General features: G+C 41.9%; 1 protein-coding gene across 2 annotated transcripts; it reads left to right on the forward strand.

Moving 5' to 3' along the window:
- The first annotated feature begins 11369 nt into the window (after positions 1–11369).
- Uggt (UDP-glucose-glycoprotein glucosyltransferase) lies at positions 11370–200101 on the forward strand. 2 transcript variants are annotated; one of them, XM_080283702.1, is made up of 28 exons: positions 11370–11435; positions 14675–14910; positions 16338–16642; positions 24558–24674; positions 25498–25667; positions 26308–26527; positions 39145–39334; positions 44610–44824; positions 51863–52099; positions 55685–55858; positions 64803–64984; positions 65485–65743; positions 83533–83739; positions 86668–86751; positions 101711–101873; positions 102953–103250; positions 124519–124728; positions 135513–135624; positions 139595–139707; positions 141134–141310; positions 150543–150735; positions 163774–163956; positions 171767–171870; positions 172520–172691; positions 181354–181470; positions 183227–183359; positions 197059–197126; positions 200004–200101. In XM_080283702.1, exons 1-27 carry the CDS (start codon positions 11416–11418, stop codon positions 197091–197093), a joined length of 4626 nt encoding a protein of 1541 aa, XP_080139828.1. In that variant the 5' UTR covers positions 11370–11415; the 3' UTR covers positions 197094–197126; positions 200004–200101. The 2 variants fall into 2 exon arrangements, with proteins under 2 accessions (XP_080139828.1, XP_080139827.1); XM_080283701.1 differs by lacking the exon at positions 200004–200101 and having other exon boundaries at positions 197059–199967.
- The last annotated feature ends 88257 nt before the right edge of the window (positions 200102–288358 follow it).

Genomic DNA, 288358 nt, shown 5'->3' on the forward strand with positions numbered 1-288358 from the left:
GGCATAAAGCACACACCCAATACAAACTGTAGATATTCTGGTAAAGAAAAATCTTTATCATATTGCTACTTTTATAAAGCTGTTGCTGTTGTTGATCAACCCCAGTCTGTCTGGTCGAAGACTCATCAATTACAGACAAGCAATCACCCCATCAAGCCTGTTCCTTGCAGTTACAAGACATATAGTGTTTATCTAATGATGAGGTGAAAGAGGATTGTCCGTGTTCTACAGGGTGCAAAAGTGGATATGTGGATTGACTGAGACTACATGGAGAGGTGAGAATGAGAGTGTGGATTAGCAATGGTCCGAATGTATGTTTTCAACATTCACGAATGCGAATATGAGTTTTCAACATTCACAAATACAAATACGAAAATGAATATTCTGTTTGATGACATAGAAATGAGACATTCATATTTTTTGGTACAAATTAATTTTACTCAGAGTTTCAGCCATAGAAAGTTGAATGAACATATTTCTATCAATTTTGTATGTTACCAGCATGCAGGACAAGGACCCAACTCTTACATGCATCTCCCAGGGATATCAGATGCATCCTGGATGAACTTTGAACAGACCCAGATCACATCACGTCAGACAGGCATTCTCTCTCTTTCTCTCTCTCTCTCTCTCTCTCTCTCAGAAATTCTTGAGATCTGGAGTACTTATTCTGGTTATGAGCTAAAAATATAGAGATTACCCACTTTTTAATGAGAAATTCTGAAAATCTGTCTTCAGTCAAATAATCTGGAGAAATCCAGACTTTTCTAGGAATGCAGCTCCAACTAGCTTGGCACAGCTGCTTGTTGGCAACACTAGCCTAGAGCACACATTCAGCTCATGGTTTTAACTCTTTATTTCATTTTCTATGCTGTAAACTTTATGAAGTTATATTATTATTCCATCCATCCATCATCCAATTCTAAGTTGCCCCATGAGAAGCACAGAAGCCTGGGGCTAATCAATTTGGTCCTGACATTTAAGATGAGAGTGATCAGCCTCACTCATCCCTGAGTGGCATTACTTGAGCAATAACCCCAACCAACCCTTGGAGATAAACCTTCACCGGCTCAATCCGATTGGAGTGCTGTAATTACCCACTAAACCACCAGGCACCATAATTTGGTTATATGGTTACCACCCAGCATACTAAATGGTTTCCTGGTGTACAGGAAACCATTGGGCTTGTCACTCACTGTAGATTCACACATAGGCAGAAGGAAGAGGAAAGAATGAAGGAAAGAAAGACAAAAGAAGGAGTGTAAAGTCATCTGTAGGCAGAAGGACGAGGAAAGAATGAAGTAAAGAAAGACAGAAGAGGAAGGAAGGAATAGAGGGAGGAGAGGAAAGGGCAGACACCCGAGAGCAGCACTACATCGAGTGAGTGGATGGTATTACTATTCTCTAAATATTTGCATGACAACATGCAAATATGAATATAGTAAAAATATGTGAATATATGTGAATGCAAATATTCAAAGCATCACTCGTGTGGATGGAGTATATGTGTGAGAGTAGATGAGAATGAGAGAACAAAATAGGGTGTATGTATTGTGTGCAAGAGATGGAAGGAGAATATAAGAGAGTATGAATTACCCGATAGTTGGTTCAAGGATTGCATGGGTATGATTGAAAGTAAGAATACAAATGTAAGGGACTGTGTGTGTTTATGTGCCAATGGAAGACCATGCAAGCAGAGTGAAAGAAGAGTCTGGGCAAATGTGGAAACATGCATGGAAAAGTCTGAGAGGGATGACTGTTTTTGATGGGAGATATGAATGGAAAAATAGGGAATATTAAGGTAGATGGAGTAGTTGATGAGAGGTGGGTGCCTGCAGAAGTGGATGAGAATGGCAGTGCTCTAGTGGACATTTGTGCAGGGACGAGGTTGGTGATGGCCAATACCCTCTTTAGGCACAAAATGATCCACAGGTATAAATGACGAGTGATGAAAAGGGTGGGTGGTGAATGGACGGCAATGACTAATTATGTATGTGTAGATGTGAGAAAGAAAGTATGTAATAGATGCAAGAGCATACAGAGGTTGGGGGAGTGGACTTTCTGGCCACCACTTAGTGGTGGTGAAAGTCAAGGTACAAATGCAATGGATGAATAGGAAAGAAGGACAGGAGGAAGTAGTCCATACAAGGGGTTACAAGAGGATGGAAACAAGGCAGAATATATGAAGAAGTGGAGGAGCGATTGCGTTAATATGATTGGAGCAGATGAGGAAGATGGAAGGTGTGTGCAATATTCGCAGAAAAAATCTGTGCAGCATGTGAGGTGGTGTGTGGAATGTAGAGAAAGCAAAAGGGGGTGCAAGGAACAGCATGGTGGAATGGAATGAAGAGGTGAGACAAGTTGTGGCACAAAAGAAGAAAGCATAGAGTGAGTGGATGGGAAGCAGGGGCATGGAGGAAGTTGAGAGGTGAAAGAGAAAGTTGTATGTACAAGAGGTGAAAAGATTAGCATGAGAGAGTAAGAAGGGAGTGGATGAGGAATTTAGAGGGAATTTGAGTGTAAAGTGGAGGGGATGTAAAAAAAAAAAATGTTCTGGAAGAAGGTAAAGAGAGTTAGACAGGGTGACATTAAAGTTACTAGGGGAGTGAAAGATAAAAATGTTAGACTGATAGTGGTGAAGGGAGAAAAATTGAGCAGATGGAGAGAACACTTTAAGGAACTGTTAAATATAGAGAATGAGAGCAATGTGAGCATAAGTGGATGGGGAATGGCTAGGAGAAGGAGGAAGGTGAGAGGGGAGGAAGAAATCAGTAGGATGTAAGTAGTGGAAGCAATAAAGAATGTCAAAATAGGGAAAGCTCTGGGAATTGATGGAGTGTGTGTTGAAATGATGAAGCATGGGGGTTGAGATAGTAGCAGAATGGATGAGGAAGATGTGCATATTGGCCTGGGAGGAAGTTGGAGTCTTTGAGGATTGGATGTCAGGTATAATGATTCCCCTGTACGAAGGAAAAAGTGGAAAAAGAAGTGTGTGGTAATCATAGAGGCATTTGTCTTCTTAGTATACTAGGAAAAGTATATGGTAAGGTACTTATTGACAGAGTTAGAAAAATTACAGAGGAATTAGTATGAGAAGAACAGGGAGGTTTTAGGATGGAAAGAGGTTATGTAGATCAGATATTCATCCTTAGGTCTTTAGCAGAAAAGTTTCTAGTGAAGGAAAACAAGTTGTATGTGGCCCTTTTGGATTTGGAGGAAGTATATGACAGAGGTGATGGACAAGGAATATGGAAAATATGAAGAATATGTAGAATAACTGGGAGGCTATTGAATATCATGATGAGTATGTATGAGGGTGCAAAAAGGCTGTGGTGCATGTGGGTGGTGACCTGAGTGAATTTTTCTATCTGAATGTTGGATTGAAATGGATGTGTCATCTCTCCATGGTTGTTCAGTCTGTATATGGATGGGGTTCTAAAAAGGACCCAGGGTAGGGCAGTGGATGTTGTAGTGGCTCTAATGAGAGAGGGCAGCATTCGGAAACTTCCTGTTCTGCTGTTTGCAGATGATACTATACTGTATTGTTAAGTGAAGATAAAGGGGAGCTGCAAGGCTTGGTGAATGAGTTTGGGAAAGGGTGTAAACAACGAAATCTAAAGGTGAATAAGTGAATGTAGGAAATAGTAAAGTTATGGTCTTCGAGAGAAATGAAGTCAATGAATGCACAGAGAAGTTGGATGAGGAGGAAAAGGAATATGTGAGTTCATTTAAGTGTAATGGGATCTATAAAAGCCCACGTTCCTTAGAGGCAAAGCGGGGATCCTTTCTTTAGCTCAGTGGTAACGTGCACACGTATGAAGCGCGAGGGCCCGAGATGGAATCTCGATCAGACCAGAGTGATTAATTTGTTAAGTTTCATTCGGTCATTACATTCGGTTGGTTGGCAGCAGTGTGGGATGTGAGGCAAGGCTTGGGGTGCAATGATGTTGTTGGTTAGCTGGCAGCGTCCTAGTTCTTCCATCCCGGGGATGAACCGTTCGGTGTGGTCCGCAGCATCCTCAGTGGTGGCCTCCAATGCTATGCTACCATGTGTTCTATACTCACCAAATTAATCAGCAAGGGGAGAAAAGAGCAATGTAATGGGGTCTATGAAAGCCCATGTTGCTTAGAGGCAAAGTGGGGTTCCTCTCTTTGGCTCAGTGATAATGTGCACACATGTGAAGTGCGAGGATCTGAGATCGAATCTTGGCCAGACCAGTGATTAATTTGTAAAGGTTTAGTTTGGTTATTCCATAAGTACTTGGGTAGTGTGATAAGTAAGGATGGAAGTTTGGAGGATGAATTGCTTGCAAGGGTACAACAGGGAAGAAAGGTTGCTGGTTCTTTGAAAGCAGTGGTAAGAAATTGGGAAGTGAGCATGGAAGTAAAAACATTGCTGCATGACAGTATTTTGATACCAAATTTAACATATGGAAGTGAAGCTTGGACCTTGGAGGAACACAAATCAAGAGTGGAAATGAGTTATTTGAGAGAAGCATGTGGAGTTGCATGGAGAGTCAGACTAACAATTGAGGAAGCAAATGGGCGTTGTGCCTTGGATGTGTCTGTAACAGACAGTGTTAGGAACTTGGGAGAAATACACTGAGGTGGTTTGGCCATATGGAGAGGATTGAGAGTGAGAGACTAACGAGGAGAGTATATGTGAGTGAGGTGGAGGAGGAGGCCGAGGATGAGATGGAGGGATGGAGTGAAGACGTATAAGAGAGAGGGGTGCAAGTTGGCGGGAGGCCAGCGAAATGGCAGGGGACAAGGCGACATGGAGGTGATTTGTTTGTGGCCACCGCTAATGGGATTAAGGTGTCTGGCAATAGAAAGATAGATAGATATTTTGTTTCAGTTTTCTTGGATGGAACAATATTGCAGGCATAAGGGCTTTGGTTCCTTTTTCCTTTCATAAAATAAAGTTATGAAGTTTCATGCTATGATCAGTGGAAATCCCATGCTCCATCTGTACATCCATTCCCAGAGCCTCCAAGAAGGCAATCATAATCCCTATACCAAAACCAGCAAAGCCAGAACACACCAATATCTCAAACTTCTTGATCCGTATTCATCATCAGTGAAGAAAGCTCCTTAACTTCTTTTCCTAAATGATTTATTTTTGGATATGGTTCGTTAATATCCTTTTGTACGTCATATACACAGTGTATGATGATATTAGAAGGATTTATGTAACTAAGAATAGGACAACATTGTGTAATAAGCAAAATAATTCAATTAGGAAAAGTTGTTATGAAGCTTCCTTAACCGACAAGAATACGGGCCCTCGTCTCTGCAAGATCTTCAAGGATTGTTCTCAACAGGCTCCTGCATGTGTGTACGTTCATATACTGGTACGTGTATGCATGTGCCTGTGTGAGCGTCCATACAAAGTGTGTGTAATTCACCAGGTCGGTCAGGATCACGTGATGGTTGTGATCATCAGCTTTTTACCCTCCCAGAAGAGCTGAAAGCTTATATAGTCTGATCTAAGGGCAAAGCCTTGACCTTCACACATGCATACACCCTTGCTGAAGGGGGACAGTACCCACTCGCTTCGTCAGTGAAACTTTTCTTATCCTGAGCACGGTGTGAACCTCCGTCTTAGCAGATGCTAGGCAAGAGCGTTACCACTGAGTCGGCAAGCGTGTGTGTGTGTGTGTGTGTGTGTGTGTGTGTGTGTGTGTGTGTGTGTGTGTGTGTGTGTGTGTGTGTGCTGGGGGGGAGTCTGCTTTAAGGGCTTTTGCCCTATGGGGCTTTTGTCCTGATGAAAGAGAGAGAGAGAGAGAGTTCTAGAAGCACTACTCATTACATGTACAGTTTCATTTATAAATAGTTGCTATTCTTTAATCTATCTTACATTTATGGGCAACTTTCATTGTTACTCATTACTGTGCATATTTCGCTTGTATACTGGTACAGTATTTGCATAGCCTCACAGCCAACGTCTTCCACAACCTAGCCATAGCCGCTAACAAATATACTACTCAAGCCGCTGTAAGACAAAAAGCTAGTGTGTATCAATGAAGGACATGAATAAAATAAACAAATAACTAAAAGCAATGAGGAGTGGACTTTCTGACCACTACTTGGTGGTGGCCAGAATTAGGATTCAAGTAAGATGGAGGAATAGAAGAAGGGAAAGACGAGAGGAAGGAGTAGTTGCAAGGAGAGTGGAAAGGTTACAAGAGGATGAGAAAAAGGCAGAGTATAAGAGAGAAGTGGAGGAACGATTGGGCAAATATGAATTGGAGCAGATGGGAGACGTGGAAGGTGTGTATAGGATATTTACAGAAGAAATATGTGTAGCATGTGATGTGGTGTGTGGAAGGAAGAGAAGACGGAGGGGGGGTGCAAGGAACACCGTGGTGGACTGAAGAGGTGAGACAGGCTGTGGCACAAAAGAAGAAAGCATACAATGAATGGATGAGAAATAGGGTCGTGGAAGAAGTTGAGAGGCGGAAGAGAGAGTTACAGTATATGTGGAAAGAAAGAGAGAGGTGAAAAGATTAGTAAGAGAGAGTAAGAAGAGAGTGGATGAGGAATTTGGAAGGAATTTGAGTGTAAAGTGGAGGGACTTTAAGAAAATGTTCTGGAAAGAGGTGAAAAGAGTAAGACAGGGTGGAAGTGAAGTTAGCAGGGGTGTGAAAGATAAAAATGGTAGATTACTAGTGGAGAAGGGAGAAAAAGTGAGCAGATGGAGAGAACACTTTAAAGAATTGTTGAACATAGAGGATGGAAGTAATGCGAGTATAAGTGGCTGGGGAATGGCTGGGAGAAGGAGGGAGGTGAGAAGACAGGAAGAAATCAGTAGGATAGAAGTTGTGGAAGCAATGAAGAAAGTTAAATTAGGGAAAGCCCCAGGAATTGATGGAGTGTGTGGTGAAATGCTGAAGCATGGGGGAGAGATAGTAGTAGAATGGATGTGGAAGATGTGCAAGTTGGCCTGGGAGGAAGGTAGAGTCCTGGAGGATTGGAAGTCAGGTATAATTATTCCCCTGTACAAAGGAAAAACGGAAAAAGAAGTGTGTGGTAATCATAAGGGCATTTGTCTTCTTAGTATAATAGGAAAAGTGTATGGTAGGATACTTATTGACAGAGTTAGAGAAAGAACAGAGAAATTAGTTGGAGAAGAACAGGGAGGCTTTAGGAAGGGAAGAGGTTGTGTAGATCAGATATTCATTCTTAGATCTTTAGTGGAAAAGTTTCTAGAGAAGGGAAAGAAGTTGTATGCGGCTTTCATGGATTTGGAGAAAGCATATGACAGGGTGGATAGACAAGGATTGTGGAAAGTGTTAAGAATATATGGAGTAGATGGGAAGTTGTTGAATGCTGTGAAGAGTATGTACGATGGTGCGAAGGCTGCAGTGCGTGTGGATGGTGAATTATGTGAATTTTTCTCTTTGAAAGTTGGGTTGAAACAAGGATGTGCCATGTCTCCATGGTTGTTCAATCTGTAGATGGATGGGGTAATAAAAGAGGTACAAGGTAGGGTAGTGGATGTTGGAGCGGCCCTGGTGAGAGAGGGTAGTGTTTGGAAACTCCCTGTACTGTTGTTTGTATGATCCTGTGTTGTTGAGTGAAGATGAAGGGGAGCTGCAAGACTTGGTGGATGAGTTTGGGAGAGTGTGTAAGAAATGGAATCTAAAGGTGAATGTAGGGAAGAGTAAAATGATGGTCTTTGAGAGAGGTGAAGTCAGTGAATGTACAGCGAGGTTGGATGGTGAGGAATTGGAAAATGTGAGTACGTTTAAGTACTTGGGTAGTGTGATGAGTAAGGATGGAGGTTTGGAGGGTGAAGTGCTTGAAAGGGTACAGCAGGGAAGAAAGGTTGCTGGTTCTTTGAAAGCAGTGATAAGAAACAGGGAAGTGAGTGGAAGTGAAAAAGTTACTACATGACAGTATTGTGATACCAACTCTAACGTATGGAAGTGAAGCTTGGACGTTGTTGGAAGGACACAAGTCAAGAGTGAGAGCAGTGGAAATGAGTTATTTAAGAGGAGCCTGTGGAGTCACATGGAGAGACAGGCTGACGAATGAGGATATAAAGGAGCGTTGTGGTGTGGATGTGGATGTGATAGGAAGCGTTATGAGGAACACACTGAGGTGGTTTGGCCATGTGGAGAGGGTGGAGGGTGAAAGACTGACGAAGAGAGTGTATGTGAGTGAGGTGGAAGGGGGAAGAGGGAGGGGGAGGCCAAGGATGAGATGGAGGGATGGGGTGGAGAGCTTTATGAGAGAGGGGGGGGTGAGTTGGGAGCAGGGCAGTGAAATGGCAGGGGACATGGCGACTTGGAGGTGATTTGTTTGTGGCCACCCCAAATGGGATTGAGGCATCTGGCAATAGATAGATAGATAAAAGCAATGAAGTCAGAGAGAGAGGGAGTTCTGTGATGTTAGTGGGTGTTTTGGCCATCGCTCACCGACCCCATCCGACCACTGACAAGGCGGTGCTATATCATCAGCTTAGACTATGGCAAGTGCTGCAATGCTGAGCTTCTATACTGGTCTGGTGCTACTTCTCTCTCTTCTATATAATGTATTATCTTATAAATGCAATTACATCTTATAGCATATACTATAACTAATGTTTTGCGAAAGGTCGTGTGGCTACACCCGCGAATTTATAGCCAGTGACTGGCAGAACATAAGAGAGGAGTGGAGGAATGATTGGGTAAATATGAATTGGAGCAGATGGGGGATATGGAAGGTGTGTGCAAGATATTCACAGAAGAACTATGTGCTGCATGTGATGTGGTGCGTGGAGTGAAGAGAAGATGGAAGGGGGTGCAAGGAACAGTATGGTGGAATGAAGAGGTGAGACAGGCTGTGGCACAAAAGAAGAAAGCATACAATGAATGGATGAGAAATAGGGGCGTGGAAGAAGTTGAGAGGCGGAAGAGAGAGTTATACAGCATGAAGAAAGGAAGAGAGAAGTGGAAAGATTAGTAAGAGAAATTAAGAAGAGAGTGAATGAGGAATTTGGAAGGAATTTGAGTGTAAAGTGGAGAGACTGTAAGAAAATGTTTTGGAAAGAGGTGAAGCGAGTAAGACAGGGTGGAAGTAAAGTTAGTAGGGGAGTGAAAGATAAAAATGGTAGACTACTAGTGGAGAAGGGAGAAAAAGTGAGCAGATGGAGAGAACACTTTATGGAATTGTTGAACATAGAGGATGGAAGTAATGCGAGAATAAGTGGCTGGGATATAGCTCGGAGGAGGGAAGTGAGAAGACAGAAAGAAATCAATAGGATAGAAGTTGTGGAAGCAATGAAGAAAGTCAAATTGGGGAAAGCCCCAGGAATTGAGTCCCAGAGGATTGGAAGTCAGGTATAATTATTCCCTTGTACAAAGGAAAAGGGGAAACAGAAGTGTGTGGAAATCACAGGGGCATTTGTCTTCTTAGTGTAATAGGAAAAGTATATGGTAGGATACTTATTGACAGAGTTAGAGAAAGAACAGAGGAATTAGTATGAAAAGAACAGGGAGGCTTTAGTAATGGAAGAGGTTGTGTAGATCAGATATTCATTCATAGATCTTTAGTAGAAAAGTTTCTAGAGAAGGGAAAGAAGTTGTATGTGGCTTTCATGGATTTGGAGAAAGCATATGACAGGGTGGATAGACAAGGATTGTGGAAAATATTAAGAATATGTGGAGTAGATGGGAAGTTGTTGAATGCCATGAAGAGTATATGTATGAGGGTGCTAATGCTGCAGTGTGTGTGGATGGTGAACAGAGTGAATTTTTTTCTTTGAAGGTTGGGTTGAAACAAGGATGTGTCATGTCTCCATGGTTGTTCAATCTGTACATGGATGGGGTAATAACAGAGATACAAAGTAGGGCAGTGGATGTTGGAGTGGCCCTGGTGAGAGAGAGTAGTGTTTGGAAACTCCCTGTACTGTTGTTTGCAGATGATACTGTGTTGTTAAATGAAGGCAAAAGGGAGCTGCAAGGCTTGGTGGATGAGTTTGAGAGAGTGTGGAAGAAACGGAATCTAAAGGTGAATGTAGGGAAGAGTAAAGTGATGGTCTTTGAGGAAGGTGAAGTCAGTGAATGTACAGTGAGGTTGGATGGTGAGGAAATGGAAAATGTGAGTACGTTTAAGTACTTGGGGAGTGTGATGAGTAAGGATGAAAGTTTGGAGGGTGAAGTGCTTGAAAGGGTACAGAAGGGAAGAAAGGTTGCCGGTTCCTTAAAAGCAGTGATAAGAAACTGGGAAGTGAGCATGGAAGTGAAAAAGTTACTACATGACAGTATTGTGATACCAACTCTAACGTACGGAAGTGAACCTTGGACGTTGTTGGAAGGACACAAGTCGAGAGTGAGAGCAGTGGAAATGAGTTATTTAAGAGGTGCCTGTGGAGTCACATGGAGAGACAGACTGACAAATGAGGATATAAAGGAGCGTTGTGGTGTGGATGTGGATGTAATAGGAAGCGTTATGAGGAACACACTGAGGTGGTTTGGCCATGTGGAGAGGATGGAGGGTGAGAGACTGATGAGAAGAGTGTATGTGAATGAGGTGGAGGGGGGAAGAGGGAGGGGGAGGCCGAGAATGAGATGGAGGGATGGAGTTGAGAGGTATATGAGAGAGGGGGTGTGAGTTGGGAACAGGGCAGTGAAATGGCAAGGGACAGGGTGACGTGGAGGCGATTTGTTTGTGGCCACCCCGTACGGGATTAAAGCGTCTGGCAATAGATAGATAGATAGATAGACTGTATTTGCCGTCTTGTTTTGTACCAGCCCTCTGTGCTCTGTATTTGCTGAAGATGGTGACAGGTGTGTGGTAAGACCAGGTCTGTCGGTAAGACCACCACCTTCTTGTGTTGTATATGTAATCCGTATACCTTTACAACAATAAGTATTTCATAACTGGCCGCCGCTCCGCCGCACCAGCTGATCCAAAGTTTTGAGTCTCCAAGTCGAGATGGTATATTGAATTTAAATTATGCTATTTTTATCGATTCATGCCTGCACATATATTAAATAATTAATTTTGTTTAGTCTACATCTTAACTACTTCTAAATAAAGCATTGTTTTCCAATCCTGTGGAAGATAATCGTCATTTACTTAATTCATACTCCACCATTATCTACAGGATATCTTTGTTCTATCAGAGGTTGATCATTAATAATATATAATTTTGTTAGAAGACACGTCGGTTTCTGATTGGATCATTTGAAATATAGACAAAGTAAGGCCCAAAATTTTTCGTGTGACAAAAGAGGATCAGAAATCGCACAAACTTCTATTTAAGTTACATTACAATCATATATATTGTCTGGAATCGATTGCGTTGCAGAAATTCATAAGTGGTAACAACAACATGTGTTGTGGTAAGATGTTTACCAACTGAGTGGTGGCAGTGGGTGATGTCTTCCAACAAATATCAGTTATAAATATCAATGCCGGGATCTGATGGATAATTTAAGAGAAAGGTAGCGTACATTTAACACGTTATCTTTTACAATGTAGTGTTTTAAGACGACGTATGAGTGTTGTATATACCGGAATCTGTAGTCAAATGCTCTGTTGAATGTAAGAATTCTTATTTTGGCCCCTGTCGTATCATATAGCTTAAGGTACCTAGCCGGCAGGATAAGACATATCCAGCTAGATCAGTGGGTATGTATATAAGGACAGTGAATTTCAGGTCAGATTTATGTTTTCCTGACTAAAAGCATTCCATTTTGGTTGTCACATAGTTATAGCCAGTGGTACACAGTTGGTAGGATAAGACATGTAGCCAGACAGGTCAATTTATATTTTCATATAGATGGTAATTTCAGGTCAGATGACGATTCGGTCAGTTTATAGTATCGGTCCCACAATGATTTTTTTCATCTAACCTGGGTGTTTCCAGTGGTCTTTGGTGTGATTCGTTCGAATATGACCTTCATTTCTATCGGAAATCAATAGTTTCTGAGATGTAACCCATTTTTTGTCATCACAGAAACTACCGGTTTCTGACAGATTTAAGTCAAAATCATCAATAATCACACCAAAAACCATTGGAAACACCCATGTTGGATGTTGTTTCAAAACTGAAGCCCAGGAAAGAGGGCAGGGGTTGAAGTAAGTAAAATAATTCTAACTTAACCTAATCTAACCAACCTAACTTAATATAATCAACCTAACAACCTAAACCTCCCCCCCCTAACAAGGTCTAACTTACCTTACTCTGGAGATGGTGGATCAGACTCCACTGGCGGCACACCCAGAGATGCTTTTCTTGTCGCAGCTGAAGTCATACGTGGCAGTGAGGACACTACCAGACTTGGAAGGACGCTGTCCCTATGCAGAAAATCGATGGAAGCCTCAGGTTCTTGGTAAAAAGCCTTGAAAATCTCCCAAGGCTTCAGAGTGCACCCATTACATGGGAGAGACATGGCGGGATTGACTTTTGAATCTGGCGGAGTGCGGGAAAATTCGCTCATTGATGGAATGAAATTACATGTGATTGGTTGATGAAGAGGGAGGGATAGCTGTGATTGGCGTTCATAAATCACGTAATTCCAACGCTGTCAAGTCGGTGTAAAACATCATAAAATGCATATACCTGTATTATGATTTAAAATACTGTATATATAAAAAACTGAAAGCAATGTAAGACGGACTGCTGCTGCTACTGTTTGGTAAACATGGCTGCACGGTGGCACGGTTCGGTCTCTTTCTGTACGGTACTGAAGGAAAAAATCAGTAATCTCGTAAACCATTCATTTCCAAGAGCAACGACACATCCTGTTGAGTACAGCAAAATGAGGTGCATAGGCTGATAGGTAGAATAAGTTAGAGTTTTCAGTGGGACCGATACCGTAGTTTGACTGAAGATTCTTCTGACAAAAATTGTTCCATTTTGGGTGTCACATTTATCACAATAGTATTGACAGTGGTAGTTACCCTGAGCCTAATTTAGCTTTAATGTTGCTTAACAGTCAGGATGGGCAACTTTCCAGGCCTACCTTAGTGCAAATTAGGAGGGTTATGTTAATGATCTTTCCCCTCCATGATAAATGGGGCAAGAGAGGGACACTCTCATGGTGGAACTGACATAAGTAGAGGGATTCATTGCTGATTTGTACAGATGTGCTACAGAATGTACTTAACATCAGGTGAATTAAAAATGAACATCAGGTGAATTAAGAATTGTTCCTACTGTATTTGCCGGTGTATAGGGCCATCCTTTTTATAAGACTACCCCCATTATTCCCATACAAAATGTGGGTTTAGAGGTATACTCTGTGCATAAGACGAGCCCCAACTCTTTAGATTCTGGGAGCTTGCTGCCCCAGTAACCACAGTCCTTTATCACTCTTCCTACTGACTAGTGAAATAATACTATTAACATGTTGCTAAGCAACACAGCCTTTGGTCAGGTTTTCCTTTAAACCAGCTTCTTCTAGCTCTGGGTTTTACAGGCTATCTAGGCTGCATGTGCCACCTCAGATATCAAAATAGGTTATACATTTAATGTTCGAGTATAAACTCATACTGTATTAAGAACTTAAAATCATGTTATAATGAATTTTATACAGTAGGTTAAAGGAAAGTTACATTTCATTAGTCACCACATCAACTGTCTGTGATTAAAAACCTTCAAAATCAGTATCATCCACATCTGATCATCAGCTTTATCCTGGGTTAAAGTTTGCAGTTCTTCATTGTAAAGATCAGACTCTGAATTCAAAGGTGTAGCTTCGGCATCAGCTTCCCCTTCAACATCCACCCACAAAATGGCATCTTCTATGCCATCCACTGAATTGGATATTCCACATTTCTTGATAGAGTTGATGACTGTTTCCACAGAAATATCATTCCATGCCTAAGTTGATGATAAAATCACAGCTCATCGAGACCTGAAGCCTGCATATTCCCACCACTTGTATACGACTTTTTACCACTGATCATCCATTCATTCCATTGCTCACGGATGTGGTCTTATGAATGATTTATTTAGACAGACATCAAGTGGTTATAGGACTGAAGTTAATCCACCAGGAATAACAGCAGTGTCACTGTTGTTTATTGCTGTTAGTAATGAGCCCTACTTTAGACCTGGCAACTTTGTGCTCGGTGGTAATTTGTATACAACCCAGCCAGTCGCTACCGAGACACATGATGGTGTACATGGCATAGGCACAACAGGTTACCCATCTTTCTTATGTCCTCATGGTTGTATGCATGGAGATATTTTTTATAAGAATTTACCTTCGTATAGAAAACAAGTTGTTTTTGATGATGATAGTAATGTCAACAGTTTTTGACAGTACCGTATATGTACTATATTCAGGGAAACAGGGGTCAACGTGAGTGTTTGGCGATGTTCCCTATCACATGTATGGATCCCATAACCACAGGATATAGAGGTTAGGATTTTATTCCTGGTTTTTAGGATGACTCTAATAACCACAGGATATAGAGGTTAGGATTTTATTCCTGGTTTTTAGGATGACTCCCATAACCACAGGATTTAGAGGTTAGGATTTTATTCCTGGTTTTTAGGACAACCTCCCAAATTTTGGGCATTTTTTATGAGGTTCCACGCCCTGTACACCGGCAAATTTGGTAGTTATGATGTTCTTTCTACCTAATTCTTTGGTTTGTTGGTATTATAGTATCTGGTTGTATTTTAATATGTTGATGCTTATGCCAGTAACATATATTTTATTATTTTCAGCACTATGAGTGTGTGTGTGTTTTTAGTCATACTGGCAACATGTTCTCTTGTGGTCTTTCCTGCTGGTGTAAGCGGCCAAACTAAGACCAAACCAGTGACCACGCATCTATCAGCCAAGTGGTCACATACACCCCTGCTTCTGGAGGCTACAGAGTTTATGGCGGAGGAAAATGGCCCAACCTTTTGGGGCTTTGTGGAAGCTGTGGCTGAAAAAGACTCTCAAATATTCTCAGATGGTTAGTATGTATTGTACTACCATACTGGTACCTATTTTGGGTATTATTTTACAAGTTGCCAATATGTTGTTCGGGGATATTACCACCATAAACGCATAGTGTGATACCTAACTCTAAGGTAAGCATTTTGCTTCAACAGATTAGGTTAGGTTAGGTCCAGAAAAATATACAGTACTGCACAACCAGTGGGATGTATTGGCAACTTGTAAAAATTGACCCTATTTTGAATATTATTTTCCATTAGGCCATGTGCAGTAATCTTTTTATGTACAGTAAATAAGAGATTTCCTGTAGGAATGAGATGTGTTATGGGTAGAAAGATACATTTTGTGATTATAGTAATATTTTGAGCATACAGATAATGGTAGTGTAGAAGTCAAGAAAGTGCAAGAAAATGGTGGAAGAGTAGCTACTTCATTAAAAGAACCGGAAAGGAAATAACTTAAGGAGAAAAGCATGTAAGGACAGTAATCAGAATGCGGTTCTGTCAGATAACCCTGGCTGAAAGTTCCCAAGAGAAGAGGGAGTAGATGTCTTTGAGGATAAGGAGTTGAGAGCTTACATGTATGTTCTAAGTATACTTTTCCTGTGTCACCTTGAGGAGGATGCTGAAAGAGTTGTTGGTATAATCATTGGCATCTTCATTTTGAAGTCAGTGTTCTGTGTATTTTCATTAATCATCCAGGTTCACCTAATGGACATTCTGTACACCAAATGTTCATACAGCTTCCCAAGGTTGCAGTTTAGGTCCCTCACTTGTGAATGGAAGGTCAGCTTTATGTAATCTACTAAGGTGACCTACCCACTATTGAAACTGAATCGTGAAGAGTTAGCGGTTTGGGAGGTTTTGTCACCATTACCGAGTACTGATGCTAACCTACTGTAGGACAGCAAAAAGAAGGTCTCTGTGCTTGATTTTGTTTTTACATACTGTACTTGTGTTGCAGTTCTCAACCTGAGAGTGAAAATTAATGGGTATTTACCATGCTTGTTAGTACCGTAGATAGACAGCTACCATAAGCCCTGGAAGGCATTTCAAGTACCATGTGAGTAAAATGTGGCATCAGTCTTAGGCAGGAGACATTCAGCTACAAGTACATTAAAGTCACTCAGTGGTCCTTCTTCTAAATGACAAATAGTATCACACATCTCAAATTTCTTTTTTCCCAACAGCTTCCAGTAACTGTAGGGAATTAATTTGCAGGTTTTAGCATTTGGTTTAACTTCCAGCCCATAAAAAATATCAGCTGTATCCTGGCCAGTCCCAATATAGGAATTCCATGACAGGAAGCGTGGCATTATATTTATGTTATGTTGCATTTTGGTACTTTCTAATGTTAGCACCTCCTTTGATCAGGGATAGCTAACCATCTACCACCTATTTGATGATTATCATCTATGTTCTTGACTGCAATGTTTCTTGACAGGGAGTGATAAGGACAAATTTGAGGCAACGTTATCTGTAGCATCACAGTTTCTGCTGCCATCCCAAGTGCCTCTGCTCAAGCTGAGCCTCTCCCTGCGTTCATACTCTCCCAAAATAGAGATGTTCCATCAAATTGCATTAGACCGAGATTTGCCCAGTGGGGAGGAATGTGGGGCAGTCGTGGATGTGAATGGGGAACTGACATGTGATGTGAAGAAAATGAAGGAGCTGGTAGAGAAGGATGCCGGAGCCATGCCAGTCATGTATGAAGTTGATCACCATTACCCTGGAGGGGAGAATGCAAAGGTATGGATTGTTACTAAACCACCTTTTGGCGCAATGTGCTTGAAATGACATACTTTGCTTAATGTGCACATCTGCTGTGTGTACTGGTATGTTAATACTGTATATGCATAGAATATTTAGAATTAAGCTTCAGTGAAAAGTAGTATGTGAAAATTGGTGTACATATTAGTTTTTACATATTTATGAGTGAATCTCACACACACACACACACACACACACACACACACACACACACACAGACACACACACACACACATGGACACACAGACACACACACACACACAGACACACACACACACACACACACACACACACACACACACACACATTGGTGATAGCCAATACTCTCTTCAGGCACAAAATGATCCACAGGTATACGTGGCTAGTGATGAGAAGCATGGGTGGTGAACTGAATGAAAGGAAGGCAATGATTGATTATGTGTATGTAGATGAAAGGATGCGAAGATGTGTAATGGATGCAAGAGCTTACAGAGGTTGGGAGGGTGGACTTTCTGACCACTACTTGGTGGTGGCCAGAATCAAGATCCAAGTAAGATGGAGAAATAGAAGAAGGGAAGGACAGGAGGAAGGAGTAGTTGCAAGGAGAGTGGAAAGGTTACAAGAGGGTGAGAAAAAGGCAGAATATAAGAGAGAAGTGGAGGATCAATTGGAGCAGATGGGAGACGTGGAAGGTGTGTTCAAGATAATCACAGAAGAAATATGTGCAGCATGTGATGTGGTGTGTGGGGTGAAGAGAAGACAAAGGGGGATGCAAGGAACAGCATGGTGGAATGAAGAGGTGAGACAGGCTGTGGCACAAAAGAAGAAAGCATACAATGAATGGATGAGAAATTGGGGCATGGAAGAAGTTGAGAGGCAGAAGAGAGAGTTATATGTAGAAAGGAAGAGAGAGGTGAAAAGATTAGTAAGAGAGAGTAAGAAGAGAGTGGATGAGGAATTTGGAAGGAATTTGAGTATAAAGTGGAGGGACTGTAAAAAAATGTTCTGGAAAGAGGTGAAGAGAGTAAGACAGGGTGGCAGTGAAGTTAGCAGAGGAGTGAAAGATAAAAATGGTAGATTACTAGTGGAGAAGGGAGAAAAAGTAAGCAGATTGAGTTTGGGGAGGCAACGGACATGATTGTGTGCAACACATATTTTAGGAAAAGAGACAGTAGGTTAATTACGTATGAGTCTGGGGGAAATAGCAGTCAGATAGATTATTTTCTGGTTAGGAGGGCCGATAGGAGGTTAGTGAGGGATGTTAAAGTTATAGGAAGTGAGGAGTGTGTGCAGCAGCACAAACTATTGATTTGTGATATGGTGCTTAAAGAACAAATGATGAAAAAGAGGACTTATGTACCTAGGAGGAAAATATGGAAGCTGAAAAACCAAGTAGTAAGGGATGCCTTCTATAGCGAGTTGAGGAGAGTGGTGGCTGAACAGGGAGCTGTAGACAGAGGCGTTAATGAACAGTACAGAGCCCTCAAGAACAATTTCTTGAGAGTTACTGATGTAACATGCGGCTGGACAAGAGGACCACCGAGACATAAAGTAACTTGGTGGTGGGATGAGGGTGTAGAAGCTGCAATTAAGGAGAAAAGAAGGCTTTTCCGGGAATGGAAGAAGGGTGGTAGCAAAGAGGAATATTTGGCTGCCAAGTGTAGGGCTAGGAGAGAGGTATACAGGGCAAAGTCTGAGTCACAGAGACAATTACTTGATAACCTAAATCATGGGGAAAGGAAAAATATATTTAGGGTGGCAGGTCAGGTGAAGAGGGATAATCAGGATATCATAGGTGAGCAGTGTGTGAAGAATGATGAAGGAAGGGTAGTGGTGAACAGTGAGGATATTAAAGATGCATGGAGAGAGCATTATAACCGGTTGTTGAATGAGGAGTTTGACTGGGACAGGGAAGGTTTGGAGCCAGCAGATCCAGTGTCTGGCCCTTGGCCTTTGATTGATACTGCTACTGTGAGTGAGGCAATAGGCAGGATGAGGGTGGGGAAGGCAGCAGGTGTGTCTGGGTTGACTGCCGAAATGTTGAAGGCCTCAGGCGATATAGGGGTGAGTTTAGTCACTGACCTGATAAATAGGATTATTTATGAGTGTGTTGTCCCAGATGATTGGCTGAAGAGTGTAATTGTAAATGTGTATAAAGGGAAGGGTGATGCCCTGGAAAGAGGGAATTATAGAGGTATAAAGCTTTTAGATCAGATAATGAAGGTAATGGAGAGAGTTTTAGAAGGTATGATTAGAGAAAGAGTGAATATTGATGAGATGCAGTTTGGGTTTATGCCAGGTAGGGGGACCACTGATGCCATATTCATTGTTCGACAGCTTCAGGAAAAATATATTGGTAGGAGAAGGGATCTTTATTTTGTTTTTGTTGATTTGGAAAAGGCCTTTGACAGAGTCCCTAGAGAGGTGGTGAAGTGGGCAATGAGAAAGCTTGGCTTGGAGGAGTGGCTGGTTAGGGTGGTTATGGCCATGTATGTGGGTGCTCACACCCAGGTGAGAGTGAATGGAGATTTGAGTGATGAGTTTTCCGTGAATGTTGGTGTGCATCAGGGGTCAGTCTTGAGTCCCATGTTGTTTATCATGGTACTTGAAGCCCTTTCACGTGACTTTAGAAACGGACTCCTGTGGGAGTTGTTGTATGCTGATGATTTGGTGTTGATTGCAGAGAATGAAAGGGAGGCAGAGGAAAGGTTTAGGAAGTGGAGAGATGGTATGGGGCAAAAGGGTTTAAGGGTAAATGCAGATAAAACAAAAGTGATCATATCTAGGGTTGGTGGCAGTACTGTCAAAGACGAGGGAGAGTGGCCATGTGCAGTTTGCCACAAGGGCGTGGGAAGTAATTCCATCTTGTGCGGTGTGTGTGATAAATGGGTGCATAAGAGATGTAGTGGTATCAGAGGTAGACTGCGAGATAATGCTGATTTTATGTGTACGGCGTGCCGGGGTGAGCAGGTGGAGATCGTCAGACGTGAAAGAATTGAACTTGCTGGTGAATCTCTTGAGTGTGTGGAAGAGTTTTGTTATTTAGGAGACATGTTGTGTGCTGGAGGTGGGGCTGGAGCTAGCTCTGTGGCTAGGGTGAGAAGTGGTTGGAAGAAGTTCAGGGAGCTCTTGCCTCTCCTGACATTGAGGGGGCTCTCCCTACGTGCTAAGGGGTCTTTGTATGCAGCGTGTGTTAGGAGTGTAATGCTGTATGGCAGTGAGACCTGGGCAGTGAAGGAGGAAGACATTCGCCGGCTCAGACGTACAGAAATGACAATGATTAGGTGGATGTGCATTGCGTCCCTGCGTCCAAGGCCTGGAGGGGCTGGGTTTACAATGGAAGAGTTGAGAGGTAGGATGGGACTGGAGTGTATTGGTGTTGTGATGAGGAGAGGTAGATTGAGGTGGTTTGGACATGTGGAGAGGATGGGGGATGATAGTTGGGTGAGGAAGGTGAGAAATGTTAATATTGGGGGTGGGGCTATGAGGGGTAGACCGAGAAAGACATGGGACGAGGTCATTAAGTGTGACCTTAGGGTTAAGGGACTGAACAGGGAGGCTGCAATGGATCGTGCAGCATGGAGAGCCGCCATTAGGTGACCAAGGCCGACACATGCAAGCATGTTGGAGCCTTTAAAAACGAAAACGAAAACGAATAGAGGATGGAAGTAATGCAAGTATAAGTGGCTGGGGAATGGCTGGGAGAAGGAGGGAGGTGAGAAGACAGGAAGAAATCAGTAGGATAGAAGTTGTGGAAACAGTGAAGAAAGTCAAATTGGGGAAAGCCCCAGGAATTGATGGAGTGTGTGGTGAAATGCTGAAGCATGGGGGAGAGATAGTAGTAGAATGGATGTGGAAGATGTGCAGATTGGCCTGGGAGGAAGGTACCGTCCCGGAGGAATGGAAGTCAGGTATAATTATTCCCTTGTACAAAGGAAAAGGGGAAAAAGAAGTGTGTGGTAATCATAGGTGTATTTGTCTTCTTAGTGTAATAGGAAAAGTGTATGGTAGGATACTTATTGAGAAAGTTAGGGAAATAACAGAGGATGTTGGAGAAGAACGGGGAGGCTTTAGTAATGGAAGAGGTTGTGTAGATCAGATATTCATTCTTAGATCTTTAGGGGAAAAGTTTCTAGAGAAGGGAAAGCAGTAGTTTGCGGCCTTCATGGATTTGGAGAAAGCATATGACGGGGTGAATAGACAAGGATTGTGGAAAGTATTAAGAATATATGAAGTATATGGGAAGTTGTTGAATGCTGTGAAGAGTATGTATGATGGTGCTAAGGCTGCAGTGCTTGTGAATGGTGAACTAAGTGAATTTTTCTCTTTGAAGATTGGGTTGAAACAGTTATGTGCCATGTCTCCATGGTTAATCAATCTGTACATGGATGGGGTAATAAAAGAGGTACAAGGTAAGGCAGTGGATGTTGGAGTGGTCCTGGTGAGAGAGGGTAGTGTTTGGAAATTCCCTGTACTGTTGTTTGCAGATGATACTGTGTTGTTCAGTGAAGACGAAGGGGAGCTACAAGGCTTGGTGGATGAGTTTGGGAGAGTGTGTAGGAAACGGAATCTAAAGGTGAATGTAGGGAAGAGTAAAGTGATGGTCTTTGAGAGAGGCGAAGTCAGTGAATGTACAGCGAGGTTGTATGGTGAAGAATTGGAAAATGTGAGTACGTTTAAGTACTTGGGTAGTGTGATGAGTAAGGATGGGGGTTTGGAGGGTGAAGTGCTTGAAAGGGTACAGCAAGGAAGAAAGGTTGCCGGTTTCTTAAAAGCAGTGATAAGAAACAGGGAAGTGAGCATGGAAGTGAAGAAGTTACTACATGACAGTATTGTGATACCAACTCTAACGTATGGAAGTGAAGCTTGGACGTTGCTGGAAGGACACAAGTCAAGAGAGAGAGCAGTGGAAATGAGTTATTTAAGAGGAGCCTGTGGAGTCACATGGAGAGACAGGCTGACAAATGAGGATATAAAGGAGTGTTGTGGTGTGGATGTGGATGTGATAGGAAGCGTTATGAGGAACACATTGAGGTGCTTTGGCCATGTGGAGAGGATGGAGGGTGAGATACTGACGAGGAGAGTATGTGAGTGAGGTGGAAGGTGAGGGAAGGAGGGGGAGGCCGAGGATGAGATGGAGGGATGGAGTGGAGAGGTACTGTATATGAGAGAGGGGAGTGTGAGTTGGGAGCAAGGAAGTGAAATGGCAGGGGACAGGGCAGCGTGGAGGCGATTTGTTTGTGGCCACCCCTTACGGGATTAAAGCGTCTGGCAATAGATAGATAGATAGATTTTTGTTTGTTTGTTTCTGACCCAAGGCATAGGCTTCATAACTTGCTTCCAAGACCCAGTAGTCCTCGTACATACCGTACACCTCTGCATGTCACCACTTTGGCGCTGACATCCACCGTCATATTGCATTCATGCAAGGGGTGTCTCATACAGGACTGGTGGATTGGTATTAGCGAGGGTGTTTTTATGACATGTTGGCGGGTCTTCTGGTAGATCAGTAAAGTTAACTTATATGAAATTCAAATCCTTGAGCTGTTCCCTCCCTCTTTGGGAATTTGAGCTTAGGTTCAGTAGGTCTGCAGGCCACCTCTCTACTGATTGAGCCCCCGCCTTCCCCCTGTATGTTTGTAAGGTGCAAATTATGCCCCAAATGCTCATCGTTTTCAAAGTTTTTCACGTAGTACAGTAAAACCTCACTATAACGGACTAATTGGGACCCAAGCCATTCCGAAAAATGCGAAATTCCGATAAAAGTGACATCCGGACTTCCCCCTGCTAACCCGGAGTTATTCCGATATATCAGACATTAGTCCAGGTCGCACGAACGGTTTTTAACCCTTTCCCGTGAAGGGAGGAGCGTAAATTCTGGCTGTGCGCTTAACTGTTGCTTGAGAGCTTTCAGAACAGTCGTGTAGAGACATTTTACTTCTAACACTCATAGGAAAGTTACTGTTCATCATAGAAAGGCCACTTTGGTCTCATTTTGAAGATGAAGAGTTTTGCTCTGTCATACATTGTCCAAAAAGACAATATATACAAAATGAAATGCAAAAACAAGTGAGTAGAATTTCACTGACATGCTAAAGTTTTACACTGTCCTTTAAAAAAGTATTTACCAAAAAAAAAGTATTCAAGAAGTAATAATATTTTTTGCTTCAGTATGTAGCAGAGTAAATTTCCTTTCCATTAATGCATTATTTGTTGTAATTTCTTAAATAATAACACCGCATATACATGCGAGAAAAAGAAGCATAAGTGTTCGGCGGGAAGTCAAGAGGTGTACATCCTAGCTGTGAGGAACCTCACACCACACTGAGCAGAGCAAACCAAGTGAGCATGCACGCACCAGCTGTAGCAGGTTTAGCTCCACCCACTTTAGTCTGTCATCCAACAAAAATGACGACTCCCTAAATATTTCTTTAGAGATTACATCGGATGACAGGCAAAGTCGTCATTCTGACGTCAGAGGTTGACAAACGCATGACAACCCAGGTCGTCATTGGTAAGTCTAAGGGTTAAACTGTTTTGACCACCATTGCTCTACTGTACTGTGTTATATCTTCACTACATTAATCTAATGGTATAATATATATAATAATACTGCACTGTACACTCATAATCATGTCTTTTATTTACCTTTCTGTGCTGAACATAGCTGAAGTGGTCAGGCAGTCCGGACTGCTTCTGGCTTTATCAGACTTTTTCCGATATATTGGAATTTAGTCTGGTAGCTCCTCAAGACCGATGAAAGCGAATTCCGGTCTATTGAAGTCCATTATATCGAGGTTTTACTGTATGGGTAAAAGAACGTAAGGAAGCAATTAATTCCATCCCATCGTCAAGCTCAAAGCTCCCCTTTTGACTTTTCAGCCCACAACATCACTCCCTGTAGCCACACACCAATTACCAAGCTGCCACCAAACATCACTGATAAATGCTAGAATTCCCATTCTGTGCCTGCAGTCAGATAAAATAAAATACATTTACCTTCCCTTTACAAGTTCTCTCTCCTACTTTTTCCCGGCTACCACAACTCGGATTTATGGATGCCATGAAACCTGCTGATCTTTTGTTGGCCGCTCAACCAGTGTCCATTAAATGGGGTGCAATGGGTCACAGTATGTCCCTTTTTATTCCAGCTTGGCCTGAAATTGCCCTTTTCCCGTAGTTGTTGCTGACTTGTTATACTAACAAGCTTTACTGTACTAGTCATGAAGAAGTGCTTGACAGGGATGTGAAATAAGATGCAAAAAGCTGAAATTATGGGCCAAGGTAGTACTAGAACATGCAATTGTAACCTTTTATTTTCAAACATATGCTTGAAATCCCACCTTGGGGGAGGGGGGGGGGAGACCCTTAGATATAACAGACTATCAGCTTTAAGAGACCTGGCTTTCCCCCAATTAGTCCGTTATAGCAAGGGTCTACTATATTTCATATTGAACATGAGAAGAAAACTAGAGATGAGGACATACAGGTAACAAATTAGAAAGAAAATTGCCAGGTTTGGCAACATCAAAAGCAGTGTTTTGGTGACAAGATGTGCAGGAGTGTTTGAGTGGAGGGACATCCGCTGAATGGCACAGATGTTGAAGATTGGGCTTCATATGAAGTTAAAATATTTGGCCTTTATTTGCAGTGATGGATAATGATGCATGCCACATTTTGCACCAGTGGATATGATAATTTAATGTATTGATATATAGCCACTGTATATGTGTGTATATATATATATATATATATATATATATATATATATATATATATATATATATATAAAGTGTATATATATATATATATATATATATATATATATATATATATATATATATATATACTGTACATACATACTGGTACATAAGTGTATGTTATATATTTGCTTCATTGACAATATTTTGACAAGGTGGGTGTGATCCTGTATGCAGAAGTAGGGTCCAGTGAGCTGCCCACATTCCACTGGGCCTTGAAGGAGTTGGCTAGTACTGGTCGCATTGACTACGTCCTCCGCCATAGAATCAAGGTCAGTCAGTCATCAGTGATACACTGTACATCATATTGATTTGTATAATTATATATGTATTTTATATACTGTATATATATTACAGGTGGTCCCTAAGCTACGACCGGGTTACATTCTGAGAAACTGGTCATAAGTGGCATTTTTCCTGAGTTAAAAATGCATTCAATACACATAACCAGCCGAACATCTTAGCCTAGCCAAGCCTGTCTTTAACGTGCTTAGAACACTTACATTTGCCTACAGTTGTGCAAAATCATTAACACAAAGCCTATTTTATAGTAAAGTGTTGAATATCTCATGTTATTTATTGAATACTGTATTGAGGTCGTCAGCTGTAAAAGTCTAAGGTCTTGTGCAATGACTATAATGGGCTGGTTCCTGGATGATTTGCCATGACAACAAAAACAGGCCAAGGCACCGTCTAGACGTATCGCCGTGAGACAAATCCCTGTCAAAACATGGACAATTCCCCGTCAGAATTCTGAGAATCTCAGACTTCCATATTTATGTACATGTAACCAATATATGTACATGTAACCCATATAGCTTTAGGTTATATGTAACCCATCTATGTATATGTAACCCATATAGGTGTCATGTATAACCCATAGGTAAATGGGAGACTGCTGTACCTTTACACCCATCCTTATGTAAGTAGGACACTGCTGTACCTGCACATCCCTTTAGCTAATGTCTAATGCTTCTTAAATTCCTAGCCATTTCTTTGCTGCAGTATGACCCAATTTTTATGAATGCACTTAACTAATTTTCATTATGTATTGACCTCAGATTCATTTATTTTTTGTATCTTAAATACGAACAGAAACGAGGAGGGCGTAAGGTGCGCCTAAGTGGGTTTGGAGTGGAACTGGCCATTAAGAGCACCGAGTATAAGGCACAGGATGACACAGAAGTTCAAGAGGAGGCAGGAGGTCAGGATCAGGAGGAGGACCAAGATGTTGAAGTTGAAGGGTTCCTGTTTTCTAAGCTGGAGTAAGCTTTTGTTTCACATTTGGGTATCTTTATATTAACCCCTTAGATTTGATTTTTGTTTTTTATAATTGTCATATTATTTTATTCAGCCTAGAAGAGCCCCTTGTTAGTATAGGAATCAATGAGTTATAACTTATCCAGTGAAAAAAAAAAAAAAAAAAAAAAAACTAATCTAGGTAAAATTGCCTGTAGCTAGCATGAATCGAAGAACGACATCATCATAGTAAAGGGGTTAAGTATCATGAAAGAGATAAAGTGTAGTGCACAGGGTGGTTATCATAGTTGTTATAATAAATTGTTGTGCGGTAGCTACATGATTTATGTTCTGGCTTACTTATCCTTTACTTAGGTGCAATGTGACTGGTTTCATATTTAAAGGTTATTCTGTGTATATATTGCTCATGTGCATAAATTCCTTAAGGGATGGGTGAAAACAATGCGATCCATGTCACCTTGTCCATTGCCATTTGGCTACCGCACTCCAACTTACACCCCCCTTTCTCAAATATCTCTACTCCATCCCTCCATCTAACAACATAATGCAATATTCTGTTACATTTTAGAACTACTTGTACTGCCATGCATATTGTACTGTAGATTGGTAGATAGCACTGGTACCTTAATTTTTCATTCTTTGCAGATCATTACATCCAGAGAAGAAAGAAGACTTGGATCAGTTAAGAAAACATCTGGAAGAGTCTCGGCATGAAATGGCACCCATGAAGGTGTGGCAGCTGCAGCATCTTAGCATGCAGGCTGCTCAGCGTATCATGTCTGCTCCCCAGGATCAGCAGCTCTCTCTCCTTGTACACACTGCTCAGAATTTTCCAATGTTGGCTCGTTCCCTTGTTAGGATCAAGGTATGTTGAAAGTGGTGGTGAAAGGTACCAGTATTTTTTAAGATTTAGTGGGACCTTGTCTCATTAAACGAAGATGAAAGGGAAGGGTGAATCCATGTTTGGAAGTGTGAATGGAAGATTGTCAGGTGTTGATAGAGGAAGGGCAAGAGAAGGTGTGGCCTTGTTAGTGAGTCCGGAAGTACAGCAGTGTGTGATTAAATGGAAGGAGGTGTCATCGAGACTGATGTGGGTGAAAGCGAAGTTTGAATGTGAGTTGTGGGTGTTTGTGATTGCATATGGGCCTGGTAGTGAAAGGTATGAAGAAGAAAGGGAGTCTTTCTGGAATGATGTTGATGAGTGTCTGCAGAGTTTTGGAGCGAATGTGAATGTGGTAATGATGGGAGATCTGGATGCTAGAGTGGGAAATGTAGCAGTTGAAGGTGTAATTCGTATGCATGGTGTGCCTGGAAGAAATGAAAATGGGGAACAAATGATAGCGATGTGTGTTGAGCGAGAGATGGTGATTGGAAATACCCTGTTTGAGAAGAAAGATATTTATAAGTATACATGGGTGAGACAGGAGGTTGGAAGGGTTGTTGATAGAGCATTGATGGATTATGTGGTTGTGTCCAGGAATGTAATAGGAAGATTGTTGGATGTGAGAGTTCTGAGAGGGGAGGGTGGAGGTATGTATGACCACTGCCTGGTGGAGGGAAAGGTAAGAGATGGGTGAGAGCAAGGAGAGTTAGGTGTGGCAGGGAGGTTTTGAAAGTGAGTGAGTTGGATAAAAGAGAGAAAATGATAGAGTATCAGGAGAAATTGAAAGATGAGTGGAACGCAGTGAAAGATCAGGAAAATGGCAGTGTGGAGGAGGAATGGCAGTTGTTTAAGAGTGCTGTGGTGGGGCATGCGGAATAGGTGTGTGGTGTGAGACGTGTGGGTGGTGGTGTAAGAAAAGGAAGTGAATGGTGGTGTGAGGAAGTAAGTATGGCTGTGGCTGAGAAGAGACGTGCATATGAAGTGTGGCTGCAGAGGAAGCATGAGGTGTTATACGAGAGGTATAAAGGAAAGAGGAATAGGGCGAGAAGGGCTGTGCGTGATGCTAAAGTGGCAGCAGATGAGAGGTGGGGGAGGCGGTTGACTAAGAATTTTCAATAGAATAAGGAAATGTTTTGGAAGGAGGTGAAAAGGATGCGACAGGTAAAGTCTGGGAAGGAAGAGCAAGTAAAAGCAGAGGATGGAAGGATGTTAATTGAGATGGATGCAGTAAGGAAGAGATGGGCAGAGTATTTTGAAAAATTGTTACATGTAGAGGAGGAAAGGGTGGCTGAGACTGTGGTGGATGGAAGGGTGCAAGGAATAAATGTGTTGGGAGAGTTGAATGATTCTTTGATCACGAAGGAGGAAGTGCAGGAGGCAGTAAAGGAGATGAAAACAGGGAAAGCTGCAGGTATGGATGGGTGTGCTGTGGAATGCCTGAAGGATGGTGGAGTGACTATTGTTGACTGGTTAGTAAGATTGTTGAATGTGTGCTTTGTGAAAGGTATGGTGCCAGTCGACTGGGCAAGTGCTTGTGTGTTCCCGTTGTATAAATGCGTTGGTGATAAGTATGAATTATACTAGCTTTAGGGGTATAAGTCTGTTGAGTGTTGTAGGTAAGGTGTATGGCAGAGTGTTAATTAAGAGAGTTAGAGAGGGTACAGAGGAAGCGATTGGTGATGAGCATTGTGGCTTTAGGAGAGGGATGGGATGCGTGGATCAGGTGTTTGCTGTGAAACAAGTGTGTGAAAAGTGTTTAGCGAAAGACAAGGACGTGTTTTGGGCATTCAGGGATTTAGAGAAAGCATATGATAGAATTGATAGGGAGGCTTTGTGGACTGTTTTAAGATTGTATGGACTTGATGGTAGGTTACTAAAAGGGGTGAAAAGTTTTTATGTAAATAGTAGAGCGCGTGTAAGAGTGGGAAATGCTGTGAGTGATTGGTTTCCCGTGAGAGTGGGGCTGCGACAGGGATGTGTGGTGTCGCCTTAGTTTTTTAATATTTATATGAATGGTGATGTAAGGGAGGTGAATGCAAGAGTTTTAGGTGGAGGTCTGAGTCTAGTGAATGTTGATGGTGGAGAGTGGAATCTGAAGCAGCTGCTGTTTGCAGATGATACTGCACTGGTGACTGATTCAGAGGAGAGATTGAGACAGTTGGTAGAGGAGTTTGGAGGGATGTGTGAAAGGAGGAAATTGAAAGTAAATGAGAATAAGAGTAAAGTGATGAAGTGTATGAGGTCGGTAGACGGTAGGAGGATGAATATAGTTTTGAATGGTGAGTTGTTTGAGGAGGTAGAGTGTTTTAAGTATTTAGAATCACATGTTGTTGTGGACGGAAAAATAGATGCAGAAGTGAAGTTTAGAATGAATGTAGAAGGAAAGGTGATGGGTGGAATGAAAAAAGTGCATAGATGTCGTTCGCTAGAATGGATGTAAAGAGAAGTCTGTATGAGGGTGTTGTGTTACCGACTGGGTTATATGGGGCTGAAACATGGAATATGGGTGTAGCAGGGAGGAAAAGTTTGAATGTAGATGAGGTGTGTGAGGAGTATGTGTGGAGTGACACATATGGATCGGGTGAGAAATGATGAAGTGCGAAGGAGAACTGGAGTTGTTCGGGAGATGCTGATCGAGTTGAGCAGAGGGTGTTGCGATGGTTTGGGCATATGGAGAGAATGGATAATGAGCGATTGGTGAAAAAGATAACTAGATCTGATGTGAGAGGTGTAAGGCTGAGAGGGAGACCACGAACAGGATGGATGGACGGTGTGAAGAGAGCGTTGGATGCAAGAGGGATGTCTGTTGAGCAAGGAAGAGTGGCTGTGCGTGACAGAACTATATGGAGAGAAATTGTGAATGAATAAATAATAATGCAGCCCTGAGGGGATATTCTCCCACATTTGGTCTGATCAGTTAATCAGGCCAGGTGTGGGTAAGGGGATGGGTCTGGTATGATGTGGCAGGGGTAAACCAGTTCTGCTGTCGGACCCTGCTGTGGATGTCACAGATTGCACTGCTCAGTTGACCCTTGTGCGGTGTGGAGTGGTGAGGACCCGTCCCTTCTCCCCTTTGGGGTAAGATGCTAATGAATGTGTTTGAGTGGATGAGCAAATTGGGAGTGTGTCGTCCTGTCTCGGCTACCTCCCTTTCCTTGGGGGAAGCAGCCTAGGTACTGTATATAAAAAAAATATATGTATTATCTCAGACCTTTTAAATATGACATCCAAGTTGCACTGAAGTAATGTAATCACTTCTGTGCGTAGAGTTATAGGTCAGTTTAATTCATCCTCCACAAGATTCTTGTTAAACGTTAATTATTATATTCCCCCTTTCATCATCATCTTGCCCATCAGGAGAGTAGGGGCCAAGGGGATGGCAACACGGTCCTGACTTTTAAGGCAAGAGTGAATAGGTATTCTTTCCTGAATGACATTTTGTAAGCACTATACTTCAATCCTCCCTCAGACACAAGCCCTTTAACCCCTTAGCCGCGGGGCGTCACTTTCGTGACGCTTGGGAGCAAGGGATCATACCGCGGGGCGTCGCTTTTGTGATTCTGTGTTATTTTGAATTCACCCGGGCTTCCAAGTGGGGGCTTGTATTATCTATCAGTACTGCCAATGTCCAACACTAGTCAGCACTCCTAATCTCATCTGTACTCCCATCCATTGTTGACAATTTAGCCATTTCTCCCCGTTCTTGACTCCCCTCCCTACCCCCCCTCCATTACCCTATCCTCTCGCCTGCCCGGCTGTGCTACGCTAAGTAAATCTTCCCTGGAATTTTTCACTGATTTCATCCATTGAAATAAGCCCTATGTCCTATTCCTATACCAAATAATATATACAAGAAAGAAATAAGGTAAGTGAGAGTGCCATACACCTGGAATTGGCTAATTATCACCTGACAACACCTCACGTGCACTCGTTCGCTAATTTTCACTTTTTTTTTCCCCTTGAAATATGCCGTATAATCTATTTTCGTAATAAATATACATGTATGGAGGGAAGGGAGAAGCCTAAGTGATATTTACATTCACCTGGAACTACCTAATTTATAATGTATTGTCTAGATTTCCTGCCAATCATTTCAGTGCTAGACATAGCTGTTTCAAGAGCTAAAATTGGTAGCACTGAATATCCCCTAAGTAGGCCTCTACCCTGGCCCTCCGTTATCAGTTTACTCTCATCTTCCGAAGTAGGGGTACGTATGTTTCTTCTTGCTGACTTCAGGGACTTTTTCACCCCCATGCAAAGGGCCCTGTGACATTTACCCCCTACTAAACCTTGTGTGGAAAGAGGTAAAGGGCTGACAATTGATAAAAGAGTGACTACGATCTTTCTATTGAGTAAAACAGTGCAAGTGGAATTGTAAATAATGTGTAAATAATGTGTAAACAGCAAGTGAAAATAATGAATGTAATTATACGTGAACAATGGAAAATAGTTTTATAAGTTACTTCAAGTGACAGTGCATAACACAGTGTAAATAAAATAGAAATGTAAATAACGTAAATAAAACAGAGAACGTAAATAGAAATGTAAATGAGTAGTATTATAAGAATACAAGTATATACCCTAGGAGTAATGAAAGTGAAAGTTTCACTCTAGCATGTCTGAATGCTATGAGTTATGAGTGAAGATGAAAGTGACATTCACTCTCAATGCTAGTATACAGGACGAGAAAGTGAATGCTACGTATTTTACTGAAAGAAATTGAATCCCTACAGTGACAATAAACTAATACTACTGAAGGAAACTTATGGATAAAGACTGTAGATATATATAAGTGTTATATAGTAATAGAAATATAAAGTGTGAGGGGTTTTATGAATAATAAATGACAGAGTACCAAGAGCGAACTAGTGCCAGTGCGACGGTCAGACGCACTCGTAATTTTCATTGCTTTCACAGTGGTTTTTTTTTTGGGAGTATGGATCTCAAACTACTTGAAAATCATAGAGTAGTGTTTATAGTGTTAATATCTGGCTGTGGTAATCATATTACGGGTTGTCGGGAAGTGTAAAGTGGAGACTTCGTTACCCAACTTCAGAGGTATCCACAAGTCCTACGGTAAGTGACGAAGGCTCAACAAACATTCCAGGAGAAAGCTGAAGGTATGTGCCATAAGCATATGTAATTTTAATATTCTAGGACTAATAACTGATCTTTGGCAAATATTTTTTGAGAGTCTGTCGGAGCCCGAATAACCCCGCGGCACACGCAAAACATCGGTAAACATGCCCGCGGTGTAGGGGTTAAGGCAACATCCGGTTCAAGTGTTTTAATTAGGTGTCCATTTTTTTTCAGGATACTACATAGTTAGCACCCATTGTACTACAGTAAATGGTTTCCTGAGGTAGAGGAAACCATTTGGTTTGTTATTCAGTGTATATTCACCTAAAGGTAGCCATCATCATTATCATCATAATCATCTTCTAATCCTGTGTTGCCCCATGAGGAGCATAGGAGCTCAGGGCTAGGCAAATTGGTCCTGACATTTAAGATGAGAGTGACCGACCTCACTCATCTGTGAGTGGCATTATGTAAGCAATAAACCCCACCATCCCTTGGATATAAACCTGCCCAGGCTCAGTCCAGTTGGAGCACCTTCATTACCCACGAAATCACCTGGTGCCATAATTTGGTTATATAGTTACCACCTGGCTTGGTAAATGGTTTCCTGGTCTGGAGACCATTTGGCTTGTCACTCAGTTTAGAGTCACCCACAGGCAGAAGGAAGAGGAAAGAATGAAGGAAGGAAAGACAGAAGAGGAAGGAAGGAAAGAAGTAAGGAAGACAGGAAAGGGCAGTCACCTGAGAGCAGCACTACATCTAGTGAGTGGATGGTGAGTGCCCCCGTCTAAGGTAGTACTGCATCAAATGAGTGGATGGTGGGCATTTCTACCTGCCAGAAAAGAAATGAATTAATTTATTAACAGTAGTTGGAAATATCATTTACAATGAGCTTGCTCTAGTTCCCATATTCTAACCTTTAGGGCAGATGACTACTTCATATCATACTGTATTAAGGTGGATCTTTGGATGAAGATAAAGGTAGTAGAGGTAGGCCACCTGTGACCTGGGAGGTGCTGCATGAGTGAAATATGTGGCCAGAAGATTGATAACCAGCCATGCAGTTACCACTCATAGGTAGAAAACTAAGCCCAAGGAAGTTATGTTATCCGCAGTTGCATGGTTCTAGACTCCCCCTCTCGTGACTAGCTATTCTTGACCTCCCTCCTACCTAACCTCCATCAAGTTCTGACACTTTGGAGTATTTATATATTAGATACTGCTTATTAGACAGGATAACAAACTGTAACATGTCTTACAGTACAGATACACTATTGAAACAGGAAAGGCTGTATAGTGCCTGAGCAGAGGTAAATACTAGAGTGATGAGGCAGCTGGGTACTTGTGTTTGGTTTATGTGTATTGGGCCCTTCCTGATTCAGCTTCCTTTAGGAAACATTCAGAGTCAGTGGAAAACTTTACAGAGTACTCTAAGATCCCAAGGTCATCTGCATCTGGGTCACTGTGCAGCTAGCCAAGGTGTAGCAGCAAAATACATTCTCTTGTCTTTGTTGCACTCACCAGGTGCACAGATTTCCGCCTGAGCCAGGTGCAGCTGAGTGGGTTTTTGCATTTTCTGTGAGTCTCTTGTCTTTTCCACACCATCCTACAGCTACCGCAAATTGACTTAGGACATCCCACTACAAGGTATTAAAAAACACAGAAATTGTAGTATATCACAATGTTTGTTCATGAAATGCCATTCATTAGTATGAAATCATGTTTTCCTTGTTTTTCAGGACCAGTTGGATGCGTTTTGGCATGGAATCACATAGATCTCTAAAGTAATCTAAGGATATTTCTTTGCACCAGTCATTTGTCAGTTCAGTCTTGAGGTTGTCCAGATTGGGTGTCTTCTTCTCTGCCATGAGTTTCTTCATCTTTGCCCAGCAGTTTCCTATCGGATTTAGATCCAGACTGTTGCCAGGCCAATCGAAGACCTCAGTCCATTTATCTTGAAGCCATTTTGTCACCTTTTTTGACTTGTGACATGGAGCTGAATCATGCATGAAAAAGTTGCACCCATGGATAGCAAAAAAGTTTAACAAATGATCTTTCAGAACTTGAATGTACCAGCCACCCTTCACCATCAAGTTCTTGGGAAGAAAGTAGAGACCTCCCTTTCCCATTTCACCTGAGAAACACCCCCATACCATTACTGATTGTGGGTGCTTAAAAGTTTCTGCAAGCGGTGTTGGATGGTTCGAACTGAGATGTCTTGTAACAGCAGGGGATGCATTCTCTTCAATTCTGCTGCTGTCAGTTGAGGATTCTTGATTGCTTCCCTCTTCAGAAGCATATTTGTACCTCTGGAAGTCGTCCTCTTCTTTCCACTGCCATGCTTGTGCCCTGGTACAACATCAGGTGGCAGACCGCGCGCTGCAGCAAGAATCTTCGTGACGGTCGACTTTGTGCGTCCAGTACGTTCACCAATCGTGTTGATAGGGACATTATCCTGCCTCCATGCAATGATACAGACCCTCTCATCCCTTGAGCAGTACTTTCCAGGAGTCACATGGAGAGACAGGCTGACGAATGAGGATATAAAGGAGCGTTGTGGTGTGGATGTGGATGTGATAGGAAGCGTTATGAGGAACACACTGAGGTGGTTTGGCCATGTGGAGAGGATGGAGGGTGAAAGACTGACGAAGAGAGTGTATGTGAGTGAGGTGGAGGGGGGAAGAGGGAGGGGGAGGCCGAGGATGAGGTGGAGGGATGGGGTGGAGAGGTATATGAGAGAGGGGGGTGTGAGTTGGGAGCAGGGCAGTGAAATGGCGGGGGACAGGGCGACTTGGAGGTGATTTGTTTGTGGCCACCCCAAACAGGATTGAGGCGTCTGGCAATAGATAGATAGATAGATAGACAACTCGACTGTAGGAAAATAACAGGGCAAAGAGTAATGCATATGAAAAAAGAGGGAAGTGCAAGCTCGGCACGACGAGAACATATACTCCCACTCTCGCTTCTGGGCAAGCACTGACGTGCTGAGTATTTCACCACCTCTCGCCAACACCAAAGGAGTTGCCATCAGAATACCATTAGAATTGCAATTGTCTATCGACCAGGTCATCCGGGCAGATATCGAGGTTTTATGGAGGAGTTTGGGCAGTTTCTTGAAGGGTTTTCTCTTAAACCTGGAGGACTTCTTGTTTGTGGTGATTTCAATTACTGGGTTGACAGTCCAGAGTCAAAACCATTTTCTTCAGAATTCCTTGAGTTGATCACCCAGAACAATTTTTTCAATCATGTGAGTAATCCAACTCATGTCTCAGGACATGTCCTTGACTTGATCTTGTCCCCTGTTGGTTGCAAGCGCGTATCAGATGTGGAGGTTGACTCATTTGACCCCCTCATCTCTGATCATGCTCTGATCACTCTTTTGTTTTGGTGTCCCGAAATCCCCTTCATGTAAAAAGGTCATCAGGTTCAGAAATTACGACAATGTTGACCGCCAGTTGATGTGTTTTGAAATTGATCAGCATTTAAACTCCATCGATTCTTCAAGTCTTTCTTCTGGTGAATTGGTTGATATTTACAACAACGAGCTCAGGTCAGTTTTTGACCATTATTGTCCTGAGGTAGTAAAAACAATCACTGTACGTGATAATTCTCTGTGGTATGGTCCATCCATTAATTCTTTGCGTAGACAACGTAGAAGGGCAGAGCGTGAGTGGCGCTTGCAGCGGACTGAAGTAACTCGTTTGCGTTATGTTTTTGCGAGAAGAGCAGTCGTTCACACTGTAAAAGCCCAAAAGGCTAGGTATTATCAAGATAAAGTTGATTCATGTGATGGTGATCAAAAAAAATTGTCTGCAGTTGTGAACAATTTGGTTGGTCGGAGGAATGTAATTGTTAAACCAACTTCTTTATCTGATGCCCAATTGGCTTTTGATTTTGCTTCATTTTTTACAAGTAAGATATCTAGCATAAGAAGTGATTTAGATAGCAGTCCTCCTAGTGAAGCATACTCAGTTGACTTCCAGCCACGGTGCACCGGGGATCATTTGCTTTCAACATTTCATCCACTTGATGTAAACAAAGTCAAATGTTACATCAGAGAACTTAATAAAACATTTTGCTCACTCGATCCATGTAACATGTCACAACTGCCTGATGTGTATGAGCATGCTGCAGACTTTATCTGCAACATAATAACTAGATGCTTCTTAGAAAGTAATTTTGTGCAGTCTGAGAAACGTGCTTTGCTTAGGCCCCTAATTAAGAAACCTGGCCTTGATGTCGAGAGCATGACAAATTATCGTCCTGTCTCTAACCTGTCTTTTTTATCCAAGATTATTGAGCGGGCCATACTCGACCAACTCTTACCACTACTGGAACACAACAGAGTTGTTCCTGTTGTTCAATCAGCATACAGAAAATACCATTCGACTGAAACTGCACTAACAAGGATTCAGAGCGACTTGGTGGCAAACACTTGTAGTGGGATGTCCTCTCTCCTAGTTCTTTTGAATCTGTCTGCAGCTTTTGATACAGTAGATCATAAACTATTGTTGGATGATCTGTATTTTTATGGCATTCGTGATAGTGCCCTTTTGCTCCTTAAGTCGTATCTGTTGGACAGATCTCAGAGAGTGGTTGTTGATTACGCTAGCTCTGATTCTGCTCCTCTTCTATTTGGAGTCCCTCAAGGATCAGTTTTGGGTCCAATTCTATTTACTATCTACATAAGTAGTTTATCGTCTCTACTTGATGCTCATGATGTGTCTTATCATTTTTATGCTGATGACACCCAGCTCTATGTTAAAATGTCAGATATCAACGATACTAAGATAAAGTTTGAATCTCTAATGTCTGATATTAAGATTTGGATGGCTAAGAGGAAACTTAAGCTGAATGATGGTAAAACTGAGATCATCATCATCAGAGGAAACAGAAGGGGTGATGACACTGACAATGCCCTGGCTTTGAACATTGGCGTGTCACAGCTGCATCCAGTCAGTTCTATTCGAAATTTGGGTGTTTATTTTAATTCTAAGTTAAATTACAAAGAACACATTAATCAGGTTGTAAGAGGGTGTAACTTGCATATCAGAAATCTGTACTCTGTGTGAAGATTCCTGAATAGACAGTGCCTCTTAACATTGGTTCATGCAGTGGTCTTGTCTCGTGTTGATTATTGTAATTCACTGTGGGTTGGTCTTCCAAATAATATACAGTACTAACAAAAGTTCAGTCTGTGTTGAACAGGGCGGCACGGCTTATCTTTGGTCTCCCCCCAAGAACCTCAACTACCCCGTTTCTGATTGAGTTGCATTGGTTACCAGTAAAGGCTAGAATTGAATTTAAACTGTGTCTTATTACATTCAAGGTTCTTAAGTTTGGTGAACCAGAGTATCTTGCTGAATTGTTAAAACTCCCATCGACACGCCCGGGTGTGATGTTACGCAGTGAAGATGATTCCTTGCGCCTTGATGAGCCAGGAGCCATTCACCAGTCATCTTTCTCTGATCGTTCTTTTGCATATAGAGCCCCTAGATTATATAACAGATTGCCATTGTCCATAAGACAACTCTCTACTGTTGAATCCTTTAAGAGACAGCTGAAAGCCTTTCTTTTTTCAAAATGCTACGACCTGGAGAGAGGTACTATGACGGATGATTATAGGGTTTAATTTTTCCCACTTTCATGTATATATGATGTAGCTTGTATTATATACAAGAAATGTCACAATTCTTGTAATTGTAAAAATAATGTATGTGTGTCGAGCGCTAGTGAATTCCCAAAAGGAAGAACTGGCGCTTTTGAGAAACAAAAGGCCAGATGATTATTATTATTATTATTATTATTATTACTATGTCTGAGCTGGCGAATATCTTCCTCCTTTACTGCCCAGGTCTCACTACCATACAGCATTACACTCCTAACACATGTTGCATACAAAGACCCCTTAGCACGTAGGGAGAGTCCTCTCAATGTCAAGAGAGGCAAGAGCTCCCTGAACTTCTTCCAACCACTTCTCACCCTAGCCACAGAGCACGCAACACCTCCAGCACGCAACATGTCTCCCAAATAACAAAACTCTTCCACACACTGAAGAGATTCACCAGCAGGTTCAATCCTTTCACACCTGACAATATCCGCCTGCTCTCCCCGACACGCCATACACATAAAATCAGCATTATCTCGCAGGCTACCTCTGATACCACTACATCTCTTATGCACCCATTTATCGCAAACAACACACAAGATGGCATTACTTCCCACGCCCTTGTTGCAAACTGGACATGGCCACTTTCCCTCATCATTGACAGTACCGCCACCAACCCTAGATATCATCACTTTTGTTTTATCTGCATTTACCCTTAAGCCCTTGTGCCCCATACCATCTCTCCACTTCCTGAACCTTTCCTCCGCCTCCCTTTCTTTCGCTGCAATCAACACCAAATAATCAGCATACAACAACTCCCACGGGAGTCCATTTCTGAAGTCACGTGAGAGGGCTTCAAGTACCATGATAAACAACATGGGACTCAAAACTGACCCCTGATGCACACCAACTTTTACGGAAAACTCATCACTCAAATCTCCATTCACTCTTACCTGGGTGTGAGCACCCACATACATAGCCATAACCACCCTAACCAGCCACTCCTCCAAGCCAAGCTTTCTCATTTCCCACTTCACCACCTCTCTAGGGACTCTGTCAAAGGCCTTTTCCAAATCAACAAAAACAAAATACAAATCCCTTTTCTTCCCAATATATTTTTCTTGAAGCTGTCGAACAATGAATATGGCATCAGTGGTCCCCCTACCTGGCATAAGCCCAAACTGCATCTCATCAACAATCACTCTTTCTCTAATCATACCGTCTAGAACTCTCTCCACTACCTTCATTATCTGATATAAAAGCTTTATACAGTACCTCTATAATTTCCTCTTTCTAGGACATCACCCTTCCCTTTATACACATTTACAATTACACTCTTCAGCCAGTCATCTGAGACAACACACATAATTAATCATATTTATCAGGTCAGTGACTAACCTCATCCCTGTATCTCCTGAGGCCTTCAGCATTTCAGCAGTCAACCCAGATACACCTGCTGCCTTCCCCACCTTCATCCTGCCTATTGCCTCACTCACAGTAGCTGCATCAATCAAAGGCCAAGGGCCAAACACTGGATCTGCTGGCTCCAAACCCTCCCTGTCCCAGTCAAACTCCTCATTCAACAACTGGCTATAATGCTCTCTCCATGCATTTTTAATATCTATACTGTATTTCATGTTTTCAAAATTGACTTAAATATTAGTTGGAGTAAAGCTTCCTTATTGTATAAATATTGATGGTATGTTACACGTGGGTAAACCCAAGTCTTGTGGTTTTTTAACAGCTCATTTCCTTTACAATAGTGTTAATATTAACATAGTTTGCTTTGAAGGGGTATCAATATGTAATTTAATATCCATACTGTACTGCATGTGCTGATTTAGATGATATGAAGGTTCAGGATGTCATGTGAACAATGAATAACTAGTAAATAATTATGTCTGTTTTCTAGGTCGATGACAAGATGAAGCGTGAAATCCTGAAGAATCAGAATCAGCTGAGTACACAGATGGAGGTGAACCCTTCTGATGCAGCTCTTTTCATCAATGGGATATTTTTAGACATGGAATACACCAATATTTACACCCTTTTAGACCACATACGTTCTGAGGACAGGGTCATGAGTGGACTACACAAGTTTGGTGAGGATTGATCTTATTTTTAGTTTTATTGATAAAGTGCTACCCTTGCAGATCTTGAGAAAGCATATGACAGAGTAGGCAGACTGTGGATATGGAAGGTATTGAAAACATGTGGATTAAATGGAAAATTGCTGAATACTGTTAAGAGTATGAATGAGAGGCTAAGGATGGCAGTGCATATGAAACATGAAATGAGGTTGTTCATTAACTGCAGTGTTTAATTAAAACAGTGATGTGTATGTCTGTGTGGCTGTTCAGTGTGTATAATAATTGTATACAAATGGTATTATAAAAGAAGTATGAGGTAGGGCAGTGGATGTTGGAGTGCCCCTAATGAGAGAAGGTAGGGTGTGTAAATTGTCTATGCATGCCTGATGATACTATCTTGCTAAATGAGAGGGAATTGCAAGGCCTGATGAAGTAGTTTAGCAGTGTTTGCAAGAAAAAAAAAATAAAAAAATGATTCTAGGTGGTGGCGACCATCATCCACTCACTTGATGTAATGCTGCCTACTTCTTCCTTAGCCTTTATCATTCTTTTTCTGTGCCTGCCCTACTCTCTTCCTATTTCTCCCATCTTTCCTGTCACTACTTGATGCTTTTCTTTCCGTTACAGGTGGCTTTACATTGAGTGACAAGCCAAATGGTTTCCTGTAAGCCAAGAAACCATTTATAACGCTGGGTGGTAACCATACAACCAAACCATACGTGCTCCCTACGTGTCAAGTAGGTTGGTGGAGGGTTAGTGCCCCTCCCTGTAAAACAAATAACTCCGAGTCAAATGGCCACCCCCTATGGGATTATGGCGTCTGGCAATAGATAGATAGATAGATTCTAGCAAAATTGTCATAATACCTCTTGAGAGGAAGGAAGTCACAGAATGCATAGTTTGTCCGAATGGTCAAGAAATTGTCTGTTCGACCACTTAAACTGTTGAATTTTTGTTTTCATGTTATGCCAGTTTCACGTCCGCATGATGATGTTAGCACTAACACTCATGCAGCACCACATTCATATCTCAGTATCAGGAGCTTCATGACACCATCATCTTCCATCCCTTTGCCACTCTACTTTCCATTCCCTCTGCAAATTTACCTCTCCATTAACCCGCCCCATCCCGACCACTTTTCCACAACTGACTCCCCCCCCCCCAATCCCAACCATTTTTGGAGAAATTTTTTTTGGCTCAAACCTCCGCTTTTGGTGAGAAACATAGAAAAAGCATAGAGAAATTGCTCACCTGAGGTTTAAAATACTCGATACAGGTAGTAGTACCTCCTCACCTTAATGTGTTTTCTATCAGGCTGGCTCCAAAGAAAACGAGTTCTGTGGGAGTGTAACCATTCCACACCACTCATAAACGGTATTTATTTATTTATTTGGTACGAATTTATATGTAATTTCGAGAGTATATTGGTTTTCACACAGTAATATAGGCAGTATAAGCATTGTTTCACCCATGAAACACATCAACATACCTGACCTTTTTTGGCGACATTACCTGATCATTTCTAACTGTTTCTTCCTCTAATGCTACGTAAAGTTTGTCCTCCACGTTGTGATCGATTGGGGAATCACTCTGGCCCTGAATTTCGTACCGTGGCATGACATGGCTTTACTGGCCAGGTCACTGGTAACAGGCGAATTGCTGAGACAATGGCATGCAAGGGGGGGAGATCATGCTGGGTAAGGCATTGTCCCTGCCTGAGATCTTGTAGAGGAAGGTGTCCCGTGTATACGTACCAAAAATCACTCCCGAAAATTGAAAATTGTGCAAATTAGGGACCTTGCAATTGATTCGCGTTTATGTACGTCAACGGGATTGGCAGTGACAAAACGTGTGGACGTTAATTCACGTTGACGGAACGCCGTGGGTTAACTTTGCCAAAGTGTTAAAGCATCTCTACCAATTTGGCTGTCTTGCTGTATACCGATACATTACTCAGAGACTCACATTCTCCCTCAGTAGCCATCACTTTATTACTGTGCAATGAATATATGAAAGTGGCTATCGGAAAATCAGTGTTGATGGCCATCTTAGGAATGTAACCCCCACTGATAACAAGGGAGACCTGTATCGGGTTTTATAGGGGCCATGCCCCCTGCAGAGGGGTTGGTGAGTTGTATGGGATTTATCTTCATTGGAGTGGTTGGTGGGGGTGCTTATCATCCACTTGCTCGATGCAGTGCTGCTGTCGTGTGTCTGCCCTCTCCTCTCCTTCATCCTTCCTTCCATCCTCTTCTGTCTTTCATTCCTTCATTCTTTCCTCATCCTTCTGCTCATGGATGACTTTACACTTCTTCTTCTGTCTTGCTTTCCTTTTTTCTTTCCTCTTCCTTCTGCCTGTGGGTGACTCTACACTGAGTGACGAGCCAAATGGTTTCCTGTACGTCAGGAAACCATTTACTACTCTGGGTGGTAGCCATATAACCAGATTTTGGTGCTTGGTGGGCATTTATGGCTCTCCAATCGGATTGTGCTGATGAAGGTTTATATCCAAGGGATGGTTGGGGTTTATTGCTCATGTAATGCCACTCAGGGATGAGTGAGGTTAGTCACTCTCATCTTAAATGTCAGGACCATCTTGCTTAGTCCTGGGCTCCTATGCTCCTCATGGGGCAACGTATGATTGGATGATGAATGAATGAATGATGTACTAGGCACTGCAAGTGCAATCCCAAATTTTCCCCTTTTATGACAGTTTTCATTTTCGTGTTTGTTTTTCAAGGCTCCTACATGCTTGCATGCGTCGGCCTTGGTCACTTAATGGCGACTGTTCATGCTGCTCTATCTGTGGCAGCCTCCCTGTTCAGTCCCTTAACCCTGATGTCACACTTAATGACCTCATGCCATATCTTTTTTGGTGTACCTCTCACAACCCCACCCCCAATATTGACATTTCTCACTTTCTGCACCCAATTATCATTCCCCATCATGTCCACATGCCCAAACCGCCTCATTCTGCCTCTCCTCATCACAGCACCAGTCCCATCCTACCTCTCAACTCTTCCATTGTAAACCTAGCCCCTTCAGGCCTTTCACTCAGGGGCTCACTGCACATCCACCTAATCATTGTCATTTCTGTACATTTGAGCTTGCAAATATCCTCTTCCTTTACTGCCCAGGCCACACTACCATACACCATTCAGAAATGTAATGCACTGATCATACTAAGGATAATTAAGTCATGTTTTGTGTTGATGTTTTTTTTCCTGCCTAGTAGATCAGGTGTTTGAATCTATATGTTACTCACCACACATAACTTTCAATTTTTGTTGTTTAGAGCTCAGAAACTGTAAATTACTTTTCAGGTCATAATGAGGATATTTATGGCACACTTTGACTGGAGATGTTTATTTTCGTTTGATCAGCTGGTGATGATTTCCTGCACAGTTTCTTATTAACAAGATATGTGGGTACAAGGAGTCACCTACTTTCTTTCAGTTTAAGTAAACACATAGTTATATGTGTATGGCTCGTTAATGTTGACAAATCTATCTATTTATCTATCTATTGCCAGACGCCATAATCCCGTAAGGGATGGCCACTTGACTTTGAGTTACCTGTTTTACAGGGAGGGGCACTAACCCTCCACCAACCCACTTGTTGACACATAGGGAGCACATATGGGTTGGTTATATGGTAACCATCCAGCGCTGTAAATGGTTTCTTGGCTTACAGGAAACCATTTGGCTTGTCACTCAATGTAAAACCACCTGTGAAGGAAAGAAAAGCAATAAGAAGTGACAGGAAAGATGGGAGAAATAGGAAGAGAGGAGGACAGACACACAAAAAGAATGATAAAGGCTAAGGAAGATGTAGGTAGCACTACATCAAGTGAGTGAAGTGCTGCCTACCTCTTCCTTAGCCTTTATTCAGTAAAAACTCTTGAAGTGTAAAGATCGATTTGTAGCACAGAGGTTGGTACCATTTTGTTGTGTGCATATTATATAAGGGGTGCCTGAATTATGTACAGGTGACAGTATTTGAACCTGGGACAGCACTATTTTGTAGCAGAGGTTTAGCATTTGGTATGTACACTTGACAGCCATGACATAATCATTAGCTTGTTGATGGCACTTACATGAATGAATGAGGGTGTCACATATTAGTTAAAATGACCAAGTAACTGTGATGCATGAACACGGGATGTTTTAGCTAGACCTCCGCTCCACACAAACACTGTCCCAGGTTCATGTGTGGCCAACTGTACATTGTAACTAAAACAGAGATAGCCAACTCGATTAGGGCCAAATGCAGTTGCTCAGATCGTGACATTTTCTGTGACTGACTCGTAATTTCTGCACTGTTCTACTTCTTGATAGTTGGAAAATTTTGCTTGTGAGGTGAACTTTTGATATTTTGTTGTCATTGCAGATAAGATTAAATATGAGAGTTGGCCAGTGGTTAATGTGACCCCTTTGTATGGATATGCACTTCCTGCGTTCTACCTGTTTTTTGTAACTTTGTGGTTCATTGAAAGGCGATGTCCTACTGTTGTCATGAAAACCATCCCAGAAAAAAAAAATGATGGTGATGGTTGGCCAGTGGTGTATAGCTGAGAATATTAAAAGCACCAATGATGAATTAATTGAATGAATGAGTGTGGCTGATTTCATCAAGCAGTCTGTGGATAGTTCTATATTTTTGTTATTTTATTTTTTCTGGATCTTACCCATACCTTTTATTAGTGGAAAATAAGGTAATTGATGATGATCATGATGATCATAGTTGATAGAATTTGTATTGTAGATCATCATCATCGTCGTCATCACTATCATCATCATCATCATCATCATCAAAAGGAGCTTAGGAGCCTGGGGCTAGGCAAGTTGGTCCTGACATTTAAGATGAGAGTGACCTGCCTCACTTGTCCCTGAGTGGCTTTATGTGAGCAATAAACCCCAACCACCCCTTGGATAGAAACCTGCACAGGCTCAATCCAATTGGAGCGCCTTAATTGCCCACTAAACCACCAGGCACCATAATTTGGTTATATGGTTACCACCCAGTGTAGTAGATGGTTTCCTGGTGTACAGGAAACCATTTGGCTTGTCACTCAGTGTAGAGTCACCCATAGGCAGAAGAAGAGGAAAGAATGAAGGAAAGAAAGACAGAAGAGGAAATGTAAAGTCACCCGTAGGCAAAAGGAAGAATAGCCTTGGTGCATAGTATTCATTCATTCATGATATTTTCATCTTTCCAGTTTTGGATCATTATTGACAATTTACTTAATACATTTTAATATGTTTCTTAGCTCACTAACTGCCCACAGGACTGGAAGGTGAATCACTAAGGGCACTCTTAAACTTGGATGTGATTGAGAGCACACAAGAATATGGCATTGACATCAGAGATTCAGCTATAATGTGGATGAACAACATCGAGACAGATCGAGCCTATCGTAAGTGGCCTTCATCTGTTGGGGAGCTGCTTAGACCCACCTACCCTGGCATGTTGCGAAGTATCCGCAAAAACTTTCACAATCTTGTAAGTTAAGGAGTTGTGTTATAAGTTTTAGTTGAGTTGGATTTTAAACTGAATTTCTATACTTACCCTCTTAGTAATCCCTCAGTATTGTTTAGTAGAATTCAAGCTATCTGTATACTGCATCATTTCTCAGTAATAGACCAATTTTAAATGCTTTTTCGTCCATCCATCTGTCATCTAATCCTATGTTGCCGCATGAGGAGGGTGGGAGACTGGGGCTAGGCAAGTTGGTCCTGACATTTCAGATGAGTGACCAGCCTCACTCATCCCTGAGTGGGATTATGTAAGCAATAAATCCCCAACCATCCCTTGGATATAAATCTACACGTGTTCAATCCAATTGGAGCGCCCTATTTACCCACTAAACCACCAGTCATCATAATTTGGCTATATGGTTGCCACCCAGCGTAGTAAATAGTTTCCTGTCGTATAGGAAACCATTTGGCTTGTCACAGTGTAGAGTCACCCGCAGGCAGAAGGAAGAGGAAAGAATGAAGGAAAGAAAGAAGAGGGAGTGCAAAATCACCACGCAGGCAGAAGGAAGAGGAAAGAATGAAGGAAAGAAAGACAGAAAAGGGAGTGCAAAGTCACTCACACGCAGAAGGAAGAGGAAAGAATGAAGGAAAGAAAGACACAAGAGGACAAAAGGAAATGCAGGAAGGAGGAGAGGAAAGGGTAGTCACCCAAGAGCAGCATTACATTGAGTGAGTGGATGGTGAGCACCCCCACCCTCCGCTACTTTGTTTTATACTAAACATAATTCAGTGACGGGGTTTATGTCTTCTGTTAGTGGTTCTTACACACCAGTGCCTTTGTGTGACCCCACAGATAAAAATCCAGTGGTGTGAACTCTGGTGATCTTGGTGGCCAAGCCTTCAAAGATGTTGGCTGCCATGACTAATACAACAGCCAGGGAACTGATTGTCGGGGTACAGTACTCATAAACTCGCCAGCTGAAATGATGATTGCCCGTCATATTTTAGGTACATCCGCTATCATTTATTTAGAGGCTCATCTTCAGGAAAGACTGGGAGTTCAGTTTATGGGAAGTCTGCATAAATGTTTGTTGTGAATGATTCCCAGTGATGAACAGTCCTATTAGATTGTCATTCAGCATGCCACGCAACACATTTACTCTAAATTAATGAAGATGGATTTTGTTTGCTGTTGGATTCAGAGCTGACAGCCATTGTGAATTTGGGGTGTTTCGAATGCCGTCGCAGATAAGTTGAGCTTCAGTGAGTAAAATTGGTTTCATAATTGTGAAAGCATTTTGCCAGTGGCAAAATTATGTTAGGGCACAATCCCCATGAAAAATGTTGTATCGTCATCATGTGATAAAGATACAGGCATTCCATTGCCTGTGCACTTCATGCTTTCATTTGGGGAACAATAAGTGATGGTGATGGAAATCCATCTATTACTCACAAGTGGACTGCATTGTACCATTTGCCCATTGTTTTCCTGCTCATTTGCATAATGTCTTTCAGGGTGCCCAGATAGTTCAGAAATACTGGGGAAGGAACAATTCTCTTGCAGATTTTGATGATAAAAGACTACTGTTTGAGGTATATTTGGGTATTCTTTCCACTGCTACATTTGTTTTTCCATTGCTTGCTGTTGTGGCCCCAGACTCATTTGGATGTGAAACCCACCATACTCCTGCAGGGAAATGGCCACTTCAGACTGACACATCTGGAAGTCTTATGTTGAAGCCATATTTAAAGTCTGTATTATGAAAGAGGTACATGAGGTAAGTGTGTTGTAATGTGAGGGGCTGCATTAAAGTGTGGTTATAGTTGATTTGTTTTTGAGTTTATCTTGTGTTGATAATGAAGCAGGGAAGGTTGAGCTATATCATAGTCTGGCTAGATGCAGTTCTCTCTCTCTGGGAAGCACAAGTTCTGAATAATTAATGTCCAGTGTGAGTTTGTGTAGGTACCATTTGGCTGGAAGTATTGGATGGCTGTGGTGGCTAGTTTCTACATTTACGCTTCTGAATTGCTGGCTGGAGAAGGAGGAACGTTGTTACAACATCCTGTCAATGAGATGTCATATGAAAGGTATAAGGAAAAGAGGAATAGAGCGAGAAGGGCTGTGCATGATGCTAAAGTAGCAGCAGATGAGAGGTGGGGTAGGCGGCTGACAGAGAATTTTCAACAGAATAAGAAAATGTTTTGGAAGGAGGTGAAAAGGGTGCGAAAGGGAGAATCTGGGAAGGAAGAAAGAGTAAAAGCAGAGGATGGAAGGATGTTAATTGAGATGGATGCAGTAAGGAAGAGATGGGCAGAGTATTTTGAAAGATTGTTAAATGTAGAGGAGGAAAGGGTGGCTGAGATTGTGGCGGATGGAAGGGTGCAAGGAATAAATGTGTTGGGAGAGTTGAATGATTCTTTGATCACGAAGGAGGAAGTGGAGAAGGCAGTAAAGGAGATGAAAACAGGGAAAGCTGCAGGTATGGATGGGTGTGCTGTGGAATGCCTGAAGGGTGGTGGAGTGACTATTGTTGACTGGTTAGTAAGATTGTTGAATGTGTGCTTTGAGAAAGGTATGGTGCCAATTGACTGGGCAAGTGCTTGTGTGGTCCCGTTGTATAAAGGCAAGGGTGATAAGTATGAATGTACTAGCTTTAGGGGTGTACGAGTGTTGAGTGTTGTAGGTAAGGTGTATGGTAGAGTGTTAATTATGAGAGTTAGAGAGGGTACAGAGGGAGTGATTAGTGATGAGCAATGTGGCTTTAGGAGAGGGAGGGGATGCGTTGATCAGGTGTTTGCTGTGAGACAAGTGTGTGAAAAGTATTTAGCAAAAGGCAAGGATGTGTTTTGGGCATTTATGGATTTAGAGAAAGCATATGATAGAATTGATAGGGAGGCTTTGTGGACTGTTTTAAGATTGTATGGACTTGATGGTAGGTTACTAAAAGGGGTGAAAAGTTTTTATGTAAATAGTAGAGCGTGTGTAAGAGTGGGAAATGCTGTGAGTGATTGGTTTCCCGTGAAAGTGGGGCTGCGACAGGGATGTGTGATGTCGCCTTGGTTGTTTAATATTTATATGGATGGTGTTGCAAGGGAGGTGAATGCAAGAGTTTTAGGTGGTCTGAGTCTGGTAAATGTTGATGGTGGAGAGTGGAGTCTGAAGCAGCTGCTGTTTGCAGATGATACTGCACTGGTGACTGATTCAGAGGAGAGATTGAGACAGTTGGTAGAGGAGTTTGGAAGGGTGTGTGAAAGGAGGAAATTGAAAGTAAATGAGAATAAGAGTAAAGTGATGAAGTGTACGAGGTTGATAGATGGTAGGGGGATGAATATAGTTTTGAATGGTGAGTTGCTTGAGGAGGTAGATTGTTTTAAATATCTAGGGTCACATGTTGCTGTGGATGGAAGAATAGATGCAGAAGTGAAGTTTAGAATAAATGAAGAAGGAAAGGTGCTGGGAGGAATGAAAAAAGTGTTTAAATGTCGTTCGCTTAGAATGGATGTAAAGAGAAGTCTGTATGAGGGTGTTGTGGTACCAACTGCATTATATGGGGCTGAAACATGGAATATGGGTGTAGCAGAGAGGAAAAGTTTGAATGTAATGGAGATGAGGTGTCTGAGAAGTATGTGTGGAGTGACGCGTATGGATCGGGTGCGAAATGATGAAGTGCGAAGGAGAACTGGAGTTGTTCAGGAGATGGCTGGTAGAGTTGAGCAGAGGGTGTTGCGATGGTTTGGGCATATGGAGAGAATGGATAATGAGCGATTGGTGAAAAAGATAACTAGATCTGATGTGAGAGGTGTAAGGCTGAGAGGAAGACTATGAATAGGATGGATGGACAGTGTGAAGAGAGCGCTGGATGCGAGAGGGATGTCTGTTGAGCAAGGAAGAGTGGCTGTGCGTGACAGAAATAAATGGAGAGAAGTTGTGAATGAATAAGTGATGACGCAGCCCTGAGGGGATATTCTCCCGCATTTGGTCTGATCAACTAGTCAGGTCAGGTGCGGGTAAGGGGATGGGTCTGTTATGATGTGGCAGGGGTAAACCAGTTCTGCTGTCGGGCCCTGCTGCGGATGTCATTGATTGCATTGTGCAGTTGACCCTTGTGCGGTGTGGTGCGGTGAGGATCTGTCCGTTCTCCCCTTTGGGGCTAAGATGTGAATGAATGTGTTTGAATGGATGAGCAAATTGGGAGTGTGTCGTCCTGTCTCGGCTACCTCCCTTTCCTTGGGGGAAGCAGGCTAGGTATATAGATAGATAGATTTATTTTTTTTAATAAAGATGGAAGTGGTGCAACATAGTCACAAAGAGGGAACAGGTCCTGTGCTGAAGCCACAAATTGTGTACCTCACATGTTTGTGTGGTCCATGATTGGAAGTATTTTTGCTTCTCAGTGCAGCTGATCTATATTTGTGAGAGTTGGAATGATGATTGCTTTTTTCCAGATCTCAGGGATTTGGTTATGAGTCCAAGAAAAGTTTAAATCTTAATGAGGGTATTTATGATTTTTGGGTTGAGGTTTTAGGTGGTTTTTTATGATGTGGTTTGGCCCTGCTACTTTGGATTTTTATGCAGAGCCCATAAACAAAATATAGTCACACCTCAGGGCGCGATGAGGTTACATCAAGTGAAATTTCATCACATAACACATTACTGTATACTGAGGTCAATATAACACAGGTTCAATGGGGATATATTGGGGGTCAAAGGCCACTTAATGTAAAATCTCAAAAAAACTTACACTTTTAGGCTTTCTCTTGGCACCGTTAATAGCACCATGCTTTCCACAAGAATAGTATCCTTTGCAGACATTATTTCCAAGTCACAAGTTTCATTTTTTCAGACAAAAAAGTTATCACTCCTCTTACTATTGCCCACTGCACAGTTCATTGCACACATGTACTGTTATCTGGTGATAACAGTGGTGTTTCACTGGCCTTATGCACATGAACGTGAGTGAAAGGAAGAAGATCACAGCAAATGTAAACACTGGGTGGCCATACTGGCTCAAACTGGTGGCTTGTGTGGGAGGCGCTGAGTGCACACGAAATTTTTCTACATGGCTGCCACAATTATTTTATAAGCGAATTTCACCATGTAGGTGGGGGCGCTCACCGTCCACTCACTCAGTGTAATGCTCCTCTTGGGTGTCTGCCTTTTCCTCTCCTCCATCCTTCTTTCCTTCCCTCCTCTTCTGTCTTTCTTTCCTTCATTTTTTCCTCATCCTTCTGCTTATGGGTGACTTTACACTCCCTCTTTGGTCTTTCTTTCCTTCATTTTTTCCTTTTCCTTCTGCCTGTGGGTGACTCTATCCTGAGTGACAAGCCAAATGGTTTCCTGTACACCAGGAAACCATTTACTACGCTGGATGGTAACCATATAACCAAATTTTGACTCCTGGTGGTTTAGTTGGTAATTACGGTACGCCAATCGGAGTGAGCCGGTGATGCTTTATATCCAAGGGGTGGCTGGGGTTTATTGCTCATGTAATACCACTCAGGGATGAGTGAGGCTGGTCACTCTCATCTTAAATGTGAGGACCAACTTGCCTAGCCCCGGGCTTCTACGCTCCTCATTGGGAAACGTAGGATTGGATGATGAATGAATGAATGAATTAAAATGAAACTGGGTATAACTTTTTATTTCATTGTTCCATTGATTTATCTCCTCATTCTCTCAATTTATCGTGTACCAAGGTGACATAGACCAAGGCCTGACTATGTAGGAACGTTCTTCATTAGTAATGAGTTATGGAATTTATAACAGTAGGTGGGGGTGCTCACCATCCACTCACTCAATGTAGGGCTGCTCTCGGGTGTCTGCCCTATCCTCTTCTCCATCCTTCTTTCCTTCCCTCTTCTTTTGTCTTTCCTTCATTCTTTCCTCGTCTTTCTGCCTATGGGTGACTTTACACTCCACTTCTGTCTGTCAGTCCTTCATTCTTTCCTCTTCCTTCTGCCTGTGGGTGACTCTACACTGAGTGACAAGCCAAAAGGTTTCCTGTACACCAGGAAACCATTTACTACGCTGGGTGTTAACCATATAACCAAATTTTGGCTCCTGGCGGTTTAGTGGGTAATTATTGTGCTCCAGTCTGATTGAACCGGTGAAGGTTTATATCCAAGGGGTGATTGGGGTTTATTGCTCGCGTAGTGCCACTCAGGGATGAGTGAGGTTGGTCACTCTCATCTTAAATGTCAGGACCAACTGCCTAGCCCCGGGCTCCTACACTCCTCATGGGGCACCATAGGACTGGATGATGAATGGATGGATGAAGTTGCGGGTAGAGCTGACTGATGGGAACCTTAGGCTGAGCCCACCCAGTCTTGGCAGGAATTGAGTGACAGTTATGACTCTTGATAGATTCCAGACCGCACACATGAGCGCTTCAGATCCTAATTGTCATATCGTTATTGCCAGTGATTGCCAGGCTTAGTTAACCTTACTTCACCATTTATGTAAATACAGTACTGTATTTAGAATGTAACAACTACACAAATAAACATTTCACAGATTCATATAATTTGTTATGTAAGTGGAAAATAGATGGAGGGTGTGCTTCCTGTCCTTTTTGTCATCACTTCTCGGTTGCTGACCAGCATGGAATGGGGTTACATCTCATGGTGGTGACCCTTTCAGTTCCTGTCTGTACACAAACCATGAGAATTAAGCTCATGTTCATAGTGAATTTTTGTTTTAGAATATACTTTTCCATCATTTCTTATATCTCAGGTATAATATATTCTGATATATGTCATCTGAATGATAATGATACTTAGTGTGGTGCTTGTATAAAGCATTCTGATGTAAAGTGTGTAATTGGTGGTAATACTTACAGCATATTGTAAATTAAACTGATTAAAACTTACTGAGCTGCATATCTCATATGAGGTGCAGCTGAGGTCTGCATGGACCAAATTGTAAGGCTCATATGAGGTACACTTTACATTGGTTATAAGACTGACACAGGGGAGGTTAGCAGGGCTTAACAATTGTATTAAGAGTTTTCACAGAGATTTTCATAACCACTTTCACACTTTTAACTTCTCTCTGTTAACTTAGGTGGTTGTGGCTGACCCAAGTAAGTCTGCAACAGGAGATCTCCTCAAACTGCTTGAATCATTTGTGACACACAATGCCCCTGTGCGACTTGGTCTGGTGATGGTGGTGAACCCTGAGGAAACCCTGCGAGGTTATGATGATCCGGCTATGGCTGTCCTATGTGCATACAACTACGTAGCCGAGAATCTGGCTGGACGTGAAGATGCAAATTATAAGGCTCTCCAGTTCTTGATTGATGTGAGTGAGCCAGATTTATGATTTTCCAGCGCAGTAGGGAGTGTGGGGATCAGTTACTTTAAGTACGGTAAATGTTTAAGAAGGATTGTAAGATACTTTGGACTTGTATTGATCCTGAAAAAGTGTGTGACAGAGTAATGGGTTATGAAAAGTTTATATGTATGAAATGGATGGGGAACTGCAAGTTAGAAGTTAAATGGTGAAGCTTGGTAACATGAGTGCTGACACTTGTGTTTTGATGGCAGGAAGTGAGTGATTTGTAAATGTAGTGAACAGTGATTGAGTTTGATGTGGTGAAGTCTGTTAACTTGTGTGGTGACATTTGTGTTTTGATGGCAGAAAATGAGTGATTTGCTAAGGTAGTGATTGAGTTTGATAGTGTTTGCACAAGAAGAAAATTAAAATTGGCTTTGAAGAAAAGTGAAATAATGATGTGAAAGAAAGAATATGACACTAGATTTTGTAGGCAGTACAGGCTAGAGAGAGGACACAGTGTGTTGCAGGGTTCAGATGGAAGTTTTTAGGAGGTTGGTAATGTTTATTTTCTGGCAGTAATATTTTGTAAATATGGCAGAATGGTATGTGAGGTTAAAGAGAGATCAAGGAACCAAAGTAACTGGAGAGCTTGGGTGTAATTTGAAGGATATGAATCTGCATTGTCTCAGCATCATATTTGTTCAATCCCATTACCCTGAGGTAATTTTATAGGACTTCATCCCTAGACTTCTTAAGTTTACCCTTTGTTGTTCTACTTCCATATTCATATTCATCAATCTTTTCACATAGTTTTCCTCTTCCATCCCCTTCACTTGACCAGACCACTTAGTCCTCAACACCTGCTACCAGTGTCTTCAGTTTCCAACCAGTCTCCCAGCTACTCGTTGGCAGTTCTGCCATTTGCAGTTCTGTAATTCAGTGAAGCATTACACTTCCAGCTGACCTTGGTTATCTCTCAAAGCTTAAACCTATGGTTGTCCTTTTCATTTACAACCCAAGTTTCCCTACCATAAAGTAGTACATTTGCCACACATGCAACATACAATTTTCCTGTAGTGTAAAAGGAAAGTCCCCTCAGAGTCAAGAGAGATAACAGTTCACTAGACCTCAACCCTGTCATGAGTCTACTGATGGAGTTAACTTCAGCTTACCATAGCACAAATCACACCACAGACAGCAGATTTCCCTCACACACTCCAGAGATGTATTGCCCAGGTCTAACTTGACATGTAGCTTTCTCACACTGTTCATCCCAACACAGAGTGAACTAAAAGCCCACCACATCCTGAAGCCTACTTTTGACACCAGTGCACCTCTCATCTACCCATTTGTTGCAGGCATTAAATAAGAATGAATTGCTTCTAACACCTTTCCAAACACACAGCACATGGGCACACACATGCCAACCCTTCTGCCACCCTTATCCACTCATGTGATTGTCACTTTTCTCTTTGCTCCATTTCTTCTCTCCACCTCCTAAATCTTTCTGACCCTTTTTAATGCTCTCTGCAATCAGTACTAAATCATTGGCATATGATAGCTTCTATTGTAGGCCAGCTTAATGCCTCTTGACAGTGTCTGAACCCTTTGGCCACAGCCTAGCATTTCTTGGTCATTCTCCTGGATGCAGCCTAAATCCCTGAAAAAAAGGGCTAATTATAACTTTGTTGCAACCTCTCTAATAGGAAATGGCTGTGAAGTTTCCATTTTTTACCGTAATAATGGTTAAAAATGCATCTTTCTAAAGGAATATTGTCATTTTCATGTATAAAATGTGAAAATAATTAATTTTTTGCTATTGTCTAGTTTTGTAGGCAAGGTTTTTCGCTTGTATATATACACTAGACACATACATGCCGTTTGTTGTCACATAAAAGAAATAAAAACATACTGTATTTATACAAGAAAATTGTCATTTTCTGAGGAAAAATGCAAAATAATTAATTTTTGCTATTTTCTAGTTTTACAATGATGATGTGATTATTTATTTCAGGCAAGGTTTTTCACTTGTATATATACACTAGACACATGCGTATTGTTTGTTGTCACATATAGGAAATCAAAACTTACCATATATGTACAAAATAACGTGTGTGAACAGAAATGTTTTTTTTCGTCTGTGGACTGTGGTTACGTGATGCATCCTGAATAATTACTGTAGTAGGATGACCACAGTCGCCTAACGTGGCCAGAGGGTTAAGTACTGCAGTAAGCAAGAGAGGGTTCAGAACAGATCCCTAGTGCACTCCAGCATTTACTGAGAATTCATCATTTAGTAAATGTTGGAGTGTACCAGAGATCTTTTCTGAGCCTTCTGCAGTCTGTTAGAGTGTTCAAGGCACTGCTTCAAAAATTGTCAAAATGTGAGACTTGTTTTCCCCCTTGCCTGATGTCTCCAATCACTTCAGTGGCCTTGCTCTAAAAAAGTCTCCTCTTCTGCATTATTGTCATCACAAGATGCATATGAAATTAGCACAACCACTTTTACCTGCTTAGATTTGAACTTAACTTAGAGTATTGTGTATGGATTTTGCTTTGGGGCATACAAATTCAGTTGTTCCTGTTCTCTACTGTCACTTGTTTACATATCCATTCTCTCTTTACTCTGTGAATGATTGTATCAAGTCTTGTGCAGTCAGCATCTAATGTTCAGTTTTCTCTCTCTCTCTCTCTCTCTTTTTTTTTTTTTTTTTTTTTTTTGATAATCAGTGTGCGGAATCCATAACAACCAACACTGATAACTATTTGGCCACAGATTAGTGCCATTAATGTTAGCTGCTGTGGATTTACCACACACATTTTTTTATTTCATGGAGAGAGAAGCAATAGAGGCAACAGGACTTATGATGCTTCCTGTTCATGTCACAGCTTTCCAGTCATATACTTCACCCCATCTCATCTTCTTTTTACACAAGCGCCAAGCACATCATACCATTCTTGAAAGATTTCAGTACCGTAAAACCTCACTATCACGGACTTTTTGGGGCCCAAACCATTCCGAAAAAAATGAAGGTCCGGTAAAAGCGACACTGGACTTCCACCTGCTAACCCGGACTTTTTCCAATATATCAGATATACTGGTAAGTCCGGATCGCACTAACGGTTTTTCACTACCATTGCAGTACTGTACTGTATTATACATCCACTACATTAATCAGGTGGTACAAAATATACAATGGTACTGTACTGCACACTGATAAAAAATATCTTTTATTTACTTTATTGTGGTGAACATAACTGAAGTATTCAGGCAGTCCGGACCGCTTCAGGCTTTATCGGACTATTTCCAATATAAAAGAATTTAGTCTGGTCGGCCCTTCAAGTTCAATAAAAGCGAATTCCGATATATTGCAGTCCATTATATCAAGGTTTTACTGTACCTTTTTGTTCTCAAGTAACACATCTCACATTTTACATAGACAAAAAAGCATAGCTACCTATCATTTGAGGAGAGGGGATAAAAAATTCCTTGTTCTAATTTTTTAATACTACCCTCAGGTTTTAAGGGTTAAAAAGTTTTAGATCTGTTCAGTAAATTTAAATATACAGTACCAATAATATACAGATACATTTTTTGCCCATTTTCAGGTCTATACAAGTACACAGGGAGATTTGAGGGTCATTGATGTGACAACTGCCTTCAAGAATAAGTACCCAAGCACCGATCTCGATGACATCTTTGGGGAGGAATCTGACTATGATGTGGGACGACTATTGTCTCAAGAGTTTGTTGAGAAAGCTGGCATCACATCACTCCCTCAGGTTTGCCCACATCTTTTCCTCTTTACATTTTAAAAAATACTTGGACCTTTTAACTTTATCAGCAACAACAACAACAACAACAACAGCAAATTGGATTTTTTTTTCTTATTATGGTATCTGTGAAATACAGTAAGTCAGTTGTATTGTTAGTGGCAGGTGGTGGAGCAGATGGGAGACGTGGAAGGTGTGTGTAAGATATTTACAGAAGAAATATGTGCAGCATGTGATGTGGTGTGTGAAAGGAAGAGAAGACGAAGGGGGGTGCAAGGAACAGCGTGGTGGACTGAAGAGGTGAAACAGGCTGTGGCACAAAAGAAGAACGCATACAATGAATGGGTGAGAAATAGGGGCGTGGAAGAAGTTGAGAGGCGGAAGAGAGAGTTATATGTGGAAAGGAAGAGAGAGGTGAAAAGATTAGTAAGAGAGAGTAAGAAGAGAGTGGATGAGGAATTTGGAAGGAATTTGAGTGTAAAGTGGAGGGACTGTAAGAAAATGTTCTGGAGAGAAGTGAAAAGAGTAAGACAGGGTGGAAGTGAAATTAGCAGGGGAGTGAAAGATAAAAATGGTAGATTACTAGTGGAGAAGAGAGAAAAAGTGAACAGATGGAGAGAACACTTTAAGGAATTGTTGAACGTAGAGGATGGAAGTAATGCGAGTATAAGTGGCTGGGGAATGGCTGGGAGAAGGAGGGAGGTGAGAAGACAGGAAGAAATCAGTAGGATAGAAGTTGTGGAAGCAATGAAGAAAGTTAAATTGGGGAAAGCCCCAGGAATTGATGGAGTGTGTGGTGAAATGCTGAAGCATGGGGGAGAGATAGTAGTAGAATGGATGTGGAAGATGTGCAGATTGGCCTGGGAGGAAGGTAGAGTCCCAGAGGATTGGAAGTCAGGTATAATTATTCCCTTGTACAAAGGAAAAGGGGAAAAAGAAGTGTGTGGTAATCATAGGGGCATTTGTCTTCTTAGTATAATAGGAAAAGTGTATGGTAGGAGACCTGAGTGAATGTGGTAATTGGAGGGGAATCTCTTTGTCACCGATAGCATTGAAAGTTTTCAGTAGAGTGTTGTTAAATAGGTTGGAGCCGGTGGTTGAGGGTATTTTTAGGGATGAACAGGCTGGTTTTAGAAAGGGACGTGGTTGCAGTGATCAGATCTTTATAGTTAGGCATTTGATGCAGCAAGTTAATGAAATGAGAGTACTGTTAAGTCTTTGTTTTGTTGATTTTGAAAAGGCTTTTGATAGTGTTTCGAGAGAGACTATGGGGAAGATCATGAGACATTATGGAATACCAGAGGAGTTTGTGAGGGTCATTATGAACATCCATGAGGACACATTTTGTAAAGTGATGGTTGATGGTTGTCTGAGTGATTCGTTTGAAGTCAAGTCCGGAGTAATTCAAGGTGGTGTTCTATCGCCTTTACTATTTATATTGGTCATTGATTACATTATGAAACGCGTTGGAACAGAAACCGGTGCAGGTATACTTTGGGGAGAGAACAGGAAACTTTTGGATTTAGATTATGCAGATGATATAGTTTTGATTTGTGATGGGCCGGAAGAGATGCAGAGAGTGTTGGACTGTTTGGTGAGTGAAGGTCGCAAGGTGGGTTTGGTTATTAATTGTGGAAAAACTGAAATAATCAATATGAATATGGAAAATGCGCAGGAATGTGTAATTGGAGGTATGGTTGTAAAGCAAGTTGATAGGTTTAAATATTTAGGTACTTATTTAGCCAAGGATGGTTCTTTGAACTTTGAATTCGAGGAAAGGTTAAAGAAGGCTAATCAGGCAATGGGAATGCTTAAAAATATTTGGAATAATAACAATTTTTCTGTGCATACAAAAATCAAACTTTATAAGGTAATGGTTAGGAGTATCTTAATTTATGGACACGAGTCTTGGTACAGCACAGTGACTATGGAAAATAAATTCTTGGTGTTTGAAAACAAAGCACTTAGAAGAATATTAGGAGTTAAATGGTGGGAAAGGATACCAAATAGTAGAATTAGAGAAATAACGGGAGTGCAGCCGGTCGATGAATATGTTAGGTTCTCACGATGGAAGTGGCTAGGACATGTGTATAGGAGACAGGGAATAGTACGAGGTACACCAGGGTGGGTGGTACTTGGTAGGAGAGGTAGAGGAAGGCCAAAAGAGACATGGGTGAGGACAATGAGACGGGAAGCTGGGGATGAGTGTTGGGGAGATCTTGAGGGGTTAGCACAAGATAGGATGTGGTGGTGTGAGTTCATCAAGGCCCTATGCATCCCCGAGGGTGCCACAGGAAATGATTGATTGATGGTAGGATACTTATAGACAGAGTTAGAGAAAGAACAGAGAAATTAGTTGGAGAAGAACAGGGAGGCTTTAGGAAGGGAAGAGGTTGTGTAGATCAGATATTCATTCTTAGATCTTTAGTGGAAAAGTTTCTAGAGAAGGGAAAGAAGTTGTATGCGGCTTTCATGGATTTGGAGAAAGCATATAACAGGGTGGATAGACAAGGATTGTGGAAAGTGTTAAGAATATATGGAGTAGATGGGAAATTGTTGAATGCTGTGAAGTGAGGAGTGTGTGCAGCAGCACAAACTATTGATTTGTGATATGGTGCTTAAAGAACAAATGATGAAAAAGAGGACTTATGTACCTAGGAGGAAAATATGGAAGCTGAAAAACCAAGTAGTAAGGGATGCCTTCTATAGCGAGTTGAGGAGAGTGGTGGCTGAACAGGGAGCTGTAGACAGAGGCGTTAATGAACAGTACAGAGCCCTCAAGAACAATTTCTTGAGAGTTACTGATGTAACATGCGGCTGGACAAGAGGACCACCAAGACATAAAGTAACTTGGTGGTGGGATGAGGGTGTAGAAGCTGCAATTAAGGAGAAAAGAAGGCTTTTCCGGGAATGGAAGAAGGGTGGTAGCAAAGAGGAATATTTGGCTGCCAAGCGTAGGGCTAGGAGAGAGGTATACAGGGCAAAGTCTGAGTCACAGAGACAATTACTTGATAACCTAAATCATGGGGAAAGGAAAAATATATTTAGGGTGGCAGGTCAGGTGAAGAGGGATAATCGGGATATCATAGGTGAGCAGTGTGTGAAGAATGATGAAGGAAGGGTAGTGGTGAACAGTGAGGATATTAAAGATGCATGGAGAGAGCATTATAACCGGTTGTTGAATGAGGAGTTTGACTGGGACAGGGAAGGTTTGGAGTCAGCAGATCCAGTGTCTGGCCCTTGGCCTTTGATTGATACTGCTACTGTGAGTGAGGCAATAGGCAGGATGAGGGTGGGGAAGGCAGCAGGTGTGTCTGGGTTGACTGCCGAAATGTTGAAGGCCTCAGGCGATATAGGGGTGAGTTTAGTCACTGACCTGATAAATAGGATTATTTATGAGTGTGTTGTCCCAGATGACTGGCTGAAGAGTGTAATTGTAAATGTGTATAAAGGGAAGGGTGATGCCCTGGAAAGAGGGAATTATAGAGGTATAAAGCTTTTAGATCAGATAATGAAGGTAATGGAGAGAGTTTTAGAAGGTATGATTAGAGAAAGAGTGAATATTGATGAGATGCAGTTTGGGTTCATGCCAGGTAGGGGGACCACTGATGCCATATTCATTGTTGGACAGCTTCAGGAAAAATATATTGGTAGGAGAAGGGATCTTTATTTTGTTTTTGTTGATTTGGAAAAGGCCTTTGACAGAGTCCCTAGAGAGGTGGTGAAGTGGGCAATGAGAAAGCTTGGCTTGGAGGAGTGGCTGGTTAGGGTGGTTATGGCTATGTATGTGGGTGCTCACACCCAGGTGAGAGTGAATGGAGATTTGAGTGATGAGTTTTCCGTGAATGTTGGTGTGCATCAGGGGTCAGTCTTGAGTCCCATGTTGTTTATCATGGTACTTGAAGCCCTTTCACGTGACTTTAGAAACGGACTCCCGTGGGAGTTGTTGTATGCTGATGATTTGGTGTTGATTGCAGAGAATGAAAGGGAGGCGGAGGAAAGGTTTAGGAAGTGGAGAGATGGTATGGGGCAAAAGGGTTTAAGGGTAAATGCAGATAAAACAAAAGTGATGATATCTAGGGTTGGTGGCGGTACTGTCAAAGACAAGGGAGAGTGGCCATGTGCAGTTTGCCACAAGGGCGTGGGAAGTAACTCCAATTGAGCGGTGTGTGTGATAAATGGGTGCATAAGAGATGTAGTGGTATCAGAGGTAGACTGCGAGATAATGCTGATTTTATGTGTACGGCGTGCCGGGGTGAGCAGGTGGAGATCGTCAGACGTGAAAGAATTGAACTTGCTGGTGAATCTCTTGAGTGTGTGGAAGAGTTTTGTTATTTAGGAGACATGTTGTGTGCTGGAGGTGGGGCTGGAGCTAGCTCTGTGGCTAGGGTGAGAAGTGGTTGGAAGAAGTTCAGGGAGCTCTTGCCTCTCCTGACATTGAGGGGGCTCTCCCTACGTGCTAAGGGGTCTTTGTATGCAGCGTGTGTTAGGAGTGTAATGCTGTATGGCAGTGAGACCTGGGCAGTGAAGGAGGAAGACATTCGCCGGCTCAGATGTACAGACATGACATTGATTAGGTGGATGTGCAGTGCGTCCCTGCTTCCAAGGCCTGGAGGGGCTGGGTTTACAATGGAAGAGTTGAGAGGTAGGATGGGACTGGAGTGTATTGGTGTTGTGATGAGGAGAGGTAGATTGAGGTGGTTTGGACATGTGGAGAGGATGGGGGATGATAGTTGGGTGAGGAAGGTGAGAAGTGTTAATATTGGGGGTGGGGTTATGAGGGGTAGACCGAGAAAGACATGGGACGAGGTCATTAAGTGTGACCTTAGGGTTAAGGGACTGAACAGGGAGGCTGCAATGGATCGTGCAGCATGGAGAGCCGCCATTAGGTGACCAAGGCCGACACATGCAAGCATGTTGGAGCCTTTAAAAACGAAAACGAAAACGAAGAGTATGTACGATGGTGCGAAGGCTGCAGTGCGTGTGGATGGTGAACTATGTGAATTTTTCTCTTTGAAAGTTGGTTTGAAACAGGGATGTGTCATGTCTCCATGGTTGTTCAATCTGTACATGGATGGGGTAATAAAAGAGGTACAAGGTAGGGTAGTGGATGTTGGAGTGGCCCTGGTGAGAGAGGATAGTGTTTGGAAACTCCCTGTACTGTTGTTTGCAGATGATACTGTGTTGTTGAGTGAAGACGAAGGGGAGCTGCAAGGCTTGGTGGATGAGTTTGAGAGAGTGTGTAAGAAATGGAATCTAAAGGTGAATGTAGGGAAGAGTAAAGTGATGGTCTTTGAGAGAGGTGAAGTTAGTGAATGTATAGCGAGGTTGGATGGTGAGGAATTGGAAAATGTGAGTACGTTTAAGTACTTGGGTAGTGTGATGAGTAAGGATGGAGGTTTGGAGGGTGAAGTGCTTGAAAGGGTACAGCAGGGAAGAAAGGTTGCTGGTTCTTTGAAAGCAGTGATAAGAAACAGGGAAGTGAGCATGGAAGTGAAAAAGTTACTACATGACAGTATTGTGATACCAACTCTAACGTACGGAAGTGAAGCTTGGACATTGTTGGAAGGACACAAGTCAACAGTGAGAGCAGTGGAAATGAGTTATTTAAGAGGAGCCTGTGGAGTCACGTGGAGAGACAGGCTAACGAATGAGGATATAAAAGAGCGTTGTGGTATGGATGTGGATGTTATAGGAAGCGTTATGAGGAACACACTGAGGTGGTTTGGCCATGTGGGGAGGATGGAGGATGAAAGACTGACGATGAGAGTGTATGTGAGTGAGGTGGAAGGGGGAAGAGGGAGGGGGAGGCTGAGGATGAGATGGAGGGATGGGGTGGAGAGGTATATGAGAGAGGGGGGTGTGAGTTGGGAGCAGGGCAGTGAAATGGCGGGGGACAGGGCGACATGGAGGCGATTTGTTTGTGGCCACCCCAAACGGGATTGAGGCGTCTGGCAATAGATAGATAGATAGATAGATAGGTGGTGGCGACCATCATCCACTCACTTGATGTAGTGCTGCCTACTTCTTCCTTAGCCTTTATCATTCTTTTTCTGTGCCTTCCCTCCTCTCTTCCTATTTCTCCCATCTTTCCTGTCACTTTTTATGTTTTTCTTTCCTTTATTGGTGGCTTTACATTGAGTGACAAGCCAAATGGTTTCCTGTAAGCCAAGAAACCATTTACAACGTTGGATGTTAACCATACAACCAAACCATATGTGCTCCCTACTTGTCAACAAGTGGGTTGTTGGAGGGTTAGTGCCCCTCCCTGTAAAACAAATAACCCAGAGTCAAATGGCCACCCCTTAAGGGATTATGGCATCTGGCAATAGATAGATAGATAGACAGTTGTATTGTAACATTAGAAGGCATATAAGGATCAACAGAGTAGTGAAAGTGATGGGAACTGCAATTATGTTAATGTAATGCCGAGTGCACACTGTCAGTAATGCTTCCTGCATCCAGGTATTGGAGATCTCCATAAGAAAGACTGGTTTACCCATCTCATCACCCACTGCTGGCATTTTTGTGGAATCAGGGAGACTCATCTCGAACCCAAAAAGGCTGACGCTTGGGTTTGCACAGTGCTGCTAAATGCTTGAAAGACAGAGAAACTTTTCCAAAGGTTTTTGATAAATCTGTTCACTCTCTACTTCTCTGGCACAAAGTTCTTTGAGCCCAAATAATGTGGAGTTTTAATGTAGAAGCAGTCAGTTCCCAAAACATCTCATTTTAAGAAAAACAATCAAGTACTGTAACAACTAACAAGTTGGCTTCACTAGCAAGATTATGGTCTTATTTCACAAGGTACTATTTCCAAAGATGTTTAGATTGTAACCAATGATTCTTAGCACTGATCTTGAGCAGGTCTGGCCTCTGCTATAACCAGTTGCATCATTGCTACTTGGGACTAGGGGACATGACTTGGTAGGACTTCTCATATTGATCTAGAGGGAGGTTTTATTTGATCCCTTGCAGGGCCAGTGCAGGAAATTACTGTGAGGGGACACTTTTCATCTAATCCCCAACACTGAAGCTGCCTAGAATGGTTGCATCATAATATAACTGTATAGCTGTACTGATAGCCAGCATGCAGAAATTTCTTTACCTTGGCAAGACAGTGTTCCTTTCAAGACCAAAAGCATAAAAATAGCCCCCTTACAGGGTGTGACATCGTATCTGTCCCTGTTCAGTGAAGTTTTTGTGTGGCAGAACCACCTGGGCACAAGGAAGTTGAGAGTACAGACATTTCATGAGAAACATTTGGTAAAGTTTCCCTGACTTAATTTTTCATCAAAACCTCATCTCCTTTTGGTATGAGATGGGTCTTCCTAACCCCACTGAATGACATCATTGAGTTGGAAAAGGGGAAAGTCTCTCTTCTTTTTGGGTGTCACCATGTGTCACAGTATGAAACATTTATATATTATGTATTTTTACTCCAGATCTGCCTTTGAAAGCTTATGCAGATGATAAAAGATGGATAAGTAGTTAGGAATGAACAGAGATGGAAGGCAGTGATAGTCTGTCTATCTGTCTATTGCCAGACACCTTAATCCCATATGGGATGGCCACAAACAAATCGTGTCCACGTCGCCCTGTCCCCCGCCATTTCACTGCCCTGCTCCCAGCTCACATCCCCCTCTCTCATATACCTCTCCACTCCATCCCTCCATCTCATCCTTGGCTTTCTCCTCCCTCTATCCCCCTCCACCTCACTCAACTACACTCTCCTTATCAGTCTGTAACTCTTCATCCTCTCCACATGGCCAAACCACCTCAGTGTGTTTCTCCTAATGCTTCCTGTCACATCCACATCACAACGCTCCTTCACATCCTCATTTGTCAGTCTGTCTCTCCATGTGACTTGACTCAACATGCACCTCTGAAATAACTCATGTCCATTGCTCTCACTCTTGACTTGTGTCCCTCCAACAAGGTCCAAGCTTCACTTCCATATGTTAGAGTTGGTATCACAGTACTATCATGTAGGAACTTTTTCACTTCCATGCTCACTTCCCTGTTTCTTATCATTGCTTTCAAGGAACCAGCAACCTTTCTTCCTTGTTGTACCCTTTCAAGCACTTCATCCTCCAAACTTCCATCCTTACTCATCACACTACCCAAGTACTTAAACATACTCACATTTTCCATTTCCTCCTCATCCAGCCTCACTGTACATTCACTGACTTCACTTCTCTCGAAGACCATCACTTTACTCTTCCCTACATTCACCTTTAGATTCCATTTCTTTCACACTCTCCAAAACTCATCCATGATGCCTTGCAGCTCCCCTTCGTCTTCACTTAACAGCACAGTATCATTTGCAAAGAACAGTACAGGGAGTTTCCAAAAACTGCCCTCTCTCACCAGGGCCACTCCAACATCCACTGCCCTACCTTGTATCTCTTTTATTACCCCATCCATGTACAGATTGAACATCCATGGAGACATGACACATCCCTGTTTCAACCCAATCTTCAAAGAGAAAAATTCACTCAGTTCACTATCCACACACACTGCAGCCTTCGCACCATCGTACATACTCTTCACAGCATTCAACAGCTTCCCATCTACGCCATATATTCTTAATACATTCCACAATCCATGTCTATCCACCCTGTCATATGCATCTTCCATGAAGGCCGCATACAACTTCTTTCCCCTCTCTAGAAACTTTTCTACTAAAGATCTAAGAATGAATACCTGATCTACACAACCTCTTCCCTTCCTAAAACCTCCCTGTTCTTCTCCAACTGATCCCTCTGTTATTTCCCTAACTCTGTCAATGAGCATCCTACCATACACTTTTCCTATTACACTAAGGCGACAAATGTCCCTATCACAGTGAGTGTGTGACAGTGATAGTACAATGCAATAAACAGCAATGTTTGGATGAGAATGCTAACAAAGAAAGACCTCTTTCTAGAGATTAACATACATTCCACCATAGGCCTTGATGAATGGTGTGCCTTTGCCTGAGAAACATCTGAATGTTGAAGAATTTGAAGAAGTGGTGCTGATGGAAGTGATGAGGACAACTCAGACTCTACAACGAGCAGTTTACAAGGGTGAACTGGATGACAAACAGGATGTTGTTGACTGGCTTATGGCATTACCCAATATTATGCCAAGGTAAGTTTCATATTGTAGAAATTAGTAGAAAGCAAGTCAAAGAATGGTAAAGAACATCTTAATTGCCTTTGAAAAAAGGATCATGTCCCCTACCTGGAGAACTCGGTGACACTCTTGCTTGACTCAGTTAGGTGAAATTTGAATAAATTATGTAGTATGTAACTTCCATGTAATTTGGCACTGGATGTTGGAGGAAAGTGTTAAAGATATTATAGTGGAGCAGAATTATTCTCAAACTTAATACATCATTGAAAAGAGTCAGCAGAATGGGTAGTTAGGAGTTGGGATCCTTATGGGTGGTGAAACAGAAGCTGAAGCTCTTCTTGGTATTAGCTTTCCACCATACACATGAGTACCTGCTTTGTTTGACTATTGCTATATATTTTTTTTTTCTTTTTTATCCCATTGTTATAGAGAAAGTGGATGATCATTATGATTGTCTGTTTTTACTCTTAATTATAGTAGTTCAATTTTTTCTCTTATTTTCTCTTTCATTTCAGGTTGAATGAAAAGATTCTAAGCACAAAGTCATCTCAATATATTGACTTGACAGGAAGCTCTTCCCAAACCATCTCAGGCTTTACATCTACGAGTTTCTCCCGCTTAAAACCTCCAGAGATGACGGCTGTGATGATAAGATCATGTCGCTACCTCACCGCCAAAAATGAGCCCAACATACGGCCCCTCACCATCTGGCTTGTTGGAGATTTTGATACTGATGAGGGAATGGCACTTCTTCTTGAAGCTGTGAAATACCTGGTAATCTATCCCTATGATTTGTTTATTTACTCCATAGGCAGAGGCACCCATAGGAAGCATGCCTTAATACTTATCATCACAAAGTGCAGTAAGGAAGGATGGCACATCAGTTAGCCACATACTGTAACTGTGGCATAGGGGTCTGGGTACTCCACCTATGTTGCAAATAGATGAAATTGCCTTCAGATTGTGTGTAAAAGTGAACCTCCCCATCCCCATCCCTCACTTTTACCCTGTCCACCCCCGTCCCACATTTCCCCCATATCGTCTCCCTTCCCTTCCTACTCCCTCACTTTTCCCCATTCCTCCAGCCCTTCTGTCTTGCTTTGGACATGAAGATGCAGGGCTATGTTAGAGAGGTTGCATCATTATTTCTTGGTACACCATTGATTATAAAATCCGTTGCACAACTTTTCCACCTTCTGCCTGCTGTCTTTTATATCACTACCCTTCTGGGCATTTTCTTTGATCCTGCTGCTTATCCATGAGTTGAAAAATAATTCTAGGTAAAAAATTACAAAAGGTCACATCCCTCTTGTTGCAGCCTGAACTTGATTTGCCCTGCGAGCAAAATGTTGCAGCCAGTAGGAGGACACATTATCATTATTCTTGTGTCATCCTTCCTCCTGTTAACATTGGTGTACAGTGTGTTCTGTGCAGGAGACCTGAGTAAATGGAGAGTTATCCATTATTTTGTGATCGTGAGAATTTCTCGTATATTCTCAGTAGTACTAAATATTAAATTGCGGCTTTCAAGAGTATAATAATACTTATTCTTCATCATCATCTGGACCTCCTTTCCCACCCTAGGGTAGGATGAGGAGTAGCAGATGTCCAGACAGCCCAAGTTTGTCCAGTCCAATGGGCCATTCTTCCATTCACTCATCATTCAAACCCCCGGAATCCTGAGTCTATCTGATACGCCAAAAAGCTTTCACCACATTCTGTAGCATCACATAAACGTATCTGACAGAGTCAGTAATAAGACTACACTCACATTTACAACTTATTTGGAAATTTACGTATATAAAGAAATGTAAATACTCTGTATAGTAAAACCTTGATATAACGGACTTCAGTGTACCGGAATTCTCTTTTATCGGCCTCGAGGAGCCAACTGGACCAAATTCTCATATATCGAGGAAAGTCAGATAAAGCCAGAAGCAGTCCAAACTGCCTGACCTCAGTCCAGAGCAGCCATAGCGTCACTCTTAGTTTTGGGGGAAAGTTCACTGAATACTGGTTTACTGTAGGTGCCTTTTAAGTTAAAAAAGTGCATCACCTACCTCGCCAGTACAATCATTTCTACTGCACAGACTCCACTAATTGACCATTTCAGCTATGTTCACCACAGTAAGGTAAATAAAAGACATGTTTACCAGTGTACAGTACAGTATTATTGTATATACAGCATTATACCATTTGATTATTGTAGTGAATGTATAATACAGTACAGTACGTCAATGGTAGTGAAAACAGTTGGTGACGCCACCGTGAAAAACCATTGGTGCGATTTGGACAAATGTCTGATCTATCGGAAAAAGTCTGGCTTAGCAGGGGGAAGTCCAGATGCCGCTTTTATTGGACTTTTGCATTTTTCAGACTGGCTTGGGCCCCAATTAGTATGTTATAGTGAGGCTGTATTGCATAGTAAAAGTCACAATAACACACCTCCTTTGACATATCACTTTTGGCTGACAAAATTTGCCAAAAAATTATGTAAAACTAAAAATCATTACGATCATCCCATCCCATTTTCAGCCCGTGAGTTGGGTGAGGTAGGGTTCAGAAAACAAGGAAAAGGAAAAGCAATGTAGTGGGAGAACTTATCTAATTCATGCCCAGAGATATGAGCTACGCATTCATTCACTCACCATTCAAGCCTTTGGTATCCAGACTCCACCACACAGACATAACCATCCAAAGGAAAAATGAAATAATGTATAAAAATAAAGTTAGGCTATTCATCCAAAGATTGATAGATGGTGCTCATATTCCTTGTATTGCATTTTGTCTCACTTTAGACTTTTTCATGTTATTTTCTAAGTGTTCTTATTGCGTTATAGGCTGATTATACATATATATACTGTAGACCCTTCTTATCCGCAGATTTATGTTTCCATGGATCAAACTGATTTAAATACTATACTATACACTGTAACTTAATTTGATATTGTCCCGCAACTCGCACTTCTTTTGTAGCTACAGTTAGCAGACCCGCACTCACGGGCATTCCCTCCACTCCGCCAGTCTTATTGTAAACACCAATCAGTTTGTTACATCATCTTCGCCATTCTCATGTTTACAACTCTACTGCTCTTCATTGTGTAAGTGAAAAATGGCTCCCAAGAAACAAGTAAAGGATAAAAGCAATCCTTCTAAGCCAAAGAGAAAGCATAAGGTGTTATCTGGCATCCTATCCGAAGGGTCAGACTAGACTCACAACTTACTTACGGTGCTGCCACACATCTCATCACCTCACCACATTGGCACTGTAGGAACTGCACTACAATCATCGTCATCTTTACAGCAATGATCATCGTCTTCACTGTACGAAGGTTATAGAGAACACAGTCTTTTGGTAAGTGTTAATATGTATTTGTAATATTTTAAAGTATGTTTTTATTTTTTCAGGGATGTGCTTAGCTTATGTGGAAATAATATGCCATTCTGTGATGATGACTTGAGCATCCAAGGAATTTGACATTAGCGGGGGTCTCTGGAACCAAACCTCCGCGGATAACTAGGGTCTACTGTATATATATATATATATATATATATAGATATCTCTATATATCTATATATCTATATATCTATTGCCAGATGCCATAATCCCGTAAAGGGTGGCCATTTGACTTTGAGTTATTTGTTTTACGGAGAGGGATGCTAACCCTCCACCAACCCACTTGTTGACACGTAGGGAGCATGTATGGTTTGGTTATATGGTTACCATCCAGTGTTGTAAATGGTTTCTTGGCTTACAGGAAACCATTTGGCTTGTCACTCAATGTAAAGCCACCTGTAAAGGAAAGAAAATAAGAAGTGACAGGAAAAATGGGAGAAATAAGAAGAGAGGAGGGCAGGCACAGAAAAAGAAGGATAAAGGCTAAGGAAGAAGTAGGCAGCGCTACATCAAGTGAGTGGATGATGGTCGCCACCACCTACCACAAATATATATATATATATATATATATATCTATCTATATATATATATATATATATATATATATATATATATATATATCTATCTATCTATCTATTTATTGCCAGATGCCATAATCCAGTAAGGGGTGGCCATTTGACTCGTAATACTGTATATATATACACAGTGGTTCCTCGTATTTCGACGCATTTTACTTCGACTCCTCATTTTTCGCGCGAGAAAAAAGTTTCCCAGTTGTCTCACACCGCAAATTTCCCTACATTTCAATGCTCCCAGCCGGCAGCCGACAACACATGCCTGAGGCTACCAACATCCTATCGACCTTGAGTGATCTGAAGTCTCTGATGGCAGTCTGCAACAGAAACACACAGGAGCAGAGACAAGCCCGGATCACACAGATCACACAATATTTTCAAGAGAGACTGAATGTGGCTGCTATTCTGCAAGACTTGGACGTGCCAACAGGAGCGGATGAAGGAGGAGAAGTGGACAGAGAGGAAGTGGAGGTGCTGGAGCCTGAGTTCGACTTAGACGGCTTCAGCCTAGGTGATGGGGCTAGAGGATGAAGAGAATGGAGAATGAAAGACAAGAGGGACGTCATTCATTCATTCCAAGGGAGGAAGGGACACTGTGCCATTCCTCCCTCTCTCTCTCTCTCTCTGAGAGAGGAGGGAGGGAATTGACAATGAGAAAGAAAAGAGGGATGGCTGTCACGCCTTATCTCTTCATTCGCGCAAGGGATGCATTTTTTGCCATTTCTTTATTCACTCTCTCTCTCTCTCTCTCTCTCTCGTGTGTGTTTGTGTGTGCAGATTCTCTCTCTCTCTCTCATGTGTGTAATGTGTGTGTGTGTGTGTGTGCATATCATCTTTACCTCTCTCTCTCTCTCTCTCTCTCGTGTGTGTGTGTGTGTGTGTGTGTGTGTGTGTGTGTGCAGATCCCTTAGCGCCTGGTGTGGGGTTGGCAGCATCACGGGAGGGTAGGGCCTGTTTGGTGTTACAGTACGTTCTGATTGGGTAGGTACGTGTCCCACCGGAACGCTTCTCTATTTTTCCCATTGATTCTTAACTTCACACTTCGACATTTCACATTTCATGCGGTTTTGGCGGAACATCCAAGCAGCGAAAAACGAGGAACCACTGTATATATATATATATATATATATACAGTGAAATCTCGAATTTTGATGGTTTAGATTTTGACGATTCAAATTTCGATGCATTTTCGAGTGGTCTGCCTATCTCACTTTTCAATGCCAAAATTGCGTTTTTGATGCTCTCGTGGCCCGACTCCAACCAAATCATGTCATGAGCATGGCGATGTTTTATTGTCGGCGACCATCTTGCAACTGTCCTGCCCTCTACAGACTAGCAAAAAGGGTAATAAAAAAAAATAATGACAAAAAATAAAGAAGAAATTTGTGAAGACATGAGAAAAGGGAGTAAGACAAAGGAATCAGTGGAACAAGAAATAGGCCAACAGAGGTACCTAGAGAAACTAGAGTTTGAAAGTGCAAAGATAATATTTTTGATGTGAACCAAAATGCTAGAAGTGAAGGAAAATTATAAGAAAAAGTATGAGTGTAACCTAATATGTGACATATGTCAAGAAGAGAATGAAAATCAACATCATTTATTCAGTTGTGAGGCATACGAAGATATAACGAGAAATTAACCCCTAAAACGCGGATCGTCGCATTTGCGACGGTCGGCCCAAAGGACAGAACGGCGGATCGTCGCGTTTGCGATTTGAGTTAATTTTGAATAACCGCGGGCAAGCAGGCTCCAGCTGGTATTGTCATTCAGTACCGCCACCCGTGAGCTACGTTTAGCACACTTGACCTTTGTACTACTGACCTCGGTTGTTGCCAAGTATCATTTTTTTTACCCACCCACGCACCGATGCGCGGCCCTCCCTTGTCGTGCAATATGGCAACGCGCGGACGGCTCATACGTGTCAATCTGCGCCGTCATCTCGCAAGCACTTTCTGCTATTGGGAAACGCTTGTTTCCCCAGTTGTCACACTGTGATTTTTTCGCGCGGTTTGCCCCTGATTAGCGTCAGTCCACGCGAATCTTCCACGGTGACACCATGTCAAATTCAAGCTCTTCCGAGTCTGTGCCTTCCAGCCCTCCGAAAAAGGGTTTTGTGACCTCAACCCCCTTCAAAACCTTACCAGGAACTACTAAGGGACTGAGTGACTCTGCAATAGCCAGTGAACTATTGAAAGCCTCGATGGATTATGGGAGTGACGTCGGTGTGTGGTCAAGCCTGGCAGAGTCTGACACACAATCAAGTGCTGAGTCTGGGCCAGAAGTGACTGTTTCTGTGCCAGAAGTGAGTGCATCAGTGCCAAGCACCTCAACAGGGAAGGCTCCTGTGAAAAGGGGCCTGGAATATGGGAAGGGGGCAAAGAGAAAAAGGAGTGGTGACCCAGGCTCACTGCCATTGTCCCCTACGCCACGTCACGCCACCGCCAGCCCGCCACGCACTCCCAGCCCCATTCTCTCGTCCTCCTCTTCTGCTGCCTTGTCTCCTGAGTCGCCTTCACCACCTCGAAAGGGAAGTAGACGTTCTACTTTACGTAGTAGAGGTTTTCGTAGCCCAGTGTTCGTGTTGGTAGAGCTAGAACTTTGTCTCCTAGTGTAAGGCTAGCTCGTAAGGAAACTTGCACTAGGCAACTCGGCAGTCACGCCACCGCGAGTGACCTTGAACCCGCTGATAATGTCCCCACCACCACCACCACCACTACACCAACATGACCTAGGACAGCCTCTGCCTCACGCACTGTCTCACCGCCTGCCTCACCCACTCCCACACGACCTGCCTCACCCCCCGCCGCCCCCAGCACCTCCCAGCCTAGGCAGGGCACTCTTGATGCCTTCGTGTGGTCAGAGGGCTCAGATTTTGTGCCGGAGGATCTGCCCTTTGATGAAAGTGGGTGTGGAGTTCAAGCTGACTTCCCTGTCGATGAGGATGGTGAATGCTTGGACTACCTTTGGCCTTCCTTGACAACGAGGTAATGGAGCAGATTTGTACCGAGACAAACAGGTACGAGGGGCAATCTGCTGCAATTCGTGAAGGAGAAGATGAGGCGGCCACGCCATCCACGTGGTGGATGGCAGCATGGGTGCCTCTAACGATCAGGGAACTCTTTGTATTTATTGGGTTGATGTTACTGATGCCCCACAATTGGAAACAAGCTGGAGGAATACTGGAGTTCAGACGATCTTTGCCCAACACCAGTTTTCAATAAATACATGAGCCGCGATCGTTTTAGGCAGCTCATGACTTACCTTCACTTCGCAAACAATGATGAGCCTTCCCGAACTGACCCATTATGGAAAGTGAGGGGAATCCTGAACTTGATCAAGGATAAGTTTACGAGGTTCCTGCGCCCTTTCAAGAAAGTGGTGATCGACAAGTCCTTGGTTTTGTTCAGGGGCCGTCTTCGGTTTGTGCAGTACATTCCAAGCAAACGGCACTGCTTTGGAATCAAGTTTTTCGTGCTGTGCGACTGCAAGACGGGGTTCATCTTAGACTTCGTCATTTACACCGCCAGCAATGTCGATTTGGACAAGACTGACCCCCTTGGATTCTCTGGTTCTGTGGTGAAAGTGCTTTTGGAAAAGTACTTTGGCGAGAATCATGTCCTGTATAAGGACAATTACTATACAGCTCCTAAACTCGCCAAGTACCTTTCTGAACACGGCGTCGGATCCTGTGGCACTGTCAGGAGCAATAGGGCACACTACCCTGCCTTCCCCGAGGCTGAAAAGTCAAAGCGGGGAGACGTGCACCTGAAGAAATCTGACAAGATGCTTGCGATCAGGTGGCATGATAAGAGAGTCGTGAATGTGCTCACCACAGTACACAAGGGGGAAATGCTGGCCACAGGGAAGGTCGACGGAAGGACTGGCGAGCCTGTGATGAAGCCTGATGCTGTCATTGACTACAACGTCAATATGCGGCTGGTGGACACGTCTGACATGATGATCGGAGAGATAGACTGCCTGAGGAAAAATCGTCGTTGGTACAGGAAGGTGTTCTTTCACTTGATTGATATGTGCATGCTGAATGCCTTCATCCTGTATAAAATCAAGAACAGGAAGCCAGCAAACTACTCTCTCCGAAGATTTTCTAAGACTTGTGTCTACCAGCTGCTTCAGCGTTATGGCCAGGTACTTTCAACAGGTCCCAAACGCCACCCTCAGACACCTCCAGACCGCCTACAGTGTCAGGCCTACCTTCAGCGACACCGCCTGGAGCCACTGCCTGCCACTGCCAAGAGGGGAAAAGCACTGAGGAGGTGTCATGTGTGCAGCCACACTACCAGGCAGGACAGAACCTTTAGGCGCACCTCCTTGCAGTGCAAAGAGTGCAAAGTTCCCCTCTGTGCTTACCCGTGTTTCTTTGACTACCACAGCCTGACTAGATTTTGAAAATAAGGGTAAGATTCTTTGAAATAATACTGAGAGTGACAGTGCTGCTAGTGTTTAGTTTTCTTTTACGTACTGACAGTGACAGCCTGATGAGTGTAAATTAGTGTATGTACTTGTAAAAGCACTGACAGTGACAGTGTTTTTTGGTGTAAATAATTGTACATAGTAATAATATAAGTATTGCGAGTGACAGTCACTCCAGTGTAAGAAGATGAAAGGATATGTTCCTATTCTATGTTCTGACAGTGACAGTTTGTTGTGTAGAAAAGATTATTTTTATAACAGTGGACAGTGACACTGATGAATAAGGCAAAAAACGGACAGCTGCAGTAAAAGTGAGCGATAGAAATGAAGTGCGAGTGGCCGACCGGAGCGAGAATAAAGTGCCTGCCGTAAGGCTGAATAAACTCGCGCTGCGGTGGTCTTCCTCAGTCCCGATCCACAATACTGGCAGTGACAGTGATTTTTATGGCCGTAATAGTGACAAGCGAATGTTTGCGAAGTACTATGATGGAAAATAATGTAGTATACGTGTTTTTAGCCGTGAAAAGGCAAATGTGACAATAGTGACGGGAAGATCGCCGCCGCGCTGCATGTCGGCCGTGCGCTCCATTCAGTTTAGCCTTATTTTCAGTGCTTATTGTACAAATACGGATTCCAAACAACCTGTACGTTGTTGTATAAAGTGTACTGTGACAGATTGAGGCTGTGGTAGAAAGAAAACCGGGTTTCTGGAGGTGTGAAAGTGAAGACTTTGTTACCCAACTTTGCAAGTCTTCACAAGTCCTTTGGTAGTCCACGAAGGCTCAACATGTGTCTCAGGAGAAAGCTGAATGCAAATACTATATGCCATAAAAATTTTAATGCTCTAGGGTTAATCTCTGATTTTTGGCAAATATTTTCCCACAGGTACTCAGACCCCGCTACAACCCCGCCACAGCGGGGGGATCGGCCGTACACAGCTGCGTTTTAGGGGTTAAAAGGAAAGAATCAATAATAGAATTATTAAAACAAAATGAATTACTGGTGGTAGCAAATACAGTGGGCAGAATACTGAAACGAAGAGAAGTAATTATGAATATAAGGAGTAACATAGAAATAAACAGTAGAGACTGAGATAGAAAAAAAAAAGCCATCTTGTTTAAAGACAAGAACTCCCGGATGGGAGTAGGCGCCAACAACAGCAGCCAAGTGCTGCAGTTCCAGCCTGTACCTTCCTCATGTGGATGTTCATTTCGCTGCAGTTTTGAATGTATTTTCCTTGTATTTTCATTGCAACTTACCTGTTTCAAGATGGCAAGCAACAGTGGTTCTTCTGATATCAGTGGTAATGGACGAGAGCAGCCTGGCACCTCTAAATCTTCGCAGCCAAAGGAGAGAAGGGAATACAGGAAGGAGCAGAAATACACCAAGTATACTCTTGCTAGAGAAAGAACAGAGGAATTAGTGAGAGAAAGAACAGAGGAATTAGTTGGAGAAAGAACAGAGAAATTAGTTGGAGAAGAACAGGGAGGCTTTAGGAAGGGAAGAGGTTTTGTAGATCAGATATTCATTCTTAGATCTTTAGTGGAAAAGTTTCTAGAGAAGGGAAAGAAGTTGTATGCAGCTTTCATGGATTTGGAGAAAGCATTTGACAGGGTGGATAGACAAGGATTGTGGAAAGTATTAAGAATATATGGAGTAGATGGGAAGTTGTTGAATTCTGTGAAGAGTATGTATGGTGATGCTAAGGCTGCAGTGTGTGTGGATGGTGAACTAAGTGAATTTTTCTCTTTGAAGGTTGGGTTGAAACGGGGATGTGTCATGTCTCCATGGTTGTTCAATCTGTACATGGAAGGGGTAATAAAAGAGGTATAAGGTATGGTAGTGGATGTTGGAGTGACCCTGGTGAGAGAGGATAGTGTTTGGAAACTCCCTGTACTGTTGTTTGCAGATGATAGTATGTTGTTGAGTGAAGACGAAGGGGAGCTGCAAGGCTTGGTGGATGAGTTTGGGAGAGTGTGTAAGAAACGGAATCTAAAGGTGAATGTAGGGAAGAGTAAAGTGATGGTCTTCGAGAGAGGTGAGGTCAGTGAATGTACAGCGAGGTTGGATGGTGAGGAATTGGAAAATGCGAGTAAGTTTAAGTACTTGGGTAGTGTGATGAGTAAGGATGGAGGTTTGGAGGGTGAAGTGCTTGAAAGGGTACAGCAGGGAAGAAAAGTTGCTGGTTCTTTGAAGGCAGTGATAAGAAGCAGGGACGTGAGCATGGAAGTGAAAAAGTTACTACATGACAGTATTGTGATACCAACTCTAAAATATGGAAGTGAAGCTTGGACGTTGTTGGAAGGACACGAGTCAAGAGTGAGAGCAGTGGAAATGAGTTATTTAAGAGGAGCCTGTGGAGTCACATGGAGAGACAGGCTGACGAATGAGGATATAAAGGAGCATTGTGGTGTGGATGTGGATGTGATAGGAAGCATTATGAGGAACACACTGAGTTGGTTTGGCCATGTGGAGAGGATGGAGGGTGAGGGACTGACGAAGAGAGTGTATGTGAGTGAGGTGGAGGGGGGAAGAGGGAGGGGGAGGCCGAGGATGAGATGGAGGGATGGGGTGGAGAGGTATATGAGAGAGGGGGGGGTGAGTTGGGAGCGGGACAGTGAAATAGCGGGGGACGGCGACATGGAGGCGATTTGTTTGTGGCCACCCCGAACGGGATTGAGGCATCTGGCAATAGATAGATAGATAGATAGATACCCTTGCTGACAAGGCGAAAATCCGTGTTCTACACTACAGTATGGCAATACTGTACAATGCAGAATTACAGTTACTTAACCACAATTATAGTTCAAAAAGTTTACAGGGGATTTGGGAAAAAAAAAAATGATGATTTTACGTAATGAGATTCGGAGGCCCCGGACCCAAACTAATTTTTCCCATAAGTTCAGTTTAAATTTTGATGATTTGATTCTGAATGCGATTTTTTGGTACTCATGTCCTTCGAAATTCGAGATTTCTCTCTCTCTCTCTCTCTCTCTCTCTCCCTATTGTATATTGTTACATCCCCCTTCCACACTGCCACAGGTTTCAACAACAGTAGTTCAATATAGGAATGATGTCACCCAGTGGGTCGTTCTTTGTAGGGTCTGCCTTTCATTGTACATTACAGTACACGAGGTCAACTCAGGCATCGTAGACAAACACTGGCTTCTCATGTTTGTTGTCTTTACCAGATAATTACACTTAATGCTTGCCAACTACACTTCACTGTTTTCACAAGTACCGAAGCTGTACAATCAGCACTGACACCACTGACACTGAACTAAACTCAGATTGAACTGAACTTCCTCTAGTCCCTTCCCCATCCATATATAAGCCTCCTGCATACTAGAATGATCCACAACATTGACGGAGACATCCAAAATATCCAGAGTTTTCTTACACTGCATAACACTCTAAATTATTTAGTATACAAACTGAGATAAAATTACATAATTTAACAAACAATCACACAAATAAAACATTATAAAGAAAAGAGCACAAAAATTAATGTACAACTTACAAAACACCTCCGCTCAAAAATAGCTGGCTAACTGGGAACTCCGACTCGTAGGGGGGAAAAAAAAAAAAAAAAAAAAAAAAAAGACTTACTGAGAAGCTTCCAGTATGGTACTTCTTATCCAGCAGATCCTGCATCTCAACAGTATATATATTTGAGGCAATAACCATGTCCTCTAAAAGCTTTTGGTGCCTCTAATATAGGTCAGAAGCATCAGTTGCTTCCTAGCAAGTGTGTAAATATGTAACTTCAGAGCACTTAGTATTGGATGTGTAACAGCTGAAAGAAACATAGCAAACATATGCCATGAAATTGAATGTGGAACAGTAACCGTCCAGTGTGCAGAGAATAAGGAAGGTTGGGAATAGGAAGGTGGGGGCACTCACCATCCACTCACTCAATGTAATGCTGCTCTCAGGTGTCTGCCCTGTCCTCTCCTCCATCCTTCTTTCCTTCCATCTTTCTTTCCTTCATTCTTTCCTCGTCCTTCTGCCTACGGGTGACTTTACACTCCCTCTTCTGTCTTTCATTCCTTCATTCTTTCCTTTTCCTTCTGCCTATGGGTGACTCTACACTGAATGACAAGCCAAATGGTTTCCTGTACACCAGGAAACTATTTACTACACTGGGTGGTAACCATATAACCAAATTTTGGCGCCTAGTGGTTTAGTGGGTAATTATTGTGCTCCAGTCAGATTGAGCCGGTGAAGGTTTATATCCAAGGTGTGGTTGGGGTTTATTGCTCACGTAATGCCACTCAGGGATGAGTGAGGTTGGTCGCTCTCATCTTAAATGTCAGGACCAACTGCCTAGCCCCGGGCTCCTACACTCCTCATGGGGCAACGTAGGATTGGATGATGGATGGGAATAGGAACATGAAAAGGTTTGATAGAGACTTCAGCATACAAATGGAATATTAGCCAGAGGTGTGGAAATCCAGGCAGCTGCCAGAAGGTTAGTAAATCATTTGAATGTGAAAGATTTTAATGCCAGCGCTGTTGGCAATTTAGGTTTTTGAGAGGAGCATGAGGAGTTACATGGAGAGACTGATTGACAGTAAGGAAGCGAAGGAACATTGTGGTGTAGAAAGCATTAGAAGAAATACATTGCGGTGGTTTGATGATGTGGAGAGGTTGGAGAGTGAGAGACTATTGAGGAGAGTGTATGTGAGTGAGGTGGTGGGGAGCAGAGGGAAGGGGAAACCAAGGATGAGATGGAGGATGATGTGGAGAGGAATATGAGAGAGGGGGGTGTAAATTAGGGCGAGGGCATTGAAATGGTGAGGGACAGGGCGACATGGAGATGACTTGTTTGCTGCCACCCCTTATGAGATTAAGGCATCTGGCTGTAGATAGATTGATAGGCAACACTGAATAAAACAGTAAGTGTTGTAGATTTTTTTTTTTTTTTTTTTTACCTCCATCATGGGAAACCTTTCCTCCCATTTTGTCTGCGTTAAAGAGTTTTTGCTGTGTGGTAATGTAGTTGACAAAAAGTGGTGTTTATCTTTCATCACATAGTTTATGAAAGAATTATTTCTCATTTTGCTTTATAGTTGTAGATAAGCTCAATTACAGTCATCACAATACCAAAGGAATATATCGATAAGTAGCTTAGATAGGAAATGTTAAGATTAAGAATGTAAAAACATTCACACACAAGTACAGTTACTTCACCTCCCCCCCCCCCATACATACACACAGACCCGTACCATCAACAGGCACAGTAGATGAAAGGTGGATGAGTTGAGTAATTAGTTCTCCTGGCTGTGCTCATTGACTGTAAGGGTGTAAGGGTGGAGGGGGAAGGATGAGGAATTGTACTTGCACAACACAAGTTATTTGTTCCCTTTATCTTAACATGTCTCCTGCCTGAGTGACGGAACTTTTATTTGGTACTATAATGATTGGAAAGTGCCCACTTAAAACTTGTTTTTAGTGTCCCATAATGGCAAATGTATAATTTTCTACAAAATTTTGTGTTGACAATAAAAAGTAACTTTGCAATATTATATTATTTGCTTTATACTTTCATATAAGCTCCCAGATAAGTATAAATGTGAATGTGGTTCACTGTTTATGCAGTATGTGATAAATTGTGATCCTCTTTCGTAATGCCACCTACTTCAAACTCATATTGAGAGAAATGAGGCTGAAGGATGCTGTAGGATTAGATTTTGACTAGCTGGGCTTATATTTATTTATTTTATTAATTAATTTATTTTATGCAGCATGGAAAATACAGGAAATTTCAGTTCCCCAGTTTTTGGGTTAATTGATTAACAGTTGACTTCTATCTGTGTACACGCAGTAGGAGATGCCCATTCGTGATAACTGCATATTGTTCCAACCAGCAAAGCAAATAGGCTACAGTATGAATTATTGGAGTATTCAATACAGTACCAGTACATATACTTAAGGTTATGTCATTCCCAGCTCCCAACCAGAGTCTGCTTTTTCTACCCATTTCCACCAGTTTCCCCATTTCACTGTTACATTTACCTATACAGATGCTTACATACCCATGCATTCTCATATGCTCCCAGGCACCCTTTACAAGCACTCCATCAGATCATCACCATTGTCTTCATTTTCAGTCACTAGTGGTCTGTAACATTCAACCACTAGTCACCATTGTTCACCAATGTCACCATCAGTAACCATCAGTCACTATCATAGGTTATCATTGGCACTGTCAACCGCTGTCATTTACAGTTGTCACCATTAGTCATTCATTAACTCTCACTGTTTGTCATCATCAGTCACTAATCATTCACCATCCATAAACATCAGTCAGATACCTGGTTTGGTACTGCTGGTTAAGGGGAGTGGACAGTTGTTACTTATGAAGGTACATTTGTTTTTCTTATATCTGTCTGATTTTTTTATATGTTTTGTTACTTTCTGTAAGCAGTAACATCCCAAAGTTTGAGCGAATATCGTTGATTGGTATTTACAGAAAAAAAATAATAAATGCATAATAGATATGGAGGGATGTAAGAAAATGTTCTGGAAAGAGGTGAAAAGAGTAAGACAGGGTGGAAGTGAAGTTAGCAGGGGAGTGAAAGATAAAAATGGTAGATTACTAGTGGAGAAGGGAGAAAAAGTGAGCAGATGGAGAGAACACTTTAAGGAATTGTTGAACATAGAGGATGGAAGTAATGCGAGTATAAGTGGCTGGGGAATGGCTGGGAGGTGGAGGGAGGTGAGAAGACAGGAAGAAATCAGTAGGATAGAAGTTGTGGAAGCAATGATGAAAGTTAAATTGGGGAAAGCCCCAGGAGTTGATGGAGTGTGTGGTGAAATGCTGAAGTATGGGGGAGAGATAGTAGTAGAATGGATGTGGAAAATGTGCAGATTGGCCTGGGAGGAAGGTAGAGTCCCGGAGGATTGGAAGTCAGATATAATTATTCCCTTGTACAAAGGAAAAGGGGAAAAAGAAGTGTGTGGTAATCATAGGGACATCTGTCTTCTTAGTATAATAGGAAAAGTGTATGGTAGGATACTTATTGACAGAGCTAGAGAAAGAACAGAGGAATTAGTTGGAGAAGAACAGGGAGGCTTTAGGAAGGGAAGAGGTTGTGTAGATCAGATATTCATTCTTAGATCTTTAGTGGAAAAGTTTCTAGAGAAGGGAAAGAAGTTGTATGCGGCTTTCATGGATTTGGAGAAAGCATATGACAGGGTGGATAGACAAGGATTGTGGAAAGTATTAAGAATATATGGAGTAGATGGGAAGTTGTTGAATGCTGTGAAGAGTATGTATGATGGTGCTAAGGCTGCAGTGCGTGTGGATGGTGAACTGAGTGAATTTTTCTCTTTGAAGGTTGGGTTGAAATGGGGATGTGTCATGTCTCCATGGTTGTTCAATCTGTACAGAACCTCAAAAAAGTATCAGAACAACTATGTGGGAAACAAACTGAAAAACCAATGATGTGATCTGAAACACGCCTGAGGTGAATGTATGATTTCAAAACTATCTACCCCTAAGTACTGATACTTTCTTGAGGCACTGTACATGGATGGGGTAATAAAAGAGGTACAAGGTAGGGTAGTGGATGTTGGAGTGGCCCTGGTGAGAGAGGGTAGTGTTTGGAAACTCCCTGTACTGTTGTTTGCAGATGATACTGTGTTGTTGAGTGAAGACGAAGGGGAGCTGCAAGGGTTGGCGGATGAGTCTGGGAGAGTGTGTAAGAAATGGAATCTAAAGGTGAATGTAGGGAAGAGTAAAATGATGGTCTTTGAGAGAGGTGAAGTCAGTGAATGTACAGCGAGGTTGGATGGTGAGGAATTGGAAAATGTGAGTATGTGCAAGTACTTGGGTAGTGTGATGAGTAAGGATGGAGGTATGGAGGGTGAAGTGCTTGAAAGGGTACAGCAGGGAAGAAAGGTTGCTGGTTCCTTGAAAGCAGTGATAAGAAGCAGGGACGTGAGCATGGAAGTGAAAAAGTTACTACATGACAGTATTGTGATACCAACTCTAACGTATGGAAGTGAAGCTTGGACGTTGCTGGAAGGACACAAGTCAAGAGTGAGAGCAGTGGAAATGAGTTATTTAAAAGGAGCCTGTGGAGTCACATGGAGAGACAGGCTGACAAATGAGGATATAAAGGAGCGTTGTGGTATGGATGTGGATGTGATAGGAAGCATTAGGAGGAATACGCTGAGGTGGTTTGGCCATGTGAAGAGGATGGAGGATGAAAGACTGATGAAGAGAGTGTATGTGAGTGAGGTGGAGGGGGGAGGAGGGAGGGGGAGGCCGAGGATGAGATGGAGGGATGGGGTGGAGAGGTATATGAGAGAGGGGGGGGTGAGTTGGGAGTGGGGTAGTGAAATGGCGGGGGACAGGGCAACGTGGAGGCGATTTGTTTGTGGCCACCCCGAACGGGATTGAGGTGTCTGGCAATAGATAGATTGATAGATAATATGTATAAAAAAAGTGATGCGAGAAATGGCAAACCAGGGGAAGTGTGTTCTTCTGATCTCTACAATATTTGGTAGTTTTACTAATGAAACCCTCATTAATAATTTGCTCTAAAAGTTTTTTAATATTCTTCTCCATTGCTGAACAAAAAAAATCCCAAAATGCCTATGTATTTATCCCAAATTTTACTCCCATTTTGCCATGTTCAAAAAATCATTACAGTCATGTTTGTCAGTCTCTGAAAAAAATATATGCACAAAATGTTCCCCTTTCATTCCTCTTTTTGTAAGTGTGTTGCTTTTTGTCTTATGTTCAAAACTAATGGAGTTACATCACTCTAAAGGACAATAAGTTTAGTTCCGAGATACTTGTTTTCGGTCGACTTGCAGTGTCTGTACAATTAGAAACAACTAAGGTACTTTTTTTCATTTTATGAGTTAGGGTTAGGGATGGTTATGAAGAGGTAGAGGGTGTTGGAGAAGACAAAGTTGGAGAAAAAGATGTAGAAGTTTGGGGGTCATGAGGTGAGGTGGTGGTTGGGGGGGCAGGTGATAGGGGAGGTGATGATGGTGGAGAAGGGACTGCTGCTTCCAACACATTTTTCTCCCCTTGAAATGGCGTGAAATTCTCCACTGCTGCTTTCTGACGTTGCAGTAGTTTAGACGGTTGCCCCACCTTCAAAAAGTGTGCAAAAACCATGAAAAATGGCCAAGATTAGCGCAGACTGAGAACAGGTTGAGACCAAGGCTGGTAAATCTCACCTCTCCCAGTGTCATATCATCTCTGCCGTTTCACCATTTCACTGCCACGCTGCACACACTCGCATACCCATTGCCAGATGTATGACATAATTTTTACAGAAAAACAAAAAAGGAAACAAATAGGGGAAAAAGTGGTCATAATATGTATTGCATAGAAAATGGAGATTTCTGCAGGGAAGTTACCTCAAAATTGGAATTACAAAATATTTTGTTTGAAGGGGAAAGAATTGTCTTACGTCTGTCAAATTTTTACAGAGAATGAGTGACACTCGAAGCTATTTTATGAAGTAACTCGCAAAATGCCTTTGTCTGTCGAAAATTGGCCCCTGCTGGCGTCCACTCCCCTTAACTAAGCTGCTTGCAAGGACACACATGGTGCTCTGCAGCATTGGGTGTGTAGATGAACATGGCCTCCAATACATTGCTGTGGGGATAAAGATGGCTGCCAGTGCATTGCTGTGGGGATAATGATGACCACCAACACTTACGTGTAAGAATAAAAACATCCTCCAACACATTGCTACAGGGATAAAGATGGCCAGTGATGATGTCTGGCAACATTGCTGTAGGAATATGGATGGCTGTTAACACATGAAGTGAATGTGCTTTTGTGTTTATGGGAGCTTCACTGATCATGTGACATGGATCTCTAGCACTTGGCTTTTTTTTTTGGGGGGGGGGGGAGGTGGAGCAGTCATTTTCTCTCTTCACAGTTTCATCCTATTTGTTTTCCTCAGTACTCTTTGGTTTGGTGAGAAATTATGAAAAGTGTAATTAGTTTTCATTTTATTGTCATGCAGAATTGTAATTATTATTAGTTGTGTATTGAATCTGTATCTTAATATTGTGTATACTGGTTCCAGATGTTCAGTCTAGTGTATGTATGTGATAACCAAAGACATCAAGTTTTTTGGGTTGTCCCAGCGTTTTTTGACCTATCACATTCATTTTTTTGGCAGCGCGAGAGTAACAGTGTGCGCCTGTGTGCAATCCACAACCGTGACAGCAGCAAAGGTTCACCAGGATTGATGAGCCGTGTGGTGGAGGTGGCCCAAGCATTCCTCCCTCCTGCACTTGCCCGACAATTCCTCTGCAAGATACTGGTGCCTGAGAATGCTCGAAAGGTCCTACAGAACAATAAAAAATGGGCAGACTTTGCAGTTACTGTGAGTATTCTAGTGGATAAACAGTAGGAATTACAGTAGAACATATATTTAAAACAAGGTGATTCTAATTTTCAGTTTAAAGTGATACAACAAATACAGACTTATCAATTTGAAATGAATCCTTCCTATTTTACACAAGTCACATCAGTTGCATATAAGTAAAACAGTCTTCTTGCCACGTGCTTCTCATCAAAGCTTCTTTTAGGACATGCTACAGAGTCCAGTTAGTTAATCAGTGTAGCACCCCTTGTAAAAAAAATAAATGAAAATAAAAAAGATTTTCAAAAGCACTGTGTCAGGAAAGGTTTATTGTTGTAAGAGCATATAGAGTATATATGAAACTAAAAACAGTGGTACATTTATTAGCTGTTGTTTGTACTTTATGTGATATTAGTGCAAGTGTTTTTATTAAATTACAATAATTTAATTATGCTCTGTTAATTTTTTAATTTGAGAATCATTCGTAAAACATAACAGTGGTGAGTGAAATGGAGAGAGGAGGATGGAGATAGTTGTCTACCCTGCTGCTAAACGGTCTTGCTATATTGAATTTCATTTGTAGATCCAGTTAATCATTGTTACTTTGCTTATGTTCCATTTGTATTTACATGAAAATTATATTTTGCCTGTTATTTTATAGGTATGTAGAGGTTAATGCAAATGCATAATAAGTGTTAAGAGGAAGTGAGATGGTATGCATCTCAGTTGAGCAGTAGACAGACTACATTTGTTTATTTAGTTTGCTTGTTAGTGGATACCATTTTTTTTTTTTTTTTTAATGAAATTATTTTTCCTTGTGAGTAGAGGTGACAAGAGAAAAACATCAGGGCACTGAAAGTGGTATCAGTAGATAGTCCCAGAACAAACTATATCCTTGTAAGCAACACGTCAGTTTAAAGCAAACTCCTGTAATCTCTCTCTCACATTAAATTGAGCTACTACTGTACAGTATTTTATTGTACAGTACTAGGGTACCAGTATTAATATTTCAGACTTTCATATACAGTACAGTATAAGGTTCCCCAAGTAACATGGTTTATTGGTCCCTAACTACACTGTGTTTTCAGAGACCAGGTTGTAGGAAAACTTTACTCATGTGAGAAAAATGCAAATGCATCTCAGAATCCTTGTAAACTACCTTGTTAAACCACATTCCAATATTAACCTAATATTAATATTATCATCATACATAGAGGTGAGTGGGGTTCATTGCCTACAGTACGCAGTTCCAATTGGGAAAGCAGTTGGTCATTCTCTCCATAAACATCTCGACTAAGTGGCCAATTCGTAGGCCAGTGGCCCTTAGCAATGCAGACTGGGCAGACCTCAGGCAGTTCTTTTTAGACTTTCCTTGGAATAATTAATGTTTCCATGGCAGAGGGCCAACTGAATGTGCTCTGTACAGTGCAGTACAGAGGTTTTTTCTCGATCATTGAAGCACACATTTCCTTTTCACATCCTCAGACGTATAATGATAATACTTGGTTATGTAATGTATGTTTATGTGCTGGCTACAACAAGGAAGTGACTCAAAAAGTACCAACACCAACTTCCACTTGAAACATTTGCATCACAGTATATTTTTGTTGCCAGAATCATGCTTTATCTTTATTTTGCCCTGCCAGAAACATCATCCATTCTAAGTGCAATGAACCCTCCAGTGTGAAGTCGTACCACTGTATGTCACCTTGCAAGAAACCTTCTCCAATGACTTTACTTCTTCCATCCCTTCTCTTTTCTAATCAGATGGCTCTGAAAGTGTAGTCTCTTTTGATAACTCATTGTTCAGATTTATGTTACAATCTCAAATGATTCCATTGCCGTTCCTTCCTTCTCTAATTTTTCATGCCTGCTATTAACCTATGCCGAACTGCATACCTCATAATATGAGGCACGGTGAAGGTCTGCATTGGCCAAGCTTCAAGCCAGAAATGAGATACAATTTACATTGGCACCCACTCGATGTAGTGATGCTCTCGGGTGTCTGCCCTTTCCTCTTCATCCTTCTTTCCTTCCATCCTCTTCTGTCTTTCTTTCCTTCATTCTTTCCTTGTCCTTATGCCTGCGGGTGACTCTACACTCCCTCTTCCCTCTTTCTTTCCTTCAAACTTGCCTCTTCCTTCTGCCTGTGGGTGACTCTACACTGAGTGACAAGCCAAATGGTTTCCTGTACACCAGGAAACCATTTACTATGCTGGGTGGTAACCATATAACCAAATTTTGGCACCTGGTGGTTTAGTGGGTAATTATTGCACTCCAATCGAATTGAGCCGGTGAAGATTTATATCCAAGGGGTGATTGGGGTTGATTGCTCATGTAATGCCACTCAGGGACAAGTGAGGCTGGTCACTCTCATCTTAAATGTCAGGACCAGCTGCTTAGCCCCAGGCTCTTACGCTCCTCATGGGGCAATGTAGGATTGGATGATGGATGGATAAAAAATCTCTTAGGGGAGTTAAACAATCTTACAGAGAATCAGCCCAACAGGTGTTAAAATTTTTTCAAACAATGAAAGTCATGCTCTCACTGGCCTTAGTGCATTAAAATGCCAATTTTATAAAGTGGATTAAGACAGCAGCCACTTTGTTGAATCAGTTTTTTCAAATCATTGGTAATATTGTCCTTGTCTTATTCTTATAGTCCAAGTTGAGTTAGGTTGCTCTCTTGATAGAGCTGCCAAGCATCAGTCAGTTGGTCTACTACATTTTTTTTTAGTCTGCTTAAATTTTTTTTTATTTCACATGGAAAATAAATGGGGGTGGGTGGGCAAATCCCAGAGTAGTCCTGCATAAATAAATGGAAGATTGTGGTTATCAGTGTACAGTATAATATTACTGACTTGTTGTAGAACTTTCTTGTTTTTTATATATATATATATATTGTTCTTTTAATAAATACTGTATTTAACAATAACCTCACATGTTTCAGGGTATGGATACTGAAGCCTTTGAATCCCGTCTGTCATCATTGAAGAATGAGATAATTGAATTGCATTCCATCTATGCAAGGAAGGTAATGTATCAACAACATGCCATCTTGCTCTGCCATTACTCTAAGGAGGCAGTCATAGGATCCATAGAGAGAGTGTTGAATACCCCTCAGTTATGACACCACCAGGCATTTTGTTGAATTGTGGGAGAACTTTCTAGGCAATAAAATGTAGGTGATGGATGCTGTGACTCATGAAACTTTCTGATGAATTATATACACTTTGAAGGACTTGCCAAGTGCAGCTTTACCATCCTTGGCAACCTCCTTAGTTTGCCAGGCCTGTCATTATCATGCCACTTGTGGTGCCATTAAAAAACTACTCCATAGTGCTCACTCTCCAGAACTTTAAGATTTTACTTCTAAGTTGCTTTCTTTGAGAGGCACTCCAAGAAAAAGCTCTGGCCACTCTTGATACCATCTGGTCATTAAAAATGGTGATAGGAGGAACCATCCCAGACTCAGAGAGCTGATCATCCTATTGTATTGTTTATGAAGGCTCGAACATGCCTCAGCCTAGGTCGCCTAATGGCAGCTCTCCACACTGCATGATTTCTGGCAACCCCCCAATTCATTCCCTTATCCATGAGATCACACTCAATAACCTCATCCCAGGTCTTCCTCTTGTAGCCCTACTCCCATTGTTCACTCACCATTCGCACCGAGTTGTCATCCTCCATCCTCTCACCATGCCTAAACCATCTCAGTCACCTCATCACCAGTACACTCCAGAAGGTTTATGCTTTTCTGTCATCAGCCCTAATAGCATCATAGGATTTAGTGTTTGCTGTTGTGGTCCCAGGCCCATCGGGATGTGAACCCTGCCTGCTGGCTGAGTTTGCTCTTCTACAGTTCACCATCCTTGTTTTGGTTCATAGAGAGGGAATTGGGGATGTTTGAATAACCAGGCAGTGGAACTGCTTGGTTATGTCGGTGCCACCGTATGAAGGTGTCTCACTCCAGTACCTAAGGGCCTGTAAACCAATACAGTATTTTTCCTGGTATATCCTAGCTGGTCACTCTCATCTTAAATGTTAGAACCAATTTGCCTAGCCCCGGGCTATTACGCTCCTCATGGGGCAACATAAGATTGGATGATGGATGGATGGATATCCTAGCTAGCAAAGACTAGGTTTCCCTGTGTCCTAATTTCTCCAGTTTGAAAGAAAATAACATTGATGCAATATAAGCACATCAGCCAGGCACTCAGAATATACTTAGAGTGAACCTGCCTACTTATCCTGGACTCCTCACAAAAAAGAATCCAGTACTGGGTTGTGTAACCCTCACATTTAACTATTGTACTTAAGTTAATTGTGCAATTATCCAACTGAGATAAACTAAATTAACTTTTCAAAATTTATTTACTAGTTAGCTAAATTTCAGAAGTTAATTAATTTATCTTTATTTTGTAATTCCCCTCCCCTCCCCAGAGGGGCTCGGGGATGGGTATTGTTTACACTCGCTTTGTCTGTTTGTGTTTGTTTGTTTGTTTGTGTGTCTGTGTGTCTGTCTGTTTGTCATTTAACAACTTTATGCGAAAACTACCAATGCAATTTTGACTAAAGATATTGGGATGATGGGCTATGACCTTATGATCACCTGATTAAAGTTTGGGTCAAACTGGGCCAAGGCCCAGGCTGTAGGCCCAAAAAAAAAAAAAAATTCCCCATAACTCATTTCCGATTTGTCATGTTGACATGAAACCAAAACCAAATGGTGCATCTTTCAAATCTTCATCCTATAACATGCCTCATTACATCAGAGGGGTCACCCCCTTGTTAGCAGTAGGGGGATCAGTGTCAGGTGGGTCAGGCCTAAAGTTTCAAATGGGCATAAAATTGTAAATTTTTACCTGATTTACCCCAAATTTGATATGTAATGTCTTTGACTTGATATCCTGTTGTTTTTGTATGTCAGCACTAAAATGACTGCTGGGAATGGGTTTGCTGTGTCTTGGCACTGTGTCTTGTTACCAGTAGTAGTAATAGATCAACCTTGGTCTGGTTGACCAGACCCATCAACCGCAGGCAGGCAGTCACCCCTACAGCCCTGGCCAGTGCACTGGACTGATGATCGCTTGCAATGGACAGCGTTATGCTGTGGCAAGGTGCCAGGAAGTGTGTGGGAGTTTGGTTCATGGGTGGACACTGCATTTGCGTTTCCGCCCAGTTAACGGGGACACCATAGTAGGCTCCACATCATCCCATTATTTGGTTATATGGTTGCCACTCACTGTTGTGAAAGGATTCTTGGGGTACAAGAAATCATTAGGCTTGTCACTCTGTAGAGTCCCCTAAGGAAGAAGAAGGCAGCACTATTTTATATCAAGTGAGCTAATGATGGTTGCCACCTCCTGCCACTCATATTTTGTAAGTAATCCAATGAAATACAGGCACAAATATACCTACAGCCAAGTATGTTCTTCCTTGTGAGGTCAGACATTGCCAATCATTATTTATTTATTTTCTTTTAGTCAGTGATGTAACCTTTTATGGTTTAGTGACTGTGTTTTATTGTTTTCTTTACGTTATCATTGATCCCTGTAAGCCTCACAAAGCCACCAGATCTCACCACCCTGTGCCCAGCACTCACCGTTGTTCAGTACCCTTAACCATTTAACCGTGGGTGTCATCCCAGAATGACATTGCAAAAACTGGACCAAACTGCGGGTGTCATTCTCAAATGTTTGTGAATATTTTGAATACCGCGCGTTTTTTCTGTGCGCCAATTGTTTCAAGGGAGAGTAGCTATTAAGTTCTTTCACTCCAGCTGACACCTCCCTCCTCCCACCCCCCGGGCTCCCACCTCCCACTCCCCAGGCCCCCCACCCCACCCCTGACCAAACACGCATCAGTATCTGTCCAGCTGTGTGAGTGACAACAGCGCTGATGTGGCAGTGAAGTGCGGGCAATTACAGTGCCTTTTACCTGCCTCAGTGAACACAGAGTGGGTGTTTATCGTATGTGCAGTGTTCATATGTGTTTATAGTATTATTATCAGAATGAGGTTGGCATTTGGTAATGGTGTGTGAGCGAAAAATAGTGATTACAACACCGCTGATGTGGCAGTGAAGTACGGGCAATTACAGCGCCTTTTACCTGCCTCAGTGAACACAGAGTGGGTGTTTATCATATGTGCAGTGTTCATATATGTTTCTAGTATTATTATCAAAATGAGGTTGGCATTTGGTAATGGTGTGTGAGCAAAAAATAGTGATTACAACACCGCTGATGTGGCAGTGAAGTGCGGGCAATTACAGTGCCTTTTACCTGCCTCAGTGAATACAGAGTGGGTGTTTATCGTATGTGCAGTGTTCATATATGTTTATAGTATTATTATCAGAATGAGGTTGGCATTTGGTAATGGTGTGTGAGCGAAAAATAGTGATTTTAGATCGCTCACTTCTAATGGCACTGCCCATCCAGTGATAGTAAATGAAATCATGAAACCTACATCATTGCAAAGCCGAAGGTTAGTACTTTCTAATGGTACCTTATTTTTCGCTCTAGATTTATTCTGTGCAGAGTTATAAAGGTTTAAAGTTTGTTTACATTTTGGCTGGAACCCCTGCAGGAGAGGCCAGTCGGGGCAAACCAATGCCCGCGGTTAAAGGGTTAATGTGGTACATATTTTTAATTATGCATAATGCTCACTGGACCCTACAACACCCCACTTTTCGGTGGGAAAGGAGGGCTGGATGGTGATAATGATGATGATACTGTTATCTACTAAATGCCCAGAAGTTGGTGGTTAGGTAGTAATTCTGTCAGAAGTTATATATGAGAAGATAGGGAATGTGAAAGCAGTTGGATTTTCCCATATTTTTGTGTAGGCAAGTTTAGCAAGTCTCATTTTTCACTCCAGGTGTCCAGCACCAGTTAGGTGTTGATAATGGAACCCCTGTTTAAACACTTACACCAGAAGCCAGATGATTAGTGTGTCAAAGTGGAACACAGGTTCACACACACACACACACACACACACACACACACACACACACACACACACACACACACACACACACACACACACACACACACACACACACACACACACACACACACACACACACACACACGGAGAAACAGCCAGAGAGAGCAGACGTCCCAGCCATCGCTGCTAATCTTAAGTAGTTTCAGGAATTTTGTCTGTCCTGTCTCCTAAAGTCTTGTTTTAAATTTAAAATAATGAAAGTTAATAGACAAGATAGTGAGAAAAGGACAGAGTATAAGAGCATAGTGGAAGAAAGATTGGGAAGGTATGAGCTAGAGCAGATGGAAGGGGTGGAAGACGTATGTAAGATATTCACGGAAGAGATAAGCGCAGCATGTGAGGCGGTTTGTGGAGTGAGGAGGAGATGCAAGGGTGTGCAAGGGACAGCATGGTGGAATGATGAGGTGAAACGAGCTGTGGAACAAAAGAAGAAGGCATATGGTGAATGGTTGGCGAGTAGAGGTAGGGGAGAAGATGAGAGAGAGAAGAGAGAGGTATATGTGAGCAGGAGAAGGGAGGTTAAGAGACTGGAGAAGGAGAGTAAGAAGAAAGTGGATGAAGAGTTTGGGAGGAATCTGAGTGTGAAATGGAGGGAGAGTAAGAAATTGTTTTGGAAGGAGGTAAAGAAAGTAAGGCAGTGTGAAAGGGGAAATAGTAGGGGAGTGAAAGATAGGAATAATAGATTGCTGGTGGAGAAGAGAGAGAAATTGAGGAGATGGAAGGAGCACTTTGAGGATTTGTTGAATGTAGAGAGTGAGAGCAGTGTGAGTATAAGTGGTTGGGGAATGGCTGGGAGAAGAAGAGATGAGAGGAGGGAGGAAGAGATCAGTAGGTCGGAAGTAGTGGAAGCGATGAAGAAGATTAAGCTGGGAAAGGCCCCAGGAATTGATGGAGTGTGTGGTGAAATGCTTAGGTATGGGGGTGAGATTGTTGTGGAGTGGATATGGAAGTTGTGTAGATTGGCTTGGGAAGAGGGAAGGGCTCCAGAGGACTGGAAATCAGGTATAATTGTTCCTCTGTACAAAGGAAAAGGGGAGAGAGAAGTATGTGGTAACCATAGGGGTATTTGCCTTCTTAGTGTGACTGGTAAAATATATGGTAGAATACTCATTGATAGGGTTAGGCATATGACAGAGGAGCTAGTTTGAGAAGAACAAGGGGGATTTAGGAAGGGAAAAGGGTGTGTAGATCAGATATTTGTTCTAAGATGTTTAGTGGAGAAGTATCTAGAGAAGGGAAGGAAAGTGTATGCTGCCTTCATGGACTTGGAGAAAGCTTATGACAGAATAGATAGGCAAGGTATGTGGAAGGTATTGAGAATATATGGAGTGGAGGGGAAATTGTTGAGTGCTGTGAAGAGTATGTACGAGGGAGCTAGGGCTACGGTGCGAGTGGATGGTGAGCTGAGTGAGTTCTTTGATCTCAATGTGGGACTGAAACAGGGGTGTGTGATGTCTCCATGGCTGTTTAATATATATATGGATGGGGTTGTAGAGGAGGTGCAAGGTAGGGCAGTGGATGTGGGGGTGGCCCTAATGAATGAGGGTGAGATTTGGAAGCTTCCGGTGTTGCTGTTTGCTGATGATACAGTATTATTGAGTGAAGATGAATGGGAGTTGCAAGGTTTGGTGAATGAATTTGGGACAGTGTGTAGGAGGAGGAATCTGAAAGTTAATGTAAACAAAAGTAAAGCTATGGTGTTTGAGAGGAATGAAGTCACAGAGTGTGCAGTGAGATTGGATGGTGAGGATATGGAGAATGTGAGTGCATTCAAGTACTTGGGTAGTGTGATGAGTAAGGATGGAACTGTGGGGGATGAAGTACGTGAAAGGGTACAGCAGGGAAGAAAGGTTGTTGGTACACTGAAAGCAGTGATGAGAAATTGGGAGGTGAGTATGGAAGTTAAGAAGTCACTGCATGATGGTATTGTGATCCCTACCCTGACGTATGGAAGCGAGGCGTGGACCTTGCAAGAGGGGAACAAGTCAAGAGTGAGAGCAGTGGAAATGAGTTACTTGAGAGGAGCATGTGGAGTGACGTGGAGGGACAGGTTAACGAATGAAGAAGTGAAGGAACGTTGTGGGGTAGATGTGGATGTGGTTGAAAAGATTAGGAGAAGTACACTGAGGTGGTTTGGACATGTGGAGAGAATGGAGAATGAAAGACTGACTAAGAGGGTGTATGTAGGTGAGGTGGAGGGAGGGAGAGGGAGAGGTAGACCGAGGATGAGGTGGAGGGATGGAGTTGAGAGGTATATGAGGGAGGGGGGGGTGAGTTCGGGGGAGGGGAGTCAAATGGTGGGTGACAGAGTGACTTGGAGGCGTTTTGTCTGCGGCCACCCTTTGCGGGACTAGGGCGTCGGGCTATAGATAGATAGATAGATAATAGACTACCAAAAATGTAAAGATTTATTGGCTAGACTGTACATGAATGTTTGTAGTTTTTTTCGGTAACAGCTGTTTTGCTATTTAATCAACATCAAACATGGCCGAAAATGTAAACAATGATGGACTAGAATTTCAAGGATTTGATGCAAATACCAATGTCATGGACCTGGTTAAAACATTAATTATGAGGATTAGTGAACTTGAAAAGAAAGTAGAGAATCTGGTGATAAAGGATGTGTCTGTAAATACGGAAACTACCATACAGAGTCTGATCCAATCCAATGAAACGGCGAATGAAGAGATTAGGAATTTGAAGTGGGAAAATGTTGAATTGAGGAGGAAACTAGAAGAGAGTACTAATAAAACGGAGAAGGTGAGTAATGTATTAGAAGAACATAAGGCAAAGTGGGCACACGTAGAAGAAGAACAGAAAGAAGTGGTCAGCTTAAGAGAGATCATCCAGGAAGAAAAGGAAATGAACAAGAAAGAAATGGAAGAAAATGTAGTGAAAATACTGAAGAAAAAAGAGAAAATAGTGAGAGAAACTGTAGAAAGGAGCAGATGTGTGGTAGTATTTGGAAACAGGGAAGAGAAAGAAAAGGTTAGGTTCGTACGACTCGAGAGAGACACGAACCTGGTGAGAGGAATATTAGGCAAGATTGACCCCGAAGGAGACAAGTGGGTAAAAGAAATTGAGGAAGTAGGGAGGATAGGGCCTTATAAGAAAGGGGAAAGAAGACCAATGAGAGTCAAGTTTACATCAGAAAGTGTAATAAATGAGATACTTAAAGTGACCTGGAAATTAAGTAAAGAGGCGGGGATGGAAAATATTATGATAAGAAAAGATCTGAATGAAGAAGAAAGAGAAGTTTTAAAAACATTAAAGGAAGAAGCAAAGGAAAAAAATGATAAGAGGACAGAGGAAGAATGTAATACTTTTTTTTTGGAGAGTATTGGATATGAAAGTAAGGAAATGGTATTTAAGGAAATAGAAGTGAAGGAAACTAAGGGGGATGGTTGTGAAAGATCGGAAGTTGAGGAAGTGGTACGGACAGAGAGTAGGAGAGAAGAGGGTATTAAAAACGTCAAAAATAATTTGAAGGTGATATATACTGATGTTAATGGTTTCATATCGACAAGGATCGAAATTAACGATTTCTTGAGAGAACATGAACCTGATGTCATGTGCTTTGTAGAGACCAAATTAAGAGAAGATATTGATGTTCATTTGGGAGATGGTAAATACAAACTGTGGAGAAAAGACAGAAAAGAAAAAAAGGGAGAAGGAGTGATGATAGCAGTGAAGAACAACATAAATGTAGATACTGTGGAAATGGGAGAAGGCAGGGCTGAAGTGATATATATGAAATTAGAAACTGGAGAGAATGTTAAGAGAGATATGGCGGTAGTGTATGTTCCCCCAAAGACGAGAGCATGGAAGGATGACGAATACCATGAGATGTTGTCAGATATGGCTAGCTATTTGTAAAAAATAATTGAGAAAAGCAATAATATAATTTTGGCGGGTGACTTTAATTGTAAAGAGGTGAACTGGGAGGAATGGTACTCGGGAGGCGGCGAGAATTCGTGGGGCACTATGTTATTAAATATAATAATGAATAATATGATGACGCAGTGGGTCAAAGAAGAGACACGGTTTCGAGGTGAGGACACACCAGCAAGGTTAGATTTACTGTTCACCAAAGAACCCGATGTAATAGAATCATTGGAATATCTCTGTCCTTTGGGAAAAAGTGATTACGTGATCATTGAGTTCCAGATGTTAATAGGAAACGTCGATCCAAGAGACAAGCTTCATAGACAGGGAAGATACAACTTTGGGAAAGCAAATTTTACAGGATTGAGAAACTTTTTTGAAAATGTGGATTGGAGAAAATTCAGAGAAACAAGAGAGATACAGAGGAAGTGGGATATCTTTCTAGACCTCTATAATGTGGGAGTGCAAAAATTTGTACCAAGAGTAAGAGGGAAAGAAAACAGGAAAAAGGAGTGGTTTAATAGAAGGTGTATGATAGCAAAAGAAGAGAGAGATAAGGCGTGGAACAATTGGAGAAAGAGAGGTAACAACAGAACAAAGGAAGAATATAAAAGAACAAGAAATGAATACACAAGAATACGTAGAGAAGAAGAAAGGAATTTTGAAAAAGGTATAATTGACAAATGCAAGGATGAACCCAAACTGTTTTATAGATTCGTTAATGGCAAACTGAAACAAATGGAAGGAATCACCAAACTGAAAGTAGAAGGAGAGGTCTTTAAGGATGCGGCAATGCAAGCAGAAATAATGAACAAACGTTTCCAGTCAGTTTTCACTAAAGAAAAGGAGCTTGTGGATGGGGAGGGAGTGATTAGAAATGTTCTGGTGATGAAAGATATAAAAGTGGAGGTACAGGAAGTGTATAAATTACTGGAAACTCAAGATGTAAGGAAAACCCCAGGACCTGATGGAATTTCTAATTGGGTACTGAAGGAATGCAGAGAACAACTGGCAGATAAAATTCACAGCTTAATCGTATGCTTACTGGAAGAGGGGAAAGTGCCAAAAGAATGGAAGAGGGCAAATGTGGTACCAATTTACAAGGGAGGAAACAGGGAAGAACCCCTGAATTATAGCCCAGTGTCTCTAACCAGCATGGTCACAAAATTGTGTGAGAGAATCCTGAAAGACAGATGGATAAAATATCTGGAAGAGATGAATATTTTGGCTGAATGTCAGTTTGGATTCAGAAGTGGAAGGTCATGTGTTTCTAACTTGTTGAGCTTTTACTCAAGAGCGATTGATGTGGTACAGGAGAGAGATGGTTGGGTGGATTGTGTGTACTTAGACTTAGAGAAGGCCTTTGACAAGGTACCTCATAAGAGACTAATGTGGAAACTAGAATATATAGGAGGACTAAAGGGGAAACTTCTGGAATGGATGAGAGACTTTTTGAGAGACAGACAAATGAGGACAGTAATAAAGGAAAAGATGTCTGGATGGAGGGAAGTAACAAGTGGAGTCCCTCAAGGCTCAGTGTTGGCGCCAGTAATGTTCCTGATTTACGTGAATGATATGGTAGATGGAGTGAACAGTTATGCAAGTCAGTTTGCTGATGATGTAAAGATCTTGAGGAAGATAGAGGTTGAGGAGGATTGTAAAATACTGCAGGAGGATTTGGATAGGATACACAATTGGAGCCAGACGTGGGAAATGAAATTTAATGTAAAGAAATGTAAAATATTGGAAATGAGTAAAAGTATCAGGAGACCATCACTGAATTATTTTTTGGGTAATGAATTAATCACAAAAAGGAGAGAAGAGAAAGATTTGGGAGTGCTGGTCCAAAATAGTTTGTCACCAGAAAAGCACATTAACAAGATAGTTGGAGAGACTTATAAACTCTTGACTAACATAAGAGTAGCATTTCATTATATGGATGAGGAAATGATGAAAAAATTGATAGTGGCCATGATCCGCCCCAGGTTAGAATATGCAGCGGTAGTGTGGTCCCCACACAAAAAGAAAGATATAAACAAGATTGAGAGAATACAAAGAACAGCAACCAAGATGGTCCCCAGTCTGACAGACCTGTCATACAGAGAGAGGCTGGAAAAACTGGATTTGCCTTCGTTAGAGGAAAGGAGAAAGAGGGGAGACATGATTGCGGTGTTCAGGACCATGGTGGGAGTAGATAAAAAATTGACAAAGAAGATCTGTTTGTATGGGATAAGAGAGCAACAAGAGGACACGGAATGAAATTGAAAAAGTCAAGCTGCTTGAAGGATATCAAGAAATATAGCTTTCCTTACAGAAGTATAGACTTATGGAATAGCCTGGACAAAGAGATTGTCCAGTCTAAAAACTTAAACGAGTTTAAAGCTAAATTCAACTTAATGAGAAACAGCGACGGAAACCCACGAGCATAGTACATTCCGTGTATATCACAATTAGGTATACAGTATTAGGTAAATACTTAAATATTTGGAACGACTTAGACAAAGAGGTGGTGCATGAGAAAAACATTCATGTGTGTAAAAGTAGACTTGATAAATGTGGATATGGAGACAGGACAACACAAGCATTGCTCAATTCCTGTATACTACAAATAGGTAAATACACACACACACACAGACACAGGTTGGAATATGCACCAATAGTGTGGTCCCACACAAGAAGAAAGACATAAATTAGATCGAGAGAATACAAAGAACAGCAACCGAGATGGTCCCCAGCCTGGCAGACCTGTCCTACGGAGAGAGGCTGGAAGAGTTGGACCTGCCTACACTAAATGAAAGGAGACAAAGGGGAGACATGATTGCAGTGTTCAGGGCCATGATGGGAATAGATAGAATTGATAAAAATGATCTGTTTGTATGGGATGGGAGAGTAACAAGAGGAAATGGAATGAAACTGAAAAAGCCAAGTTGTTTGAAGGATATCAAGAAATATAGCTTTCCATATAGATGCATAGACCTGTGGAACAGCCCGGACAAAGAGATTGTCCAGTCTAAAAACTTAAACGAGTTCAGTGCAAAATTTGACAACGAGAAAAAGAAATGGGACCCCACGAGAGTAGCTTATTTCCTGTACATCACAACTAGGTAAATACAACTAGGTACACACACACACACACACACACACACACACACACACACACACACACACACACACACACACACACACACACGTAAACTTGAAAGATTGTCATTGCACAGAGCTCAGGTGGTTCTTTAGACTGATACATGGGAAATCAGACTGTGGTGCTCTGTTAAAGAGAGGATGAGGCAATGATGCTTTAAGAGGAAAGCATTATACCACCTGAGACATTATTATTGGGAGCTAGAACTAATACACCTAGTTCATAGCTTTCTGAGTGTGGGACAGTTCCTCCAATCATCATTTGTAATGCCTTCATGGCATTGTAAGGAGTTTGAAGTGACATCTTTTTTTGAGGCTGGGCCAGTATTTTAGAAGTAAACTGCAGAGGAAATGATCTTGTGGACCATTACACTAGGCACTGGTATTGATATTTCTCCTTCTTTAGTGTTTTTTGTTTTCTGTTTTGGGATACTGCCTACACCACTGTAGATGTAGGAGCATCTGTAGGAGCAGTGCTGTTCACCTGACTCTCACAAATGATTTTCAGAAATGAGATGCCTCATTCCCATAGACTTTAGTAAAGTCACACCACACCACTAATGGTTTTCAGAAATGAGGTGCACACAGCACCACCACATATGGTTTTCAGAAATGAGATGCTTCATTACCATAGACTGTAGTGAAGCCGCACCACACCACTCCACAGAGACTCAACCACCACTCCTCCCCAAGGCATTAACCAGAGTGCCCTCAGCTCTCTAATAAACAATCACATATCAGAGCAGCAAACACTAATTTGAAATAATTATCTCCAAAAACTATGTATCTATCTATATATTGCCAGACGCCTCAATCCTGTAAAGGGTGGCCACAAACAAATCGCCTCCATGTTGCCTTGTCCCCCACCATTTCACTGCCCTGCTTCCAGCTCATACCCCCCTCTCTCATACACCTCTCCATTCCATACCTCCATCTCATCCTTGTCCTCCCCCTCTCTCTCCCTCCCCTCCACCTCACATACACTCACCTTATCAGTCTCTCACTCTCCATCCTCTCGATATGGCCAAACCACCTCAATGTGTTTCTCCTAACGCTTCCAATCACATCCATATCCGCACCACAACACTCATTCACTTCCTCATTTGTCAGTCTGTCTCTCTATCTGACTCCACATTCTCCTCTCAAATAACTCATTTCCACAGCTCTCACTCTTGACTTCTGTCCCTCCAACAAGGTCCAAGCATCAGTTCCATACGTTAGAGTTGGTATCACAATACTGTCATGTAGTAACTTGATCACAAAATAAACACCAGCAAACTCTACAAAACACAAAACAGCATCACTTTCTCCAATAGCAACACTACACATTCACACGCTGCTATCACAACAACAGATACCATACCACCATACCCTCAAACAAACGAACACTCTCATCAATCACTTTTCACACATCAGTCATCTAAACCCTCATCGTGATGACTAACGTGTCATCTGACACAAGAGATAGTTCCCTACAGACCCAGACTTCACACCTTTCACTTACAACCAGACGAAGCACATCATTAGCATCCTTAAGCACTCATCTGCCTGTGGCCCAGACAACATAAGCAACATACACCCTAAACATCTTGCCCACAAAGCATACAAGTACTGTACACACCAACATATCAAACTACAGCTACTCACACAACATAATACCCAACATGTGGAAGCATGGTACTATCATCATTATCCCAAAACATAACAAAAACCCCACATTACCTTCCTCACACTGCCCCATCACACTCCTCTGCACCCCCTCCAAAGTCATTGAATGACTGGTATTACAATTAGTAACACCTCACATCCCCCTAGCCCCATCACAACGTGGCTTTAGGCTGCTACACTCCACAAACACTCTTCTTACAGACCCTACACAAGAAGTTTTTGATGGCATCAATTCAGTTAGGCCACCACACAGAACACTCCTAGTCATTCGGGACATCAGCAAAGCTTTTGATGTCATCCCTTGCCGCAACCTCACAAACTAAATATTCGACACAAACATGCACATTAACACAAAAAGATGGCTGGTAATATATTTAGCAAGCAGATGTGCATATGTAACATTAGTCAGTCAGTCATCGAACATCAGAAACTTCACAAACGGCATCCCTTAAGGATCTGTTTTGTCCCCTACACTCTTTAACCTATATTTGCACGACATACCCACACCCCACGCACCACAAATACGCATAGCTTCCAGTGCAGATGACATAACACTTACATGTACCCACCAAAACACAAGCACAGCTGCATACATCCTCCAACCTTACCTCAACACAATACATGAATGGTTCACCACAAACAGGCTCACAATAGCCCCAGCCAAATCTACAGTGACCATTCTCAAAAACTGGACAGCAGAACATGGTCACATTCTGCACCTCACGATAAACAGCACCCTCCTACCACAAACTTACACACCCAAAATCCTTGGTGTAAAATACAATACATCAGTGTCATTTAAAGAGCACATCTTAAATATTAAAAATAAGTTAACACCAAAACTCAGTGCCCTAAGGTCACTTGCCCATGCAACATTTGACCACAACAAAGAAACCATCACCACAGTATACAAACAGTATATACATTCAGTGATGAACTATGCAAGTCCTGCTTGGGCCTCTAATCTCGTTGAAACACACTACAACACCTTACAGACCATACAGAACAAGACTGTAAAAATAATCACAGGCTGCACATCTACTACCCTTACAGACTACCAACACCAAGAAACCAAAGTCCACAAAGTCAAGGATCATCTAGACATGAGAGGCACACAAATTCTTGCCACCACCTCCACAAACCCACACCATCTACTACATTTCATGGCAGCACATCACACACACCAAAGAATATCAAAACAACACCCAGCACAAGATATCATACACAAATACTGTCATCCATCCTCCCTCGCCCACCTCAAGCCAGCTTCCAAAAGCAGATCCCTACTCAAATCACTCACTGATCTATTCAGTCACTCAAAGGCAACACACAGCTGCATACATGGCCTCCTGATATCCACCCTTCTGAATCCTACCTACCTCTCTCGTGAGGACAGGGTCCACCTGGCCAGGATGAGATACAGGCATCATCCAGCCCTCTTGAGGTATCAGAAGAGGCTGGATGACTCCATTGCTGATGCCTGTCCAGGATGCAGCACAGCACCCCATACTATTAAGAACATTATGGAAGGCTGCATTGCACACAGTCACCTGTGCCAACAACACAAGATACACTTCTTGAGAGCTTTGTGGGAAAGCTTGGTCTCGGCCTTGGCCTTCCTTAGGGACTTGCGGTTGTTCGGCCATACTGCCAAGGGAACAACTACTGTTACTACTACCAAAGTGCCCTGAAGCTCCTGCATGTAGTTCCTTTGGTTTTGTTGAATGAGATCAGGTGTAAGATGATTGTGAATATGTTTTGTGCAGATACAGATACGCTTTAATTTGGTTGATTACATATGCTCATTCCTTTATTCTGTTCAGAGGAAGCCCCAGTGTCACCATCTTTTAAAATTTTTCCTCTCTTCTTGACTTGTGATCCACTCTGGGTGACTAAGTATAGTATAAGAGTAGCAGTTGTTGGTCTTCACAGAAACAGGTGTACAGTTTTAACCGAATTTGTATTTTTAACAATGGTCCACAGTAAATGATTATAAATGCAAGGTTTATATTTCATTGCAGGTATTCAGTTACTGTTTTATTTCTTTCTGTACATTGAGAACTTGAGGACTGAGAGAATCATAACCTCTTTAGGATGTACCCATCATACTGAAAGGGATGATAATGACTAGTTGCAGGCATAGACTAAGTAAAACAATAATCCTGGTACATTATATAGGGAGGATGATAAGTGAGGGAAAAGTAGCATGGTGAACCTTTTTATTATTATCTGACTTCTTTTATCTGTTAACTTCTTAAATATTCAAAAATCACAGCCACATTCTTTTTCTCAGGTTCTGTCTCTTGCCCCAGAGGTGCGGACAGTGATTGCCAATGGAAGAATGCTAGGAGCACTTAAGCCTACCGAGAAATTTGTTCTGGAGGACTTTGGCCTGCTTGAAAAATACTTCCAGTCAACACTTGGAGAAAAGATTGTGGAAGTCTTGGAAGGAGAAGGTAGGCTGACAAGTTTTTAATTTCTCTTGTGTCAGTTTCCAGCTTTACTTTCTATGTACAGATTGTTTGCCTATATAGTGGTCTGCCAATATGCTATTCATTTATAACATGGTGAGCTGTCATTTGGATCCAGAAAGCATATATAGCATGAGTTGGAACACAATAAATGGATTACAAACATCCCAACATTGGAATTTTTACCATTGTGTGAAACTTGTTCTCATAGCATAAGGCACCATTCTCATCCAGACTTTCCCAGCCTCCTGCTTTCCATACACCATCCTCTTCCCATAAAGCTACGTGCTCAATAACTCTTAACAGACTGGAGGGGTTAGGTGCACCCTTCATTAGCTTGTATATTTTTGAAGTTAAATAAAACTGTCTGGAGATTGCAAGAATAAAAAAAAAATCATTGGAAAGATTGATATACAGTACTGTACTGTATATGATGCAACGTATCAGCATAGCTTTGTCAGCTTGTTGCTAATATTGGGACCCTTCTATGCTGCTATTCTTGCCGTGAACTGCTACTCCATCTATTTCACATACAAAACCCTTTTCATATTAAGAGGTTAAAAAATTAAAAATATAAGCATATTGTAGTCGTTGTTGCCTGCCAAGAATGGGATAGGAAATATGTACAATATCAGTTTAATTCAAACTGGGGAACTGATAAAGGGACAAAAACTCTTAGCACTTTACATAACTTTTTTTTTTCCCTCGAAGTGGTGGACTACTTGTATTATTTCTTTTGTTGGGCACTCTGTTGATGGTTCTTAAGCCTTTGTGCTCTACTGTGCTTGATTTTGGATTCTGTGCAGTGGAAATATTGATATGATAATGATGGCAACATTTGATTTTTTTCTGATATTACACTGATATCTTTTCTTGTTTGTAGAATATTTTTAGAGGCTCATTTATATAAGTGAAACTGTTAGGGTCATTGTCTGCTCCTTTTATAAAGGAAAGTGATTAATTTGTTTCTCAAGAAAATTTAGGCTTTCACTGATAAACCAAATCCTATTATTAAGATATTTTTGTACTAAGAACTGTTTTTCTTCTTCATCTTTTTTCTTTAGATGAGCTTCCTTATGACATCAGCACAACGATCATGAAAGTAGCTGGAGTACTGCAGACCAAACCCCAAACCAAGGGCCGCACCTCAGTCTCTTTGCGGTCTGACCAGTACTCTGTCATAAAACTTCCACCACGAGTTCCTGATCGCCCAGCTTTTGACATTGTGGCAGTTTTTGACCCAGTGTCCTCAGCAGCTCAGAAGGTGGGGCCTCTACTGCTAGTGCTCCAGGAGGCACTTAATGCCAACATCAGGGTTGTACTAAATGCTCGAGAAAAACATTCGGAAATGCCTCTCAAAAGGTTAGTGAATGGAAGGGGATGAGTATAGCATTGTAGTTTTCTATATTAGTATGTTTTCCTTCTTTCCTTCCATTCTCTTCTGTCTTTCTTTCCTTGTCCTTCTGCCTATGGGTGACTTTACACTTCCTCTTCTGTCTTTTTTTCCTTCAGTCTTTCCACTTCCATCAGCCTGTGGGTGACTCTACACTGAGTGACAAGTCAAATGGTTTCCTGTGCACCAGGAAACCATTTACTACGCTGGGTGGTAACCATATAACCAAATTTTGGCGCCTGGTGGTTTAGTGGGTAATTTTTGCGCTCCAGTCGGATTGAGCCGGTGAAGGTTTATATCCATGGGGTGGTTGGGGTTGATTGCTCATGTAATGCCACTCAGGGGTGAGTGAGGCTGGTCACTCTCATCTTAAATGTCGGGACCAACTGCCTAGCCCCGGGCTCCTACACTCCTCATAGGGCAATGTAGGATTGGATGATGGATGGATGGATGAATGTTCTGTTCTTAATACTTCTGTATCATAATGTACATGTATGTTACCACTAGTCACAAAATCTCTGATCGTTTAATCGTTTAATGCTGACTTGTAAACCTTTTTGAGCACTGTTATTTTGTCATCTTATTCACTCCAGTCGGTCCTTTGGAGGCACCCTATAGTCTTTCCAAAATATCAAGATCGTTTGGGCATTGTCCCTCACGGGAATTCCCCTATGTGTGATGTTGCCACAGTTTCCACTGGGCCAATTATCGGATTAGAGACAAACTTCAAGGGACAACCCACACTCCCAGCTCACTACCCTCTCTCTCTCTCTCTCTCTCTCTCTCTCTCTCTCTGCATATAAAATCAACATTATATGGAGATTCATTTCTGTAAAGTCTATACGATTTTATGAATTATTAGAATTTGAAGAAAAACCTCCTGACTATGTCTGTCTGTCTGTCTGTCTGTCTGTCTCTCTCTCTCTCTCTCTCTCTCTCTCTCTCTCTCTCTCCATATAAAATCAACATTTTATGGAGATATATTTCTGTAAAAAGCCTATACGGTTTTATGAATTATAGGTCCTCTGTTTGCCTTCTTTTCTAAAAAATACTTATTTACGCTGTAAATAAGTTCTTTTTCTTGACTGTGGAGCAGACGAGGGTGAGTAGTAGGGGTAGGAGCTTATCTTTTAATGGCGGTCAGAGAAAGTGACCTGCGGATTGACACCTGACCTACCCTCACTGACTCACCTACAAGTGTGACAGAGTTGGAAAGCAACGTTGCCAAGTGTTGAGATATTTATAAAAAGTCATTGTTATTATTAAAAACAATAGGCAATTTCTTACACTATATAGCCTTAATAGAGAATTATATATACATGTACTGTAAATAAATTTCATATAGAAGTAGTAAATAGCTGATATAAGACAGAGAGGTGTGTTTTGGTACGGATTCGGCAGCGTCGCGCGAAGGGGAATTCCCGTTAGGGACAACACCCAAACGATCTCGATATTTTGGAAGGACTATAGGATGTTGCTTTTGACCACTGATGATGCATTGCAGGCACTAAAAATGGTGATGGGAGGAATCATCACAGACTCATAACTGAGGAGTGAATGCATTACTGCTCATATCCTGCCTCATGGGGCATGATGACCATCCACTGCAGTTACGCTGATTATGTCAGTACTTTGTTGTATGGTCTTATGTAGACTGATTAGTAAGTAATTCATCCATCCATCATCCAGTCTTATGTCGCCCCACAGAGGAATGTATGAACCCGAGGCTAGGCAAGTTGGTCCTGACATTTGTGATGAGAGTGACCAGCCTCATTTATCCGAGTGGCATTACATGAGCAATAAACCCCAACCACCCCATGGATATAAACCTTCACAGGTTCAATCTGACTTGAGTGCCTAATTACCCACTAAACCATCAGGCACCATAATTTGGTTATATGGTTACCACCCAGCATAGTAAATGGCTTCCTGGTGTACAGGAATCCATTTGGCTTGTCACTCAGTGTTGAGCCCCCCCATAGGCAGAAGGAAGAGGAAAGAATGAAGGAAAGAAAGACAGAAGAGGGAGTATAAAGTCACCCGTACACAGAAGAAAGAGGAAAGAATGAAGGAAGGAATTACAGAAGAGGAAGGATGGGAGAGATGAATTAAGTATGCTAAATTTTCAGATGTAGCCGACTAAAACCAAAGTAGCTGTTCTGAGGCACTGTTAAACATGTTAAGGGGAGAGAGTTCATTTTTTTGGTTGAAAATGAAGTTATGCATCAATTTACATGAAATTTTACTGGATAATGGCTATATTTGGCAAAACTAATCCCTGAGCTTTATTTGTAAATGATTAATTTACTCACTGATATATTTAAAATGATTATATGTTTACTCACTTAGGAGCAGTAGTCAGTGAAAGTTAGGTTAAATATATTAAGATTTTACTAAATATTTTTTTCTTTTCTTCATGTATCGTCCTGAAACTTTTACACGCTTAAGTAGGTATCATAGCTATTATCCAGTAAAGTTTCATGTAGATTGACGCATAATTTCATATTCACCCCAAAAAATGAATTGTCATCCTTTAAAGGAAAAGTCCATACCACATTGCGTAAAATTATGTTAGCAAGCTGTTTGACATGTTAAAAGTGCATACCACATTTCATAAAATTATGTTAGCAAGAATGTCCGAGCATTAGTCAGGTTCTCATGTGATACTATGAGATAGTGGCATACACTGATCTTTATACCATAAATATGATGCACAATATGGAGACGAGAGGTAACCACCAGATTATTGTATGCTACCACGAGAGGCAGACCGAAAAAGACCCAGGACGAAGTTATAGACTGTGACCTAAGGAATAAGGGACAGAATAGGGAGGCTGCCAGAGATATAGCAGCATGGGAAGCCCCCATTTGGTGACCAAGGTTGATGCATGCAAGCATATTGGAGCTGTTACGAATGATACTGTACTTCATTCACCTCAGCCTGGCCTAGATTTTTGTCCTTTTGCAGTTTATTTGACATAGCTCAAAGGCAGAAGAAGACAATGCTAGGGCTCTACATTTTTTCCATAGCACTTTGTGGCTAGCACCATAAGCTAATGTTAATACCTTGTTACACACACACACACACACACACACACACACACACACACACACACACACACACACACACAGACACTGCTCGCTGGCTCAGTGGTAGCGTTCTCGTTTGCCGTAAAGATGGGAGTTCGCGCCTCGCTCAGGTTGCGAAAAGTTTCCCTGATGTAGTGAGCGGTTACCGTCCCCCTTGAGCAAGGGGACGGGTGTGTGCGTGTGTGAAGGTCACAGCCTTGCCCTTAGATCGGACTATATGAGCTCTTAGCTCCCTTCCGGGAGGGTAAAAGCTGACGATCACGACCATCAAGTGATCCTGACTGACCCGGTGAATTACACACACACACACACACACACACACACACACACACACACACACACACACACACACACACACACACATTTTACTGTGTAGCAAGGAAACAGTTCTTCAAAATACAGTAAACATATTTAAAAGATCCCAAAACAAACCACATGTGAATTATAACACAGCACTTAAATAATTATAGTTCTGTACAATAGTTACAGCCAAAATACAGCAAGATATCATAGCTTTCTATTCAGTCTGGAGCATGAATCCAGTGGCATACCTGTGGGGGGCTTTGGCCCCTACAACCAGATCCTTGACCCCCCACCATTAAAAATTTCAAATTAGTTAATGTGTGTACATGGTGGTATGTGGGTGACCATCATCCACTCACATGATGTTTATTTATTTTTTTTTCTAATTATTATTATTTTTTTTTAATGTGTCTGACTGGGCAAAGGCTTCTGGGCATATATCTCGGGGGCAGTAACCTATCCCAAGGCCCAGTAATCCTCCTGCACCTCCACATGTCACCACTTCGGCACTAACACCTACCGTCCATATTGAATACATACTAGGGCTGTCTCATACAGGACTGGTGTATTGGTATTAGCGGGGGTATTTTTACAACATGTTGGTGGGTTATCTGGTAGATCAGGAAAGTCTCTTTTTTTATGAAATTCAAATCCTTAAACTGTTCCCTGCCCCAGCCAGGATTCGAACCTGGGTCCATCAGGACTGCAGGCCGCCTCTACCTGTTTCTTCATTTTTATCATTCTTTTTCTGTCTGGCCTCTTCTCATCCTGTTTGTCCCATCTTTCCTGTCACATGTTATTACTCTTCTTTCCTTTTTAGGTGGCATCATATTGAGTGACAAACTTAATGGTTTCCTGTAAGCCTTGAAATAATTTACAAGACTGTGTGGTAACCATATAACCAATCCATACATTTTTTTTTTTTTTTTTTTAATGCGAGGAAGAACGAACCAAAGGCCATGAGCCCGCAGTAACAGTTCCCTCCAAGAGAAAAACAAAATACAATAGAGAGCCAAATTCAAGATCCGATCATTTTGAGATGCCTGGACACACTGCGTTTGAAAGACTGGAGATCATAGGCAGCAGGAAATACAGACAGAGGGAGACAGTTCCAGAGCTGACCTGTTGCATAAATGAAAGACTGGCAGTAACTTTTAACTCTTGCATTAGAGAGTTGGACAGAAAAGGGATGAGAGTTTGCTGCCAGACGGGTGCTACGCGCCCATCGTTGAGGTGGAGGAATGCAAGCAGACAGTTCAGAGGAGCAGTGACCATTAAAGTAGCGACAGAAAAGAGATAAGGATGCAACAGTGCGGCAAAGAGAGAGAGGTTGAAGGGAGTCAGTAAGAGGAGGAGAGTTAATGAGACGAAAAGCCTTTGACTCCACCCTATTGAGAAGAGCTGTATGTGGGGAGCCTCCCCACACATGAGAGTTGTATTCCACATAGGGGCGGATAAAACCCCTGTATAGAGTCAACAATTGTGCAGGGGTGAAGAAAGAGCGGAGTCGGCGTAGCACACCCAATCTCTTGGAAGCAGATTTTACAAGAGATGTAATATGATCTTTCCAAGATAAGTCCCGAGTAAATGAAACCCCAAGCATGTTCAAGGATGATGCAGGATTAAGCTGAATATTATTAAACATTAGTGGGTATACCTGTGGAAGATTTTGTCGGGTTGCTAGGTGTAAGAACTGAGTCTTAGATGCATTAAAAACAACCATATTATTTTTACCCCAATCAGAGATATGAGCCAAGTCAGACATTAGGTGTGCCATAGCCTCATCCCTTGTTTGTTGAAGTAACTGTTGAGATGGGCGTTGCGGGAACCGAATGGAAAGGTGAAGGGTGGAGTCATCAGCGTATGAGTGGATAGGGTTAGATGTACAGCTTAGAAGATCATTGATGAATAAAAGGAAGAGATCTCTGGTAAATTACCAATATGCTGGGAATCGAACCAGGGACTCTCAGGTGAGAGCCAGGCAGCATACCACTACACCACGACCAGGTAAAAGTTAACTCACGTTGTCACAATCTTGTAACCAACGTCCCTCCGCCCCCACTGTGGGCATCAAGAGGATGAGTTAACCCCCTGGCACTCGGGCAAGTAGATGCTTTTAATCTATCCCAAGCACTTACGGCAAGTCAGAATGAAGGGAGAAACCTGTACTGTACACAGGAAAAATCATCTGGTAAATTACCAATATGCTGGGAATCGAACCAGGGACTCTCAGGTGAGAGCCAGGCAGCATACCACTACACCACGACCAGGTAAAAGTTAACTCACGTTGTCACAATCTTGTAACCAACGTCCCTCCGCCCCACTGTGGGCATCAAGAGGATGAGTTAACCCCCTGGCACTCGGGCAAGTAGATGCTTTTAATCTATCCCAAGCACTTACGGCAAGTCAGAATGAAGGGAGAAACCTGTACTGTACACAGGAAAAATCATCTGGTAAATTACCAATATGCTGGGAATCGAACCAGGGACTCTCAGGTGAGAGCCAGGCAGCATACCACTACACCACGACCAGGTAAAAGTTAACTCACGTTGTCACAATCTTGTAACCAACGTCCCTCCGCCCCCACTGTGGGCATCAAGAGGATGAGTTAACCCCCTGGCACTCGGGCAAGTAGATGCTTTTAATCTATCCCAAGCACTTACGGCAAGTCAGAATGAAGGGAGAAACCTGTACTGTACACAGGAAAAATCATCTGGTAAATTACCAATATGCTGGGAATCGAACCAGGGACTCTCAGGTGAGAGCCAGGCAGCATACCACTACACCACGACCAGGTAAAAGTTAACTCACGTTGTCACAATCTTGTAACCAACGTCCCTCCGCCCCCACTGTGGGCATCAAGAGGATGAGTTAACCCCCTGGCACTCGTTCGATTCCCAGCATATTGGTAATTTACCAGATGATTTTTCCTGTGTACAGTACAGGTTTCTCCCTTCATTCTGACTTGCCGTAAGTGCTTGGGATAGATTAAAAGCATCTACTTGCCCGAGTGCCAGGGGGTTAACTCATCCTCTTGATGCCCACAGTGGGGGCGGAGGGACGTTGGTTACAAGATTGTGACAACGTGAGTTAACTTTTACCTGGTCGTGGTGTAGTGGTATGCTGCCTGGCTCTCACCTGAGAGTCCCTGGTTCGATTCCCAGCATATTGGTAATTTACCAGATGATTTTTCCTGTGTACAGTACAGGTTTCTCCCTTCATTCTGACTTGCCGTAAGTGCTTGGGATAGATTAAAAGCATCTACTTGCCCGAGTGCCAGGGGGTTAACTCATCCTCTTGATGCCCACAGTGGGGGCGGAGGGACGTTGGTTACAAGATTGTGACAACGTGAGTTAACTTTTACCTGGTCGTGGTGTAGTGGTATGCTGCCTGGCTCTCACCTGAGAGTCCCTGGTTCGATTCCCAGCATATTGGTAATTTACCAGATGATTTTTCCTGTGTACAGTACAGGTTTCTCCCTTCAAAAGGAAGAGAGTTGGTGATAGGACAGAGCCCTGAGGAACACCACTGTTGATAGATCTAGGAGAAGAACGATGGCCATCTACAACAGCGGCTATAGAACGACCAGAAAGGAAGCTAGCGATGAAGGCACAGATGGAAGGATAGAAACCGTAGGAGGGCAGTTTGGAAATTAAAGATTTATGCCAGACTTGATCGAAAGCCTTTGAGATGTCAGGTGCAATGGCAAAGCTTTCGCCAAAGTCCCGAAAGGAGGATGACCAGGAATCTGAAAGGTAGGTGAGAAGATCGCCAGTGGAGTGTCTCTGACGGAACCCGTACTGACGATCGGAAAGAAGGTTGTGATAGGAAAGATGCCTTAAAATTTTTCTATTGAGAATTGACTCGAAAACTTTTGAAATACAGGACGTTAAAGCAATTGGACGATAGTTGGAGGGTTGGGAGTGGTCACCCTTCTTTGGGACTGGTTGAATGAGAGCAAACTTCCAGCAAGAAGGAAAGGTACAAGTTGACAGATAAAGGCGAAAGAGTTTGCCTAGGCAGGGTGTAAGCACAGAAGCACAGTTCTTGAGAACAACAGGAGGGACCCCATCAGACCCATATGCCTTGTTAGTACTGAGGCCAGTGATGGCAGAAAATACATCAACTGAAGAAATTTTAATGTCAGCCATGAGGAAGTCAGAGGGGGGAAGTGATGGAGGAACAGCACCAGAATCGTCTAATGTGGAATTGGAGGAGAAAGTCTGTGCGAAGAGATTTTCTTTATCTATCTATCTATATACCTAGGCTGCTTCCCCCAAGGAAAGGGAGGTAGCCGAGACAGGACGACACACTCCCCATTTACTCATCCATTCAAACACATTCATTCGCATCTTAGCCCCAAAGGGGAGAACGGACAGATCCTCACCGCACTACACGCACAAGGGTCAACTGCGCAATGCAATCAGTGACATCCGCAGCAGGGCCCGACAGCAGAACTGGTTTACCCCTGCCACATCATAACAGACCCATCCCCTTACCCGCACCTGACCTGACTAGCTGATCAGACCAAATGCAGGAGAATATCCCCTCAGGGCTGCGTCATCACTTATTCATTCACAATTTCTCTCCATTTATTTCTCTCACGCACAGCCACTCTTCCTTGCTCAACAGACATCCCTCTTGCATCTAGCACCCTCTTCACACTGTCCATCCATCCTATTCGTGGTCTTCCTCTCAGCCTTACACCTCTCACATCAGATCTAGTTATTTTTTTCACCAATCGCTCATTATCCATTCTCTCCATATGCCCAAACCATCGCAACACCCTCTCCTCAACTCTACCAGCCATCTCCCGAACAACTCCAGTTCTCCTTCGCACTTCATCATTTCACACCTGATCCATACGCGTCACTCCACACGTACTCCTCAGACACCTCATCTCCATTACATTCAAACTTTTCCTCTCTGCTACACCCATATTCCATGTTTCAGCCCCATATAACGCATTCGGTACCACAACACCCTCATACAGCCTTCTCTTTACATCCATTCTAAGCGAACGACATTTAAACACTTTTTTCATTCCTCCCAGCACCTTTCCTACTTCATTTATTCTAAACTTCACTTCTGCATCTATTCTTCCATCCACAGGAACATGTGACCCTAGATATTTAAAACAATCCACCTCTTCAAGCAACTCACCATTCAAAACTATATTCACCCCCCTACCATCTATCAACCTCGTACACTTCATCACTTTACTCTTATTCTCATTTACTTTCAATTTCCTCCTTTCACACACCCTTCCAAACTCCTCTACCAACTGTCTCAATCTCTCCTCTGAATCAGTCACCAGTGCAGTATCATCTGCAAACAGCAGCTGCTTCAGATTCCACTCTCCACCATCAACATTCGCCAGACTCAGACCTCCACCTAAAACTCTTGCATTCACCTCCCTTACAACACCATCCATGTAAATATTAAACAACCAAGCCGACATCACACATCCCTGTCGCAGCCCCACTCTCACGGGAAACCAATCACTCACAGCATTTCCCACTCTTACACACGCTCTACTATTTACATAAAAACTTTTCACCTCTTTTAGTAACCTACCATCAAGTCTATACAATCTTAAAACAGTCCACAAAGCCTCCCTATCAATTCTATCATACGCTTTCTCTAAATCCATAAATGCCCAAAACACATCCTTGCCTTTCGCTAAATACTTTTCACACACTTGTCTCACAGCAAACACCTGATCCACGCATCCCCTCCCTCTCCTAAAGCCACACTGCTCATCACCAATCACTCCCTCTGTACCCTCTCTAACTCTCATAATGAACACTCTACCATACACCTTACCTACAACACTCAACAGACTTATACCCCTAAAGCTAGTACATTCATACTTATCACCCTTGCCTTTATACAACGGGACCACACAAGCACTTGCCCAGTCAATTGGCACCAAACCTTTCTCAAAGCACACATTCAACAATCTTACTAACCAGTCAACAATAGTCACTCCACCACCCTTCAGGCATTCCACAGCACACCCATCCATACCTATAGCTTTCCCTATTTTCATCTCCTTTACTGCCTTCTCCACTTCCCCCTTCGTGATCAAAGAATCATTCAACTCTCCCAACACATTTATTCCTTGCACCCTTCCATCTGCCACAATCTCAGCCACCCTTTCCTCCTCTACATTTAACAAACTTTCAAAATACTCTGCCCATCTCTTCCTTACTGCATCCATCTCAATTAACATCCTTCCATCCTCTGCTTTTACTCGTTCTTTCTTCCCAGACTCTCCCTTTCGCACCCTTTTCACCTCCTTCCAAAACATTTTCTTATTCTGTTGAAGATTCTCTGTCAGCCGCCTACCCCACCTCTTATCTGCTGCCACTTTAGCATCACGCACAGCCCTTCTCGCTCTATTCCTCTTTTCCTTATACCTTTCATATGACATCTCATCCTTCCTCTGCAGCCACACTTCATATGCATGTCTCTTCTCAGCCACAGCCATACTTACTTCCTCGCACCACCATTCACTTCCTTTTCTTACACCACCACCCACACGTCTCACACCACACACCTCTTCTGCATGCCCCACCACAGCACTCTTAAACAACTGCCATTCCTCCTCCATGCTGCCATTTTCCCGATCTTTCACTGTGTTCCACTCATCTTTCAATTTCTCCTGATACTTTATCTTTTTTTCTCTTTTATCCAGCTCACTCACTTTCAAAACCTCCCAGCCACACCTAACCCTCCTAGCTCTCACCCATCTCTTACCTACTCTTAACTTTCCCTCCACCAGGTAGTGGTCAGACATACCTCCACCCTCCCCTCTCAGAACTCTCACATCCAACAATCTTCCTATTACATTCCTAGACACAACCACATAGTCCATCAATGCTCTATCAACAACCCTTCCACCCTCCTGTCTCACCCATGTATACTTATAAATATCTTTCTTCTCAAACAGGGTATTTCCAATCACCATCTCTCGCTCAACACACATCTCTATTATTCGTTCCCCATTTTCATTTCTTCCAGGCACACCATGCATACGAATTACACCTTCAACTGCTACATTTCCCACTCTAGCATTCAGATCTCCCATCATTACCACATTCACATTCGCTCCAAAACTCTGCAGACACTCATCAACATCATTCCAGAAAGACTCCCTCTCTTCTTCATACCTTTCACTACCAGGCCCATATGCACTCACAAACACCCACAACTCACGTTCAAATTTCGCTTTCACCCACATCAGTCTCGATGACACCTCCTTCCATTCAATCACACATTTCTGTACTTCCAGACTCACTAACAAGGCCACACCTTCTCTTGCCCTTCCTCTATCAACACCTGACAATCTTCCATTCACACTTCCAAACATGGATTCCCCCTTCCCTTTCATCTTCGTTTCACTCAGAGCTAACACATCCAACTTTCTTCTGACAAAACATTCTCCGAATCTCCTCCCTTTTAGCCTCAGTCGTACTACATCCACGCACATTCATAGACCCAATCTTCAGGGTACGGGGATAACTCCATCCCTCATCCCTTTCTCTGGCCTGTCTCTTTTTAGGAACTAAAAAACAGAGGAGGGGGTCCCTAGTCCCCTCACCCCGCCCCTTTTAGTCGCCTTTTACGACTCGCAGGAAATACGGTGGCAGTATTCTTCCTAACACAACCTGGCCGCAGAGTAGTAGTACCACCCCATAGTGTGGCCAGGTTGTTTCCCCCCCGCCAGAGGGGGGGAAACAACCTGCTTTATCAGTAGAAGAAATAGCTACAGAACCATCAGAGTAGAAAAGAGGAGGGAAGGATGATGAGGTAAAGTTTTTAGAAAGATTTTTGGCAAGGTGCCAGAAGGAGCGGGAAGAATTCGAGTTGGAGAGTTGAGAGCATTTGGTATGGATGAAATTAGTTTTAGTAGAGCGAAGAACAGACTTAGCACGATTCCTGGCAGAAACGTAAAGATGATGTGATTCACGGGTGGATTGGCTCCGGTACCTTTTGTAGGCCCTTTCCTTGTTGCGGACAGCATTAGAACAAGCGTGATTAAACCAAGGCTTTCTTGCGTTAGTCAAAGGATATGAGAAAGGAATGTATGCTTCCATGCCCGAGAGAATAACCTCCGTAATGCGCAAGGCACACTCAGATGGCTCCCGGCCATGGAAGCAATAATCATTCCAGGGAAAATCAAAGAAGTACTGCCTGAGGGCCTCCCAGTCCGCAGCTCCAAAATGCCACAGACGACGTTTCCCTGGAGGGTCCACAGGCCATACCGGAGTGATAGGACAGGTTAAGGTAATAAGGTTGTGATCGGAGGAGCCCAACGGAGAGTAAAGATTAACAGAGTAAGCAGAAGGATTAGTTGTGAGGAAGAGGTCAAGTATGTTGGAGCTCTCTCCAAGGCGGTCAGGGATACGGGTAGGGTGCTGTACAAGCTGCTCTAGGTCATTAAGGATAGAAAAGATGTAGGCTTGTTCACCAGGTGGATTCGTGAAAGGAGAGGAGAGCCAAAGGTGGTGGTGAACATTGAAATCTCCTAGAAGTGGTCTGGTGAAGGAGTAATGTCCCTTCCCATAAAACAACTAGCTCAGTGACTAACAGCCACTGTTTATGGGATTATGGCATCTGGCTAAAAATATAGATAGACACTGTGCAGCACTAGGTCCCTGCTAAACAGGCCCAAATTTGGCTACAGTACTGATACTACCTGAATCTGGTGTCTGTCCTACCCTCACTGTGGATTTAGCCTCTTGACTGAATAAACCTTGAGTTCAAGTGCATGGATGATTCAAAATTTCATTTTGAATATCAGTAATTCTGGATGTTATTGTAATTCTGGCTACCAACAAGCATGTTCAAAATCAAGAGTTCAGTATGAACCTAGAGTGTTTCCCCCCCCCCCCCAAATACAGATGGAGACATGTGGCACTTATGCCAAGTCTTATACAGCATATATGCTTCTAGTGTTACAGCACCAACCTTATACAGTAAAAGTCCCATTATTCGGCAGCTGATTATTCGGTAGATCCGACATTTCGGCAGTTTTGAGAAATAGTCCCATTTACGAAAATCTTTGATTGTTCGGCAGATGTCCGGAATCATCTCAGCAGTCCAGGAAGTGTTATCTGTGACTTGTAGGCTTAATGTTTCATTACACTTGTGTATGTTCACTAATTTCTATATTTTTTCAGACTCAGGTATAGTATTATATTGATTACAATATTGGATAGTATCATACAGTACAGCAACCACCCCCTCCAAATTAGCGAGGGTTACGTTCTAAGCCCCCTCGCTAATTCTTGAAATTCGTTCATTCTTGACGCATTCCTGAATGTGTCATTTACTGGTAATTGCGCAGCCCATGAACCACTGATACTGTAATGCATTACCCATAAATAATGGTGCTTGTTAAATTAGTTTCCCCATTGTTTTTAGCTGTACGGCTGTGACAGCTCTAGTATTTTTATTCCTCAGCATAATGGAGGAAGGGACTGTCCTGTTTAACTAAACCTAATCTAACCGAGTTTAACTGTACCTAATAATTTAACCATACCTAACCTAACCTAAAGTCAGAAAAATACTTAAAAATAAACTGGAGGAATATGAATTGCTAAGGTCTCTCTGATGAAAGTTAAACGTACATTAAGCGCTCATTCTTTTGTTCATTTTTGTGTTTAATGTGAAAGAGAGTACTGATGCAGACAGTAATATATCCCATTAACCCCTTAATAACCTCTGGCACTGAACAACCCTTTACAGTACCAATGTCAGTGATATCAAGTCAGTGTGAGCTATAAAGAAAATTGAACAATTATGGGGAGGGAACGAAGGTCACTGGTACATTTACACGACTCTATGCTAAGATTCCAAGCAGTCAGACAGTCGGTTAATCTCAGATGTTTTCGCCCATTTGGTAAATGCCCCGTAACTTTATAAGTTTTTCCGTGACTCATAGCGAATCATAGCATGGGTTTGGAAAGCTAAATAACACTGCTAGGTGAGCCAGATGATTATTTTCACGTCTTTAAGAAAAACAAATTGATAGAAGAATGGAAGAAACTTACTCTACGTACTCAGAGGGATTAAATTTCTTCCATTTTCTTAAAGATGTGAAGATAATCATCTGGCGCACCTAACAATGTGTTATTTAGTTTCCTAAACCCATGCTATGATTCACGGGAGAAGTTACAAAGTTACTGTGCATTTACCAAATGGGCGAAAACATCTGAGATTAACTAACTCTCTGACTGCTTGGAATCGTATCGTAGAGTCGTGTAAACATGCCAGTGACCTTCGTTCCCTTCCCATAATTGTTCACAGTTTTTTACTGTAATGGGTTGTTCAATGCCGGAGGTTATTAAGGGGTTAACGGAATACATTACTGTTTCCATCAATACTCTCCCTTTCACATGTAAACAAAAAAAACGAAGAAAAGAATTAATGCAAAATGTACAATTAACATTCATCAGAAAGACCTTACCAATTCATATTCCTTCACTTTATTTTATGCAATTTTCAGACTATTTTATTTTGTTTGGAAAAAGTACTGTATACAGCACTCACTCCAAACATATTTGTAATAATAATAATAATAATAATAATAATAATAATCTGGCCTTTTGTTTCTCAAAAGCGCCAGTTCTTCCTTTTGGGAATTCACTAGCGCTCGTTATTTTTACAATTACAAGAATTGTGACATTTCTTGTATATAATACAAGCTACATCATATATACATGAAAGTGGCAAAAATTAAACCCTATAATCATCTGTCATAATACCTCTCTCCAGATCGTAGCATTTTGAAAAAAGAAAGGCTTTCAGCTGTCTCTTAAAGGATTCAACAGTAGAGAGTTGTCTTATGGACAATGGCAATCTGTTATATAATCTAGGGGCTCTATATGCAAAAGAACGATCAGAGAAAGATGACTGGTGAATGGCTCCTGGCTCATCAAGACGCAAGGAATCATCTTCACTGCGTAACATCACACCCGGGCGTGTCGATGGAAGTTTTAACAATTCAGCAAGATACTTCGGTTCACCAAACTTAAGAACCTTGAATGTAATAAGACACAGTTTAAATTCAATTCTAGCCTTTACTGGTAACCAATGCAACTCAATCAGAAACGGGGTAGTTGAGGTTCTCGGGGGGAGACCAAAGATAAGCCGTGCCGCCCTGTTCAACACAGACTGAACTTTTGTTAGTATATTATTTGGAAGACCAACCCACAGTGAATTACAATAATCAACACGAGACAAGACCACTGCATGGACCAATGTTAGGAGGCACTGTCCATTCAGGAATCTTCTCAGAGAATACAGATTTCTGATATGCAAGTTACACCCTCTTACAACCTGATTAATGTGTTCTTTGTAATTTAACTTAGAATTAAAATAAACACCCAAATTTCGAACAGAACTGACTGGATGCAGCTGTGACACGCCAATGTTCAAAGCCAGGGCATTGTCACTGTCATCACCCCTTCTGTTTCCTCTGATGATGATGATCTCAGTTTTACCATCATTCAGCTTAAGTTTCCTCTTAGCCATCCAAATCTTAATATCAGACATTAGAGATTCAAACTTTATCTTAGTATCGTTGATATCTGACATCTTAACATAGAGCTGGGTGTCATCAGCATAAAAATGATAGGACACATCATGAGCATCAAGTAAAGACGATAAACTACTTATGTAGATAGTAAATAGAATTGGACCCAAAACTGATCCTTGAGGGACTCCAAATAGAAGAGGAGCAGAATCAGAGCTAGCGTAATCAACAACCACTCTCTGAGATCTGTCTGACAGATACGACTTAAGGAGCAAAAGGGCACTATCACGAATGCCATAAAAATACAGATCATCCAACAATAGTTTATGATCTACTGTATCAAAAGCTGCAGACAGATCCAAAAGAACTAGGAGAGAGGACATCCCACTACAAGTGTTTGCCACCAAGTCGCTCTGAATCCTTATTAGTGCAGTTTCAGTCGAATGGTATTTTCTGTATGCTGATTGAACAACAGGAACAACTCTGTTGTGTTCCAGTAGTGGTAAGAGTTGGTCAAGTATGGCCCGCTCAATAATCTTGGATAAAAAAGACAGGTTAGAGACAGGACGATAATTTGTCATGCTCTCGACATCAAGGCCAGGTTTTTTAATTAGGGGCCTAAGCAAAGCACGTTTCTCAGACCGCACAAAATTACTTTCTAAGAAGCATCTATTTATTATGTTGCAGATAAAGTCTGCAGCATGCTCATACACATCAGGCAGTTGTGACATGTTACATGGATCGAGTGAGCAAAATGTTTTATTAAGTTCTCTGATGTAACATTTGACTTTGTTTACATCCAGTGGATGAAATGTTGAAAGCAAATGATCCCCGGTGCACCGTGGCTGGAAGTCAACTGAGTACACTTCACTAGGAGAACTGCTGTCTAAATCACTTCTTATGCGAGATATCTTACTTGTAAAAAATGAAGCAAAATCAGAAGCCAATTGGGCATCAGATAAAGAAGTTGGTTTAACAATTACTTTCCTCCGACCAACCAAATTGTTCACAGCTGCAGACTTTTTTTGATCACCACCACATGAATCAATGTTATTTTGATAATACCTAGCCTTTTGGGCTTTTACAGTGTGAACGACTGCTCTTCTCGCAAAAACATAACGCAAACGAGTTACTTCGGTCCGCTGCAAGCGCCACTCACGTTCTGCCCTTCTACGTTGTCTACGCAAAGAATTAATGGATGGACCATACCACGGAGAATTATCACGTACAGTGATTGTTTTTACTACCTCAGGACAATAATGGTCAAAAATTGACCTGAGCTCGTTGTTGTAAATATCAACCAATTCACCAGAAGAAAGACTTGAAGAATCGATGGAGTTTAAACGTTGATCAATTTCAAAACACATCAACTGGCGGTCAACATTGTTGTAATTTCTGAACCTGATGACCTTTTTATATGAAGGGGATTTTGGGACATCAAAACTAAGAGTGATCAGAGCATGATCAGAGATGAGGGGGTCAAATGAGTCAACCTCCACATCTGATACGCGCCTGCAACCAACAGGGGACAAGATCAAGTCAAGGACATGTCCTGAGACATGAGTTGGATTACTCACATGATTGAAAAAATTGTTCTGGGTGATCAACTCAAGGAATTCTGAAGAAAATGGTTTTGACTCTGGACTGTCAACCCAATAATTGAAATCACCACAAACAAGAAGTCCTCCAGGTTTAAGAGAAAACCCCTCAAGAAACTGCCCAAACTCCTCCATAAAACCTCGATCTCTGCCCGGATGACCTGGTCGATAGACAATTGCAATTCTAATGGTATTCTGATGGAAATTTATTGATACTTCCATAAATTCAAATGAGGATGGGGTCAGGTCTGAGTCAATGAGAGAAACGTTTGCAAGTGCTGCAGAGTAGATGAGTGCTACGCCTCCTCCTGGATAGTCAGCAGCAGGCCTGGGAATACTAATAATAGAATGTGTCTTAGGCAAGGCATTACGAATAATATCGATATCAGACTCATACAACCAGGTTTCAGTCAAGCACAATATGTCAAGCTCGTGCTGATTTAGGGTTTCATTAATATAGTCTATCTTATTACGGATAGAACGAATATTTAAAAGACCCATCCTTAACTGGTTCAAGAGTGACGTAGTCAGTTTTTTGAATGGTCAAAATTGGTGTTTTCAATCAATCTATTCCTATGAGAAATCATAATTGGACATTCTCTACTTGAAGCAAAATGGGCAACCACCTGTGACTTTGAATTAGCATCTTGATGTCTTAAAGAGGAGCAGTTGATGCATTTGGGAGAATTTCTGTTACTACAGTCCTTAGATTTATGGGCTCCAGCACAAAAGACACATTTAGGTTCATCACTTTTCCTAGAACATCTCTCAAATGTATGACCAAAGCCTTGGCAGTGATGACACTGTGTAACCCAGAATCTATCGAAAGCGCGGCATCTTGTAAGATCCACATAGATGTAATTGCCCTGTTCTACAATGGAGGATCTCACCTCTGGCGACATCTTCAAGACAGCAGTTTTGGTGTCATTCCTTGTCCTTGTGAAGAGAAGGTTGAGGGTACAACCTCGATCAACGAGCATCTTAATTTTATTGTTTTTTCTCAGAATATTTGGGATGATGTCAGAGTCATCCAAGGAAGAGGAAAGGCCTGTCACGGTCATTTTAGGCAGAATTTTCTTTGGCTCTGATATGCAAAAAGTGCCCTCAGGGCCAAAATGATCAGTCAGCACCCCAGTTGCTTCCCCCTTGGCCTCAGCTGACGGAAACTTCATTACCAGCCCACCAGCCTTGGTCTTAAGGCAGCTGTCAACCGGTACCGAGTTAAGTACGCCTCTGATGTCTTCTGGTCCCATCTGATTTGTCAGGGCACTAGCGCCACTCTCTGGTTTCACAATCAGTACATGCTGACTATGAATGGCTTTTTTTTGGCCATGAGCACTGATCTCAATCACGCCCCCAGGCAGATCCTTCCCTCCCCCCACGAGAGACCCACGAACAGCATCCGCAAATGACTTGGCCTGATCTTGTGTGACCGCCATAGGTGATGAGACCTTGGTCTCTAGTGCCTCCAGTCTATTTGATACGTCTCTGATTGCTTGAAAGATTGGCCCAATAACTTTATCTTCATACTCCTTCTTGGTACTACTTCCTCCACCAGCCAAGACCTCGTCTGCTGGTGCAACACACTGGCTACACAGCCAGCGAAAGCCCAGCTGGTGGCTCCTCTTCATGAATGGATAGTCGCCTGCATCCAAATTTTCACAAGCTATATGAATCCACTCGCTGCAGTAGGCGCACTTCAGTGCTTGTGCACTTTTTGCTACAGACCTACTGCAGCGAGGGCACTGGTGTTGTTTACTCATGATAAGGGAGAACAAAAAAAACAAAATGACAACAACAGCAAAACGTATATACAATACTACCCGGGAAAAACCCGGGTAGCGCCGCCCCCGTTTGTGTCACCCTAATTTAGGAGGAAAAAAGAAAACCGAAGGAAAAAAAAGCACAAAAAACAGATATGGAAAAAAAACAGGGTGTCTGCGAGGTCACCACGAGCAGGTGGGGTACGACTTGACTACCCTTCTAGGAAAGGTAACCCAAACCGAGGTGCCGCAGAAGTGCTGAGATGGTATTGAAAACTTTTCCCAATTTCGAGCTTTACAGCAGCAACAAATACGTCACTTAGGCAAGACCTCATTGGTTACGATACTGCCACTGCAGTAGTGATGAGTTCACCAATACAAGTGATGTACTGAGCTGGTAGGTAATATTATGTATCATTTCGGCCATCCAGGAAGTGTTATCTGACTTGTATGCCTACTGTGTCATTACACTTGTATATGTTCACTAATTTATATATATATATATATATTTCAGATTCAGGTACAGTACTGTACTGATTGCAGTATTGTACAGTATACTCTCTCCAAACAGTTGTAATACCATAAGTGGTGATGACAGTGTTTACCAATATATTTAAGGTACTGAGTGGGTAGGTTTTTGATTATTCGGTAAATCCAACATCTCGGCATCATCCTGGTCCCATAGATGCCGAATAATGGGACTTTTACTGTACTTGTATAATTTCATAATACAGCATTTCAGTCTACTTTTTACATCATGAATACAGTACTGATATAAAAATATAGCAGTGACATCATACAGCTGGGGAATAATGAAATACATCAACTATACACCATGTGCTGCACTGGCTGTGTGTAAGCAAGTCCAACAAACAACTAGCAGTAGCAGCTAAACTAGCACAAAATGTGCTTTATACTCTCATCAAAACCAGGACACTTTTATAACAGAGTGAATAAACAAGAACACACAGTGATTTAATTATATAATGGCAAGCAAAACAGTATACGCTTGACAGAAGAATGTGGCAAAGCACAGGGTCCAACCAGCCCCTAGCCCAAGAATCCAGATTATTATTATTATTATTATTATTATTTTTTATTTTTTTTATTTTTTTATTTTTTAAGAGGGGATGAGCCTAAGACCAACACAACAACATAGTTCATTCATTTGTATCGTATCATTTATAAAGGCTCCAACGTGCATGGCCTTGGACACCTATTGGCAGCTCTCCATGCTTCTTGATCTCTGGCAGCCTCCCTATTCAGTCCCTTACACTTGAGGCCACACTCGATGACCCCATCCCAGTCTTTTTCGGTCTGCCTCTCACAACCTTACTCCCGATGTTCACACATCTCTCTTTATGCAACCAATTCTCATCCTCCATCCTCTCCACATGCCCAAACCATCTCCATCTATCCCTCCTCATCACAACATCAAATACACTACAGTCCCATCCTTTCTTTCAGCTGCTCTTTCACAAACCTAGCACTCCCCCTCCCAGACCTTGCATTCAAGGACACACTAATCATTGCTATTTCTGGATGTTTGAGTCTACAAATATCCCCTTCCTTTATTGCCCAGGTCTCACTACCATACAGCATTGTGCTCCTAACACATGCCACATACAAAGTTCCTTAGCACAGAGGGAGAGTCCTCTCAGTGTCAGGTGAGGCACCAGCTCCCTGAACTTCTTAACAACCACTCCTTACCTTAGCCACAAAGATAGCTCCAGCCCCACCTCCAGCACATAACATGTCCCCAAGATAACAAAACTCTTCCACACACTCAGGAGACTCACCAGCAAGATCAGTCTTTTCACATTTGACAGTCTCTGCTTGCTCTCCCCGATGCACTACACACACAAAATCAGCATTATCTCACATTCTATGTCTAATACTACTACATTTCTTATACCACCACTTATCACAAATACTGCACTAGATGGGGTCCCTTCCCACACCCTTTTGGCAGACCACACATGGCCACTCTCCCTCTACTTTAAACAGTACCACCACCATCCCAAGATATCACCACTTTTTAAAATTCAGGTAAAAAAAATAACTGACAAAATTCCAAGGCTTACTGTACGTTAAAACTTGTTGGCCACACTGGGAAGCAGAGCACAGACTAGAAGTATAATAGCAAAAAATACTTACTGATAAGAAAAGGTGGCTGTATTGGATTCAGCCACATGAAAGCATGATGCTCCACTAACTTTGGGCACCCCTATAAATGCTGAGAGCTGGAGTAATCCCATATGATGCTTGCTTTGAAGAATACACAAGACATCATTCATTTTAGGGGAATGTCCTCAATTAAGGGAGCGTCCTCAAACCTCTTGAAGTGTTATAACGAGATACAAGAACAATACAGTCACCCCTCAGCTCTTTGCATCAGGGATGATTCCTCCCGTTGCTATTTTGAAATCTTGGTTGGTTTTGTAAGTGGTTTGAATCTTCCTGAGGGCTCCTCCAAAGAAGAGTGTAGAATGAAAAGTATTCAAATATCTGAAGGAAGCCTAAGCTGAAAAATACAATACTCAGATATATGCAGTGATATTGGAAATATAGTTGATATGGGAAACATAGGTGAAGGGTTGTGATATGGCATGAGTGTTCATATTGTGAGGATGTATATCTCATTTAATTATACTAGTGCTTGCACTGGTTTGTTTCTTGTTTTTGTGTGGAAAAAAAAAAATCACATTAATACCATTTTGTACATGAAATACACATGAGCTGTACATCTGCTGTATACACCTTTGTATTTGACCAAATACCTGTAATATCTGTCAGTATATGATCAGATGCCAGAATCCTGTAAAGGTTGGCCACAAACAAATACTCTCTATGTTACCCATATTGTTATGCTTCTCTAGTACTTACTGTTGCAGGTGCCCTAGTCTCAGATTCTGTCAATTCTTATTTCTACCTATAGTTTCTACCGGTACGTTGTTGAGCCAGAGCCGCAGTTCACTGATGGCGGAGAGTTGTCAGCTGGACCACACGCCAGGTTTACTGGTCTTCCAGAATCTTCCATCCTCACACTCAACTACCATGCACCTGAGAACTGGCTAGTTGAAGTTATCAATTCTGTTCATGATCTGGATAACATCAAGTTGGAGAGTGTTGAATCAGGGGTGCACAGGTAAGAATTATTACTAAAATATTTTGTGTTTGCTCTTTCAATAATTGTTTTGACAGAAGGTGGTAGCTTTCACATAAGTAATCTGTTTTTATAGTGATGGCAGAGGTATATCCATAACACCAGTATCAGACATCCCAGTTGCATCTAGATTCCTCGACCAGATTCATTCATCATATTTTTCATTTTCAATTGGATTAGGTACTGTGGTGTTGGAAAACCTGTTTTATCTTCAGTCATTTTCACTTTGTGGTGGGAAAGAAGGTCTGGATGATGATGATGGTATATGATGTATATACAGTGATCCCTTGGTTGTAATGCACTTGGTTATAGCGGTTTTCGTTATCATTGTGAGATAAAAATCCGCACTCCTGCTGTTATTGTGCATTTTTGGGCTAAAAAGAATATCACTATCGTATGAGTCTGGGGGAAATAGCAGTCAGATAGATTATTTTCTAGTTAGGAGGGCCGATAGGAGGTTAGTGAGGGATGTTAAAGTTATAGGAAGTGAGGAGTGTGTGCAGCAGCACAAACTATCGATTTGTGATATGGTGCTTAAAGAACAAGTGATGAAAAAGAGGACTTATGTAACTAGGAGGAAAATATGGAAGCTGAAAAACCAAGTAGTAAGGGATGCCTTCTATAGCGAGTTGAGGAGAGTGGTGGCTCAACAGGGAGCTGTAGACAGAGGCGTTAATGAACAGTACAGAGCCCTCAAGAACAATTTCTTGAGAGTTACTGATGTAACATGCGGCTGGACAAGAGGACCACCAAGACATAAAGTAACTTGGTGGTGGGATGAGGGTGTAGAAGCTGCAATTAAGGAGAAAAGAAGGCTTTTCCGGGAATGGAAGAAGGGTGGTAGCAAAGAGGAATATTTGGCTGCCAAGCGTAGGACTAGAAGAAAGGTATACAGGGCAAAGTCTGAGTCACAGAGACAATTACTTGATAACCTAAATCATGGGGAAAGGAAAAATATATTTAGGGTGGCAGGTCAGGTGAAGAGGGATAATCGGGATATCATAGGTGAGCAGTGTGTGAAGAATGATGAAGGAAGGGTAGTGGTGAACAGTGAGGATATTAAAGATGCATGGAGAGAGCATTATAACTGGTTTTTGAATGAGGAGTTTGACTGGGACAGGGAAAGTTTGGAGCCAGCAGATCCAGTGTCTGGCCCTTGGTCTTTGATTGATACTGCTACTGGGAGTGAGGCAATAGGCAGGATGAGGGTGGAGAAGTCAGCAGGCGTGTCTGGGTTGACTGCCGAAATGTTGAAGGCCTCAGGCGATATAGGGGTGAGTTTAGTCACTGACCTGATAAATAGGATTATTTATGAGTGTATTGTCCCACATGATTGGCTGAAGAGTGTAATTGTAAATGTGTATAAAGGGAAGGGTGATGCCCTAGAAAGAGGAAATTATAGAGGTATAAAGCTTTTAGATCAGATAATGAAGGTAATGGAGAGAGTTTTAGAAGGTATGAATAGAGAAAGAGTGAATATTGATGAGATGCAGTTTGGGTTTATGCCAGGTAGAGGGACCACTGATGCCATATTCATTGTTCGACAGCTTCAGGAAAACTATATTGGTAAGAGAAGGGATCTTTATTTTGTTTTTGTTGATTTGGAAAAGGCCTTTGACAGAGTCCCTAGAGAGGTGGTGAAGTGGGCAATGAGAAAGCTTGGCTTGGAGTGGCTGGTTAGGGTGGTTATGGCCATGTATGTGGGTGCTCACACCCATGTGAGAGTGAATGGAGATTTGAGTGATGAGTTTTCCGTGAATGTTGGTGTGCATCAGGGGTCAGTCTTGAGTCCCATGTTGTTTATCATGGTACTTAAGCCCTTTCACGTGACTTTAGAAACGGACTCCCGTGGGAGTTGTTGTATGCTGATGATTTGGTGTTGATTGCAGAGAATGAAAGGGAGGCAGAGGAAAGGTTTAGGAAGTGGAGAGATGGTATTGGGCAAAAGGGTTTAAGGGTAAATGCAGATAAAACAAAAGTGTTGATATCTAGGGTTGGTGGCAGTACCGTCAAAGACGAGGGAGAGTGGCCATGTGCAGTTTGCCACAAGGGCGTGGGAAGTAATTCCATCTTGTGCGGTGTGTGTGGTAAATGGGTGCATAAGAGATGTAGTGGTATCAGAGGTAGACTGCATGATAATGCTGATTTTATGTGTACGGCGTGCCGGGGTGAGCAAGTGGAGATTGTCAGACGTGAAAGGATTAAACTTACTGGTGAATCTCTTGAGTGTGTGGAAGAGTTTTGTTATTTGGGAGACATGTTGTGTGGTGGAGGTGGGGCTGGAGCTAGCTCTGTGGCTAGGGTGAGAAGTGGTTAGAAGAAGTTCAGGGAGCTCTTGCCTCTCCTGACATTGAGAGGGCTCTCCCTACGTGCTAAGGGGTCTTTGTATGCAGCATGTGTTAGGAGTGTAATGCTGTATGGTAGTGAGACCTGGGCAGTGAAGGAGGAAGATATTCACCGGCTCAGATTTACAGAAATGACAATGATTAGGTGGATGTGCAGTGCGTCCCTGCGTCCAAGGCCTGGAGGGGCTGGGTTTACAATGGAAGAGTTGAGAGGTAGGATGAGACTGGAGTGTATTGGTGTTGTGATGAGGAGAGGTAGATTGAGGTGGTTTGGACATGTGGAGAGGATGGGGGATGATAATTGGGTGAGGAAGGTGAGAAGTGTTAATATTGGGGGTGGGGTTATGAGGGGTAGACCGAGAAAGACATGGGACGAGGTCATTAAGTGAGACCTTAGGGGTAAGGGACTGAACAGGGAGGCTGCAATGGATCGTGCAGCGTGGAGAGCCGCCATTAGGTGACCAAGGCCGACACATGCAAGCATGTTGGAGCCTTTAAAAACGAAACGAAACGAAAAACGAAACGTATGCCTGAGCTGGACCAAGCCCAAGACCTCACAAACATTGGCCCGGCACAGCAGCCCAGGACATCATCACCTGAGTGATGTTTCCATTGGCCAGGACCTGTGAGCCATTAATACTGTCACGCCTTGGTATGTGACTAGGTTATGCAAAGTGAAAACTCGTTGCATAACTATTCATCATGTACCGAGGTCGATATAACAGGGGTTCAGTGGGGTTAGGGAGGGGGGAGGGGTTGAAAGGCAGCTTAACCTAAAATCTAAAAAAAATCTTACCCTTTTAGGCTTTCCCTTAGCACCCTCAGTAAAACCATTCTTTCCACAAGGGGTAGCATCATTGCCAGAATATGATTTCCAAGTCACACAGATAAGTTATCACTCCACATAGTATCATACACTGCACTGTTTGTTTCACACTTGTATTTTTATTTGATGATAAAAGTGGTGTTTCAGTGGTTATACATGGATGATATGAAACAAAAAGGAAAGAGTCATAGTGAACATAAACTCCGGGCAGTCATCTTGACTCATACGTCTGATTGTCAGCTTGTTCCGGAGGTACTGAGCGTGCACGTGATTGTCGTACGCGACCAGCACAATTATCGTAATAGCGAATTTCGACGTTATTATCTTGAAACTAGGTATACCTTTTAGTTCACTGTTTTATCAGAGTATTGCATACCAAACAAACTTATAACAAGACCTGACTGTACTAGCTTTTCATTGGCCCTTACCATCACAGCTAGGATGGGTTAGTTTCACAATGCATTGTCCACACCCCAAAGTCGTGAACAGCAATAATCGGAGTCAAATGCATGCTATTTCTGTATTTTCAGTTACACAGATTGTAATTCTCATTTTTGTGCTTCTTAAACTAGTAACATATTACTATAATTGTGGATAAAATACTCGGATAATTTCAAAAGCACAGGAACAGTATACAACCGATGTTGGTTTGACTTGCTCTTGCTTACAACCAAGCCAGCCACTGATTTCCTCACATTACTTTAAGCAGCAGAAATGTCTTACAGATTTACTTCCTCTTGTCCCTGGGTGTTTTCTACATTATTATATTAATGTTTGTGGTGATAAATGATTAAATTTATGATTTTATTTTCCATGTTCTATAGCATCATCATCATCATCCAGACCTCCTTTCCCACCTAAGGGCAGGGTGAGGAGTAGCAATGTCCAGACAGCCCAAAATTGCCCAATCCAATGGGCCACGCTTCCATTCACTCATCATTCAAGCCCGCGGAATCCTGGCTCTAACGGATATGCCAAAAACATTCACCACGTTCTGTAGCTTAACATATCGTATCCGACAGAGTCAATCCAGACGCTGCCATGTTAAAAAGGGGTGCCAAAAATCTCTGATCATGCACATCTCACAAAATTCATCCAGCCTTCTCGATCTCCTGTCAGTTCCCTAGCCTCACCGACTTCTAAACCTCTCTTCCTCACACATTCATCCACCATATCTCTCCACCTTCTCCTTGGCCTACCTTGCCTCCTCCCCCCTTCGAATTCGCTCAGATATACTTTCTTCACCACTCTGTTGTTATCCATTCTCTCCACATGACCATACCATCTCAGTACACTCTCTTCATTTCTGGTGTCCACCGACTTCCTCACTCCGCATCTTTCACGAATCACATTATTTCGTATCCTATCCACCCTCTGTACTCCACATACACTCCTCAGCAGTCCCATCTCCACTGCTTTTACTCTTGACTTTTCATTTTCATGCCACACCATAGTCTCACATCCATATGTTAAAGTTGGCACTAACACTCCTTCATGTAAGCCTCGTGCAGCTGCAACACGCAAGCCTCTGTTTCTTATCAAGGCCTTCATTGCACCAGCTACTTTTCTTCCCTGTGTCACTCTTCTTTCAACTTCTTTTGCACATTTTCCTCTCTTTTCTATCACTGTACCCAGGTATTTGAAATCTCTCACCAATTCCAGTCTCTCTCCATTCACTGTTCCATTGCACTGAGAGTCACCTTCTCTCTCAATAACCATCACTTTACTCTTTTCTACATTTACTCTCAAGGAACGTAGCTTACAGACATCAGCAAAACTCTGCACTAGCCTACCAAGTTCTTGTCTGGTACTTGCAAGCAGTACTGCATCATCAGCATGCAACAAATTTGAGATATTCCATCCATCACCATTCATTACCAATGCCATCCCTCTCTCCATTACTCGTGTTTTCACTTCTGTCATCACCCCATCCATATATACATTGAACAACCATGGAGACATCACACAACCTTGTCGCACGCCCACACTGATTGTGAACCATTCACTTAGATCCCCATTAACCCTAACACATGCTTCACTACCATCATAAAAACTCTTGACCGCACCTAGCAGCTTACCCTCTACACTGTACATGCGCAAAAGTTTCTACAATCCATCTCTGTTCACTTTGTCATATGCTTTTTCCAGATCCATGAATGCCATAAACACCTTATGGTCCTTCTCACAAGCCTTCTCTACTATCTGTCTCACTGCAGATATTTGGTCCACACATCCTCTGCCACTCCTAAAGCCACCCTGTTCATCAGTCACTAGGACTTCTGATATCTCTCTTACTTTCTCTATAATAATTCTTCCATATACCTTCCCTACCACACTCAGTAAGCTTATGCCACGATAATTCTTGCACTCACTTCGTTCACCTTTATTTTTGTACAGGGGTACAATCACAGCCTTTTTCCACTCTGCAGGCACAGTTTCACTCATCCATGCCTTCTTACATATTTCCAACAAGCACTTCATTCCATTCTCTCCACTACATTTAAGCATCTCTGCATACACCTCGTCAACCCCAGCTGCATTCCCATTTTTCAGCCACTTCACAGCACTCTTCACCTGTGCGAGTGTCACGTCTCCTGGCACTGCATTCCTTCTCTGCACACTCTCAAAACCAATCATGTTTACAGCTGCTCTGCTCTCTCTATCCCCATTCATCAGGCTTTCAGATATTCTTTCCATCTGGTCCTTACTTCATCTCCATGGGTTAATAATCTACCACCTGCATCCTTCACACCATCCCATTTCTCACTGCTTTCACTTCTACATTTCTGCACCTCTTTCCAGAATAACTTTCTATTTTCAGAGTAGTTTGCATTCATTTTTCTTCCTAGATCCTCATTTACCTCCTCCTTTTTCCTCTTCACTAGTCTCTTTACATGCTTCTTGCTCTCAACATATTCAGTTCTTATTTCAACTGAACCCCTATCCTGTAACCACTTTAGCCACTTCTTCCTCTTTTCCTCCACCGCTCTCTTTACCTTCTCATCCCACCATGCCCATTTCTTCTTTGCCACACCACATACTGTACTGCATTAGCATACCTAACTAAGCAATCCCTATATACATTCCACAGTCTGTCCAGATCCATTTAATTCCAGTTCAGTAATTCTAACTCGTCCTCTACTTTGGTCCTGTATTCATCTGCCATTTCTTTGATCCTCGGCGTCTCAACTTTCAGTCTTTCTCCCTGACCGCTTCTCTCTCTCCTGATCCACCTCACTCCTTTCAGCTTGATCTTGCATACTACAATCATATGATCTGACAGACCTCCACATCGTCCTCTCACAGCCCTCATATCAGCAACCATTCCCATCATCAACCTCTCTACGAGCACTTAATCAATCAGGCTTCTTTCAACACGATCCTTATTCCCTCTATACCATGTATATTTATGTGCATCTCTGTGTTTGAAATACGAGTTACAAATGCACAACCTCCTCTCCTGACACATATCCTTTAGTCTCTTCCCATTATCATTTTCTCCTGGTACTCCATAGCAACCCATTATGTCATCCTCAGGACCAATGCCTACTCTTCCGTTCATATCCCCCATCACAGTCACCTTATAGCTTCTGGGCATTTCTCCCACTACTTTACGCAGCTCATCCCAAAAGCTGTCTTTTTCTCTCTCACTCCCGTCCTCACGTGGTGCATATGCTACAATCACTGCCACTTTCGCCTTCTCAAACTTGAACTTGACATACATACATTTCGAGCTAACACAATTGTAGTCTCTCATTCCACTCTGCCACACCTGATTCATCAACAAAGCAACTCCTTCCTTGCATCTTCCTCTCCCATTCATTCCTGATCTTACACATTTCACACCCTCCCACTCCTCCACTTCGCACCCTTTCATCTTCGTTTCACACAATGCCATCACAGCATATCTCGCACTCTTGAACACATTCACCACTTCCACCCTCTTGCTCTCCTCATTCACACCTCTCACATTCCACATGGCCGCGCGAGTCTGCCCATTTGGTTGGGGCCCTGGGCAGGTATTGGGCCCTTTGAGGCTCTCTGAAACAACTGCCATGTTTAAGTGATTTTGGATAAGGGAATCTGGGGGACACTTAACCCTGCCAGAAACCCCGGTTATATGGTTACCACCCAGCGTAGTAAATGGTTTCCTGGGTACAGGAAACCATTTGGCTTGTCACTCAGTGTAGAACTCATATGGCACCTCTGCATTGAGTGAGTGGATGATGGGCACTGCCACCTACCACTATATATCAGTATTAATCCTCCTGATTCACTCTTACTGTACAGTATATGTTTATCAGACACAATTTCAGACTTTCTAAAACCTTCCCTACTCATATCTACTGAAATGTATAATTACAGGCCTAACCTTGCATACTCATACACAAGTCCATCCATCCATCCATTGCCAGACGCCATGTATCCCAAACGGGGTGGTCAAGGGCTTAGAGTTAATTGTTTTACAGGGAGGGGCACTAATCCTCCACCAACCCCACTTGACACGTAGGTCATATGTCAATTAAATTGTCTGACTAAACAAAACAGTATAACCTAACCCAACCAGAAATGACCTAAACTAATCACACTCAACAAAACAAAACAAAACCACACTTTACCCAACCTAAACCAACCCAGCCTAAACCAACCCAACCCAGTCCTTTCTAAACTAACTTTACTTAACCATTACCTTGCCCGATCAACCTAACTTAACCAGTGGCAACTTAACCAAACATGCCATCCATCCATCCATCCATCATCCAATCCCACATTGCCCCATGAGGAGCGTAGGAGCCCGGGGCCAAACATGCCAAAATAGCATAAAATAGGTTAGGTTAGGTTTGGATGATAATTTTGCATTTAATTATGTAAAATGGAAATACATGAACTTAAAAATCTTTCACTGCTGCCTTATGTTTGCTTGCAGGTGATCAGCTGAATTTGTTTACAATTTACCGATGCACTTGGCATGGTTCATTCACTCGTACCATGTGTGTGCATATCAGACCCACAGAATGCTTAGTTTACTGTTTATTTATCATGTACCTGTGGTAATATACACTCATCTAAGTCTGCTTTATTGATCTGTCTATTTGTTTATTGCCAGATGCCGAGTGGCCACAAACAAATCACCTTCATGTCACCTGGTCCCCTGCCATTTCACTGTCCTGCTCCCAGCTCACATACCCCATCTCTCATATACCGCTCCACTCCATTCCTCCATCTCATCCTTGGCCTCCCCCTCTCTCTCCTCCCCTCCACTGCACTCACATGCACTCTCCTCATTAGTCTCTTGCTCTCCATCCTCTCCACATGACCAAACCACCTCAGTGTATTTCTCCTAACGCTTTCCATCACACCCACAGCCACACCTCAATGTTCGTTCACTTCCTTATTTCTCTCTCTCCATGTAATTCCACATGCTTCTCTTAGATAACTCATTTACACTGCTCTCACTCTTGACTTGTGTGCTTCTAATAAGGTCCAAGCTTCACTTCCATACGTTAGCATTGGTATCACAATTTTGTCCTGCAGCGACTTTTTTTTTTACTTCCATGCCCACTTCCCTGTTTCTTATCACTGCTTTCAAACAACCAGCAAAATTTAAATTAATAATTAGTAAGGTCACTCATTATTCCATGTGTGTGCATGTCAGACCCACAGAATGCTAAGTTTGCTGTTTATTTATCATATACTTATGATAATATTTGCTCATCTGAGGCTACACTATTGAAATATTATTTAATAATTAGTAAGGCCATCGAGTGATTTGCTTTGTGGCATATTTTTTTAAAGCAAAATATTTCTCGGAAAAAGTGCACATTACTGTATATGACAGGAAATGCAATAGGTTGGGTTAAGTTACAAGATTCTAGGTTTAGATAAATCAGCACTGATAAGGGTAATTTTGTGCCAAAAATAGTGTTCTAAGATGGTATTCGTCTGTCTTCAGCACACTATAAGATGGTGTCTGTCTCTTTGGCTCCATTGCAGATTGTAAACATCATTTTCCTCCTTAAAAATTATTTTGAAATATGGGAAACAAACTGCAAGAATAAGAAGTAAGCTAGTAAAATCTGGTTGGTGTTTAAACTAAACTGTAGGTTTACCTGAGTGACTACAGTTTAGGGCAAGACGAGTGGGTGGTTGAAGGTTCAGTTAGGTGTGTTTACCCATTAACAAATTAAATGTTCTTCCTTATTGTGCCCCTCTCATCACTTTCTGTTAACCTTACGATGCTTCTGTGTGTTTCTGGTGCTTATTTATTTAATGGTTGTAAGTTGTAAAAGGGAAAATTTGGGTTTGAGCTTGGGGTGCTGGGTACCAGTTAGGATAAATCCCATAGGTTCTGTGTATTCTTTATCATGTAATTTTGTTATCAGGTGCTAGGTTTGGTACCATTTATGCGTGATTACCAAGGGATCATTGTGTGTGTGTGTGTGTGTGTGTGTGTGTGTGTGTAGAGAGAGAGAGAGAGAGAGCGCCAGGTTGAGTGTACTGTGAAACGAGTTGGTTTGGAAACTGAAGTCACAGAGACGGGAGCTAGTAGTCTTTGAGAAATGGGTACCGTAAGCAAGCTTAGATTTTCTTCTCACTGTAGCCATTTGACGTATTTCTGTCCATTTGACACTACCTTAAAGTACTTGGCCAATATCCACAACATATGGATCAGTAGTGGTTAGCATCAGTACAGTAAGTGAGAAGCTTAGAAAATTAATGTTTTGACTCCTGGATGATGCTGAATTGAAGTCTGTTCAAATGAACTTTGCGTTGAAAACTTATGTCACCCTTTAAGTTGTCACAACTGATTGGCCACTTACAGTGTCATTCCCAATTCTCCATAAAGAGGCCAAGTTTTCCATGGTTTAATAAAAACTCTCAACGTTGGCTTGAAGGATGTGTTATAGTGCCCGTCCTGGGCCAAGGACAGATGTCATGTACATAAATTCATTAAAAAGAGTAGAGAATTTGCTTATGTCTATCTGTATATAGTAATCTGTCAATAGCCAGTTGTCCTGATCCTGGCAGGGGTGGCTAGAAGAGAATCTTTAATGAAAATTCAATGACAAGGCATTCTATTTTCCCCTGTAAGGAAGAAAGAACCAAAAGCTAGAAGTCTGAAGAGTAATTCTTTCCAAGAAAAACTAAACAAAGGTGCCAAATGCAAGGCCTGTTCATTTCAAGGTGCCAGGACACATTGTATTTAAAAGACTGGAGGTCAAAGACTGAGGGTAACACAGGCTGAGGAAAACCATTCCTGAACTCACCTGTTGCATACATAGTGACTTGAGAGTAGCAGTTAATTCTTGCATTGGGAAGTTGGACAGAAAAAGGAGTATGAATGTCTATTCTTCTATGTTTCCCTCTTACCTTGCAATTCTTTTTAGCAAGTAAAGTTTTAGTACCGTACTTGGAAATAAGGAAAGCAAGCAGATTTTGCATAGTAAGCTTGAGGATTAATCAAATACTGTGATATAGTAGATGATGTTTGGATATATTAGGTATAGATGCAGGATAGTAGTACATGACAGGTCCTCTTTTGTGTTGAATTATGCTTATGGTTTATATAAAAAAAAAAAAATTATCTTTCTCAGTGAATTTGAGTTGGAGCATCTGCTGCTGGAGGGCCACTGTTTTGAGCAGTCATCTGGCAACCCTCCCAGAGGCCTCCAATTCACCCTGGGCAACAGACATCTGCCCGTCATGGTAACTTTCTAATTTTTATTTTATTTATTTATTTTTCTTTATATAAATTTTTTTAAGGAACTCCACATTTGAAGTCAAAACTAACTGTGTTGTTGTTTCATGGTGATGCTGCAATCCGTTTGACACCACCTTGGTTATACAACATTGCACTAGGCACTTTACCAGAGACTGGTCACAGGCTGCTCTGCGAACTATTCTTCCAAAACTATTTGGTCTGGACACATTGCATTTAATAAACTGGATTTCGTAGGCTGTAGGAAATATGGACAGATGAAGATAAATTATGTGCAATTTGCATTTGTGAATGTAGTAGAAGATATTTTGGAATGAGGAGGTTCATTGCAAGGAAATTTCAGTCCCTGGATCAATCTGTGTAAATGCAGTTTTCTTTTCAACTAGAGCAATTAGAACTGCGAGTCTAAACCAGGCATGACATAAAGCTTTGTCTAGGCACTGGATCCTTTGCATCCATTAAATTAATTGTGTTCCTGTAATTTATCAGTAAATGTAAAATAAGGATCTCTCCTTTCTTAAAAGATTATTATTGGTATGTGAAAAGAATAATATCAGACTAGTTTCTTATCCATGCTTAGGCAGTAATATATACAAAATACAGTACCATAGTTAACTCTTTTAACAGTAGTGGATGAGTTTCACTATAACTGGAGTAGCTTTTCTTTTTGTGTAATAATCTAGTCATCCATCAAGTTCCATGGTTCTAGAGAGAAATGAGTTAAAGTAACACAGTGACCAAAACTGATCCCAGGCAATTATACAGTTTCCAATGTGAGTTACAAGGACTGATCTTTGCTGAAACCTCAAAATCTTCCATATTTTACCAATTTTTGTTTTATTTCCCTGACTTTTGTTACAAATTGATACCTGTATTTAAGCAGTACAGTGTAACGGTAAACCAGCAAAATTAAAACATCTGCACTAAGGTAGCTGCAAAAACACCTATGTGAAACAGTTTTATTTGCCCGTGTGTAGAGTACAACTCTCATATGAGGGGAGGCACCCCACATACGGTTTTTTGCAGCAAAGTGGAGTCAAAGGCTTTTCATCTCATTAACTTCTCCTCCTATTATGGTCTCCCATCAACCTCTAACTTTTTGCCACACATTTGCATCATTATTTCTTTTCTGTCGCTACTTCAGTGGTCACTGCCCCTCTGAACTGCATGCTTGCATCCTTCCCCCACTACTACAAGTGCATAGCACCCATCTAGCAGCAAACTCTCAACCCTTTTCTATCCAGCACTCTAAATCAAGAGTTTACTGTTTCTCCCAGTCCTTCATGTATGCAACAGATCAACTCTGGAACTGTCTTCCTCTGTCTTTATTTCCTTCTGCCTTTGACCTCCAGTCTTTTAAACATAATGTGTCCAGGCATCTCAAAATAATGGATCTTGAAATTGGCTCTCTTTTGTCTTGTTTTTGTTTTTTCTCGGAGGGAACAGTTTGTGGGCTTCTAGCCCTTGGCTCCTTCTTCTTTCCATTAAAAAAAAAAAAAAAAAATGAGAGAGGGAAGACTAACACTGTTGCCAGTTAAGATGCAGGGATGCAAATATTCTCTTATTCCACACATTTATTGCTGTCTTTTTTATCCTTTGGAAGTGACAGGAGAAGTAATGAAGTGGGGAATAAGAGAGAGAGAAGAAGGTAACAGGAGGACAAAAGAAAAGGAAGAGGAAAGAAGATAAGAGAGAGGAAGAGAGGTGTCATTTAAAGAAGGAAAAGAAAGAAAGAGAGTAGGGAGACACAATGTCACCAGTCAGATATAATGGAGGAATCCAAATTTTCTCATGCTCCCCTGTTTTATTGCATTTATAATTTTTGCATATGACTAAAAGGAATGAAGAGAAGAAGAAAGAAGTAGAAAGAGGAAAGGAAAATGGTGAAAATGTGTAAAAGAAGCAGAAGGAGATAAAAGCTGACAGGAGGAAGATGGTAAGGAAGCAGTGATGGTGAGACAGCAAAAGCTAACGTTTATGCCACAGATAACGTAAAGGCCACATTGGATGAGAGGGAGATTAAGCCTTTCTGGTTGTGACAGTAGTTGTCATTCGATGCCCATATGTATTTTTTAAGCCTCTCAGATGCCACTGTCCTATGTGTTTTCATTTTTTAAGCCTCTCAGATGCCACTCTCTTATGTCTGGTTTAACTCCCCCCCCCCCCCCCAATCCATCCATCCATCATCCGATCCTACGTTGCCCCAGGAGCGTAGGAGCCCGGGGCTAGGCAGTTGGTCCTGACATTTAAGGTGAGAGTGACCAGCCTCACTCAGCCCTGAATGGCATTTTACGTGAGCAATAAAGCCCAACCACCCCTTGGATATAAACCTTCATCGGCTCAATCCAACTGGAGCGCAATAATTACCCACTAAACCACCAGGTGCCAAAATTTGGTTATATGGTTACCACCCAGTGTAGTTAATGGTTTCCTGGTGTACAGGAAACCATTTGGCGTGTCACTCAGTGTAGAGTCACCCACAGGCAGAAGGAAGAGGAAAGAATGAAGGAAAGAAGGACGGACGAGGGAGTGTAAAGCCACCTGTAGGCAGAAGGACGAGGAAAGACTGAAGGAAAGATAGACAGAAGAGGATGGAAGGAAAGAATGATGGAGGAGAGGAAAGGGCAGACACCCAAGAGCAGTACTACATTGAGTGAGTGGATGGTGAATGCCCCTACCTACCACAAAGTTTTTTTTTTTTCTAAAGAATAAAGAACCAAAGGCAGGCCTGCTGGGGCAATTGCCTACCTGCAGTTGATGAGTCTGCTCAGCCAGACAGACTGAGGTTGATCAGTGACAGCAACCTCTGCTTTTTTTTTCTCTCTTTTTTCAGTATAAAAAAAAGAACCAGAGTCTTGAAGCCTACAGAATTCTTTCAGTAAGTCAGTCAGGCAGTCAATAAATGAACAAATGAGTCAACTTCAAGATCCATTCATTTCATGTAGGACTGGGGGTCACAGGCAGAGGGAATACAGACTGAGGAAGACAGTTCCAGAGATGACCTTATGAATTCATGGACAACTGAAAGTATTAGTTAATTCTTGCATTAGAGGGTGGACAGATATGAGATGATAGCTGATGTTAGATGGGCATCATAAGCCTGCTGTTATGGAGGAGGGATGCAAGCAAACGGTTCCGAAGAGCAGTGGCCTTTGAAATGGCAGTTGTTACGAGGTAAAGATTCAACGCTTCAACAGAGAGAGAGAGAGAAGAGAAGAGAAGAGAAAAGAGAGAGAGAGAGAGAGAGAAGAGGAGAGGAGAGAGAGAGGGTGAGACAAACAGACAGACAGAAGAGAAGAGGAGAGGAGAGAGAGAGATAGAGCAGTTGTAGGGTGGCAGTAAGAGGAGATGTACTGTATTTAGGAAAATACATGAGAAAGCAAGTTTGGCCATACATTGAAGGCTCTTCACATGAGGGGAGTCGGGGTCAGGCTTGAAATGACCATAACATATTAGTCTTCATATAGTGGGAGTCATTGATCCAAGATGTGTGTGTTTCAAGCAACAGTACACTCCACCTTCAGTTAGCACATTAGCTATAAGTCAGGATGACAGTACATTATCTTTTGAACTGAAGGAAGACTAAGAATATACCTTGCTTTGATTGAACTGATAGAGAATAATACAGGACATTACTTGTATGTAGGTGATTTCAGAACCAGTAGCCAACAAAACTGTATTTGAAAGTGATAGTGACATTACTGTACTAGCCACCACTTATCATAAGCTACAAAATTAAAAGTGTGTCGTCAGTGTGCCAGGTAGATAGAGATATATGTCCAGTGTGGTACTTTCCATGTCAGTTATGCTACCTTTCTGACAGTTAAATCTTCACATGGATAAAAACTTGATACTGTAATATAATCTGTTGAGAGAACATGTACTGGTATTAGTTCTGTTCCATAAAAAAACTCAATTTAAACTGTGTATTTCATTCCTTTTTGGTGTTCCCTGCAGGTGGACACAATTGTAATGGCAAACCTTGGATACTTCCAACTAAAGGCCAACCCAGGAGCCTGGTTACTGAGGCTACGCCAAGGTCGTTCTGCAGATATCTACAATATTGCCAAGTCGGTTCATCACATATTTGTGTGTATATGGAGAATGAGGGTGCTTGTATAAGTTTTTTATACATGCAATCTTCACTCTGTGCTTACTCTTTTGAAGCATACTGAGGAGGAAACTTAGCCACCTTAGATACTATCCGGGCAGTTTAAATGGTAACAGCAGGAACCATCCCAGGCTCGAGAGACCAGAGGATAAGTTGCATTGCTTCCTATCCCCAGCTGATATCTTTAGTTAGCACATGCATATATTGTGGATAGTTACATGGGAAAGTACAGTCAGACAGAATCAGACAATCACAGAATTTATGAAGCACAATTTCAATGATGTAGTAGTGAATTATCCATTCTAGTAATAGTTATTCAACGTAATAGAGGTAAATTTTTATATGGATATCAACAAAATAGCATAGTTCCCACAGACTAAATATTACAGTCTTAAAGTTCCAAGTTTGAATTTTCAGGAACATCAGAAACCCTTTAAATGGAATTTCTTGAAGGATGTAAATTCTGTATTGGATGGAGGCTGTTCATTATGCATGGTGCATTAGTTTCTATAATTGGAGGCCAAGGAGGGATTACTGACATTACAGTGCTAGTCCCTTGTGTGTAGCAAAGTTTTTTGTATTTTTCATGAGGTACACCCTGTAGTGTGAGCTGATATATCTAGCTGTAGGTACTTTTTATTATGCACATCATTCTTGAGTCAGTCTAGGAAACTCAGATTCCGAGTCATGTAGGGTAATGATATCCTTTTGAAATATTATTCATGTAAGTTATTATAAATGATTGTGCTGTACTGAGGTTATGCATAGGCATCATGAACTGTGAATTAGAAAAAAAAAATGTCAGTATTCTAGACGCTTGCCTCCAGACTAGCCGAAGAATAAACACTGTAACATCACTGTCAGTAGGGTTGTTCTTTTCAGTTGCAGGTATTTTTATCACAGATTGTACTTATCGCAAAGATGTATATCAGTATTCTGTGTAAAAATTGTATATTTTCACAAATGAAGTGAAACATAAGAGCAGATATAAGAGTGGGATTATGTTCTTTGAATATAATGGGTGAGAAACCTCAAGAGAATGCCTACAGTGCTTGTATAGTTTTCCATCTCCAAATGATGTTATTCAGTACTGGAGAGACTTCACATTAGATGGATTAGATATAGTCTTTAAAAAAAATAAATAAATTCAGTTCAGTTGACCTTAACTTGGCTGTATTAAGTAATATGGTTTCAGTGAGAACTTATTTAACAGAGCATCACCCAGATCCCAGAGTTCATCCATTCAGAAGGACTACCCTGTTGGTAGTAGTGTTGTTGTCCTTGGATTATCTGGATATTTGGATATTGTATTTATGTTATGTATTATATATCAACATTAATTTCATGAGCATATTTTTTTTTATACCCTGCTTCACGTTTTGCAGTCATGAGGGCACAGACACCCCGGTTGGATCAGAAGACGTAGAGATCCTTATTAGTAGCTTCCGATCCCATGTGGTGAAGGTGCGTGTGGCGAAACAGCCTGGCAAGCAACATCTTTCACTTCTGGTTGATGATGATGAAGATGGTCAAGGAGGAGGGATTTGGAGTTCAATTACCAGGTAGGGTGTGAGAATAGTGCAGAGTGAGAATGTCAGACATGGAGTGGGTGTTGATGAGTGGAGTGTGTGATCACTGCATTGAAAGTAGAATTGCATTGTTCTTGATGAGTTAGCTAGCACTGCACTTTAATTCTGAGTGGTGAGAATATGAAAGTCCAAGAATTAACCTTGCAAAATGCAGTACATCCATTTTGCATAAACTCTTACCGTGCTGGTAAACCTGCATGAGAACATGGCAGTTAATGAAATAATCAGAGAATCAGTCCCTTTAGCCTAATGCCATATTCTTCATTTTATTCCTACAATACTGAATGATTTCAGTGTGCTTTGGAGAGACCTTTCATAATGGAAGGGCTTATTTTGAGATACTTTCTAAACCATTCCCTGTGACAGGTTTCCCCAAAGCTAAATTGTCAGCAGGTAATGAGATCACAAAGTGCATTGTGACAGTGAAGGATTAAACTCTACCACAGTACAGTATACTGTTTGATGATAAATGATATGGTACACATATAGATATTGTTGTTTTTTCCCATTTACCTAGTTTTGACCAAAAATGCACTACAATAGTATGAATTCAAGTTCTCAATACCCTCTCACAGTACATTCGTATAAGTAGTATGTGATAGCACTAGCAGTACGTGGTAGTAGTAGTTGCACCCTCAGGCTCATCTGGACATGAACCCAGGGGACTGAAGGAAACTAGCTACTGCAGCAGGAACCTCCTAGAGAGCTTTTGTGGAGGTTATGTTGAGGGATTGTCCATGTTGTGGTAGCAAGGTGCATTGGATGAGGAGGCATATTTTGGTGTTGGGGACTGGATTGGAGTATAGACATTATGGATTATATTTTATGCCAGTAATCCCAAGGGATAAGGCAAAAAGATCACTCCTCACATTTTATAAGAGGAGAAGAAAGGAGGTGTTAGGTGGGGCAGGAAACTCCATCTCTTTGCATTAGTGTAGGGGTTTACTTACTGTATACCACAGGGCATGTTTTCGTTTTCGTTTTCGTTTCGTTTTCGTTTTTAAAGGCTCCAACGTGCTTGCATGTGTCAGCCTTGGTCACCTAATGGCGGCTCTCCACGCTGCACAATCCATTGCAGCCTCCCTGTTCAGTCCCTTAAACCTAAGGTCACACTTAATGACCTCGCCCCATGTCTTTCTCGGTCTGCCCCTCATAACCCCACCCCCAGTATTAACACTTCTCACCTTCCTCACCCAATTATCATCCCCCATCCTCTCCACATGTCCAAACCACCTCAATCTACCTCTCCTCATCACAACACCAATACACTCCAGTCCCATCCTACCTCTCAACTCTTTCATTGTAAACCCAGCCCCTCCTGGCCTTGGACGCAGGGACGCACTGCACATCCACCTAATCATTGTCATTTCTGTACGTCTGAGCCGGCGAATATCTTCCTCCTTCACTGCCCAGGTCTCACTGCCATGCAGCATTACACTCCTAACACATGATGCATACAAAGACCCCTTAGCACGTAGGGAGAGCCCTCTCAATGTCAGGAGAGGCAAGAGCTCCCTGAACTTCTTCCAACCACTTCTCACCCTAGCCACAGAGCTAGCTCCAGCCCCACCTCCACCACACAACATGTCTCCCAAATAACAAGACTCTTCCACACACTCAAGAGATTCACCAGCAAGTTCAATCCATTCACGCCTGACAATCTCCACTTGCTCACCCCGGCACGCCGTACACATAAAATCAGCATTATCTCGCAGTCTACCTCTGATACCACTACATCTCTTATGCACCCATTTATCACACACACCGCTCAATTGGAGTTACTTCCCACGCCCTTGTGGCAAACTGCACATGGCCACTCTCCCTCGTCTTTGACAGTACCGCCACCAACCCTAGATATCATCACTTTTGTTTTATCTGCATTTACCCTTAAACCCTTTTGCCCCATACCATCTCTCCACTTTCTAAACCTTTCCTCCGCCTCCCTTTCATTCTCTGCAATCAACACCAAATCATCAGCATACAACAACTCCCACGGGAGTCCGTTTCTAAAGTCACGTGAAAGGGCTTCAAGTACCACGATAAACAACATGGGACTCAAGACTGACCCCTGATGCACACCAACATTCATGGAAAACTCATCACTCAAACCTCCATTGACTCTCACCTGGGTGTGAGCACCCACATACATGGCCATAACTACCCTAACCAGCCACTCCTCCAAGCCAAGCTTTCTCATTGCCCATTTCACCACCTCTCTAGGGACTCTGTCAAAGGCCTTTTCCAAATCAACAAAAACAAAATAAAGATCCCTTCTTCTACCAATATATTTTTCCTGAAGCTGTCGAACAATGAATATAGCATCAGTGGTCCCCCTACCTGGCATAAACCCAAACTGCATCTCATCAGTATTCACTCTTTCTCTAATCATACCTTCTAAAACTCTCTCCATTACCTTCATTATCTGATCTAAAAGCTTTATACCTCTATAATTTCCTCTTTCCAGGGCATCACCCTTCCCTTTATACACATTTACAGTTACACTCTTCAGCCAGTCATCTGGGACAACACACTCATAAATAATCCTGTTTATCAGGTCAGTGACTAAACTCACCCCTGTATCGCCTGAGGCCTTCAACATTTCGGGAGTCAACCCAGACACACCTACTGCCTTCCCCACCCTCATCCTGCCTATTGCCTCACTCACAGTAGCAGTATCAATCAAAGACCAAGGGCCAGACACTGGATCTGCTGGCTCCAAACCTTCCCTGTCCCAGTCAAGCAGTATCAATCAAAGACCAAGGGCCAGACACTGGATCTGCTGGCTCCAAACCTTCCCTGTCCCAGTCAAAATCCTCATTCAACAACCGGTTATAATGCTCTCTCCATGCATCTTTAATATCCTCACTGTTCACCACTACCCTTCCTTCATCATTCTTCACACACTGCTCACCTATGATATCCCGATTATCCCTCTTCACATGACCTGCCACCCTAAATATATTTTTCCTTTCCCCATGATTTAGGTTATCAAGTAATTGTCTCTGTGACTCCGACTTTGCCCTGTATACCTCTCTTCTAGCCCTACGCTTAGCAGCCAAATATTCCTCTTTGCTACCACCCTTCTTCCATTCCCGGAAAAGCCTTCTTTTCTCCTTAATTGCAGCTTCTACACCCTCATCCCACCACCAAGTTACTTTATGTCTTGGTGGTCCTCTTGTCCAACCGCATGTTACATCAGTAACTCTCAAGAAATTGTTCTTGAGGGCTCTGTACTGTTCATTAATGCCTCTGTCTACAGCTCCCTGTTCAGCCACCACTCTCCTCAACTCGTTATAGAAGGCATCCCTCACTACTTGGTTTTTCAGCTTCCATATTTTCCTCCTAGGTACATAAGTCCTCTTTTTCATCACTCGTTCTTTAATCACCATATCACAAATCAATAGTTTGTGCTGCTGCACACACTCCTCACTTCCTATAACTTTTACATCCCTCACTAACCTCCTATCGGCCCTCCTACAAATAACCCCCTGCATCCTACAAGATGGGAAGGGAGGAGACTGCACTTGGCATTTCCTTTTCCTTTGATGTTTGTCCACAGTGATGCTGAAGACATATGCTCTTGATCTTTATACCCAATGTAAATGTGAGAAATTGGGTGAAGATGGTGAGAATTAGTATTATATTTACTGACACCAAGATTTTAATACTTTATCAATGTTAAAAATATCGAGGTTGATGGAAGAAATATTTGAGTGATTCACCATATTTTCTGCAAATATTGAAGAAGGCTTTATAGTTGAAGAGAAGTAATTTGGACAGCTGACGGAAAAGTTTTAGTTCAGTGCTGATAGATGGACATGAGCACCATGGATTCCATGAATGCTTATACAACATTGAGGTAGACTTTGTTATGCAGATTTGTAACCTGGTGGAAGAAGCAGCTTGAGTCTGTCATTGAACCATGTCAGTGGACTGGGTTTCCATAAGTAGCATAGTTGACTTATTTATCATCATGTTTTTTCAGTATCCTAAACAGGAAGTCACTTCTTCAGTTGTGAAATCACCTGTCATAGTTATTGTACACTTTTTTTTATAGTAAATATCTATTATATAAGAAATAGAGATTGCCCTAGTTATTTTTCTTTTACTTGTGTTTATAGATTTGCATGTAATCATTTTTTTCTATTTATTTATTTATTTTTTTTTTCTTGATTCATTGCACTAACATAGATGGTTGTACTGTACTTAGTTATATAACAGTGTATCACAACATTACCTTTGCCTGATTTTTGCTTTGTGTGTGTTTATTTTTTATGCAACAAACACAACAATATGACTCTGTATAATATTTTTGTTTTTTGTTTTGCAAGCATGCCTATAATTGGGCCGTTAGTTGAGGAGTGGCACTTGCTGTTTCGTGAAAGTCGTACTCTTGTTCGGAAACTGTGGGGCAGGTACACACCAATTTCTGTGCTTACATTGATGTGTGCTTGCTTGCTTGCATGGGCTGATTAGTAGGTAGCTCACTTTGCATACATATGAAAGAGTTCAGAAACATCATGCAACAGTGTACAGTATTATAATGTTGATCCTTGACCATCATTTCAAGTATAGATATAGAATGTTCTAAATGCTTTCATATTATGTGTTTACCATCGTCCTGTGTGCTTTACTTTCATCAGCAGCATCATGTCATAATTATCATCATTGACATTGTCCGTGTTGTGGTATTGTCATCATCATTGTCATCCTGACCTGTCTTCTGCAAGGAAGGATGAGGTAAGGTAAAGTACAGAAAACAAAGAAAACTAAATCACAGTAAAGGGAGAATTATCACCAACATGCCCAGTTAAATGAGCCAGACATTCACTCATTCCCATTTCAAGTCCCTGGCATCTTGGCTCCACCTCATGGGCCCAGCCATATTCACATACTTTTGTGATACTTTTCCTGGTAGATGCACTTCTTGTTAATCCACTAGATAGAGGTTCTTGATCAACCGTCAAGTTAAAAAACAGGTGTCAGATCATTGTTTTGTAATTCTCCATACATAATTTATCCAGATAGCTTGATCCCATGTCCTTTCTGTAGCCTTACCAGCTTCCACATATAACCTTCCTAACGGTGATGAGACTCCTACACATGGTAGAGCAGCTGCATTGTCCATATTAGAACCAAACCTCCTCATGTTCCATGTTTCCGTCCTCCTAGGGAAGGACCCTGGTCCAACCCTGGTGAGCAACTGTTTACCACAAGGGGACACTGGATCCCTGCACAGTGTGTGAAGTGTTGTGTACCTGTAGGTTCAACCCTGGCGAGGTGCTGTCAACCACAAGGAGGTGCCAGTTCCCTACAGTGTTTTTGTGCTGTACAATACCTGTAGGTCCAGCGCTGGTTAGGTGCTGTCTACCACAAGAACTTGCCAGTTCCCTGCGTGGTGTATGTACTGTACCTGTACGCTGATGGGTCTGCTCAATCAGGTGTACCAGGGTTAAATAACAGCAACAACAACAGCCATACCTTTCATACATATTCATTTATCATATTCATCCACTGTCTCCTTGGTGTACCACACCTCACACCTTCAAATAAGCACACATATACATTTTCTACTACCCTGTTTATACACATTCCATCTCTGTGACCTTGCCATCTGAGCACACACTTTTCAACCCAATTATCCGCAAAGTTACGTACTCAGTGTGTTTGTTTGTTTCTTTCATATTACAGTATATTCTCTCTCTCCACTCCACACACATTTCCCAATAATTCCATTTCTACAGCTCTTACTTTTGCTGCTCATCGTCATACCAGTCCAAAGCCTCATTCACATATACGTGGGCAGTGAACCACCTTTATGCAGTTCTTATGTGTCCACATCTAGTCCTTCATTTGGTATCAAGACCTTTGTAACAGCAACCACCTTCCTTCCCAGTGCTGCTTTACATTTACTTTCCCTTCTACCTAGACACTTAAGCTCTTCCACCAGTTTGCCCATCTCCATTCTCCAGCACATCACACTGAGAATTATTTTCTTTTTCAGCAAACATCACTTTACTTTTACATTACGTGAAAAGCACAATGGTCGCAGACATCTACAAAACCGTGCACCATTTTACACATTTCTTCCATCTATCAATCTGTCTATTGCCAGATGCCTTAATCAGATTTCTTGCTCACAGTTATTAAGTAACACTTCATCATCTCCATAGATCAGGTTCGAGATCTCCACCCTTCACCTTCATTACCATCCCCTGCCCTCCATTAAACAACCTGATTGTTAACTCGTCTCATTAACCCATCGGTGGTAACTTTTTCCACAATACAAAAGGAATCCTATGTAGCAGAAAGAGCATATCTCTTGTACAGTATATAATTGTTGTACTTGCAGAACATTCTTCATTTCTGCCTGTGTCATATTTTTAGGCACCAGATTCCTTCTCTGCACACCACCAAAACAAATGTTTACCATTTTGCATTTTTTGGCTACTTTCCAGTTTTCATACTACTGTATATAATTTACTTTTTTTTTTTTTCCAAAGATTGTCATAACTTGATTTCTTTTTTCATGTAACTGATTCCTTTACATGTTTCTTGCTGTCAGCATATTTCCTCCTCCATTGATAAAAAACCCTTTCTTGCAGCTAATGTAGCCACTTCTTTCTCTTTTTCTCCATTGCTCTTTCAGTCTTTGTATCCCACATTTCTAACTTGCTGCTACCCATGCAACACTACATACAGCTTTATCAGCCCTATGTATGGAAGTTTTGTATCATTCTGTTAAGTTGCCACTCGTACAAAACCATATGCAGTCTTAAAATTCAAAACCAAACACTCTATTTGAACTACACAAGTTTACCAAGCCATTTGCACCCAGTTCATCAACCCAGATGCGTCACTACATTTGGCTTATCTTCACTTCATGGATTACTGCTTTGTTTCTCAGATTTTTTATTTTTAGTTTTTCATTCTGAGTACTCCTGCCTACTTGTATCCACCACTCTCTTCTCAGTTTTACCTTGAGTACTAAAACCATGTGATGAGATAATCCTCTGCATCATCATCTCACTACCCACGTGTCAGCAACACTCCAAAGTATCATTCTCTTTGCAAATATATAAAATCGCTCGGGCTCCATTTAGATTTCTTCCCAGTTTCTTAGTGCCATATATTGTGCGCTTCTTTGTGCCTTAAATATGAATTACTTATGCATAACATCTTATCTTGACTAAAGTCTATATTATTTTTATTATTATTATTATTATTATTACTATTATTATTGTTATTATTATTATTATTATTTAGTGGTAGGTGGGGGCGCTTACCCATCCACTCACTCAATGTAGTGTTGCTTTTGGGTGACTGCCCTTTCATCTCTTCCTTCCTTCTTTCCATCCTTCCTCTTCTGCCTTTCTTTCCTTCATTCCTTCCTCGTCCTTCTGTCTACAGGTGACTCTGCATTGAGTGACAAGCCAAATGGTTTCCTGTACACCAGGAAACCATTTACTACTGTGGGTGGTAACCATATAACCAAATTGTGGCACCTGGTGGTTTATTGGGTAATTAAGGCGCTCCAATCGGATTGAGCCTGTGCAGGTTTATATCCAAGGGGTGGTTGGGGTTTATTGTTCACGAAATACCACTCAGGGATGAATCAGGCTGGTTACTCTAATCTTAAATGTCTGGACCAACTTGCCTAGCCCCAGGCTTTTGTACTCCTCATGGGGCAACACAGGATTGGATGATGAATAAATGAATTACATTATTATTATTATTCGCATTTGTATTGTTCTCAAGAAATAGTGTTTACTAGTGTACTTGTGATCAAGGTGGAGTGGGAGGGGGTGATTGAGAATAAGATGGAGGGATGGGGAGGAAAGGTACAGTATATGAGAAAGAGTTGTGTGAGTTGGGTGAAGAGCAACTTGACAGTGGAGGACAGGGTGTAATGGGAGTGATACATTTGTGGTCACCCTTTCCAAGGAAAAGGCATCAGACTACATAGATAGATACATTACAACGTTACTTTTGTCCAACCATCCTTCATATTTTATCTCTTAGCAAATTTTTTTGCAGTTGTGTAGGGGAGCCCACCTTTCACTCACTTGATGTAGTATTGTCAATAGGCTACTCTGCACAAAGTGATAAGCAAAGTTTTTCCTTGTAGCCCAGGATTGCATCCACTGTGTTGGGTGGTAACCATATAACCAAAACGATACCTGGTGGTCAAGCAGGTTAAGGCTTATTAAGTGTAAGTAGGTTTAGATCAGGTGGGTGAATAGCCAGTCCTTTTTGCCTTAACTTGCCGCGTGTCAGTGCTGTTTTAAAACGGTCTGACATAATTCCGTGGCCAGTGCCAGTGCTGTTTTAAAACGGTTAAAAATAAAAAACTTCACTGTGACCGCATTTTTCAAGATTTGTGGGTAAAAATTGGCAGGAATGTAAGGTAACTGTTCCTCTACCATCCCCCAGGCTGTAAAGGCCATACACTCACTTGTTCCCCCCCTCACGCTCACTCTGCCTCACTCTGCCTGTGTGCCTTACCCAGTACTGTACATAGTGAAGGAATTTTGTAAATATTTTCATGTAAGTGCAAGTTGTAAATATTTTCTTGTAAGTGTAAGGACTATATAGTGAAGTCAAGTTGTAAATACCTTCTTGTAAGTGCCAGAACTGTACGTAATGAAGTCAGGTTGTACCTATCTTCAAGTAAGTGTAAGATAATTCATTCGTAGTGAGAAAGACATGCAAATTGTAATAGATGCTGAAGTAATAAGTAATCAGAAAAGTGCACCGAACATTGTTATACCATCCCAGTATAAATACCTGAGTATACCTTACATTGAAAACGGCTTTCTCTCACATACGTGGTGAGTGTGAAAGAGCGGCTATACCTGTACACGAGTATGCAGGGACTTAATGAAACTAATTTCCAAGCCTCAGTGAGCATTTTAATGGCAAAATTCGTTGTTTCCGCATCAAAATCGTCATTTTAGCCTCCCCAGAAAAGGTCGAAAAATGGCCAGCACTGGGGTGACCCATAGGGCTAAAAATAGCCGGCACGCGGCGGGTTAAATGCCTGGACTGAGTAACATAACTCACACCCCAACACTTCTGATGGGGCAGTAAAGGATGGGATAAGAGAGAGAGAGAGGGAGACAGACAGACAGACAGACAGACACATATAAATAGGTAGATTGTTATCTATCAGAGTAACCCATCTTTATATAATCCATTTTTTCAGCACATTCAGCTCTGGGAGTAGTGGTGGAGATGGTGAGGGGGATGATGAGGAGGAACGTGTCAACATATTCTCAGTTGCATCTGGTCATCTTTATGAGCGCTTCCTCCGCATTATGATGGTTTCTGTCTTACGCCATACAAAGGCTCCAGTCAAGTTCTGGTTCCTCAAGAACTTCCTCTCCCCAAGTTTCAAGGTTGGTTTGGCATAGTAACTCCCTTCCTGAACAAGTTAGAGGTGTCAGTGAATCAACAGAAATGTGTTGTTAATGATCCATATTTAAACAAACTTGCTATGGTTAATGATCCATATTTAAACAAACTTGCTATGCTCTTGGTGAAGCAGAAAAGGATTACATGATGGTTAAAGGGATGGAAATCATAGATCATTAATTTAGGGGGGAAATATCTGATTTAATAATAATAATAATAATAAAAATAATCTGGCCTTTTGTTTCTCAAAAGCGCCAGTGCTTCCTTTTGGGAATTCACTAGCGCTCAACACACATACGTTATTTTTACAATTACAAGAATTGTGACATTTCTCGTATATAATACAAGCTACATCATATGTACATGAAAGTGGCAATAATTAAACCCCTATAATCATCCGTCATAGTACCTCTCTCCAGGTCGTAGCATTTTGAAAAAAGAAAGGCTTTCAGCTGTCTCTTAAAGGATTCAACAGTAGAGAGTTGTCTTATGGACAATGGCAATCTGTTATATAATCTAGGGGCTCTATATGCAAAAGAACGATCAGAGAAAGATGACTGGTGAATGGCTCCTGGCTCATCAAGACGCAAGGAATCATCTTCGCTGCGTAACATCACACCCGGGCGTGTCGATGGGAGTTTTAACAATTCAGCAAGATACTTCGGTTCACTAAACTTAAGAACCTTGAATGTAATAAGACACAGTTTAAATTCAATTCTAGCCTTTACTGGTAACCAATGCAACTCAATCAGAAACGGGGTAGTTGAGGTTCTCGGGGGGAGATCAAAGATAAGCCGTGCCGCCCTGTTCAACACAGACTGAACTTTTGTTAGTATATTATTTGGAAGACCAACCCACAGTGAATTACAATAATCAACACGAGACAAAACCACTGCATGGACCAATGTTAAGAGGCACCGTCTATTCAGGAATTTTCTCACAGAGTACAAATTTCTGATATGCAAGTTACACCCTCATACAACCTGATTAATATGTTCTTTTTAATTTAACTTAGAATTAAAATAAACACCCAGATTTCGAACAGAACTGACTGGATGCAGCTGTGACACACCAATGTTCAAAGCCAGGGCATTGTCAGTGTCATCACCCCTTCTGTTTCCTCTGATGATGATGATCTCAGTTTTACCATCATTCAGCTTAAGTTTCCTCTTAGCCATCCAAATCTTAATATCAGACATTAGAGATTCAAACTTTGTCTTAGTATCGTTGATATCTGACATCTTAACATAGAGCTGGGTGTCATCAGCATAAAAATGATAGGACACATCATGACCATCAAGTAGAGATGATAAACTACTTGTGTAGATAGTAAATAGAATTGGACCCAAAACTGATCCTTGAGGGACTCCAAATAGAATAGGAGCAGAATCAGAGCTAGCGTAATCAACAACCACTCTCTGAGATCTGTCCGACAGATATGACTTAAGGAGCAAAAGGGCACTATCACGAACGCCATAAAAATACAGATCATCCAACAATAGTTTATGATCTACTGTATCAAAAGCTGCAGACAGATCCAACAGAACTAGGAGAGAGGACATCCCACTACAAGTGTTTGCCACCAAGTCGCTCTGAATCCTTGTTAGTGCAGTTTCAGTTGAATGGTATTTTCTGTATGCTGATTGAACAACAGGAACAACTCTGTTGTGTTCCAGTAGTGGTAAGAGTTGATCGAGTATGGCCCGCTCAATAATCTTGGATAAAAAAAAGACAGGTTAGAGACGGGACGATAATTTGTCATGCTCTCGACATCAAGGCCAGGTTTCTTAACCCTCTCGCGCACGATAAGTTTCAGTAAGTTTTCCAGCGCACGACTTTATCTGCGAAGCTGCCCGGCCCGGCTGCCCGCATGCGGCAAATAACACGTATTCTCTCCTTATTTTCGCTACCCAAACATCAATATACTGCCATGAAACCTATGTCATCTTATTCGTCGATGTTTGTTCTAGCTGATAAGCACCACGAAAAATCAGGAAAACACGAATAAAACAACATTAGGCGGCCGTGAATAAAATTTTGCTACGTGACGTTCACTTCCCAACATCACCATTCGAGTGTTTTCCATCATACAGGAAAATGTTATTAGAAGTTTTGATAGAGAATTTCATCAGCTTTCTAAAGAGACAAATCCGGTGTTGATACGATTTGTAGTTTTCGAGAAAATAGCCAAAAACTGAAAGCATTTTTGAAAAAAAATCAAGGAACTCCAATATGAAAATTTTCTCGCAGATGTTATGTTTTTACTGCATAATATTATGCAGAATTTCACCAGCTTTCTAATGAGCACCTTTTGGTTTCCATACGCCTCATAGTTCTCGAGTAAATCGCCAAAAATGACTGGGAACTCACATCCGTACGTCACTTTCGTGATGTGTGCACAGCATATGCAATATTCCCACCTACGTAACAACGAATTCTTATCATAGATATTACATTGTTATGTCGTGTACATACGTAGAATTTACTGCTCTTTATCATGGTTCTTATAGGAAATCGATACGTTCAATAGTTTTTGAGTAATTGGCCGACAAAGTGAGATTACTCCTCCAAGCACTTTCGACTTTACCGAAAGTCTGTTCCCCCAACTTTTCCAACAGAAAATGCTCCCAGAGGCTTATATTCTGCAAATGAACATACGTAGAATTTTCCTCTTTATCATGGTTCTTACGGGAAGTCAATACGTCCAATAGTTTTGGAGTACTTGGACGACAAACGTAGAATACTCTTCCCCACCCGCACGTGAGATAAAAAACACTTTCCCTACCTCACCCTATCTATCTATCTATTGCCAGACGCCTCAATCCCGTTTGGGGTGGCCACAAACAAATCGCCTCCAAGTCGCCCTGTCCCCCGCCATTTCACTCCCCTGCTCCCAACTCACACCCCCCTCTCTCATATACCTCTCCACCCCATCTCTCCATCTCATCCTCGGCCTCACCCACGGCTACATATTTTTGCTCGTTACGTTTTATTATTTTCTTTTTTTACTCAAAGTATACACATAAAAGATCATAAGGTTTTTGATAGTGCTGTCAGAAACTCGACATGACCATTAGTCTTTTTGCCAGGTTCTGACAAAGAAGCTGAACTTTCTTCCATCTCATATGTGTGTATGTAAAAAACATTATTTATATGTGTAAAGAATATGGAACTATAGAAATAGGTCAATATACAGATCAACAAAATACAGATAACTCACTTCCTCCAGAGGTGTTGAGATGCTGGCAGTAGCTTGAAGATGAGGAGTTATGTAGTGTGCGAAAGTGTGCATGTATTTACCTATTTGTATTTACCTATTTGTAGTATACAGGAATTGAGCAATGCTCGTGTTGTCCTGTCTCCATATCCACATTTATCAAGTCTACCTTTACACACATGAATGTTTTTCTCATGCACCACCTCTTTGTCTAAGTCGTTCCAAATATTTAAGTATATACCTAATTGTGATATACACGGAATGTACTATGCTCGTGGGTTTCCGTCGCTGTTTCTCAATAAGTCGAATTTAACTTTAAACTCGTTTATGTTTTTAGACTGGACGATCTCTTTGTCCAGGCTATTCCATAAGTCTATACTTCTGTAAGGAAAGCTATATTTCTTGATATCCTTCAAGCAGCTTGACTTTTTCAATTTCATTCCGTGTCCTCTTGTTGCTCTCTTATCCCATATAAACAGATCTTCTTTGTCAATTTTATCTACTCCCACCATGGTCCTGAACACCGCAATCATGTCTCCCCTCTTTCTCCTTTCCTCTAACGAAGGCAAATCCAGTTTTTCCAGCCTCTCTCTGTATGACAGGTCTGTCAGACTGGGGACCATTTTGGATGCTGTTCTTTGTATTCTCTCAATCTTGTTTATATCTTTCTTTTTGTGTGGGGACCACACTACCGCTGCATATTCTAACCTGGGGCGGATCATGGCCACTATCAATTTTTTCATCATTTCCTCATCCATACAATGAAATGCTACTCTTATGTTAGGCAAGAGTTTATAAGTCTCTCCAACTAGCTTGTTAATGTGCTTTTCTGGTGACAAACTATCTTGGACCAGCACTCCCAAATCTTTCTCTTCTCTCCTTTTTGTAATTAATTCATTACCCAAAAAATAATTCAGTGATGGTCTCCTGGTACTTTTACCCATTTCCAATATTTTACATTTCTTTACATTAAATTTCATTTCTCACGTCCGGCTCCAATTGTGTATCCTATCCAAATCCTCCTGCAGTATTTTACAATCCTTCTCAACCTCTACCTTCCTCAAGATCTTTACATCATCAGCAAACAGACTTGCATAACTGTTCACTCCATCTACCATATCATTTACGTAAATCAGGAACATTACTGGCGCCAACACTGAGCCTTGAGGGACTCCACTTGTTACTTCCCTCCATCCAGACATCTTATCCTTTATTACTGTCCTCATTTGTCTGTCTCTCAAAAAGTCTCTCATCCATTCCAGAAGTTTCCCCTTTAGTCCTCCTATATATTCTAGTTTCCACATTAGTCTCTTATGAGGTACCTTGTCAAAGGCCTTCTCTAAGTCTAAGTACACACAATCCACCCAACCATCTCTCTCCTGTACCACAGCAATCGCTCTTGAGTAAAAGCTCAACAAGTTAGAAACACATGACCTTCCACTTCTGAATCCAAACTGACATTCAGCCAAAATATTCATCTCTTCCAGATATTTTATCCATCTGTCTTTCAGGATTCTCTCACACAATTTTGCGACCATGCTGGTTAGAGACACTGGTCTATAATTCAGGGGTTCTTCCCTGTTTCCTCCCTTGTAAATTGGTACCACATTTGCCCTCTTCCATTCTTTTGGCACTTTCCCCTCTTCCAGTGAGCATACAATTAAGCTGTGAATTTTATCCGCCAGTTGTTGTCTGCATTCCTTCAGTACCCAATTAGAAATTCCATCAGGTCCTGGGGCTTTCCTTACATCTTGAGTTTCCAGTAATTTATACACTTCCTGTACCTCCACTTTTATATCTTTCATCACCGGAACATTTCTAATCACTCCCTCCCCTTCCACAAGCTCCTTTTCTTTAGTGAAAACTGACTGGAAACGTTTGTTCATTATTTCTGCTTGCATTGCCGCATCCTTAAAGACCTCTCCTTCTACTTTCAGCTTGGTGATTCCTTCCTTTTTGTTTCAGTTTACCATTAACAAATCTATGAAACAGTTTGGGTTCATCCTTGCATTTGTCAATTATACCTTTTTCAAAATTCCTTTCTTCTTCTCTACGTATTCTTGTGTATTCATTTCTTGTTCTTTTATATTCTTCCTTTGTTCTGTCATTACCTCTCTTTCTCCAATTGTTCCATGCCTTATCTCTCTCTTTTTTTGCTATCATACACCTTCTATTAAACCACTCCTTTTTCCTGTTTTCTTTCCCTCTTACTCTTGGTACAAATTTTTCCACTCCCAAATTATAAAGGTCTAGAAAGATATCCCACTTCCTCTGTATCTCTCTTGTTTCTCTTAATTTTCTCCAATCCGCATTTTCAAAAAAGTTTCTCAATCCTGTAAAATTTGCTTTGCCAAAGTTGTATCTTCCCTGTCTATGAAGCTCGTCTCTTAGCTCGACGTTTCCTATTAACATCTGGAACTCACTGACCACGTGATCACTTTTTCCCAAAGGACAGAGATATTCCAATGATTCTGTTACATCGGGTTCTTTGGTGAACAGTAAATCTAACTTTGCTGGTGTGTCCTCACCTCGAAACCGTGTCTCTTCTTTGACCCATTGCATCATCACATTATTCATTATTATATTTAATAACATAGTGCCCCACGAATCCTCGCCGCCTCCCGAGTACCATTCCTCCCAGTTCACCTCTTTACAATTAAAATCACCCACCAAAATTATATTATTGCTTTTCTCAATTATTTTTTGCAAGTAGCTAGCCATATCTGACAACATCTCATGGTATTCGTCATCCTTCCATGCTCTCGTCTTTGGGGGAACATACACTACCGCCATATCTCGCTTAACATTCTCTCCAGTTTCTAATTTCATATATATCACTTCAGCCCTGCCTTCTCCCATTTCCACAGTATCTACATTTATGTTGTTCTTCACTGCTATCATCACTCCTCCTCCCTTTTTTTCTTTTCTGTCTTTTCTCCACAGTTTGTATTTACCATCTCCCAAATGAACATCAATATCTTCTCTTAATTTGGTCTCTACAAAGCACATGACATCAGGTTCATGGGTGAGCGTGTGCGTGTGTGGTTGAGCGTGTGCGTGTGGGTGAGCATGTGCATGTGGGTGAGCGTGTGGGTGTGGGTGAGTGTATGTGCATGTATTTACCTATTTGTATTTACCTATTTGTAGTATACAGGAATTGCGCAATGCTCGTGTTGTCCTGTCTCCATATCCACATTTATCAAGTCTACCTTTACACACATGAATGTTTTTCTCATGCACCACCTCTTTGTCTAAGTCGTTCCAAATATTTAAGTATTTTCCTAATATACCTAATTGTGATATACACGGAATGTACTATGCTCGTGGGTTTCCGTCGCTGTTTCTCAATAAGTCGAATTTAGCTTTAAACTCGTTTAAGTTTTTAGACTGGACGATCTCTTTGTCCAGGCTATTCCATAAGTCTGTACTTTTGTAAGGAAAGCTATATTTCTTGATATCCTTCGAGCAGCTTGACTTTTTCAATTTCATTCCGTGTCCTCTTGTTGCTCTCTTATCCCATACAAACAGATCTTCTTTGTCAATTTTATCTACTCCCACCACGGTCCTGAACACTGCAATCATGTCTCCCCTCTTTCTCCTTTCCTCTAAGGAAGGCAAATCCAGTTTTTCCATACAAACAGATCTTCTTTGTCAATTTTATCTACTCCCACCACGGTCCTGAACACTGCAATCATGTCTCCCCTCTTTCTCCTTTCCTCTAACGAAGGCAAATCCAGTTTTTCCAGCCTCTCTCTGTATGACAGGTCTGTCAGACTGGGGACCATCTTGGTTGCTGTTCTTTGTATTCTCTCAATCTTGTTTATATCTTTCTTTTTGTGTGGGCACCACACTACCGCTGCATATTCTAACCTGGGGCGGATCATGGCCACTATCAATTTTTTCATCATCTCCTCATCCATATAATGAAATGCTACTCTTATGTTAGTCAAGAGTTTATAAGTCTCTCCAACTATCTTGTTAATGTGCTTTTTTGGTGACAAACTATCTTGGACCAGCACTCCCAAATCTTTCTCTTCTCTCCTTTTTGTGATTAATTCATTACCCAACAAATAATTCAGTGATGGCCTCCTGGTACTTTTACCTATTTCCAATATTTTACATTTCTTTACATTAAATTTCATTTCCCACGTCCGGCTCCAATTGTGTATCCTATCCAAATCCTCCTGCAGTATTTTACAATCCTCCTCAACCTCTACCTTCCTCAAGATCTTTACATCATCAGCAAACAGACTTGCATAACTGTTCACTCCATCTACCATATCATTTACGTAAATCAGGAACATTACTGGCGCCAACACTGAGCCTTGAGGGACTCCACTTGTTACTTCCCTCCATCCAGACATCTTATCCTTTATTACTGTCCTCATTTGTCTGTCTCTCAAAAAGTCTCTCATCCATTCCAGAAGTTTCCCCTTTAGTCCTCCTATATATTCTAGTTTCCACATTAGTCTCTTATGAGGTACCTTGTCAAAGGCCTTCTCTGAGTCTAAGTACACACAATCCACCCAACCATCTCTCTCCTGTACCACATCAATCGCTCTTGAGTAAAAGCTCAACAAGTTAGAAACACATGACCTTCCACTTCTGAATCCAAACTGACATTCAGCCAAAATATTCATCTCTTCCAGATATTTTATCCATTTGTCTTTCAGGATTCTCTCACACAATTTTGCGACCATGCTGGTTAGAGACACTGGTCTATAATTCAGGAGTTCTTCCCTGTTTCCTCCCTTGTAAATTGGTACCACATTTGCCCTCTTCCATTCTTTTGGCACTTTCCCCTCTTCCAGTGAGCATACGATTAAACTGTGAATTTTATCCGCCATTTGTTCTCTGCATTCCTTCAGTACCCAATTAGAAATTCCATCAGGTCCTGGGGCTTTCCTTACATCTTGAGTTTCCAGTAAATTATACACTTCCTGTACCTCCACTTTTATATCTTTCATCACCGGAACATTTCTAATCACTCCCTCCCCTTCCACAAGCTCCTTTTCTTTAGTGAAAACTGACTGGAAACGTTTGTTCATTATTTCTGCTTGCATTGCCGCATCCTTAAAGACCTCTCCTTCTACTTTCAGAGTGGTGATTCCTTCCTTTTGTTTCAGTTTGCCATTAACAAATCTATAAAACAGTTTGGGTTCATCCTTGCATATTTTCTTCTCTCCTTGCGATACATTTGCCTAAAACACGTGCAATCCACACAATAGATTTCTCCACGAACATTCGCTGCACAACATACGTATGTACATGTGGCTGTGGCATATTTCTTGTCTCTGACACTTGCACTTGGTTTTATCAAAGTCAGTGAATGCATGAAATATTTCTCTGTGAACACTCACTGCGACTCTATTGTGTTGGCATACACCACACTCCTTCACGAACACCCGCAGCATGTTTGACGTGTATTTCACACAATTCGATACGCATTTTCACTATCAGAATCACAGTAATTCCATCACTAAACACCACTAATTCTTCCTTCCCGACTATAAAAACTATACGTGATGCCTGCCCCATTCCACACTATGGTACCATAATTTCACGAGCCAGCCACAATATCTTTCACACATAATACACTTTAGGCATTGGCTTCATTATATACATATTTGTAATCACGCCATGGGCCTTGGGGAGAGCGAGAGGCAAAACCCCGCAACAGTGAACACGCATATCGGCTCGTAGGCCGGACACAATTCCTTTTCATGACATATATCTATGTTCCATTGACAGTATCACATACAAATATGCTCATAAATATTGCATTATCACACTGAGTCCATAGGGGCTTTGGCTCAGGAAGGAGGGGGAGAATTAGGAGTTTAAAGGGACTGAAGACACAACGCAGCCCACTGCCTGGCTGCTTGGAAGAGTCTGAGGTATACTGCTACGTGCTGGGCCCAATCAGGCAGCTCAGTGTTGCCAATGCCTTACCATTGGAAAGCGCTATACTCGCTACAATTCGTCAAAATTTGACGCGATTTCGCCAGAAACTTAGTTTTGGGCTAATTTTTTTGTGCTTAGGAACGCGATTCGAGTGACTGATCAAATTGAGAAAATCCACATGTCATGTGAATCGCGTGACTGTGCCTGAGAGGGTTAATTAGGGGCCTAAGCAAAGCACGTTTCTCAGACTGCACAAAATTACTTTCTAAGAAGCATCTATTTATTATGTTGCAGATAAAGTCTGCAGTGTGCTCTTACACATCAGGCAGTTGTGACATGTTACACGGATCGAGTGAGCAAAATGTTTTATTAAGTTCTCTGATGTAACATTTGACTTTGTTTACATCCAGCGGATGAAATGTTGAAAGCAAATGATCCCCAGTGGACCGTGGCTGGAAGTCAACTGAGTACGCTTCACTAGGAGAACTGCTGTCTAAATCACTTCTTATGCGAGACATCTTACTTGTAAAAATGAAGCAAAATCAGAAGCCAATTGGGCGTCAGATACAGAAGTTGGTTTAACAGTTACATTCCTCCAACCAACCAAATTGTTCACAACTCCAGACAGTTTTTTTTGATCACCACCACATGAATCAACTTTATTTTGATAATACCTAGCCTTTTGGGCTTTTACAGTGTGAACGACTGCTCTTCTCGCAAAAACATAACACAAACGAGTTACTTCGGTCTGCTGCAAGCACCACTCATGTTCTGCCCTTCTACGTTGTCTACGCAAAGAATTAATGGATGGACCATACCATGCAGAATTATCATGTACAGTGATTGTTTTTACTACCTCAGGACAATAATGGTCAAAAATTGACCTGAGCTCGTTGTAAATATCAACCAATTCACCAGAAGAAAGACTTGAAGAATCGATGGAGTTTAAACGTTGATCAGTTTCAAAACACATCAACTGGCGGTCAACATTGTTGTAATTTCTGAACCTGATGACCTTTTTATATGAAGGGGATTTCGGGACATCAAAGCTAAGAGTGATCAGAGCATGATCAGAGATGAGGGGGTCAAATGAGTTAACCTCCACATCTGATACGCGCCTGCGCAACCAACAGGGGACAAGATCAAGTCAAGGACATCTCCTGAGACATGGGTTGAATTACTCACATGATTGAAAAAATTGTTCTGAGTGATCAACTCAAGAAATTCTGAAGAAAATGGTTTTGACTCTGGACTGTCAACCCAATAATTGAAATCACCACAAACAAGAAGTCCTCCAGGTTTAAGAGAAAACCCTTCAAGAAACTGCCCAAACTCCTCCATAAAACCTCGATCTCTGCCCGGATGGCCTGGTCGATAGACAGTTGCAATTCTAATGGTATTCTGATGGAAATTTATTAATACTTCCATAAATTCAAATGAAGATGGGGTCAGGTCTGAGTCAATGAGAGAAACGTTTGCAAGTGCTGCCGAGTAGATGAGTTCTACGCCTCCTCCCGGATTTAAAAGAAATCATAATCATAGTTTTTTAAGAAAATGCTTTACACTTTTCTTAGTACATCCTAAGAATTGTAAAAGCCCTTGATTTTTTAAGCTAAATATAATGTCATTATCTCTGCATGTATGGAAGACTAGAGCACTGCAGGTTTCTTATTAAGGTTCCTACCAGGCTGTTTTATTCAACTGAGGGAAGCAGCCAGCTCATAAGGGAATAGAACCTGTTTCATTTAACCTCTGCATGACAGCTAGGACACTAAAATATTAATCTTGCTATTGCCAGAAGATTTTATTAAGCTAAAGAAAGCATCCAACCCATGTTGTTGTTGTTGTTTTTGCCATCCTCCTCTGAACATATATATTTACTCAACCCGTAAAGGACTTAGTTAAAGAGATTTTGCCCTCACTATAATGCAGCCCCCCCCCCCCACACCACTACACTTTTCTTGCCTCATACACCTCACAGTCACGGCAGACATTCATTCAACATAAATCCAAGAAAGATCTGTGGGAGTACCCATTCAGAGTGGCCAGTTTCCTGCAGTCCCATGAGTTCATGTCCAGATGTACCTGGGGTAACAACAGCAGCAAAGATTTACCAGTGCTAAGGTGTTTTTGAACTGGTTACTGTACCAGATTTATGTTTAGCGATACAGGCTTCCCTCAAAATTTGCATGGGATACATTCTCAATACCCATGCAAATATGAAAATTTGTGAATAATTATCCTAACTTGGCCTTCATATAATGAAGACCGTAGGTGAATTTTACATCATCTGTCAGCCTGCTTTTACGTGTGGATTGCTACATCAGGGATCTAGTCACTCCATATTTTACCTTTGGAAAAAATCATCATGAGTGAACTTCATCAAAAAAATCTTTCCTCTTTTGGTGTGAAAAACATGTTGAAGTAGGGATATGTCCACTGTAAAGTTACTATGTCTAGTACTTAAGTCATAATGGAGCTGATCCCAGGATTTTGTCAATTACCATAAAAATGCCAATGTTTTATTCTCATCTGAAGCAGTTCTTAGTAGGACCAGATGAAAGGCCATGTTTTTAATTATCATTCATTCATTCATCATCCAGTCCTACGTTGCCCCATTAGGAGCATAGGAGCCTGGAGCTAGGCAAGTTGGTCCTGACATTTAAGATGAGAGTGACCAGCCTCACTCATCCCTGAGTGGCATCACATAAGCAATAAACCCCAACCACCCCTTGGATATAATGAGTACTCCCATTTTTAGGCTGTGATCTGTTATAGTATAATCGTAATGTTGAAAACCTTGAAGATCATGGAAGCCTAAAGTAAAAGTATAGTATCCATTTACTTTCCATCAGACAGTTTTGCATAATACCATGAAAAATGGGGCCTGGACAGGTATGAGTATGATAAATGAATGGTTATCATTTAAATTGGTTGTAAAGTTCAGAGTACAGTTAGAGGAGTGAGGGAGGGTAGTTAAGTATTATCAAGCAGATTCTCTCTCTCTCTCTCTCTCATTTATGTGTGTGTGTGTGTGTGTGTGTGTGTGTATGCAACATTCATATGTTTTGTGTGGAAGTAGGTATGGAAGAATTTTATCACTTGCAGCATGTTTTACCCCAAGTTAACAGTATGAATGCTACCAGAACACACAATTGATTCTGTGGTGGAAACACTCTGGGAACCAGAAATTTTTGTGATAGATACTTCATTAGAAGTATTGGTAGGTGGGGGCATTCTCCATCCGCTCACTCGATGTAGTGCTGCTATTGAGGACTGCTTTTTCCTCTCTTCTGTCTTTCCTACCTTCCTCTTTTGTCGTTCTTTCCTTCATTCTTTCCTCTTCCTTCTATCTACGGGTGACTCTACACTGAGTGACAAGCCAGATGGTTTCCTGTACACCAGGAAACCATTTACTATGCTGGGTGGTAACCATATAACCAGATTTTGGCACCTGGTGGTTTAGTGGGTAATTAAGGCGCTCCAGTTGGATTGAGCCTGTGCAGGTTTATATCCAAGGGGTGGTTGGGATCTGTTGTTCATGTAATGCCACTCAGGGATGAGTGAGGCTGGTCACTCTCATCTTAAATTTCAGGACCAAGTTGCCTAGCCCTGGGCTCCTATGCTCCTCATGGGGCAACACTGGATTAGATGATGATGGATGTTTCATTAGAAGCCTTGAGTGTGCCTTTTAGGCATGTAGTGGAACAATGAACACACCAGCCTCAGCCTTGCTTAGTTTTGAAATGAATCTCCCTGACTCCACAAGTTGTAATTGACAAGAGAGAATAACTTTGTTTCCCTTTGGTTATCTAAACTGAGTGAAAACAGGGAAGTAAAAGTTAGGTTGTTTTGTTAATGACTACAATATTCTTATATCTGATTTCCCTCCTTAATATAGGACTTGCTACCACTGCTGGCAGAGGAGTATGGCTTTGAATATGAATTAGTACAATATAAGTGGCCTCGGTGGCTCCACCAGCAGACCGAGAAGCAGCGCATCATCTGGGGTTACAAGATACTCTTCCTTGATGTCCTCTTCCCCCTTGACATTAAGAAGATTATTTTTGTTGATGCTGACCAGGTGAGCCCCCTTTTAATATTTGTTTTCTTTTGTACAAAGTGTTTTTAAATTATTGAAGCACCCCACTCATTTTTTATTTTCATTTTTTAATATAAGCATGCTGATATATCTGTTAAAACTTTGAAAATATTGCAAAAATACCTGTCATCACAATTTCCAGCTTATCACACTATCAAGGCTTTGGGCTCAGCACTATTAGAACAGTATCTTGTGAAACAAGGCAATATCTGGCTCAGAAATGGGAATCAATTGGTGGTACTATGCATTTTTTGTTGGTACGCTCAAACCTCGATTTAAGGGACTAAATGAATAATCAGCTTGTCCCTTACTTGAAAATGTCCATTGTTTTACTGCATATAAAGACAGTCTTATAATAAAACACAGTGATTGTTTCACATAATTATTTATATGATTATGAACATTATTTTACTGGTACTGTATAAAGATAATAATGTGTAGAACCTAGACATTACGTATCATTACAAAACAATAATGCCCGTTTGTCAAGTAGAATGTGGAGTCCCTTAAATCCGAAATCCCTTAACCCCTAAAACGCGGCTGTGTACGCGCGATCCCCCCCCTGTGGCGGGGTTGTAGCGGGGTCTGAGTACCTGTGGAAAAATATTTGCCAAAAATCATAGATTAACCCTAGAGCATTAAAATTTTTATGGCATATATTACTTACATTCAGCTATCTCCTGAGCCACATGCTGAGCCTTCGTTGACTACCAAAGGACTTGTGAAGACTTGCAAAGTTGGGTAACAAAGTCTTCACTCTCACACCTCCAGAAACCCGGTTTTCTTTCTACCACAGCCTCAGTCTGTCACAGTACACTTTATACAACAACGTAAAGGTAGTTAGGAATCCGTATTTGTACAATAAGCACTGAAAATAAGGCTAAAATCAACGGAGCGTACGACCGACATGCACTGTGGCGGCGGTTTTCCCATCACTCAACAAACATTTCCATTTTCACAGCTAAAAACATGTATACTACATTATTTTCAATCATATTACTTCCCAAAAGATCACCACGGCGCGCTTTTATTCTGCCTTACGTCCGCCACTTTATTCTCGTTCCTGTCGGCCGCTTGCACTGACTGGGAAGAGCTAGAACTCGCCATAATCTCACTTTCAAAGCCTGCAGTAAACTGACACTAAACAGAGGCAAAAGCTAGTGTTACAACTGGGGAAACAAGCGTTTCCTAGTAGCATAAACTGCTTGTGAGAGGAGATCGCAGATTTACAGTTCTGAGCGCTCAGAGCGCTGCCATGTATCACAGCCAGGCTGGCCGGGCCGTGGTAGGGGGGGTACGGGGGGAAAACGCGATATTTGGCAACAACTGAGGTCAGTAGTACAAAGATAAAGTATGCTAGTTGTAGCTAGAGGATTGTGGTACTGATAGACAATACCAGCTGGAGCCTGCTTGCCCGCGGTTATTCAAAATATACTAAAATCACAAACGTGACGACCCGCCGTCCTGCCCTTATGGCCGAGCGTCGCAAACGCGACGATCAGCGTTTTAGGGGTTAAATGGAGGTCCCTTAAATCGAGGTTTGAGTGCATTGTGTATCATCCGGCTCAGACACGGGACCCAGTTTGTGCGTGGGCAGACCATACAGCACGCCAGCCAATCACAATGCGTTGCGGGAGCGACTCACCCGATGCACCAAGCTAACCGTCGTCCACTCATTTCTCTCAGCTGGACTCCATATAATGAGGACACATCTGTGCCTTGTACATGGTGGCTACCTCCCAGTGTTGTGACTTAGCCTGTGCCTCGCTCATTGCTGTAGTGCTGTGACTTCCCTTGTGGCCCCTCAATACTCCATGCATTAGTGCTGTGGCTACGGTATCCTAGTTTTTGCTTGCATAAATGTATCTTAGAACAAATTTGCACTGGCAGAGAAGATAAAATCTAATTGATAGAAATGAAGGTTTGTTGAGCTGGACAAAATTACTGTGCTTGCAGTTCCCAGCATTGTTACCTGCAGAACAACCGAGTACTATGTGAGGGGTGGAGTCAGGTGAGGAAGAACTGCATGGGTCAGTGATGTGTGAACAAAGGAGTTGTCGTTTCTTTCCAGAGCATCAGGTCATCAATAAGTGCTCAAGGTCTATATCATTTGTTCATGTTCTCATGAATAAAATACAGTAAAACCTCGATATAATGTGCTTCAGTAGACCGGAATTCACTTTTATCGGAATCGAGGAGCTACTGGACTAAATTCCCATAAATCGGAAAAAGTCCAATAAAGTCAGAAGCAGTCCGGACTGCCTGACCACTTCAGCAGTGTTCACCACAGTAAGGTACATCAAAGACATGTTTATCGGTGTACAGTACAGTATTATTGTGTATATTATACCATATGATTAAAGTAGTGAAATTATAACACAGTACAGTACCACAGTGGTAGTCAAAATAGTTTAAAAACCGTTCATGCAATCCGGACTAATGCCTGGTACAGTAATCCCGCATATTTCACGGTAGTTACGTTCTTGTAACCCCCGCGAAATGCCAAATATGTGAATACTCTATTAACAATTGAATCTTGCACTTGTGTCCAACATGCTATCCATCACACAGTCCATGTCCATACTGTTTGCGAGAGAATTCGCTGTCAGACAATTCCCTTTCAAAACATGGACGATTCCCCGCCATTCTATAACTATACTTCAATCAATCAATCAATCAATCATTTCCTGTGGCACCCTCGGGGATGCATAGGGCCTTATTATTAATTAATCAATTCTTTTATAAATATACTTATTATTAATTAATCGATACTTTAATAACTATATTTCAGGGGGATCCAGCAAAGTCTATGTTCAATAGCGTAGGCTCTGGATATTATTTATTAGTTGCACCTTTAGTCAATAATTAACTTGTTTCTTCCTCGCTGTAGTCGCCTTTGAATTATATTCTAGCGTCGTCCATAGCTATCTTCATTAATGAAGGCGAATTGTCTTGTTTTTGTTGTGACAGCGATTTGCCTTGACAGCGAATTGTCCCGAAACCTCCATATTCATCCCGAAATACCTTCTTACAAGATTGAAAGTACATACTCCATTATAAAGGAAAAACGTAAACACCGTACTGTAATACACAATTATTTACACATTTATTCACAAAACAGTACAAAATAAAAAGATGCAGTAACTGGTGATAGCAAACACTCGCATGGTCGTATGTCCCCCAACTCACACAGTCGCACCTCCCCCGACCACTGTCAGCTATTTACTGTTTGTTGCCAGCCACCAACGCCACTCGAAGACTCACAATCTGACAAAATGATTTTTCAATCATTACACCACAAGTTAAGTTGAAATTATTAAACTTGTTACCTGACTTTTTTGCTCAGTATCACGTACTGTACGTATATATATATATATTTTTTTCCCAAGGTGTGCACCACATAAAACTTTAATTCACGTCTATAAGTACAGGAATATTTTTAGTTAATGTCTGTTTGTTATCATTTTACATACCTTTAGTTACAGAAGAGTTTCACTCAGAGACATCAGACGAGGCAGGGGAGTTAGGACTGGGATCATCAGCTGACTCGTCCTCCATGCATGAATCATCTATGCGTGGTGAGGCAGGAGAGGATGAGTTGCCAGATGTAGATGGCAGGGCAGATGCAGGGCTGCGTTGGTTTTTCTTTGAGAAAAACATAGTTATTGGAAGTTGCTCTCTTTCACGTTTCATCTCCTTCATTATTTCATGGTAGGGAGCAAACACAGCTTCCATCCCATTCTTCACTTTTAATGCCCTGTCCAGTGATGGGTCATATGACATTAGCAGGGAGATAGTATGCCTCATACTGCGAGTGATATCCCCAAGCTTTTCTAGTGTCAACGCCTGTGGTAACTCATTTATACCAGATTCCTCTTCCTCTTCATCTTTCTCTTCTTCATTGAGCAGTTCTTCCAATTCTTGAGTCGTCAGTTCTTCTCCTGCATTCCCCAGCAGTTCCTCCCGAATTTCATTTTCTTGCAGGTCAGAAAACCCTTCACCTCCGACAGTCCTCGAAAGATTTTTAATTCTTATAAGTTCAGCATCAACAGTTGGGAATCCTGCAAAGTCATTCACGACTGAAGGCCACAATTTCTTCCAACAGGAGTTGATGCAGCTAGCAGAGAGTTCCTCATGGCACTGTTGAATTAACATGATGCAGTTGGCTATGTTGAATTTCTTCCACCACATTTTGATGTTATCTCCTTCTTCTATGCCTTGTCTAATCATAGCAAAGCTTCGTGCCACGTATTTTGCCTTGAAAACAGCAATGATGCCCTGATCAAGTGGCTGAATGAGTGATGTGGTGTTCTTTGGTAGAAAAACTACCTCGATGTTAGGGTGTGCAAATTTAATTGATTCAGGGTGACCTGGGCAGTTATCTATTACCAGCAGCACTTTAAAGTCTATCCCCTTTGCCTTCAAGTATCTTTCAACCTCGGGAACAAAACAGTTATGGAACCAGTCACTGAACAATACTGCCGTCATCCACGCTTTCTTGTTGCTACGATAAAACACTGGCAGCTGATTCAAGTCTTTCCCTTTAAGTGCACGTGGTTTTTTAGCCCTGTATAGCAGCATAGGCTTGATCATATGACCAGCTGCGTTCCCACAGAATAGCAGCGATACTCTGTCCTTCTGAGCTTTAAATCCAGGTGCCTGTCTCTCCTCTCGAGATATAAAAGTTCTGCTGGGCATTTTTTTCCACCACAGCCCAGTCTCATCGGCATTGAAAACTTGTTCCGGCAGATACCCTTTGTCCTTCACTATTTTTTCAAATTCTGCTGGATACGTTTCTGCTGCCACGTGATCAGCAGAGGCTGATTCACCAGTAATCCTGAGATTGTGGAGTGAGAATCTCTTCTTAAAGTTCTCAAACCAGCCTTTGCTAGCCATAAATGTGTGCTTCCCATCTCTCTCTCCATCACTGAAATGATTGTACAAATCCTTGGCCTTTTCTCTGATCGAATTTGTGTCAACAGGAATATGTCGGCGGTTCAAATCTTCAATCCATATGTTCAGAGCCTTTTCCATTTTAATCAGAGCATTATCACGAACATGTTGTGACACCTTTGCTGACGTTGATGCACAGCTAGCAACTGCATGTCTTATTTCTTTTTCACTTTTCTTAATGTAACGCACTGTCGATTCGTTCACTCCATACTCACAACCGCATGCGGCGTAGCTCATGCCACTTCTTAGCTTGTCCAGTAACACAATTTTCTCTGCTAAGGTCATAACTTTTCTTGATCGTTTTGTCACTTTGGAGTTCTTACTGATTGTATTATTAGCCTTCAGTGAGGCTGGCTTACGTCCTGGGCCATGTGGAAATAACGTGGGAGACCAAGTGGCTTGTATTACAGCGCGGTTACTAGTGCACCAAGCAGGTGAGGCAGACAGGCGTGGACTGAGGGATGCAGGGCAGAGGGACCGCGGGAAAGGGATAGAGGGTGGCGTGAGTTTACCGCGCTACAATTGGAAACGGCGGGAATTTCAAATTTTTTGTTCTCCGTATATTCAAGGATATTTTTGAACTTATTAATGCTAAGAAAATCCGCGAGAGGGCAAAACCGTAAAAAAAAATCCGCGAAACATACGGGATTACTGTATATCATAAAAAGTCCGTGTTAACATGGGGAAGTCTGGATGTCATTTTTATCGGAATTTCGCATTTTTCGGAATGGCTTGTACCCCAATTAGTCCATTATAGTGAGGTCTTATTGTATTGGATATTGAACTGAACAGACTTGCCAAGGTATTGTTAGATACTGTAAGCTCGCAGATGGTTCCATTGGGTTTGTTTGGTAGAAAACCGTATCGGTACCACATTTTTGGCCGAGGAAGAATACAGTAATCCCCATGCTATCCGGACACCCACTTTCCGGACACCCCACTTACTACACTTACCAGACATTTTGGGCCTGGACCTTCGGAATCCAAAAATGGCCAAAAAAAGAAAAAAATCCCCCCGAAAATCTGAATTTTTTCCCAACCGTAAATTGAAATTGCCACACGGTGCTGAACAGCTGTTTACACCATGGCCCCTTCACCCTTTCCTTCCTCCCCCTTCCCCCCTCCCCTGTCAGGGTTACCATTTGGTATTTTTCATTACCAAGTGTGGGCCAATTTGGTAATGAAAAATTTGTTTGGTAATGAATCAGAATAATGCATTACCAAATGGATTTTTCACATGTATGAGGATACACAGGATGGAGATGGTGGATTGTTTGCTCTCTCTGATTAATCTGCTAGCCTACATAGTGTGAAAATAATCAACATTCTGTTATTATAAGAAGAGTGATTACATGTATTTCCACTTGTATATATAATTAGTGAAGAATAAATGCTAGCTTTACGAATTTGGTAATGAAAAGTTAATTTTGGTAATGAAAATTGAGGAGTTTGGTAATGTGGCCTTTGCGATCTGACAACTCCGTTTCCCCCTCACCAACAGTTACTGCCTAACTTCGGTCACGAGTAGATGCTTATAGCATTGGATGCCACACATGCTCGTTTTTTGTGAATAAACATTGAATAAATTGCAATACCTCGCCACTAGACCACATGGGAATTTAGAGTGTTGTGCAGTGTTAAGATATTAGAATTCAGAGTGCAAAGGATTAACTGTGGAGTGCAAACTGGCGGTTGAAACTGGCTTGGTGCAGTTAACACAATGTGCTGTGTTAAATAATTATAACTCAATGCAAAGAATTACTGTAAGTGCAGCACAACACTGGATTACTGTATGTGGTTCAAGAGCATTTTCACCACTGCCAAAGCCTTAGAGAAGGCGGTCACAGACATGCTGTAAGTACAGTACCCTGGCTGAGTTACAGTCACTTCTAATTCCTCATTCTTTGGTTCCGTTTCATTTATTTCGTGCTTTATATCCATTATTGATGTGAATAGGGTCTTAAATAGGTTTAAATAGGTGCTATGCATGTTCGGTAGGGAGTTATTTAGGTGGCTTTCAAAGTTAGGCTGGGTTAGGGTCCATAAGTAGAAGTCCAGGAGGCTGGGGCTCACTATCTGGACGGGACCACTTTCCGGACGTGCCTTTGGCTCTACTACGTCGGATAGTAGAGGGATTACTGTATACCAATTTTCTGTGGATTTGTTTGTCTTGCAGTTTATAAAAAATTCCTTGAGCTTGGGTCCCTGGGACTTCATGCCATAAATCGTGGGATTTCGTATGTTAAATTTCGTCATCATTGCCTTATAATGTTCACCTTTTTTAAGTCTATTGTATATGTTCAGCTTCCGTTTCAAGGTGAGCTTAATACACTGTAGACTAGTTTGTACTTTTGGCATCACAGAGTGTAGAAAGCACCATCTGTCATGACACAGCAACATAGCAGTGAGACTGCTTGTCTATTGACTGATTGACAACAGTAGCAGACTGTTGACTTGCAGTGGTATGGAGGGTGACCAAGCTAGAGGAAGGGAAGGGGATTAACCATGGAATGACCTTGACCAGAAGTGCCTTCATCTCACATTGCCTGACATCATCCAGTCTCACATGACACATACGTGACTGACTATCTCTTGCTGGGGCGGGCATTCACAGTGGTGCACACTGTTATATTTCTATTTACTGTATATATTTCTCAGTCCGCAAATTTTCTCGATTGTCTTATAATCCCGGTTATCTTGATACGGTATATGTGGGATTGTACTGTGTGTGTGTTTTTACTTGTGCATGCATGTGTGTGTGTGTGTGTGTGTGTGTGTGTGTGTGTGTGTGAGATCTGATTTTACATGCCAGGAACTGAAAAGTACTCTCTTTTCTCAGGTTGTGAGAGATGACATCAAAGACCTCAAGAATGAAGATTTAGATGGAGCACCATATGGATTTGTACCCTTCTGTGATTCTCGCAAAGAAATTGAAGGATTCAGGTACAAGACTGATTACTGAAGGTTGATCATACTGGAGTGATGCAGATCTTTGTCAGTTGATAATACTGAATCACTGGTTTTAAATTCCCAGTAAATATATGTTTCATTAATGACAAATCCTCATTTATAGATTATCTCATATTGACTGTTTTTCCCCTGTTGTTGAAATTATTCATTATAAGCCTTTGATTGTCATCAGTTAACTTTAACCACCTTAGAACCCCTTTATTACACCAACTCTTTCTCTCTCTTTCGATAACCCGTTCACCTAAGGATTAACTTTTTGTTCAGAAGGGAATAGACATAGCCTTCATTAATCCCTTCACTTCTTATATGGTGTCTTCAAGTTGAACAAAATTGTTTGATAAGAATAAAATGTTAATGATGTACGAAGGCTAAAAAGATTAAAAGTCATGTGTAGCAATATGATCCTCCACACCACTTAAACCTTGGATGTGTTCTGGCAAAATCCTGCTTTAAGTGATACAACTTTATGTGAGACATGCATGCCTTTGGTTTATACTGTATAATTAATAATGATGAACTTTGCTTTGAATAGGTGTTAGTTCATCAGTGACTAAAAAAAAAAAAAAAAAAGCAGCAGCTTAGTAAGTGAAACAGTCATAAAGGATGGCTGATTGTATCATAGGTTTTGGAAACAAGGGTACTGGCGAAACCACCTTGCTGGCCGAAAGTACCACATCTCTGCACTCTTTGTGGTTGACCTTAAGAAGTTCCGCCGCATTGCTGCTGGTGATCGCCTCAGGGGCCAGTATCAGGGACTCTCACAAGATCCTAACTCACTCTCCAATTTAGATCAAGTAAGTTGTCTTGCCTATCCCTGTCTTTTGTTTCGTCTCTTCATGTTTTGTGGTCCCAATCTCACCCCATCTTTTGGTGGGAAGAAAGGTCAGGGTTGATGATGATGATGTAGATGTCTTGTTGTTATGATAGTCTGATTCTGTTATAAAGTAATACAAATTCATAGTTGTTAGGAGGAAAGTTTAGCTAATTTTTCCAAGTAAAGACCAATAATGAGAGGAATTTGGACTGTGAAAGCATACCTTAATTACTCATTTCATTAACCCTTAAACCGCGGGCTTGTTTTGCTTTGACTTGCGGCTCCTGCGGGCATATTCTCACTCCGACAGACTCTCTAAAAATATTTGCCAAAAATCAGTTATTAGTCCTAGAATATTAAAATCAAATATACTTATGGCACATACCTTCAGCTTTCTCCTTGGGTGTTTGTTGACCCTTCATCGAGTACCGTAGGACTTGTGGAGACCTCTGAAGTTGGGTAACGAAGTCTCCACTTTACACTTCCCGACAACTCGTAATATGATTACCACAGCCTGATATTATCACTAGAAACACTAATCTATGATTCTCAAATAGTTTGGAATCAATACTCCCCCCAAAAAAACACTGTGAAAGCAATGAAAATACGAGGGCGTATGACCATCCCACTTCTGATCGTTCGCCGCTAGTGTTGTCTATTATTCATAAAAACACTCACAGTTTATATTTCTGTTACTACATAACACTTATATATATCTACAGTCTTCATAAGTTTCCTTCAGTAATAGTAGTTTATTGTCACTGTAGGGATTCAATTTCTTTCAGTAAAATACGTAGCATTCACTTTCTCGTCCTGTATACTAGCACTGAGAGTGAGTCACTTTCACCTTCACTCTCATAACTCATAGTATTCATACATACTAGAGTGAAACTTTCACTTTCATTACTCCTAGGTTATATACTCGTATTCTTATAATACCACTCATTTACATTTCTGTTTACGTTCTCTACTTTATTTACATTATTTACATTTCTATTTTATTTACACTGTGTTATGCAGTGTCACTTGAAGTAACTTATAAAACTATTTTCCACTGTTCACTTATATTTACATTCATTGCTTTCTTGCTATTTACACATTATTTACACTGTATTTACAATTCCACTTGCACTGTTTTACTCAATAAAAAGATCATAGTCACTCTCTATCAATTATCAGCCCTTTACCTCTTTCTACACGAGGTTTAGTAGGGGGTAAATGTCACAGGGCCCTTTGCATGGGGCTATAAAGTGGTGGAAGTTAGCAGGAGCAAATCAGACATACTCCCTCTTTCAAAGACGACAGTGAACTGATAGTGGCGGCCTCCTGCCGCCTGGCTAGGGTAGGTGCAATACTACCAACTTCAGCCCTATGAGACCTGCTAATACAGTACCCTCGCGTCCAACACGGTAATAATGTCATGCATGGGTCACGTGTTGGACTAACAATAGAGCTTATGGGGAAAAATGAATTATGTCAGCAACCCTAGGAAAAGTCACCCTAAATACCTACCATATACCTATACATATATTGGTATTATTGTAATTATAATAAATGGTACTGTGCTATGAATGATAACTAACCTTTTAGGATAGTGTTGGTGGGCTTGCTGGGAATGGAAGGTGGTATCCAAGGCTGTAGGTAGTCCTACTGGGTCCCCGGAGGATGGCTGCTGGCATCACTAGCTGGCAATGGCTGTTGCTTCTCCTCAACCTCCCTCATAAATCCTTCGAAATCACACTCAGAATCACTATCTTCGTCCACAGCCATGGAAGATCCTGCTTCTGCCTGTCCTAGCACTCTGTAATCCTCGGCAAAGGGCATGCTTCTCACACTGTTGCCAGAGCCCCGTCTCGTGACTGGAAAGTGATCGCTGTCGCTGACTCGGTAGAGAATAAGGAGAAGCAACTTTGTTTATAAACTGGTACACACGCCGATGAGAAGGGTTTCAAAACGATTGATATTTATTCTAAAATAGTAATATGTATTCAGTGTCAGGCTAAATGTTCAATGCTGTAGTACGATACATTCTCTGTTGAGTCGCCTGGGTTTTGGTCACACTGTTTTGCCCGTCGTATCCTCGGCAGGAATCCATCCAGATGAATTCCAAATGCCCGTGGTATCGTCGGCAATTTTACCATGTTACCGTTCCGATTTACCATCGTCTCCTCGGCAAACCTGGTATGAAGTGCTGTGTGATAGCCTTCGGCTGCCAGGATCTTGTCTTGGTTTTTTATTATGGTCCTCACGTTGGCTTCATTCATGTCGTAGGCTTTGGCAATGTCAACTTTCCTCTCCCCTTTCTTCTTCCTCTCGATGCTTTCTAGCTTGGTGGCCTGAGGGAGGTGCCGACGCTTCTTGGGGTTCTCAGAAGGCTTCCTAGGCATCGTGAGCAGGGTAAAATGCAGTAACAAGGGCAGAAAATGCAGCAAGAAAAAAGCACCTTCCAATGCGAATTATGCGACTGAGTGGCGCTGTGGCGGGAGAAATTTAAACAAAACATCACGTGACAGCAGAAGTGTTTTTAATTGGGCGGCATCACGATCACGTCACGATAGCAGGCGGGGAAAGCTACTTGATCAGAAGTTTTCATTGGCTTTCATCATCATGGGAATGTCCAGTATGACCGTGTTGGACTGGGGGTGATCGTGCTAGAGGTGAACTCTGCGGATTTTGCCCACTTCTCGGAGCTCTGTGCATGTTATGCTAACACACTCGTGTTGCAGTAATTAAATCGTATTAAATAATACTAATTATTTGCTCTCCGTGCTGGACGTGAATCGTGCTAGACTAACGTGTGTTGGACGCAAGGGTACTGTATATAGCAGTGAAATGATTGGCAGGAAACCAAGACAATACATAATAAATTAGGTAGTTCCAGGTGAATGTAAATATCACTTAGATTTCTCCCTTCCCTCCTTATGTGTATATTTGTTACGAAAATAGGTTATACTTCATGCGAATAAATGTGTTTGAATGGATGAGTAAATGGGGAGTGTGTCGTCCAGTCTCGGCTACCTCCCTTTCCTTGGGGGAAGCAGCCTAGGTATATAGATAGATAGATAGATTATTTGGTATAAGAATAGGGCATAGGGCTTATTTCAATGGATGAAATCAGTGGAAAATTCCAGGGAAGATTTACTTAGCGTAGGATACAGTGTGGTGGCCTGCAATAATTAGGTAGTTCCAGGTGAATGTAATTATCACTTAGGCTTCTCCCTTCCTTTCTTATATATATTTTTATTACGAAAATAGATTATACGGCATATTTCAAGGGGAAATAAACAGCGAAAATTAGCGAACGAGTGCACGTAAGGTGTTGTCAGGTGATAATTAGCCAATTCCAGGTGTATGGCACTCTCACTTACCTTATTTCTTTCTTGTATATATTATAAGAATATATTATATATATTATAAGAATAGGGCATAGGGCTTATTTCAATGGATGAAATCAGTGAAAAATTCCAGGGAAGATTTACTTAGCGTAGCACAGCCAGGCAGGCGAGAAGATAGGGTAATGGAGGGGAGGTAGGGAGGGGAGTCAAGAACGGGGAGAAATGGCTAAATTGTCAACAATAGATGGGAGTACAGATGAGATTAGGAGTGCTGACTAGTGTTGGACATTGGCAGTACTGATAGATGATACAAGCCACCACTTCAAAGCCCGGGCGAATTCAAAATAACACAGAATCACAAAAGTGTCACCCCGCAGTATGATCCCTTGCTCCCAAGCGTCACGAAAGTGACGCCCCGTGGTTAAGGGGTTAAAAAGGACCTAAGTTCAAGAGAAAATCTGAGTACTGTAATCAAGTTAACTACCTATACTGTATGATCTAAATTGACTAATTGTGCTAAATATACTATAGTGGTAAGTACATAATTTGTATTATATAAATATAAGTTAACTGTTGCCCTTAAAACAAATATGTTATATACTGTACTACATTTTACTACGTTATTTGAGTTGTTGTTAGTGCTCCATGTGATGACAGATGTGGCAGAGAAGGATGAGTTTTGGAATCAGTTGGGTGAACTGATAGGACATCCATCCATCATCCAATCCTACATTGCTCCATGAGGAATGTAGGAGCCCAGGGCTAGGCAGTTGGTCATGACATTTAAGATGAGAGTGACCAACCTCACTCATCCCTGAGTGGCATTATGTGAGCAATAAACCCCAACCACCCCTTGGATATAAACCTTCACTGGCTCAATCCGATTGGAGCACAATAATTACCTACTAATTATCTATCTATCTATCTTTAGCCTGACGCCCTAATCCCGCAAAGGGTGGCCGCAGACAAAACGCCTCCATGTCACTCTGTCACCCACCATTCGACTACCCTCCCCCCAACTCACCCCCCCCTCCCTCATATACCTCTCAACTCCATCCCTCCACCTCATCCTCGGTCTACCCCTCCCTCTCCCTCCCTCCACCTCACCTACATACACCCTCTTAGTCAGTCTTTCATTCTCCATTCTCTCCACATGTCCAAACCACCTCAGTGTATTTCTCCTAATCTTCTCAACCACATCCACATCTACCCCACACGTTCCTTCACTTCTTTATTCGTCAACCTGTCCCTCCACGTCACTCCACATGCTCCTCTCAAGTAACTCATTTCCACTGCTCTCACTCTTGACTTGTTCCCCTCTTGCAAGGTCCACGCCTCGCTTCCATACGTCAGGGTAGGGATCACAATACTATCATGCAGTGACTTCTTAACTTCCATACTCACCTCCCTATTTCTCATCACTGCATTCAGTGTACCAACAACCTTCCTTCCCTGCTATACCCTTTCATGTACTTCATCCCCCATAGTTCCATCCTTACTCATCACACTACCCAAGTACTTGAATGCACTCACACTCTCCATATCCTCACCATCCAACCTCACTGCACACTCTGTGACTTCATTCCTCTCAAACACCATAACTTTACTTTTGCTTACATTAACTTTCAGCTTCCTCCTCCTACACACTGTCCCAAATTCATTCAGCAAACCTTGCAATTCCCGTTCATCTTCACTCAACAATACTGTATCATCAGCAAACAGCAACACCGGAAGCTTCCAAATCTCACCCTCATTCATTAGGGCCAGCCCCACATCCACTGCCCTACCTTGCACCTCCTTTACAACCCCATCCATATATATATTAAACAGCCATGGAGACATCACACACCCCTGTTTCAGTCCTACATTGAGATCAAAGAACTCACTCAGCTCACCATCCACTCGCACCGTAGCCCTAGCTCCCTCGTACATACTCTTCACAGCACTCAACAATTTCCCCTCCACTCCATATATTCTTAATACCTTCCACATACCTTGCCTATCTATTCTGTCATAAGCTTTCTCCAAGTCCATGAAGGCAGCAGACACTTTCCTTCCCTTCTCTAGATACTTCTCCACTAAATATCTTAGAACAAATATCTGATCTACACACCCTTTTCCCTTCCTAAACCCCCCTTGTTCTTCTCCAACTAGCTCCTCTGTCATATGCCTAACCCTATCAATGAGTATTCTACCATATATTTTACCAGTCACACTAAGAAGGCAAATACCCCTATGGTTACCACATACTTCTCTCTCCCCTTTTCCTTTGTACAGAGGAACAATTATACCTGATTTCCAGTCCTCTGGAACCCTTCCCTCTTCCCAAGCCAATCTACACAACTTCCATATCCACTCCACAACAATCTCACCCCCATACCTAAGCATTTCACCACACACTCCATCAATTCCTGGGGCCTTTCCCAGCTTAATCTTCTTCATCGCTTCCACTACTTCCGCCCTACTGATCTCTTCCTCCCTCCTCTCATCTCTTCTTCTCCCAGCCATTCCCCAACCACTTATACTCACACTGCTCTCACTCTCTACATTCAACAAATCCTCAAAGTGCTCCTTCCATCTCCTCAGTTTCTCTCTCTTCTCCACCAACAATCTATTATTCCTATCTTTTACTTTCCTACTATTTCCCCTTTCACACTGCCTTACTTTCTTTACCTCCTTCCAAAACAATTTCTTACTCTCCCTCCATTTCACACTCAGATTCCTCCCAAACTCTTCATCCACTTTCTTCTTACTCTCCTTCACCAGTCTCTTAACCACCCTTCTCCTGCTCACATATACCTCTCTCTTCTCTCTCTCATCTTTTCCCCTACCTCTACTCGCCAACCAATCACTATATGCCTTCTTCTTTTGTTCCACAGCTCGTTTCACCTCATCATTCCACCATGCTGTCCCTTGCACACCCTTGCATCTCCTCCTCACTCCACAAACCGCCTCACACGCTGTGCCTATCTCTTCCGTGAATATCTTACATACGTCTTCCACCCCTTCCATCTGCTCTAGCTCATACCTTCCCAATCTTTCTTCCACTATGCTCTTATACTCTGTCATTTTCTCACTATCTTGCAATTTCTCCACTCTTCTCACAGGAGCTGCTTCCTCCTGTCTTCCCCTTCGTCTCCTCAACCACTTTCTTTGCAGCTCTACCTTGGCCATCACTAAGTGATGGTCCGAGACTCCATTCCCCCACCCTCTCCACACTCTTGCATCCAACACTTGTCTTCTCATTTGCTCATCCACACACACGTAGTCTATCATTGCCTTTCGTTCAACAAGTTCACCATCCATCCTCCTCATTACTCTCCATGTATACCGGTGGATCATCTTATGCCGAAAGTAGGTGTTGGCTATTGCCAACCCCTTACAGGCACAGATGTCCACCAAAGCACTACCATTCCCATCTACTTCAGCTGGCACACCCCACTGACCAACCACTCCATCCACTCGTACATTCCCAACTTTGCCATTCATGTCTCCAATCAACATCACTCTCTCGCTCCTCTCAAACTTGTCCATACATGCTTCTACTCTCGCCCAAAACTCATCTTTCACTCTTTCCACTCGATCCTCTGTTGGAGCATACACACATACAATCGCCCATGCTTGTATACCTACCTTCATCCTCACCCATACAATCCTTGCATCCACTGTTCCATACTCTCTTATATTCTCCTTCCACTTCTTGCTTATCATCAGACATACTCCCTCTCTTGCCCTCTCATTCTCATTGACTCCTGCACATATACCTACACCATATTCCCATTCTCTCACCCTTTCACCTTTCCATTTAGTTTCAGTCAATCCACATATATCCACTTTTGCATCCTCAAGCACCTGAACAATCTCTCTCTCTTTCACTTCATCATTCACTCCTCTCACATTCCATGTTCCCACCCTAAGAATGTCCTTTGTCCGGTCCTTAGTCGTCAACGTATGGTCCGTCCGGGTCCGAGGCGCTTTATTCGCTTTTTTAGTTGGTTCTTTTTACGGGGTGGGGCACTAACCCACCACCAACCCTTTTAGTCGCCTCGTACGACAAGCAGGGATACTGGGGGAGTATTCTTGAAACCCCCCTACCCCCAGGGGGTAAAAGTACAATAGAAGGTTAATATACTTTGTCATGGGTGGATAGGACATTTACTAAGGAATTAGTGAGTGGCTGTAATAGGGGATCTGAATGGAGGAGGTGGTGCAGGTTCCTTTGAGTGATGTATTGGGTAGCCTTTGGTGTGCTAGGAAACTGTAATGGAGAGTATCAGTTGTGTGAGTAAGAGAGTAAGTTATGCATAAATAATTTATATTTGTAGAACAAATGGGTACTTACATGTACAGACACTATATATGGTATAAAAGCCAAAAACCCAGTTGAAAGTATGATTGAAGAAGGTAGGCTCCTTGGGTGTGTTGAAGATATGAGAGTTGAGAGAGGTTGATGTGGTTTGCCTGACCAAGTACTACTTACATATTGACTGGAAAAAAAAAAAAAAAAAAATGTGGGTTGCATACACAGAGTATTTGGTTAGGATTGCTAAAGCTGTGTGCATTGTTCCAAGGGTGTCGACTGGTAAGTAAAGAACAGCTTGGTAGAATATGGAGGTAGAAAGAGATGTGGAAGAGGAAGGGAGGAAGTGGTGGTGGTGGATACAATAAATAAGTTCATGTGAAAGGGAGATAGAGATATGTTGAAAATTGTTTTTAAAGAGGCTAGTTAAGAGAAAATAAAGAGTAAGTGATGACTCTGGAAGCAGAGTGAATGATTAGATCTTGAGATCCAGACAAATGTATAATTATCCACCAGTGTGAAAATACAAAATTTCCATGTAAAGAGGTTATTAAAGAGGAAAACAAAGAGTAAGTGATGAGTTTAGAAGCTGAATGAATTATTAGGTCATGAAGTACTGACAAATATTTAATTATCTTCCAGTGTAAAAATACAAAATTTCCACCTTACGGCTTGGTTTTGGATACTGTATAAACAATTATTTAACATAAAAGTTTGGTGAAAAGAACAAGAACCATCATTTATCGTCTTTGCAATAATGAAATCACAATCCGAAAAGCACACCTAGAGCAGAATCTAAGGTCCAGAATAAAGAATTCCATGATTGCATGGGTAGTTCCCTAATCATGAAGAAGTAGGAAATTGACCATCACCAAACCGGAGAGTTTTGACAAGTCTTGGAAAGTTTTTATGAAATTATTGAGATTTTATCGTTTCTGTAGGGCATGTATGATGATAGAAACCTGATTGATTAGAGTATTATCTCTACTATGTGTGTTATTCCTCAGGATCTTCCAAACAATATGGTTCATCAAGTTCGAATCAAGTCACTCCCCCAGGACTGGCTGTGGTGTGAATCTTGGTGTGATGATGAATCTAAGAAAACTGCAAAGATTATTGACTTGGTAAGTATGAACAGAGATTGTTTAAGTAACTATCTCTCAAATTAAAAGTGTGTGTGTGTTTACATATATTGTTTGGCATATTATTACATTTACTGTACTGTACTGTGTTGTTAAATGACATATTAGGTTGATTTGGAGTATGTGTATAGCATTAGATTACCTTGACAGTACAGTAAATAAGATTGGTAAGACAGTATGGATGATTTGTTCCTGTGGTATGGAACCAAGATTTTTGAAAACCTGAATGATCAGTGAAAGGATATGTAATGTATTCTACTTGGCATTATGTTAATAGCTCTATAGTTTGTGCGTTTTCTTGTTCCTGTTGCTGGATCATTTTGATAATGATCGTAATGTTCCTAACAAGATTGGTAGCCTAAGATGGATTAGGAATCAGGGGTGTTATGTAAGTAAAACATGATCATTGCTAGAAGGATGATGTCTGTCTGGAAGGTTGGGGAAATGAGATACCTGGCTGCATTTGTATTTACTTTGAGGGATGGTTGAGCAAATGGATGAGTATATAGACAAAATGAGAGTTCAGGTACTAATTATCTTAACTCCCTAAGTAAGAGGATATCTTTTGTTTGTTTTTTTTTGCTGTATAACAGTTTTATTCAACTTAGGAAGGATTTCCAGTAGCAAGTGTTATTGAAGGCTATATCTGACTTTTGTAGTTCTAAAACTCTCTTCCAAACCAAATAAAATAATCTAAAAATAGCATAGGAAAAAATATGTAATGGGATGAGTTAATACTGCTAAGAAAAATATACAGTATGATGTTGAAGTGGCATGTGGCAGATGGGGACATCCATCATCTATTCACTCACTGTAGTGCTGCTGAAGTGTTGCTTTGCTGAGTGGCAGATCAGTTGGTTTCCTGCAACCCAGGACACAGTTTACTACATGGATGGTAAGTTTGTAACCAATCTCTGAGGTAGAGGAGAAAGAATATTTCCCCTTCCAGTTCCTGTGGGCCCAAGGGCAAAATGAGAGAGTGTCAGATATTAAATTCCGTCTCTCTTAGTTCTAAATCCATGAAAAAGATTCAGAAAGCCTCTTTCTGGGCCCAACCTTACATCATCCTAAGGGAGGGAATAAAGGTCAGGATTATTTTGATGATTGAAGAAGGTTGCAGGTAACGAACTCATGGTGAATATGGGTTTGACTAACAGAGTGCTAAAAGTTAAGCTGATATGAGTAAGATTAGAGAGATAGCAAGAATAAGGAGTCAAGATGAAAGGACACAAGGCTGAGTGTTGGGAAGGATTAGTGTCGAGTAATAGCAGAAAATGTTTGTAGGTATATCTTGTCTCATATACAGTTGATGAACCTGAGGAAGATGTTAAATACTGTAAATAGAACTCGGCCATAAAAAGCCTGTATTAACCCCTTCAGTTCTGTGATGTAGATTCTCTCTCTCTCTCTCTCTCTCGATAACCTGTTCACCTAAGGATTAACCGTTTGTGCTGAAGGGAATAGACATAGCCTTCAATAACCTCTTCAAGTAGCAGCAAGAATACAGTAAAAACTGTATTTGTGTTTTGAAGTGGTTAATGATTATTTTATGCACAACACTGGATATTGTGTTTCATACAATTTATCATGAAGAAAAATTATCCAGGTAAATAAGTACAATGCTTAGAGAATTTTAAATTATTTATGTGCAGTACTCATGTCAATCTAGTAATGTAATTAATATTATATTCCTCAGCAAAAGTTTGCCATTTACTTATTTTCTGATGTTTGCATTCAGTGTAATAACCCCATGACTAAGGAGGCCAAATTGGATGCGGCTCAGAGGATAATACCAGAGTGGACCTCCTATGATAATGAGATAAAAGCTGTTATACAAGACCTAAAGCAAAATAAAACCATGCACTCGCAAGGTATGTATGTACTGTGTATGTTTGTGTTTTCTAGTGTAATCTTTTATTATTGATTAGTAGGTATTATGCTGTTGCGTCTTTGGCAGCATCTCTGTACAGTCCCTTAACCCTGAAGCTGGTTTGTAGGACCTCATCCAAGGTCCTTTTGGTCCACTTCTCTTCATCTAGTTTTCATCCTCCACATTCTTTACATGTCCAGACCACCGTGACCTAACTTTATACATCACCAGCGCATTCAGTTCCTAGTTCATCTTTAAACTGCTTATTCACATTTCTTCTTTTGTAGTTCTGTCATTCAGGGAAACACTACTCATTTATCAGTGCATCTGTATCTCTCTACACTCTGAAAGATGGGCATCATCAGCCTCAACAGCTTTAAATTTCAGTACCATTAAAGCATTAAATTTTGCACACTTGCAGTATACAGTTTCCCCAGAGTTTTCTCAGAGCTTACTACTCCCCTTGCATCCACTCCCTTTACTAGCAGTGGAACAAGGCATAACTCCCCTCCCCAAAACAGTTCATATCACATAGATAGGATTTTTCCACCTGCACCCCCACTTCCCTGTCAGCAGCTTACCAACTTCATCTCTGTTATTATTTATCCCTTTGGACATGTTATCAAGATGAAATACATTAAAACACTTTGGGATGCACTGTGCATGTGAAGGAGTTAACCTGAAAGTCATCATCATTCTGTGGCAGTCATTAGCAAACAGTGCCAGAGACCTGCCGTCTTCCTGGTTAAGTCCAAAGGATCGCCAGGTTAGCCTTGAGGAAAGCCAAGGTTAGGCAGGAAAAATGCCAAGGAGAGTCTTGAGGGATTTTCAGGTCGTAGTTAGTTTGGAAGTTTCTTTTAACTCCTGAGCACAAGGACACAATTTGTATTTTATTCTGGTTAATGACAGACAGGTATATTCAGTTTAGGAGAGACCCCTTGGAGTGAAACATGAGGATATCCTTTGCAGTTTATTCTTGCCGAACTGTTGTATTCTGCTTTGGACAGATCTCAGGTGAAGTGGTTAAATACCTAACTTCGAGGACAGTGAGACACCAATTTATATGTACTACTGTTCCACTCATAGTAAGGCTTAAATCAGCCTGTTAACAATTTTCCACAAAAAGGAGAGAGCAAAAGGTGGTGTAAACTGGCACAGGTAATGGTTCGTTTGGTTATGTGAAACAAAGTTTTTTACTTACTGTAACACTCCCTCTTCTTTCTTTCTTTCCCTCATTCTTTCCTCTTTGTTCTGCCTGTGGGTGACTCTACACTGAGTGACAAGCCAAATGGTTTCCTGTACATCAGGAAACCATTTACTATGCTGGATGGTAACCATATAACCAAATTTTGGCACCTGGTGGTTTATTGGGTAATTCTGGCACTCCAACTGGATTGTGCTGGTAAAGGTTTATATCCATGGGGTGGTTGGGGTTTATTGCTCATGTAATGCCACTCAGGGATGAGTGAGGCTGGCCTCTGTCATCATAAATGTCAGGATCAACTTGCCTAGCCCCAGGCTCCTACGCACCTCATCGGGCAACGTAAGATTGGATGATGGGTGGATGGATAAACAGCTGGCTTTCACACACCTGACACTGACAAGCAGCAGTAGTATACAGTACATGTTCAAGCCATGTTTTATGAGTTATGAAGGACATCTTTTTGGGGATAACAAGGAACACAACTTTCTGTCTCTTAAGAAGTGATCCTCTACCACCGAATGCTTTATGCATAGGTGTAGGTGTGGAAGGCTTTTGGTGTTTGGGGTGAGAAGTGCATGTGGAAACTGCTGGGGTGAAAAGTGCATGTGGAAACTGCTGTAATGTCCGTGTTTGCAAGTCAGAGTTTGCATACTTTTGAGGGAACCTTGACCAGCTGCAAACATGTAAACACATGAAAATACATTATACAGAAACCCTCATAGATGTCCACCTTGGGTGAGACAGAAGCCAGATCAGGAGAGTTGGTAGGCTTTAGCAACTCCACCAGAAGCTCCAAGCAAAATGACTAAAGTCTCATAATTTTACCTTGAATGTGAGAGCTGTGCAGATCATATCAGTCTTAAGTACAGAAGGTGAATCCTAGTTTTTGGTCAGCATACTCATCTTGTACGTGTAGATGTGTTTCACACAAAGCCTGCCACCTCTTGATAGTCAGTCATCAGGCAGAGACTGAATTGTCTGTTTGTGTTCCAACAGTTATTGAATACCGTAGCATTAGTAGTTGCATATGTATTTAAGGTCAGTAATTTAATACTGATCACCATTACATCCTGCTGTGGCTCTGTATGTACAGTAGTATACAGTAAAATCTCGATTTAACAGCATTCATTCTAACGGCAACCCCAAACTAACGGCACAAATCACCCAAGGGAGATTTGTGCAAAAAAAAATTTTAAATTCCCCAAAAATAGGTAAAAATTAGAAAGAAATTCAAATATGGCAGGTGCCTCGTGCATCTTGATCATCTGTTTGCAGTTTCCCGCTAACTGGGTATGTTTATGTACCATACCTACCTGCTTTCTTTTGTTCAAAACATAAATTTTTTTTATTGATTTTGTATGTCTTCACATGTTTATATGCTTAAAAATGTGTTAAAAATGTGTTAGCGTGAGTTCCGGGGGTATCGATAAATAACATTGAGCCTCCTGACTGAATGTAAAAAAAATATTTGCACATTATGAAGGTTCATGTTAAACCATAAGCCACATTTCTTTAAATAAGGTGTCTCATAACTGACACCTCGTGAGAAGGAATATTGATGAGCATTTGACTCTCACCTATGAATTTATGCGAGAAAGTAGATACACTATCGTGGTGCAAGCCCCAATCTAACGGAATTTCATTTTTTCCGTCATGCTCAGTGCACCCTAGGATGCTGTTAAATTGAGGTTTTACTGTATATAGAAAGATACCTCTAAATACAGTAATCCCCGTACTATCCGGACACCCACTTTCCGGACATCCCCACTTACTGGACATTATCGTCCTGGTATCCAATATTCCCAAAATGGTCCGAAAACCACAAAAAATTCGAAAAAAATCCGACTTTTTCCAGCTCGTAATTTGAACTTGGCGCACGCGGCGCGGGACAGCTTTGTTATGGTGTGTCATTCCTCCGATGTCTGCTAGAGCGCCCCTGCATCCTCCCCACGTACCGCCTGTCTCTTGTCACGAGTGCACGATCGTCATCATGGCTGCCCACGTGCTCGCTTTTGTGGTGGTGCCTTACCTGCTGCAGGCTCTCCTTTTGCTCTCGTGCCTCTCCTTCGTGTGTGTAAAGATGGCCCCGCCGCCTGAGAAGAGGAAGAGAGTGGTTTTGACTCTGGAGAAGAAGAGGGAGATATTGGAGAAAGTGGATGTGGGATGGTCTTCGTCACGCATCCTTCGTGAGTTCAACCTGGCCCGATCTACTTTGATATTAAGAGATCCCGAGACAAACTCATGCAGTACACGGCTGACTTCTCATCGAAAAGCAAACGCAACGTGGAGAGGAAGATGATGTTTACTCCCAAGTTTGCTGAAGTCGACCGCTCCACGTTGATTTGGTCTCGACAGGAATGTGCTGCTGGTGTGATGGTGCATGGGACAGAGCTGAAGGCTGCTGCTGAGAAGTTCGCAAGGCTTCACGACGTCCCAGACTTCAAGGCATCCGAGGGTTGGCTTTTCACGTTCAAGTTACGACATGGCCTTACCAACCGTAAGTCTCATGGCGAAGCTTTGGATGCCAACGAGGATGGAGTAGACGAGTTTCGGCACAAGGTGAAGTGCTTGATCGACAGGGAGGGCCTCACTTTCGGTCAAGTCTACAACGCTGACGAAACTGGTTTATTCTATTGCTCTTTACCTACGAACACTCTAGCCAAGGAGACGGAGAAGCGTGTACCTGACCGCAAGCTCTCCTAGCAAATGATATCTGCTTTGTGTTGTGCTAGTGCTAACAGCATGCACCGGCTTAAGCCCGTTATTGTTGACCATGCAAAGCAGCCTCGGTGTCTTCGTGGGGTGATGGATGTCCTTCCTGTCGTTTGGTACCATTCCTTGAGGGCATGGTTCACAGCCCACATCTTCAAAGACTGGTTCCACCGCCATTTCGTCAAGGAGGTCATACATTACCAGACAGAGAAACTGGGAATCCCACGCGACCAGGTAAAGGCCCTCCTTCTCATCGACAATGCACCTGCCCACCCGTGCGACAAGGACTTGGTGGCTGAGAATGCCCGCATTAGGTGCATGTTTCTGCCACCTAATACTACTGCTCTCATCCAACCAATGGACCAAGGAGTGATCGTGGCAACGAAGCGGCTATACCGACAGAAGTTCTTGGACGAGATGATGGTTGTTCTCGAGGACGAGGACGAGCGCAGGGAGGGATGGGACACGCGAGGCCAGCGGACTTTGGAAAACCTTCGCCGCTACAACATCAAGTCTGCCATTTACAACTGGGCCAGTGCATGGAAGGAAGTCCCTGTCAAGACTAGAAAATGGTTGGTCTTGTCTGCTTGTCGGAACGGATGTGGAGCACTGTTTCCTAGGTTTTGACATGGATGACTTCCATGCACGTCTACGTGCGCATGGGGACGATGTTGATGTGGACAAAGTGCGTGAGTGGTTGGATGACGATGAAGGCTATCCTGGGTAACAGACCCTGTCTGATATCAAGATCGCATCTTCAGTTGCAGGTGTCAGTACCCAGCTTGAAGATTCCGAAGAGGACGGCGACGATGATGCGGACTCCTCTCAGCATGACACTACTCCAGCCATCCCCAAGCTGAGCGCACTCCGGGAACACCTAGAGTTCGTTCTGGACTACCTGGAACACCCGGACTGCGACAGGGAGATGGGGCCCTTGGGACTTGTGGAGGAAGTGCGTGCTTTCAGGCAGCGCATCATTAATCGTCAGAATCGTTGTTCCTTGCGTCAGTCAACGATTGACAGCTTTTTCAGACCTGTGACCCTCGCTGTGCCCAGCCCTGGCTCCACTCTGTTGCCTCCCCAAGACAGGCCCTCATGCTCCGAGCCACAGCCCAGCACATCAGCCACGGTGGAGTCACCGCTTGACATGAGTTTGTGCCTATCTTCAGAGTCGTCTGCAGTGGGTACGCCATCACCACGACCCAGTGACGCACCCCTAGGTCACCTGCATGTGCTACTTTCAGACTCTGACAGTGATAAGATGCCAAGACCTTCTCCACTAGACCACATGGGAATTTACAGTGTTGTGTAGTGATAAAAAACAGTGCATAGTGTTAAGGAATTTGAGTTCCGAGTGAAAAGACAAAGATTTAATGGACTGTAAATGTAACGTACATTAACGAGTGTGTTTTGTTTAGAAAATGGTTTCAAGAGTGGAAAGACTTAAAGTGCAGAGTGCACCACTTATTTCATTAAGGTACAATGGAGCACAAGTAAGACAAGAGTGCGCAGTGTTAAGAGAATGGAATTCTGTGTGCAAATGACTAAGTTCTGTGCAAGACTTCATGAACAGTGTACTGCAAGTGCTTCAGGAAATCCTTCTTACTGTCAGAGTCTGAGAGGAGATTCATCGAGATGGCCAGGGACTTGCTGTAGTACCCAGAATGTTTCATATTGTACTGTACTGTATTTTCCATACTGTACTTACCTCTAACACCTCATTTCACTCTTTTATGTCCCTTATTGGTGTGAATAGGGTATTAGGTGCTATGCATGTGCAGTAGGGAGGTATTTCTCTGAGTTAGGGTCCATAAGTACCAGTCCAGGAGCCAGGGACTTGTTCTAAGTACCCAGAATGTTTAATATTGTATAAACTCACCTCTAAACCCTAATTTTATAGTTCTTTTGCATTTATTTCAGTCTTTTATATCCCTTATTGGTGTGATTTGGGTCTTAACCCCTCTGTGAGGCAATTCAGAATCCGCAGACATGCCCCGGGAGGCAAAAGTTTCGGGAAATTTGACATGTCATATTTTTATGATTTATGTGTTTGGGATGATGGATAATGATGAAATATCAATAAAAATAATAAAATAAATATATTTTACCTACCCATTACTGAAATTACAGCTGATGAAGCTGATGAATGCAGTATGGGTAATCCATGAGGATGCCGCAGAAAGTAAACAAACAACTTTTTTCTATCTGGTGTTTTCACTTATAGCTTGAACAGAACATTCTTTCCTTATTAGAAAAACTTATTTCTTGCTTCTATGTACAATTATTTTCAAAACAGAACTTGTTTCCATATTCAAAAAATTGTAATTTCAACTTCTGAACTTTACTAATCTACCAGTAATTAGAACAGAACTTATTTCCTCTCATTCAACAAAACTTTTCTTCTTCTTATAGTTTGAACAGAACATTCTTTTCTTATTAGAAAAACTTATTTCTTGTACCAAATAATCAAGAATTTCACCATCAAAAAACAGGAGAAAATACTCCATTTCAGAACTGTTTTTGTCTACTCCAGCAGCCCTTGTCACTCCACTGTGAGTTGCATCAAATCTATAGCAATTTGGTATGAATCTATCACCATTTGCCCAGATAAACCCAGATCCACCAGCACTACCAATACCACCAGGCCTACGGGAGGGTCACACACCCTGGGATCATCATCATCATCACTTAGGTCTGAATCATCATCACTCTCGTCACTCACGGGAATAAATCCATCACTGTCACTGTCTGCCATCCCCTCACTGTCACTACCACTCTCCTGTGCCATCCCCTCACTGTCACTACCACTCTCCTGGTCATCACTATCGTACTCCAAACCTGGCGATAACTTACGTTTCACGCCAGCACTACTCACTGATACCCCTGAGGTTGACGGAGTTTGTGTATCACTGTCGGAAAATCCTTCAAAATCGGTGATGTCATGCACTTCCCTCTCTTCATCAAGTCTACTAGTCACTTCAGAGTTCTGCAAATTGCTGTCCGGTTCTGCCATCTCATCTGAATACTGTGCTGAGGGCGAAAAGTGAAGACTTCCCTCTAACTCCACGCTACGCACAATCGCGCTGCCTAACCTCCGCGCGTTGCAGACGTGAAAAAAAAATCGGTCACATGTACTGTTATTACAGCATATTTTTGAAGGATTTTAGGCATATATTTGTTTGTAGAAAATTATCTTATGGTTTATGAGTCATTCTTAGGTAATTATTTGAGCATAAAATGCGAAAATAAAAAAAAAATCCACCCTAAAACCCGGTACATTTGTACCAGCAGGTTTGTTTACATATGACGTCAGAGCCCAGACCCCTCTGAGTGCAACGTGGAAGGTTGGGGGTATCAAACGATGCCACCCGTTGCCTGAGGCTCTTTTACTCAAAAGTCCCGACCCGGTATCCATCAAGAGAACCCGTCTTAAGACCCGACCCGGACTTAAAGGGTTAAATAGGTGCTATGCATGTCCAGAGGGAGTTGTATAGGTGTTTTTTTGAGTTAGGGTCCATAAGTACAAGTCCAGGAGGCTGGTGCCCACTATCCGGACAGGACCACTTTCCGGACATGCCTTTGGCTCTATTACGTCGGATAGTGGAGGGATTACTTTTAATAAAGCATAGACAACCCCCTTGTTAAACAGTCATCCAGTATGTCACTTCAACAGTCACCAGTACTTAAGCAGTTGCCATGGTGGAGAAACAATACAATCAGCACAGAATCCACTGGATGAAAATATTATATCTGTGCATTACAGTTTTGAGTGATGGTATCTTTTGATTTGTAAAGTAATGGAAATTGAATTATATGTGTGAATAGGAATATGAAAGTACAGTAGCTACCATTTCCTCCACACAGCTGATGACGGGGCAGGAACAACCTATCTCCAAAACAACCATTACAGTAAACTCGGCCCGAACACATTCTCGTCGAACGCGCTCGCAGTTATACGCGGTTAGTGCTGGGATATGTATAAGACAACGTAAGATTAAAGAACCATTATGAAAACTATAAATTTACGCAAGAGAGGCCTTTGAAAGGCCAAATCCTCGAACCTCATCACAGCGCGCACAGTTTGTTTTGATCACGTGATCATGTGATTTGCTGTACTGCTTTTCCACAGTACTTTATTTGTAAGTTAAGTACAGTATTTACATTACTGTTCTGGTAAGTTTATGTACAAGTTAAAGTACTATTAAATTACGTTAAAACAAGAAGCAAAGTCTTACAACCAGTTTACCTGATAGGCGTCGGAATATTGCCTTTTTTATTTGTTCGTTAAAGTTTTGCTGCAGTGATTTTCCACAGTACTGTATTTGTAAGTTAAATACCGTATTTCGCGGCATGTAAGACGCAGCATTGTGAAAGACGCACCCTAATTCTGGCAGGGCAGTTCTGTGAAAAAAAAGTTTGCCCCAACCAAGACTGCAGTAAGGTTTCTTGATAAGAGCCATTACCACACAGATACACACTCACCTTTCAGAATCTATTCATTACTGATCATCAGCCTTTGGTTTCTTTTTTTATATACAAAGAATGGTACAGGAAAAGAAAACAATGCCCCTTCTTGACAAAACGTGACTGATATGAGCCTCTATCACTTAGATACAACACTCACCTTTCAGAATCTATTCAGTACTGCTCATCATCCTTTAGTTTCTTCTTTTATGTACAAAGAATGATACAGGAAAAGAGAAAACAAAACCCCGTCTTAACAAAACGTGACTTCAAACCACGAGGCCATCTCAACTTTGCTGATAAATATGTATCAGTAAACTGATATAAACACTGTTTTTAATATTCTATGAATTTAAAACCACAAATGAAGTCAATAAACTCTATTCTTTCCTTCACTGACGAAAACATAAAATACAATGAATGTTCACATCAGTTCATTTATCCTAAAAGAACCCCGTCATATTCCACACCTGTTACGGAATTTCCTCACATTGCCTTGACTCAAGCACAATATCAGATGACTACCATCATTAATCATGCACTCTAACTAACCTGTAATTACCTCCACAAATAATATAAAAAGATAGCACTTGTAAATACACAAATTACAATGTTTTACAACCAAAGTTCAATTTAGCAAGGCTGCTTGGGAACAGGATAGACAGCTGTTTTTACTCTCTTCTCTCAGTATCACTCCTTCACTGTCAGCTATGTTTGCCTTGCAGCATCAACAATTAAAAATGTATGCTTCACTGATCATAATTTACTATAAACATTCATTTCAAAACATACTATGGTGAAAACATCCATTGCTACACCTTAGTAACACTGCTGCCTCCCAGTCGCTAGGCAGCAGTCTCTGCCCCTTCCTCTCAGTATCACTTCCTCACTGTCAGCGATGTTTCCCTTGCAGCATCAACAGTTAAAAATACGTTCTTCACTGATCACAATTTACTAAAAACAGACATTCATCTCAAAACATGTCGAGAATGGTGAAACTATCTCTTAGCAACACTGCTGCATCCCAAGCGCTAGACAACTGGCTCAACCCTCTTCTCCCAGTATCACTCCCTTACTGTCAACTGTTTTCCTTCCAGCATCAACGATTAAAAATGCATATTTCTCTTACCAGAATTTGCTAAAAACAGACATCCATCTCAAAACATTCGAGTACTGTGAAAACATCCATTTTTGGTCTTAACACTGCTGCCTCCTAGTCGCTATGGTACACACACACACACACACGCACACGTACACACCACATGCAACATTCGCTCACCTCTGAAACATTTACATCAGTCCGTTTTGGAGTACCCAGTGGCTTTATTATATGCCAAAAACATCAAAATGTATTTGGTTGTTCAATATAAATATCATCACTTAAGGACATGAAACATCTCAAACAATTTATTCATCCAAACATCGTCAGTGCAAGACTAAAGGTGTACAGCACCATTGATCCTAAATTTTCCATGGTTGCATCTGTCATGATCACCTAAAACCTATATTCACTTCATATTACTGACATGGTGAAAATTTCACTCGTCTTCAAATCCTGAGAATTCATCACTACTTCCCCCGAGTCCTGAAGCATCACTGGAAGTCATCACCACGGTCATCATCACTGTTTCACTGTCACTCTCATACAGTAAATGGTCCTCAGTACCATCCACTGAATTGCTTATACCACACTTCATACGATTTTAACTTGGCAATCGTTTTAACTGAGCACAGGCGATATTCAGACTTGGGGCATTTGATACAGCCCACATTAACCTCCTCAGTACATGTTTCCTGAACTGAATAAAATCATATGGCGAGCATGAATAAACTACACTATAAAATACATTGCTGGGCTGAAGGGATTATAATAAGCGGATTATCAGTTCCCTAGCCTGACTCTTCCCACTTCTACTTCCTTAACTACACCCACACCAAACTCTTACCTACACCTTAGGATTCTGGTCGTTTCGGCCGTAACGTCCAAAATGGCAAACGATTTTACAACCTAACCTAACCTAACCTAACAAATTTGGACGTTACGGCCTAAATGATCCCCATTGCCGATCATGAGAGCTTTGCTTAGGCAGCAGAGATGCAGAGAGTGAACGTTGTCAATCATTCTGATCGCTTCGTCTGCTAAGAATACAACAGAAATGGCGGACGCTGATATGAATGCCCGTCAGGCACTGCTATTTCAGATATTGCATCAGTTATGCTACTCAGTGAATTTTATCCTATTTTCATAACAAAATACTGTAACTGGGTGTGCCCTGAGTTGCACAGACATTGCTAAAGTACTTCACTTGGCTGAAAAAGTGAAGCTGTAACTTCGTTAGCTTGCTAGAGTAGGGTGTACGCTAGACACTAAACTGCTAAGTTGCTAAACCGCTAAACCCCTTGACGGTATTGGCCAGTTGAGCTGAAAACAATCCCGTGAATGCTTTGTGTTTTTGAACTTGCATGTTTTAATATCTGCTGCATATATACACTCACAAAATGTCACAAAAGTAACTGACCTAATTAGGGTTACTGAATTTCCATACGTGACGAAAGTATGTTTTGGTGACTTGGCAGTTTCACTAGCCAGCATCTCTCCAGCATGATTGCTTTGCTAGTTAGTTAATGGATGGCAAGCAAAGTGGTCATGATTGCCTTTCAGAAGGTTAGCAGACAGTTCACCAGTGAGCACGTTAGCTTGCTAGAGTAGGGTGTACGCTAGCCACTAAACTGCTAAGTTGCTAAACCGCTAAACTCCTTGACGGTATTGGCCAGTTGAGCTGAAAACAAACCGTGAATGCTTTGTGTTTTTTAACTTGCGTGTTTTAATATCTGCTGCATATATACACTCACAAAATGTCACAAAAGTAACTGACCTAATTAGGGTTACTGTATTTCCATACGTGACGAAAGTATGTTTTGATGACTTGGCAGTTTCACTAGCCAGCATCTCTCCAGTATGATTGCTTTGCTCGACAGTGAATGGATGGCAAGCAAAGTGGTCATGATTGCCTTTCAGAAGGTTAGCAGACAGTTCACCAGTGATCATGTACGTTAGCTTGCTGGAATAGTGCGGATGCTAAACTGTTAAATTGCTAAACCGCTAAATATCTTCACGATGTTAGCCAGTTGAGCTGTAAACAAACCCGCGAAAGTTTTATGTGTTTCTGATCTCGGGTGTTTCTGAAATCTGCTGCATATACACACTAGTGTATATTATTTTTAAGAATAAAATCAAGTCTGCATACTGTAGAAGACACCTGTGGTTGCTAAGCATTGAGATGATCATCTTTATAAGAGTTTCTTCTCAGTGAAGCCTAACTAACCTGCCTTAGTCTAACGTGCAGGACGCATGGGGATATTTTAAGGTAACTTTGAGACAAAAAAGTGCGTCTTATATGCCGCGAAATACGGTACTTACTGTTCTGGTATGTAAGTTAAAGCACTTAAATAAAGTTAAAGCATTAAATGAAGCCTTGTAACCATTTAACCTGATTTATATGATTACCCATGATCGGTGGGTTCCGAGACAATCTCCGTCAAGTCAATTCGCCGTCAGACAATTCCCCGTTAAAACATGGACAATTCCCGGTCAGGACAATTCGCACTCTGAACGATTCCCCGTCATTCTATAAATATACTTATTTTGCCTTTGAATTATATTCTGGCATCACCCACAGCTGTCTTCATTAATGATGGCGAATTGTCTTGGTATTGTTGTGATGGTGAATTGACTTGACTATGAATTGTCCTGAAACCAATCAGCATCGGAATGTTGCCTTGTGTTTATTTATTTGTGTGTTGAAGTTTTGCTGTGTAGTAATGTATTTGTAAGTTATAACTTTACATAAACCTTCTGACCACTGAAAGTGCTTCCTGTTGATTACTAATGGCAGATAACAGCAAAACACCCTATTTAGGGGGTCTAGGGAGCAAAATAAGGAGTAGTTAAAACTTACGCAGTTTCGCGCCGAACGTACCACAGTTGGAACCAAACCTTCACGTTAGGGGTGAGCTTGCTGTATATATATATATATATATATAATGCAACCGCTCTTGTGCCAGACAGAAAAGGATTAGCCTATGCTATAATAGAAACATGTTTCCAAAAATATGCAAACAAACCACCATCGTTTCGTGTAGGGAAGTAATATATACTTGATGAGAGAAACACCTTGTGAGGAGAAGCCTTTTATAGATGACGTTTCGGTTTCGCTCCTATAGAGCTTCGACACATCAAGTGGCTTGATCACTGGATGTGAAGAAGCTCTGTAGAAGCAAAACATCATCAATAAAAGGCTTCTCCTAACAAGGTGTTTCTGTCATTAATTTGTCCGCTACTCATGCCTTACACGCTAATATATATGTAATACACGAGCATCTGTGCGACCAGAAACTTTGATAAAACACAAAAATTAAAAAAAATCCATGTGCAAAATAAACAGTTATGAAATATGCAAAAATACTAAGACAAGGCACAGTTCCTTAGTAATGCACTCTACAGTGGCATTAAAGGAAACTTTCAAAGCGTATGACATTTTCCTTTATTTCTCAAAGAAATAATATTTTTCTGTTCAACTCAAAAGTAAATGTGATTCTTGTGTAGCAATCGTTTTAGGTAATCGATTATAGGAAGAAAATCGATTACTACATGTTTTTAAGAAGTAATCAAAGTAATCGATTACAAGTAATCAATTACACTCATCCCTAACTGAAAGTAATTTTCAGCAATTTAAACATATTTGAAGACAGTGTATCATACCTTATTAATTAATTTTCGGTGCAGCAAATCCTCTCAGATGGTTGCAGTCTCCGTAAAACATATCATTAACTTTTTTTTTATTTTATTTATTTATTTTTTTTTTTGGCCTCCTTATCAAAGAAAATAAAAATGTTATGTAAGGAGAATGAAGAACTTGCCCTTAGTTACTGAGTAGGACATCATTAATAGATCTATTTAGTATCCCAGCTCATGACCACTAATCACAGTGCTGGAGGGAGAGTGGCATTACATATACCACAGTTGTTTCTTTACATTCAAATGTTGGAGTGATTCTTAAGTACAGTATATACTTAGCAGACTGAAGTGCATAAGTGCAGAGTTCCATTTGTATCCATTCCTTACGGATATTTAGGAGCTATTCTGGAACTTTAGAGTAGTGATTCACGCTGTTTATATGACATTTACTATACTGTGTATTCCTTGAAATATAATCCATGGATATGCCTTCAGGAATTTTAATTGTAATTACATTAATTATATTTAGTTTTAGTATGTAGTCTTAACTGTGTATAACCTGTGTGTTATTTTCTTTTACAGATTCATCTAGTCATACACCACATACTGAACTATGATACATGGATGTCGATATTGTAATTAAGGCTTTTGTAAGTGAATATGTCTGTGTCCTGTAAATTATTTATAAATTGTTCATGTTGCAAGGATTGACTTTTTAAGAATGAGGTTGGGTAATTTATATCAGAAACTATTAGTAGGCTATTTGAATGAATTCTAGGGATAATTTTAAATAGAACTTTGGTAATGTGTAAATATGAGGTATTATTTTTCTCACAATCAGTGAACATTCCTCAGTTAAATCTGCAACAGAACTTGATCATATTCTGTACAGTTGGCTTAAGAAGTGATGTTCCAGTTTTCACTAACTGATTCAGAGTGGTATCTGGAAGCCATTTTTTATATTCCTTTGTTAAATACATGGAGGAGGAGTGCATTTCATAGAATAGAAATAAAAAGCAAGAAATAAGTGCCAAAGCAATATATCACATGAATTTGGTAAGAATACTGTAATAATAATAATAATAATGGTCAGAGTCTGGAGAAGAGAAATGGAAACAAGAGGACTGAAGGTCAGTAGATCAAGGTTGATGGTGGTAGGAAGGAAGCCAGCTGTGATACTGCTGAGAGGAAGGTATCCATGCAGTGTGTGTGGAGGGGGAATAGATGTCAACTCTGTGTGGTGTTCAGGTGGCTCAAAGTAGTGCCATGGCAGATGCTTTGGACTCAGGCACGTAAGGAGAGCTGGAGTGAACTTCAGGTGCCCAGTGTGTGTTAGAGGGCCAGTAGTGAGACCACAGGAGGTAGCAGTGGAGGCTGGTGTGTTGGAGGTGGTAGACCAGTTCTGCTATCTTGGTGACACCATGAGCTATGAGGGCGGAGCAGAGGCGGTAGTGAGGACCTGCATCACAAGCGCCTGGAGAAATTGGAGAGAGTTGGCCAGTCTGTTAGTGAACCAAGGGATACCGTTGGTTCACTGTGCAAGGATCCACTGTGCGTGCATCAGACCTGTGCTGCTGTATGCTGCAGATTCATGGGCACTGATTGCAGATTTGGAGAGGCTCCTGTTGGCTTGTGGTCACAGGATGCTGAGGTATATGGCAAGAATTAAGTGGAGGGACAGAGCGTCAAATGAGGAGGTGAGATGTGGAGTGGAGAGCATAGAGGATAGGATTCGGAGAATGAGATTGAGATTGTTCAGTCATGTGTGCAGAAGAGAGCAAGATAACATTTTGAGAAGGGCAATGGAGTTGGAAGTAGAAGGAAGGAGACTAGTGGGAAGACCAAAGAGAACTTGGAGGCAAGTGGTTACAGAAGATATGAGACATTTAAATATAAGAGAAGAAGACGCGGAGGACAGAGATAGATGGAGACGACTCATATCACGTCCAACCCTGGCACTGAGAAGAGAAAGACGCTACATGAAGATGATGATGATGATGATGGGCGGAGTCTTGTCTTCTCCTTCTTAAAACCAGCAGTTCTTCATGTACTGTTGTTAAGAATTAGAGATGTAACCATACAAAAGAATCGACCACACAGTTTTTTGCTTAGAGAGTTAAGGAATATCATCAATCGTCTATTTTTCAGTTGCCAGACACCTTAATTCTATACGGGATGGCCACAAACAAATCACCTCTGCAGCACCCTGTCGTTTACCATTAGGCTGCCCTCCCTCTGACTCACACCCTCTTTCTCATATAACTCTCCGGTCCATCCCTCCATCTCATCCTTCATCTTTTCTCTCACCCTGCACATGCAGAGTTTATAATTGAAGTAGAAATACCGTAACTGTGTATGCAGTGACTGTGTAACAGTGAAGCAGATGTTAAAAAAAACATAATTCAACAAGTGTTGTTAACATTCAGCATGCATACAGAATTCTTGACCAAATCAGTTAAGACAGATAATTTACATATTCATCTCAATTCATGATGATATCTGTGGGACAGCAAGTCACTTGCGAATCCGTGATATTTCTTGACAAGAAAGGAGGACACTGTTGTAGCTCAGTGCAAGAGCATCATTGCTTTGCACATGTACATGTTCCAGCAGGATATCATAACTCAGTGTACACAGATGAACTATTAATAGGTAAAGTGGCATTAACAAGAGAAAGTTTTATAATTTGCTGAGAAATGGCATAGTTGTATAAATATGCTGTTTTTCCTTATTTAGGTGTTTAGTTTTGAGTTACACGAATAATGTTGTTTACTTTTTAGAATTTTAAGAATAATACTGTTCAGAATGCATTGTAGTATTTGTATGCACTAAATTAAAAAGTGGCTTAGTAAAAATGTAACTCAGAAGAGCTTCAGATTCTTGGCAGCACATCATACCCTGCACTGTTCCATTATTTTTGCTTTCAAACATGTTCATTTTAAATCATGAGGTTTTGGTGTGTCTGCTAATACTTTATTGTATTGTGTCTTTTTTAAGGTTATGTTATACATATTCAGGGTCTTATGGGTCAGGTATGTGTAAGTGAGCACTAAAGAGATTATTGTTGAGAACTAGAGATCATACTTCCCCTTACATACCAGCAGACATACTACCCACTTAGTCTGGGGACCAGAGAGTTTTTTGCTTAGCTATGTTGGACTGTGGTGATAAATATTGCTTTATGAAAGTTTCATTATTAATCTTAAAAAAGAAAAAGAAAAAAGACACCTTTCATAATGTAACAAATAATTGTTTTTAATTACTCCATGCAATGTGTTTGCCATATTTAGCAGGATGAGATTTGCTAGTACCTACAGGGATCCTTTACTCTCACTTGACACAGTACTCAGACAGCCTCCACTAGTTGTCAGATGTTGCAGTTTAAATGAAAACTTAAAAATTGAGACCACTTGTTAAGTCATTTGTACATCATTTCTCTTGCTCTTGCCCCATTTTTTTTTTCTTTTTGTAAAACCTAATTAAATTTGTGATGGATTAATGACCTTTAATTTCTTTTTTACCTGCAGATTTAAATGACTTAAAATGTAGGTGGTAGGTTGGAGGGCAGGCTACCACTCTCTGTGAGGGGTACTAGCATAAGAATGGTGTGTGGCTGTGAGTTTGGTAAGTATACTTTGTCCATTTTAACTTTGTATTGTTGTACGAGTAAAGGCTCCAACATGCTTGCATGTGTTGGCCTTGGTCACCTGATGGTGGCTGTCCACACTGGTTGGTCTCTGGTAACCAAAATTTACCTCCATCTCTCTATCTTGAATTCTTAGCTGCAGCAATAGATTAATTCTAGAATATGATGCCAGTCTCAGAGAAATGCTAGGGAATGGGTAGTAAACCACAGCATTATTGCATCCTTCCATGGTAAACAAAATAAGCCACAGAGGAACAAAAATGAGGACTAAGTTATGGTAGAAGAACTATAGCTACTGTACATTGTCATTACCTCTAGGTGTAGAACTCAGTCAAGTATGCAGACTCAAAGTCTAGCCCATTCAGGCTGGGAATGTCCATATGTTTGCTTTGGTTAATGCCACATTGCTATTCAACTGAGGTAAGACCTCTCTAGGCTGGAAAAGTTAAAAACAATTTCAGTAACATCTTCAGTCCAAGAACATCATGTTCTGGTTAATATCAGTAATTTTTACTGAGCTAAAGAGAGATGTCCCTGGGCTGCAGCCTGTCTTCTCACTCCAATAAGGCCTGTGGGCTCTCTGAGGAACAGCATCTGAGGGATAAGTGAGAGGTCCTGAGACGTTACTTTAGCTGACTTTCACAGAAATGCTTACTGTATTGCTTTGCTTCCATGGCTGAGAGCATTCCTAGTGTGCTATGCAGATTACAAAAGTTATCCTTTTGTGCAAAGATGCATACATTACAAATTCTTATCCTCTGACTAATGGGAAAAAAAAAAAAAAAAGTTAAATCGCACTCATTCTGCTGTTGTCCACAGTGAGGAGTTGGCTTTCAATAGGTACTGATGCCAAGTGACCTCTGAAGTACATGCATTAACTGTTTCTGCCCAGAATCATGCTACATACAGTAGCTGTGTTGAAAAATTTTTTAATGTGCAATATAATTTCATAAATTATCACATTAACATATTAGGCATAAAGTGAGTACTGACATGTAACTACTCTGTCTGCATTTTAGAATGGTGTGTAAAGCAGTCTCTCGGAACAGGGAAATCTGCTGCCCACGTATAATATTGTTTAACCCCCTTCCTATGAAGTCTGTCCTGTCTAAATACAGTAATACATTTGGTCTGCTATCCCAGTGAGCATGGGTTTGAATCCCGGCTGGGGTAGGGAACAGTTTAAGGATTTGAATATCATTGAAGAAGACTTTATTGATCTACCTTGAGACCTGCTTCCTTGTTGTAAAAACACTCCACTAATACCAGTACACCAGTCTGAATGAGACAGCCCTAGCATATATTCAATATTGATGGTGAATGTTAGCACTGAACTGGGGACATGGGGAGCTGTGTGGTATGTAGATGGACTGCTGGGCCTCAGAGAACGGGCTCTGAAGCCTATGCCCAGAGTTGGATGCACAAAAGAAAAAAAAGTGGAGATTGTTTCTTACCCCTTCATTGTAAGAGGTCCTTCCTGAGCAGAGATTATGTCTGGCATGAGCCAAATACTGTAAATATGATAATGAAAAGATGATGATGATGATGATGATAATGGTGATCCATCTGTGTAATGGCAGGGTTAAAGCTCCCAAATGTCAGATGATGATAGTGATGGGGTGTGTTTTGGTAATTATGATAGGGTGTGTATGTGGGTGGCAGTGATGGTGAATGGATGTGTATGAGTGGCAGTGATGGTGAATGGACGTGTGTGGGTGGCAGTGATGGTGATTGGAAGTGTGTGGGTGGCAGTGATGGTGATTGGATGTGTATGGGTGGTGATGGTAGTGGCTGTTGCTCTACCCCGATCTGTCTTGCCAAGTTGCCCTGTCTGCCACAAGCAAGCAGTCACCTTCCTGCGGCAGACAGCACCTCGCCAGGTTTGGTACAGAGGCCTTCCTCATAGCTAGGTTGGGGGGGGGGGGAAGCATAACCTTGAAGAAGATAAATTGTGTGTAGGTGTGTATGAGGATTAGTGTCATCCTGGATTTTGGCTTCATGGTAAATGTAGTAGAGTTCCCTGTCTGAGTGTTGTGCAAGGCCAGCCACCAGTCATTGGCCCCACACCACTCCCCTAGTAGTGCCTCCCCGGACAATGGTAATCATCCATCTACTACCTTTTTGGTGTGCTGATGGTTGCTTCTTGCCCAAGGGTGACCTGCGACTATGCAGGGCAAGGGCTTCCATCTTCCCTGAGTCAGATGTGCTCCGGTCCATTACCCATTTATGTGCATAGGTGGTGGTGATGGGGTGTGTGTGGGTGGTGGTGATGGGGTGGGGTGTGTGTGGGTGGTGGTGATGGGGTGGGGTGTGTGTGTGGTGGTGATGGGGTGTGTGGGTGGTGATGATGGGGTGTGTGGGTGTGGTGGTGATGGGGTGTGTGGGTGGTGGTGATGGGGTGTGTGTGGGTGGTGGTGAAACAGAGAAATCAATAGGATGTGTTCCATCTTCGAAGGAAGATAGTCAGAGAACTTTTCATAGCCAGTAGATTAGTGGATAATGTTCACTGCACAGATATATTTAGAGAATGACACGATAGCTGAAGCCAGAGTAGAAAATCAGAAGATTCAAGTTCAGGAACACGAGAGCAATATATGTTGTTGCATTGTTGCATACCTATATACAACAGCCACCTCTGGCTTTGAAGTGAATATAGAGAAGCTAGCAGGATACTGAGAAGGGTTTGCTATCAGTCATCTCAGATGGCTCAGCCTCAGGAAGGAAGAGAGAATGAGGTTTGGAGTAATAGAGATTGTGTTCAGCAGAAAGAGAATTTGAGGAAAGGCCACAAATGTTGCAGAAATGAAGTGAATCAGACTGGTTCCAAGCATCTCTCTTGGCCGTCACCAGAAGAACAACAGATGATGGGGGCTTTTATGCCCCCCCCCCCCGGGACCCTGGGGCTGGATGATGAGATCTATCTATCTATCTATCTATCGCCAGACGCCTCAATCCCGTTTGGGGTGGCCACAAACAAATCGCCTCCAAGTCGCCCTGTCCCCCGCCATTTCACTGCCCTGCTCCCAACTCACACCCCCCTCTCTCATATACCTCTCCACCCCATCCCTCCATCTCATCCTCGGCCTCCCCCTCCCTCTTCCCCCCTCCACCTCACTCACATACACTCTCTTCGTCAGTCTTTCACCCTCCATCCTCTCCACATGGCCAAACCACCTCAGTGTGTTCCTCATAACGCTTCCTATCACATCCACATCCACGCCACAACGCTCCTTTATATCCTCATTCGTCAGCCTGTCTCTCCACGTGACTCCACAGGCTCCTCTTAAATAACTCATTTCCACTGCTCTCACTCTTGACTTGTGTCCTTCCAACAATGTCCAAGCTTCACTTCCGTACGTTAGAGTTGGTATCACAATACTGTCATGTAGTAACTTTTTCACTTCCATGCTCACTTCCCTGTTTCTTATCACTGCTTTCAAGGAACCAGCAACCTTTCTTCCCTGCTGTACCCTTTCAAGCACTTCACCCTCCAAACCTCCATCCTTACTCATCACACTACCCAAATACTTAAACGTACTCACATTTTCCAATTCCTCACCATCTAACCTCGCTGTACATTCACTAACTTCACCTCTCTCAAAGACCATCACTTTACTCTTCCCTACATTCACCTTTAGATTCCGTTTCTTACACACTCTCTCAAACTCATCCACCAAGCCTTGCAGCTCCCCTTCGTCTGCATTCAACAACACAGTATCATCTGCAAACAACAGTACAGGGAGTTTCCAAACACTATCCTCTCTCACCAGGGCCACTCCAACATCCACTACCCTACCTTGTACCTCTTTTATTATCCCATCCATGTACAGATTGAACAACCATGGAGACATGACACATCCCTGTTTCAAACCAACTTTCAAAGAGAAAAATTCACTTAGTTCACCATTCACACACACTGCAGCCTTCGCACCATCATACATACTCTTCACAGCATTCAACAACTTCCCATCTACTCCATATATTCTTAACACTTTCCACAATCCTTGTCTATCCACCCTGTCATATTCTTTCTCCAAATCCATGAAAGCCGCATACAACTTCTTTCCCTTCTCTAGAAACTTTTCCACTAAAGATCTAAGAATGAATATCTGATCTACACAACCTCTTCCCTTCCTAAAGCCTCCCTGTTCTTCTCCAACTAATTTCTCTGTTCTTTCTCTAACTCTGTCTATAAGTATCCTACCATACACTTTTCCTATTATACTAAGAAGACAAATGCCCCTATGATTACCACACACTTCTTTTTCCCCTTTTCCTTTGTACAAGGGAATAATTATACCTGACTTCCAATCCTCCGGGACTCTACCTTCCTCCCAGGCCAATCTGCACATCTTCCACATCCATTCTACTACTATCTCTCCCCCATGCTTCAGCATTTCACCACACACTCCATCAATTCCTGGGGCTTTCCCCGATTTAACTTTCTTCATTGCTTCCACAACTTCTATCCTACTGATTTCTTCCTGTCTTCTCACCTCCCTCCTTCTCCCAGCCATTCCCCAGCCACTTATACTCGCATTACTTCCATCCTCTACGTTCAACAATTCCTTAAAGTGTTCTCTCCATCTGCTCACTTTTTCTCCCTTCTCCACTAGTAATCTACCATTTTTATCTTTCACTCCCCTGCTAACTTCACTTCCACCCTGTCTTACTCTTTTCACTTCTCTCCAGAACATTTTCTTACAGTCCTCCACTTTACACTCAAATTCCTTCCAAATTCCTCATCCACTCTCTTCTTACTCTCTCTTACTAATCTTTTCACCTCTCTCTTCCTTTCCACATATAACTCTCTCTTCCGCCTCTCAACTTCTTCCACGCCCCTATTTCTCACCCATTCATTGTATGCTTTCTTCTTTTGTGCCACAGCCAGTTTCACCTCTTCAGTTCACCACGCTGTTCCTTGCACCCCCCTCCGCCTTCTCTTCCTTCCACACACCACATCACATGCTGCACATATTTCTTCTGTAAATATCTTACACACACCTTCCACGTCTCCCATCTGCTCCAATTCATATTTGCCCAATCGTTCCTCCACTTCTCTCTTATACTCTGCCTTTTTCTCATCCTCTTGTAACCTTTCCACTCTCCTTGCAACTACTTTTTTTTTTTTTTTTTTTTAAATTCTATTTTTTTTTTTTTTAAAGAAAAGGAAGTGTGGTATGCCATGAGCATGCAGTTTGGTGTTGAAAGTTGGAGGGACTTGTATAGGAGAGTATGTAGGCCTATTCTCTGTGTTAGTGAAACACCGAAAAGGTTCAGCACAGGGGGATGGTCAGAAGCTAGTCCCAAGGGCTGATGAAAGAGCAGCTCCAGCTCTCCCTGTCATCAGTTTTCCATCCATCATGGGAGCACTGCCCTGTTCTGCTGCAGTCTACTCCCTGTAATTTAACTAGGATTATTTATGAGTGTGTTGTCCCAGATGATTGGATGAAGAGTGTAATTGTAAATGTGTATAAAGGGAAGGGTGATGCCCTGGAAAGGAGAAATTATAGAGGTATAAAGCTTTTAGATCAGATAATGAAGGTAATGGAGAGAGTTTTAGAAGGTAAGATTAGAGAAAGAGTGAATATTGATGAGATGCAGTTTGGGTTTATGCCAGGTACGGGGACCACTGATGCTATATTCATTGTTCAACAGCTTCAGGAAAAATATATTGGTAAGAGAAGAGATCTTTATTTTGTTTTTGTTGATTTGGAAAAGGCCTTTGACAGAGTCCCTAGAGAGGTGGTGAAGTGGGCAATGAGAAAGCTTAGCTTGGAGGAGTGGCTGGTTAGGGTGGTTATGGCTATGTATGTGGGTGCTCACACCCAGGCAATAGTGAATGGAGATTTGAGTGATGAATTTTCCGTGAATGTTGGTGTGCATCAGGGGTCAGTCTTGAGTCCCATGTTGTTTATCATGGTACTTGATGCCCTTTCACGTGACTTTAGAAACGGACTCCCGTTGGAGTTGTTGTATGCTGATGATTTGGTGTTGATTGCAGAGAACGAAAGGGAGGCGGAGGAAAAGTTTAGGAAGTGGAGAGATGGTATGGGGCACAAGGGTTTAAGGGTAATTGCAGATAAAACAAAAGTGATGATATCTAGGGTTGGTGGCGGTACTGTCAAAGACGAGGGAGAGTGGCCATGTGCCGTTTGCCACAAGGGCGTGGGAAGTAATTCCATCTTGTGCGGTGTGTGTGATAAATGAGTGTATAAGAGATGTAGTGGTATCAGAGGTAGACTGCGAGATAATGCTGATTTTATGTGTACGGCGTGCCAGGGTGAGCAGGTGGAGATTGTCAGACGTGAAAGGATTGAACTTGCTGGTGAATCTCTTGAGTGTGTGGAAGAGTTTTGTTATTTGGGAGATATGTTGTGTGCTGGAGGTGGGGCTGGAGCTAGCTCTGTGGCTAAGGTGAGACGTGGTTGGAAGAAGTTCAGGGAGCTCTTGCCTCTCCTGACATTGAGAGGACTCTTCCTATGTGCTAAGGGGTCTTTGTATGCAGCATGTTCTTACCTAATTGTATCTTTACAGGAATGAGTCAAGCTCGTACTGTCCCGTGTCTTAAACCATATTTATCGTACTTATCCTTAAATTTGTGAATTGTTTTGGCACACACTATTTCATTCGGTAGTGCATTCCATTGATCAGTTGTTCTGTTTGGGAAACTGAATTTCCTTACATCTTTATCACCTCTCTTCTTATGCAGTTTTTTGCAGTGTCCTCTTGCTGATGCTTCTCCATATGTTAAGTAATCATTTATATCTATTTTCTCCTTCCCTGATATGCACTTATATAGCATTATCAAGTCACCTCCTTTCCTTCTTTCCTGTAGTGTTGGTAGATTCAGTTTATTTAGTCTTTCTTCGTAGCTTAGGTCCCTTAAGCTTGGTATCCATCTTGTAGCGGCCCTTTGAACTTTTTCAATCTTGTCTATGTGTTTTTTGAGATGAGGACTCCAGACTACTGATGCATATTCCAGGGTTGGTCTAATGAATGATGTTATTATCCTTCTTAGCAAGTCTTCATTTACGTATGTGAATGCTATTCTCATATTTGCAAGCAGTGTATACATGTTCCGTACCTTCTCGTTGATGTGGTCAGCCGGAGATAGTCTGTTATTGATAATCACACCTAGGTCTTTCTCTCTTTCTGATGTGTATAGGGTTTTATTTCCTAACTTGTAATCCCAATCAGGTCTTTTTCCACTTTTACCAAACTTGATTACATGACACTTGTCCACATTGAATTCCATTTGCCATGTACTACTCCATTCATGAAGTTTATTTAATTCTTCTTGTAGCTCCCTACAAGAGTCTGTGCTAGTAATTCTCCTTTGTATTTTTGCATCATCTGCAAACATATTCAGATAGCTCTCATTTCCAGTGTTACTGTTTATATCATTTATATACACTAAAAACATGATTGGTGTCAGCACTGAACCCTGTGGTACTCCACTAGTCACTTCTTTCCATGATGAGTAGTTTCCTCTTAGTACTGTCCTCATTTCTCTTTTTATGAGAAAGTCTTGCATCCAACAAAACAGTTTGCCTCGAATTCCTCCTTGATGGTACAGTTTCCATAAAAGTCTTTGGTGTGGTACAGTGTCAAAAGCTTTCTTGAAATCTAAATAGATACTGTCCACCCATCCTTCCCTTTCCTGTATTGTGTTTGTTACTCTGTCATAGTAGCTCAACAGATTAGTAACACATGATTTTCCTTTTCTGAAACCAAACTGTCTTTCTGTTATCCTACTGTGTTCTTCTAGATGATTTTTACCCAAGCTTTTCATATAAGTTTTTCTAATACCTTGCTTACAACACTGGTCAGTGATACTGGTCGGTAGTTGAGTGGATTTTGTCTATTTCCTTTCTTGAATAAGGGGACAATATTTGCTTTCTTCCAAGTATCAGGTAGTTTACCTTGACTCAAGGATTTCTTGAAAATTAAAAATAATGGTTTACTTAACTCCTTTGCACATTCTCGTAGTACCCAACATGAAATTTCATCAGGACCACTTGCTTTTCCTCTGTCCAATCTATTTAACTCCTCCTGTATTACTTTTTCTGCTATTTGTATATCTGGTAGTATGTGTGGACATGCATGTTCCACATAGTCCCTCTCAAAATTTTTTTCTTCTGTAAAAACTAATTGGAAATTCTTATTTAGTGCTTCACAAACATCTTTCTCTTGTGTATAAGTGATTCCCTCGTCCGTAATGGATTGTATTATATCTTTTACTTTGGTTTTGCTTCTGATGTAGCTGTAAAACAGCTTTGGTTGATCACTACTTTTATTTAGTATATCCTCCTCAAACTGTTTTTGGGCTTCCCTCCTTATTCTTGTATAGTCGTTTCTTGCCTGTTTGTAATTATTATACGCCCTTTCACTATTGTGTCTTCTGTATCTATTCCACAACAAATCTCTTCTTTCTTTTGATTTTTTACATTCTGTATTGAACCATTTCTGTATTTTCTTATCTGCTTCTTTGTGCTTTGGGATGTACTTCTGGACTCTTATTTCATAAAATTCACAGAATTTTTATAAACAGCGTTTAAATCTTGTCCTCTAAGCTCATTTTCCCAATCAACTTCTAAGAAATACTTCTTTAGGTCTTGATAATTTCCCTTTTTATAGTTTAGGCTCTTTTTGTAACTGTCATTGCTGTTAACTATGTCATATGCTATCCTGAAGTTGTAATTTAGTACTGCATGATCGCTTTTGCCGAGTGGAGGGTGATATATTAAACTGTCAATATCATTTTCTTGCCTAGTAAATATTAGATTTAGCACTGAAGGTACATCAAGTCCTCTTTTTCTGGTGGTCTCCCTCACATGTTGCGTTACGAAAAACTCTTTCACGAGATCCAGGAGCTTTTGGTCCCAACAGCTTTCTTGGCTAATTATATCTAGAGTATTCCAATTTATATTTGTATTAAAATTCCCACTTAGTATAATTCTTTCCGATTTCTCTTCCATTTTATGTAGTAATGATCTTAAACTCTGAATTGTACTCTCTGCCAGGTCCTCATATTCATCTCTTTCCCATGTGTTTGATCTGGGTGGCATGTACAAATTGGCTACAATTACTTTACCTTCAGATGTGTTGATCTCTACTGCAATCAGTTCTACTTGTGATGGTATATCTAGTTTTATTTCATTGACTTTTAGATTTTTCTTAGTTAATATTATAATTCCTCCTCCTTTTTTAAAATTTCTGTCTCTTCTCCATATATTGTATTCCTCTAAGTTTAGTATGTCATTGGATATCCTTGGTGTTAATTTTGTTTCAGTTAGGCATATTATTTGTGGTTCATTTTCTCTGACATAATCATTCATCTCGAGTAATTTAAATACCATTCCATCCACATTTGAGTACATCAACTTTATCATCTTGTTTATATACTTGTCATGACATGGTTTTACTACCTTCCTCCTTTTTCTTCCATCCTGTTTGTGTACCACTTTCGTACCTGCAATCCTATTACTTTGTAAAACAATTTCTTCTTCTCCTCTTCTGATCTTCCCTCATTTTTTGTTTTTGCTTCCTTCCTTTTCTCTTTCAGTAATTCCAGTTCCTCTTGTGTTAGGCATCTTTTTATCCATACAGTTTTGAACTTCTCTTTTTCCATAAGATTCTTTGCATTTTTTAGTATGTCTTCCACAGTGTTTACACTCTGGAAAGTCACCTTTAGAGGTCTTGTCTTGCTTTTCTCGTATTTCCCTAACCTTTTGTGTTCCTGTATGTCTTTACTACAGATTTCCTCTGATACTTCTTTCAGTAAGCTCATTACATTTGCCATCTTCTTTTTGTCTCGGGATCTTGTTTTTTATTTCTTCCTCTTCTATACCAGTGATTACTATAGATTTGTTTATATCTACTGAATCTCTGACTAACTTTGGATTGTTTTGGATTATTCTTTTCACTTCCTTTTTAATGCTTTTTTTCTTCCATCCTTGTTTCTAAGTCTTTCTTTACTTTCACCATTTCAGCATACGTGGTTTCCACATCATTTTTGTAGCTTTGCACAGCTTCATTCACCTGTGTTATCTTCCCCTCAATATCACTGCTCTGGTCTATAAGACTGCTTACTTGCCTAATTGTCTCTGTGTCATTTTTGAACTCTTCCATAACACTCTCGTGATTGACTACTGTACTTGCCATTTCACTCACTTTCTTCCTAAGTGTACTCAATTCCACTGTTAGTTCACTGATGGTTGTGTCTTTCTTATTAGCCTCCCTTCCTAGTTTTTCTATTTCTTCCTTTTGCAAGTGCATCTGCTTCTTTATTTCATCAATTTCATTTTTGAAAGCCATTTCTAGTTTGTGTACACGTTCAACCAGTCTATTGTGAGTCTCCACTTCAACCAGTTCTTGGTAGAAATCATCATTTTGCTTTCTACCTTTATCCCTTTTCTTTTCCAAATTTGCTTTACTAAAGTATGTATCCATTTTGCAATACTAAAAGTACAGAGTATGTACTTACATTCCCCATGCTGCTGTAGTCTAAACAAACCTCAGCTGACTCAGCGCATTCTTTCGTCTTGGTTCTCTTTTCTGTTTGAACAAGTCTTGTTTAAACTTTTTTTTTCTTTTAATAATGAAAAATCATTTAGTCTAACCTGGTACAGAGCTTGACTCATACAAAGATACTAATTTAGGTAATGCCACTGGCCATGTTGGTTCGGTACAGAGCGCCGGTCGCACGTCTGCCTCGATTGACTCCCTCTGTGTGTTAGGAGTGTAATGCTGTATGGTAGTGAGACCTGGGCAGTGAAGGAGGAAGATATTCGCTGGCTCAGACGTACAGAAATGACAACGATTAGGTGGATATGCAGTGCGTCCCTGCGTCCAAGGCCTGGAGGGGCTGGGTTTATGATGGAAGAGTTGAGAGGTAGGATGGGACTGGAGTGTATTGGTGTTGTGATGAGGAGAGGTAGATTGAGATGGTTTGGACATGTGGAGAGGATGGGGGATGATAATTGGGTGAGGAAGGTGAGAAGTGTTAATATTGGGGGTCGGGTGATGAGGGGTAGACCGAGAAAAACATGGGACGAGGTCATTAAGTGTGACCTCAGGGTTAAGGGACTGAACGGAGGCTGCAATGGATCGTGCAGCGTGGAGAGCCGCCATTAGGTGACCAAGGCAGACACATGCAAGCATGTTGGAGCCTTTAAAAAAACGAAAACGAAAACGATGATGATAATTTATGTTGGTGATGGTGGTGGTGGTGTTTTTTTGGGGGTGATGTTTCTGGGTAGTGGTGATTTGTCAGGGTGGCAGCAATAATGTTTTTGGGTGGTGATGATGGCTCTGGGTGGTGGTAATGAAGTATCACGGATGTTGTGGTGATGTAATGAGGTGGTTGGTGTGTCTGGGTGGTGGTGGTGATGGTGATGATGATGTATCTGAGTATTGAAGGGGTTCAAAACAATCTCCTCTTTTTTTCTGTGTGTGTCCAACTCTGGGCATAGACTTCAAAGCCCGTTCTCTGAAGCCCGGCAGCCCATCTACGTACAGTCGGCCTAAGAAGTGATGGCAGAGTATCCAGAAGTTTTTCGTCAACGATAATGTACATAATCTTCCTTAAATCTTTACAAGGAGAAACCTATTGTTATGCTGAGTGTTTTTAGGCCGACTCCTCGTACTAAGAACACTAGCTACTGAGCGGGGTCCTCTTTCCGGACCGGAAGTAAAGCACTAACAAAGGAACAGGACATAAAAACTAGGCAGTCCACCTTTAACACATCTATTACCTTAACCCGTCACGTCCCGAGGTTTTCCGCACCTCTGACATCCCCCAGTCCCGAGGTATTTTCGAAATTTTTTTTTTTGGCTAAAACCTTCGCTTTTGGTGAGAAACATCGAAAATTCATAGAGAAATCGCTCACCTGAGGTTTAAAGTGCCCAATCCAGGTAGGAGTTCCTCCTTACCTGAGTGTGTTTTCTAACATGCTGGCACCAAAGAAAACGAGTTCTATGGGAGGGTAACTATTTTATCCACTCATAAACGGTATTTATTTATTTACTTGGTACGAATGTATATGTAGTATGACAGTATATTGGTTTTCAAGCAGTAATAAAGGCATTATAAGCATTGTTTCACTCACTAACTAATCACCATACCTGACCTATTTTTGCCACACTACCTGATCATTATTTCTGGCTGTTTCTTCTTCTAATGCTATGTAAACATTGTCCTCCACATTGTCATCGATTGGGGAATCACTCTGGCCCTGAATAACTTTACTAGCCAGGTCACTGGTAACAGGTCCTTTGCCAAGACAATGGCGTGAGGGGGGGAGGGGGGAGGTTATGCAGTGTAAGGCATTGTCCCTGCTTGGTATCTTGTACAGGAATAGAGGAAGGTGTCCCGTGTATACATATGAAAAATCACGTGCGAAAATTGAAAATTGTGCAAATTAGGTACCTTGCAATTGCACGACGTACTGATACGTCGCCGGGACTGGCAAATGCAAATCGTGGTGACGTACCCATACGTCGTCGGGACGGGGCGGGTTAATTCTAACACCGTGGCAATATTACATAGAATGATATTCTGGACAGGGGATACAGATATACAAAGTTACGTTAAGTCAACACGGGATATTCACACACACTATAATTACACTTTACAATGGGTTAAGGGTCCATAAGTGAATGTGACTAACTTTCATTAAAGTCCAAAAGGTCTTAGTGCACTGGTACAATAGAGATGTATGGGCTTGATGAGCCAGGGGAGGATTACTACTATAAAAGAACAGGGGGAGCAGATCACTATAATTAACTGGCTGGGCTCGGCGCGGCGACTCTCGCCCGCGCGTGCACTGATAAGGGGGAACTCCTCTATTCTGGGCCGGGGAATAACACTAGTTTCACGGGCCCAGAATTTATAGTCTTTATCAAGGGAAAGTAATCACGGACACTTATAGGTGGGATCCCTCTTATTCACTTTGTCACTGTATCACTGTCTCACTGTAGGAGGGAAAGTCACTAATCTTGCCCGATTTTCTGGGGCGATATCACTCTGTCACTTTAAGGGGACCTCCGGGGGCTCTACCCGTGGCGGGAATCACCGTACCCGCTGGGGGGAGACTCGACCCGGGTCCGATCCACTGAGGCGTTGCAGGGAGACCCTCTTGCCTGGGGTCTCGACCTGTTGTAGACCCTCTCTCTGGTCCCGTCGTCACGGTGCAGGGAGACCCTCTTGCCTGGGGTCTCGACCTGTTGTAGACCCTCTCTCTGGTCCCGTCGTCACGGTGCAGGGAGACCCTCTTGCCTGGGGTCTTGACCTGTTGTAGACCTCCTTCTCAGGGTCCCGTCGTCGTGGTGCAGGGAGGCCCGTCTATGTGGGGCCTCGACCTGTTGTGTTGGCCCTCAGGACTGGGGCCAAACAGGTGAAGCAGTCGTGTCTGGCGTTGGAGGGTCTGCGGCAGGGGAAGGTCAGCATTGGTAGGCTGCTGGGCTTGTCTGGGGGTCCGAGGGCTGTGGATGTCTGTCAGGGGACGCGCCGTCAGGTGTGGGCTGCTGCCTCGTCTCCTGCTGGTACCTGGGGAAGACAAGAATTTCCCGGGCGTGGGAGGTAGGTCCCGACTGGGACCGGGTCTCTGATCGGGTGACACTTTCGGGGCAACTCTCCCGGGTGGTGTCCAGCTACTCCTGCAGGAGTTGACTGAATTCAGAGGACACATGGTGGCCGTGATCTCTCTTACACAGGGAGGGTAGCACAGAGGCGACTCTCTCTCTTGTCTCCGATATAGCCGTGGCACCAGGTCGATCGGTCCTGGGACCCACTTGTGGCTTTATACAAGGGGCTCTTACCCTTGGGGTGGCTAGGGGTGTTGGCCCCGTATAGTCCACTATTGGGCCTCCTGCCCTGTTTGTGATAGAGGGTATTTCTCCCTCGTTAAAGGACCTCCTGTCCTGGTAGTGGCAGAGGGCATTTCTCCCTCGTGGCTCACTGTGGCAGAGGGTACTAGACCCTCATGTCTCACCAGAGTAGCGGCAGAGGATGGTATTTCCTCGTGGCTCGCGGTGGCAGCAGGTGCGAACACCTCATGGCTCACCAAGGGACCTCCTGCCCTGTTGGGGTGAAGCTGTGGTCGTCACCACAAAACTACTAGGGACTGATATTAGATCAGTCCCACCCCACTGCTGTCGATGGTCAACCCGCCGTGTAAGTTGTTGCGGATCTAGGCTCACCTGGTGTTGGGGCAGTTGCGGGAAGAAGGGGCACAGGTCAGTGGTGGTTGGATGACCCTCTTGTCCCGGGTCATTAACCTGACCGTTATCTCCTCCTCGGGTGGTGGGGTGGTGGTGGCCCGGTGGTGGTGTGGGGGGTGGCGGGGCGGAAGGTCCGGTCGCGGGCATTTTACCTGTTATGTAAAATTGTTACAGCAAATAAAAAGTAAATGCAAAAGTACCGGTATATTTCAAAATTGTGGGAATCAGTTCGTTAGTTACGATAATAGGAAATCTTAAACGGAACTAATTGAAATTTCAGAACTATCGCTCAGGGACAGTTAGGAATAATTTGCGGAGTTCATATCTAATATGTTAACACACAATAATTTCTTAGTAGCGTAAGACTAAAAAGAAATGCGCTTTAATAATCAATTAAAATCATTCATCATTATTTATAAAATAGTTCCCGTTACAATACTGAGGAATAATTTAAAGTCATTTTTTTCCGTTATGGACGACGACAGAAAGCGGGAATGTGGCGTTATAGTAGGACTCGCGCACGTTTGCGGCTGTGGTGTGGCTCGCAACTGTGTACAATGGTGCCATGTTTCCCCAACTTGCGATGTGAAACGGAAGCTATTTATGTACAAGGCATCACAAATTCGATAAATTCAGATGAATAAAACTTACACTTGTGTATTTTGATGGATGAATCAACAGTAATCTTATTATGCATAAAATATTTATACAGTAACACAGAAACATGGCATACATATTGTACAGTGTTGCTAAAAGAAATTGTAGTCACTTTTAATGGTTTTTAGCGTAGTTTTAGGGTGGTTAATAATATTACAGTTATGGATATAAGAGAATGAGCCTGAAAAAAGAAGAAATATGCCAATATCCAAAGTAAAAGAAATAATTCATGTAATTCTTCTGAGTGGCAACACTTACCAGTCTGGCCTACGGTAAAGTACCTTCGTATACCCAACCATAGCTTGTACAGGTGTTGCTAGGGAAAAATGCTCACATTTACCGGCTTTTACCATAATTTTAAGGACGAGGAATAATCACATTTATAATCATAAGCTAATATGTAGGACAAAATAGTAGGCATATGCCAATACCGAAGTAAAAAAAAAAAAATTATTCACTCGCGAGCGGCAACACTTCCACACCCAGTCGGCGAGAGAGCGAGAGAGAGAGAGAGGCAGGAGAGGGGCATGCATTGAATGCATTGTCGGCATCACTAAATATAACAAAACCAAAATTAACAAATGAAAGCACAATTATAAATAATTTATAAAAGAATCAAAAGTACTCAGGGTGGCTCACATTTCCCGCCAGGAGAGAGAGAGAGAGAGAGAGAGAGAGATAACGGTATAGAAAACGTGGCAACACTGTACACAGGTGCGGGCTACACCACAGCCGCAAACGTAGGCGAGTCCTACTATAGTAGGCTATTTTAAATGGTTCGGTCAATCATCACGGAAGAAAACACCTTTTACTTAAAGACATGCAGTTATTACACTGCATTTGGCCAGTTTTTCATTAAGGAAATTCTCTTGAAGTGTTAATATAAGCCAGAGGACTATATCAGTGAATGAAAAATAAGGAAAACCTCAAAAATTTGCCGAGAGTCGGAGCTCCTTGGAGAAAGATTCTTATCATAGCCTAGTATCCTCAGTGGCAAGAGAAATAAAATGCAAATGCTCATAAACAAGTCACTGAGTTCAAAACTTTCAGATCAGCATTTTCAGTTAAGCAGGACACAGAGGTTTATTTTAAAAGAAGGATACTAGAGACAATTAGACAGTGTAAAAAGTATGTGCTTTTGCATTGCTAGAGTATAAGCTCATGCTTTCGTCCTCTTCATTGCCTAGTTTATGAGAAAAGAGTAAAACCTCTCATATCTCCTCACAGCTTAAAATAATTTTGCATCAATTAGGAATAAAGTCGCTATAAGCAAGGGGAAGACAAGGAATATAAGGCAGAATGGTCTTGCTGCTACTGCAGGTAGGGTATCATTACTAAGGTAAACTTCATTGTTTTTGGCATCCTTATTGTTGGTGTATCATCACCACAGCAATTGAAAATAAGGTGGTGTATTGCAGTCACAAGAGTTTTCCTTAACTGGTCTTCGAAACTAGAGCATTCTTTATTTGAAGTCGTGGGAAGCAAATACATCAGGAAAGGGGGTTACGCTACGCTCCGTGGCCGGAGTAATACATTAGACATTCGTTCAGAGCGGGAGACGTATATCTGAGTGTTAACTTCTAATATATCACTACCTCATGTTATTCATTTTACGTAATTCTTAGCGTGATATATATTTCATTTTATATGACGTAATGGAGGCACAGAAGTTTTACCATTTATTTACCGAGTTTACATTGAACATATCATCAGTGTAGAGTGACCGAAGCAATCTGAAACTCTGCCATCACTTCTTGGGGCGACTGTACCACACAACTCCTCATGTCCCCACTTCAGCGCCAACATCCACCACCCTCTCATACACGACTGGTGTACTGGTAGGTCTATTAGGGGAGTGTTCTTACAACATGTCGGCAGGCCGTACGGTAGATCAAAAAATTCTTCATTGAAATTAAAATCCTTAAACTGTTCCCTGCTCTAGCCGGGATTCAAACCCATGCACACTGGGATAGTTGACAAATGGTCTTACATGCACGTACATACATACACATACAGGAGCCTGTTGAGAGTAATCCTCTCGACGAACTTGCAGAAACAAGGGCCCGTATTCTCGTCGATTTAGGAAGAACCCTAACATCTTGTCTTAAACGATTTTTTTTTTTTTATTGCACTTTGCTGTCTTATTCTTTGTTACTTAAATCCTTCCAGTATCATCATACACTGTATACATGACGTTCCAAAGGATATGAACTAGCCATATTAAAAAATAAATCGCTTAGGAAAAGATGTTAGGGAGCTTTCGTCACAGACGAGAATACGGATCAAGAAGTTTGAGATATTGGTGTGTATTCTGCTGGATTATGACATGTTGATTATGATGGCCTTCTTACAGGCTTTGGGGATGGATCCATATCAGTACAGACGTAGTGTTAGATTTCCATTGATCGTAGCAAGAAACTTCATAACATACTGCAAGGAAAAAGGAACCTAAGGCCATAAGCCCGCAATATTGTTCCTTCCAAGAAATAAACCCAAAATAACAGAGCCAAATTCAAAATCCTTTCATATCGAGATGCCTGGACACACTGCGTTTAAAAGACTGGAGATCATAGGTAGAGGGAAATACAAACAGTAGGAGACAGTTCCAGAGCTGATCTGTTGCAGATATGAAGGAATGGGATTAACGTTTAGCTCTTGCATTAGAGAGGTGGACAGAAGAGGAATGAGAGCTTTCTGCCAGGCGGGTGCTACTGCATAGGTGATTCTATCCATCCCGCTTGCTGTTGATCCTCGCATCTTGAATTCCTCTTTGCTGATAGGCTTGGCATGCATTTCATGTGCCTTGCGTAGTGCGTCACCTACCTTATTAAGCTTCTTTATGATTCTCTTCTGAACTGCATGTCTTACTTTTGAGCGGTAGGTTATTTTCGCTGGACATAGATTACCAGTCCTGAATGAATTCCTCAGCCTTTGCTGTTGGATTACTGTGTAGTGGCCGTCTCTGTTTCATTCCTTGGATGGTACTGATCTTCCTCGCTGTCTCTTGTGATATCTGATGGTTGATGGTCTGAAAGAAGTTGGTCCAGGATTTCTCTCTTGCGTTAAGCTTTACTTGTTCTACCTGCTTTTCCATCTTAAAGATCATAAGTTTCTTTAGGAGTGATTATTTTCCCATTTCTTCTTTACATTTTTTGTGCGTTTGTTGATCCTTGAATGCCTCGTCACTATTGTACCATCTCTTTATGGCGTTCGGCTGACTTCTCTCTCCTCGTTTCTTACTGGTGTTAACTGCTGACTCTAGATTGTTTACTTGATCCTCGTTGAACTCGTCGGTTGATGTAGGTACGTATTACTCATACCAGCGTTCCAGCTTGTTCCTTTTGGTACCTTTCTGTTCGGCAGCTATGATGATGTATTTTCTTGGTGTGATGATTGTCCTGAATGTTGTGTTGATCTGTATCCCTGTATATAATCCTAAATGGTCGGAGGTGAGGGTGTCCACAATTTCACTGCTATAATTCAGTCCTGGGTCATTGGTGGTGCAGATGTAATGTAGACAGTTTCCCTGTATTTGAGCTGGTTGTGGTTGACAGTAGTTTGAGTGCGGTACGTGTGCTTGTGGGGTGCGAATATAGGGTGACTCCATTACGGTTGGCTTGCCTGGAGGTGTTGCTGCTTAACTTTTCATGCATTCAGTTCTCCGGCGATTATCGTGAGTGAGTCTCCTGTCAGTAGGTGTAGCAGATCTATGTCGAGCTAGTTATAACCGATATATGCATTAACAACCCCTCCCACCAGGGATGGATCCAGGGGGGGATGCATCCCCCCCCACCGGCCATGCATCATTGAATAAAGAGGCAATTTCAACATTGAAATATCAGTATGTCGCGTCAAGTCTTTGATTGAATCAGCGAATTAGACCCCCCCACCGAAAATTCCTGGATCCACCGCTGCCTCCCACGTAAACACACACACACACACACATACACACGGCATGTAAAGGAAAACACCAGGAAAAGAGGACTTGATGATCCATCAGTACTAGATATTATATTTACTAGGCAAGAAAATGAAATTAACGGTATAATGTATCACCTCCCATTCGGCAAAAGCAACCATGCAATACTGAACTGTAACTTCTGGATTGCATGTGATGTTACCAGTAATGAGAGTTATAAATAGAGTCTGAACTATAAAAGGGCAACTATCATGACCTGAAGAAGTACTTCTTAGAAATAGATTGGGAAAAGGAGCTTAGAGGACAAGATTTAAATATTATATACAGAAAATTCTGTGATCTTTATGAAATAGGTGTCGAAAATTACATCCTTCAGCAAAAAGCAACAGAAACGATAATAAAGAAATGGTTTAATACAGAATGTAAAAAATCAAAATAAAAAAAGAGACGGTGTGGAATAGACGCGGAAGACACAATAGTGAGAGGGCATATAACAACTGTAAACAGACAAGAAATAATTATACAAAGATAAGGAGGGAGGCTGAGAGACAGTTTGAGGAAGACATTGTGAATAAAAGTAGTGATCAACCTAAGCTTTTTTACAGTTACATCCGAAGCATAACCAAAGATAAAATACAGTTCATTATGGATGAGGGGATCATGTATACACAAGAGAAAGATATTTGTGAAGCACTAAATATAAACTTCCAATCAGTTTTTACAGAAGAAAATAATTCTGAAAGAGGTGATATGAAACATACATACCCACACGTATTACCAGATATACAAATATCAGTAAAAGAAGTACAGGAAGAGTTATGTAAAGTTGACAAAGGAAAAACAAATGGTCCTGACGAAATTTCAGGTTGGGTGCTACATGAATGTGGAGAGAAGAGTTAAGCAGACCATTGTATTTAATATTCAAGGAACCCGTTGATCAAGGTAAACTACCTGACATTTGAAAGGAGGCAAACATTGTTTCCCTATTCAAGAAAAGGAATAGACAGAATCCACTCAACTACCGACCAGTATCACTGACCAGTGTCGTGAAATACTAGAAAAGCTGATAAGGAAAGTTTGGGTAAAACATCTAGAAGAACACAGTATGATAACAGAGTGGCAGATCGGTTTTAGAAAGGGAAAATCATGTGTTACTAATCTTTTAACCTATGATGATAGAGTTACAGAAACATTACAGAAAAGAGAAGGATGGGTGGACAGTATCTATTTAGATTTTAAGAAAACATTTGACATTATGGCGTCCGGTAATAGATACTGTAGAGATAGATAGATTTGACAGAGTACCGCACCAAAGACTTGTATGGAAACTGTGCCATCAAGGAGGTATGCAAGGACGTAATCTCCACTGTTGGATGCAGGATTTTCTCAGAAAAAGGAAAATGAGAACAGTATTAAGGGGAAATTACTCATTATATGGAAGGATGTGACCAGCGGAGTTCCACAGGGGTCAGTGCTGGCACCAATCATGTTTTTAGTATATATATAAATGAAATAGTAACATTGGAAATGAAAGTTATCTAAATATGTTTGCTGATGATGCAAAAATACAAAGGAGAATTACTAACACAGACTCTTGTAGAGAGCTACAAGAAGAATTAAATAAACTTCATGAATGGAGTAATAAATGGCAAATGGAATTCAGTGCGGACAAGGGTCATGCAATTAAGTTTGATAAAAGTGGAAAAAGACCAGATTGGGATTATAAGTTAAGAAGTAAAACGCTACATAGAAAGAGAGAAAGACCTAGGTGTGATTATCAGTGACCATCTCCAGCTGACCACATCAGTTAGAAGGTACGGAACATGTAGGCTATACACTGCTTGCAAGTATGAGAATAGCAATAACATACATAACTGAAGACATGCTAAGAAAGATAATAACATCATTCATCAGACTAACCCTGGAGTATGCATCAGTAGTCTGGAATCCTCATCTAAAAAAAAAAAACACATAGATAAGATTGAAAAAGTACAAAGGGCGGCTACAGGATGGGTACCAAGCTTAAGGGATCTAAGCTACGAAGAAAGACCTGAAAAACTTAATCTGCCAACACTGTAGGAGTGAAGGAAAGGAGACATGATTATGCTATATAAACGTGTATCAGGGAAGGAGAAAATATACATAAATGAGTATACTGTATAACCTATGGGGAAACATCAGCTAGAGGACACTGAAAAAAAAAAAACGCATAAAAACGAGGTGATAAAGACGTAAGGAAATTAATTTCCCAAATAGAGCACTTGACCAGTGGAATGCATGCACTACCAAATGAGAAGGAGAAAATAGACATAAATGATTACTTAACATATGGAAAAGAATCAGCAAGAGGACACTGCAAAAAACTGCATAAGAAAAGAGGTGATAAAGACGTAAGGAAATTCAGTTTCCCAAACAGAGCAATTGATCAATGGAATGCACTACCGAATGAAATAGTGTGTGCCAAAACAATTCACAAATTTAAGGATATGTACGATACATATGGTTTAAGACACGGGACAGTACGAGCTTGACTCATTCCTGTAAAGATACAATTAGGTAAGAACAATTAGGTGAGGTAAGAACACACACACAGAGCGTGAGTTACATCAGCTGTCTCACTGCATCTTTTCTTTCCATCGTTTCGTTTCGTTTTTAATGTGTACGGTTTATATGTTCACACATGTACAGAAGTAAATAGAAACTGTCATGACGACTGTACCATAAGTTGAAAGTATAACACTAAACACATACGCTATAATACTGCACAACAGACACATTGTGGAAGAAACTCATTTGTACCAGTGCAGTACGCGGCCACTGTCGGCCATCATGTTCGATGCACTGGTTCGATGTTCAAGTGAACTTTAAACGGCGTTTTTTACGAGAAAACTCGTCGATCACCCTGTCAAAATCCAATTTCTTGCCACTGCTAGGCGTTTTTTGGAATTTCGACCTCGGAGTCAAAGGGGGGGTTGGGGGGTGGCATGGCATCGTGGTTCCCTCCCCCTGGCTGCGCCAGTGGAGACTATAGTTAGTACTGGTAGATATAGTTTTTATTTGGATCTTCAGTTTTTGCTGTATGTAGTTGATATGGAAGTGGGTAGTAATTTCGCTTATTTGTATTATAACCATTTCCTATGCTTCCCCTACATCAGTTTTCTTTAACCTTGGTGCCATCTAGTGGCTGTAAAAGGAGTAGACTAGGATGAAGTGTCTCGGCTGGATAGGTGTGACCAGGATCCACTCACACGTATGAATGGATCCTGGGTGTGAATTACGTGCAACGTAAATCCCACCCAGCCCATCACAAGTAGGCTACGCACTTGACAAGCTGTCCTCATTTGATGTCTTCCAAAATACTGTATAATATCAGATTTTGTCCGTACAGTTACTGGTGTAAACTAGGGGGAACTGACAAATGAGCTTTATTGTAGGTGGCATCACCATCACCATCATCCACATCTTTTTCTCACCTAAATGGGGTAAGAGTCAATAGATTTAGAAAAGAACAGGCAGGAGGAATCGATTGTAAACTTGTCTGGCCTGAATGCAGGCTGGTTGGAAGAGAATGAGTTTCTCCTGAATCTCTAATGGGCAGCTGGCATAATTCAGTCCAAGCTCAGATCTGAAATGCTTGGGTCCCCCGACCGAAAATCGAATTACAGTCAGTGACAATTATGTAATGAAAGGCTAGCCTACAGTACTGCAGTCATAACTCCGTCCTCCAAAGGAATATTGTAGACTGCTGGAAGACAGATCAACCTGCTGTCCACCAGGTTTATGTTGAAATGTTGTAGCTGCAAGTAAAGTACTACAGTTTCTGAAACTTCTTTTTTTTTCTTCTTCTTCTAAGGATGTCTGGAGACAAGAATAGCACATTTAATCTCCCAATTCTTGTAAATTCAGTCCATGATGGAAAAATTTGTACGACATCCGTGTTGACCCTTTCACTCTGATGGCGTCACTATTGCTATTGCGTCTACACAGACCCAATTAGAAAGCCCTAGTCCTTTTTATCTGTTTATGACAAAGTATGACATCGACTCTTCTGGTAACCAAGAAAATTACCTCTTACCCATATGGGAAAGAAGTCACTGGATGGGACAGGTGTCTAGGTGAAGGTGATACGAAGCCTAAGCCAAGAATACAAGCAAATTTGGAAATAGATCCTGGCTAACCTGTATATTCCAAATAGTGCTCTTTAAGCAGTGCAACAACAGCAGCTCATTTACATCTGACAACCCAGCTGCCCTGAAATTAATATACTGTATAAAGTTGTGATTGCACGACTAGCAAAGCTTTAATGTATGAAGTAATAAGAATAGAGTCCCTTTTACGTCTCAGTCATCTCTGTACCTGACGACAGTGTCCATAGAGCCAGAATTAAATAGCTTAGAGATTTATAACAGGCTTGTTTAACTACCCTAGTTTCTCAGACTAATTCACTAAACTGTCAGCACTCGGACTCTGACAGTAATAAATAGCCTACTCAATCCCAAGGTATGAACAATGAACCATACTGTATAGCTCTCCAGGGCAGAAATGACAACAATAAAGGATAAATGGGAATATGAGTTAATTTTCACAGGGATTGACTGTTTTATTGGCTTACAGTCTGTATTCGTTAAACAAGAAGCTAAAGTAATTAGTTATTCAAAAATCTTTCTTTAAAAAGTTTAATACAATCCCCACTTAACATTTCCTAGGAAAAAATCAAAGCCTGTAAGCTTTCTGCATATGTAATATCACCAATCAGTCTGTTCCATGTCGAGCTCTAGGCAAACGTGATCAAGGTACTCGCTTACACGAAGTCCAGTCTGTAATGAAGTGATGTATACTCTCCTTCAAAATTCTGTCATTAAATGCAGATGCAATGACTGGATAGTGTACTTTTGAAGGTACTGTATTATGTAAAGATATAAAGCCGTTTCAGAGTTTGAAATATAACTAAGTTTGTTGCAAAAGCAGAATCCCGGCTCAATTTAAGGTAACGAACTCGAATCCATGCGTCTCCAAGTAAGAAAAACTGAAGCAAACCTTTTCAGAGTAAGGGAAACTTATTCATGTCATGAATTATTCTGACAAACTGGTTACACAATTAAAAATTAAACTTACCATTAAAGCTTCCTAAAACTGCCGTAACTTTATAAGGAGTTAGTAAAATTTACTGCGTCGAATTTATCAGTGGCAAATCTGTTTACATTAAGTTTTATATGCCAAAAATGGTCCATCAAGAGGTGTCTGGCTTTTAGATGAGTGTAAATTGCAAGACTTGACGAATGAGTTTGGAATTTATGTAGTAAATTAAATCTAAAAATGAACGTAGTTAAGAGTAATGTTATGGTCTTTGAGTGAAAGAAATTAAGCAGCAGCATACACAGTGAGACTGGATGATGAGGAAATGGAGAATGAGAGTGCATCCAAGTACCTGTGTAGTGTGATGAGTAAGAATGGAAGTTTAGAGGAGGAAGTGCTTGAAAAGTCCGTAATTCACTGTTGCAATCTCACTACGATGCGTGTTGTTTTCCAGTTTGTTCTTGCAACCACCAGACATTCTGACAGCGTATTTTTTTCCTGAAATAGATAGGTCATAGAGGTTTCATCAATCCCTCCGCTAAAATTTCTGCCGTAGGATGAATAAAATCGTCTGGAGGGAGAAAGAACTAAAGACGCCACCGCCCTGAAGGGGTTTGTGGAAGATGATCAAGATTAAGTAGGGTATGAGTCAGCTTCTCATTTATTCATTAGATTTTTGTTGTATGATAATGAATGTTGTGGGCGTTTGTAGCGCAAACACTTTAAAAGATGGTTATGATACACCTCTAGGCTACATAAATTCCACCTCTTAAATCTCACATTTTTGGTTACAGCAGTTGTTTCCAACCTGTGGGGCGCCCCCCCCTAGGGGGGCACGAAGGGCTGCCTGGGGGGGCGCGAAGGCTTGATAAAGAGGGTAATTATATTTGGAAACTATGGATTATGATGGAATTCAGTCATTTCTAAATATGGAAAAAATATTTCAGATATGAATAAGAAATCTAGTTATCTGAATATATTAACAATTTCAAAGATTGAAAATCTATGATATTTATTGACATGTGCCAACTATGCCAGTAAAATACAATATTTGAGGAAGGGGGGCGCAGGGGTGTCATTCAGTGAGGGGGGGGGGCGAGAATTAGAAAAGGTTGGAAACCACCAGGTTACAGAGAGAACAAGACACATGGGAAACTTCGGAAATTGGTATGATACAGGCTCCATGTGTGTGTGTGTGTGTGTGTGTGTGTGTGTGTGTCCTCTCTGTTACTCATATCTGCTTTAGGAGGAAGAAATAAACACAGGGGAAGTTTCTGTAATTCCCTTTCCTTGTCCAGCCTAATGAATTAAAGAAATAAAGGTCATAATAATTTTAAGATTCTTCTGTCTGTCTGTCTCTCTCTCTCTCTCTCTCTCTCTCTCTCTCTCTCCGCCATTCGAAAAGCCCCACCGCTGATTCACCCTCCATATTCGAACCTTTAACTCCGAAATACCTACTTTCCTTGTTCAGACAATTGTAGCATCCTCGGGAGAAGCCTAGACCGCCAAAAATGTAGACTATCACAATTAAACTTCTGGCCTAGAATACAGAAGTCCGTATTATATCACAGCTTGAACTACAACGGATTATTATTATTTTCGTCAGCTCACAGAACCTAACTTCAGCCAAAGGATAAGTAAAACGACAGGCCTACGTATGGAGTCATTCGAAATCGTCACAGCCAAATCCACCCTCTTCGAATCATTTGAATCCCTTAATCCGGCAACTGTCTTCTCAATTACCAGCTAGGCTTGAAAAGGGGAGGATGCGCTTGCAGACGAGGAGGCGATGAGGTAAATATATATATATTTTTTATCATGTTAACACCAATTCAATACGTGTGTTGTAATTATATGACTGGCGTTTATTATTAATATTAATACGGTTCTTTTAAAATTTGTTTTTGCTTTGTAAAGACGTTATCTTTGCTATCATCTGTAGAGAACCATTGGTCGGAGGTAGTTTCACGCCTTCAGTGCGACATCTCGTGTTACTTGTTTCGCGTGCCCATGTTCATACCTAAGTGTATCTTTACAGGAATGAGTCAAGCTCGTGCTGTCCTGTGTATTAAGCCATTTTTATCTTACTATCTATCTGTCTATTGCCAGACGCCATTATCCCGTAAGGGGTGGCCATTTGACTTTAAATTATTTGTTTTACGGGGAGGGGCACTAACCCTCCACCAACCCACTTGTTGACACGTAGGGAGCACTTATGGATTGGTTATATGGTTACCACCCAGCGTTGTAAATGGTTTCTTGGCTTACAGGAAACCATTTGGCTTGTCACTCAATGTAAAGCCACCAGTAAAGGAAAGAATAGCAATAAGAAGTGACATACATATCCTTAAATCTGTGAATAGTTTTGGCACACACTTTCATTCGGTACTGCATTCCACTGATCAGTTGCCCTATTTGGGAAACTGATTTTCGTTACGTCTTTATCGCCTCTCTTTTTATGTAGTTTTTTTGCAGTGTCCTCTTGCTGATGCTTTCCCATAGGTTGTACAGTATATTCATTTGTCTATTTTTTCTTTACCTGAGATGCATTTATATAGCATAATCATGTCTCTTCTTTTCCTTCTCTCCTGTATTGATGGTAGATACAGTTTTTCTAGTCTTTCTTCGTAGCTTAGATCCCTTAAGCTTGGTACCCATCCTGTAGCCGCCCTTTGTACTTTTTCAATCTTATCTATGTGTTTTTTGAGATGAGGAATCCAGGCTACTGATGCATACTCCAGGGTTGGTCTGATGAATGATGTTATTATCTTTCTCAGCATGTCTTCATTTATATATGTGAATGCCATTCATATATTAGCAAGCAATGTATACATGTTACGTACCTTCTCACTGATGTGGTCAGCCGGAGATAGTCTGTTGCTGATACTCGCTCCTAGGTCCATCTCCCCTAAGTCTACTAATAAGTATTAGTAGACTTAGCTTCTCCCTTTCTGATATGTGTGAGGTTGATCTTCCTAACTTGTAATCCCAATCTGGTCTTTTCTCACTTTTACCAAACTTAATTACATGACACTTGTCCACATTAAATTCCATTTGCCATTTATTGCTCCATTCATGAAGCTTATTTAACTCCTCTTGCAGCTCTTTGCAAGAATCTGTTAGTAATTTTCCTTTGTATTTTTGCATCATCGGCAAACATATTTAAATAGCTTCCATTTCCAATGTTTCTGTCTGTGTCATTTATATATACCAAAAATATAATTCGTGCCAGCACTGAGCCCCGTAGGACTCCGCTAGTCACTATAAGTGTGTGTGTCAGAGAGAGAGAGAGAGAGATTTCCTCAAAGTATAGTCCATATTTCAAGAGAATGAGACGAGGCAGGGAGAATGTTTGAATGACGAATCTGGCAGAACGTGGTGACGAAATGAGCTGTATCCAGTTGGTCAGGGGAGCTCAGACTGAAGGGTTGATTTGTCTAGGAACCAAGGAGACTTATTCCCAGCTCATAACGAAGACTTTCCGGTATCGAATTTCATGCAGTCACTACTCTTAGTATTAATGTTTTAGGAGTGAACACAGTCATGTTAGGTGAAAACAAACCAGCTTTATTGAGGACAGACTAAAAATGGCGTAAAGCTCTCCAATAAGGCTCAGTCGAGGACTAAATGGCGTCACTGGATTAAAGGGGTAAAGCTCTCCAGTAAGGCTCAGTCGGGGAGAAATTTCAGCCATTTTATTCCCGATGCCACCAGACGATTTTATTCAGCTCGGCAGTGTCCTTTCGACGCAAGAGGCCCATATGCGTAGCATCTCTTACAAAGTGATTTATTTTGCCTCTTACACTTGACATTCACTTGCATGTTAATCATATATCATTGTAAAATCAGTATAGTTTCCGTCGAGAATGACTAAAATACTGGTAGCTTTTCTGCAGAACAATCCAGGCTGTAAAATATTTATACTTAACCGTGAAGTGAAAGAAAAAAAATAAAGCACGTATTAAAGTATCTTCCATTAATATTGATAATAACCAAATTTAGGGACCCTGGGCAGTTGAGCGATTTGCCCATCCCTAAAGCCACTTCTATTGCAGTCTGTCCATTTGAATGCTGAGGTATAGCACGATGGGATGCTAAGGAAAAATACAGATCCATGCCACTGCATTCTGTCACTGAGCTACAAGAAATAAGCTGCAAAAGGACCAAAATTTCCGCCCAGTCAGAGTGAATGAGCTATATCGTAGGCCCTACATGTAAATTATTGACCAGAGTGAGGAGCATTGGGTGGGGAACACTTTTCGTTTGATACCTAACAGTGGACCTGCCTACAGTATATAGTATTGTTGCACAGTAACTCCACTGTAGGCTATCACTGGCATGCACACGCTTCTCCGCCATGGCAAAGCAGTGTTCCGTAGACGAGGATAGGATGGTTGATGGTACTGTTTTAGTGTGGAATGTGGTGGTAGTCAGCAAAATGAGATAAGTAAATTTTGAATGCCGAAGTACGAGCGGCAGTGCAAAGATATTGTTACGGTACTATTTTATGTGATCCGTGGTGGTAGTGGGCGACAGTTTATGAAAATATCATTGAAATTCGAGCAGCTGAAAAAGAAAAATCAGTTATCGGTAGCCGGACATTGTTTTCCGGCTGTCGGCTGCGAACGTCAGTGAGGTTAAGGAATTTCTGCTGGGTATCCTTATTCCTTACGCTCCCATTCTGATAGTCAGCTTCCGTTGTTTGGGTTCACCTGGTTCACACGATTTTGTTTTGCACGTTATTGCCATTATGATGTTAAGTTTTACGAAAATTCGAGAAGACATTTTGATTAATAACTACAGATCTTTCGCTATTTGAAAACAAGTGTATCCCAAGAGAAACTGTGAGTTCAGCCACAATTCTAAGGGTTATGATGCAAATGATGCGTTTTTGGAATAGCGGGGATATTTATATCGCTCTACAAGATTGGCTATTTGCTCCCTATGAGAATTGACTAAAGTCGATTCGTTAATTATCCATTTATCCAGCCTGTTTTCATTATTTCACAGTATTCATGGTGCAGATTTAAGTAATGTTTTTCTCTGTGCAAGTACTGGGGTCAGTTGCAAAAACGAATAAATAATAAAGTTGCAGAGTGGCAGGGCCAAGCTTTGTGAAGGCCGTTTAAAATTTTGACTGCCGACGACAGCCATTAAAATAACATTCCTTTGCGTTGTTTCAGCACGGGGGACTAACATTAAAGTAGGTCATATTTAGTAAAAAATAAAAAGTAATAGCTTATTGCTTTAAATCACTGTAGTTTGACGTGGCAAAAAGTAACCGTGGTAGTGTTGGATGAACGTCGATGACTTTTTTTCTGGAACTTGAGAGTAGGATATAATATGATAAAATAACACAGGTTTTAAATTGTATGTATGTAATGTATTTTATTATTATAACAGAAATATGAGGGCGACCACTGTAGAGGCTTTTTAGAGGTGTAAGCGTCCCATGAGAGGAGAAGCGTCAACATGGAGGATGGGAGTGTGTGTAAGCGTAGGTGTGTGGTCTCATTGCAGCCGTTTCCAGCTTAATGTGAGTATGACTTATAATTAAATAAGCTAGAGCAAACATGACCCTTGCATGTTAACACCTGCTTAGGATAAATTAAGGCAAACACCGCCTTTGAGTATAATGTACAGCTGTAAGTTTCCATATTTATCTTTCGTGAGTCATTGATAAAAATCTTCGAACCCATAGCTTTCATAAAGGACCTTTATTTTGTACTGGAAATGAGCCACCATATCCCTATTAATGAAGATAACATTGCAGGGGATTCCAAAGTCTGCCTAGTGGTGGATGCTTAATACTTGGATAATCAGTGAATAGGCCTATGGGGATTACCTTTTACTAAGTCCGTGAAAAGCCTAAGGAATTTGGGCATTTGTTAATAAAAGAACCAAAATTGGGTAATCAATTCTTGATCGGTGTGAACGATAGTATGATTAAATTAAATGAGCTTGACCAAAGGAAAGCCAAGATTTTTGGCAGATTTCTTCTCATTGTTTACAAGGGGAACTTGTGATCCCACAAGTAATTGTAAAAACTAACAGTTGTTTGGAGAATATTGATTTAAGTCCTGAAAACGTTGAACAATTTTTGAGGCATTGTCTATCTGTCTATATATTGCCAGACGCCATAATCCGTAAGACTAATTAATCTCCAGGACCAGATCGGTTGCATCCAAGAATATTCAAGGAACTGACAAGAACTTGCTGCCCCTTTGGTTAATTTTGTTTACCCATGTCAAAAGGAGATATACCTGAAGACTGGCGGACAGCAGATATACAGTAAATGATATTTGCAGAGACGGATTTAAATACTGCCGTGGTAATCATCGACCAATCAGCTTGACCAGTATTAAAATATATTACGAAACATTGATTATCAAGTCCTCCTCCTTACAGTTACAGTACGGTACTTACAATCTTAGGTAAATGGTCAGAGGCTTTTGATGAAGAAAATTGAATTGATGTAGCCTTTTTTTTTTTCTTTTTTTTTTATATCTAAGATAGGTTAGATTAGATTAGGCTAGGTTAGTTCAAGGGTAGGTTAGTTTAGGTTAGATCAGGTTGTTTTTTGTAAAATTACGTTTATTTGTTTTTATTGGGTTATGGTAAGGATATCCTAGTTTAACTTAGGCTAATTTAAAGTTAGGTTAGTGTTGGGATAGCTTATTTTAAGAAAAAGTAGGCTAGATTGAGTAATTTTAAACTTGGGTTATTTAAGTTAGGTTAGTTTATTTTTGGAGTGGGGTAGGTTCAGGTTAGCTCAGTTTAAGTTAGACCAATTTAAGTTTAGGTTTGTGTGTATTCGACACTGTTTAGGCTGTTCAGTATAAGAGACTCAGATTTTGCCCTGTATATACCTCTTTCTTGCCCTACACTTGGCAGCTAAGTATTTACTTTTGTTACCACCCTTTTTCTGTTCCCAGAAATGCTCTTTTGTTTCTCCCTAACTGCAGCTTCTACACCCTGGGCCTCAGCCCACCAGTATGTTACTTTATGTCTTGGGTGGAGGGGGTTCCCCTTGTCCATCCACACACTGAAACAGTACCTCTGAGGAGATTGTTTGAGAGCTCTGTTCTGTTCTGTAACACTTCCGTCAACAGCTCCCTGTTCTACCGCCACTCTACTCATCTCGCCGTAGAAGGCATCCCTTACTGCTTGGTTTTTCAACTTCCAAATTTTCATCCTAGTTGCATAGGTCCTCTACATCACCCACTCTTTAAGCTCCATGTCACATATCAATAATTTGTGTTGCTGCTCACGTTCTTCACCTCCTGTTACTTTAACTCGCGCCGTCCCGGTGATGTGAATTAACGTCCGCACATGATGTGCACTCATGTCCCGGTGACGTGAATTAACGCGGCAACATTGCAAGGTCCCTAATTTGCACAATTTTCAATTTTTGCAAGTGATTTTTGGCACGTATACATGGGACACCTTCCTCTATTCCTCTACAAGATGCCAAGCAGGGACAATGCCTTACACCGCATAACCTCCCCCCCCCTGCATGCCATTGTCTCAGCAATTCACCTGTTACCAATGACCTGGCCAATAAAGACATTCAGGGCCAGAGTGATTCCCCAATCGATGACAATGTGGAGGACAAAGTTTACATAGCATTAGAGGAAGAAACAGTCAGAAATGATGATCAGGTAATGTGGGATAGAAAAGGTCATGAATGGTGATGAGTTAGTGAGTGAAACAACGCTTATAATGCCTATATTACTGTTTGAAAACCAATATACTCTTGTACCACATATAAATTCGTACCAAGTAAATAAATAAATACTGTTTATGAGTGGATAAAGTAGTTACCTTCCCATAGAACTCGTTTTCTTTGGTGCCAGCCTGTTAGAAAACCCAGTCAGATAAGGAAGTACTTGTACCTAGTTCGAGTATTTTAAACCTCAGGTGAGCGATTTCTCTATGAATTTTCGATGTTTCTCACCAAAAGCGGATGTTTGAGCCCCCAAAAAAAAGGTCCAAAAATGTCGGGACTGGGGCATACCACTGCCCAGAGAACGTCGGGATGGGGCAGGTTAACATCCCTCACCCGCCTCCTGTCATCCCTCCTGACCAGGAACTAGTCTAGGTGACTGCTATTACAGTACGTCCAGACTGGTATGTAATCAATCTACTGTACTCTCTCTTCCTAAAATGCGTTTGGACACAATCATGTACATTGCCACCCCAGACCTGAGTATCTTTTCTCCTTCCACATTCCTCATACCATATTCGCATCCCCCATATACCCCTTCATATCCCTGAGCTGCATCACCTACATGACCATTTAAGTCCCCTCCCAAAACTACAATCTCATCATCCCCCATACCAGTAACCGTATTACACATATCAAGTCGTCCCAGAAAGTATTCCTGTTCATCATCCAGGCCAGCCTTTGGAACGTACACTGATTTGAATGAAATCGTAAGCCTACTGAACAAAATTGTCATCACTATAAACCCTCATTGCATTGATGACATATTCCACCCATTTTACTATAACCAACACACCCACACCATTGTATCCCTTTGCACTTCCCTGCCAAAATAGCTTCTATCCACAATCCCTTCTGACAATCATTCTGGCTGATCCAACCCAATATCTGACCACATAGCCAATATCCACCCACCTACTATTCATGGCCTCAGCTACTTCCCCTGCCCAACCCGCCAAACTACCCACATTCCAAGATGCCACTCTGATCCCCTTGGGCAATTTATTTCCTTAGGCTTGCACTTTTTCTCATTGTTTATTGTCATTCGGTAAAATTAAACAAAGGGGAGAGACATACCACAGGCCCCACCCATCTGCACAGCCCCAAGTCCAGGCATGGTATCTGGGACCCATAGCTCATCAGCCTTGACCAGAGTCTGTCATTGGCCTTGGGGCACCCTGCCAGGACAGCAACAGGGACACCTTCCAGCCACGCCTTGGCTCTGTAATGGGGCTACGGTATCACATGGCATTTCATACGAGGTTTGCCGAGGATACGATGGTAAATTGGAACGGTAACATGGTAAAATTGCCGACGATACCATGGGCATTTGTAATTCATCTGGATGTATTCCTGTCGAGGATACGACGGGCAAAACAGTGTGACCAAAACCCAGGCGACTCGACAGGGAATATATCGTATGGTACTGCAGCATTGAACATTTAGCCTGACACTGAATACTTATTAATATTTTAGAATAAATATCAATCGTTTTGAAACCCTTATAAAGTGTTAATACTTCCTATTCTGAGGAAACTGTGATGTCAATAAAATAATCACGTGTTTACAACTGAGGACTCCACTGCAGCTAGACGTACTGCTACGAGTCATTTTAACCGATGGAGCTCCTGGATAATGTGATGTTATATATACTTCTCATCAGCGTGTGTACCTGTTTGTAAACATAGTTGCTTCTCCTTATTCTCTACTGAGTTAGCGACAGCGATCACTTTCCACAGTCGCAAGACGGGGCTCTAGCAACAGTGTGAGAAGCATGTCCTTTGCCAAGGATATGAAGAACATGTGTGATAGCATCCAAGTTTTGTTCCACTTAAAATCTTCCTCAGCCATTCCTGATATGAGGTACCGTGTGATACCCCCTTAACTGCCCCACCATGATGCACCCACTGATAGGGCAGTCTCCTTGGGTGCTACTCCTGGGTTTGGACCCGTCTGTTGGGCTGAAGTGGCAGCCTGGTAACCGCAGTGCTCTGTACCCACTAGCACAGATCCAAATCTCATCCCATCCCGGTCCCCAAAACTACCAGTATGCTGGCGCAGCCTGGCATCACGCCTCCCCTCGATAGGTCTGTCACTAGGTAGCAGGGGCAAAATTTTCTGGTCGCATGCCCTAGTTGGTGTCAACCCATGATGTAGTAGGGTACATTGTGTGATACGTAAAGTGCATGTAGAGTACTGTAGTGCATGAGATAGAGAAAAGTGTTTGAGAGAGTATGTTGGCATACTCTCCATTTTATTGTCACACTGTTAATGTCAGCAAAGGGGAATAGTCAGGATATTCTGATTACTAATGAAACAGGAGCTCCAGCTTTCCTTATCACCAGCATTCCCATCCCCCTCAGGAGTACCACCCTGATCAGCTGGGTATTGTACTGTTGCATAGCATTCAGTAGTAGCTGTGCAAGTAACTGTTGTATGGCAACAGTGTGAGTAACATTTTCTTGCTCATTCTGCATTTCCAAAATGACATACATTTCAAATAGCTGTTCTGTCCTGTTTTGTTTTTGAGTTCCCTTCAGCTGATACGCAGTCTCTATCTATCTGTCTATCTATTGCCAGACGCCATAATCCCGTAAGGGATGGCCATTTGACTCAGAGTTATTTGTTTTACAGGGAGGGACACTAACCCTCCACCAACCCACTTGTTGACATGTAGGGAGCACGTATGGCTCGGTTATATGGTTACCACCCAACGTTGTAAATGGTTTCTTGGCTTACAGGAAACCATTTGGCACGTCACTCAATGTAAAGCCACCTCTAAAGGAAAGAAACGCAATAAGAAGTGACAGGAAAGATGGGAGAAATAGGAAGAGTGGAGGGCAGGCACAGAAAAAGAATGATAAAGGCTAAGGAAGAAGTAGGCAGCACTACATCAAGTGAGTGGATAATGGTCGCCATCACCTATGCAGTCTCCAAACATGATAATTGCCAGAAGCTTTTACGCAGAGAAACATCATGCGTTGTGATTGGACAAAGAGATCATCAACTGAATGGGGAAAAATTCCCCACAAGATAGCGAGTTATCCCCCACCCATAGCTTGTGGTCACCGTACAATGATGAAAGAAGTGTTAGTACAGTGCAGAGAAAAATGCCAACCCTCGTACGAGGACCATAGCAGTGGCGCCCTCACAGTGACCTTAAAGGGATGCGTTAGTACATCCGTCCCAGGGCTGCAAGAAACCATTCAGCTTGTCACTCATTGTATACTCTCTCAAAGGTATTTCTACATTGTGTGAATGGATGGTGAACACCAGCATGAATATTAACAGCAGTGAAACTTCGGAAATATTACCTATGATGGCGTTTAGTTTTGGATAAGTAGGATGCCATATTTATTTGTGTGAACTACAGTTAATTTGACCAACACACATATCAGCCAGTCACATAATTGGATATTACAAAGCACACGACAATACTTATATGAGGTGTTTAAAACCAGGAGGCTGCAAGCACCTTTTTTTTTTTTTTTTTTTTTTTTTAATGAGAAAAATGTCCATAAAGTTTTTTATTTCTTAGCAGCTACTATAGATAGGCAGCTGGGAATTGCTTTATTTTAAAGGTATGGGCCATAGAATGCCCATACATTTAAAATATAGCAATTCCCAGCAGTCTGTCTATAGTAGTACAGTACCTAAGAAATAAAAAGCTTTAGGGACGTTTTTCTCATTTTAAAAAAAAAATGGTGCTTGCGGCCTGCTGGTTTCAAACGCCTCATATTTGTTTTAGAGCTTGGTGTTATACGTCGCCTGAACCAACAGTGCCTATAACCTGCTCTTGGAGGAAATATTTTATTGTAAATTAATATTCTTTTGTACCCTTATTTCATAGAGAGTAAATGTGCAGTGCAAGATGTATCAGCAGGCAAAATGAATAGCTAAACTTGATGGGTGTATGAAGGGACAAAATTAATATTCCCATTCTTTTACCAAGCCAAGTTGAAAACCAGCCTTACATTAACCCGCCATGTTCCATTGATGTATATATACGTCCACACGTTTTGTCACTGTCTGTCCCGGTGACGTATATAAATGCTCAGCAATTGCAAGGTCCCTAATTTGCACAATTTTCAATTTTCGCAAGTGATTTTTGGTACGTATACACTGGACCTCTACAAGGTGCCAGGCAGGGACAATGCCTTACCCTGCATGACCTCCTCCCCCCTGCATGCCATTGTCACGGCAATTCACCTGTTACCAGCAACCTGACCAGTAAAGACATGTCGTGCCACGGTATGAAATTCAAGGCCAGAATGATTCCCCAATCGATGACAATGTGGAGGACAAAGTTTACATAGCATTAGAGGAAGAAATAATCAGAAATGATGATCAGGTAATGTTGCCAAAAAAGGTCAGGTATGTTGATGTGTTTGGTGAGTGAAACAATGCTTATATTGCCTATATTACTGTGTGAAAACCAATATACTCTCGTACTGCATATAAATTCGTATAAAATAAATAAATAAATACCGTTTATGAGTGGTGTGGAATAGTTACCCTCCCACAGAACTTGTTTTCGTTGGAGCCAGCCTGATAGAAAACACAGTAAGGTAAGGAGGTACTTCTACCTGTATCGAGTTTTTTAAACCTCAGGTGAACGATTTCTCTATGAATTTTCGATGTTTCTCACCAAAAGCGGAGGTTTGAGCCAAAAAATTTTTTTTCCAAAATTGGTCAGGATTGGGGGGAGTCAGTAGTGGAAAAGTGGTCGGGACGGGGTGGGTTAAATATAGTTTATAGCTACCTGAAACACAGCATACTGCCATTGTAAACTATTTTAGAGAAATTTAGGTTATAAAACATCATGAAAAGACACTCGGGGAACAGTTCAGGTAGTGTGTTACAATACCGAAGAATAACCAAACCAAGCTACTCCCATGTGTACTTTCTGTGGTGCCACTATTTTGCACACATATTGTTATGCTGGGCATTTTTAGATCAGCTTCCCCTCCTAGAAACACGTGGCCTATAGTTGGGTACTTTTCTAGACCGGGGCTAGAACACAAACATAAGAGGAACAGGGCATAAAAACTCCAGGCAACAACCTGCATGTGTATTCACCAGTTCTAAATTACAGGAATGGGAGACAAACTCACAGTATTTATGTTACAGCAGTCCTTGGACTGCTGATCAGTTTGAGCGTATCGCGCAGGATACGAGAGACACAATCGGTATTATTATATCAGGGTGAGTGCATGTGTGGATAGGTCACTATCTCTAACTCAGTGCCGTATGCTGGGGGGGCGGGGTTAGATCTAGATATTCTCCCAAACACAGTCTCTCGCTTTGGTGGCTCCCAGTTCCGTGGGAGTTCCTTGATTCACTGTTAAACACTCGTTCTAAGAGTCTTACTGAGTGTGAGTCAGGTCACTGGGGATGGGGGTGGGGGTGGGAGAGCTAAGTTGCATGATAGGTTGGCACAATCACAAGGGGGGGGGGTAAAGAGAGAGATCACAGATGGCTTGTCACTGTTGCACTGAATGGGAGTTCTCACATCTTTCCACTTGGCACTGTACGACACTATAAGTCACTTATTCATGTACACATGCCTGAGTCACTTAGTACTGGGCAAGGGTGAGGGTCGTCTCCTTCGAGCTGGGCGTGGTGAGGAGCCCCTCGTGTTGGGGGTGGTGGACAGAGGTCTGGCCCACAGGACACGGGCCAAACAGCTTCTCCAGGCATTCCTGTATATACCTGATGGGAGAGCGACGTCGTTTGGGGTGGGAACTGGGGAGGCCTTGCCCCGGGGTGCTGGGGGCACCATCGGGATCCCGGAGACTGCAGTCCCCTTCCTGGTGTCCCGCTGTCATTGCAGGGCCATGGTGTTGTCCCAGGGAAGGGTCGGTCAGGGGCAGGTCATCTTCAGGCACCGGTTGCTGGGAGAACAGCCCCGAGGATAATACAGGGCCTCGCCACCAGTCCACAATCGGGTCACTCTCCATCTGGGGGCTGCCACACTTGACTCTGCTACAGCTGTAGGGGGAGAGACGTTGTGAAGTCACATGGGGCGAGGGGCTTTGTTAGCTACCCTCCCTGGTGCAGCAGGAGGCCGTCGCTGAGGTCCCTTGGGCAACAGGAGGAGGGCGGCTGGAGGCTGTCCCAACCCTGTTGGCGCAGCAGGAGGCCGTCGCCAGGGCCCGACTTCCTGACAGGACCGCAGACAGGGCGTGGCTGGAGGCCGTCGCCTGAGTCCTTGTGTGAAGGGCAATGTGCGGGCATGGAGCGGCTGGAGGCCATCCCTTGTCTGCAGGCGCGACAGGAGGCCGTCGCCGGTGTCGTGTCCTCCATGTCTCCTGGAGGTGGAAAGTGGACGTACTCTTCTTCCCCCATGTGCGGCTGGAGGCTGTCACAGGCCCTGAAGGTGAAGTGTGTGGTCCAGGTGGAGCGGCTGGAGGCCATCTAGTATGAGTGGCAGGAGGCTGTCTCTAAGGAGCAGCGGCTGGAGGCCATCTCTGGGGCACTGTATGGAGTGTAAGGTTCAGCTCCACCCCAATCCTGATGCAGGCCAGGCTGGCTAGAGGGTAATGTGCCTGGGCTGAGGTGTTCGGGTCGGGCCAGTTCCAGGGAGTAGGGGTGCGCAGCTACTAGGGACTTGTGCCCATATAGCACAGACGTCCCGTTCACTCTGACTAACCCTCTGTTGTCACCTCCTGAGGGTGTCGTGCTGGTGCTGGATGTTGTCATTTCACATATCATTTGCTTATATTCACTTTATATCAAAAAGTTATGCTTACAAGATGTTTTTACTCTTGAGTTATTGATAAAGCAGAAATTTCATATAATTGACAGGATGAGGGTATTAGAAAAAATAGAATGAATAACCCGTCACGTCCCGAGCCTTTCCGCACCTATGACATCCCCAAGTCCCGAGCCTTTTTGGAAAAAAAAATTTTCTTATGAAACTTCCGCTTAGGTCGAGAAACTATGGAAAATCTTGAAGAAAGTGGTCTCTGCGGTCTATAAGTGGTCTATACAGGTGCGGTTTCCCCCCGCAGGTATCGTATTCTGTAATGGGCTGGATATGCGTTAACGTTTTCTATGGTAAGGAATAATGGGACAAACAACACACAACACCTCTACATTTATTGAATTTGTACTAATAAACAATAACAGTAACAATATAATGGATTTCAGACACATATATAGGAAAAATAAGCATTGTACCATCGCGCGAGCATAGCGAGTTAGGTCCGAGTCGTATCATGCTATCTGCTAATTTTCTGTTATGAGTCTACCGATCATTTTTTCTACTTGTATACTTCTGTTTCAATGACAATTTACCAATTACAACTGTTTGTAAGTGATTTCAGATGTTTTCATTCATTATGATGACATGCAGCATAAGTTTAGCGCACATCAGCTTAGTAAGCGCACTCGCTATGACTCGTATTTCAACATACCAAATTGTTTTATCACTTTCCAATTATTTTCCCATTTACATAGAACCTTTCCCCCCCCACTGTGAAGGTTTTCAATTATTTTCATTCATTACGAGGGCATTTAGCGATATGCTAGCGCCTATTCACGTAGCAACCACGATCTCAAACACTCGTGTTTCATCATCTACTTTATTTATTCACTCCAGTTATATTTTCCCACTTACATTACACACGTTTACACCCCTCCAATGCACTGTACATACTTACTGCCATTATTTATTCAAGTGAGCGTGAGAATATCGCCTGAAAATACCCTCGGAAGGAATGTTACGTCATACATAATACTCACACACTTATATACTAATTCACTCACACACTTATATACTAATTATTCACTTTATCACTTGCTGACTTTTATTTTGACTAATACGTGCCTTATTCATTCGACTAAGCGTCAGGAAATCTTATCTTTATAGACACGCTATGAATATTTGACTTAGGAAATACATCATCATATACAATAATTTGAACTTATATTATACCCGTAAGAATGTCACATAATAGAAAATATATAATAAGGGGCCGTATTTATTGCACTGAGCGACAGAATATCGCATCAAACAACCCTCTCTATGTAAGTTTCAACTTAGGGCAAATTTATATACTTACACCCAATGTTTTCACTTATGTTCTACCCGTAGGCACTTTATACTAATATTTGGCGATCCACATGACTGATATTTTCACAGAGCGTCTGTCTGTCGCATTTACATCATAATTTCTGCGTCCTTTCGCATTCACACCATGCTAAAATTGCAGCAACGTGTGATATTCACTAAAACATAGGTGAATACACAGACCCACGTCACACTGCACGCACTCATAGCGGGTGTCCTTCCTCTGTGTCGTGAGTCTCACCTGGGAATGACTGCACACGTGACACCTGCGCTGGGGCCTAGGTCTGTTGGGCTGGGGCGGGATAGGAGTGGGGAAATGGCGGGCGGATATTCTCTGGGGAGTGTGGGTAATATGGGCAGTGCGGGGGCGCTGTTGGGGCCTTTCAACAGCATACTTTGCAAAGATTTCTCGTGTGAGCTCCCTCACAAACCCTTCAAAGGTTTCCTGAACTCCTGTGGTCATGGCGTGAAGGTGGTGGCAATTCAGAGCAGTGATATCTAGCAAGTGAAAGAACAGTTTTTTATACCACTTCATCGTGGTCCTGGCACACTCTACCGTCGATATCATGGAGTCTGACTGGTCCATGAGGCGCATGTTTATATTATAGTCCATGACACATTCAGGTTTCCAAACACGACACCTGCTCTCGCTATGGTAATCAACAGAATCAGTACGGTGCATCAAGGGGCGGTGAACCGTGGACAAGAGGCTTACTTCTCTGTTGTGGTTCCACATTGTTGCAAGGATGTTGTTTGCTTTGAAGAAGACAACCTCACTCCTTGCAAGTTTCCCCCCTACCTTGACCATGTGACGCCGGTTCACCTTTACGGTTCCACAGACTCCCGTTTCATGTCTGTGAAGATAACGAGCGAGAAGAGGGCTAGTGTACCAGTTGTCGAGATAGAGAACGTGACCACGATGAAGGTAGTCTTGTATTATCGTCTTTACCACTGCTCCCGAAAGTCCTATACTTCGATCTTCTATTATGTCTGTCTGTGCACCGGTGTACAAGGCTATGTCTTGCACGTATCCAGTCCTACAGTCACACATAACAAAGATCTTGAACCCAAAACAGTGCCTTTTGCTGGGTATATACTGTCTGAATGAAATATTGCCTCTCCACAACACGAGACTCTCGTCTATGACGAGATCTCTATAGGGATAGAATGAGGATCGAAAGGTTTGCCTGAGGTGATCAAAGACCAGCCTAATTCGCCTCATTTTGTCCGTGTTGTTTGCATTTGCAGGGTCATTAGCATCATAAAAATGGAGGCGACTTAGAATTTGTTGAAACCGATTACGGCTCATCACTTGACCAAATATGGGGGTAAACATAACAGGGTCCGTAGTCCAGTAAGCAGGAATTCTATTTTTTCTTATTATACCCATCAAAAGGACAAGGGCAAAAAATAAGAACATTTCTGGAATGGAGACAGGGTAATCATAAATCATTGAATGCCTACTCCTTGTTCCCAATCTTTCACTTTCTAGCCGCTGGCCGCTTGCAAACAGGTTTGTTTGAAACACGATCTGATCTACGAAGGCCTCACTGAAAAACAGGTGGAAAAAATCCAACCTGCTTGAATTACAGTGAATACCTGGTGCAATGCAGCCAGATCGCCCCTGCTCAGTGAAGGGGTGAATGAGGGGAGAAAAATCACTCCCATCCTCCCAATCCCACGACACAAATCCCTCGTCCCCATCACTGCCTTCGTCTGGGTGGGGAGGAGATCCTGGTTGGGGAGGTTGGGGAGAAGGAGTACGGAGGGCTTCCCCACTGTCACTCCTCTTCCCTCTGCCTTTACCCTTTCCCTTACCCTTACGGCCTTGAGGAACATTAGGGGGCTGTGGGGATGAAATAGTTGAATATTGGGGAGCAGAAGACGTGCTGGGGAGTGGTTCCTCCCCACCTTCCCCCTCCATTACCACACCACGTGCTCTCTCACGCAACCTTGCTCGACCACGTGTTAGGGGATATTGGGGAGCATAAGACGTGCTTTGGAGTGGTTCCTCCCCACCTTCCCCCTCCCTCACAACCCCACGTGATAAGGAACGCACCCGCACTGGCCCACATGATCCACTCTGCCGCCTCACACTGCGTAGGGAGAGCAATGACTCACCCACCTCACTCTCACTTTCCCTAATCCCAGGAATGTCCATTTCACTCCCCACTCCCTCCACTTCACTTCCTACCGCCCCAAACAGAATGCTAGGCCCATACCTGCTTAGACGACGTGGTGTGCGCTCTGGGCCACGATGCGTAATCACCTCCCGCCCATACCACGTGGCAGCACGTCCCACGTCTCCGTCCTCGTCCTCGTCCTCGTCCTCGACCTCGAATTCTGCTTCCAAGGCATGCTGGGGATAGGGATATGACATACCACGTGCCTTCTTTGCCTCCTGCCCCTCTCTAGCAGCACGGTAAGTCACGTACTGCCGCTTCCTTGGTGACGGAACTTCCTCGTCACTGCTGGTGGTTTCTTCCTCCTCTGGCTGCACATAATCCTTGTCCATCTCCTCGTCATCCAGTGAGGAATCACTGTCGCCGGTAAAGATGTCCAGGGCGACTTGAATTTCGCTCTCTGAGAGACCTCTCTTAGCCATGTCTGAGCAGGACCGTGGCTACCAGGTGAGTGGACGAGTGGCGGGCTAGCGTGGGTCGCGCGGGGTCGCCGAGTGTCCCCGCCTGGTGGCAGGTAGGGGAAGGTCAGGCGAGGGTACGTACCGCAAATCAAGCGCGAAATTTGAAAATTGTCGAAATTATGCACATTGCAATTGCACGACGTACTGGTACGTCGCCGGGACTGGCAAATGCAAACCGTGGTGACGTACCCATAGGCATCGGGACGGGGCGGGTTAAGGTGAAATACGGTAGTGTTAATTGGAACTTTATGGGAGAGTAACGTTGCTGTACTTTTGTTTGCCCATATATGCAGGCACACTTTTATTGCCATGCCACGCTTGTTGGCCTGGTGACGAGCTCTCAGGTTCTAAAGGGTTGCTGCTGTTGTGTTATGGTTTGAGTCGTGGAAGTGGAGGCAAACCTTGATATTTATGATTGTCTGTTAAATGATCATTTGTTTATACAGGCTTAGATTTTTTTTTTTTTTTTTTTAATGCTACGATCCCATAAAGAGATTTTAGCAGCATTTTATGTTTTTGTATGTTCAATCACAATTTTTCAGTATACAGTTGCTGTGATCGCCTACAGAGCCTCGGTGGTCACCAGCTTGCAAGCCTGCTGTCATTTGCCAATTCCAAGATGGCCTTTGAACTTAGTCACTCTAAGGTGTGTCATTATCACTGATTGAACAGTAGTATGGTGGAATAAGCAGTAAGTGAAGGCCAGCTAAGTGAAATAATTGCCTGTGTAGATGAGTTGGAAAACTGTTATGTTGTGTGGTTGATTATTTCCAGAAACGGATCGCCCTGGAACGAATGTCTTTGTGTGTTTAGTTTACAATCAATCGTTATTCAATTTATTTTTCTGTAAGTCATCCCATTCATAAAACAACGTTTGCAAGTAACAAATGGTTTGACTATCGTGTAAAATGCTATCAGGGACATAATAGGTTTCCTGCTCTTATTAGCCTTGCCCTGGACCTTGGTGCTCTGAAGGGAGTGAAATGGAATTGGACTTTTTATTTTTTATTTTTCCCTACATACCACTAGACTGTCCAGGCACAAGTACCTGTATAGTAAAAAGATCTTAGTTTTGGTCACCACTTAAGAAAAAAAAAATGTCTGAAGTACCGTACTTCATTTAATTGTTCATCTTAAATATTTGGTGGGAGTAGCACTTGGAAGTATGTTGAACTTCTGACCCCAAATTTGTTTAATCAGTGAGCTCTGCTTGTGTTGTTTTGTTCTGTACAGATGTTCAGAGTCCCTTAATAAGTGATGCCCTTTTAAATGTTTTGGATTTTATTTCTCAGTAACCACGTGTTTCTGTATCATAATATGTTTAAAATCATATTAGCTACTATTTCTTGTGCAGTTTGTCTACAGTTTAGAATACTGTGATATTGCATGGTATATATAGTATTCCTTTTGCCATATCTGTAGTATTAGCTGGTTATGGTAATTATAAGCTGGCATGGTGGTAGAACACATGAATTAAAATGCATTTCTGACCTACAAGGTACGATTTGAGTCCCAATTTTTATCCCCTCATTTAAATGCTGCCAGGGATGTATGTCGGTCTTGTACCCTTAAATGTTCAGGACTGGTTGCATAGTATCAGGCTCCTATGGTTCAGAGGAGGCATAATGGGATTGACAGTTACCGTTTTATCTCCATACAGTGCTGGTGTTCCTTATTTCTCTTCATCCTTGTCTTGCATGTGATCATCTGGGAATGCACAGTACCACTGTACTTTATTTTTCATTGTTATGATACTGCATAGTTTTCCAGTTTCAGGTTGCTCATTATTATTATTATTATTATCTATTTATTTTTAAGGTGTGGGTGAAACACCACATACCTCAATTGTTCAAACACTGTATTTTTAAACCCAAGCATAAGTGGGTGCTGCTAAGATCAGGGATATTTGAGAGGGTAGCTAATAACATTTCATAATTAGACAGATGTAGAGGACTTTGAAAATAAGGGAAAATATGAGGTTAATAACGTTTAGAAATATGAAAATTGTAGAGGGGTTTACAGATTAGTGAAAATGTGAGGTTAGTGAAATTTAGAAATAAGGGAAATCATTACTACCTACAAGTTGACAGTCCTTTGTTTGGTTTCAGGTTAAAAGCAAAGGATTGCTGCACTTTCAACAAGCTAGCTCCATTATGGTGTGCAAAAACCTCATCAGTGTCATCAGACTTGGTATATACTATCAGGACTCCCACATGTACAAGTCAATACATGCCTTCTTGGAACCCATAGCACCTGTCCCAAAAGCCCTTCAACCATCACAATGCAGGTACTGTAATATTAATATATCTTCCTAACTTGTTTAGCTGTGCATTTTAGAGGGATGGAGAACAGGAGAAACCTGAAGGGAAAAAGGGGACAAAAGATGGGGAGAGGGAGGGAGGTAGAGAAGGGAAAAGAAGAAAGGAGGGGGAGAAGCAAATGACTGAGGGAGAAGAGAAAAGAACTGAAGTGAAAAAGAGGGGAAGAAGAATGGTAGCAAGCCATACAAATGCAGGTTATAAGTTACAGTGGGAAGGTTAATATAAAAAAGGATAATATACAGTATGGTGCAAGGATAATAATGGCGTTTTAGGTTTCATTATATTAATCCAGTCATTTCCTGGCATTATTATAGCTGTCTTCTTTCTACATCTTTGACTGTGAAGAGTAGCTGGCGTTTAATAATATGAGGGTCACTTCACTTAAAAAATAAATTTAAAACAAAAATGAGAGAATCGTCATCATCATACCCAACTCCACATGTAAAAACATTCCATCAGTATTTTATTGTTGTCTGTATCTTGAGCAATATAGTGTACAGTAATAGCCTACTTTTGACATTTTATCAGCCACACTTGACTTAGCTCCTGTATTCTAGCTAACCATTGATAATTTTATTCAGTTTAGAGAATCCCTGGGGTGTTTAAGGGTTAAAGGCCAGCTTTGTGATCCTTGCATTTCAGAGTCTTACATTCACCAGGAAACTATTATATTCAGCCAAAAAGAATCTCATCACAGCTGAAGGATTAAGATGAAATGAGGCTGTGTCCTTGTGGTATGCCAGACGTTATAAAGTCTACCCCAGCTACAAAGAAGGAAATTTAGCCTCCAAGTGACAAGCAACTGAAATGGCGTCTGGGATGGCATCACCATTAGTGACACAAGACGGTGTTCATACTGCTATAATGTGGCATGATGTGGAGGAGGTATAGCACCCCACCCTGTCAATCATCCCGTAATTCGCAGCCACCAGCACTACTCCTTCAGGATTGCATCAAGACCTGGAAGCACAAGTCATTCAGTGAGTGATCCCTGGATGTCCCCCACTATCTGTTGATTCTGTTTCATACATAATAGTGTCTTCCAGGAAGTGCCTGGTCCTGTCCCACCCCACTTTGTAATCCACCAGTTAATCAAAATTTGACATGACTACCTAGATATCCTTGTACAGTTGTACTCAAAGGTTCGGCCAACAACAGTAGACCTGAAGGATGCTACTTGGCATGTGTCAGTCCACACCCAGGCTCCAGAAGTACATGGAGTCCACGTATGGAGTGACAAATACCAGTTCACTGAATTGCTATTTTGCCTTAACATCACCTATAGAATTTTCACGAAAACTGACAATAACTGTCTACAACGGACAGTCAGTGTGGGATAGAACTGCTTGTGTACCTTAATGACTGGTTGGTCATTGCATCCACAAAAGACAGGTGCAGCTACTTAAAATGCAAGAAACTCTCCAATGAATGAGGTGCAATGGCCTCCTTGCAAACCCCACAAAATCTCATTCACACCCAGAACACAGCATGGCATAGCATCTCTACATCAGCTTGACTATGCAAGACAAAAGGTTTATGAGGGGGTATGAGGCAGGGTTGGTGGGGTTGAGGCTTAGGGTCATATTCTAAGTGGCTTTGGAGATTCATGATATCTCCTCCTTAGTGATTTATTCTGTACGTTACATCTAATATCCTCTTGTGTGGTTTTAATGTAAAGTTGATAGTAGTGTTAGTTGTTGTTGTTGTTGTTGATCAGCTCTGGTCTGGCAGGTCGAGCAGACCCATCAATTGTAGGCAAGCAGCTGTCCCTTCCTGATTGTCCCATATAGTAAACTGAAGTTCCCTTGCAGTTGACAGCGCCCCGCAACAGTGAGTTGTGGGGAAAAGTATGGAGGATTAGTTTCCGGATGGACACCGCATTTGTGTGTCTCCACCCAGTTAGCAAAGGCATCATAGCAGGCTGCACGTCACACAGTTATCTTGTTATATGATCAATACCCAGCATTGTAAATAGTTCTCTGGGTTGCTGGAAAACACAGGCTTATCATTCAGTGTAGAAGCACCTGAAGTGGTAAGAAGAGTAATAAAAAGTGACAGGAAGGAAAGTAAGAATAGGAAGAGAGGTTGTCAGACACAGAAGTACAGTGACCCCTCGAGTTATGCGGCTAACGTATCATTGAATTTTTCTGCGGAAACTGAATCCCACAAATGATACCATAGAAACCCGTGTTATAAGGCTAATTTTTATGCTGAAATCCAAAAATTGTCCAGAGTCCCTCTTTTGGCCTTGAATATTTTTAACCCCCCACCCTCCCTCCCCTAATCATCCCTAATATTTATCGTAGTAAACATAAAACCTGTAGGAACATCACTGGGCATAAAAAACGGTTAATTAGAGTGTACAGAGTGGCAAATAAGTGGCGAACAGTTACCATGAGAGGGGATGGAGCATTGCTTGAGTTTTGGGGAGGGGTGTATCCAAGGCTGAGGAGCCTCTCTGCCCCTCTGTATAGGGAGAGGGAACAGGGTGCAGAGTGCACCTGCATGGCAGTTATGCTTGGCGGTCATGTTGACGCATCACCACGCAGGGCTTTGACTGTTGGCACCTGACAGACAGTGTTTTGAGAGGGCCAGTTTCTGGGATTTTCCTGCATAAACCAGATTCTTTCCCATGTAACAGGAATCAGGGTAGGGTTTATCTCTCTGTGAAATGGTGAAACTTACAAATGGAACCCACATAATGTTAGGGACCACAGTAGTAGTGGTAGTAGTAGTAATAGCAGATTAGTCACAACCCTAGGATTATCGGAATGTGAACACAGTGGACTGCAGATGCAAATTACCTTTTTCTTGCGGTTCACCTTCCTGCTTTTTTTGGGTAATAAGGAGGGAATTGAGGGATGTTTGTATAACCAGGCACTAGAGCCACCACATGAAGATGAAGGCATCCCTCACCTGCAACATATTAATATTAAAATGATATAAATAACAAACATAATCATGTTAAGGTTTAATATGCAGAAAAATTCACACAGTTAAAGTTGCCATGAAGCCTTCCATGCCACTTAAAATACTAGTCTTAGGTGGCTCTTGGAAGGGTAGTAGAATGACTCTTCCAACTTGAAGGGAGTGCACTGGACTGCCAGCTATCATTTTGTAGGTTTTCAATTGGTTGGTGTGTTTTATACTTCGTTCTGGCTGCAACCAGGTAATTTTATTCATTTTACAGATGACTTTCCAAGCTGAAGTTAGATATAGTCTCCATTAGCCTCTTTGCTACTAGAGGTCTGCTCTAAGTTGGGTAAAATACTCTGGTAATAGCAAGGTTGAAATGTAAATTATGTCTTCAGGCTAAAGGAGTTTGTGTGTTATAACATCAGACTGAAGGGATTTGTTTGTTGAAGGTTGGTTTTTGTTCATAGTTAGGTGCATCATGAATTGATTTGGGATATTGTCAAAGCCTACAGAGCACTACAGAGCTTCCTGTGCCACCATGAATGTGACTGTATGTTTTTCCAGACATATAATCCCCGAGTACATCTAGAGTAGTTGGAGCAAAACTTGGTAATATGATTTTGATGCTGAAAATTGAAGCTTGTTTAGTATTATATAATTTTCACATAAGTTTTCACCACTTCCTGACCTACCCAACAGGCTAAACTTCAGACATAGATGGCAAGCTTGGATTTGCAGACTGAAGTCAATATAGAAGAAGGCGTGATAATCAAAGGAAGATAGGGCGTAAACACCTAATCTACCAAATGAAGACATCAGCACTCTTCTGTTACATGTTGATACTGTGCATTTGTAAGTAGAGTCAACCAATGAAGTATCGGCCATCTTACCTCATGTTGCATTCTGAAACATCGACAAAGCATTGTGATATACGGGGCAGCCTGTCATTATAAATACAAATATTATCTTGGGTAATTATTACAATTGGGAATCACAGTAATCATCACGTATGCATGCAATATTTTTTTGAGGTAATATGTTAATAGATTCACGTGCATGTAGAAAACTCGCACATTTTCACAACCATCGATCTTCAGGTGTGTTATAATTTTTGGTTGACTGTACAAGTGAAAAAATAAGGGAAATTTGTGAACTGCTTAGTGTTCTGAGGTTTAATTACCTCTTTTATAAATCTTCTGTGGATGCCCTTCCAAGTCATCTACCCCCTCCCCTCATTCTGATTATTATTATTATTATAATTATAATAATAATAATTATTATTATTATTATTACCCAAATGTTTTCAGTGGACATGGCATTCATTGTTCACACTTTTGTGTCTGTTTCAAAACTTCGCTCATCATTAACTGAGAAAAATTGTAGGTGATTTATTATTATTATTACTGTTGTTGTTGTTATCATTGTTAAGTTTGGGATGAGAACAGAAAGTCAGAAGTAAGAGATATGAAAAGGGGTTAAAGAGGAATGTGTGTGTGTGTGTGTGTGGAGTTTGTGGAATGGATTGGGTAATAAATAATATGATTTGTGAAAGGTATGAAGTAAGGATGTCTGTAGGCAGTAAGATTGAAGGGTGTATGTTCTTGGATGGTATGGGTATATGGAGAGAATGTATATGGATAGGGAGGTGAAAAGGGTATAAAGGACTGATGCCACATTTCGTACTGTCTCATCATGGTCATACAGTTTCATACACAGTCATATTTTTAAAAAATTTCATAGTACCATTGAAAGTCAAACACTCCTTGTAGGTGGTTTGAAATCTGCAGCCATAGTCATTCAGTTTTCATACAATTTCAGACAAAACGGAAGTGATGCCTTGCTGCCATCCAACAGTTTGTACTACATCTTAACTGGATTGATGTGATATTGATAGTACGACTCATACATTGAAAGCAACCTTGGAGTATTTAGAAGTCAGTTATGTCAGTGATGTATGAATGCTGAGACATGTAACCCCATGGCAGTAGTTCCAGGTCAGCATTGGAAGGTAAATTTTGTGACCAGATTACCCAAATCTTTCCTTCATTCTTTCCTCGTCCTTCTGCCTACAGATGACTTTGCACTCCCTCATCTGTCTTTCTTTCCTTCATTCTTTCCTCTTCCTTCTGCCTGTAAGTGACTGTACACTGAGTGACAAGCCAAATGGTTTCCTGTACACCAGGAAACCATTTACTATGCTGGGTGGTAACCATATAGCCAAATTTTGGCGCCTGGTGGTTAAGTGGGTAGTTTTGGAGCTCCAGTCAGATTGAGCCGGTGAAGGTTTATATCCAATGGATGGATGGGGTTTATTGCTCACATACTGCCAATCAGGGATGAGTGAGGCTGCCACACTCATCTTAAATGTCAGGACCAACTTGCCTAGCCCCGGGCTCTTACGCTCCTCATGGGGCAGTGTAGGATTGGGTGATGAATGAATGAAATGATTACCCAGATCACTTGCTTTTAAACATAGACCTTCCCTATAACAGACTAACTGAGGGGTAGCCCAATTTGATGAACCTGAACATCCATTATATCAGATGGTCCTTCCCTGAGGGGGGATTTCAAGAACATGTGAAAATAAATGAATACAGTAGTATATTCTAGTACTAAAAATGAAAACTATGCCCATTTTATATTAACTTGGCCCATAATTTCATCCTGTTGCAGTTATTTCACATCCTTTTAGGAGTAAAAAGGGTATGAAACACATGTATTGTCATCCATTGTGTCCCATTCAATGGACATTGTTCATTATAGCCGACGCAAGTTTGGTGGCATCATAGTGCCCGTTAAAACCGTTGTCTGGTTAATTGAGATGTGTTAAATCGAGGGTCTTCTGTATTTTGAGCATTTTTTGCATTGCTTTTAAAATTTCTATTTAAAGTTAATAATGTGGGCACTATCTGCAGTTGGCCTATCTTTCATTATGCAGTTTAAGGAGAGTAGTTGAGAAGTCAGGTACAAGCTGATAATGAGTATGTTATTGTCAGCATCCAGTGGTGGCTTGGAGCATTTGAAGTAAAGTCTTATTGCTGAGATTCTTAAATATCTCCTAATGGTTTGGGAAGCAGTCAGTGGTTAATTAGAAGGTAATAGAATGTACAGTAGTACCAGTTTGACTACCCATAATTGTCAGTAGTGCCAGATTAGTTTCCTTGCAGAGAAGGTAAGGGTTTTGCCGAGGAAATCAACCATTAACAGCATAATATATGCAGTGTAATAGCTCAATTTAGGGTCAATATTTCAGCAGGACTACTCTTAGAATTATTCTTTGGAATTAAGAAGAATGTAATTCATGACTTGCAGGATGAATAACACCTTCATGAAAGCCGTCTTGACAAAGTACACTAGTCTTTCTCATGCCGCATATCTGGCTCTGCATCTGGGACTTTTTTATTTTGTAGGTGGGGGCACTCACCATCCACTCAGTTGATGTAGTGCTGCTCTCGGGTGACTGCTTCATCCTCCCTTCCTTCCTTCTTTCCATTCTCTTCTGTCTTTCTTTCCTTCATTCTGTCCTCTTCCATCTGTCTATGGGTGACTGTACATTGAGTGACAAGTCAGACTGTTTCCTGTACACCAGGAAACCATTTACTATGCTGGGTGGTACCCATGTAACCAGATTATGGCACCTGGTGGTTTAGTGGGTAATTAAGGCACTCCAATCGGATTGAGCTTGGGCAGGTCTGTATCTAAGGGGTGGTTGGGGAAGCTCACATAACGCCACTCAGGGATGAGTGTGGCTGCTCACTCATCTTAAATATCAGGACCAACTTGCCTAGCCCTGGACTCCTACACTCCTCATGGGGCAACATAGGATTGGATGATGATTTATGGTAGGATCAGGGGGGAATGGATTGTTTGACAGCAGCAAAGTGTCTCTTCCATTTTGTTTGAAATTGTATGAAAATTGTATGACTACGACAGCAGATTTCAAACCACCTCTGAGGAGTGTTTGGATGGTATCATATGAAATTTTTTGAAACTATGATTTTGTATGGAACCGTATGACCACAATGAGACGGTACAAAATGTGATCAGTCATATATACCTCTTTCACCACCCTGTTCATATACATTCTCTGATAAACGCTTGACTTGTGTATAAAATTGTATGACTGTGATGAACCATGTAAAACACGGCATGAATTGAAGATGGGAAGAGGCATGGTATGCCAAGGTGAATGTTTGTGGTCACTCTTTGTGCATTAAAGCAAGTTACAGAGGGTGATTCTTGGGAACTGATTGGGGTTAGAGATTCTGAGATGAATTGTGTATGGGAGAGCATGTGAAAAGGGTTTGGACCTCCCCCCCCCCAATTTTTTCTTTTAATGATAGGCATTGGATTTATTATCTCTTAGGATAGGGAGGCCATGGCTCAGCCGGTAGAGAGGTGGCCTGCGGTTCTACCGGACCCAAGTTCAAATCCCCGCAGGGGCAGGAAACAGTTTAAGGATTTGATTTTCATGTAAAGCATACTTTACTGATCTACCAGAAGACTTGCCGACATGCCGTAAAAATACCCATGCTAATACCAATACCCCAGTCTTGTATGAGACAGCCCTAGCTTGTATTCAATTTGGACGGTGGGTGTTAGCGCCGAAGTGGTGACATGTAGAGGTGTATGGTATGTAGGAGGACTGCTGGGCCTTGGAAGCAAGCTGTGAAGCCTATGCCCTGATTTGAACACATTAAAAAAAAAAAAAAGTGAAAAAAATGTGCCCGTGTTGTAGTCAGGATCCAGGAACGTGAATGGTGATTGATTCCATGGGCATGAATAGTGATTGATTCCAGGAGTGAGCATGAATGGTGATTGATTCTATGGGCATGAATGGTGGTTGATTCCAGGAGTGAGCATGAATGGTGATTGATTCCAGGGAAATGAATGGTGATTGATTCCAGGGACATGAATGGTGATTGAATGTCTGGGCCATTTCACTGGGCATATTGGTGATTAGTGCCCTCTCTCATGATTTGTGTTCCTTTGCATTATATACTCTTACTTCATGCCATTCTTAGGTGGGAGGCAGGGGTAATGATGATGATTATTATTACTTTTGTTGGTGGTGGTGGTGTTATAGTCGTGGCGCGTGACTCTGAGGTTGTTATTATCGTACCCTGGCAACCTACCATTCAGAAGTGCGTCCAATTTCGTGTATAATATGAGACTCATGTGATTCGTGTTTAATATGTTTGTGTATAATATATTCGTGCATAATAATATGATTTGCGTATGATACCAAATCGGAAGCACTTTTGAATGGTAAGTTGCCAGGGCAGAGTCGTGTGGTGCGACTATACTGTAGTATCATCCTGACCTTTTGCCCCTACCATTGTCCTGTCCTTTCTTGCCTGCCCTCGTCCCCAGCCCCTCCCCTTCCATGCCTGCCCCTGCCCCCACCTCCTCCCCTTCCTTGCCTGACCCTGCCCCCACCCCCTCCCCTTCCTTGCCTGCCCCTGCCCCCACCCCCTCCCTGCATGTCTTTTTGCCGAACCTCCTGTCTCCTTGCCAGCCCCACTTCCTTCTTACCGTTTCTGATTACCTCACCCCCTCCTTCAATCCACACTCCTCCCGTCCCAGATTTCTGCCACCTCTTCTTTGTGCGCTCTCTCTCTCTCTCTCTCCCTCCCTCCCCCCCCCCTTCCTACGTGCCTGCCTTCTCTCCTTTCCTCATCCCTTCCTGCATGCCTGCTTTCTCTCCTATTCACCTCCCCTCCTACATACCTGCCTCACCCCTTTCCTGCCAGACACTTTCCTTTCATGCCATTCTCAGTTCATCCTTTCAATTTTCTCCTTCCTTACCCCTCACTCTTTACCTGCCTCACCCTTTTCTCTACCTGCCTCATCCCCATCCTACCTATATGTTTAACCTATTCCTTCCCTTACCTCCTCCCTGCTACCTGCTTCACTTACTTCACCTCCCTGCCTCACATACTTCACCTCCTCCCTGTTTCACCTCCGTCACATCCTTCCTTTCCTACTTCATCACCTCCCTGCCTCACCTACTTCACCTCCTCCCAACCTCACCAACTTCACATCCTTCCTTCCATGCCTACTTCACCGCCTCCCTGCCTCACCTACTTCACCTCCTCCCATACCCCACCAACTACACCTCCTTCCTGCCTCACCTACTTCACCTCCTTCCTGCCTCACTTATTTCACCTCCTCCCTACCTCACTCTTCATCTTCTCCTGGCTACCTTCCTCACCATCCTGCTACCTGCCCCACCTCCTCTCTGTTACCTGCCTCAGCTTCTCCTTACTACCTCTCTCTCTTACTGCATCATGCCCCCCCTGCTTTCCTGCCTCATCCCCACCCTGGTATCCTCCTTAGCCTTTCGAGGAAAATGTGCTGGGTGCATTGAATACCTAGGATGTGAAATACTGTGATTTGTTAAAGAAGTCCAATAAGGAGATGTGTTACTTTGGTTAAGAGAGTGTGCTAAGGTGGTGTGATCATTTTGGGAGAACAGATGGAACCAGGGTGATGGAAAAAGATATAATTAGGCCTGTGTGAGTTCATAGGTGGGAGGGGGTATGGGTACCACACTGATCCAAATCAACTCGGGTTCACACCTTCCATGATAACAAAATATATTTGCATAATCTAGGTGCTTCATGCTAATATGATTTGTTGAAAATATTAGTTTTTTAATATACATTTGCGTCAGTGCAGTGACATGTGGAGGTGTAGGAGGACTACTGGGCCTTGGGATAGGCTACTGCCCCCAAGATATAGGCCCTGAAGCCTTTGCCCAGAGTCGGACACATAAAAAAAAAAAAAAAAAAAAAAAAAATTATGATAGTGACACTAAGCAGTGTCTTTCAACACCCAGTAGTATGATTTTTACAGGTAAAGAAAACCCTCAGAACATTAGGTAAGAGTTTCTGTGTTATAGAGATATGGAGCATGACTACTACCCGACGTTTCGCATTACTTTACATTCTTTCCAGAAAGTATCATTAGCCAGGTGGTTTGATGGTTTCACAAACAGTATTGTTGCAGTGCATTTTTTTTATTTCTTTTTTTTTTATCAAGGCAAATATTTCTGAATGGATTTGTATGTTATATAAAATTAAATAAAAATATAAAAAAAACGTGGTAGATGGGGGCACCCATCATCCACCCACATAGTGTAGCGATACTCTGTTTTTAGGGTAGCTCTACATTGAGTGGCAAGCCAAATTATTTCCTGTAAACCAGGAAAGCATTTACAATGCAGGGTGGTAACCTTATAACCAACAAATACGTGTTCCCTACGTGACAACAAGTGGGTTGGTGGAGGGTTAGTGCCCCTCCCCGGAAAACAACTAACTAAAAATACGAACAAGAAGCCTTGGACCAGGACTGACCGAAAGGTGACAACTAAGGACCAAACAAAAGACATGGTACGGATTGCTACGTGGAATGTAAGGGGTGCAAATGATTAGATGAGAGAGGATGTCCAGGTGCTTGAAGGTTCGAAAGCGGATGTATATGGATTAACTGAAACCTAATGGAGAGGTGAGAAAATGGGATTATGGATGGGGTGATGGGGTATATGTGGAGGAGTAGGTGAGAAGGAGAGGGCAAAAGGAGTGTGTATTGTTGTGAGGAAAGATGGGAGGAGAATATGAGAGTATGGATCAGTTGGCTCAAGGATTATGTGGGTAAGACTGAAAGTTGGACTACAAATGTGAGTGATTGTGTGCATGTGTGTGCCAACGCATGGTCGTGCAAGCGGAGTGAGAGAAGAGTTCTGGACAAAATGTGGAAGTGTGCATGGAAAAGTTTGACAGGAATGAGTGTGTGTTTTTGATTGGTGATATGAATGGTAAAGTAGGGAATGTGAAGGTGGATGGAGTAGTTGGTGAGTGGCCAATACCCTCCTCAGGCACAAAATGATCCAAAGGTATACATGGTGAGTGATGAGAAGGGTAGGTGGTGAACTGAATGAATGGAAGGCAATGATTGATTGTGTGTGTGTGGATGAAAGGATGTGAAGATGTGTAATGGATGCAAGAGCATATAGAGGTTGGGGAGTGGACTTTCTGACCACCACTTGGTGGTGGTGAGAACCAAGGCCAAAGTGAAATGGAAAAACAGGAGGAGGGAAGGACAGGAGGTAGTAGTATATGCGAGGAGGGTGGAAGGTTACAAGAAGATGAGAAAAAGGCATAATATAATAGAGAAGTGGAGGAGCGATTGGGTAAATATGGACTGGAGCAGATGGGGGACATGGAAGGGGTGTGCAAGATATTCACAAAGAAATTTGTGCAGCATGTGAGGTGGTGTGTGGGGTGAAGAGGAGATGAAAAGGGGTGCAAAGAACTGCATGGTGGAATCTCTTCAGAAGAGGTAAGATAGGCTGTGGCACAAAAGAAGAAAGCATATGGGAAACTTGCGTGGGAGAAGCTGAGAGACTGAATAGAGGTGAAAAGATTATTAAGAGAAAGAAGAGAGTGGATGAGGAATTTGAGTGTAAAGTGGAGGGAATGTAAGAAAATATTCTGGAAAGAGGTAGAGTGAGTGAGGGTGGCAAAGAAGTTAGTCGGGGAGTGAAAAATAAGATGATAGTGTACTAGTGGAGAAGAGAGAGAAAGTGAGCAGATTCGGAGTACTCTGTAAGGAATTGTTGAACACAGAATGAAAGTAATGCGAGTCTAAGTGGCTGGGGAATGACTGGGAGACTGAGGGATGTGAGAAGAGAGGAAGAAATCAGTAGTATGAAAGTTGTGGAAGCAATGAAGTAAGTCAAAATGGGGAAAGCCCCAGGAATTGATGGAGTGTGTGGTGAAATGCTGAAGCATGGTGGGGAGAGAGTAGTAGAATGTACTGTATGTGGAAGATGTGCAGATTGGCCTTCATGGATTTGGAGAATGCATATGTCAGGGTGGATAGACAGGGATTGTGGAAAGTATTAAGAATATATGGAGTAGATGAGTTGTTGTTGAATGCTGTGAAGAGTATGTATGAGAGTGCTAAGGCTGCAGTGCGTGTGGATAGTGAATTGAGTGAATTTTTCTACTTGAAGGTTGGATTGAAACTGATGTGTCGGTGTGTGTGGATAGTGAACTAATTTTTCTACTTGAAGGTTGGATTGAAACAGGGATGTCATGTCTCCGTGGTTGTTCAGTATGTATATTGATAGGGTTATAAAAGAGATACAAGGTAGGGCAGTGGATGTTGGGGTGGCCCTAATGAGAGAGGGCAGTGGGTGGAAACTCCCTGTACTGTTGTTTGCAGATGATACTGTGTTGTTAAGTGAAGACGAAGGGGAGCTGCAAGGCTTGGTGGTGAGTTTGGGAGTGTTTGTAAGAAACGGAATCTAAAGGTGAATGTAGGGAAGAGTAAAATCATGGTCTTCGAGAGCAGTGAAAGCAATGAATGTACAGTGCAGTTGGTTGAGGAGGAAATGGAAAATGTGAGTGCGTTTTAGCACTTGGGTAGTGTGATGAGTTACAGTGGAAGTTTGGAGGGTGAAGTGCTTGAAAGGGTAAAATGAAGAAAGGTTGCTGGTTCCTTGAAAGTATGGATAAGAAACAGGGAAGTGAGCATGAAAGTGAAAAGTTACTACATGACAGTATTGTGATACCAACTCTAACGTATGGAAGTGAAGCTTGGACCTTGTTGGGGTGACAGAAGTCAAGTGTGAGTATTAGAAATGAGTTACTTGAGAGGAGCCTGTGGAGTCACATGGAGAGACTGGTAAATGAGGAAGTGAAGGAGCATTGTGATGTGGATGTGATAGGAAGCGTTACGAGAAACACATTGAGGTGCTTTGGCCATGTGGAGAGGATGGAGAAAGAGACTGACAAGGATAGTGTAGGCCTATGTGAGTGAGGTGGAGGGGGCTGAGAGAGAGCGGGAGGCCAAGGATGAGATGGAGGGATGGAGTGGAGCGGTATATAAGAGAAGGGGACGTGAGCTGGGAGCAGGGCAGTGAAATGGCGGAGGATAGGGCGACATGGAGGCAATTTGTTTGTGGCCATCCCTTACGGGATTAAGGCTTCTGGCAATATATAGATTATATATAGGATGTACAGTACAAACAAAGCAACCATAATTATATACGTAAAGTTACAGATTTTTATTTTTGAACTCTTAAATGTCAGGGCCAACTTGCCTAGCTGTGGGCTCCTTTGCTTCTCATGGGTCAACATAGGATTGGATGATGGGTGGATGTTATGACAGAAATGTTCGAGAAACTTTTATGTAGAAAACATATATTTAAGAATTTAACAAAGTAAACGTTTGAGATACTTTCTGGACAGAGTTTGATCTCATCTCTGAATTACTGCTTCGTGAAGATATTATTTACTTATCCCTCCCCCCCTCCTTACATGCGCTTAGCCTGCATCCGACCTCCTTTATTTCCTCGTCATACCTCCTTATTACCTATTCAGCTTTCCAACTCCCATTCTCCTAGATCCTCCCTACACTTTCCTCATTCTTCCTCCTTCCCCCAACCTCCTCCCACCCTCTCTCCATCCTTCCTTGTCCTCCTCCATTCTTTCTCCTACCTCCCCCCTCTCCTGCCTTTTCCACCACCCTTCCCCTTACTCCTCCTCCCTCGACCTTTCTCCATCCACCCTCTCTCTCTTACCTCCACTCGCCTTCCTTTTTCCTCTTCCCCTTGTCTACTACCATCCTCCTTTGTATTCACTGTCCATTCCTGTCACTTCTCTCCCTATTTCTCTTTCCTTCTCCTCCCTTCCTTACCCCTCTCACCACCTTCCTCATTCCTACCTCCCTCCCCCTTTCTTACTCCTACCTCCATCCTCCCTCATTCCCACCTCCTTCCTTCTTCCTCATTTCCCCCTCCCTCATTCCTTCCTCCCTCCCCCTTCCTCATTCCTTCCCTCATTCTCATTCTACTTCCCATCTCCTCCCTCATTCTTACCTCCCTCCCCCCACCTTCTTCCCTTCTCCCTCCCCCTACCTCCTTTTTTGTCTCTACCATCTGTATTTTTGTCCTTTGACCAACCTCTTTGCCCTCCTTGCTCCTCCTCCTCCTCTTCCTCCTGGCTCCTCCTCCTTGTCTTCCACTCCTCATCCTCTCCTCCTCCGTCCTTCTCTTCTATCTTTCCTCTCCTCCTCCTCTTATATACCCCTTCTCCCAGTTATACACACTCCTTCCTCCAGCTGTACACACCCTCTTCTGCCATGTGTCCCCTCCCTTCCAGCCATACCCCCTCCCTCCCAGCTATATGCCCCCTCTCCCCAGCCATGTGCCCCCTCCTCCCGACCTATATGCCTCTTCCCCCTAACCTATGTGCCCTATACACCCCTCACCCCACCTGTATGCCCGTTCCCCCTACCTGTTCACCTCCTCCCTCACCTACACCCTTTAAAATGGTTATCAAGGTGTCCTTAGTAATAAAATCAGGGTAATATTAAATGTCCCATATTATATTAATAACCAGTTTTCTTAAACTTGACGTAAATGGTGATCTGGCTCTTTGCTGGATTTTGGCGTTAGGTTTTCATTGTTCTTACACAATGTATTTAATGTACTTATATAGATAGTCTGTGAATACAGTAATTTGTATGACCTAAGTTGCATGTCGAGATTGATAGGATCTTAAAAATGTAACTCATGAAGATGCTGAAGTTGAAAAATGTGAATAAACAAAATCTGTGAAACAAATCCGACTGTATCATAAAATACCGGTACCAGTACGTGAACAGATTTATTTAGAACGTTTCACAAATTTTGTTTATGCATACTTTTCAACTTGGGCATCTTTATATGACTGATTGTAAATAAATGTTAATAAAAGTACTTTATGACTAGGTTGTATTTATGAGCCTTTTGTAGGACCCCCCCGACACACTTAGTTCCAACTTACAGGGTGGAATGCACCAGGCTATGTCTTGAGAAATAGGGCAAAAATTCATATTTATAGAGATTCTTAAGCGCCATATTTATAAAGATTCTTAGGAATCTTCATAAATTTGACTAAGTCATATTTCTAAAGATTCTCAAGTATAAGAATCTTTATAAGTATGAAGGACATGAGAATCTTTATAAATGTGAAATTTATACCTACTAAGAATCTTTATAAATATGGAGCTTAAGAATCTTTATAAATATGAATTTTTGCCCTATTTCTCAAGACATAGCCTGGTGCATTCCACCCTGTAAGTTGGAACTGTGTCGGGGGGTCCTACAAAAGGCTCATAAATACAACCTAGTCATAAAGTACTTTTATTAACATTTATTTACAATCAGTCATATAAAGATGCCCAAGTTGAAAAGTATGCATAAACAAAATTTGTGAAACGTTCTAAATAAATCTGTTCACGTACTGGTACCGGTATTTTATGATGCAGTCGGATTTGTTTCACAGATTTTGTTTATTCACATTTTTCAACTTCAGTATCTTTATGAGTTACACTTTTAAGTTCCTATCAATCTCGACATGCAACTTAGGTCATACAAATTATTGCATTCACAGACTATCTATAGGTTGGTGGTTGTAGAAGGGGAAAAGTAGGCTGGTCTGATTATAATGCCCGGGGGGGGGGGGGGGTTAGTATGGCGGTGGTGGAGGCAGGTATGGAAGTGGTGGAGTGGGATTCAGGTTGGGCGTGAGGCAGGTACAGCAGTGATGGACGTGAAGGTTGGTATGGTAATGGTGGAGAGAGGCAGGACAGGGGGAATGACAATCAGAGGAGGAGGAATGCAGAGCAGTGGCATGAAGCAAGGTAGACAAAATGCAGTTGGAGGAGGAAAGCAATGGGAGAGGGGAATGAGGGGGTGGGGAGAATAGGCAAGGTACAAGAGGGGGAAATGGAGAATGGCAGGTGAAATGGGAGGAAGAGAGATGATTAAGGAGGAGGGGCTGGGTAAGAGATAGGTAGGTAGGGGTGAGAGAAGGGTAGGGAAGAGATGGCTAGGGATGGAGGAGGAGTAAGGTAGGGATGAGAGTGAGGGCTGGGTATGGTAAAGAAGGAAGCAAAGAGATTAGGGATTATGGGAAGCACAAGAAGATGCAGGGAGGGACAGACAAGGCAGAGAATGCATTGAAGAGCAGGAAAATGAAAACAAAGGTAGATGGAAGCAGAGAACAGAGGGGTGAGATGGGGAAAGGCAGAAAGATGGGGAAGGGCAGGATGATGCAAGGAAAGACACACAAAGGCAAGAAGATGCAGGGAGAAAGAGGAAGGAATGACAACAGTAGGCATATGTATGGAAGTGCATGCCATAGAAAGTAGGGAGAGGAGGCACAGCAAGGTAGGGGATGACAAGAAAAAATATGGAGGATGGCATAGTAAGGTACCAAGAGGCAGGGCAGGATGGGAGGGGAGATGAAAGTGAGCAGATGATAGGCAGGGTAGGGAAGGGAGTGGCAGGTGAAGGTTAGGGGTGGGAGGGTAGAGTAGCCGGGGAAGGAAAGGCTGGACATGGTAGGAAAAGATGAGGTAGGGAGAAACATGGTATGGGAAGGAGAGACAGGGTAAAGTAAGGCGACAACACAGGGTTGGGTAAGTAGAGACAAGGTAGGGTGGGGAAAGGCAGGGTTTGATAGAGAAAGGAAGAGCAGGGTAGAGAGGGGAAGGAAGGAGTTGGTAAAGGCAAGGGAGGGTAGTGAGAGGAAGGGCAGTGTAGGAGGACACAAGCAGAGTAAGGTAAGGTGGACAGCTAAAGCAGGGTAATGAGCAGTAAGGTAGGTTAAGCAGAGACAGTGTAGGAACAGGATAGCATCGGGAGAGGCAGGATAGAGTAAGAAGATACTGGGCTGAGTAAGGAAACGGAAGGTAGGTTTGAGGAAGGCAGGGTACTGTAGTATGAGGAAACATTGGGTAATATGAGGCAGTAAGGGGGAGGATATGCAGACAGAATAGGGTGAGCTGAAGCAGGTTAGTGTAAAAGTGACTGAGTGAATGAAATACAAGTGCTGGATTATAGTAAGAAGTATGAAGGACGTGACAACGAGGATAATTAGAAACTAATGCGGGATTTTCAGATTATGTGAAGGTTATGGACTGTTTCTGGAAATGAGATAATATGATTGATAGAAAAGTGGTGGGACTAACCGAGAATCTCTTAGACAGAGACGTGGATGAAGTTGTACTAGAAAAGGAAAAGCAGTGGCATGAGCATAATTTGGACAGTCTAAAGGTTATGTGAAACAGAAAGGGGAACATCACAGGTAGAGCATGGAGGAGGAGGTTCGTTGGACAGTAAATAAGAGTGAGTGGGCTGGGTATGACCAATACGTAGATGGGCTAGTGCATTTTCCATCGCCTTATTCTGTGACATGGATTATGCCAAGCAAAAATGGACTGTTTTACTAAGCGAAGTTTATTAGCTGAAATGTCAGACCAGAAGGACTGCCATCTTAGAGTTAGAAAAGAAGTGATAATAAGGAAGTAATCACAAGCCAGAATGGCTCGAAAACGAAAATTCCCCAAGGAGACTGCAGAACAGCTTAAAGAATCAACCTGTTTATTTCCAGGTGTACAGTACCTACATGGCTAGGGACCAAGGTGAGGTGTCTGTTTTTCTTTCTAAATAAAACACAAAGCAGCCATTACCGAATCTCACGAATATGGCGGTGTAAAGAGGAGAAATATGACAAAATGGAAAGTGCACTAAGGGATTCAGTAAAACGGACAAAAGGTAATGATGATGAGTAAAGAATACATCGTAAGACAAAATATATCGCATAAAGTTGTGTTGTGAGTATACTGTGACAAACAGTAAGGTAAACTGATGAGACTGAGAGGGAAAACAGTACAGTACAGCAAACCCTGTGCAATTTGATGTTTTAGACCCATCAGTGTAAACATAAACAGGAGGAGGAGGGGTAGATAGATATTCGAGAAAACAGGAATGAAGGACAGGGGGTGAGGCAGAGGATTTGGAGTAAAGAATAACAGATGTGCAAATAGTAGTGGGTGGTAAGAGCCAGCGGGGAAAATAATGAGAACACAGAGGAAGGACATCGGAATCTGTAAAGGACGAATTAGACAGCAGATACTGTATACGAATTAAAAAAGCAATGCAAGTGTGGACCGGAAGTAAATTTTGCCAGAGGAACGGTAAGACTCTGGTGACGGGACTGATGGAGTATCAAAGAGAAAGAAGAGCATGTCAGAAATGCAGGTAGACCCAACTCAACATAGAGGCTTGCAATAGAAGCTTTAAAGGCATCAAGAGCTAATCGTAGACCTAGATGGTGAAATGAGTAGCTGTGTAGTGAGACAGCATAGGTTATAAGATGCAAAGACAGGTGGACTGAGTAATTGTAGGGGTAGGTGGGGTATAGTAGGCAAAGACAGGGAAGGTTGGGTAGTGAGACACAGGAGGGCAGGGTACCAAAAAGCAGTGTACCAAGATACTGGGCAGGGTAATATGATGCAGAGTAGAGAGTGTCAGGGTAAAGGAGGTAAGGGGAGGGCAGGATAGTGAGAGGAAGGTCAGGCTGGGAAAGCCAGAGCAGGGTAAAGTAGGAGAGGCACGATTGAGAGTGAAGGGTTGAATTTCGAAAAACAGGGTAGGGTAGGAAGAGGCAGGGTATTTGGAAAGAGGCAGGATAGTGTGTTGGGAGAGAAACGCTACGGTAGGGTGATGCAAGAGAGTGTAGGGTAGTGTCGGGCAGAGAGAGGAGGGTTAGTGTAGGGAAGGGCAGGGTAGATGGCAAGGAAGAGCTGGGAGAAGAAGTAAAAGTAAGGGATGGCTGGAGTGGGTCAGTATGGGATGGCAGAATACACTAAAGGGAAGCTGGGCCAGGGTAGGGCATGGATGGCGGTGGAAGGGCGGTCAGGTAAAGGGAGGGCAAGCTTGGATAGGCCATTAAAGGAGGACAGGTCAAGGTAGTACAGAGGAAAGAACAGGGCAGGGATAGCAGATCAAGGTAAAGTAGGGTATGGCATGACTGGGTAGGATAGAGGATGGCAGGGAAGGGTAGGGTAAGGGACATTAGAGACGGGTCCAGTGGAGGATGATGGGGGGGAGGGGGGGTTGGGTCTGGAAGGATAGGGTAGATGATGGGAGGGCAGGGTACAAGGTATGGCAAGGTAGGATAGGGTAGGAGGGGAAGAAGGAAGCATTACAAAGAAACCTAATACTTAACTGACATACCAATACACATAAAGCTACATAAAAAAATGACACAAAATGCTTTAAATTTAGGTACAAATTTTTTTTTGTGTAATTTTTATTTTGACAAATATCTGCATTCCTAAATACTGTAGAATTATTAAATAACCGAGGAGAAAATCATTCCTGTCGGAACCCAGCCTTCATGTCAAGTAATTGTTACCTACAAGTGCTTTCCAGCAACACATCTAGTGTTAACTGGGTATGATTAAAGATGCTTTCTGGTGGCATTACAAGCTGGAGTAAAAAATTTGTAACTGTGTGCAAAAGGTGCCTTTAGGTCTCAAACAAAATTGTAAAATATTTTTTCAACTTGTGCATACATATTGAGGTGCCCCTATAACCCTGAAATTCAGAGTGGATGATGGATACACCAGTAATACTCTAGTGAGTCATAATGCCCAGTTGCTGCGGAGTCCTCTCACTTTCACTTTTAAACCTTTTCCTCCTTCAGCTACCTGCTCCCCCCTTCTTTAATAACGATACTTTCCTGTGTCAATGACCTAACAACGAATTAACAAAACAAAGAGCAGCCAACCTCCGACAGTAACCACCAATGCTAGAACACTGTTTACACAAAGCAGACCGACAGCCTTATCCTATACATAAACTGTCACTCTTTCATGCCTGACACAAATCACCAACATGCTCTAGTCTCCCCTATTCATCAGTCAGTCAAAAGAGACACCCCATATCCCTGGAATAACTCTCGACACATACAAGACCTTTTCTCAACCCACAAGCCCTATCAGTGCAAAGGCATCTCATAAACTTGATGCTTTCAAAACATGTCACTATACTCTTTTACCCTAACTTGGCTTTAAATTACCATCTCTCCATCTTGGATGTTGAGTTTTTACAGCAGATAACAATAGTGCCTGGTGCTAGTCTAAAACAAGTGTTAGGGACAGGATGCAGAGGTGTAGCATTACCCTTTTCGACATTGAACTACTGTACATGAAAGAAGCTACAAAAGGACAAAGATCTGGGCCAAGGTAAGATGAAAGGAGCATACTTATGGACAGCACAATGAATCTCTGAAACACGTTTACTGAAATGACAAACATCCAGGACAAACTGGGTTTCTCTACTGTACAGCACCACTTGAACATGCAAACATCCTAAACCATAACCACACCTAAAAAACACCTCCACAGAATTAATGTGGTTGCCTCCTCCCCACCCTCATTTTATGTACCTCTTCACTAGACATTCTGACCAGCTACACTCTGTTCACTTTAATGTGAAATTGTTCTCTCTCCATCTCGATTACCGAGCTGAAACCAAAGGTTAAAACTAGAATATGGTGCTAGTCTTATGGACGAGAAAAAGAGCCACAGAACTGCATAATTCTGCCACTGAGCTATGGAAAGCAAGGTGCAGAGAGATGAAAATCACAGGCTAGTCATAATGGATGAACTTAAGAATTTCATACATGACCCATCACTTGACCACTGCCCCATCATATCACACACATTCAAAAAAACGCACTAAAAGACGAAATGAGAACTACTTACACAGGTATAATTATAAATATATATATATATATATATACACATAGTTTCCCTGCATACAGTACAAAGTTGGTATTTCCCCCCTAACACTACCTCCATCCAGACAGAACTGTGTTGTGAAATGTATACGATTTCATTTCACAGTACTGTACAATTCACCCCATCACACCAATGACTGGTCAACAACCATCTTTTTTCTTTACTTTTTAGATAATATACTTCACATTGCACGTCACCACAAAAGTCATTCAATATGTCTAGAGTCTAGACAGACAGTACCCTTCATGAACCATCACCACACATTCACCCCTCAGATGCTACACTACCCCAGGAGACAAGAGTACAGCCAGACTACAATGTGGTCATCATCCTTCCCTGCCATCCCCCCTTCAGACACTCCCTTTATGAGAGAGACAGAAGTACACCTATACTATTCTTTCATCAACCTGGCCTAAAACTGCTATCTCTGAATCATGAATGTTTACTTGTAAGAATACAATACCACAAGAATATGATGTGTCACGATGAAAATGCGAATGAAAGGATATAGTGCCACAGAATTATATTTTTCTGTCACTGAGATCTGTGACACAGCTGCAAAAGGACAAAAATTTAAACAAAGTAGAGTACAGCCAGCCTGAAGTACAGTCATCAACCCTCCCTGTTTCAGTACCAACACAAAGTACAATCCACTATGCCTACACTGCAATGCATCCTCCCACACCACAACACACCCACTCACCTCATGCATCACATTATCATAACAAGAAAAACCCTTCAAATAACCTCAATACACCATCCCTGGGAGCAACCAGTTAAAGTGACTGGTTTACTGTGGTCCAATGGGTTCCAATTAATAATCTGCAAGCTCAGCAAAAAGGGCCAGACACTCATTCACTCATCATTCAAACTCCAGAGCCTAAGACAGAGTTAATCCACAAAAAAATATATAATCTCTATCTATCTATTGCCAGATGCATCAAACCCGTTCGGGGGGCCCACAAACAAATCGCCTCCACGTCGCCCTGTCCCCCACCATTTCACTGCCCTGCTCCCAACTCACACACCCCTCTCTCATATACCTCTCCACCCCATCCCTCCCCCTCATCCTCGGCCTCCCCCTCCCTCTCCCCCCCTCCACCTCACTCACATACTGTACACTCTCTTTGTCAATCTTTCACTCTCCATCCTCTCCACATGGCCAAATCACCTCAGTGTATTTCTCCTAACACTTCCCATCACATCCACATCCACACCACAATACTCCTTTATATCCTCATTTGTCAGCCTGTCTCTCCATGTGACTCCACAGGCTCCTCTTAAATAACTCATTTCCACTGCTCTCACTCTTGACTTATGTCCTTCCAACAACGTCCAAGCTGCACTTCCATACGTTAGAGTTGGTATCACAATACTGTCATGTAGTAACTTTTTCACTTCCATGCTCACTTCCCTGTTTCTTATCACTGCTTTCAAAGAACCAGCAACCTTTCTTCCCTGCTGTACCCTTTCAAGCACTTCACCCTCCAAACCTCCATCCTTACTCATCACACTACCCAAGTACTTAAACATACTCACATTTTCCAATTCCTCACCATCCAACCTCGCTGTACATTCACTGACTTCACCTCTCTCAAAGACCATCACTTTACTCTTCCCTACATTCACCTTTAGATTCCGTTTCTTACACACTCTCTCAAACTCATCCATCAAGCCTTGCAGCTCCCCTTCATCTTCACTCAACACAGTATCATCTGCAAACAACAGCACAGGGAGTTTCCAAACACTACCCTCTCTCACCAGGGTCACTCCAACATCCACTACCCTACCTTGTACCTCTTTTATTACCCCATCCATGTACAGATTGAACAACCATGGAGACATAACACATCCCTGTTTCAACCCAACCTTCAAAGAGAAAAATTCACTCAGTTCACCATCCACACGCACTGCAGCCTTAGCAACATCATACATACCCTTCACAGCATTCAACAACTTCCCATCTACTCCATATATTCTTAATACTTTCCACAATCCTTGTCTATCCACCCTGTCATATGCTTTCTCCAAATCCATGAAGGCCGCAAACTACTGCTTTCCCTTGTCTAGAAACTTTTCCACTAAAGATCTAAGAATGAATATCTGATCTACACAACCTCTTCCCTTCCTAAAGCCTCCCTGTTCTTCTCCAACTAATTCCTCTGTTCTTTCTCTAACTCTGTCAATAAGTATCCTACCATACACTTTTCCTATTATACTAAGAAGACAAATGCCCCTATGATTACCACACACTTCTTTTTCCCCTTTTCCTTTGTACAAGGGAATAATTATACCTGACTTCCAAATCCTCCGGAACTCTACCTTCCTCCCAGGCCAATCTGCACATCTTCCACATCCATTCTACTACTATCTCTCCCCCATGCTTCAACATTTCACCACACACACTCCATCAATTCCTGGGGCTTTCCCCAATTTAACTTTCTTCATTGCTTCCACAACTTCTATCCTAATTTCTTCCTGTCCTCTCACCTCCCTCCTTCTCCCAGCCACTTATACTCACATCATTCCATCCTCTATGTTCAACAATTCCTCAAAGTGTTCTCTCCATCTGCTCACTTTTTCTCCCTTCTCCACTAGTAATCTACCATTTTTATTTTTCACTCCCCTGCTAACTTCACTTCCACCCTGTCTTACTCTCTTCACCTCTTTCCAGAACATTTTCTTACAGTCCCTCCAGTTAACACTCAAATTCCTTCCAAATTCCTCATCCACTCTCTTCTTACTAATCTTTTCACCTCTCTCTTTCTTTCTACATATCTCTCTCTCTTCCACCTCTCAACTTCTTCCATGCCCCTATTTCTCATCCATTTATTGTATGCTTTCTTCTTTTGTGCCACAGCCTGTCTCACCTCTTCATTCCACCATGCTGTTCCTTGCACCCCCCTAAGTCTTCTCTTCATCCCACACACCACATCACATGCTGCACATATTTCTTCTGTGAATATCCCGCACACACCTTCCACGTCCCCCATCTGTTCCAATTCATATTTGCCCAATCATTCCTCCACTTCTCCCTTATATTTTGCCTTTTTCTCATCCTCTTGTAACCTTTCCACTCTCCTTGCAAATACTCCTTCTTCCCATCCTTCCCTTCTTCTATTTTTCCATCTTAATTGGATCTTGATTCTGGCCACCACCAAGTAGAGGTCAGAAAGTCCACTCCCCCAACCTCTATAAGCTCTTGCATCCATTACACATCTTCACATCCTTTCATCCACACACACACAATCAATCATTGCCTTCCTTTCATTCAGTTCACCACCCACCCTTCTTATCACTTGCCATGTATACCTGTGGATCATTTTATGCCTGAAGAGGGTATTGGCTATATATAATATGAAAAATAAAATAAATAAAACTAGAAAGCACTCAGAGAGTGCATACCTCTGCCAATGCCATTAAAAAGGATCTAGATCTAGATCCGTGGAGACAGAATCCAGATCCGCCCTCCAATTTAATCAATTCTTTCTTGGCTCACGGACCAGAATTCCAAAAAACTTCATTGAAATTCACTGAGAACTTAAGGAGATATTGTACGGGATACTCTGGATCCAGATCTGTCCCAAAATTTAATCGCGTCTTCCTTGGCCCATGGCCTACCCTTTCACAAAATTTCATTGAAATTCATTGAGAACTATTGGAGATATCATCTGGACAAACAGATAAACACAGGAGAATACATACCCTCCTCCAACTTCGTTGGTGGAGATAATAAAAGAGGGCGGGGGTGCCAAACCCTTGTGTGCTTTTCCTGGATGTTGAATATCGATAATTAGTAAAAGTGAGTAATTTTTTTACTACATATCCCTTGCCAAACCATGGGTGAGCATCATACACTGGCGTGTAATATATGGCAGGCATCATACACCAGTGTGTAACATATGGCAGGAAATACAGTAATCAAACTGCCTACCATATAAAATAATCCACTGACATTTCAGAAGCAGGTTCCTGAGCTATTCTGAGTCAACAGACGTTGGGAATTGACTGGACATGCAAATTATTTCTTTCACCAAACTATTTGAAAAAAAGGGGGAGGGGCAATTTTAATCTTGAAAATGGAATTTCTACTACGTTAATGTGAAATGAAACTCACACAGCATAAGAAAATATCTCAATCGAATGGAACACCTCAAGATATTTCCATACAGCTATTAAAACAGCTGGAGATTGTAAGATCAAGACAGTTTTTCACACTATTAGAAAAATAAGACATACAGTACAGTATTATCATTTAACAGGTAAACAGTAATCCTCCAATTATCCATCACAATTCAGCCAAATCCACGATGAAGGATGTATTTTTTTCAGTAAATGCAGTACTACCCCCCAACCCCTCTACAAGAGGCACAACCCCTTAAAAAAAAAAAAAAAAAAAAGAAAGAAAAACCTTTGCACATAAAGAAACTCTAGAGAAAACTCTCAATAAACAGTACAGTACTTCACAATAATATATACTGTATACTGTACTCAACACACTGTAGTACTGTAAAAGATTTTGTTGAATATTCCAGAGTGGTTAGTGACACCCTGTCAGTTGACGCTGTAAACAATGGATAAAGCTTTAGTTCTGCCAGATATTAGCTTCTCAAATAATGATATATTGTCAGTCACTGTGGTATTGGATAATTGTTAGTTTACAGTAAAAAAAAATATATCATTACAAGTCAATAACAACAGTGTAAAATACATAACTATAGTCGGTTTGTTTTCATCTGACAGAACCAGGCAAACTTTGTAACATGAATACTAAGTCGACCATGCTAAATGAGGTTACGGATCTGTCAGGTCAAAGCAAACTAAATATAGTATAATTATAAAAAAAAAAAAGTAAAAATCCATAATAAAACTGCCCATATCATTATACCAAAAAATATAGTCAGCCACGGGAAAAAATATACATTAAAAATGTAAACCATATTAACGACAGGTGTTTTTATAAATGAAGGAAAACCTCTCAAGATACTCATCTATGAAATAAATGAAGGGAGATAACTCAGAATGTTAATTATCTCTGACATAAATGCAGGGAACCAACTTGATGATCATTAACTTCTGATATGAAAGGATGCAAACTCAAGATACTCATTAACCTCCGACATAAATGAAAGGACATCAACTAAGGATACTCTATACAGTATTCTTTAATTCCTCAGTGCTATCCAGGGCAGCATTTTCTTTTCGTTGAATGCAGAGAAGAAGGAACCAAAGGCTATAAGACTGCAATGCTATATCAAGATATAAAAATTAGAGGCAAAATCATGAAATACATCGGTAAATACTGAGAGTCCTGCACACACAGTTTAAAAAACTGCAGGTCATAGGCAAAGGGAAATACAGTGGATACTGAACAAGACCATTCCAAAATTGGCCTACTGCATTTCAGAATCTTCCATAATGAGGACTAAGGTGTATACTGTACTTTATCCTATGGCAGACTGTGCAATACATTATTATTACATGGCTATAATAAATATGCATGAATAACACATCATTAACAAGAAAACTGACATAAAAATGCAACAAAACAAATACCAATATTTCTGGTAGGATTAAATATGCAAAACACCTATTTTTATTGTTAGCTAAAAACGAAGGCAACAGAGCTTTCATCCGTAAGTCCAGTTATATAACATTTATTTATGATCTGTTGGGCTGCTATTAACTTTTACTAATACTTGTTGTTGCTGTGGTCCCAGACTCATCCTAATTATTCTCAATAATCAAAGTCAATGGTGAGAGAGAGAGAGAGAGAGAGAGAGAGAGAGAGAGAGAGAGAGAGAGAGAGAGAGAGAGAGAGAGAGAGAGAGAGAGGATATGAACCTTAAATCATGAGAGTTAAGCTCCAAATTAGCCATACAACACTAACTAGCCTCTGATCTGTTTCAAATGTGTGTACATCTTACTGCCAGCAGTCTACTTTGGAAAATTACATGTATATATTTCTCTGCTCATTTAGCAACACCTCTTTCAACAAGGTATTCATGTATAAAAACAATGATGATCAGCACACACCGGTTGGCTAAACGACTAACACTGTTTTGCTTATTCAAGGAGCAAGTATATACTGTATCAGCGAAAATTCTGAGATTGACGCTATATCAGTTCAAAGAAGTGGTTTGGTTACAGCACTACTTCTGATGGCCGAGACCACAGCAACAGCAACCCACAATTTACTGAATGGTAATACAGGGCTGTCCATATAAATCGGGTGTTGTGGGAACGGCTCAGTCAGATGATGTGGGGAACACATGTATTTTGATACTTTAACAAACATCTATTCAACTATGCCCAGTTCATTCTAACTAGGCATTAAATTACCATCTTTCCTTTGAAATAAGGTGCTGGTTATGAATAAATACTATGGAAAGGATGTTGAGCCACAGTGTTATCTAATTCTGCCAGTGAGGTATGGGAAATAAATCTGAACAAGGACAACAATTTATGTCTTTGTGGTTGTTCAATTTGTGTGAAGAAGGAGCTGTTAAAGATACTAGATAGGGTAGTGGATGCTGGAGTGCCTAATGAGAGAGGGTAGGGTGTGGAAATTTCCTGTACTGTTGTTTGCTGATGTTACTGTAGCATTAACTGAGGATCAATGAGAACTTCAAGGCTTGGTGAATGAGTCTGGGGGTGTATATATGAAATGGAATCTAAAAGTGAAAGTAGATAAGAATAGTCATGGTCTTTGAGTGAGAGAAATTAAGTCACAACATACAAAATGAGACTGGATGATGAGGAATGGAGAATAAGAGTACATCCACGTCCTTGGGTAATGTGATGAGTAGGGATGGGAGTTTAGAGGAAGAGTGCTTGAAAGCTGGGGTAGAAAAGTTGCTGGTTCACTGAAAGCTGTGATAAGGAACAGGAAAGGGGTCATGGACGATTTAAAAAAAAAAAAAAAAAAAAAAAAAAAAAAAAAAAAAAGGCCCACATAACAGTACCGTGATTCCCACTGTAACGTAGGGAAGTGAAGCCCGCACCCTGTTGGAAGGACACAAGTCAAGAGTGAGAGCAGTGGATGAGGTGTGTGTGTGTGTGTGTGCTCTTACCTAACTGTTCTAACCTAACTGTATCTTTACAGGAATGAGTCAAGTTCGTACTGTCCCGAGTATTAAACCATTTTTATCATACATATCTTTAAATTTATGAATAGTTTTGGCATACACTATTTCATTCAGTAGTGCACTCCAGTGATCAAATGTCCTATTTGGAAAACTAAATTTCCTTACGTCTTTATTGCTTTGTCTGTGAGTGTGTGTGTGTGTGTGTGTGTGTGTGTGTGACAGAGAGAGAGGACGTAAAGAAGCACTGTGGTGTTAATGTGGATGTGACTGAAAGTGCTTATGAGAAATACTCTGAGATAGTTTGGGCACGTAGAGATGGAGAGACTGACTATAGTCGCACCAATTTAAAACAAAGGTTTGGGTGGGTCTGGCGCTGGGTGCAGCCATGCCATACTTCCTAAACGAGCGATGAGTAGATTCTGTTATATATGTAATAGGCATCACAGATAGGTACACACATACTAATACAATATAAACGTAAGTATTCTAGCATATCAAAGGAAGGTAAACTTGTAATGCATATGGCTCTTGTACATCAATAAAGAAACGTGACATACATATTTTAGTGTTGCTGAAAAAAATGTAGTTACTTTTACCGACTTTCACGGTAGTTCTAAGTTGGGTAAGTAATGTAACAATTACGTTTATAATATAATTTGAAGGAATCAGTAGAACATACGGTATTTTCTTAATAGAAATAAATAAGTTAAAACACTCACGAGCGGCAACATCCAGGCCCATACTGGGAATTGATCCACTGGAGGGAGATTTAAGCTTCTGTCACGTGCTTCCACTGTTCACTTTCTGTGTTGATGCAGACACAATGGCAGCTACGCCAACTCGCTCGCATCTACATAGTCAAGCCAAAGAAATGGCCTTCAACGTAAGCCACTATTTTCTGCAGGAGAAGCAGTACGGAGGAATTTTCGATGATGTTTCAAGGGCAATTCATCGAACAGCTGCAGCAACAGGACTTAGCAAGAGCAGGATTGAAGCAATACGCAGAGAAGCAAGAGATAATGAAGAAAACAACTCTCCAGAGTTTACGTCTCCCAAGAAAAGGCAACGTGTAAAACCAATTGCAGACTTTTTTGATAACTTCAGTGAAGATGTGCTACACAGAACTCTTTTAAATTTCTATGACAGAAAAGAAATCCCTACCCTTGAAAAAATCCACGCAGAAATGAAGAGTAACCTTTCTTACCCCGGCGGCCGTGAAACTTTAAGAAAAGTTATGAAGAAAATAAGATTTCGGTACGCAAGCATTGATGGACGGAGATTTCTAATGGAACGCAGCGACGTAACCTCTGCCAGGTGCAAGTTTTTTAAAGAAATGAAGACACTTACAAGCTCTGACAAGACTATCGTCTACTTAGATGAAACTTGGATAAATCAGAACTACACGGTTTCTGAGTACTGGGTAGACAGCACCTCAGGAAAAGCCGAGGGAGTGCGGGTACCGACAGGGAAAGGTGGCCGCTGGATTATTCTGCACGCCGGAACCAAAAATGGATTTGTTCCCGAAGCTGCCCTGATATTCCAAGCAAAAAATGTCGGGGATTACCACGATCAGATGAATGCCGAGACATTCGAGAAGTGGTTTCAGGTACAACTGTTACTTAACATTCCTCCCTCTTCAGTTATTGTGATGGATAATGCATCCTATCACTCAAGGAAAAAGCATAAACCACCAACAGGTTCCAACAATAAAGCAACGATAACAGAATGGCTGCAGAACAAATTCAAACAGATGATGCAAAAAGAGATGTGGCAATTGATAATTTCATTGATTCTTCCACTATCACTCTCACCTCTTCTGATGAGGAGGATTCATGCTAATTTCTTACATGCTGTAAGAGAAGAGGAATAGGCCTATCGGGGAAACCTCTTAAAAAAAAAAAAAAAAATGCACCGTGACTTTTACCTCTTGGGTGGTGTGGAAAGTCTTAAGTTTTAATATGTAGAGTGTAATTTAAAGGCTATAACCAGGTAAAAAATCATAAATTATATGAGAGAGAGAGAATGCGATTTTTAAATTCATTATTTTGGTTATATTTATAACTTAAATTAGTTTGTCTTTACACACACAAACATACACAAACACACACACACACACACAGAAGTGGGTGAAGTCATGTCAGGCCAGGTGGCGAGATGTGAGCGGCTAACTTTAACGGTGTCAGGTCAGCCACTAGCCAATCAGAGTATAGGAAACAAGGCAACGCTGTACGCCGGGAAATCCCCGGCTGGACTCCACCCAAACCTTGGTTTTAGATTGGTGAGACTATAGATGTGTGTGTGGTGGAGGGGGAGACCAAGGATGTTTTGGAGAGAGAAATGAGGGATGGGGATGCGAGTTGGAGGGAAGGCAGCCAAATAGTAGAGGACACTGCTACATCGAGGTGAACTGTTTGTGGCTACCACTTAGGGGGTTGAGGTGTCTTGCAAGACTGATAGATAAACTGACAGACAAGGAAAAAAAATCTTTTGCTTGCAGTACTGAACTTTATGCAATTCGTTTCGTTTCTAAAGGCTCCAACAAGCTTGCATGCGTCGGCCTTGGTCACCTAATGGCGGCTCTCCACGCTGCACGATCCATTGCAGCCTCCCTGTTCAGTCCCTTAACCCTAAGGTCACACTTAATGACCTCGTCCCATGTCTTTCTCGGTCTACCCCTCATAACCCCACCCCCAATATTAACACTTCTCACCTTCCTCCCCAGTTATCATCCCCCATCCTCTCCACATGTCCAAACCACCTCAATCTACCTCTCCTCATCACAACACCAATACACTCCAGTCCCATCCTACCTCTCAACTCTTCCATTGTAAACCCAGCCCCTCCAGGTCTTGGACACAGGGACGCACTGCACATCCACCTACTCATTGTCATTTCTGTACGTCTGAGCCGGCGAATATCTTCCTCCCTCACTGCCATACAGCATTACACTCCTAACACATGCTGCATACAAAGACCCCTTAGCACGTAGGGAGAGCCCTCTCAATGTCAGGAGAGGCAAGAGCTTCCTGAACTTCTTCCAACCACTTCTCACCCTAGCCACAGAGCTAGCTCCAGCCCCACCTCCAGCACACAACATGTCTCCCAAATAACAAAACTCTTCCACACACTCAAGAGATTCACCAGCAAGTTCAATCCTTTCACATCTGACAATCTCCACCTGCTCACCCCGACACGCCGTACACATAAAATCAGCGTTATCTCGCAGTCTACCTCTGATACCACTACATCTCTTATGCACCCATTTATCACACACACCGCACAAGATGGAATTACTTCCCACGCCCTTGTGGCAAACTGCACATGGCCACTCTCCCTCGTCTTTGACAGTACCGCCACCAACCCTAGATATCATCACTTTTGTTTTATCTGCATTTACCCTTAAACCCTTTTGCCCCATACCATCTCTCCACTTCCTAAACCTTTCCTCTGCCTCCCTTTCATTCTCTGCAATCAACACCAAATCATCAGCATACAACAACTCCCACGGGAGTCCGTTTCTAAAGTCACGTGAAAGGGCTTCAAGTACCATGATAAACACCATGGGACTCAAGACTGACCCCTGATGCACACCAACATTCACGGAAAACTCATCACTCAAATCTCCATTCACTCTCACCTGGGTGTGAGCACCCACATACATGGCCATAACCACCCTAACCAGCCACTCCTCCAAGCCAAGCTTTCTCATTGCCCACTTCACCACCTCTCTAGGGACTCTGTCAAAGGCCTTTTCCAAATCAACAAAAACAAAATAAAGATCCCTTCTCCTACCAATATATTTTTCCTGAAGCTGTCGAACAATGAATATGGCATCAGTGGTCCCCCTACCTGGCATAAACCCAAACTGCATCTCATCAATATTCACTCTTTCTCTAATCATACCTTCTAAAACTCTCTCCATTACCTTCATTATCTGATCTAAAAGCTTTATACCTCTATAATTTCCTCTTTCCAGGGCATCATCCTTCCCTTTATACACATTTACAATTACACTCTTCAGCCAATCACCTGGGACAACACACTCATAAATAATCCTATTTATCAGGTCAGTGACTAAACTCACCCCTCTATCAACTGAGGCCTTCAACATTTCGGCAGTTAACCCAGACACACCTGCTGCCTTCCCCACCCTCATCCTGCCTATTGCCTCACTCACAGTAGCAGTATCAATCAAAGGTCAAGGGCCAGACACTGGATCTGCTGGCTCCAAACCTTCCCTGTCCCAGTCAAATTCCTCATTCAACAACCGGTTATAATGCTCTCTCCATGCATCTTTAATATCCTCACTGTTCACCACTACCCTTCCTTCATCATTCTTCACACACTGCTCACCTATGATATCCCGATTATCCCTCTTCACCTGACCTGCCACCCTAAATAAATTTTTCCTTTCCCCATGATTTAGGTTATCAAGTAATTGTCTCTGTGACTCAGACTTTGCCCTGTATACCTCTCTTCTAGCCCTACGCTTGGCAGCCAAATATTCCTCTTTGCTACTACTGGAAGCAAAAGCGAGGAGATATTTGACTACTTTATTTTTGTAAATGCAGTCAATGGATGTAAACAAGCAACCACTTCAAATTATAAAATGGTAATGGAAAGAAGAAAATAATTCAGGGCAGAACTGGTACTGCTGACTGGGGCATTCCCCAAATCCATCATCATTATAAAGCACCCTCATCATCATCCTAACGTTTACCAGAACGCAAGGGCAACACATATAATAATCAGACATGTTTATTTTTAAGCACCTGTCTCATATAATGGACTTACTGCATCTGATGTACAGGCATGAGCAAAAGTTGCCAACAATACTCTGCCAGCACTATCTTGTATCCTGTATTTATCAATCTTACCCAAATGACACAGTACCATTTGTTCCTGCACTCTTTTTGGAACTTGGCACAGATACCTTCATCTGGTAGTGATCATGTAATGAAGCTGCCAGGTTATAGTAACAATCCCCCTTAAGGAGGATGGTAGACTACGGAAAAACAGTAACTTTGGTCTGCAGCCCATGTCATGTAAAATATTTCAAATAACACCTTCCACTGCTACAGCTGGCAGAGAAGTGTCTACATAGTTTTGCTCATGCTCAGGACAGACATCTTGGTATGTTTGGTATGTTTTATAGCCTGTGGCAGCATACGGCTGGCCAGTTGTCTGTAACTTTAGTCACTACTTGAATCTGGTAAAGATGTCGAACTCCTTTCAGCTCAGCTGACAGGAGAGGTACTGAAACTGGAGGTCTGATTTGACTCTTAATGGAGATTCATTCCTACCTCATAACTATGGTTCAATGAAATTTATGCAAGTGGACATCTCATGACAACACTGAGTGACTAGCCAAGCAGTTTCTTGCTACCCAAGATATAATTTACTACACTTGACAGTAACATACAACAAGACACACGTTGGTGTAAGGAGTTAAGGCACTCCAACTGCACGTTGCCCATTAAGGATTATATCAGTGAGCAGCTCAGTCCCAGGCCTCTTTGCCAAAGGAGAAAATGAAAAAAAAAAATTGGTGAATGAATGGGTAGCTGTGACTATGTTGTCCAACATCCCACAGATGTGAACATAGTGTCCAGCGTCCCACTGCCGACAGCCATATAGAGGCGATGGCCCATCATTGAAGCCTTCTGTGTTGCTATAAAAATAAAGGAACACATGCGCAATGCCTACATCACAGGGTCGACTGGTGTGTGTGACTGAAACTGAAACTGAAAATGCTGCAGCGATCTCAGAAAGTTCATTGACTAATCTCAAACACTGATAATGCTGCAAGGAAATCTGAATGAAAAGTATACTGTTACGAATGGGTTTTTGGAAAGCTGATCACCAGATCTGGGGGGTTGTAATATATACCGTACCAGTACAGTATGCTAATCTGAAGTGCTGAACTGGACAAACACAGGCTATAAAATGTTTCGTGTCCACTGTACATTGTGTAATACATTAACAGTAATAATGCAAATAATTAGTAAATAATTACATACATACTTCACTGGGGTGTCTTCTCTGTGGCACAGGAGGCTTGCTAAGAAATGATGTTAGGAAATTACCACAGCCACATAGAAGACAAGCCACTTTCGTTATACTAACACCGGACTTTCTTCATCTGAGAGAAATACTGTACTAGCAGCCAAAGGCATAAAAAATAACCTAAACCTTCCTTTGTACCTGACTTCTAGACCTTTCTGTCTAAAAAAAAAAAAATCTAGCAATATTTCTATCAACCATTTATCCAGCGATATATCAGTGTACCGGTACCTATGTAATGTGTACCTATCTTATCTGGTTGTATGATTAACATAATGTAATATTTCAAGTAGACTGAGGCTAATCATGGCAAAGGAATTTATATACTACTGCTATATCTGGGGATTTGCTTACTATGCTCTTATTACTTTAACCTACAATTACGATGTTAGCAACAGTTTAACAAAAAGAATAATGCAAGTTGTGAAAACAAGCAATGGAAAGTATGTAGAAATTTTGTGTTATTCTACCACTGAGCTACATAAAAAAAGCTGGTAAAAGGACAAAAACCTGTGTGAGATGTGGGCCAGTAATTACTTCAGGATTTCAAGAAATCTTAAGAAAATGCCGCCTTCCTTGGTCGATGGGTTTATTGAAGGGGTCCAGATGTTACCCTTACAGTGTGTACCAGTAGCTATTCTCTGCCTTCTCATACAAACTACTAAGCTAGCGCTAGAGAGTAGGAGTGGTGCTGAATGTCACCCCTAGGCTGTTTACAGATGGTTCTGCTGCCCCCAGTCCTGACTCGAAGATGGGTCACGGCCAAATATTCCATTGCTCACTCTTACACAGGTAGGTAGGTAGGAAGGTGAGTAGGTAAGTAGAATGGTGGGCTGGGTGCTTAGTAGGTAGGTAGGGGGTAGGCAAGTTGCTTTCTACCTGGGCCATTAAAGTGAAAGAGCTATGACAATTAAGCATAGACTAAAATAAGATAGCTATCATCCTTAGACCCCAAGAATCTCTCTCAGCTGAATAAAACCACCTGGTGTTAAAATGGAATACACACAGTTGCTCTCCCACTTTACAACTTTACTTAAGACTTACTGGCTTAAGGTTTTATTAGGCCTTGTAACAAGTACTGTCCCTAACACCATGCCAGCCTGATAATGCCTGGGATTGAATCCTGATACTGCATCATCGTCATCATCATCAATGTTGTTGATTGGCATGTAAAATGAGTACCTAGGTAAAGTAAATGGCCTTGTATACCATAGTGGTGGAATAATCTGCCACATGGTCAATGGCCTAAGGTATGGAGCTGATCATCACAATTATCAACGTTATCATTATCCATCATTATGGTACCATTCATTATCAGCCCAACCTCCTTTTCCCACCCTAAAATGAGGTGAGGAATTCCCAATAAAAATTTCCTAACTAGGGGAGCAACTGTGAACATACCGTGTCCACATTAACTTAGGTTAAGTGATATGGAATGGACGCAAAGCCACAGCATTGTTATCCTTGTCTTATTTCGCAACTAGTCACGGGGATTTGGCTGCTGAAGTTCAAAAATTTCAGCCATGTCAAGGTGGATGAACAAAAATATGTAGAACTCACAAATCTCAGAAAGGTGGTAGTAGCTAGGACCTGAAAACTGGGGTGGCCAAGAGTTATGGGGTGATCCTAGAGAAGAAACTCTACGGGCCAGTCATGGAGTTTTCCTCTGTGGTATAAAGTGGCCAGTATCCCCCTGGCCATTGAAAGACGACAGATGCAGCTGCAGCAGGTGAACACCAGTGGCAGCAGAAGCAGGAACCTCAGAAGCAGCACCAGCAGGAACCCCAGAAGCAGCAGCACCAGCAGGAACCCCAGAAGCAGCAGCAACAGGAACACCAGGAGTAGCAACAGCAGCAGCAATAACAGGAACATCATCATCAGCAGTAGTATTGGCAACCCCTGAAAAAATTACAAGTGTTTAGGAGATATTCTCAGGTCTGCTGATAAATTAACCCTCCGTCTGTAAAGTTCAATAAAGATCTTATTAACCTCTGTATTATTGGTGGTGGAGAGGGACATTATTCTAGCAGTGGCAATGATACAACCAGACAGAGGAGCTGCCTGATTATAATATATAAACGTTCCTCAATCCCATCCCTATCCTTCAACAGCAGAATGGCAAACTACAAAGGCTTTGACCTGCAGTCCACTGGGTTCATGTTCTGATGAGCCCGGGGTTGCAACAACTACAACTACTACAGGCTTTCTATTTTATGAAGGCAGTTTGGGTGGGGCCTCCAAAGACCTCACACCACTAGCTCTGTTGCCACATCTTCGCCACACACGTGCTTCTCTCCCTCTCTTTCTCTCTCTGAAATATTTATATTAACTACTTCTAATGTTTTTTCTTTATTTTTTTCTCTTGTTTTGAATTTTGATGGGCAAGCTTCCATGGCGGGAGACTGACAGAGTATGACCCGCACACACAAGGCTATCTCTCGTGTCACTCCACTTGACAATGTCACAAAAGCAACCCTGACAAGTATTTGGGGATTTACACTATACTGTAGTTTTTTTTTTTTTTTAATTACATCTATACCAAGTATTTTTCATTCATAAGTAGTTACTAACTTAAAACAGGAGAGAGAAAGGGAGAAAAAGGTGAGCAGGCATAATTCACGTGTGTGGCAGCGGTGATGTGGCAACAGAGCTAGTGGTGTGAGGTCTTAGGTGGCCCTGCCCAAACTGCCTTCATAAAATAGAATGCATTTAGTACAGGAGGCCTAAGATGAGCTGATCCATTTTATGCCATTCCCTGGATAAACAAACGTCCCTCAAGTACTTCCTTATTCCCAGAAAGGAAGATGGTGGACTACACATGGGCAACTTCATGTCTCCAGTCCACAGTTCCCATATCAGAGGGGCCTGGGATCACAACAACTACTACAGCTTGTGGAAAAGTGGACAATCTGCTTCAGAGGGAGAATATGAACTTTAATGGACTTCTATCATAGCTAACAAATTGTATACTGATGAGTCAATAATAATAATATCACAGTACTGTATTAATAGTAATCATGATCATGATCATGATCATCTAACCCAGTGGTGCCCCATGAGGGGCGTACGAGCCCAGGACTGGGCAAGTTGGTCATGACATTTTAGATAAGAGTGACCAACCTCACTCATCCCTGAGAGACATGACGTGGGCAATAAACCCCAACCAACCCTTGGATATAAACCCTGTCTGTGCTCAACCTGATTGGAGCGCCTTAATTAACCACTAAACCACCAGGTGCCATAATTTGGTTATATGGTTACCAACCAGCAGAGTAAATGGTTTCCTGGTGTATAGGAAACCATTTGGCTTGTCACTCAGTGTACAGTCATCCATACACAGAAGGAAGAGGAAGGACTGAAGGAAAAAAAGACAGAAGAGGAGGGAGGGCAAGAGGGAAGGAATACAGGAATAGGCAGTCACCCGAGAGCAGCACTACATTGAATGAGCGGATGGTGAGCGCCCCCATCTACCACTGAAATAATAATAATAACAAAATTAATAAAAGTCATCACCCTATGCCTTTTTCCCAACCTCATGGGTTAGGCTGTTTTTGTTGTTCATAACTCCAGTGTGGCTGAGTGGACCCATCAACCACAGGCAAGCAACCCTGTAAGGTGGTCCTGTAGGAAGTCGCCACTGATGTGGAAGAGGAGGAAGAAACTGGCACTGAGAGAAAAGGAGGAAGCTGACACTGATGGACGAGGAAAACATATACAGTTTATAATGTGTACTAAGAGGATTATTATCCATCCATTATCCAGTCCTACTTCGCCCCATGAGGAGTGTAGGAGCCCGGGGCTATGCAAGATGGTCCTGACATTTAAGATGAGAGTGACCAGCCTCACTCATCCCTGAATGGCATCACATGAGCAATAATCCCCAACCACCCCTTGGATATAAACCTTCACCGGCTCAATCCGATTGGAGCGCCTTAATTACCCACTAAACCAACAGGCACCATAATTTGGCTATATGGTTACCACCCTGCGTAGTAAATGGTTTCCTGGTGTATAGGAAACCATTTGGCTTGTCACTCTGTGTAGAGTCACCCACAGGCAGAAGGAAGAGGAAAGAATGAAGGAACGAAAGACAGAAGAGGAGTGTAAAGTCACCCGTAGGCAGAAGAAAGCGGAAAGAATGATGGAAAGAAAGACAGATGAGGATGGAAGAAAAGAAGGACGGAGGAGAGGAAAGGGCAGACACCTGAGAGCAGCACTACATCAAGTGAGTGGATAGTGAGCACCCTCACCTACCACAAAGGATATTTAGCTAAATCTAAACACTCCAACCTGATGGTGCTAGGAGGGAACACCCATCATTAACTTAATGTAGTGCTGCTTACTACTTCCTTCATGTCTACCATCCTTTTTCTGTGTCTGTCGTCCTCCCTTCCTATTTCACTCATCCTTCCAGTTGCTGTTTATTACTCTTCTTTCCACTTCAGGTGGCCCTACACTAAGTGACAAGCCAAGTGGTTCCCTGTGGCTCTACATTAAGTGACAAGCCAGATGGTTTTTTGTAACCAAGGAAACCATTCACAATGTTGGATGGTAACCAAATAGCCAAATAATGGGGTGATGTGGTGCTTGCTATGGTGCCCCTGTTAACTGGGTGGAGAGACTCAAATGCAGTATCCATTCAGCAAACAACCCCACACTAATCCCCAAGCCACACTGGCAAAGCACATTCAACCGCATGGGAACGTTGGTTCACTGGACAGGACAGTCCTGCTGAGATGGTTGCTTGCCTGTAGTTGATGGACCTGCTCAATCACACAGACTGGTGTAGTACAACTCATATTTGAAAAGTCTACCTTAAACTGAATCAAATGAGGAAATTAAACGTCACTCACCTTCAATGGGTTAAGTGAATTACCATAATGCAATTTTGCACCATATCATTGATAACATCATACACTATTACAATAGTCTATATTCCTACTGGCCATGCCACAATATACTGTTGATTATCAGTGACCAGTGAAGAATAAAACTGCTGTGCTGTATGATGGAAAATTACTAAGCCTCTGGAAAAAAACTTCATGTATGTCTCATGTTAACATCATCCTAACCCAATTTCCCATATTCACAAGGGGTGGGGGAAGATTTTTAACAAGGCTCTTGATCTGTAGGGACGTGAATCAGAGAAACGAAGTCCCAGGTACATTCTCTTCCCTGCCTGTGCCTTAGAACGTATGAGGCTGTTTGCAACAAAGTGCTGGGTGGTACATCTTTGTCACATAAAATTAATATGTAAAATCAATCTCCCTGACCTATTTTCCCCATCTCACAATAAGTAAAAATGTTAAAAGGTATGACGAAGTGAAGTGCTCACCCATAAAGCAGTGTTTTGTTGATGATGATATATGTGAGGAAGATAACTCATCCAGTGTCGTTGTTTGAGTTGCAACAAGCTTCAGTGATGCTTCCCCCTCAACATTCATCAATCCCATCTATCTCTGCAACCTGCCACCAATCCATCTTTTATATGTGATTCTTTGTCTTGCCATAAATCTTCCACCTCCACTTTCCACGGCTCCACAAGGCTACTTCTCCATCCAGTTCCAGCACCTCTACTATCAAAGCACCCACCATTCTGAAAGTGACATTACAGTGAGAACTGACACAACTAAATACAGTAAGACCTCACTATAACGGGTTAATTGGGGCCCAAGCCATTCCGAAAAATGCGAAATTCCGATAAAAGCAACATCCAGACTTCCCCCTGCTAACCTGGACTTTTTCTGATATATCAGACATTAGTTCGGATTGCATGAACGGTTTTTAAACTTCTGACTACCACTGAGGTACTGTAATGTGTTATAACTTCACTACATTAATCAAATGGTGTAATATGTATAATAATACTGTACTTTACATCGATAAACATGTCTTTTATTTCCCTTATTGTAGTGAACATACCTGAAGTGGTCAGGCAGTCCGGACTGCTTCTGGCTTTATTGAACTTTTTCTGATTTACAGGAATTTAGTCCGGTAGCTCCTTGAGTCCGATAAAAGTGAATTCCGGTCTACTGAAGTCAGTTATATCGAGGTTTTACTGTATATCAAATGTACTGTTAGGATGACAGCTTAAGGTCTCCATGTACAGTACTGTACACTCACTCTCGATAAACTACATGTGTATGATACTGTAGGAAACTGTAAATACAGTACCTACCAAAACTAAATGAATAAATATACTGATAATAATAATAATAATAATAATAATAATAATATAATCTCAACCCACTAAACTTTACAAAGCAGCCTATAATTGTCCCAGCCATCTCACTGGATGATTCCCATGAGGGGGCAAAATGCTGACTAATACAACCAATTCCATTAGAACAGTGCATCCTTGAGAGCTACTGCAGGACAACAGAATAGACTCACTGCAGCCTATTGATAAGCTGGCATTCAACTCTCTGGTTCCTACACCCTGATGAGATAATACAGGATTGTTTTTTTTTTTTCTTTTTATCATATCCCTCTAACTCCTTCAAAACTATCTATCTATCTATTGCCAGACGCCTCAATCCCGTTTGGGGTGGCCACAAACAAATCGCCTCCAAGTCGCCCTGTCCCCCGCCATTTCACTCCCCTGCTCCCAACTCACACCCCCCTCTCTCATTACCTCTCCACCCCATCTCTCCACCTCATCCTCGGCCTCCCCCTCCCTCTTTCCCCCTCCACCTCACTCACATACACTCTCTTCGTCAGTCTTTGACCCTCTATCCTCTCCATATGGCCAAACCACCTCAGTGTGTTCCTCATAACACTTCCTATCACATCCACATCAACACCACAACGCTCCTTTATATCCTCATTCGTCAGCCTGTCTCTCCATGTGACTCCACAGGCTCCTCTTAAATAACTTATTTCCACGGCTCTCACTCTTGACTTGTGTCCTTCCAACAACGTCCAAGCTTCACTTCCGTACGTTAGAGTTGGTATCACAATACTGTCATGTAGTAACTTTTTCACTTCCATGCTCACTTCCCTGTTTCTTATCACTGCTTTCAAAGAACCAGCAACCCTTCTTCCCTGCTGTACCCTTTCAAGCACTTCACCCTCCAAACCTCCATCCTTACTCATCACACTACCCAAGTACTTAAACGTACTCACATTTTCCAATTCCTCACCATCCAACCTCGCTGTACATTCACTGACTTCACCTCTCTCAAAGACCATCACTTTACTCTTCCCTACATTCACCTTTAGATTCCGTTTCTTACACACACTCTCAAACTCATCCACCAAGCCTTGCAGCTCCCCTTCGTCTTCACACAACAACACGGTATCACCTGCAAACAACAGTACAGGGAGTTTCCAAACACTATCCTCTCTCACCAGGGCCACTCCAACATCCACTACCCTACCTTGTACCTCTTTTATTACCCCATCCATGTACAGATTGAACAACCATGGAGACATGACACATCCCTGTTTCAACCCAACTTTCAAAGAGAAAAATTCACTTAGTTCACCATCCACACGCACTGCAGCCTTCGCACCATCGTACATACTCTTCACAGCATTCAACAACTTCCCAACTATTCCATATATTCTTAACACTTTCCACAATCCTAGTCTATCCACCCTGTCATATGCTTTCTCCAAATCCATGAATGCCGCATACAACTTCTTTCCCTTCTCTAGAAGCTTTTCCACTAAAGATCTGAGAATGAATATCTGATCTGCACAACCTCTTCCCTTCCTAAAGCCTCCCTGTTCTTCTCCAACTAATTTCTGTGTTCTTTCTCGAACTCTGTCAATAAGTATCCTACCATACACTTTTCCTATTATACTAAGAAGACAAATGCCCCTATGATTACCACACACTTCTTTTTCCCTTTTTCCTTTGTACAAGGGAATAATTATACCTGACTTCCAATCCTCCGGGACTCTACCTTCCTCCCAGGCCAATCTGCACATCTTCCACATCCATTCTACTACTATCTCTCCCCCATGCTTCAGCATTTCATCACACACTCCATCAATTCCTGGGGCTTTCCCTGATTTAACTCTCTTCATTGCTTCCAAAACTTCTATCCTACTGATTTCTTCCTGTCTTCTCACCTCCCTCCTTCTTCCAGCCATTCCCCAGCCACTTATACTCGCATTACTTCCATCCTCCACGTTCAACAATTCCTTAAAGTGTTCTCTCCATCTGCTCACTTTTTCTCCCTTCTCCACTAGTAATCTACCATTTTTATCTTTCACTCCCCTGCTAACTTCACTTCCACCCTGTCTTACTCTTTTCACCTCTTTCCAGAACATTTTCTTACAGTCCCTCCACTTTACACTCAAATTCCTTCCAAATTCCTCATCCACTCTCTTCTTACTCTCTCTTACTAATCTTTTCACCTCTCTCTTTCTTTCTACATATAACTCTCTCTTCCGCCTCTCAACTTCTTCCATGCCCCTATTTCTCATCCAATCATTGTATGCTTTCTTCTTTTGTGCCACAGCCCGTTTCACCTCTTCAGTCCACCACGCTGTTCCTTGCACCCCCCTCCGTCTTCTCTTCCTTCCACACACCACATCACATGCTGCACATATTTCTTCTGTAAATATTCTACACACACCTTCCACGTCCCCCATCTGCTCCAACTCATATTTGCCCAATCGTTCCTCCACTTCTCTCTTATACTCTGCCTTTTTCTCATCCTCTTGTAACCTTTCCACTCTCCTTGCAACTACTCCTTCCTCTCGTCTTTCCCTTCTTCTATTCCTCCATCTTACTTGAACTTTAACTCTGGCCACCACCAAGTAGTGGTCAGAAAGTCCACTCCCCCAACCTCTATAAACTCTTGCATCCAATATACATCTTCGCATCCTTTCATCCACACACACATAATCAATCATTGCCTTCCTTTCACTCAGTTCACCACCCACCCTTCTCACCACTCGCCATGTATACCTGTGGATCATTTTATGCCTGAAGAGGGTATTGGCTATCACCAACCCCCTCCCAGCACAAATGTCCACTAACGCACTCCCATTCTCATCTATCTCAGCAGGCACACCCCACTCACCAACTATTCCATCCACCCTCACATTCCCAACTTTACCATTCATATCACCAATCAAAAACAATCTATCATTCCTTCCAAACTTTTCCATGCACACTTCTACATTTGTCCAGAACTCTTCTCTCACTCTTCTAGCACGATCTTGCGTTGGCGCATACACACACACAATCGCCCACATTTGTATGCCAACTTTCAACTTTACCCACACAATCCTTGATCCAACTGATCCATACTGTCTTATGCTCCTCTTCCATCTTTTACTCACAACTATACATACTCCTTCCTTTGCCCTCTCATTCTCACCTACTCCAGCACATATACCCCATCCATACTCCCATTCTCTCACACTTTCTCCTCTCCATTTTGTTTCAGTTATTCCACATACATCCACTTTCGCATCCTCAAGCACCTGGACAATCTCTCTCTCTTTCACCTCATCATTTGCTCCCCTTACATTCCACGTTCCAATTGCAATGTCCTTTGTCCGGTCCTTGGTCGTCAACGTTTGGTCAGTCCTTGTCCGAGGCTTATTGTTTGTTTTTTTAGTTAGTTGTTTTCCGGGGAGGGGCACTAACCCTTCAAAACTGCATCTTGAATTATAAGTATTATGAATTTGTCATTCTGATAGGCTTACATTTGAAAGTTTCCATACTGAAACCAAAACATAATAGGAAAAAGGGTGAGAACGTGTGCATATGCAAAAACACCAAACAGGCAACAGCATTAAGAATATTGGTAAAAGATGGAGGAATTTTGTGGCAATAAATTGGAAGAAATGTAACTAGATTAACTTGTGGAAAGCATACACAATAAATTTTCAAAAGAGGTAAGCAGCATTCCGT

Source organism: Coenobita brevimanus, chromosome 98 (genome assembly GCF_032717465.1).
Source record: "Coenobita brevimanus isolate Jiangsu-jjx chromosome 98, ASM3271746v2, whole genome shotgun sequence".
Taxonomy (NCBI): domain Eukaryota; kingdom Metazoa; phylum Arthropoda; class Malacostraca; order Decapoda; family Coenobitidae; genus Coenobita; species Coenobita brevimanus.

What these genes read in the sequence shown, in the direction of transcription:
- Uggt (XM_080283702.1), top strand. Translation starts at nt 11,416, where the DNA reads ATGGATAATTTAAGAGAAAG. An exon ending in GCATCACATCACTCCCTCAG is followed by an intron (nt 55,859 to 64,802) that starts GTTTGCCCACAT and finishes ATTCCACCATAG; the next exon opens with GCCTTGATGAATGGTGTGCC. An exon ending in ACAGACATCTGCCCGTCATG is followed by an intron (nt 135,625 to 139,594) that starts GTAACTTTCTAA and finishes TGTTCCCTGCAG; the next exon opens with GTGGACACAATTGTAATGGC.